This window comes from Limanda limanda, chromosome 22 (genome assembly GCF_963576545.1).
Source record: "Limanda limanda chromosome 22, fLimLim1.1, whole genome shotgun sequence".
NCBI lineage: Eukaryota > Metazoa > Chordata > Actinopteri > Pleuronectiformes > Pleuronectidae > Limanda > Limanda limanda.
The window spans coordinates 9,711,351-9,962,592 of NC_083657.1; the positions used below are offsets into that span (position 1 = coordinate 9,711,351).

The following is a 251,242-nucleotide window of genomic DNA, read 5'->3' on the forward strand; positions in this document are numbered from 1 at the left end:
AGTCAAGTTATTTCAGTAATGGTGTCGCCACCTTGCTGAATTTATAACCCTTTTAACATGGCAGAAGATGGCAGGAAGGAAACAGGAAAAAGGTGGGGGGGGGGAGACAATTTTTATCTCGCAGAGGAAGAATGACAGTTCCATTACCTGAGAGTCGCAGATGCTGCCTGCAATCCAACAAGGAGACTTTTCCCCCTCTCCGACACGGGCTTATCAATACTGAAGGCATGCCATTTCCAGCCATCTGCAGTGAGGGCTCCCATCGATCACGCCCCTGAAAAGTCAATCATGGCTCTCACTAATCAAAGCTCACAAAGATTTGAGTCATCTCGGGACTGCAGTCGCATGAAGCGCTGTGTGAACCCTCGTACTGGCCCCTAATAAAGTGAATCTCCTGCAGGGCTGCGGCCATATTGATAATTTCTTACTGTAGTGATAAAGCAGCGAACCCCTGCAGTCTGACATAACTGAATCCGAGAGAGAGTTAGAATAGTTGACTCTGTTGTATTGGACAAATTTGGGGTGGCCTGTAGGTATTTGAGTTCAAAACATTAAAAACAAAGTGAAGAAATAAGAGTTATCACATGATGTCAAAGATGTACTGTAGTGCAGATATCCACTGAGGTAAGAATACCCTAACCACGCCGTCATCCTTGTTTCTCCGTGCAGACTGGGTGTGAAAACGGCAGACTAAAAATAACAGTTATATATCCACGAGGTGTGAGGTAAACCAGTGTGAATCACGCCCATGCAGGTGTGGCAGCTTGTCAACAACTGCCCTATGCTCAGGTAAGATGTATTCAACCTAACGTTAACTTAACGTGAGGATGAGGGTTTAAAAGTTTGATGTGATTGGCCGGTGAGACAATTCCCCAAACGTTCATGCACGTACAGGATGACAAAAACTAAAATTAAACTATAATAATAATGTATTTTTGGCAGCCCACCAATATGGAGGCCCATCGGGATTCGTCCCAGTATGTCTGAGTACTTAATGCTCAGGGGTGACTGAGAGTGCGGTACTCGTTCTGAACAATAGGAGTTTGTCCAGCCAGCTATCTGTAAGAAGTAAGAATGTGACAGCGAAAAGGAGTTTGACTCGTATTATAGATATAACTCATCTATGTGCTGGGTTGGACGTCTGATGTTTCATCCGCAGTCACCAGTTCACTGTGGCAAATGAACTGGTGACTGCGGATGTTCAAATTGTGTTAATTTTCAGAAACCATGCCCATGTTTTTAAACAGATCTACATTCAAGAGATAACCGAGTTCGCTACCAGTAATATGATGTGCTTATACGCCATCTTGGCAACGTCCCCCGGGCAGTTCTTTCAAATTAACAAGACCAAGCTCCTATCTAAATTAATAGAGAGATTAGCATATTCCTGGTAAGGATTAAAACAGGGAAAATGTGGCACATGCAGTTGTGAGCTCAACCACACAGTATCATTAATATGGATGTGTAATGATCATGTGTGGGTCCCGATCTTTTTGACTTGTGACAACTTCATGTCAGTGTCGGCAACTCTTGCGAGACAAACAAGCTACCGCAGCTTCAAAGAACCAAATCAAGCCCTGTATTAAAATATTAATGTATAAATATTAAAATACTACATACTATAATATTTACTTTGTTGATGATAGGAGCTGTCGTTGTTGCCTCATATGTTACAGTGTGAGAAAAAAGTAAAAGTGTCTATTATTAGTTTGTGGACTAATACTGATATTGTTTGTGAGGCTTGAAGCAAACAGTTTTAATAAATGCACCTGATTGTTAGATATTCATAAGAAGCAACTAAAGTTTTACAAAAAAGCCCAACACACAAATGCACAAGAATGATCAATAATTTCTATCAAGTCGAGAATCAAGAATAAAACTTCAAATATGAATGATGAGCACATGTACAGTAAGCAATCCTCTTAGTGGGCCATCAGAGGTTGTCAGAGGGCTATAGCGTAAAATGGCAAATAGCCGATTTGTTTAAATAAATAAAGATAAATCCATATCAACTACTTCCATAATCAGAGCCTTAAATACCAAGATAACTCACTGTTGAGTGTCCGACTCCACCACACAGATGGATTCCAATCCTGTCGAGAACCACTGTGTAAATTTGAGCCACTAAAAGACAACGATACAAATTATCTCTGCACAGCGGAGCTAATATCAATCTAACGTCGACGACCTTTATTTCAAAGCCACATAAAACCGCACGGCCAGGAGCAAGAGAATTTAAACTTTAATATCTATGAATAATTAAAGCTCCGGGAAAAGACCATTTAGCTGGCCAATAAAGATGAGGGGAAGTGCCACGCTAAATGTTGAAATTGTGAATAGGCCGAGAATGGCCCTCGTTCGGAAAGTATTTCATTACACTGATTCACTCTTTGGTCAATGAGGTTAAAAGCCCCTGGGTGGAGGAAACCCAACAATTGTAAAACAAAACGAATCATATTTATTTAACTCGTGCGCTTGTTAGGGAATTTGTTTGAGCTGCATATGGCTGCTGCAACACCAACAGGATTACAGAGCTCAAGGATGAGATGGACTGAAAAGAGAATGACTTTGCTGAGCAAGCGTTCAGAGCAACTACAGAACTAAAGCAAGTACGAGTGTGTGTGTGTGTGTGTGTGTGTGTGTTTGCACTTCAGTCTGGCTGGAGAAGGATCATTGTGATAGCTATAGCCTTGGCAGAGAAGAGACACTCATTTGAAAAGACTAAATAGTGTGAGATAAATTAAATTGCCTCGTCATCAGGCGTTGATGCCAAGTGCCATTACCCACGGAGGGAGCAGAGAATGATGGGTCTTAAAGGAAAAAACAAGAAGCATCCACACTTTTTGGGCTTAATGCGAGTACTCCAAGTCATCATCTATGGGAGCATTAATGACATTTGCCATCACTACTGGGCAAAATCTTCATTACACGGGAATAAATGCATAAAGACTCAAACTAAGGGCCGCTGGGTAAACAAGGCTGCCTCTTTTTCCAATAAGATCCATAATGGGTGTTTCCAAACTGCCTCATACATTAAAACAAAAGCAGAGACAAACTTATTTGATGGTTTTTCAGATTCAAAAGATGTTTTGAGCAAGAACTTCGACAGAGGCAGCCTGACGGGGAGAAGACTTGATGATGGTATTGCCCTGCCTTGCTCCTGCCGGGGCAAACACACACGGCTCCTCTCGGTTTCGTGCAGCCAACCCAGCCTTGCTCCATCGTGCAGGCTGATGAGAGAGAGAGAGAGAGAGAGAGAGAGAGAGAGAGAGAGAGAGAGAGAGAGAGAGAGAGAGAGAGAGAGAGAGAGAGAGAGAGAGGTCAAGCTGGCTGAACTTGGGCCGTCAGCTGACCCGTGATGGATGGGGTTCGGGCACGCCGGGTTTCGGGCCGCAAGATGCCGCGCTCCCGATAAATGCCTGCGCTCAAGGGTTTCAAAGCATTCTCGTCTCCTAGTAAAGATGTCTATCATCTGCGAATAAGTAACCTCGTCGACCCGCCGTGTATGGGGTGGAGGGCAAGATCGGCGGGCCCACAAATCAATCAGGCGTAAACAACGCAACACGACGCGCTCGCCGACGATAACAACTCCGAGAGAATATTGCGGCATAAAAAATAGGATAATGAAAGCCAAGCAGCCGTGCCAGTAATAGCATCAAGTTAATAAAAGAGATAAGCAATCAAATGGGAAGCTGACTTGCGGTAAAAGGGAACAATATCAGTTCTCTTTCTTTTCTGATGTCAAAGGAGGGAGGGAGGGAGGGAGGGAGGCTTTTCAGAGCTGGAGTAAGTCCAGATTAAAAGAAGTGAAAGTCTTTTCAAAAATATGACCAAACTAGAAACTGGAATTATCTACAATCAATAACATGAAGACAAAGGAGCTTTGTGTGATGGGCCACGACATAAACTGGAGGACTCAGGTGTTGTATTGATACAAATTATGTCTTATTAAGTCGTTTAAATATTGTGATTTAAAGGGATGCGTAAATTTCTCTTGTGTTCATCCATGTACTTCAGAAATTAGAGGTATTTTCTAATAAGAAAATGAATCAAAGTACAAAGAAATTCCTCTAAATACCAAATTCTGATAAATGTGTGATGCTTTGTTAAATATATACATTATTAGATTCCTTTTGAGTTAACATGTCACCTTATACATGCCTTGCAACTGCAGCGAATCTAATCTTGTATAGGAAAGCAACTATCCAATCGAGGAGGTGCTAGTCGAAGGATGGGGGGGGAAAAAGGGGTAAATCTGACAGACGAGGGACCTGACAGGAAGGTACAGGACAGAAGCTGTGACTGGAATCCACGTCGTCATCCTCCTCACTCCATCAACTCCAATATACCCGGTCAGATGATGCATGAAAATCCATTTACGCTACGAGCCAGGAGGGAAGACGAGCGGGAGAAAGGGATAGGGAGATACTAAAGATGGATAGGGGGAGAGATGCATGTCTACTGGTGGTCCACGGCCGAAACCAATGGCACCGCCGAGCACCACAGATTCCAGTGTTGACGCTGCACTGCTGGAGTCGCCTCGGTCCCGACACGGCACGCAAGGCGGCAGAGCGTGAGAGAAAAACGACTTTTCACTTCCATCGCTTTGTGGCTCAGGAGTTCGGTGTTAATTATAGGTTTGGTTTTTCTGCGAATGATTTGAAGAGAAGTCTTGGTTTCGTATGAAAGACACACTAATTGGATTGGTTGTCACAACCTTTTTAACTTGGAGGAAATGTTGTGTCCTCAAACAGGGTTATGCAAAATGGCAATGTGATCTTCTGGAGAGAGTGATGCTCTTTTAATAAAAATATTATACTTTGATGGGAAATTGAGGAAACTAGCAATGAACGCTGAAAGATAAGGACACACACAGAAATTAGATTAGAAACATTAAAAATGAGACAGTGCTAACCTTTGTAATCAGGGGTAAAGCACAGGAATTTGAAGAGGTGTGGGCACCCTTAATGGACTTTCTCAGGCAACGGTAGATTATATCTATCTGTAGGGATATTGAGTGTGACATTTTTATTTTACTTATTGTTATTATTTTACGTAGGTATGTATGTTTGTGTGCGTGTTTATCTTTATTTTTCTGTATGTATGTGTATGCAGTGAAGTTTGCCTGCATTTCATTGTGCAACTTGTGGTATGTGTGTTTTGTAGGTTATTATTGGAAATTAATGAAAAAAACATTGTTAAAAAAAAAAAGGCCATTATAGTTTGAATATGTTTTTTGAATAAAGCATAAAAGCCCAAAAAAAAATAAAAAAATAAAAAATTAGACAGTTGACAACAACACTACACAACAAGTCACCTGAAGTCACCTGCTAGAATGGAAAAGAACAACATCAATCCAATCAAACTAAAACTAGCCACAGAAGAAAACAGATGTATTGCATTTTGTTTGCACGAGTGTTCATTTTTTGTAAATGTGTGGACTTTTATCAAAGACTCTGTAAAGGTACGGTGATTATCTTCCCCGTCTTCAGTACTTAGACGCTGCTAAGTGGAGCGTGGGTGGGAGACGTGTCCTTTAGAAATTGGACGTTACAAAGTCCTTGAGTGAAAAGGCACCAACACTTCCGTTCCACATAAAAAAGGTGTATTTTTCCAGAGCCCAGTGGCAAAACAAACATGAGAGATGAGCTGTCGGAGAGCAGCTCGTGAGTTCTTGTGATCGGTCACTGCCGCAGGCCTGATCGCCTCGGGCCTGGATTTGTCCCAATTCATGCATTTGCCTTTATTTTCACTTGCTATTTCAAGTGCACTAGTGTGTTCACACTGACCGCTACGGCAAGAAGCAGGTGGTGCACAAAATGGTCAAATAGTTTAAATGTAAAACAATGCACACTGATTCATGTTCGTGTTTTTTCGGGGGGAAGGGGGAGAACATGGACATTTCCGTTACGTGCACACAGGCTGTGTTGGATTTGAGACAACACAACAGTGTAGGAATTCATCCTCTGCTCCAGCGACTACACACGTGAGCTCGCAGTGTCGTGCTCATTGTGTGAATTTGAGTCCTCTTGCAGGAGGTGTCATCTGGGATGCGCCCGGGCCCCCCCGTCTCACTCGCGGACCCAGGTGTTGGACATCCCCTGTAATTGCCCCCCCACGGTTCGCCTGTGTGCACCACACCTGAACTTCCGACAAAAATACACACCAACGGTTGTGAGTGACACAAACTCCAGCTCGCACGTCCTGTCACGGAGAACTGACTCGCCTCCTGACAAGCCTCTCAATTCCCCCGAAACCTTAGAAAATCAATGAGCTATATAATTGCTTTGAAAACATATTTAGCACCTCTGTTGCTATGTAGTGAAGAAAGTGAAATGTAGAGTACGAGTAGATGTGTCTATTTATCCGTTTTATTCTGAAACTCCAGCTCTCTCTGTTCATTATGCCTTTAATTGGTTAAGACTCCCACTGATGGACGCACAATTTCTTCAGGAGATGGGAAAGAGCAAACAAGTGTTTGTTTATCAAAGCCGGGGCCAGTGAGTCAAAAGTCAATTTATCTTGCTGAACGAGGTGGCAGAAGCCGGCCGGGATTAAAGAACTGGGTCTCGGGCCGACTCTCACCTTCAGCGCTCTCTCAACTCGGAATGAGAGTGCTCCATCATCCGGCGCGCTCTGTGACACCGGCTGGGCAACCGGGTGGAAAGAGCAATGGGGTGTCGTGCTCTCCCACAAGCACCTTCCTTGTGGCGCGGCCAGGCGTGCTTTGGTTTCACCTCACGCATCAACTGCACATGAACAAAGAGGAAGCACCTCGGCGGCCGCTCGTGATCAAGGCCATTACGGCAGACGGCAACATGAAAGAAAAACGCATTTGTCTTTCTATTCTTTTTTACATTGGGAAGTTACGGTAAATGAAATATATGTTCAGATTTCACTTTTTTTGGCAAAGACTTCACGGGAGCGAGCACCAGCATCAGCACTATTCAGCAAACACATTTATTACAAAGCCTCCCCCAGGTAACAAGACATTACTGCAAGCGGTTTTTTCGCGCTGAGCCTCACAAAAGGCAGGTCTGCCGTTTGACTTTCTCTCCTTCAACTTGTTTTCCAACAGAGAAAACACTCGCCAGTGTTTGCATCACATTCATTTTAATTAGAGAACGTAGGCATCGCGAGGACGACAACATGCATTCTAATTTAATCTAATTACCTGAAAAGCAGGACTCTATCCATAACTGTCACTTTTTAATCACGAGGTTCCTTTTAAAGAGCAACAGAATAAGTGGAACCAGAGGAGTTTCTCATCATCACGGCGTCACAACCTCATGGGCAGTAAATGCCGGGGATACGGGAAAAAAAGTAAAAGTTTGCCTTTGACACACATGAACCACATCTTTTCCACTTAGCCGGAACTTTACGATCCTTATTAATTGCCATGCACAGCATGCGCACACACTTCTGAGATGGAGAAAAAAAATATGTATCTGGAATGCACGGGGAGTTCTTTCACATTTGCCCCCAAACAGTCATGCTGAAAATCTAAGGCAAATTTTCATTTTACGGCCCGTCAGCTCCCTGATACAGAGCAAATGAATGCAGCAGCAAACAAATCTATCAAATCCTACATCAAAACAACCGTGCTCTCTCTCTCTCTCGCTCTCTCTCTCTCTCTCCCTCCATGTGACTTAAGGACAGACATAGCAGAGGAGAGGAGCGAGGGAGGAGAGGAGGAAGCTAGTGGGGGGGTGGACAGTGCTGAATGTATGACCCAACCTGCTGGCTCCGGAAAGGCCCTCGGCGAGAAAGTGTTTTGGCTGCGACCCCGGTTACCTGCAAACTCCATTTGACGAGTGAGAGCAAATTATTGCTCCGAGGATTATGTCTTACACACGGAAACATAACTCTGTTGTGCCGGGGAACAGTTAACGTGAGGAGCAATAAAGTGACTGGTAATAATTATTAGGTTTCAGCTGATATGGGTTTTGTCCAGGGCTGATGGATGATATTTGGAGCCGGTGCAGTAAAAATCTAACTCCAACACAGAAGTGCTGCTACTGTTCTACTCGCCGAGGTGTTTATTATTTTGTCCGTTCCATTTATAGCAAGAGCATCTGTATAATGCAATAAAGGCTCAAAAGGTACCAAACACGAGATCCTGCAAAATGATTGAAGGTAAAGCATTGAAAACTATTTTATAAGGAGTGAGTTTCCTTGATGATGAAGTATATTTCTGGTCAGCCGAGAGGTTGTCGAAGTTTCATGGTGAAGGAAAGGAACGCGGACCCAGTTCTTACAAGTATAATAATGTTTATTACACAGAAGTTTCACAGGTCAGGACGAGCTCTAGAACTCGGAGAAATCACCCAGGCCAAATAGTGAGATCTGACTTCCAGGGGTCGGACACACAGTATATATAGAGAGATTGGTTCCGCCCATGACTTCAGGTAAATGCCGTCCCCCATGGGATTACTGGCTAAAGAGGGACATGTTTTTGTGTCCGAACATGAAGACACATTGGTCAAGAACATTCCTTCTACACCCATCCATTAGCTAGTCAGAGGTCATTCCCAAAGTCAAGGATCATTTCAAAAAGGTAGAGAACTTCTAAGGTAAACATCTGGAAGACTATCTGAGAATGTCTGAGAGTCCAGAAGGCAGGTATCATAAACGTAAGCCTGTCATTATGTTTTGAACACATACCAAAATGATCTACTCTAACGAATATACGACAAGGATTTATAGCAGGTTTATTAAATTAGCTAAAACCGACATTCTACTGTAAGCACATTGTCCAATTTCCAGTTTCTGGGAATTTAAAGCAAATATACATTGTGATTCAAAATTAAAACACCATGCTCTACAGGTCTTTCTACTCTATTTATATCAATGAAGGTTTGCTACACAACATAAATGCCTCTCTGTATAATACAAAACCAAAATATTGTATGAACTGAATATTCCAGTTAAAACTTCTTAAACAATTTTAACAAAAACTTAAGACCACATTTATGGTCTTAAGATTTATTATAGGATTATTGTTTTGTACACCTTATTTAAACAATATTTACCATACTGCACATTTCAACTCTTTATTTTAGACCCTTTCTTGCCACTTCCACAGTTGTTTGCACTCTACTCAGAGATGCTATAGTTACTTGAGCTTTGCAGTTATGGCTTCTCTCTCTTGCTTGTCTTGAATCAAAGGAACCTGATGTCCATCGACGTCTGCAGATAATTATTTAATAATTGCTTATAATAAGGCTACCAGCTCTGCCGACGCTACGCGGGACTTTGTTGACGATCTGACGTTCATCCCCCTCCGAGACCCTCCGGCACGATCCCGATGAGAAACGTTTATTTTCTGACGCGGGACCCGGTGGAAAACAAAGGGTCTTTCAGAGGCATTGACGCGTGACGACAGCAGATGAAAGTACAGGTTGGAGCGGCTACAAGCGCACTGACGTATGGAGCGGTATCAGTGCAGTTCAATGCTCCTCGGGAGGCATCATGGTGGGTTGAAAATGTCAATTTCATGCCATACAGACTCTGATTAAAAAGCCTAATGGATACCTGTCTGAAACATGACAGGTTAATCAGTGTCTTTTCATCAAGCTTTTTGTCCATCTCTGCTTGAGCGTTCCCTTCCCTTCAACGGGAATGGCAAGAGGAGGAACGGAGAAGACATGGACAAGATGAGACATTAGACCTTTAATTAGAGGCACACTTATGAGCCACTGTGTCCAGCTCAGTGCTTCCGCTAAATGCACAGTGCATATTGATGTTCAGGAGAATGCTCCGAGGCACTTAGATTGTTCTTGCTCCTGTGAGCATTCCGACATAACCGGACCTTTGTTTTGAGATGACATCGGTTGATTCCATAATGGGAAAATCAGTCGGTGGACATCACACACACTGTAACTACAGAGCCGACACACACACACACACACACACACAAACTTACACTTCTGCACATCCATGCAAAAACAAATCTAAATTGTGATTTAGGAACTTGTGCTGATAAAAAAGAAGAAAAAAAAAGTAAACGCTAAAATTTGACTCTCTTCATCCGAGTTTTTTTTTTTTTTCACCAAGTCACTGCACTTGAAATGATGACTTTGGAGAAATTAATGTGCAACTGGGTTACTTTCAAAAGGCTCCGAGTACAGTGAGGGGGAGAAATGCAATCAGTCATCAATGGCCATAAATTTCATTGCCGAGTGAAGAGACTGCCGCGTTTGTGCTGACACTGTAAAATAGTTTTGACAGAGCGCGGGCTGGTTTTACAGTTATTCTTTTTTTTTTTTTTGCAATGAGCTTTTCCATTAGGGAAATATCTACTCTCAGTCTCTACCTCCACGGAGAGGCTGCAAGTGTGTACATGTACTGAAGAGGTTTTATGTATGTGCCTGTGAGTACAAGCGTGGTCTGCACACATCACAGCGGCGGCGGCGGCGGCAGAGAGCGGATGGGTGAGGTCATTTCCGGCTCGTCAAGTGCCAGTGAAACCATCTAATTTAATAAGCCATAACTCATGGTGTCGCCGGCACGTATTAGGAACCCAGGTGATGAATTGCACTTTAAAAGGCAAATAAACGCTATCAGAAATCTGCTTTTTAATGAGCGTGTGCACTGAATCACGTTGCCTGTCTACCGCGCACAGAGCAATGGGGCTTTGATGCCTCGGCGAGACCCCCCCCCCCCGGAGTCACATGGGGATCTGACAAAAAAAACATAATGCGCTGCAAAAAAGAAAAAATCTGCCAGTTTGCACCGCGGCGAACAGACATAATGATAACATAAGCTGTAACGGTGAACCGCTTCCTCACATGACCAGGCTTAGACCGACCTTATTTAAATGGTGATGAGGAGAATTTTCTTAAAGCAATGATTGCACCGGGGATTTGGGGGTGAAGCCACCACACTGTGACATCTGTGCTCGGGTTTTTACTGTTAATGAAACTGAATATTGTAGCCAACAGGTTTTTTTGTCACTGGTTATGCTAACTGCAGAGATTTTCAAATTGGGGAAAGCCTTTAATAGCTTCTTGAGGATTGTTAATGAAGTAGTATAAATGTTTAATTGTTAGATTTAACGATCTATAATTACTAGCAGAACAGAAATCGTCATAATCAAGTAACAAAAGGGCCTAAAACTCACACTCTTCATCTTTATATTTCCTTTGTTATGGTTCAAACAAATATTTGAATGCATTCATGTGGGTGTGCATGCAAGGGTTGTGTCATGTCACCCACTGTGATTTCTTCAACAACAACTCAAACACTACGCTACAGCTTTCTCTTGTACTTTTGCAATTTCTCGATTTCTCTGTTTTGTCCCTGCACAAAAGAAAGTTGTCATGTGTAAAGGAAAATAATAATAATAATTTTCTGGTGTATGGATCAATGGTTGCAGGCAGAGCTCCAACAATGAGAGTATATACTTTGTGTTTGGGCGACATTTCAAAATAACTGTGTTACATGAAAACCATGAAAAAAATACACTTTGCACACATTTATTGGACTGAAGTTAGGCTCAGTATTTGTGATTCTGTTTCTGATGTTGCTCTGGAATAAAACTGGAACGTGCAATACACTTGTCATTGTGTGAAAATAATAAACTTATAATTGACATTGCAAAGAAACTTGTTTTCCGACAAAGACATTGTACAACCAAGGTATCGGTAAAAGTTCCCTGCAGCCCCCTTGTGGTGGAAAATGATTCTGCATGACAGCAGCCTCAAACCTCTACTGTGTGTATTTGAATCTCTGCAGGAAAATCAGGTGGGAGATACCACCAAACACAACGTATAAATGTAACCTCTTCCACAGAGCCTTGCGCACAGTTTTGCACACTACCCTAGTCCCATCACCCCACCACCCCACCCCCCCACCACACACAAACACACACTTTAATCATTTAGATTTCCATTATCACAGCTTCCCCTTCTCATTACTCAACCTGGTTCTCCTCACTACCGAGCCATGAACCGAAACTAATTCATTACCTCGTCTTCACCGCAAGATTTCGATCTTTCCGGATTTTTATTTCAAACTCAAACGTTTGACGTTTTTTTCTGTATTTTACTCACAGAACCCGTTAAGATTCATGAATCTAGGTGAATCACAAGCTACAGGATAAAGCTGCTCCAGTGAGTAAGGACAAAGAGAAGACAACTACACACAAGGCAATTTCACTGGGACGGGAAAGGGCGACTGGGAGGTTCCCATCCACCCGCAGGTTGTCAGTCACACCAACCTGTGCCTGGTGGCTTTGAACACTGTGTGCGACCGTGCCCGGCGTGTTCTTTTTACTGTCGTCCCCCCCCACCCTCCCTCCTCCTCCTCCTCCTGCTCCCTCAAGCTATTTCCATCCTGCTTCAGCGCATTTTCAAATCTAAGGGAAAACAAACAAGCAATGTCATTTCTCCATTATTTGCAAGGAAGCCCACCGCTCAAGTCCTGACACCCGCATAATGAGAAGTAGACGTACACGCAGCCCCCCCCCCCCCCCCACCCTTCTCAGATGAGAGCTCGATTAAATGATCTACAGCTACGGCCCGAGGACTTTGATCACTTTGTTGGATATGGAAAAATACACTGAAGTCAAATTTGCTCCGAAGACAAAAGGCGATGTTAGTCCTCGGCGGCTGCGTTTTATGAGCTTTTAAAAAATACTTCACACGTGATGTGGTGACAAACATGTTTGAGAACATGAAAGGGGTTTTATCAGTAAAACATCAGTCGTACAACTTCTGGCAGCGACTTCAATGGTTCAGCACGCAAGCTTCCCTTCTTCTGAACCCTCAGAATCGTGGGGGATAAAAAAAGACTTCATGGGAACATTTTAATTCCCGTCCACAGACTTAACTTGAAAAATTGTCAAACCCCAACACTGACATCGGATTATGTATTTTTCTTTCTCGGGTGGAAAAAAAAAAATCTGCTGCCTTGGCACATAAATAAAGAAACGGCCTAGAGCGGCTCGCCATAGATGCTCAGAGGATAACCAGGAAGAGGGAAAAAAGGGAAATTAATTGGGAAACTCTGGGCTAAAGTGTGATTGTGACTTTGATCAATGACTGGGGAAACTCATTACCAGCATGGGCCAGTGCGGGAGGCGGACCCTAATTGCGTGCCAGTCTGTAATCCGGCGCCGTAATTGACAGCTGGATGAAGCAGGTGTGCCCGGTGACACGGTGGCGCGATGAGAGAGACAAAGGAGAGAGGGACACCGAGATCACAAGATGGCACCGGAGGAAACTGGGGCTGGTAATGGGTGGAAAAAAAGTCAAAAGGGAGTTTCTGAGACTTTACTTGGCACATGTATCTGAGGTCAGGGAGATAAGATAAGATAAGATACATTTTTATTTATCCCACACACATGCACAAACATGCACAGACACACTCATGCAATTGAGGGAAATTGTCCTCTGCTTTTATCCCATCTGGTGCAGGACACACAGAGCAGTGGGCAGCCATGTACGGTAACCATGTAAGGTCCCAGAGTTTATTCGTCCTCGGACCGAAGACAAAGGAAGCACTGAAAGGAAATGTCGGTTGTTGGTGTTGAATGTTTGGACTTAACACTTAATTGTGCCTGATCACATTGTGTATATTGTAAAGGTCCAGGTTGGGTCCTGTTCTATTACCACATGTCCCAGGTTATAATGTGTAATAACCGAGCGGACCCAAGAGGACCTGGCTAACTCTTGGACGTCGGAATATATGCATCCCAAGGATAGGATACATACATAGGTAAGACACATGATTTAGTTTTGCCAACTTGTGAAGTAACATTAACTTGCCAAAACAATCCGATTTATAATCTAAATCTTGAAAATTCCTGCAGTGTTTTGATGAAGGTTAAATACAGAACAATCCATGAGGCAGAAGAAACTACCTGCAGAGCTCAGAGACAGAATTGTGCTGAGACACAGATCGGAGAAAGGCCAGGAAAGTCTATTTCTGCAGCCAGGGTCATAATTCTCAAATGAAAGAAGTTTGGAACAACCAGGTGTTTACCCAGAGCTGGTCGCCCTGGCCAAACACAGAGCCCGGGGGAGCAGGGCCTTGGCAAGAGGGGGTGACCCGGAACCGAAGGGTCACTCTGGCTCAGCTCCAGTGAAGAAGTAAGTTAATCCTGGAGCAACCATCTCTGCAGAACTCCAGCGATCTGGGCCCCCGGTGGGAAAAGTTTTCGCAGAACGAACCTAAAAGGATTCTCACACTGAAATGTCGTGTGTAAAACTTGACTGACGGTAACCGAACAGCTTCCACTTGTCGAATGTCTGCGGCGGGTGATGTCAGTGAGTCAGCCTGTGAGTTGCAGGGCCAGTTAAAGGAGGTGCTTCGCATCTAATAAAGAGCACACTCCAAACAAAGCCTGCCCGCTTGCTTAATGTGATACACCATTAGAGAGAGGCTTTTGTGGGCTTTTTTTTCGCCATCTTCTGGCAAGCTCTCATAGACCAGAGGCGAAGAATGTTGAATTCAATCAAGCACGCCATAATTCCTTTCAGTGTATGAGTGGGGCTGACTCACAGGCGTCTAATGGCTGCTCATAATCAAGCACCATGATTAAGCACTTGGGGAAGTGGGCACACACTGAAAGTCCTTTTGGAGATGTCCTTTCCCTTAGAGCTAAGTACACTCATTACCTTGCGACGGCGGGGACGTGGGTGCTTCATTAGCTTTTATGCAGAGTTGCCTGTATTTGCTCATAGTTTTGCTGATTTCCACCGGAGTGAAAAAGATTCTCCGAGAGCCCTCGATGGAGAACAGGCTACGCGGCGACAGGAGAGTCTCAAACTGCAGTAATTGCAAGTTTCACGGTGTCACTCCGAGCAGGAAGTGAAAGAACAAGTTATTTATTTTTAAACAATACATTTTGAATAAGCGACAATGTTATAGCAACTTCCGGAAATCACAAAGAAAAATACTGTGCAGCTGTGAAATTCAGAACTATACATTAAACTATGAATTTTTTCCAACAGGACATCCCACAAGACCCCACAGTAGCACCATTGGGAGCAATGCCTGAAGGCCTGGAAAGGAGGGCCAACGAATACCTGCTAAACACACTACTCACAGCAGCATTGAAGTGTATAACAATCAAATGGTTAAAACCCGGCCCACCCACATACAATATATGGACCCAAAAAGTATGGGACATCTACCAAATGGAGCAAAACACATATTCATTAAGGCTCCAAAGGTCTATCTTTACTAAACGATGGGCTCCAGGCCTTGAGCGGTTATCTGTCAACTCTCCCTATTCACATACATTATACACCATCCTCTCTGAAAAGCATGTATAGCATATACTACATTCTGGAGTGGACAATTAGTATTTCTTTACCTCTGGTTTTATTTTCAGTTTACTTGGTTTTTCTTTTTTCTTTCCTCTTTTAATTTAATAAATTATGCATGTAATCAACCATTTATTCTTATCCCCCCCTCTTTTTCTCTTGGAGTGAGCACTGTTTGATGTTCTTTCTATGCATTGTACACTGTACTTGAATACCATGTATAAAAATATAATACAGTTGAAAAATTGACAAAGAAAGTAACTGTCTGAAAATGCATATTGTTTTGTTGAAAACTAAATAAAAAATAAGTTAAAAAAAAAAAAAACTATGCATTTTTCCTGCTTCAATCAGCAAACTACAAATTATGTGATGCAGAACGTCCCATGTCTTCCTTTTTATGTTTTGTGCCCGTGTAACACTTACAGTACCAGTGCCTTTCAAAGTAAAAGCCCTCTGGAGACTCAATGCATTTATTTATTTTAACAAGCTTTTTATTTATTATTGCAGGAATGGAAGATGCGCTGCTCTATATTGTAAAGTCCTGGCTATTAGTTGAATTCAGAGTCTTCAAGGATATACAGGGGTCGTACAAGAACACCCAGGTAGCAAGCGGAGAGAAAAGACATGTGTGAGATGCAGCACATCAGAGCCAACGCCATCAAACGCTGAACAGTGGGACGGTAACTTGTTGTTTCTTGTGGTTTTCGTCCAATACATTCAAAGCACCCCTCCCACTAAATGAAATGATACTTTTGATGGGTCATGGTCGGCCCAAAGTGAGCGGAACCTCTCCGGATGCTTTGATTGTGGACTAATTATAATGTAAACCCTGCCTGTAGAGACTTGACTGTGGCTAAAGGCCAGACAGAGGATGACATTCTCCACATGGCGAGCTCCATTAGGAGATCCAGACAGATGCTGCAGCCGCACAGACTCATTAGCGAGGGCCATCGAGGCTCTGAACCATTCACTACAACTTTGACTACGGCCATCTGTATTCTAAAAACACCATGTATCCGTTTCGAGCCTTCTGACGTCAATCATGGAAACTTTGACACCACGTCTTCAAATGTGCTGACTGACACGTTACAGAACCAGGGTTGAGGGAACATATACGTGCCAAAAGCATTCATTTAACTCAAGCTGATTTCAGTTAACTCCTGGTGAGACGCAGGAGGAGCTCGGGCCTGGAGTCAAACCCCACAGGGCCCAGAACCTCCAGGTGAAGCAACGCCCAAATCCTCATGACCTTGAGGAGGGCCGAGTGGCAGAGGAGAAACAGATCCTCCGTATTTTCTCAAGAGGAGGTGCACGTGTGAAAGGTGAACTCTGGGTAAACTCCGGGGTCGATTCTCCGGATTTTACCCAGAGGTCTCGTCTTAAAAAACGGCTACGGCTATTGCTCTGCTCATGAGTTTTATAAGTATGGTTTTGCTGTTTCTACGCCTTTAGGCATTGGGGAAGATGAATTGCCACAGAAGACTTTTCGGAATCATATTACAGTCCATAGATTATGACCATTGTAGGTAAACCTCCTGGCAAAAAGATTAGTCTAATTAGTTTTCTCTTCAACTAAGCTCGTCTGTGGTTGGAAACGTCTGGTGATGCATTGCCTCTTTAAAATTTAGAGCAGCGAGCGGAATGCCACTTTAATCGAGTGTTTTACATCTTCCAATCTGTTTACCCTTGTCATCCTAATGAGACTTGAAATGCTCAAATGGCTCTCCAAACGATTTATTGATGGCGATTTGCTAAATATCGGGTTGAGGAAGCCGGGGCCGCGGGAAAAAACAAGAAGAAACAAGAAAAAACAAAAAGGAAAAACCCGGGAAACAGTCGAGCTGCTCTGACTTTTCCACATCAAAGACATCTTCCATCAACTCGGAGCCGTTCCTCCTCCTCAAAATATGGATTTGATGATACTCATCTCTCACGCCTAAAATAAGCACAGACAGATGCCTGACAAATGTCCCGATATCTATCAAAGCACTATCTCCTTGTCTTGTCCCCCCCCCCCCTATCCATACAGCTGCTGGAAATATATCACTGCCTCTGATCCCGACTGTCGACATGTCTGCCGAATGTCACACAAGGTTTCAGACAGGCTGTCGGTTTGTGTGTGTGTGTGTGTTGTGCGGGCAAACATTGTGCGCGATGCATGTGGGGCTGTTGTATGATTGCCTACAACACACACACACACACAAACACACACACAAACAGATGTAAGAGGGAATGCTACTGTATTTCTGTGACCGTTGCTGCAATCGTTCGTGCATGTGTGTGTCTGTGTGTGTGTGTGTGTGTGTGTGTGTGTGTGTGTGTGTGTGTGTGTGTGTGTGTGTGTGTGTGTGTGTGTGTGTGTGTGTCTGTGTGTGTGTGTGTGTGTGTGTGTGTGTGTGTGTGTGTGTCTGTGTGTGTGTGTGTGTGTGTGTGTGTGTGTGTGTGTGTGTGTGTGTGTGTGTGTGTGTGTGTGTGTGTGTGTGTGTGTGTGTGTGTGTGTGTGTGTGTGCACGTCTGAACACGAGCCTTATCCAGAGAGGGATAAATCCAATCCATTACCTGGCGGGGCTCAGGGCAGCTCAATCGATGGCACTCTCAGTGGCTGCTGATGAACTTCCCTCTCTGACAAGGTGTATCATTCAGACCTGTCGCAGAGCAAGACCGTCTGGCATTTCAAAAGCACTGAGGAAAACCCAAGGCCAGAAATTTGACTGGAGGGAGAAACTCGGCGCAGAGTCCACACACAAACACACACACAAGCGCGCACGTTTGTGTTTCTAAAAGATAGCTCCCCTCACAGTTTAGTTGAAAGGCTGCAAGTCGAGCTGCATGTGAGCAGAACGCAGAAATTGCAACACCCTTAATTCAGCCCTCAGAGCCACTGAGCGCAGGCACGGATTGAATTCAAGCTGTAATTACACTCGCACACAGGAAAACAGGGAGCAACAGTCTTTGTGCACGTCGACGTCTTCCACTCTCCTCCGAGTAGCTTTTCTTATTGTCTGGCTGCCACTTCCCTCCGCTCTGAAAGGGGGAAAAACTAAGGGATGGAGAGATGGAGGAGCACTCAGTGTGGAGGAGGAGGAGGAGGAGGAGGAGGAGATCAAATGGCAGGGCGGTTATGAGATGTGTGTCTGATGCCTTTTCAGACGGGCGCTGTTTTGGCCGCCGCACCAGTCAATCACGATTACAATGGCGAGGAGAGATGGGAGCAGTGGTGCAGAAAGAGCAGGAGTGATAATTACAATGCAAGGGACAAGATAATGAGAACACGCTGCACTCTCCCAATCATTTCATGTATCAGCTGCCGAATGACCCCCCCCAACACCACCACCGCACCACCACCACCACACACTCCTCCGACAACCGGCAATCACAGGTCATATTTGTGGGATCCAAAATGAATTAATTCGATGACAGCGGTGGGGGTTGTGATCCATTTCTGTGTACGCACGTGTTGCTCTGTGTGCACGGTTCTGTCAAATGTCAGAGAATATTTACTCGTATACTTTTCCCCCCGTGAAATAAGCACGTGAGCGTTATCAGTGTCGGGCGGAGGAGAGAAGCTGGGAGCAGGTTGTTGAGAGGATGACACGAGCAAATTCCAAAGGATTCATATTCGTGCCGGTACATTTTCAATATTGTAATTAATTTACAATATTGAAAATGTAACGGCTGAGTTCAGTATAAAAATAAAAATCCTCAAAATCTAAACTCCCTGTCACAAAACAACTCGAACACTAACAGGTGATAATTTCTTTACTTTTAACCAAAGTTTCTTTCTTCTGTGTTTATCACAACAATGAACCCCGATTATTATTCGGTGCATTCCCCTTGTTGTGCTCAGAGCTGTGCACGCTGTCCCACTTAAGCAGAGTCAGCTGAGAACATTAATCAAACCACGCTATGAATTACACTTAACAAAAGGCATAAAGAGGCTTAATTGAAATTAAGTTGTTTATGATTGGCATGATTCTCAAGGTAACTTCTCTTCTAACTGGAGGAACTCGAGCTGGAGCTTTGAGCCATTTGGAAAAAGAGAAATCAGAAAGAAATTCAAGTATAAAGGTGCGATCAATCGACAGGGAAAGTTTTGTGTGACTGATATATTTTGTATTTGTATATGTTCGGTCTTAACATCAAGTGAAAACAACTGACGCCTCGTCCACACTAATGTAGATATTTAACAAACAAAACTTTTGTCAGTGTTTAGTCCAAATGCAAACAGTGTTTTAAGTTTAAAACTCATGATTTCACAGTTAACTTTGCACGTGTCCACTGTTCCTTTGTGTAATGAGAAGGCCCTGGAAACAACAACAACAACAACAGCTATACACCAGTGCCTCTACTTTTGGTTAGTGCCAGGGCACTGCACCACATCGCCAGCATCACTGTTGATGTAGACTCTAGCGCCCCCTAATGGCCTGGTTTCTCTCCTGTTTGAGTTCTTTTTGAGATATTTTGTAAAACCAAAAAGGAGAAAATATCCATCTCAGAAGAATAAACGCAGAAGTGCAGACGAGGCCTGAATGTTTCTTTGTGGTCTAATTGAGTCTTTAAAACATTGGGTCAACTCCATTCATTACATCATTTGGTCCCGGCACAGAACTTTATTTATGACTTTATATCATAACCCTAACAAGTGAAGTGCTTGCAACAACAATTTCCAGTGCTGCTGTAAAAAAAGAAAATAAAAAGGAAAAAGCTTTGTACTTTGAGAACAGCAGAGCCATAAGCTCGATGACTTGCAAGCGTGCAAGAGGAACAACGGCACTGGAGGGGTTGGTGGGGGGGGAACGGCGACTCTGAAAACCCCAAAGTCTTTGAGAGCATTAATTGTGTTTGCTTGCACAATGTCAATCAACTGATCCTTGCAACCAAAGCTGTTCACACACAAACGCACGAGGACGAGGACGAGGGAGATTACAAATTATATGCATCCGTGGTCTGTTTGAACAGGTGTCAAAGATAAGGTTGCTTTTTCCTCCTTGGCGTCAAATGAATGACAGAGTTGCAAAGCCCCCCCCAACCACCACCACCACCACCCACCCACCCCCGGATGCTTAGCAGGACTCAGCATTACCTTGAGGGGCTGCGGAGTAGATTACCTCGTTGACCTCACGCTCAAGGTTCCACTTTTGCTGTTCTGCCTCAAGGTAAACAAACTTCAAAATCTATTAATTTACATCAGGGCAGCCGAAATATTTAGTATATAAATCAGCACTGGGAAATACCCGGATACGACTAGGGTTGCAAAGGGGCGGAAAGTTTCCGGTAAATTTCCGGAAACTTTCCGGAAACTTTCCATGGGAAGTTTTGCTTGGGAATTTTGGGAATTTTGAAAAAAAACAAATTATGCGGGGGAAATATATTAGCATGCTGATTGAGGATTGTTCATCTGTTCATCTAGCCTATTTCCATTCATTTATCCATCAATTGTAAAATATGTTTACAGACGATTCCAATTGTTTGGCTAACTATTTATATCTCTGGCATTGCATTAGTATTTTTTTACAAACTTTTTTCTCATCTTATTCTACAGAACAATGCCACGTGCACTATCTCATGTGTGGAGACATTTCACCCCATCCAATGTAGAAGGAAAGGCTGTGTACATTTGCAAATACTGTGCAAAGACCTATGTTAAGGATGACACAAAGATGCAGAAGCATAAAGTCAAGTGCCCAAAGTTTCCTCAGGGCTCAAATCAGCCTATGACACAACAAAATGTTTATATTTATGTCTGTATATGACAAGGTAAATAAAGTTAGTATAAATTACCCACAACATTTCCAGTTTATTCCAGTTAATTCCCGTATATTCCCGTATATTCCCGTTAATTCCCATGGAAAGTTTCCAACTTTGAATATTCCCGAAATTTTGCAACCCTAGATACGACACAACAAATATATTAAAATGACGTGAATATTCTCCCATATGCATTAGCTTCATGCTCTTTGTGCACACGTGCGTTTCCTACATAGTGTGAGAACAGACAAAAGAAGGAGGAAGGTTGAAGAGAAAGGGACCACACAGTTAAAAGCTGCTCCAGGGAACAGGCAGAGCTAATCCGTGGTTATCAACACTTTTAAGCCTGCAGACTTCAGAGCCATTTGCAAACGCTCCCCCCCCCCTCCCACTCTCCTTCCATTTCTACTTTCCCTTTTTTTTTTTTCCCGCTGGCACACCGAGATGCTCGCGTTTCCACCTGAATCCGTGACAGACCGCACGCGAGCGGCGGCGGCGGTAATGGTTTCCAGGGAGACGGCAGCAGCAGTGAAGCCTTCGAGGTGTGCGTGGGGGGGAAAGGGGATACAATGCGTTTTCGCCCCCAATTCCTGCTCCCGGGCACGAGCCACTGAGTCCTCTATCCTACTTGAACCCATGTTTAAAACATCATCTCGGGCAGTAACAAGTGAGGATTGCAAACCACTGGTGTGTGTAGGAGTAATTCCACCGTGCACGGGGGGGGGGGGGCATTCGGACCAACAATGCACAGGCGGGTATTTAGAACTTTACACGTGCAGGAGATTACTGAAGGTGCTCTTGTTGTGCTCCGGTTCTGTAAATCCTCCTCTTACAGATACGAGGGGGGGGTTTGAAATTGTTTGTCCGGCTGCTGCAATCGAATTCTTTTCATCGGGTGAACGTGTACAAAAGAAGGAAATGCAACTTCTTATTGTTTGGCCTCTGTGTCCTTTCCAAAAGGTGTTAACTTCTTTGAAAACACAAAGCTACACGGGGAAAAAAGAAAAAATGTGGACTAAGGATAATGATGGACAGATAGGATATGATAGATATTTATAGAAACCTTACTGAGCCCATCAAAGTAAAAGTCACTTTTTCCATTCAAGTGACAGCTGACGTCAGTTTTTGTATGAATATTTGGTTTAATGCTAACTAATGGGGGGGGGGGGGCTTAGCGTCCCCGGCTAAAAAAAATGGGTACGAACAGTTTCTCAATTAGTTTGAAAAGAAATCTATCAGCTGGGGGTCAAAGCCCTAACATGCAATCAGCATGGCCTCTGTGCAAAATCAGGAAGATTAGAATGGGCACACACACACACAAAAAAATATGGTTTCTCAGCTAAAGAAAGGATTAGAATGTTTCAAATTGCAATTAAAAAAACACTCAAAAGTCACAGAGAGAGAAAGTTAACGGGGAGATGCGCTCGAGAAGTTCAGCGTCGTCTCGCTCTTGTGCCGTATGTTGTTTTTTTTCCTTTCTCCATCATTCTAATCCTTGTAATAGCTTCCAGAGCATTATGGAGTCAAAGCTTCCGTCTTGCATGATATTGATTTGCTGCAGGTGAGGAAAGCCGATAGTGGTTTGTTGCAGGTGCGGGCGGGCGGGGGGGGGGAGAAATAAGCGGCAAACGGAAACAAACAGGGCGGCAAAGGAAACCATCTTGGGGAGAATTGGACGAACGGCAGAGAAGGAAGACGCAGAACATAGAAAATGTTCAAATGTATCAAGCTACAGATCCATGTTTTGCCAAAGCCTTTGTCATTACAACCTTTTCAAGGGACTAATCTCAACATGTGTCCTGCCGGTGAGGAACACCGCCCCCCCTGCTCCACCACTGCCAGAAAATAAATAAATAAAACCTGGCTGCCATGTTTTTTTTGTATTTCCCTGAAGGCAGCTCTTCCCTCTGGAGCTGGTGTGCGACCGCTTTCCCTGCGACGAGCCGTCATTACGGTGATTTGGTGTCACGCAGGCGAGTGGCAGAGGCTCACAAGTGGAAGTTGTGGAAACAGCCCTGAGGAGTGAGAGCAAAACAAACCAAAACGATGCTTCAATGCTCCCTAGTGGCGAGTTATGGTAAAGCCAGAGGAGACTTCCCCATGTGTCAGGTGTTTCATCCCAAATCATGTTTTTAAATTAGACAAACAAATATCAGCATATATGCACCGTTGCTAAAACTTACCACACTATTATCTTATGACCTATAATATTTAGAACCAAAACAAAAAAATATGATTATTGAATTACCCAAAAAAACCTTAAGCAGGAGCAATTGCCACCTATGCAGCGTGCAGCCTCTTCTCCCTCTCCTCTCTTAAGCCAGCCTCTCAAGTCGGAAAATTTGGTAAATCCCCGGAACAGACTACACCCCGCTGCTGTACTTCTCCGGCGTGCTCATATTTAGGATTCCACCGACCTCACAGGGTCCCATTTTTTTAAATCTTCCGCGGCAATCAGATTTCACACTCTCTTCTGCTCCAAGTAAGAGGGCCCCCACCCGTAATCCTGTTCCTGCTGCTTGTCAGGATGACAACAAGAACAGAAGCCCTGGGGGCTGCGTGTGTGTGCACACTCTGTGCCTGTGTGTGTGTGTGTGTGTGTGTGTGTGTGTGTGTGTGTGTGTGTGTGTGTGTGTGTGTGTGTGTGTGTGTGTGTGTGTGTGTGTGTGTGTGTGTGTGTGTGTGTGTGTGTGTGTGTGTGTGTGTGTGTGTGTGTGTGCATATCTACACAACTGGGCACAGGGAGGTTTGCTGAGCAAGAAATACAGAAAAGATAGGAAAATCTGAAAAAGTAAAACTGCTGAGGAAGAAATTGTGTGGGGAAGGAAGACTACACGCTGATAACAGAAATACAGTTCATATACGATTGTGTTTAAGTTTGAAGCGAAAAATACATATTCCAAGTTTTAATCGTCTGTCAATTGAACTCATTATTTCGGTAAATATCAATATTGTACTTTACATCGAAATCCTTATCTTTTCTTTCCCTGCGAAACGGTTTCATCTGTTCCAGACTCATCCTGCACTCGAGGGCCTTTTCTCATTTCATGTCTGGTGATAATGCTTGCTGGGATTTTTTTAGCGAATTTGAATTTGTTATCTCCCCTCCCCGAGGCGACGAGTTCTGCCATTTCCCACCGGCCCACAGGGACCTGCCCCGGTCGGTTCCTTGGTTGAATCTGAAGACGCCGGCCAAGGTGGCAAGAGAAGACCTTGACGACAGAGCAGCCTTTTTGTCGAGGACTTTCCTCTGCTAGTTACCGTCAACTCAGCCGGGGGGGCATGACGCACATTCCCGCGCTATCAGCTGAAGTAAGTGCCAATCATTATCCCTTCCTGGTTTAACCACGCACCTGAATATGCAGAATCAAATATGTGGATTGAGCATCTTTAATCTCACCCTTGTACTCGTGAGTTAAATATCAACTTCTTTAAATAAGTTAAAAAACTAGAAATCCCTTCAATTAAATTAAACTGTCAATTGATCAACACATTGTCTAAAACATTTCTTAACTGGGACAGTGGAAACCTTTCCTTCACAGCAGAGGATCAAGTCAAATCATTTTTATTTCTGTATTCACAGTATATTGCAAGAACCTACAATATTATACAAAGAAACCCCACAAGTTCCACATTTAGTCATCGATAAAATTGAAAATCTCAGGAGTAAAGACGATAATTCACCGTTTTCCAAATGTTATCCCGCCCTTCAGCAAGAATATACATTTCAAACTTGTAAGAAGCAGAAACCACCATCTCAGTGGGAACTACAGTTGTATCTGCAACTTAACAACTTGTGATTTATTGGAGAACTGTTGTATTGGCCCTGCTTTAGTTAGAGGTAGAACTTATGAGCTAGCAACTGAGTTCATGAGGCTGAACACAGACAACAATGAGGAACTTACATCAGGACCTTGAAACAGTAATCATAGCTAAATAAAGATTACTGAGAGTCCCAGGCTCTTGAGAAGACAATCATACAATCTATGGAAATAATGAACAAAGTACTCATTAATGTGGAGTAGTATTTCTCAGTAAGTAGTATATTATTTCAAGAAGGTTCCTGTTATGACCATAGCTCATTTTATTTGTTTTCTATGTTCTATAGAAATTCTACCATTGTTAAAAATATTAAAATAGCAAATTACCATCCACTCCATGAAAATATGGACAGAGTTCTTTACTATATGGCATACTTGAACTTACTTTTCATAGAAATAAATAACAATATTGTTAGTTAGTATTATTAAAATGGTAGCAGAACAATGCAAATTGGTACAAAGTACTTCATGTTGTGGAGGTTTTTTATTATTATTTGAGGATAATTAGTGACTACGGTTATTTTACAGGGGTCCCTATCATGACAATAGCTTTCATTTGTTTTCAATTCAGAGCGAGAGAGAGTGGAATTGTTGACTCACCAATGGAGGACACTGCAGAGCTGGTTTCTGGTTGTTTTCCATTTCCTGGTTCCAAACTGGTTTAGGATCATCAGAACTCCTCAAACTCGAACTAATTTACTATTTACTAAAAACAAAACGAAAATAAATAAACACAACATTTTCTGGGTTCAAGTTAATTGAACTTTTCATATTAGTATTCTGATATTTACAAGATAAAAATCCACTTTAAAGAAGTTAATTTTTTCCCATTGAGTTGGTGTCATTGACTCACCTAGTATTTCCAATTAGCAGCCATGGTGCGTTCAAGGACTCCTCGTCATTTTCCCACGAACACAATCGACGTCCTTCAACAAACAAAACGTCAGATTAGCGAGATAAAAACGCGTGGAAGGCATTCAGAAAATAAACAAGTATTTCCTTAGTACCTATTAGCAACGCACCTAACAGAGTTCAGGTGCAGAGGCCAAGTTGTCTCAGATTGTGGTGACTTGGCACCTGTCAGGTATCTCTGTGTAAATAAAGGTTGTTAATGGAATAATCGAGGAGATTAAAACCCAGCAGGCGGATGATGAACTTCTCAGCGTCGGTTGAAAACATGGATCTGTAGTTGTTGATGATTTAAATCACATTTAAAACGTATTTAACGTCCCATACGTGCCACAATCATGTTGGTCAGAGGCTTCCCGGTCAGTGCCGCCATCTGTGGTCGGACACTGTACTGCAACTTAAGGTGGGTTGATGGATAGACAGACAGACAGACAGACAGATAGATAGATAGATAGATAGGTAGGTAGATAGATAGATAGATAGATAGATAGATAGATAGATAGATAGATAGATAGATAGATAGATAGATAGATAGATAGATAGATAGATAGATAGATAGATAGATAGATAGATAGATAGATAGATAGATAGATAGATAGATAGATAGATAGATAGATAGATAGATAGATAGATAGATAGATAGATATACAAGACCTAATATCTACCTTTTTTTATTTTCAACACTTCAAACCACAATATTATGCAATCTACAATATGACAGAGTACATATATAATCTATGTTGTATTAAAGTAAGTGTATTTCGTGTATTTTACTTTGTGTACCAGCAGGACGCGCTGTGCAATGACAATAAAGGCACTGAATTGAATAATTATCTGGGATAAATAACAACACAATTACTCCAATTATGTGATTTATCTGCAAGAACATCGAGGCACGTGTAAGCGTATATTCACTGATATAAAGGGAGAATAATAGGAGAGATATCCCTGAAAATAAAGAAATAGGGGAGCTTGACTTAAAAAAAAAGAAAGGCAGGAAGGAGCATGAGGAGAGGAGACGGTGCAGATCGAGGACATGGGGGGGTGGGATTTTAGCAGAGAAAAGGAAAAGACTGAAGTGAGTTGACAGAGTGAGAAATCATATGAGGATGAAGGATGTGAGTGAGCTTGAGGGACACTTGTGGGGGGGGGTGAGAGATAGAGAGAGAGAGAAAGAGAAAGAGAGAGAAAGAGAGAGAGAGAGAGAGCAAAAGGAGGAGGAAGGAGAAAACAGAAGTTTGACTCTGACAGTGGAGCACTGAGCTCAGCTGATGGCCCCTAATGAAGTACGGCAGCTGCAGAGGAGGAGCCCTCACTGACAGGCCCAGTCCCAGTCTGACGGATGGTGGAGGAGACACACACACACACAGACACACACAGACACACACACACACACACACACACACACACACAAGGGGGGAGACAGCAAAGATTTAAGCTCACTAAATCTGTGATAGACGTGCCATGCAGCGAGGAGCACAGGGTTGAGTGGCAGAACATTGTCAGGATCGTGTGAATCCAGTGAATACGATGCATTTCTCCCACTCATCTCCCAGTGAACATCGGAAGAATTATTTTTCTGGTCCGGGGCATTTCAAGTTCAGGGAGACATCTCTTTTTTTTATTGGAATTTATGAGTTCTCCTTTTTACAAGTGGGCTCAAATTGATTCTGAGGGCAAGACTTGTTATTCATATTACTAATAACCACTATTGCTAGTGTTTTTATTGTGCTGTTGCCATCTTGGATTTAGTTTTATTGTATTCCAACATAACCGTGTGTGTTAGAACCAATTTATTTAATATTCCCAGCTCTGGTGATGAGTCAATAAAATCCTGAAACACCTGCAGTGAATCGGAATCGTTGTCTCTTCAGAAAGATGAGAACAAGTCGAGGTCAGTGTGCTAGAAAATTAAAAAGTGGTCCCAAAGGGAGGTGATGCTAAAAATATAATTTTTTTCACACCTGTGACACCGACAAATTAAACCATGTAGAGAAAGTTGCTCAACATTGAAATTAAGTTTGAATCGTACAGTGCACATTCCTGCAGATTTTCTAGATCGAGTGGTAAATGTGACTGTTTGCAAAGTCCTCTACTTCCCTCTAGAGGCTGGGGGAAGAAGAGACTATAACAATAAAAACACATTCAAAGAAAAAGGTTTATTCAAAACAGACTTTTCAAGAGTCACAGTAATGACTTGTATTATTTTCATTTGTGCTTGTCCTACTGTGACATGCTATTAAAAATAATATTTTAAGTGTTTGGAAATCCTACATAGTTCAACATCAGTTGTATTTAAACTGTTGAGTCATACAACTGCTCTTCTGCAGATTCTGCCAGGAAGGAGTTCATAGAAGTGTCAGTATGGTATGATCAGACGACACAAATAAATACTAAAACAACATACAAATAACTTCCCATCACAACATGATATTTGATTTAGTTCAATCTGAATCGTTTACGTTGGTCAAATATTCTGTGGGAAAATCATATAATGCTCAAAGAAGTCAATTTCATGTTTATTGTAATAATGTGAACAAAATATAACATAATATAAAATAACAGGTCACCTGGAACTTACCAAAGTGAATATAAAAGTTAAGAGAGGGTTTTAAACCACATTTTAATGTAGTGAAAGGTGGCAAAAGTCTGATGTGTTCCAATATATTATCTAAATATTGTTTCTGAATAAGAGCAGTTGATAATTTACAGCCTTTAGAGTAGACAGTGCATTTCGGATTTGTGACAGCAGATGGCAGCAAAACACCACATTTCCTGGCACGTGTTGTAAACATTGGGCTGCATGTGTTGTTCAGTGGAAACTGTTCATTCAGTAAAAACATTTTATTTTATCAGAGCTCCATAAAGATACTTTTAAAGTTTTCATATTGATCAGTTTTCCACTTCTTGAATCATGAGGATTTGACATCAACACTTTCTTGAACACAACATGACTGGACACACTTGTATGGTTAAATAAAATTGTTTATTTAACTGTTAATCGTTAAAAAATAAAATAAAATGTTACAAAAATTCTTCTTAGGTCAAATAATTGTACAAAGCATGGCTCCAATTCAATCTTGTCTTGACATAGAAAAATACAAAAGGCACTGTGCATTCGAGTCTGCTGCATATAGAAAACATTTGAAACCAAGAAATAGTCCAACTACTCAGGTTTAGAACAATGTTAATAATAATGACCCTCAAAAAAAAAAGAAAACAGCCGGCCCTGTCTATTTCTAAATGAAGCTTATAAATGTCCAAGTCGTCGCGGTGCAGACTTGCTGCTAATAGAAGTTACTTTAAGAAGTCTGTTGATTTCGATAAAGATACAAATGGAAGGATGTAACTGTAAGGAGTGTGAAATGGGAAATAAACAGAAATACAGTGTAAAGACATTAAGAAAACACAGTTTCTTCAGGTGATGGAGTGTGCAGGTGAGGATTTGAGGAGAAAGGGACGCGTCTCATGCCGCTACATGATAAGAAATCAATTCAACATATTTACCGATCACGTTATAACCCCGGGAAACCCACACTGGTTCTTTTGGACTTCCTCTTTTCAGTTTGACAAAAGTGTGTGACCAAAAAAATCCTTCGCTTGTTATTCGCAGAGGTCGTTTGACACCACGCGCCGACAAGAATCAAAGTTTTGGCCTTTGTCGCCATAACGTGCCAGAGAAGACCAAAGAAATAACCAATGTGGGTGTCCCTGCTTCATATTCCCACAGATCCTTGGGATCCATTTTTAAGTCGTGAAAAAAAGAGTGCCCAATGTGTAAGATGCACCGAAAATATGTCATAATATCACTGGAACCTTGTCTTCTTCAAAATCCAATTCTTAACAAAATACAGAAACGGGGCAGGCACCTTTTAACACTGAAATGGGAGAAGCTAAACAAATAGAATCAATCCCTAGAGGAGGAGGAAGTAGAAACTGCAAGACATCGCATAATTCTTCATGTCAAATAAATCTTGTAATCTGCTGTGTGGTAAAGTGACGTTTTGTGATACATTCTCTTCTGACCCGACTCGTTGCCCCGGAGCACACAGCCCCAAAACATAACAGCAATCTACCGTCGGGCACGTTTCTGTACCTTTATGGTGCCGTGTACTGTGCAAATTCTAGTTTCATTCAAAAGCTTTTCATACCGAGAAAACGGCCACATGGCTATTAAGGACACCTCGTTCGTTTTACAATCTCTTTGGCACCAACTTCCTGTCCGGCTCGCGGTTGGGAGCAGCTCAGGAGTCAAACTGTGCGTGACGGCTCATCGTGGCGTCCGGTCAACGTCCATTGATGCGTTTGCTATAATCAAAGGAAACCATGCTCGTCGAGTCCTTTTGGAGTAACTGGATTCCACTTTGCGATCGTCTTAGTGGTGGAGTAGCCTGCGAGACAAAAGACCAAAGAATCAAACAATGCACAAAAGAGCTAAAGGTACAGTACTAACACTGCGCTATAGGGTACCTGATTCTGATCGGAGTCTGGAGGGCTCTGGTGGTCGAACATCTGGCAACGCCAGCCCCCTCCCCTCGGCATCACTCTCCCCCGATGACGCAGGCTCCTCTGCTTTCGTGTGCACGGCCGGCTTCTTGTGGTATTTGGCCCGGTAAGTGTCTGTCATGCAGTTATCAACAGAGAAGTAAGTGGTGGGAAGAACCCGTTCTGACAGAGTGGGGGAGCGTGTACCATCAGCGTGTCTGGGCTTGGGACTGGGCAGCCGCTCGTCGCTCTCGCTGGCCGACAGGTCGTTCCGGTCCTGGTCCGACGACCCCGACTTGGAGCTGGCGCCGGATGAAAGCCTGTGCTCGGCCGGTGTCTCGATCCACCGACGGTGGGGGGCGTGCGAGAGCGGGGAAGAGCCGTTCCTGGGTTCGTTGCGGGCGCTCGACCACGTTGGCACCTCCGGTGGGTGCGAGTGGACGGCAGATGGGTCAGAGTGACTGTTGCCAAAGGTCTTGAGGGGCAGGGGAGGGGGATGGTTGTGCGTGTAATGGTCGGCGGCAGTGCCCGTCTCCTCCTGTTCAGAGAAGGGTCCGGCGAGGTCATCGGAGCTGTTCCACTCCGAACTGCTGGTCTTCGCTAAGTAAGGGGGCACGGGACTCGCAGGGCTGCCGTCCACATTCTCCTCGTTTTCGCTGTCCAGGTCGAGGTTCCTATCCAAGACCCCGGGGGTGTAGCGGAAGGCCCCTCTTCTGTCACGGAGCAAAAAACATAACCGTCAACCATTTGACTTACACTTATGCCACATCGGCGGAGGAATTGTACTTAAAGCCGAGTTTTACCTTTGAATGAGCTGAGCAGTGAGGATGTTTGCATCTGGTTGATCTGGAGAGGAAGGACAGACACCTTGTGAGCATTTTTGTGTCACTAATGTGTAAACTCATGATCACCACAACCAGATGTTCAAAAAAGAAAATAAAGCTAGGTAACATCTGTCATGGGTTTATATTTAAACACAGCTAGGATATTTTTTTTTTCTTCTTTTTCCTCTGTGCCTCTCCAGCAAAGACATGTTATCTAACAGGGTCACGGTGAGGCCCTTTGCCTGGTGCGGGGGGGAGAGGAAGTATCAAAGCAGCCAGTCTGGCACTGCGCCCTGAGGCCCCCCCGTGAACCACTCCGACTGTCTGATCCAACCACACAACGTGGCCCCTCAAAGGGGAATTCGGGTTCATGTCCAGGCCCTGTTAGCTTTGGGCTAATGAAACAATAAGGACCCTGCGCGACCTCCTGCTGGTTTAGAAGCTGGGACATGCACACACCCCTGAAAACCCAGTGAAGTTCTATTAACCTATTAAGTCCAGTCGAGCCGTGATGCAAGGCCCGTGAAATTAGGCTCCGGATAATAGGTGATCTCGCCCATTAGATCAACACAAACACATGTGTAAAAAAAAAACAGGTGCCGGGGACGGGGGCGGGTGTGGAGCTTAGCCAAGTTAGCGAGGCCGGGTGTGATTTACAAGGCCCGAGACAGACAACAGCTGACTAACAGGGCGAAGGGAGAGAGTGAGTGGTTGAGGACCATCTGTGATGTGTCAGCATACACTCGTTTTGTCCCCCCCCCACCCTGTGCTCTCTCAAAGCATTAGTGGCTAAATCCTTTGTGCTGGCATGCAATTACACAGAGGTCAGACTCCAGACTCCAGATCCCCTCCACAACACTATTGCAATTTTAAGCCGCTAAGTCCATGTGGCGATTCACAATTTGATGCCGCTGATCTGCGATGTTGGCAAGCAACTGTAACAATATCGTGTGGGAAAAAGAAAATAGGATGCGGCCGGCGGAGTGTTGTCCTCCTCGACTTCGTGGTCGCGTGCGCCGTTTTCCGAGATAAAGCTTGAAGGGGACAACAGCTGGATATCGATGAGGCGAGGCTGTAGGAATCATAGAAAACGTTCTCAGAGATAACCTATTAAATAATCACTGAAACTCCATCTAAACCTGTGTATACTTCAGGTTCAGGGTTCGGCTGAGAGCCAGAAAACATTCATGGGAAAGCATGTACTCAAGGTGTCCTGCTGTTTACACGGCCTCCTGCACTTGTCTGGGAAACCGTCCATGTTCTGCAATTCCATGGATTACGCTGTGATTCAGCAGGATTCAGTGTTCTCTCTAAACTGCAGCAAGTGGTGCACAATAAAATGTCCCTTCCTTTCCCATGCCAGCAGGAAGGCATCGCATTGTTAAGTAGGGTTGAGGAAGGTGAAGCTGTTTCTTATGAAGGTTCCTCCGCACTTCCTGAAACGTGTGAACAATCAGCGGATGATTTATGAAGTACTAGGATTCTCCGCTGATGCAAATCGCTCACGGACCCGTCCCTGACCCCCGTTCCAGCATGAAGGATTAGTCTGATAAAGTTCAGGAGAGACACCTGCTTGTGGGCTGGTGTTATCCACCGCAAAGTTATTCAGTTATCACTTCCCTCCGCTTCTTGAACTGTCAAAATGAGACACTCCCAGAGGAAACGGGAAATGTTCCCTCATCACAGACCATGAAAGCAAACCCTTAACTAGGTTTTGGGAGAAATGGTACATGCAAAATTTCCTGACAGCCCTTTGAAGTTCTGTTGATGTGACACCAACAACAAAAAAAAACTCTACACACTTCAGTTGCTGTCAAGTTGAGATTTGTAGTTCTCTGCGTTCTGCTGTCTGGGGGTTTTAAAATTTGTGAACATCAAGCACACCCGAGTTCATGTTTGCAGTTGAGCATTTCATCAGGAGCAGAACTCCTCGGTGCTTCCTGAACGTGAGGAGGAAATACGTTTCACAACTATTTTATCTGCAAAGTCCAAAAAGTCATTGAAAATAATCAATAATTGTCTGGAACAGCCTTTGTGTCTGTGCATTAACCCTTCATCAGTACTGGTTTGCTATATACAGCATCAATACAACAACCATGCTAAGCTAAGCCAACTCCATTTAAGATAACATTTATCTTATACCAAGAATTTGGGTATGTAAACATATTCGGGCAAAAGTTACGCACACAAGGCTGTTTTTAATAGCATTAAAAACTAAGAAAAGACTGAAGAATAAACACTTGGGCATACATCAATCTGATCTTATTAGAGAAACAATCTTTAAAACAAACTTATTTGACAGTACTTCAACTTTGATCCTTGTCCCATCCACTGACATGGAGGAGGCAGGGTTTAGGACCTATGACACTTTTAGGTTTGCTTTTGGGGAACAGTCATGTTGACCAAATTATAAACAGTCTGTCTGCAAAAGAGCCTTAATAGCTCCTCTAGTGTGTTTCTATCGATCTGCAGAAGCCACCAGAGCCAATCGTGGGGGGGAAATTGATGAAAAGGTGGGTTGACGGGTCTGGAATTCTCTTCCCATCTCCCGACAGCTGTGACCTTTCAAAGCTACGACACGTTCTACTACCATCTCCACTTGGTGCGATGTAAATCAGTGAGATTCATCCACAACGAGATCCAAAGGTCACCACTAAGCCGATCAAAAACAAGACCCCACGACCTTAACTTAACATTAGATCCATTATCTGATGCAACAAACCATCACAAGGGTAAACGCCTGCGGTAAAAATATTAACTGTGCTCATCACCGCTCCCCTCCTACATGAGTGTTATTAAAAAAAAGGATTTTGGACTTTAATGGACTCCTGGAATCTGCTCATGCCTCTGCTGAGGCCTCATGCCAGACAGTCACAGCTGAACTGCGGCCAAATTGACTTTGGACACTGCAGCTTGTCGATATAATTTGCAGACAGCGGGGGCGTAAATATCCAGTACTGATTTTTAAAATAGCCACCGGAGAATAGACCTCAAAAGGCCCACTGAGATATTTTTAGTCAGGTTTGGGTTAAACTACTAACAAGTCAGCATTTCAAAGTAATGCACAGGAGTGCAAAGCACAGCTGTGGATACTTTAAATGAGCTTTCAGATATTTTGCAAGTCAAAGAGAAGGCAAATGATGGGACCTGGTTGAGTGTGTGTGTTAATTTTCCCTTAAAGACACTAGAGGGCAAACAGCCTGAGTAAGTAAATGAGATAAAACATAAATGTAATTTGTTCAACATACATAGTCTAGAAAATGTAGAAGTAGCAATCAAATATACACAGTAAAAAAATCACGTAAAGAAAAGCAGTAATAATAACAAAGTGATAATAAGGAAGGAGAAGGAGGAGGAGAGTTGGAGACCTCTAAATAACTGCAGTGCAACAAAATGGGATTTCACTTGCTTCGTGTTTGAACACCACATCCTGACAGTCCCAGTGCTGGAGGTTTCTGGCCGACTGGGCACAGCTGGGTTGCCCCTACAAGCTCACTCCCCCCCCCCTCCCTCTTATTCAGGATTAACTCAGTATTCCCATTGCAGGAATTTGTGGGGTCATTTTCAAGACATTTGTTGATTTATAAGTTAATTTCTTCACTTTTTCTCTGTGCCGATAATGTGGATCGCAAGCGAGCATGTCCTAGATGAAGGAGGGTGTCTTGGCAACAAGCCATCTCATGCTATTCATGTCATCTAATCTCCCTCCTTCCTGTCTCCAAAATAAAAATAACACCTTCAAAACACGACTAATATTTGAGGCTCATCGTAGAGTTTCTTTTCTAAAAGTTATTCCAACTGCAAGTGGATATTATTCACTGCAGCTTATGTCCTTCAAGTTCCTTTTCGCATTTTCCATTTGTGATGTATAAGGAAGAAAGAAAACCTAGTACAATATCTTAGAAGTATCTCAGACGTTTTAAATAGGTTGGAGAAGTTTTGATTTACATTAGATTTACATAATACTAACAATTTTGCAATTCAAAGCTTGTTCATGACTTCAGATGACTCCAGGCACCATGTACTTTTTATCTAAGTGCTGCATACGAGGACGCTGCTCAGGGGAAAAAAGGTCAAGGGCAGTGAGTGAGGACCCACAGCACACTTATTTCCATGCCGTATCCCTTCAATCAGGCTGTGACCTTAACAGTACTGATGGAACAATAAATCAAAGAAATTGCTGAGTACTATTTTAATGTTTCAGATCCTAACAACACACGGAAGTCGGCCAGAGGAAAGTTCTTTAATGTCAGGGCCAAATCCTTTGTGATGGAATGATACTTTACTTTTGCGACCCGTTCATACTGGATGTGGGAAATAATGGCTCAATATCCGACATGTTCATACTTATTTATGATTTTGTTATTTTTAGTCCTTAAATTACAAGCGTTAAATTCTCCCTCTCTCTGCCGGGGGGGAACCCACATGCAAATAAATATTAGCAGACAGTGTGTGTGTGCAGAGATAAAGGACAGGTCAAAGTGAGACTGATTTACTCACCAGTGGGAAACGTGGAGTGCAGAATGTCATCGCTGCTTCTGTGAGGGAAGTGATCCCTAAAACACAAAATAAATTGAATTATTCACGCAATGTAAACAAGACATGCCGGAGCTTTAACTTTTTTCCGACCACTCAGAAGGACGGAGCTGGACCCCTGCTCTGAGCAAAAAGGGGGAAATAAACCCTCATGACTGCAGCCTAAATATACATTTATGCGATGAATGATTTATAATGATGTAACTTGATGCCAATTCCTGTAACGTTAGTTCTTAAATGTGAAAACAAGTCGTCTTACTGTCAGAACAGCTCGTGTGAATTTTGTTTTCTTCCCTTGTTATGCTTGATTACAATCTGGCACCTGCTCTTTCCTCTTTAAGTGCAAAGCTGTGTATCTCCTGTAAAATATATTACGATGTTGTACTAAACTTAATGGAAACCGGTGCAAAAGCTGTTCTATATATACAAGCAGATGAAAATAGCAAATGTTGCACAGTGTCAGCGAATCCAGGTCTGAGCCCAGTCGACATCGTAACCATATGTTAAAAGAATTAATAATTAAAACAACACTTGACTGATATACAATCGGGAGACCGGCTTGAATAATGCACCAGCAGTTGAGGAAGATTCCTATCTGCTGGCTCCGAGCACAGGAGTTGTCAGCTGGTTGGGATCATTATTTCCAAACAAGACCCCGCACTACAAAGCCGACAAATGACAGCCCGGGAAATAATAAGATTGGCGTATCTGCCTTGTGTGCATTTATGTCAATGGGGCCCCGCTATTCTTAGAACAGTTTGTTTGTAGTGTTTAATTATTTAGAGATGGCAGCACTTTTGAGACTGGAATAGGGAAATGAGCGGGGCGCGGGATGACAAAGCATCACACAGCAGAAACTGTGTCTATTTCGGTTTCCCTCTTTGCAGTTGTGGGATTTTGAGTCCTCGGATGCAACAGTGTATTTCACCTCGTCAGATGCAGCTCGGGGATAGGCCGCAGGTCCATGGAGGAGAAGTTCTCCACCACAGGTGAGTCGAGGTTCGCCGAGCCGTTGCTTAGTCTGTCGCTGCTCTCGTATCCAGACTCTGTTCGCTGGATCTTCCAGTTGTCACCCCGCACTTTCAAAGCTGCCGAGCCCTTCGACCTGTCCTTGTCGCTGTAGGCGCCCCGGCTGTCCGAGTCCAGCGAGCTCCGGCTGCCACCGGTTTCGTGCCTCTGCTCATCCTCGTAGATGGTCATCAGGCTCTTGGGTTTGCGTTCCTCCCGGCCTCCCCATGTGAAGTCTCGGTCTCGGTCTCGCTCGCGGTCGCGGGACGGCGACTGACTGCTGGGTCTTCTCCGTGGGCTGTGCTGCCTTCGCTCTTGAATCGGCGAACTTCCATCACCGGCGCCACTCAAAACACTGTCCACGTTGAGCGCCTCCCGCATGGGTTTCCACGGGCGGCTGGCCCTGCTGCGACTGCTCGCTCCACTTCCAGGACGCTCTCTGGACTCCTGGCTGCTGTCTGTGTCATATCCGTTGGAGACCTGGTCAATCCGCCGGCTGTGATGGCCACCGCCGACACTGGACACACTGGGAAGCACTTGGACTCTGGAGTGAGAGCGAGAGGGTTCGTGGGAGGACCGTCCTCCCAAGTGGGGCGTCCGCTCAGTCCGTGTGGGACCTTTTCCCTGGCTGCTGTACAGGCGAGTCTCCAGGTGCTGTTTGAAGCCGTTCTCTGGAGGGGAGACGGAGCGGGAGTAGGTCCTGTCCTGATCTGAGGTCAAGTCAGACAAAGTTACATGAATGGGTTGAACAATGACAAATTGAAGTATATTCTACAAAGATACTTCAAGTTACAGATTGAAGAATACTTTCAAAAACGTAAGGTACATAAGGATAAGACATTAATCCAATTAACCAACATAATAATAAATAACCAGTTATACTAATCAGATATTTTATACAGGTGACGCCTGCACATGACAGGGAGGTGTAAGTTACGACCGGTGTGTGCCGTGCAGACAGAGGCTAGACAGCTCGTATCGAGGACACCGTGCAGGTATCGCTGGCAGAAAGGTTGCACTGTGGTGTTTTATGTATGCATGTGTGTGTGTATATCTGTGTGCATGCATGGATTAGTTTCCCTGCTGGACACGTCTGAACATGATAGTGAGGGTACGGTGTTTGCTATTCCAAGGACTGTGCGAGCGTCTCTCAAAATACATCCTTCCTGAAACCTGGTTCACTTGCTCTCACAATATATATTTACCAGCACAGAGAACACAAGTGAAAAACCGTGTCAGGATAATCAAAATGTTTATTAAAAGTTGGATAAATAGGTAAAATGAGAACATTTCCCTGCACGTTAGCAACACTTAAAGTCAAGGCATCATTTAATGTACAAGGTTCATCACTACAACGTTATAGTCTATAGCTGACACAGCTTTAGTCAGAGGCTGTAACCTTTGTCCCGGAGTCATCATCTAATTCACCATGAAAAGCAATTTAAGGTTACGTGTTTTCAGGTGAAAACAAAAAACTAAATTTAGTACTACACTATTCTGTCAGGGCTTTGGACTTAAGCCCAAACGTCCCTGTTGCTTGGGATTCTGCTGACTGTGTGCCAGAGTTAAATCACAACCAACATCCCTGTCTGTGTTTTTTGCTTGTGTGTAAGATACCAGCGTTGTTTTCTGCCAGCTCGGTGTCGTCCGCTCAACAAGAGGCTGTGGATCATTTTTTTGACTGCTGTTGACATAGCGGATTTGGGAGCATGTTAGAATTGTGTCCCATAATCCCCCTCACTGATACTTAATTGAAAGTACTGATGTACTAAAGGAGTCTTAAAAGAGCTGACCAATCAGCCCCCTGATTAGAACAGACACACAAACTAAAGAGAAACAGTGGCACAAATATGAGTTTTTTGAGTTAATACATTAATGATTAAATCAAACAGTGTTAATCACTACTTGGGTTGACCTGTTTAGTTTATTGTGTGTATTTGCTGTACATGGTCATGCACTGCACAGCGAGGGGAACCAATGGCTCTGAATATGAGAGAGTGGGATCAAGGCAGGCTCCAACAGACGTCAGCACTTAATCCCCTTTCTGACACATTGCTCCCGAACCGAGGGTTACGTAAGGGATGGGGAAGCGGAGGGGCTAGCCTTTTGTATCACACACCCTTGAGGCTCTTGTGCGTTTGTGTTGCAGTGTGTCAGTCTGCTCTTATCAATGCACACGCTGCACGGTGCGTCTGCAACCTTACGTACCTCTGTAGCGCGTCTCCACCCTCCGTTGACCGCTCCTGTCGGGCTCTCGTCTGGATGGATGCATCCCGCGCACCTCTCCTGCTTTCTGGGCGACTTCTCGAGAAATGTCCCTGATGCGGCTCTTGGGATCACTGGTGACAATGTTCACTACAAAACAATCAAACAAACAAACAAACAAGGGGATGAGAGGAATGCAGCCAGTATGTAATTAATGCAACTCCTGCTGAGTCAGGAGGGCATTCCCACCAGTGCAGACACCAGTTAAATAATTTCTATTTCAGTGAGCATATAGATTTGTATTGTCGCTGCATCCTTTTCACTGTCACTGTTTTCCACCTCTTCCCAAGCCCCCCCCGAGGCACTGAGCCCTTGCTGAGTGTGTAGACGGAGGCTAACTTTACTACACATCATTGTGCTGATGTATACAGTACATTCTGTGCCCCGTGAAGGGAAAGGCAAAAGGTTGGAAACGTGGCCGCGAAGAGAGAGTTCATCTCCTGCGTCTCTGGCAGACATTCACTTTGAAAAGCGATGATTAGTCACGGCCCTGGAAAACATGATCATGCTGTGGTTCTGTTAGCTGTCTGAAATGTCAACACAAACAACTGTGGGTAGAGGCTGATGTGTTTAGAAAGAAAAAAAACAGTTCTTCTTAGAGACTGTTTTTTACCTCAATATTCACTATCCAGCACTTAAATAGAGAATATTCAACCGATAACAAAATGATGAAACAGGACTTCTTAATTTCACTTTTAACTTGACTTCAGTTTAGCGATAGATGCCAATCTGAGAAAAAACATACACGAAGAAGACACAGACAAAGATGTCAACTTGGAAAGACAATGGGACTTTTTGCCAAAAAAGCCGACACCGATATCGATGTGTTTCCAAAGCAGAATTAATATGTCATGTTTTGCCTCCTGTATTTTCTACCCGGTCACCACCCCTGGCCTGAATGTTCTGGAAATGTTCCAGTTGCTGTGAACGCGTCTGACCCGGCCAATCTCCTGCTGTTATCCACATGTAAAAGACAAACTCGGGTCATGTCTGAAAACAGCTCAAGTGAAGGGAAACAACGACAAAGACCTTCACAGCTTTAGGCAGACAATGGAACTTGCAATAATATCAAAGGAGATTAAATTTCACCCGCTTTGTGTCATTTCAAGAGCCACTTCCTTATCTAGACAAAATCTCTGCTCCTCAATTTACACTCTTTCTCTACTTGGGCTAAAAACATGTGGTGAGCAGCTCTTTGTGACCTCTCTCTTCAGCAAGGGTCACTAATCCCCTCTGTGTTACTAGCATAGCTAGATTTAGTTTGACAGCAAAGACATTTAATCATCTCTTCCTCTGTCTTACTCTGGTCGCTGTACCAGATCTCTGCTTGTCACCACTCTCTGTGGACAGCAGTATTTATAAAAGAAGCCTTCTTTCAAGGCCAAAACTACAACCAGTACAAAAAGGTGACGTATCTCTCTGTGGTTTATCACTGCAAGACACTCCACTTGCACGAGGAAATACTGGGTTTTATTTAGGCTGATACTGGTAATGTTGGAACAATTTCCTTCCTAATCCTGCAGTGGAAAACAAAACCTTGAGCACAACAGAGTTTTCCAGTCCTAAGCACTTAATTAAACGAAATGTTATACTGGAAACTTTGATGTGTGTTCCTCCACATGTTGGGTTTTAAATCTCTCTGCACCACTTTCATCGTTTCCAGCATTTCTCCCTTACCTGGTGCCCGTCCTCCGCTGGTCTGAGCGCTGCCCCTGCTGAGGGTCGAAGGGGTTTTGGGTTTGAAAGAGCCTTGGCCCAGCAGAGCGTTCAGGTTCTCCCTGGTTAGGTCCAGTTTCTTTGGGGCTGACACCGGAGAATCAAAGCCTGCGAGAGAAAAAAAAAGGAAATATACAGGTACATTTTTCGACCATACAAAACAAATATACAGACATGAGAGCAAGAAACAGAAATTACTCAATTCCACATAGTGTTTTTCTTGTTTTTTTTGCAGGATCATCTAGTTTGGTCCGGCGCCCTGTCAGCTCTGATGGGCAGTGAGCGGCTGCCACAGCTGGGACCTGGGGCTCGGCCAGCAGGGAGAGTTGAAGGAGGATCTTTAAAGGGGATAAAAAACCTCCCCAGCCAAACAAATCCAGGGATATATAGTCCAACCAGAGGAGATGTTGTCATCAACAAATTTTCATTACTGCCCTGCGAACGCAACTAATATGATCTGGGATTATACACGTCCTGTACCCGGTTGTTTTTGTTTCTCTGGATTGCATTTCTATTTTAAAATGACTTGTAAATGAAGGGGAATTTTAATTATAGTTAATTACATGTTTGCTAGGGGAGTTCTGCCCAACTGGGTATATAGAGGAAAATCACACTTTGACTCACCAACCAAAAATTCAACTCAATCTCCAGACTCTGAATTTCGATTGCAACGCAGAGCACTTTGAATTTAACACCAGAAACATTTTGGCTGCCGTTACATTCAACCAGCCTATAATGCCAAAAACCCACTTCACTCTTTTCTTTCATTCCTTCCATATCCCGCACCGTTTTTTACAACTATAAAAGATGAAACAAAGAGGTAGCTGCACACCTCAGCGTCATATTAATGGATGTTTTATGATATCAAATTATCATTAAATAGGTCCCTCGGGGGGGGATTATTGTTTCGCAAATGCAACAAAACAACCCATAAAGCTCAACAGCACTAATAAGGCTGATGAATGCATCTCAAAGGAATTTGATGTTGTTATTTCCAGCAAGACAATAAATCAACTCTCCATCTTACCCACTGTAGTACGGCTGTTCAGGGGCACAGCGATTTATTCATGAAGAGGATTTCTACCGTGAGCAAATACAGAACAAATGCAGATTCTGTAAAGACCCTGATGGTTTGTTATATCATACCTTGTCCTTGTGACGGGCTGCTGTTTTGTCTCGAGACCTCATCCGCGGTGATAGCACTGCCGTCAGGGTTGGCGTAAAAGAGGAGGAGAGGCTGGAAGTGGCCTTTGATACATTTGGTGACAACATCTTTCCACCTGGTGCCGATCTGCACCGAGCAAAACAAAACAAAAGATGATCAACGCACAGGTAGAAATCTAGAAAAGAGCTTCCGCAACTTTATGAGGGATAATAAAACATAATGGAAGAACACATCTGTTATCTTTATTGTTTTTGGAGGATTAGTAAATTTGATATTAAAATGTTAAACAACAAATTTAGGAAATGGGAAACATTTCAGCTCGTGTTACTGTCGACCGATCGAGGGTGTGTGCAAATCAAGTCCGACTCTTGTCCCATTTGATTTGGAAAAGCAGATGGCTGTACAGATAAAATGGAAATGCACCTTCTTTTATTCTTTCTTTCTTGTGACTGCATCTGTTTTCATTTCATAAAAAGGTATCAATAAAAGCTTTGTTGAACAACTGATTTGAGTGAACAACTTCTTCTAAATACCAGGTCTACTGACATCACTAAACCAATTTACTCAAAAAAATTTTATAAAATCCACTGGCAACTTTGAAACAAATCTTTGCTTTGTATATGAATACAACAAACCGAGGTCAAACTGCACGATCACAATTAGCCACGTTGTGCAAGGTGTGCGTCTCGCCAGAAAGGCACCGCAGAGGCAAGCTGCAGGCTAACAGATGCTTGTGTGCTCCTTAATTAAGCAAATGACGGGGGGGTGCGGGGGTTTGTGGGAGGAGGAGAGATAGTAGACTAGCAGATGAAGTGAAGAAGAAATAATACTGAGTAAAAAAACGAAATGAAAAGGAAAGATAGAAGTGAGAGAGCTGCGGAGATGGATTAAAAAGTATAGAAAATGGATTGTAGTTGAAGGAATATACATGAACACAATCTTCAGTATATGCTGCATGTTTTCTCTTTAAGTAAATTCATTAAAAAACAATTTGATTTGAGTGATCTATTCTAGTAGCTTGTACTGTAAGGAGTTGACCTGGGGGCTCCAATCAATAACTGTGCTGTTGGCAAATGAGGATGTACTGATCTTTGCGCCTGAATGTTTTTCTTTACATAGATTAAATGTACAGCTATGACACAAGCTTCAATCTATCCAACTTAATTAAAAAGCACAAAGACCTGAGGCATTCCCTGCATCGCTGGTCTCTCCGTCTGGAATTCTCCTCACAGACAAATCAGAGACATCACCGACCAGTCCACTTTCAAAACACTACTTGAAACCTATATCTGCAGAATGGAATTAAATCTGTGAATATTTTTAGCTATTGACTTTCTCTGTGTCTTGGAGCATTGTTAAAACCGCCTCATGAATAAAATGTAATATTATTAATACTGTTCTTATTAAACTGCTGAAGTTTTGATGTTGTCTTTACCTAACAATGAGGCATTCATTCAGGAGAGCCAACACCTATAAATCTGTGTCAGGGGTGTTCGGCTGTTTAAAAGAAAACAACACCAGTCAGCCACTCAGAATCGAGAAGACTCAGTGGCCATGATATAGATATAATATATATAAACCTCCCTATTGCGAATGTTTAGTCGTTTTTTACTGAATAATGTTAATGCTTTTGAAAGGCAGAGATTAGGTTACACTACAGTCCCCATTTTGCAGCTGAGATTCGGGGAGTTACAGAAATGCTGGCAAGTTTCGATCCAGGTATGGACTTGGCAGGCGCTGAGCACTGTGTGGCTCCTTCATCTCAGTCGGTGGCGGCGGGGAGCAGGAGGGCTGGGGGGGGGGGGGGGCTGCACACGCAGCACAAGTGGCTGATGGATTGACACGGAGCCAGCCAGCCGCTGCACCACAGTCCCCCGGAAAATTGTTTGAATGCGAGACAAAGGGTTTGCGCGCATGGTGCACCGCCACAGAAATGAACCCATTGTTGAGGATGAGAGGAAGAATGGATTTGAATACCTGTACCTGGACTATATACCTGTACGTACACACATACACACACACACACACACGTACACAAAACCACTAAGCTGCAAAAACACCAACACAAATAAATCTCTTTCTGAAGCACACACAGCACGTACAGTATACCGTGCATCTCAGCATTCTCACTGACCCTTTAACTTTTACCCAGTGAGAAGAAGGATCTTTACTGGTTACACTTCACTGCTGCAGTACTTTGTGATGTCATGGTTGGGGAAATTGCATTGGAAATCCTGGTGGGGGGTTTGTGGGGGGGGGGGGGGGGGGGGGGTTAGCTGACTGTTCAGTGCCATAAAGGCTGATCAACCCACAGGATTGTGAAGGGCAATCCATGTGGTACTCTTTGGGAGATAAAGAGAAGTGGTGATAGAGGAAAGTGACAGAAACTCACTAATTTCTGTTGATTTATGTTGATTTATAAACTCATGATAGAACATTTTTATGAAAACAGATGTCCACATTGTGTGTTAACAAATAACCTGATGTCCACACTGTGAAAATTGTACAAATAAATGGAAATATATCTAAACTTTAAAGATTTGCTGTGATATGATGTAACACGGCAATTAAGGTAAAGACTGATGGCTAAGCATTCTATTTTCTCTTCACTGGATCTTTATATTCCTGTATATGAACATTCCAATATGTTTTTCTCTTTTGTTGGAATAGTTCTATGTGATCACAAGAACTGTGTTGCTGCTTAAACATTATTAAAAAATATGTACAATACATTTACAAAGTATTTCCCAACGCACACTCTGTGATTCAGATTAATTGTACTGTGAGTATTGTATTGATCAACAGTCCAAAATCAAAAGATAATCAATTTACAAATACAATTATTTGGTATTTCTCAATAAACAATTATTTGTTTCATTATAATAGTTATTGGTGCACTCATCTGTCAATAAACTGATTAAAGTGACCAATAACTTCTAACATTTTCAATTTTCTGACCTCTTTCACCGTTGCATCATCAAAGAAGACCCATTTGGCGGACTTGGTGTGGAAGGCGAAGGCACAGTAGTGACGGCTGGAATAGCAGATCATCGCCACGAGCAGCAGCTCTCCCTTTTTGGCATGTTCATCCGTTACCCTGTAGAAGAGCTGCTCCCATACACACACACACAAACACATAAATACATACTTATCAGCATCCACGCTGCAGTAAGTGGGCAGGCAAGTGAGTGATGTTGATAGCTGGGGGAGGATCAGTTACTCCATCGGTTAATAGATTGAGGTCTGAGGGAATGAACTGACAATCAGCGTGAATAAGGGCTGGTTTAAATCAGTACTGTCATGGCAAAACTTAATATCAAGACTTATACAACAGTGTTCCAAAGTTGTCTTGGTGATGACCTAAATTCTAATACACGGGGCAGATTTCTAATTTTAATTCTTACATAATTTCAGAGAGAAATAAATTAATTTGTAAAGCGTTTAGCAGATATATGGTAAAAGTGTGAGTGAGACTATAACTTGTTTCTCCCTCACACATTTCCTGCACAGGCAGTTCTCCGTTTCCCCCCCTTTGTCAAACAAAAGATTTCAAAGCAGATGAAGGGGGTGACGGACTCCCTTTAATAAAGAAAAAAGTCACATGAAACGCTCCCATAATGAATCAAGGCCTTTGTGCCACACTAGAAAGGGGGTCGTGGTGGTGGTGGGGGTCGTCTGAGAAATTCTTCTGATGGTATGGCTTTGGAAACACACAAGAGGGAGCTGTCAAATAAACTGTTTGGATCCTTCAATAGAGACGTTATGCAACATGTGGAGCAAATGAGCATGCTCTGATCTGAACGACACCGATTGATTGTTGTTGTTTTTTTGCACAACGGACTGATGTGCTCAGTCTACTGAGGGAAGTCATGTGGGCAGAGGAGAACACGTGGTCACATGTTTGCATACTTCACACTACGGGTAGGAGTCTACAGGCACCTCAAGATTCGATTCCGATTCATTGGGCAACGATTTGATGATAAAACGTTTATCGATTCAAACCAAAGATTCGGTACATGATTTATTTTTGTATGTCTTCACTTGCCTCATGATTCGTGCTTTAAAAAAGTATTTTTAGACTCTAGTCTGTGTCTCTCGTCGCTATTTAGTTTTTTATCAATGCTAATCCAGATGTTCAGGTCACTTTAACCCTGATGTCCTGGCTGTGGACATTTGGTGCTGTGTGCAGCAGATGAACTACATACGCACGTGTTTTAATACTCATACAGGAGACTGTGACACTGTAAAAGACGACAAGACCTCAAATGTGCATCCGTCCTGATCCTGAAGCAGCGATTATAATTGTGCAGCAACGGGACATCGCTAAAAAATGAACAAAGCGGCAAACAGGAATGGATTATGTTCCGTCTCCGCATCGGTGCGGTCGTCCACATCCGCAGCGCGATGCATCGAAAAAACGATTAATTTCCCCACCTCTCCCTCACACCAACAATAAGTGAAAATGAGCAGTGCAACAACAGCAGTCTGGAATACAATCCTTTTGCTCCCTGTGTCACTGACATCTCTTCTGCCCACATGTTCCTTCACACACATGCCCAGGAAAACACAGAGACAAGGGGAGGGGCTTTTTTGACCAGCTGACCAAGGCCAGCAGGGGCTTTTCGATCAGTGGTGTGGGCCAACTGGGCATGGGCCGCTGACTGCTTACGCAACAGGCCCGACTTACAGAGAAATAATCCCCACTTTATTTCCCACATATGTTCGATTGCACCAAAAACAAACTGACCCTAAAAACCCGCAGAAAAAGCACAAAATGGTAGCTGTGTGAATGGCTTAATTCCAACAAGAGCAGCTGAACCATGTCTGGAGGGAGTTATTTGATGATATGTTAATTACTTAATCTGAAAAGATCTAAAATCCAACCACCTATTATTTTCGTGAAAACATCCTCTCACTCACAGGAATGTTCCTACTGAAATTACAGAACCTAAAAGGTCACAAAATATAAAAGGGAGTATAAGAAAAAGGTAAAAACAAAACTCATGAGTAAATTATTTATGAATTCTACTCACTGCAGACAGACTGAGATGAGGTCCCAGGGATCGGATAACGTCCTCGGTGAGGTCTGACTGGTCAGAGTCCCACACGAAGCCGATGGTCACTATTTCTGGGGAGTTCATGAGGACCCGTCTGATCTTAATCCTCTGACCACAGTTGCTCTAGAATAAAACAAAAACAAAGAGTACGTTTAAGTATATAATCAGTCACACGGAATATCGAAAAATAAAATGTTTGAGATTCTGAGGACTACCTAAAATGGCTCATCTAATTTAACAGCCATTCAACCACCATGAAAGGCTTTTGCAGCACAACTTACAGGACAGTTACGAAGGTCCCCTATCGTACTCGCTGCCTGTAACAGATCCCCGAAGGACTCTTCTCTGCGCTGAAGCGTCTGTTGACTGGAGAGACGCAGAGTGATTGATGTTTGTTGGGAGAAAAAAGAAAAAAAAAACGCTGTGTGTACATACAGGAATATGCAGGACGTGAAATGCAAAAACAGAGTGGAGCGAAAAGGAAAGAAAGTTTCACGTTCCCCTATGCCTTACCAGAGTGCGGTGGTGGAGACATAATGCACCAGCTCAGTAAACGGCAGCGGGTCGGATGACGCCCCACAGCTACGGCACACAGACTGCAAGGGGGAGAGAGGCAGAGAGACCGGGGGGGGGGGGGGGAGACAGACACAAGAAAGAGATACAATAAAAGATAAATTGGTGTGAGTTCAGCAGCCACTGCCAAGGACTTCGCCAAGTCAGCATGTCATCAGAAAATGTTACGCTCCTACAAAAGTCTTTTAGTTGTATAAATTATGGCGAGAGATTAAAACATGCCGGTTTTGCTGCTTTTCCTTGTGTAATAAACTGTGGGTTTATGATTGGCATTATCGAGCATTCAATTTAATTTCTGAAGTTATAAATCTCCTCTCTGACACATGCAATCCTCATTTAGGCCTTTTATATTTGCCGGCAGAGCAGAATCCACTGAGGGATTTAGTGCACAGGCACATTATCTGCTTGATTCAGAGATAGAACCGGGTCGGGACGCTGACAGAGTCGGCGATGGGCATCACAGCCACAGGGCAGGGTAGTGTCTGTGTTGTGCTGGAATTTATGTGTACACCATCTGTGATTTATCTGGTAGTGCTGCTGCTGTAGCACAGTGGAATCTGACCAGAAACACCCTCCTTATTCCACTGGGGCAACCCAGTATCAAAACATGACGGATTGGATTTCTACTGTCTCAGACAGTGATTCATGTACCTGTCTCTCTGTGTGTGTGTGTGTGTGTGTGTGTGTGTGTGTGTGTGTGTGTGTGTGTGTGTGTGTGTGTGTGTGTGTGTGTGTGTGTGTGTGTGTGTGTGTGTGTGTGTGTGTAGCTTCTAACACTGGCTGAGGTGTATTCAGCTTTTGCAATACTGTTGGGGCTGTGCAAAAAATGGAAAAACAAACACTGTATGAGCAAAAACATCGACAACAAAAAGACAGTGACATTAAAATCATAATTAACGTCGCTCCCTTACATTAAAATAAAATACATCAGGCTTAATTAACACATTCCTGACATCACTTTTTTACAGAATGATGCAGCAGAAAAAAAAAACATTACTATGTTGAGTAAAATCATATAAAATACTTATAAGAATGCTGTCCCTTCACTGACCTGCTCATAAAGTGACATAGCAAACTTCTGATGCGTGATGCAAGACTTTGAAGTGCAGGCATCTGTCTCCTCAGGCACAATGTGCAGGTGGATCCTCTCCAGTATGTTTTCCTACGACAGAACAGGGGATCTATCAGGTATGAGGCAAATATTTCCAACTCCTTTCTTGGAAAGGAAAAGCTCTTTGCATTTACCACAGGCTATTTATTTTCGTTCTTTTACTCCAATACACACATTACCCAGAGCTAAACTGCAGCGCAATGGGACACAGCAATTTGAGAGTCTTTCCGTGAAAACCTAACATTGCAAGGAAACACATTTAAAGAGCAGCACCATTTGAGCTCCCTCTTGTTTCTAGGGAGCACTGGTGAGTTTATAAAATATTAAGGGCTGCAAGGTAGGCCTGCAAAAGGTTACAGGCCCAACTTCACAGTCTGTTAATATGGCACCGGCCAACTCCTCATATAAATTCTACCCCGGCGTGCTGCAGACAGTGCGTCACATGGCAAACACTCGAGGCAAAGATCTTTGCCGGATTAAGTAATAAGATTGTCGGGAACAGATAACAACTTGGACAAGTTACCTTCAGTTTAAGTGAAAAGTTTACTAGTGATGTTTTGCAGGAAGGGAGTTTGCAGACAGAAAACACATGGATAAGTTTTCTTTGCATTTAAGTGGTAGGTTTGTGGCTATTCTCTTCTTTGGAGGAAGTAAATGCTCACACTTGTTACCCAGTGTTCAGATACAGTACAGTGCATTCCACTTCTGTTCCAGAGGAATAAGCCGCTCGCCTTTGTTTATCCATTGCTGTGTAATTGAACTTCCTAAGAGGATAAACAGTGGCTGTGGGATAAAATCAGGATACATCTGTGCTCGCTGGGTCTACTGTCATTAAGCAGAAGTTATCAACGTAATTAAGCCTGATGGACAAAAGAAGACACGGATGGAGAATAAAGCTGCAGCGTCTGTTTTGTGTTTGTTGGTTAGACTCGAAATAAAACTGGAACTAAAAAAACAACAAAAAAAGGGAAAGAAAATTACACTGCAGAACAATGCTTTGCTCTGCCAAAAAAACAAAGAGCAGAAAAACTGGAACCGATTTGTAAATATGATGAAGGATGCATGAAATTGACTTGTAAATAAGCACAGAAATGATGCGACATAATATAGTGCCCAAAAAAAAGAGAGGGGAGTTTCAAACACAGCGTCTCTGGCCCTTATATAACCTGTCATGATAATATTTAGAGGCAATGTGGCAGGGGTTGATGGGAGGGGAAGGGAAGGGAGGGACAGAAGCTCTTTCAGTGACCTCGCCAAACAGTTTGTTGCAGCGCATTCCCCCGAAACTGTGTGGCAGCGTACCGCATAAACAGACACACACCCCTTCTCCATGCACTCGTCTCCCTCCCCCCAGGAGGAGCCGGGTTGCCACAGGAACTTACAAAGCACTCTGCGGCATCATCCATGAAGCCCAGCTGGAAGCGCTGCTCGTCCTTAAAGGTCTCTGCCAAGGCGTGACGCAGGTTGTCAGAGGGCAGGGCTCGCTCCCGGCTGTGCTGGAACTGGGAGAAAATGCCCTGAAGAAGAGAGCAAGGACTTGTTTGCACGTGGACTGTGGGACATTGTGTTTTTTTTTTAAAAGCATTCGTGTCACAATCGCTGCTGAATACACAATCAATCTCAATAAGTGACTAAACAAGTTGCAGAATCTACAAAACGAACAGAACACACAGTTTCTTCGCAGTGTTGGCTCCTTTCAGACATTCGGACTTCCCCCCTACCTTTAATGCACAAAAGATGCAGGAGTCTCCTAAGCAGAAGTGTCCAGGAAGCTGCCTCAAACTGCGTCTGAAGATGTCCAGCTGCCAAAGTACCTATACAAAGGAAAGAGGAGGTCGTCAGGAGTTTTGTAACTAAAGTATTTTAATTAATCCCCTTGTACTTGAGCGTTTCTTACAAATACTAAAGCAAACAAAGGCATCAAAACATGGGGAACTCCAAGGCTCATCTTTTTAAACATGTTGCCCTTTAAAAAAATAACAAAGAATAAGTACAGAAGTGTTTTTTTGAAGCAAACGGATGAGGCGGTATTTCTTATATAAGGCATTTGGACATTGGGGAAACATCTACAAGGTCATGGAGATGAGCACCGGGCGACAGCAGCAACTTGCTCACAGAAACAAAGCCCGAAGGGGACGATCTTCTTCACCCAGCTCTTCGTCGCTTGTCTCACCCACTGAGTCACGGTCTCAGAGAGTGACTTCACTGTGTGGCTGACTGCAGGGATGAACTAACTCACCAGCCAGTATCCCGCTAGTCAAAAGAAACCTTCAAGTGCATCGATAAACTGCCGGGAAACTCTGACAGATTTAGACAGTGACTAAGCTTTGAGCGGTCTCTGAATAAGTGGTGGTGGAATATTAGAGGGTGGAATGTGCTCAGCTCCTAAAGCAAGGGAGCAACAAGTTAATAACTGCAAGTTTACAAGCAGTAAAATAAGTTTGGAGCAACTTTTTATTAAAAATAATTAAATATGATACTTTCTGCAATCATTCCTATTAAATATTTTAAGCAAAGAAGGTAATTTGTACAAGATATTCAAAATGATACATTCAATTATTAATGGTTCATGAAAACAGAGCCATATAACAGATTCTGGCCTCACTTCCTTTGTGTGAGTTCAAGATTTTATTGATCCACTGATTCTTTTTAAACTTTACACAACCATAATGTATGTTAAGAATTTACTAACTCCCTATGAGTTTGCGTCGATCTTAGATCAGTGAATTACGGTCTTCTGGAGTCTAATTGGTGCTTTGGCAATTTCATTTCATTGCTATTGAATTTCCTTCTTGTTTTATCACTTCGTAACTTTGTTTAGAAAAATACTTTACAACCAAGCTTATTATCTTTAATATAATTAAGATTAATTGACAGAGCAGGCGTACCTGCACAGCGCTGTTGAGGAAGCAGCTGTTCTGGCCCGGCTCGTTCAGAAGTCCTTTGGTCGGGGCCAGAGACAGCATGCTCCCCGGCTGGTAAGATTTCCCCAGATTGCCCCCCGGCTTCCTGAAGAACTTGACCCATGCCATTGGATAGCGGGGTCTGCCTTCAGACAGGTGGGATGGTCGGATGACAGGGCAGGTCGGGGCTGGGATCAGATCCCTCGGGCCCCCCTGAGGAAGTGAGTCCCCAACAGTCTGGGGCTACGTTATTCCACAAGCTGTGCCAGCGGTCCTGCTACACATGGGCCTCTAGTCCATCGCTGCGGCCCATGTAGAAGATTCGAAGGTCGTTCCCGTTCAAAAAATTTAATAAAAAATAAGTCTGAAAAAGTAAAATTACAATCCAAGTCTTTGTTTTGGGAAACCTCTGATGATCGGCGGTCTGATACTTTCGATGAGATGTGTATTGACCACGCAGGAACACCCCCCAGTCATCCTGTCGTCTTGATGGCTTTGCACAGAGCTTTCCAACAGCTTCACTAGAGATGGTGAAAACTGTATCCAACTGTTGGTCCTGGTGCTACTGAAGATAATCAGCTGCAGTCAGTCGTCACTTTAAGACGTTCCCCCATGGTGAAGTTTTATCCAGGCCGGGCTGTGTAAGAGAAAGAAAGAAATTAGATTTAATAAAAGTTTAACATTCATAGAGAGGATTTTCTGATTCCTGCTTTTCCCGGAAACCCTTTATTGTTTTTTAGTCTGTTTAATTGCTCTTTTAACTGAATGGTTTCACACAAGAATGAGGAAGTGGTTTTACAATAACAGAAATATATTATGTATCTCACACTGCAGCTTACTTTCGGTGTTCTGGGTTAGATGTCAAACTGGACCCGTTCAATATCCTGTCCACAAAGCTTATACATTAACTTTTGCACCCTTTGCACTTGAGGTGTGTCAAGTGTGTCAGAGTTGCACGTAAACATAAACATACACAGATATATCTAAAATATTTCTTAAAAAATATGGACAGTAATACTGTACATTAGGAATGCAGAGAGTAGAAAAATACAACACAGCAGTAACACTCAATCGACAGTGAAAATGCTGTTAGGTGCAGCTTGACTCCATTCGCTTCCAATTACTGGTGCTCAGGAGAAATAAACCACTGACAGCACCTGCTGTAAAGATCCGCTGTCACTACTGACAACGGTCTTCCCAATCTCTCGGTATTGATACCAGCAGAGCGCTGTCTGTGCCAGTTCTCAATATTGATCACTCAACCCACGGTGCTACAATCCCCAATTACACCAGATTTTCAGATTCATTATTTAATCTCAAACACATCGGCTACAATAACAAACAGCCGTCACACGTCATTAGAGGCTCAAATCCTTAAAAAAAGGATCAGATAAAAAAATTAAAAACAAACTATGTAGCCGTAGATCTTAGAGTGAAGATTAGGTTTAAAGTTGTTGTTCAGCAACTCACTGGGCCTGACATTGTTATTCATGAATAAACAAGATGACAAAAGAGCCTGACCTAATTCCTAACACAGGTCCAGCAGTGGTGGGAAATACAACAAACCACCGAAGATGCAGTTCAATTTATGAAACCTGCAGCCCATGCATCTTTAAACAATATAATGAGTAACACCGACAACATTTGCAGTGAATGTGCACCGTGCACCGATGAAAGCAGTGCTGAACACAAACGACTCGGAGGGGTTTGATGAATGAATGTGCTTGTGCTGAGTGAGGTGGAAGGATGCTGTGTCTACCTTATTACATTAGCGAATACCCCGAGAGGTGCATGCAGACACAACAGTGTATTTTGATTTTTATAGGATATTCTTTTATGTCATTCTAAATTATTACAAAGCTGGAAGTGTGAGTATATGGTGAGCTGAGGTTGTGGCAAAGCAGATGTACTTCAAACCTCTCGAAAAAGTACAAAGAAGCAACAATGAGCCATAGTTTCCTTGTGTGATACACGGTGATTCATCCAGCTTTCGCCCCTCACACCTAAAAGAATAACCTCAAAGAAAATAAAACCTCAAACATTTTGTTATTTGGAGTGAGGACAGAAATACTGCCCTACTTTGTAAGAACAATGAAACTTCCCTCTCGTAGCACTCTCCAGATTAGAAACCAACAAAGTTTCAGCCAAAACCAGTCGGACAACATTGACATCCTGGTATGTCAGGAATCCTCAATGGATGGGGATGTCGCAACACTGTCAAGTCACAGTAGCTTAATGGTGCAACCTGAAGTTCCGAGTTTCCATGAAGCAATCAAAGGCAGCTCTGCATGATGTACAACAACATGTGCACGTCTGTACAAAAAGCCACCGCAACAACAGCATTCCTCTGAGCCCAGTCCAACTCACAGTTGCCCAAGAGCTGATTTCGGATTAGTTTCGGGGTTGGAGGGACAAGTGGAAAAGTGTAGACATCCCGACTCTACCTGCCCTAACATGTTGGCCCTATATATACATACGTGTCAGTTTATAGCTGTCTCCAAGCACGCATGGACACATCCATGTAAGCATGTAGTAAAACTAAATCAATATTACTCAAATGTGTTTTCACATTTCTTTGACAGGAGAAACTGCTTACAAGTCAGGAGCTTGAATACATTTCTTTAATCGATCAGTCCTTTATCAGAATATGATTATTTAGATTAGATTAATTATTATAACTGGAACTTACTGCATACCTCCACCATCAACCCCCTTTTAATTCAATAAAGTCTCACCAACTTGCACAAACTCTTAAAAATAGCTCCCTTAATTTGGTTGATTTGTTTTTATCATGATCTAGGAATTATTACCTGAGAATGTGGACTCAACGGTAAATAAAGTGATTAAAAACTGACTGGATCCACACCAAAAAGCTACCGGGTCTCCCTCTTGTTCCACACCCCACCTATCCACCAAGTCTCAATACAAATAAGCTCTGTAGTCTTTGCGTAATCTTGCTAACAGCCCAACAAACAGCAATAAAAACATGACATGACCTCCCTGGCAGAGTATCTTATCTGTTCTTATTGCAGGGTGTCAACAATCACTGCGGTTTGCTACTCACTCCAGGTCAAACTAAACACTGATCCAGGATATAAATCATTGATTCCTACAGTTAAAGAATAGTATTTACTAACATGTTTTAAAGAGCAAAACCATACAGCCCCATGTCCCCCCAGTATTCAACGTCTGTCAGTCTGATGGCACAGAGAATGAAGAATCCTTTGCATTGCTGACAACAGCAGAAGCAAATATTTTAAACTGTATAAAACTCTGTGCTCCTTGATTGCATTACGGCGGTCCAGTTGATAAACTGCCAACCTCACTTAAGCTAAAGTATCTTTTAGTCTGAATGAAATTGCTGACCACAATTCAGTAAAGTGATTTCACTGGATGATAGTCTGTTGCTTTGAGGCACATTTTTAGTCTATAATCTTGCCGAGTTACAATCCAGAGTAGTTAAAGTGGCACATACTGTACCTAACATGCGAGTAGGATACTGACGACAGAGTGATTATTTATAAAGTATGGAAATTGTCTGGACGGTTGGCTATGCAAATTACTGTAGCTCATGTGCAGATGTATAATACTGGAATACAGAATTCATTTTAAAAAGGTATAAATACTTTGTTCATAATGAATTGCAAATGAAGGCAGTTTCTTTGTTTACAAATCCAGGTGGAGAATATGACTCAACTGGTTGGTTACAACATTGTCCAGGAGCAAGGATTACGTCACCGGCTCATGTAATCCAAGATGGCTGTTGACACCCTTCCGTTTCAAGTCTTTGTGGTGAAAATTATAATTTCCTTCAGGCAAATCTTTACAAAATTCAAGTTGTTTTTGTTTGTTTTTTTACTTTAAATGGCTTCATCTTGACAGGTAACAGAAATGAGCCAATGTTGATTTGATATTGACACTGAGGTGCAACTGACTTTTGACCCTTTTTCAACTCAGTTATATGCAGCTGTGTTCAGTCACATGCAACATTTCAATATGAAGAGCAGTTAGTTGCATGAGATAAGATGCAATCGTAAATCACTGTGGGTGAAATGAATACTCAGAGAGGTTAAATATACATATAGATATTTTAAAATATCGAAAGGCACCATTGAACCAGGCTTAAAAAGGGCAGAAATCAAAGACCAAAATGAATACTATGATAAGAGTTAAAAAGTATTACACATGCTTTCATTTTGTCATTTTAGTGGAAACATAAAAATAATTAGAAGTATTTCTACTTTTAGTGCAGTGATTATTTTCAGAGTATAAATATCCATTCTTTGTTTTGTTACTTAACAATTTATCATTTAGTATCATTAAGAAATGGTGACACTTTTTATTTACAGGATTTCATAACAGTAAGTATATAAAAGTATTTTCTGATCACAAAGTCACTCAAGTTCTGAGGGGCTGCGCCGACAGAACTGTAGAGCAACAAGCTGAACTGAATCATCAGACACATAAAATAATGAAATTAACATGTATATTTTATGTATCACTGACAATTTGTATGTCTGAGAGTGGGACACTGAATATAACTCTGATTTCCTTGACTCTGTATCCGTTTCTTATAACCTGTGCTCCTTGAGAATTCAACGTGAATGTGGTATTTTTGTCCCCCATATTTATGAGTTAGTGGAACAATTCAAACCAGAATTTTTTTTTCTTCCTACAGGGAAGTCACAAAATTCGACTGCGTCACACTGATCCTACGCAGAGACAGAGCCTGTAACTTTACAATTTTAAAGCCAAAAAAACACCAAACAATTTAGTGTCACTGTCAGCCCTGATCTGCCCCCCCCCAAAACAGGCAAGGCAATATTGTCCCTTGATAATATACAGAAATGAATTACAGGATCAAAACAAAATCAACATCACTGCATCATGCAAGTCTGTCATACAGATCTGACTAGAGGCCAAACAAAAGAAGTCATTTCACTTTTTCCTCTCAGGAGCAGGAAGTCCAGTCTTCCTTTGTAAACAAAGGCTTGCTCTGTCTTGTCAGGCAAAGTACAAAACTGATTTCTTTTTCCTTTTGTCATGAGAGAAAATGCTCGGGCTAGCACCTCGGAGCAATCAGCCAAAGAGTGTGTTGTGCCTCAGCAGCTCTGACAAGCTCGGGGAGCCGGTGAGATGTGGACGTGCTCGGTGTTACGGCACGGGGAGCCCGGTGCTATAATTTTTCTATTAGTGATCTGTTGATGGATAGCCTCATTAAGAATGATTCAATTGATCTCCTTTATATGGTAATGTCAAGAGCAGTTGTTGAATCAATCTGTGGGAAATTGAGTCACCCTAATTCAGTGTCTATAAGAGGTAAAATTAGAAACACGTCGTTGGAACAGCACAAAGACAGACGGAGTATTTGATGCATATAAAGAGGCCTTTGTCAGACTGATTAAGCTTGAAATTTTACTTCCTAAAACACAAAGTTAACAATTCTCTCAACCCTTATTGTTTTAATCCAACTCCTTGAGAAAAACACAATGTGCTCCAAACCACAGCAAAACTTTCCACCTCTCTGAATATTCTGAGATTTTATGAGTTAAGTCGAGGTGCAGTCTTCCCTTCACTCGAATGCAAATCGATGCCCTCAAGTTGGTGTGTTATCCACCTGCATGACAGAAGAGTGTTTCTCCTGGTGTCTTTTAAACAGAAAGTCTGCTATGCTGTGGGCCTGTGGCTTTGCTTGTTTACACAAAGCTGGTGTATAGCTGCCACAGTGTGTGATTTAAGAGAACATGTTTGTGTTCCAGAATCAGAGGCGTTAGTTGTAACAAAACAGAATCGGCATCTGTCCCATCACGGCAGCTCTGCCTTTTGCACAGACATCAATTGGGCTCTTTGTGAACCTCCTCTAATGGCTTCTAGATGGAAAAACAATGTCCATCCATCCTGCGTGTGTACTTTTTACAGAGAACCCAAAACGAAATGAGAGCGCAACAATCCCGGTGTGAAAAAGGCAGCTTCTGACTCACTGTTCAAAAATGCCTTCTTTTTTTTTTTTTACAGGGAATTAAGTTCAAATTCTGGCCTTTATTTAACGTTTTAAAATGCCAAACTTTGAGTAAAATGAAGATTTGGGTCCCTGTGCATCACACATCAGTTTATAACAAAACAAAAACACAATTCAGTGAGACAAACACCTCAGAGCTTTGTCGTGTTGTACTGTGTCATACCTTGACAGTTTAATGAACTCGAATGTCTGCCTGGCGACATAAATAGATATGTAGAACCAAGGTAGACTGTTGCTAGAGCAACTAAGAAGTTTGAGATGCAAGCTTGTATAAAATAACTCTGAGCGACTTTTTCGGGTGATTTTTCAACTATTTGTAGCGTCAGAAAAAGCTGAAAGAACCGAATAAAAAAACAACTGATTAAATTGTATTTGTTGTTAGAAGTTGCAGTTTTAAGGTTCTGCTCTTCTTCTGTTCTGTTGAATTTTCTCTTGCAAAGTTACAACCGATGAATAGAAACCATTCACGGCGACACTGACATTTAACACGTGGACGATAACTGACTTTATTATGCCTGGACTTAGCCTGAGTTCTCTATTTTGGGTGCAGACATGCAAACTTCTTAGAAGACTGACTCATATTAAGATAGAATGAAGTCACATCTCTTTATAAATGTTATCTCACAGCATTACTTTGTTTGGAGTTTTTTATTTTAAACTGACTAACGAGTCTGACATGAGGACGGACATTTCCTCTCCACCGTTGACATCATGTTTACATTTTCTCTAACTTAGCGCACCGGTTTTCCCCGATTTCCCCCCCAAGTTATTCCGTTTAACTTGATTTAGAGTTGAGACCGGGGTAAACAGGGAGAAGTCTGAAAATACTCAAGAGGGTTAGAACATGCAGGAGGAGGAGAAGAAGCAATAAAACGTGACCCGGCGCTCCAAAGCCCTGAAACAAGACTGAAACTGTAAAATTCCCTCGGGGCTGCAGACACCGGCAGTTTCCTGTGTGGGCTTCCTGCTCGGAGGCTCGCCGCTTGTCCAGCACATGGTCACCACGTTGAACGGCGTGCAGCTTAGGAGGTCACCTACACCGCACTGAGTCACCCATTATTCCATTGCAGCGTCCACCAGAGGAAAAGGGAGAACAAAAGCGCATGTTCCTGGATCCCGGACTGAATGAAATACACAACATCCTCCTCTTTGCCCTCAAAATTGCTTCCTTAATTTCCTCCCACTTGACTATGATGATGATGATGACCACAGCAATCCCCGTGTCCTCTCCAAACCCCTGAATCGAGCCTGATCAACACAAAAGGGGAAACAATAGGCCGACAATACCTCATGAAAGTGCACTTCTTCCAGGTTTGCTCCTTGACACGCTGGCGTACAAATGAAAACCACAAACGGTGACACAAGGCTTTTCCTGTCCAAACTGGTTCTCCGGCATGCCTCCGTACTGACTTGGCCACTGGTCGGGTCCGGGAGGAAATGTTCCACAAGCATGACTGTGAAGGATGAGTGTGCATGATGTTTATAGGGCTGGTGATCTCACTTCCTCGTCATCGCTGTGCTTATGGGGGCTGAGGTCTGCCTGCTCAGGACTGGGGGGGTAGGGGGTCTTATCACTGGAATGAATTGAAGAGGGAGGGTGGTGGGGTGGGGGGGAACCAGTTCACTGGGTGCAGTGGATGAGGTGAGGTGGAGGCTGCCAATTAGTTTCCAATGAGATCCCATAAAACTTCAGAGTGGTTTTGGGCAGACACACACACAGAGGAAGGGTGGGCAGCAATTACACAACCTCTCAGTCCACATAGCAAAATCATGGGCAGGAGGCTTGTGGTGCAACACTAAAATATGTATTTTTTTTTTAACACAATAATAAAAAATAAATAAAAGCAGGTAAATGTATTTAAGAGTTTTTAAAAAACACACAATTCAATGAGAGGGAGGTGGAAATAAGATGTAAACACAGGAGGAGCTAGCACTTTAGCTAGCTGCTCATTAATTTAACATGACAAAAACCACACGACTCGACTCGACTTGTAGCTGGCTGTCAACAACAACAACAACAACAACAACAGTGGCACCAGGGGGACTTTCAGGAGAAGACACCGGCAGCAAGTTACACGAATGTAACACAAGTTACACAACACGTCCCGGAGCTCCAGGGGGGCTCGAGGAGGCTGCGTGGCCGAGGGGAAGAGGCTCAAACTCGGCCTACCTGGCTTCCGACTCACCTGCGCCTCCAGGCTCGACGACATTTCCGCCCCCACGTTCACTCTCTCTCTCTCTCTCTCCCATACACACACACACACTCACGTAAAAACCAGGAAAGTTTCGAGGAAGTCAAATGAATCAAAAGGAAACAAACTCACCTCAGTTTGTGGATTGTGACATAATCAATTTTAAAGAAAATGCCGGTGTGCGGGTGAGTGAGTTTCCCGGTCGAGTTTCGGTAGAGATCGCGACTTCAGGCTGGAAAGCGACAACACACACCGATACACGAAGAAGAAGAAAACTTCACTCTTCCTCCTTCTTCACCTCCTCCTACTCCTCTTTCTTTTACTCTCTTTCCCCCGTTTCTTCTCCTCCTCCTCGTCCCAGGAGATTCCCCGACTTGTTCCTCCGCAGCAGCTGCGTACGTCCACTCGCAGTAAACTCCCCCCGGGTCAGTGGCTTCCCTCCCGGCTGCGGCTCGCTTCCCTCCCGCTAGTGGCTCGCTGCACTCCGGCACCTGAAATACTGGATTAGAGATGTTTTCTGCTCCGAGATGTCAAACCCCGCCTCTTCACCACTGTGTTTACTGCAGTCTGCCATGCTACTGTACAGCGCACACACACACACAGAGACACACACACACACACACACACTGACACACACACACTCCAGCAGTGGTTTGCCCGGTGCCAACTCTGCTGGCAGCCTCGTTCATGTTGCTTTATGGCGCAGGGGCTTGTGCAGCTCGCAGCTTTTTGTTAGTTTGTACAGGATCGTGTGTGTGTGTGTGTGTGTGTGTGTGTGTGTTTGCAGAGAGATGCAATAGAAACGTGCTGGCCAATGATTAAGCAGAAGGTGTCGATGATTTACCTGCAGACACACCACCACCAAAACATTGTGTTGTAATAATTGTGGACTAACTGGGAGCAGGGGGAAGTGATGTAAGGGTCCAGTTGAACCATCCAAATAATTTTTCTCCTTCATTGTTATTTGGAGTTATTATATAAGTCAAAAATACGTGGTGTGGATTGAATCTTCAAGGAGGTTTATTACATAAGTTACATGTTTATAAGTATATTTTAGTGGAGATATTCATTTATTTTCCCAAAACATTCCCTGGTCGTAACTTTTTAACTATTGACATGACTCACAAATGAGAATTATATTATATCGTGTGTGCTTGTGTGTGTGTGTGTCTTTGTGGAGGCCCAGTTTCAGTCTAAATAGACCATGATATATTGTTAATTATTACACTGTTTGTGATGTAATGTCCCATTAGTATTATTTTTGTTGAATTTTGTTTTGCTCCTGAGTGAATGTTGTGGTTTTAAACTCTTCTTGATGAGCAGAGAAGGAGAAACACTTGATAAACATAAAAACAAAATTACAAATGTTTTATTGCACAGCTCAGTCCACTTCCTTATAATTTTGTAATTTTCTCAAAGTACATTAAATATTGTTTGGAAACTTTTATATATACTTTATACTTTCTATCCAAGCTACTTTATATATTTATACTAAATATTGAAGTAAAGTTTGTGCCTTGGACAATATTCAGATGTAAAGTCGTACCGATGGCATATGCCCAACGAGATTTATGTTCCAGGAGGGGGGGGGGGATCCTCTGCTCTCAAAATAATCAGAGCAGTCACTCGTCCAAGTTGAGGAAACCGCGTGCGGTGATTGAGTGATCGGTGAGGGGTCACAATGTATCAGCGTTGTCCAGCCTTTCCTCAGGAAGTACTTGAAAGGGCCCATTGAGGAGACAATGCCATTTCCCTCCTCAGCATGTTTTCTCAGGGGACACATAAAGCTTCCTAATAAAATGTATTAAAAAAGTTTTTACCGATCACATTTAGAGGAATTTTAAAAAACCAACAAACTTTTCTTCTGCAGGGTTGACAAGCTTTATTTTCTTTTCTTTTTTGTGACTTTTTAGTTACAGAACCCGTATTTTGTGCTGGCACTGGAGAGGTCACACATTATCATGGTGGACACTGGCTGTAGGGCCTCCTTGCTTTGAAGCGCGTGCATTGCAGCCACTGAATATCTTACACTCGCTGTAAATTATAGATCAGACGGCTCAAACAGATCAGGTCTTTAATGAATTCCACAGATGTTAAGCTTTTCTTCTCTGACCTTGGTGGACACTTTGCAAAACCAGCCCGTCGAACCTGACAATATGAGCCCACTCGGAGCTGAATTTTTCTAAAAAATTGACTTTAGTTTCACACTCGGAATGAACTTTGAATGACTTCTGGAAAACGGTGGCTCATTGGTTTCTGGACATTGTTTATTCATGATCGACCCTCGCTCTGTCTCTCTAAGTCCTCTCTACTTTCTTTATATCTGTAACTCTGCAAATTCATGATACATTTCAATCAGGACTGTCCTTGATATCTCGCTGAATACGGAATTAAATTATTCATGCTTTTAAATGTAACAGCCCTGCCGAGCCCCTCGCCGTACACAAGTTGTGATTCTGCCCGTGAAGGACACTTGAATTTGGGATTAATTAGCGAGCCTTTGCCAGCTCAGCTTAAAGTCAGTGCACATAGTCAACGTCCCACAGAGAGCTGGTGCCACGGCCATGACTTCTCACCTTGAGCAGCCCCAACGAGCAGCACCAGATCTGCTGAACACTGGATAAATACGGCTCACATGACAAACCTGTGTCCTCCCTTTGTCTTTGTCCTTTTCAAACAACGGCTCTATTGTGGAATCCGCTCTTTCTTTAGTTTAGACCCAGACCAATTGACCTGATTATCAGTTCCATGACTCTTTTCTATTAGTATACGCTTAATTAAATATAAACTTAAATTAATAGAGCCGCAACTTCTTCTGCTGCTTGTCTCCTCTGTAATGTTTTAAGTGTCTTATTAAAATGTAAACTTGAAAGGGTTGTATTTGAATATGTTGTGTTGGACCATTTGACATGTAAACTTCACAGCAATGATGATGCCTTTCGTAAGACATGGGAACCCTTTCTGTCATATGTTGGTCTGAATGTTTCCACCATTCTCACAAGAGGGTTTGTATCATAGCTCAGAATGCTCTGCCTCAAAAGAGGCACTCTGTTTTACCATTTAATCGATTTACTTTTATTTCTGTATACTTTTATTTTACTTATCTGTTTTTAATTTTTTCCTACTTGTATAGGACGTGACCCCTGAATCTTCTGCCTGTATGGATTTCAATATGTGTGTGAGCCAAATGTTTGTCTTGTTTTTGTTTTGTTTTGTGTTGTATTACCTGTTGGAAAACTAATAAACATATATGAGAAAAAAAAAAAAAATGTAAACTTAATCTGCCCCCCTGTCTCAGTCTCGGTAGGAATAAACGCCCTGGTTTGCGTGCACGTTTGCGTACGTGCACGAGCGCTCTGATGTGCAAGGTGTCATGGGAAAAGCAAATAATTCAAATGGAACAGCTTGTACTAATGAAGCGATGGGAGGACACGACTCGTCTCGACCAACAACACCAACACAAACAAACACGGGCTATTTGTTCAGAGCGGATTCTGTGGGAGTTCACACTGTGAAATTGTCCATCAAAGTTACGGCCTTTTGTCGCTCTCCGCAGAAATATGTTCAGATTCTTGGAAGAACTTAACAAAGTGTGAGCACTGTTGATATTGAATTACTTTTAATGAGGAGCCACACTGAAGAGCCTGTTGTTAGGTAAGAGGTTAGACATGCTCTAATCCCCCAATGGGAGGTGACGCCCCTGAAGCAGCTCTGTCTGTATTTATCTTGGGATTAAAACCAGGTAATGATGATGTTTGTTTCCTGGACGAAACCGCTCCTCAGGTTTCAGAAAGAAAAATGTCACAGGTTCTTCGGTGAGAGACTTTCTGTTCAATCCGCCTCTCGGCTGAGGCGTCCAGTCAAATTTCAAAATAAGAGCCTGCGGAAAACTCGTAGAAACACTGATTGGATTCAACAAAATACCCAGCAGTACATCCTGTCTGCACTGTGCATTGCTCACTGAAATGGTATGTGTGCGCTATCATGGTGACTTAGCATTACTGCAAACGCAACGTGATGTCCCAGCATGTGGTGTATTTCATAATCCACCATGGGAGGGGAGTTAGATATTTCCTCCGTCCAAAAAAAAAAGGACTCTTCTCTTTTTACTTTGTTATTCATTTGTATTCATTTACATGTTCCTTTCCAACCCTCCAGGGCAGAACTGGGCTCGCTGTTTTTACTGCAGAAAAAGTGGATGACATAAGCATCATTTTTTTTTTTCTTCTGGCGTTTCACCAAGTTGCATTAATTCTGGAGAGCGGCCAGAGTGGTGACGGTGATATATTTCGCTGCTGTGTTTGCCATATCCGTGGTTACCGCAGCTCACGGGAGAAGCATGCTATGGGCCTGACAAGTGTGGGTCAGGGAAAGAAGTGCCCTTCACGGACAGAGATAACACACATGAATTACACTTTCTTGCCGCTGTCACCACATTTAAGACATTTAAAGCTATTTTACATAACACAGGAAGGTCTCATTGCTGCGTGTTGCTTCTTTAACAGGTTGCGTTAGCAGTTGTGAGTTAATAATTCTTAACAGGAGAGTTTAGCATGTATTGACCAGTCAGGAATACAGATGAGTCCCCTGAGGTAAAAGTCAAAGGATGGGATACGTTGAGACAACAAAGCAACTAATTGGTCTCCAGGGATTTACCAAATACACAGGAACACGATCTCGAATGTTCATTCGTCCCAACAGGCTAATGACTGTCCTGGCTGTGTGCATCCTTCCAAAAGATGGATTTTTTGTGTACCTAACCTCTTTGCACTTGATGGAAATGAGCGCGTTGCTTAAAAGTCACTTTCCTTATTTATTTACACCGAAAAGATCAGAGATTAATTCACCCCGGGCTCCTGTAGTGCTCCCAAACTGTCCCACACTGAAACTGGCACGATCACCACCGAAAGTGCACGTACGCACGCAGGCATCCGCCCTCTCACACACACTGTTGACATTTGAAGGGACTGAAAAATGTTCCTGACGTGAAACATAGTTCAACCCGTTGCGTCATTTCACCCCCGTTCCCCGGTTGGAATGCTTGCCCTCCCGTCACCTTTCACCTCACCTCGTCGGCAACCCAACACCACCACCGCCACCCCAGCTTCCTGACCCCCGGGATGTTTTATTCCCACTCGTATTTTTAGATATCCCATTGAGCTTTGCACTGTCCTGTGAAAAGAACCACCTGCTGCGCACATCCATCAGGCTGAGCGGGTCCATCGTGTCATCGGACGAGAGAGAGAGACGTGAGCTGGAACATTAACACTCGGCGGATTAGCCGTGCTTTGCGGTAACCTGTTTTTCGTGTCAGGGGGTCGCTTTAACACAATACTCCAAGGTTAATCCCAGATTTCCCACATGTCTGGTGGAAATGTTTAACAAAAAAAGGGTCTTTAATGCTAATATCTTACTGTACGACCCCCCTGAAAGTGCAACTCATTGCCCTTGCAGTTTTTCAAGTTTGTTCTCTCATTTGACCCGTGCATACTTAAAGAAATCCTCCTGGGATATTGCCCGGTCATGTGGCACAACCTTTAAGCGGTTGTCTGTGTCAGCAGCGTGCGGCAGACCCTGAGTTTGCTGCTGTGTGTGCACATGGAAACCCGAGGGACCCGGAGCTTTAAAACATGACATGTGGATGCAACAACAGCAAGAGTCCATCGTTTAACGCTGATAAAGACAGTGAGGACCAGCTGCTCGGTGGCGGACCCGGCTCAGAGTGCAAACCAGAAGATGAAATTTAATCAAATCTGGCTTCTGTTTGGCTCCTTGCACACTTTTAAAAATTGGCATTTTCCCATCTTATCGGGCTTTTTCTTTCTCCCTTCCTCTTTCTATAAGCACTGCCCTGTATTTGAGCTCACAGCAAGATATCCCTACACTCTCCCCAGTGCTCTTCCCCAGAGGGTCAGAGTAAACCCTGCACCTCACAGCCCATAATCCAGTGTCCAGGGCCGACTGTGCCATCCCATGCCAAGGCAAACACGCCTGAGGGGAAACCAGTAGCAGTGACAGACTAATAATTGAATTGTCTGGCTCCCCGACCCTCAGCCCACGCCGCGCTCCCTGCCAATAATATTTCCGTTGCTGCATTTTGATAATGGCCCCAATCAAAGTTCAGATAGAGTTCATGTCTGCCCGCGATAAACAGTGCTCAATATTTACAATGGCGCTTGGCAGAGCGACGAGAGGCCCGCTGGATGCTGGGTCACATGGGGTGGGTGGCACGGCGCACACACCGTTTTCTTCCCCGGTGAGGCTGGGCGAGAGGAATTCAGTAGGACTGAGAAAGGGAGTGGCACCGGGGGCTGCTGCATTCCAAAGGGTCTCTCCGGCAGAGGCGAGGAATGCTGATGCTGGACTCGCTCACATGGGTTAGGGTTAGGGAGGAAATCTGAGAGGCATTTCCTTATTCATTCTTGGAGACAGAGAGGACTTACACGAAGTTAATCACACCCCCACATACTTCTAGGCAATCAAGATTTTATCAAAAGAGCCACACAGTCAATATTAGAAGTAATATTGTCACTTTCCACTGTTATTTACTCGGGCTGACATTTTGCACTTTTTGTATTTTATGACCATCAATATCTGACAGCACAACACAATGTGGTGTCAGTGAATCCCACGTCGGCATCACGACTTCGAACCAACTCTACTGTTTATTAATATTAATATTCTATATTATATTATTAACGTTTTCTAACATATGACACTTTCAGAATGATTCACAGCTTCATCTGACTCCTCCTATCTGGTCCATCATTTTATTTGATGCATGTGTCTTCCTTTATTACACAATATTATTCTATTTATATTATATTCTGATGAATACATGCCCAAACTAACACTGTGGATGTCAAAGGGAAATATTTGACCTTAAAATAAACATAGCATTCACAAGTTTGAAAAGACAGTAGAGACACATTCGTGTTATGAACTCACTTTTATATTTCTCACTCAGGAAAACATGTTAAACACATCATCTGACCCCTTAACTGCAATTGACAATGACAGCAAACAGCTAGTATGTGAATATGACAGCACAAACAACAACATGCAAACAATGCCTGTTTATGTTTAATTAGGAAATAATAGATAGATTATTACACTATTATAGATTTTAAAAAATTAGAGATTATGAAAGACTCAATTACACTTTAATTAGTCCCGTGTGTTTGCTTAAGCCGGTTGCTGGTGCTGCGATATAATAAACACGGCGGCGGATAAGGAGTGGGCACAGCCAGCTCCTCGCGCCGCTCTCCCATCAATCCCACTCCTGCGACCGGGCATTGCCGAAAGGTGAGAGACGCATCACTCAAGCCGCTGGTGTCAGTGAGGCAGATTTGATTTGTCAGGCAGTGTAACCTTGAGGCGTGTTACAGTGGCTCGCGTGTATCTTTGGCCTCTCGCGCCATGCGGTAAGTGATGGGTTTGCATACGACTACGGCACGCGGGCGGGCGCCATCATTCACTCCGATGAGCCTCTGTTGTAGCTCAGGCCCTCTCAATGTGAAATGATTACCTTGTGGGGGGGGGGGAATATACGTCCGTAATGTTGTTGGTAGGGAAATGAAGCGCGAGCATGACAAATGAAACGCTGAGATGAATAATGAAGCGCTTGATGCATCACACACCTTTTTTATTGTGCAAAACTTGTGTCTGCAAGATAAAATACTCTTATGCACATTAATATACAACAAATTCCATTTATTACAGTAAATTTATTACAGCAGTGTCTCTACGTACTGCCACATTAACTCACGATTCATGCGTCCCAGTGAATTGAAGGGACGCCGCACACACGATAACCTCAACCGGGACACTTTCTCTCACCCCCCTGCCATCCCTAACCTTGGGTGCGAGGAAGTTGACAGCCTCTCTGTGTGACTTCATTACGGGTTCAAAGGTCGTCTGACTCTGGGATGAGCGCGGGCTCAAGGGAAACGGTGAGGAGGGGGACCGGCTCGCCCGTCGAGACCCACCCCAGAGCGGATCTGTTGAAGGAGGATCGGTTGATGGGTGCGTCCCCCCGGAGCTCAGGGAAGTCGGGGAGGGCCTCGGCCTGTGCCGGCCTGTTGGGTGCTGGTCTGCTTGGTGTCTTGCCGAAGCCGCCGAACGGAGTCGCCACCCTGGATGTGACAGAGCGATAGTGTTAACAGTAGCTGTGGTGCATGTGCTAATTAGAGGGACTGCAGAGAGATTTTAAGTGACACAACTAATTAGAGTCAAGCAGAGAATCAGACCATGAGACACAGTCCAGGGGATAGCAGCTCAGAGTGAGATGCATATGTGCATTATATGAAGGATGATACTTTGTTTGCACAGTGAGCATCCATGATCCATGATAAATTAAATCTAGGTAAACTATAAATATTAAATACAAAAATGCAAGAAAAGGAAAAGTTGAAGTAATAAAACACTTTTTGCTGCCATCAGCCTCTAATTTAGCTTACAATGCCTAATGCAAGCAACCTGAAGATCTAGCTATACTTTCCAATTGTGTTCCCACTGGCCACTGTTGACCAAAATTTATAGTCTTGCTTTAAATTACAAATATTCATCCGTGTTAGCTTCATGAAATTTGGCTCTTTACAGCTAATTACATATCCTCCCATTATGATCCAGTTTATCATGACTTGTTATATTTTACTTGCTGTTCATCTGTGTGATCGTTACCTGTTGAAACTTTTGTACCCCGGTGGGTCTGGTTGGGGCTCGGGCTCGGGCATGCAGCCGGTCAGAGCGCTGGCTAAGGCCGGATCACCGTTGATGGCCTGGTCCCAGGGTGAGAAGTAGGACTTTGGCACAGACGTACAGTTGAACTTCTCTGGAGGGATGTCTTTTAAAGGACCTCCGTACCCTGTGGTGGGGTTAGACAAACAGACAGTGATTGAGCAGAGGGCTTTTCTGTGTCAAATAAAGAGGAGACAGAAGTTTTTTCCATTTTAAATACTCTTTTTCCCATCATTCATTCTTTTTATATGTGCAAAATGAACTACGTTGCGGTCTTTGAACTCAAACTCTTTCTTTCTCTCTCTCTCTGTGTTATTAAAATGTAAATCTTTCAGTCCTAGTACTTCACATAGTAAAAACCCTCCACAGTTTTTTCTTCAGCCCTTTATTCCTCGCTCACAGCAAAACAAATAGCGGCGCAGCCAGCGTCCCCGTGTGTGTGCACGCCTGCGTGAATGTCTCCCTGCATAGTCTGTGTGTGTTGATGGGAAAAGGCCGATCCGAAGCACTATCCTTCAAACCCAGCGCTTCACTCAGGGGGGGCTCGCAAGCCGAGGCCTTACATAACGCAAGGTGTCACGGCCTAACCCCTCACAATGAACAATCCCCCTTCCTGAGTTTATGTTTTGCCCTGAGGAGGAAGCAGAAGAGACCAAACAGACCTGCAGGGGAAGTTTAAACATCTTTTGGGGGGAATCTATTACAAAACATTGTATAAAAGATTTTCCTGAGGCCCGGGAACATTGTTCTTGTAGTCGGACATTTGGCCGGATTGGATATTTTTGTGGGTTGAGGAATGGCCCACACCCTGATCTATTGCGTATGTTTGCAGATAAAAACATGATCCCAAAAAGACAGCAGGCAGGGACTTTGAACATTTTGTACATGATGTTCTAGTTTTGTTTTTTTTTACATTTAAATGCTGAAACAGAATCCTAAAAAGATACATTTAACTTTTTTTAAATTTTGAATAAAGCAACTCCAGTCCATAAAACAGTATATTTTTGCCAGTTATTATAAACTTTCTTTTTCAAGACTTTACAACTACAACTTATTATCAATAATATTAGTTGTTGTAAGTTTTCTCTGTATATCAATAGCCTGGTCGCATATTTTGCCGTCAGTCCATGGACATAGAAGACGCACCCCTGGGTGGATGAGTGTGCTATTTTAGGGATTTTTAACATTCGATACTTATTACACTTTGGCCTGATGTCTGCTACAGCTGGAGTGACTTCATTCAGACAGTTATAGATGGCGTCTGCTTCCGAGCTCCAGGAAACACACGACACTCCCGTGTGGACGTATGCTCATCCCTCAATCAGCGCCAGTTTTGTGTCAACTGGGCACAACTGAGTCGCGAGGGAGGATGTATGTGCAAAGCTGATGGTATCAGTGGCACGGGAGGCACAGAGGAAACACTTCCCGTTGGTAAACTCCACAATTTCTCCTTGAAAAAGATAGTCGTGGCCGATTGTGATGAATTTGGGGGGGTTGTGGAGGAGTTGGGATAATGATAGAATGGGGAGGAGGAGAGGATAAGACAGGCAGGGAGACGGGGAATAAAAAACGAGAAATCAAACTACTCTCTCCCAGCAGATTCCAGCCGAGAAGAAAATGTTTCCCTTCAGGATCAAAGCCTGCGTAAGTGCAAACAATGAGAAACAGTGGAGTTCTTATCTAAGCATGAAAGGAGACAGAATCATACCAAATGTAATAAAAGCCACTGGTCAGGACATTCTAGTACATCGTGGCCCAAACAGGGACCAAAGAAGGTCACTTGGTTTGTCAACTCAGCTTTAGTTTATCAGTGCTGCGACAGTCTGGAGTCCTTGAAATGTTTTGGTGTTCCAGTGCAGTGCATCACCAGCGTTACCCACCCGGGGCAATGCTGTCTGGATTCGGCTCCCCACTTCCATCTGGTGCGTCACACGGCTCCTCTTTGGGTGGCTGGTTGTCACCGGAGTTGTTTTCGCCACTGTGGGAGTCGGCGGGATTCTCCGCGTGAGATACCACTCCGTTCTAAAAGAAAGATTGAAGAGGTGAGTAGAGCACAGAGGTAAAGTTGAACACAAAGATATTAAAAGTTCACGATATTGAGCACAGATATTAAAGTTTCCTTTTTTCTGAGCAACTCATAATCTGCATTAACATAAAAATGTGTTGGCCAATAGACTATAGGCATTTAAAGATGGATGATATAACTGCTCCTCAAAAGTGAAGCCAAATTGTCTCAATCGCCACCCGGTGGTCAGCTGGAGTTAAGGTCCTAAATCTTATTAGTTTGGTGAAATGTCATAATTGACGTCTGAGACTGACTCCCGATTGGTTGAGTGCGTGTATCGGTGGAACCTTGTTTCCACTGCTCCATCTCAAAGTCTACTGCACAGTTTCTGTCTCCAAATGGACAACAAGGCAGCGTTCGTATCCAGGATGATTTAGCTTCCTTTCTAGACATCTGAGACATGTCATCCATCTTTATATATAATCTTACTTTTGGCCATTTTGGGCCTGAGGAAAGAAGTTGTAAATATGAAACTGCAAACAGCATTGTCACTTTTTTTTAAGTTGATGTCAAATAATTTAAAAGCTACTAACAGCCAGTAATATTTATAGCGAGGGGTCTTCTGAGGAAGATTGTGTAATATGATTGAAAGCTGCAGGACAGACAGTAAGTGAACCTTTGGACTGTTATTCGACAGACCGCAAAATTAATTGACAACATTTTCCATACTTTCCCCACCGTTTTATGGAAACACAATAAAAACAAAAGTGATGCATGCACAGTAAATCTGGAGCGTGGCTGATTCTTATTGAAACCAAATGTTTCACTTTTCAACCCTGCTTTGCTTGATGCAGTAAAAACTGGATTTTATTTCTTCTGTTTCTGTTTCTCAGGAAGCAGAGAAACTGTCTGCCTGTCCATTTTTCTCTCTCTCTCGGCACAAGAGACATTGTCTTCTGGGCCGGGACGAAATGTACCGCAGCCCGAGCATCCAGCTTTCATCCCTCTGCAAGATATTTATGATGATTTACTGCAGGACTTCCTCAGGAAATGTTGACAACTTGAAACAAAATCCCTCCGCTGCCCTGAGCAATAAACAAACCAGAGATATGCGAGTCCGACTCACTTCAAAGATGAGGAGGAAAAGAAAAAAAAAATTCCCTGGAGCGTAACAATTATTTTATCTACGGGCTTCAAGACGGCAACGGAAAGTACACAAGGCCACCGCAAAACTAAATGAAAGAGGAAATTAACCAGTGTTGCTAATGAATTAAGAATATAACACACAGACTCTTAGTTATTTCATCGTGATTCAGTTTTACTGACAGATCAGGCTAAGCCTCTGGGGGAAGAAAATGCTGAGGTGGCACACTGCCCATCCACACACAAAGGGACATTAATATGAAGTGTTTATGAGCAGCTGGGAGACTTTCACTGCTGCTATTCTGTGCCACTCCACGCATGTAGCACAAGTGGTGGAAACAACTCAAGTGCTTAGTCTTTCCCATATAGACTCAGTCAGGATGTAAGGGATTGTGCAAATATTTGTCATGAGATCGAGAGCAAGATTGTGGTGAAAATGAGTGATTAGCACATAACCACCGTATGGAATTCTTACAATAACTTCTTTATCAAAGTGAATTTCAATGCTTGTTATGTCCTTATCTCGGGCACTATAAATGTATATGTAAATTATGTTTTAAAAATAACTGAACTAGTAACAGTTTCCCCTGCTTCCAGTCTGTATGATATTGTATATTTTAACCGTACCTTCCTGACTCTCAGACTTTTGAGTAGTATTGATCATCTCATCTAAGTTTTATCAAGTTTTAGTGAGTGGCTCAGTCTCTATCTACTCCTGTAAACAAACAATTTGGACAGGAGTGATTCGATTTCATGACTCGAAAATGAAATTCCGAATGCTTGTGTTTTTTGTGTTCGCCCCATCACGCACTTCATTGTTTCTGCTCACATTGATCTGGTTGTTGTTGTGGTTCTGGATGCTCTCGAAAGTGTATTTCTCAGAGCGTCGCTGGCGCATTTTGAAGAGACGGGAGCCCCGGTTGGAGGCGAGCGACAGCTCCTCCAGCATGATGTCCTTAGGCACGCTCACTTTCTTCCCAAGATCCATCTCGATGTCTAGACACAAAGAAACAAACAGAAGACTGAAGAGAATGTGTGTGTTCACCGCTTGCCGCTCCACGCTTGATCAGACTTCTAACATATTTCTTTTTCTTGTACTCCCATCGATCAAACTTCAACACAAAAATTCAACACAAAAAAAATCAATTATGGTCATTGAACACGGTAGGAAAAGTGCTGCTGCAGCAGAAGCGGCACACTGCACGGCAGTATAATGAATGAGGCATCCTCTCCCCACATAATCCACTTATGTCCAGATCTTGTTTTGTGGTTAGCGCCGCTGCTGCATGCTGATCGCGGATATGTCACAGGCCTATATCCGAGTGTGAGGGGTGTAATTTGCCAGGATATCTTTCAGCTGTCAGTAGCCTTCAGACGCTCCCTATCCCACTGAACCACACAGTTGTCCTTGCCCAGAAATAGCTTGTTCAAAAGGACAACGACAAAGGGATTAGTTTCTTTGGCCCATAAAAGTATTCATTTGCTTATTTATAGTCGGGCAACTGCTGGACAGGCAAATGTTGAACTCACACCTTCCACAGTGAGTGTGGCAGTCATATTAGACACTCCAATATGTGTGTGTAGGGCAGGGTGTGTGTTTACAGTGAAGTTAATATGTGTGGGGATTTCATACTGTAAGATATAAAGTTCAAATCCAACTTGATGTGTGTGATAAGACAGAGAGTTGAAAGGAGCAGGATGTGAGGAGGTGAGGTGGAAACCGAGCGGATGAGAAAAAAGGCAGGTGAAGAGGAAAGGATTCATCTACCTTCCTGCCCTAGAACCTCCCTGCAGATCGCCGCCGCCTGCATTTTCCGCTCCCTGGTCGTCATGGTGGAGAACTGCGACATGGCTGCCCCTGGAGGGGTCGGGGGGGTGAGGCAGAAAGTCTCAGGAGACAGTGCACATCAGTACAACCTGTTCAAACGCACAGCAAGACACAAAGGGAAGACAAACGCGGGCGCACGTCGGCCATCGATCCGGCCGAACTTCAGGCATCCACGCCACGCACACGGAAAGCCCACTCAAGCAGACAGAACCCATCGGGGCGACGAAAAGGGCAAAGTTAGCACATCCCTTTAAATAACCTTGGCCTGTTAAACGCCGAGCACATGCTCTTCAGACATGGCAACCAGCTGTGTCAGGGGGTCCGGGAATCAATATGTTTGAAATTACCCAAGTGGGCTGAAAGGACACAGATAGAAGCATGCCGCTGTCACAGCACACACGTGACGACGGGCCGGATGAAACAGCACACAGGGGGGTTTACACCGAGGTATCGAGTGAGCACAACTCGAGTGTTATATTCCATTCCAAAAATAGTTTTCACAAAGTTTTTTTAGGTGGGGGGAGGAGGTTGATGGATCAAAGGAAGCCACTAGTCACCAAACATGTCAAACAGGTAAGTAGACTTTTATCTGCTTTATGCATTGCACTGTTAAAACCAGGTTATTCTCCACATACTAAGATAAAAGCCATTATGAAAAACACAATCAAGCGGAGACACACAGAAAACTGGGAAGGGGGACGGACGTAAGAATCCTGGACATGTACCTGCGAAGAAGCCCAAAGCGACGTCTTACCTGAGGGACCCTCAGGGACTGGTGGTGGTGGTCTCAACGTGTGGCTCGGGGTCAGAAGTCAGAAAAGGGGGGAGAGGCAAGAGGGTCAGACTGGGGAGGTCTGGGTGCTCGTGGCTCCCCGGCACTGGGGCTGGTCGTGGGGAGGGTGGGCAGAGGGGGCTGCGGCCGGACTCGTCTGCCCGAGCGGCTGAATGAGTGGGTGGGTTGGTGTGAGTTTGTGTGTCGTCATTGGTATTTAGTTCACAAGCGGAGGGGGGGGGGACTAAATATAGAGCCTTGTCAGGATGGTTTGTGGGCTATCAGTGATCACCTTCCAGGAATGAGTTACTTCTACAGTTACTAGTGTGTGAGGAAGGATTGTAAAATAACTTGTTTGATCAAAGAGAATTAACGATTTCATTCAACTATAAATAACCATACTGAGAAAGAATTAAAAGTGTCTAACAACTAGTTATCAAGGGAGTAGAAACACAGAAATCATATTATGAGTCGTCAGTTTTAGCAAAAAGTAAGTTAAAGATATAACATATTGTATTATGTAACTTTGGCCACTAGGAGTCTCTCAATCAAAACAACAAAAGACCAAATTTGATGATGTTGCAAAGCAGCATGGGATCATGGGAGTTATTGTCTTATTGTCATTACTGATGGAAATCTACCTGATGGTACCTGATGTTATATTTCTATTTGATGGTAACAGAAATTGTCTCCTAACCAAACCAACATAAACATGTATTATATAGTTTTAAAAACAATATTACATCATCTATGATATGTTTCTATCATTGGCAATTAAACATTATCTACTTTAAATTAATTCAATTAAACCCGTTTGTACGTTGATGGGGGGTGTTAAGGAAGAAGTACTTGAGTTTTCTCTTAAGTCTTACTCTTATTGATATGAATACTGCTTCAGCTATTCTATATCCCCCATGACTGCCTGAGCTTTATCTGTGGCAAAAGACAGATAGTGAGGTACAGTACAAAGGCCAATGATCTGTTTGCAAATATACATGAACTCTGAAAGCACCACAGGGATATAAAAAAAATAGAAGACGCACCCTTGAAAAACACTGACAATGCTTTAGCATCAAAAAATAAAGTTGATTCAGCTGCCTCTGTATTTATCAGCTGCTGTGGACCTGCAGTGCACAGCCAACAATAAATACATTCAGTGACAGGCAGCACGGGAACATCGCCCCCTCAGGGCCCGCAGACCAATCAGATACTATTTGCTTTAAAGGCCGTCATGTGATATAGGAGAGACAGGGGCTTAATGGGATGCACTCACCTTATAATCCAGTCACAATGTTTTAATTGACTTTGCTGAATTTAATTTAGCTCCTGTATATTTATTTATTTGGCGGGAGAGACAAATAAAGGGAGACAGGGGAGAATCTGCTCAAGCGTAACTATGGATGTTCAGGGGTGCAGTGTGTTTCCTTCCATACAGGAAACTATACCAGACGCCTCATACACAAAATGAAGTATCGTCCCTATTGCAATTCACGCTTCACCATTTGAATATTCTGAAGAGTCTCTTCCGAATCCAAATTGCCGGTGGGGGGAAATAATTTCTGTTTATCGTCTCCCTCCCTGTGCCCTTATCTCTCATTCTCTAATGGTGCGGCTACAGTAAGCACCCACTGTTGTTATGTAACATGTGGTCACCATGGGAACAAAAACCCCCCGACCCCACCCCCCTCCGCTGGGTATGCAGCCAGGGACTGTTGAAGACAACACGTCGCACAGAAAAGCTTCCTGGGACGGCACAGCTAGCAACGACTGGCCCCGGGGGGGCAAAGTATTACACGCTGGGAATAAAAGAGAAAAGAGCACAGACACACAGTGGAGTTTGTGAAGAAGTGTCATTTCCGTGCATTTATTCTTGAAAAATGTGAAAACCATATCGGAATTAGGTTGGAACAGACAGGTATTGATTATTGGAAATCGCATCAGAACAACAAGTCATGCTCGTATGGAGGCGATACAGTGAAACGATCACAGATACACAAAAGCACGAGAGGAGGCTCAACACACACAATGCTGCGCGAGGAGTCGTATTTGTATTTATGAGATTATGTACACACTGTACACAATTGGAAGAGATGACTGCAAGTCGCTAGCCAAAGCCCAAACCAAACTCATGCCTCAAACTCATTAAAAACTGCAAGCAATACTCCCACTGCCACTAAACTGTAATAAATCACAAAACTCTCCTCTGCAAAAAAAGAATTCAGACAGTCGTTGATTCTACTTTAAAACCAAACTAAAATACCGCTGTCCTTCTTCGTGCTAGTTTCCCACACGGCAAACCCCCCAAAAAGGTGTTGGAAAACTCTTCTTCTCATCTTCCCTCTCTCTGAGTAGTTGGCGGCCATATGCTAATGCAATAATTAAAATGAAGCAGGTAAATTAATCTCACTTATTCACGCTGACGTAACCACGAATCCCGCCCCCACATGGAGTTATGGCACTAACCTTTCCCCGAGTTTTAAGCCTCACTTCTAATCGACATCCTGACAGTGGAAGGACTTTCCCGTTCTGAAAACACCACCCCTCGAGTTTCGTGGATTGAAAATCACAAGAACAAAACCAGCAATAACACGAAAAAAGTAAAACGTACACGTTCACTGCAAGAACCAGCATGCTGAATACATACATCCACAGCAGACAGTGAAACCGGGATGAGCCACAAGCTCGGGAACAATTCTAGAGACATTCTGTAACTTACTAAAGGGAACGTAGGTTTCTTCATTTTCTCTGTCATCATCCCCTCATATCTCTTTTCTCAGGTCACCATCATTACCTCCGCCAAGGTTTGTTTGCTTGAGTTGAGGATCATGGAAAAAGTACAAAATGGCTTACCACAAAACTTGGTGAAACAATAGAACTTGGAACAAGAGAGAAGCCATTCAATTTGATCCAGGAATGTTTTATCACTTTCTGTAATATTACGAGAAAATTGCATATTTAGGGGAATGATCTGGATCTAAATCCACTTTCATAAGGCGACGGTTGGTCCTTGGCGGAGGTATGCGCTCTACTGAGTACTTCGAGTTACTCGTCTTCCACATTCTTAAAAAGTTGAACTAAACACTCAGCTATCGTCATCTCCAGACAAACTGTTTCTATAATCATCCCAATCCTCCACTCATCCAGCACATGATTCACACTCAGTGCATCCGTTCCATAACAACCTGCTCACGGCTCTTTATGACAAACTAACTTCAGTGTATCCACCAATCAATTCACCGAGTAAACTCTCCGAACATTGTTAAAGTCATCATTGGTCTTCACATTTGATTGCTGCATGCAAATACTAATCTTAAAAAAAAGGTGAAAGTGTTTTTTAAAACACGTAGTAGCATGAAAACCAGGAGAAATTCGAACAAGCATTTCCAAATGTCCATTTCATGTTTCGCTCACTGCTCACTCAAAACTGTGATGACGCTCTAACTGCACTTGAGCTGTGTCCTACCGTCTCCAACTCCAAGTGTTGCTGGCGTTCACAGACTTGTAAGTTCCCGAGGGCCTCTTATACTCAAAGGTAGAGGCAGAGGGCCCATGGCTGGCCTCTGTCACAGGCCTCCGCGGCTGCCACTGTCTGGGCAGAGACCGGTACCCGGCCGGACCAGCGACACTGGAGACAGCGCTCTTTGCTGGGGTCACAAACGACGGCAGGGGGGCCCGACTCTGACTGCGGCCTTGGCTCCAAGTCTGGCTGCCAGTCTTCTGAGGGGCTTGGTAAGACCCACCGACCTTCCATTCCGCCGGTGGCTCGGGCAGCAGTTTGCGCTGGGCTGCCAAATGGATGTTAGAGGCGAGGGTTTGGTGGAGGTTCCGGAAAGAGAAGGCCTCATCCACCAGGCCCAGGGGGTGTCGGGAGGCCGCCTCCCAGGGCGAAAGGGGCTTGGGGCCCTTCTCTAGCCAGGACCCCTGCCTTGCTGTGGGAGTTGCGAAGGCCCGAGTCGGAAGCCTCGGGGAAGAAGTCGTCGAGGCGGACTTCTGGCCTCTGAATGGTGTGGAAGGAGAGTAGCTCCTGCCAAGTGCCTGTAAAGAAAGATCCAGACATGTTTGTTTTAGTAAGGGTTCAGGTTTGTTTGGTTGACTGGCTCCCCCGGCCAAATCAAATCCGCTCGGAAAGAAATGATGGAAAACAGAGGAGCACTACGTCAGCACATTTCCATTGCGATAACATCCTCATATTGTATTAAAAGGAACTCGGTTTATTTTTTAACGTATAAACATTGTATGTTAAGAAAGAATGCAAAGATCTGAAATAGTTTTATGACTTATTATTATTAAACATATTGAGGAGCTAATAGTTCATTTCACCTTAAGTCTCCTCAGCACGGGAGGGGACTATACTTCTCACAACAACTGGCTCATGAGAGTATTACCAGCCACATTCAGCTTATCGTCACTGGATCTGATTTTCTATACAGCAACACATCTGAAGTAAAGCAGTGAGATGGTGAAGCTGCTAAATGCTTAATAGTAAAAACCTCCTCAGGGCTGCCCACAGAGCCGAGGGTTACGTGGGGTGAAGAAGCACCTCTGACAACACATTCTGTGTGTGGAGGGGAACAAATGCAGGAAAAAGGCAGTGCTGCCATCCTCTGGCCAAAGATTTGTAAAATCAGCAGGTGGAAATGGAAAAAGAGCAGAATAGAAAAGAGTGCAGACATAAAAAAGAAGTGTAGCTGAATGAGTCAATAGGGGGAATTAAATCTACGCTGACTCAGGTATATTAAAGGCCTAGAATGCTTCTGTCTATCCTGGAGTGAGGCAGACACTAGAATAGATTAGTAGATTACCAAACAATCTGAGGTCACATATTTGCTTTGTGCAGTTTATGCCTGAAGCGCATTCAAGAGCGGAAGGTTGAACTGAACTAGGATCTTAATCTGATCTTTGCAGAACATCAGCAACTTCCACGTTGGGGTTAAAACAGTTGACGCACAGAATTTAAAATGGCGTGTGTGGGTAATCATTTTCCATTCATTGTTTTTATATGCTTCATTTAATTCTATGTTCATAATTATCTGTTTTACAAACTTTTCTGATGCTAATACATTTTTTTAAACCATTTTTTATTTAAATGCTTTTATTTTTATAATTTTTTTATTTTTATATATCTTTATGTATCTATCTTTGTGTGGAGTGAAGCCTCTTATTATTTAATTGCATCTAAGTATAATGACGAGACTTTTAATTAATTAATTCAATTTTTAATTTAGATTTCAATTCAATGTCTTGTCTTCAGAATGCATTAGAAATTAAATATGGTTATTAAAAATGTGCGTGTAAACAACCAATATAGCGATATCGGGGGGGTCAACTCCCGCCATGTGAATAGGAATCAGCTTCCTCCCGATATAGCTGCAGAAATCTCTCGAATTAACGTACCATTTGATATGAAAATTTCCACAGTACAAATAACTGCCCTTTCTCCAAATGCATGACACAACATGGATATACATTTCAGCAGGGGGCCCACTCACTTAACCCATAGTTATTCAGTGAGGTCACCGGTCTAAGAATACCCTTAATGAATACATCACCAGGAATTCTGCATCATTCTGAAGGAATGTGCTGCTCAAGCATTCACCTCAATCTGCTGAGAAAGTCGGGGATTCCTTCTTTACAGCATGTCAGCTGTATTTTTGTCTTACTGTAGAGAAGTGATTGGCTTGTGAAAGACAGTGGGTGCAAGTGGTACTTCAGTTGAAATCCATTTTGTCTGTGCTAATGCAAACATGATCTTTATCAGTATTTATAGTGCAGGTGAGAGAAAGTGGTGAAATTCAGCGACACGAAACATAAAAAGAGAAACCAGGAATAGAATAAAACCATAAAAAGCATGCAGTGGTGAACTGAAAGAAAGGGAAAGGAGAAACAAGGATAAAAGACATTTTAATGGCACTGCAGTGAATCATACAGAAAGTGCACTATGAAGAGAAACACACACGGGGAAAAGAAAAGAACACAAAGAACAGAGGCAGCCCTGTACCAAAAATATATAAGTGAACATTGCTCGGCTGGTCATCCTTTCAACAATCCTCCTTTTCGGATATTGTCTATTCATATAAAACAAAAGCAGGCGAAGATGCATCAAAGAGTTAGAAGGGGACAATGGGCAATAAAACTCTTTTTTCAGAAAAATATTATAGGGGTCCAGGAGATTGTCGCTTTCACTTAAGGCTTCAGTTGAAATCCAAGCCGTCTATTCCTGGACCTCCGCTCTCCCTCTCATGAGGCTGTTTAAATATAGGACCTAACATGATGCAACAGTTGGTAAAAAGCTTAAAATAAAACTAACCCACTTCAGCGAGCGCTATGGGAGAGAAAGCACTGAAGAAAAAGTGTTTACTAATCAAGCATTTAAGCAAGCCCCTGTTTGGTTGTCACTTTAAAGCAGTATTGCCGTTTTCTCCAGTGTCGTTACATAATCCCTGTACCTTGTACCAACATCACTAAGATTACAAACTTAGCCCTCTGCTTACCATCCCCCTCCACCACTTCATTACTATTTTTGCACTTTTTTCTTTTACTCTTTTTAGGCACATTTAGTGTTTTTTTCTTTTCAAAAATCAACTTCCTGTTGCCACAGTCGAGAACCCATTCACCGTTTTGATTTCTTTTTTTCTTTCAGCTCGCACTGAGTCCTCCCCTACATCCTTTCTTCTATTCTTTTGCACATAATTACATTTATTAATAGTCATTTTAGTCTTTAGTCAATTTATATCGTATATATCCATTTCTAGTGAACTATCCATATGCATAATCTTATATAAAAATGCTCCTCTGTGTCTAAAGAGCTATACTTACATCCTGCTCTTATTCTTATGCTCCTAATATTTTATGACACCTTTCACATTATCTCTTTGAGAACCACCAAGCTCTGTCCAATGTCAAGAGCAGGTGGAAGTGTACAATGTCATTACAGCCCTTTTATGGGCTCTAAATGCTCCACATGCCAGTGGACTGTGAGAGCAACGACGTTGCGGTTCAAGCCGACACATTGCATGTAATGAAATCACTCTTTATCAACTGCTGCTGGCTTCCACACCTGAGCTGTGCTCTTTTTGGCTGTAAATCTAGGCTTAGGAACAGCTACAGGGTTGCCACCTGATGCAGATTCAGGCCTAGCAGCCACTGGGAAATTAGGAACAACAAAGCTACTGGGAGGCTGCGGCTGGTAAGGCACTGAGGGGGCCGCCATGTAGGGAGGGCTGCTGGCCGGTGGGTAAGGAATCTGCGGTGCCTGTTGGTAGGAAGGATTTGCCGGTTGAGGAGCTTGGGGATGATAAACAGGTGGAGCAGCTTGTTGATACTGTGGGTTATATGCTTGCTGGTAAGGGCCAGCAGGGGGTTGCTGATAAGCATTAGGGTTGGCATAAACATTAGCTGGGGTTTGCTGGTAGGGGCCCTCATGCATCATTGGCTGCATGGGCATCCCATAGCCCTGCTGGGGGTATGGAGCATTAAGTGGTCCAGTTGGCTGGATTGGAGCCATTTGCTCATAACTAATTGGTTGGTTTTCAGCGGGGGGGTTAGGAGGGGAACTGTCGGGTTGAGGCTCAGGGGGCTTCGGAGCCACCACTGCTGGACCATAAGTAAAGAGAGAGGAATTAAGTTGATATGGTTGATGCTTCATCACATCTATAACATTGAGGGGTTTAGGTGCAGGTTTCCCTTTGGCTTTTTTCTTATCTTTGGATGCAGGAGTAGATTGAGGGAGCTGCTTTGTCGCTGCTGGGGGATAAGAAGGGGAGTGAATAGGATTATACGACCGCGAAGGTGGAGCACGTACATTTGGACTATATTTCCACTCATTCGGTAAGGAGGCAGCTGGTGATGATGACCGGCTCGCCTTGTTCGCTTCCACAGTCTCGGAGTCCACAACATACTTCTCCATACGAGACAGTCTCTTGGCAAACATATCAGCTCCCTTCCCTCTTACAACTGGCATCTCATTCGCTGAACCTGCTGATGATGGGTTTAAGATCGTGGCCATCGGGTTGATCGGCGATGAATCTCTTTGACGTACGGTAAAAGAGTGCATTCGCTGGGGTGGAGAGGGTGGGGTGCGGTTTTGTGGGGCGTTTGGTGGTGGAAGCCACGGTTTTGGAGAAGGATGACTGTTCACCATTGACGCGGGAACATTCACAGGTGCTTGCTGGGACTCTGGTGCCCAATGTGTCTGAGGCTGAGTCTGAGCTGGAGCCCAGGCTGTATTCGTTGATGGCTGTGGTGGTGACTTTGCAGTGGCTGGTTGCCAGTTTGGCTGTGGTGTGGACTGGGGTGGAACTAGTTGAGCCCAATGTTGCGGTTGATTTGGGGCCTGGTTTTGCTCTTGAGCCCAAGAATTCATTGAATGCTGTCCATGCCCTGGAGGTTGCTGGGGCCATGATGGTTGGGGCTGAGCCTGGGCAGGTACTGGTGCCCATGGACTCAAATTGGCTTGAGGCTGCACTTGAGGTGGTGCTTGGGCTGCTTGCATCCACGGAGGCTGAGCTTGGGCTTGAGCTTGTGATGGTGGCCATGCATTAATTGAAGGCTGCTGTTGCTGCTGAGGCTGAGCTGAAACCCAAGGTGGCTGTGATTGAGCGGGTGCCTGGGTCTGTGGCCAAGCTTGTTGTGGAGCCTGATTCTGTTGTGGTTGAACCCACGGCGTCTGTGGCTCGGATTCTGGTTGAGCCTGTTGAACCCAAGGGGGTTGTACTTGGGATTTCTGCTGGGATGGTTGCATCCATGGTGGTTGAGGCTGTGTATCCGCCTCTAATGGCTTTGCCCATGGGGCTTGGGTCTGCTGCTGCACTGGTTCTTGAGGCTGACCCCAAGTTGGTTGCATTTGCTGAACTTGTGGCTGCTCTACAGGCTGGGCCCAGGGTGGCTGAACTTGTGGCTGTGGTTGCTCTAGAGGTTGGGCCCAGGGTGGGTGAACCTGTGGCTGAGGCTGTGGTTGCTCTAGAGGCTGGGCCCAGGGTGGCTGAACTTGTGGCTGTGGTTGCTCTAGAGGTTGGGCCCAGGGTGGATGGGCCTGTGGCTGAGGCTGTGGTTGCTCTAGAGGCTGGGCCCAGGGTGGATGGGCCTGTGGCTGAGGCTGTGGTTGCTCTAGAGGCTGGGCCCAGGGTGGATGGGCCTGTGGCTGAGCCTGTGGTTGCTGTGGAGGCTGGGCCCAGGCCGCCTGAGCATGCGTCTGGACTTGTGCCGGTTCTTGAGGCTGACTCCAGGTTGGCTGAATTTGAGGGGTCCAAGTTTTTGTGGCGGGTGGAGGCTGAGCCAGGGTCTGAGTATTTTGTCTTGTCACCCAAGGTAACTGTGGTGGGGACTGACTTGGAGGTGGTTCCTGTGGTTGCACTTGAACTGGATGCCAGGAATTGGTAGATGCTTGTTGTGGCTGTGATTGTGCTGGAGCCCAGGTGGCTACAGGAGCAGGCTCTGGCTGCGGATTAGAATTAATGTGACAATTTTCCTCTTGAGTTGTCACTTGGAGACACTCTTTTTGAGATTCTTGCTCTGAGTGAGTCCACGTGTGCTGCTCTTCTGTATTGGTGCTGGCAGCAGCCTCCGCGGGGGCAGGAGGGGGAGAGGGCTCAGGAGCAGGTGCAGGGGTTGGCTCTTGCTCTGGAGCAGGAGTAGTGTCTGTGGTGGGGGCAGCAGCAGGTGTGGAAACACTATTTTCAGCACACTGAGCCATGTCCTGGTTGTTCACTTCCATCTGTGGGGACCAAGGAGGAGAGCTGGGGTCGATCGCAGGCTTTGGAGCCACTGGTGGAGGATTCTTCGGTTTAGCTCGTGGAGACTGGAGGAAATTACAAGCCTCAGCCCCAAGGCTGAGGTAGTCTTCCTCAGGTCCTGACTCGAAACCCAACTTCTTATCACCCTTGTTTAGGAGGTTCAATAAGGCTGGGTTAGGTGACACTTTTGGGGCTTCCTTAAATGTGAACATTTGCTTGCCAGTATTTCTTTTCCTTGCATCCATCAGAAGGCCAGTCCTACTAGCAGGGGTAGCAATGCGCTCATCTCGGGATGCTAGCTCCTCCCCTTGGCCCACAGAATCTTCATTGGTCCCACACATTGCGGGAGCAGCTGAGAAAGGCTTCGCAGTGCGATTGCTTAAAGAACTCTGCATTTCATTGGTTTGATGTTGGACTGTGCCATTGACGTTTGAAGAATACTGCTGCATTTGCTGTCGCTCTTGGTGATATTCTTGCTGCTGCTGATACACCTGCTGCTGTTGATAATGCTGCTGTTCATACTGCTGTTGCTGGTACTGTTGGTATTCTTGCTGCTGTTGGTAGCTCTGTTGCTGTTGGTAACTTTGTTGCTGCTGTTGATAGCTCTGTTGCTGCTGTTGATAGCTCTGCTGCTGCTGTTGATTGCTCTGTTGCTGCTCATGTATCTGCTGCTCTTGATACTGCTGGTACTGGTGTTGCTGTTGGCTTTGCTGGTGTACATTAACATCCATGTAAGCATGGCCCTCTGTCGTTGCCTGCATATAGGACTGCTCCATTGGCTTCTTCTCAGGCTCCGGCACGCCTTCCACGGGAATCCCCTGGCGCCGAAGCTCATCGTGCTCAGCACCTAGCTCGTCCATCCGCTGACGCCGCTGGACAAACATAAGGGCCCCCTTTCCCTTGGTATCAGGCAAACACTCCATCTCTGCTTTGTTGTTCAGGTTCCTTTCAATCTCAAGGAGACCCTTGTCCCAGTTGATAGTCAGCACACCTTTGCTACTGTGGACATTAGTAAGGAAATGCTTATCTAGGTCAGAATCGCTCGGAGCCACAAGGGTAAATTCGACAGTGTGGGTTTCGTCTTTTTCGTCTTCCTCGTCCTCGTCCTCGCTGTTCTCCGGTTCGTCCTCTCCTGTGCCGTAGCTCACGAGCGTGTACTTCTTGGCCCTTTGCCGGTGCTTCTTGAACATCAACACCCCTTTGTTGTTGGGGTTGGGCGGAGCAGCCGTGAGGAGGAGAGCAATAAGTTTACATTTGGACTTGTGCTCCTTCACCTGCTTCTCGGACAGACTCTCGCTACGCCTGAGCCCTGTGTCGAGAAGGAAGAGAGAGAATTCAGTGTTTAGAAACAAGCGTCGCAGACAAAGAACAAAGGCTTTACTTTGAAAACAGTGTTCTTTTTATACGTTTCATTTGTTTCACTGAGGTTGTAACAAATGGTAACAGTTTTGTTTGTACATTTTAGTTCTTTGATCACTGAGTGAGGCACAGGCAGTTGTTGCAGACTGTATCTACACTAATCACAATTGGAGTTGACTAAATTACTTTAGATCTATTTTGGTTTTATGCCTATGAATATCAATCTGAAAATAAAATCATACTACATTATATAACTCCCATTGGTTCCAGCATTCATTTGAAATAGATCATGCAAATACAACATGGTGACAAGGTTAAAAAAGATTAAGTTAAGCAAGTAACACAGCTTTTATTTGTAAAAATACATCCTTTGTGTCCAGTAAAAGCAGAAGCAACAGACTTATATATAACTAGTAAATGATAATTGTTATACATTCTCTTGTTGATCTGATATGATTGCACCACAAATACAAACTAAGCTATAAACTGATCCCTTCACAAGGAAGAGAAATACGTTTTATATCTTTGTCCACACAAATTCTATCCAACCATAGCCGTGTACTTTTCCTCATTATTTCAAATTTGCTCATTCGGTCGAACATAAATCATCTTCCCGCAAAGCACCTACAAAGTTCTCTGACCCATATCTAATATCCTCATTTGTCCATCGAAAATTGCGCTGCATTAAATTGGTTATTAATCCCCATAACGCATAAAGCTGGGAGTAGGACCTGAGAAAGATTAAAGATAGGCTGCGTGCATAAATTCACCAGGACCAGAGCATCTTTGCCAGCCAGTTTATCTGCAAGTTCATAAACCGTCACCCTCAAAGCTGAAATCTATCACATACACTCATACTTATGCCAATTTGATAACAGACACCACACTACAAACACTCTCTCAAACCAATCCAGCAAGTCAACGCTGTGATAAAATAACAAGTAGCCTTACTGTTTTTATATTGCTGCAAGACTAACCTGAAGGTGGAGGACACAGCGGGAGTGAGCGACGGGCTCACTTTTTTAGCTCAGTTAAAGCACTCAGTGCGAGAGGATCAGGTAACGGGCTGGGGGGAGCACATGCTAGTGTCTGTCAAAGGGCCACTTCTGCAGGCATCATCAGTGGGCTGGTGTTATATTTATGTCTTCTACACAGCCCAGAGGAATGCCTCGGTATCCATAGTCATCATTAAGCCTCTTTAAAAGTAACCGAATTGGTTTATAAAGAGCAGCATATTCTCTAATATGATCGATTCCACATCCTTTTATTTCTCTCCTATCAGATTCTGTCAATTTAACCTGCGTCACCGTTCAATCCGCTCGCTGCTGCCCTGCCGACACTTTGTGTTGTAATTCAGATCAGACCCGGATGTATCTGCTCCCATTCAAAGGAATGAGCACCGTCCTCCAACTGCACCGAGAGATACATCCTATTTTGAGGGGTACACACACATGGGACCATCAGGCTCTGGAATGCACACATGCTGTTGACAAATGCAGTCCAGCGACCTATTGGCTTGTAGAAGATCCCTTAAAGAGTAGATGCTTATAATCCACACACTCAAGCGCATGGAGGAAAAAACAACGCACACACGATTATGGTATGTAACACAAATGGAAATGGTCCTTACTGGAGTGCCTGGCCCGATGCTTGTTAGGTTTGTCTGGATCCCCCTCAGAGTCGGAGTCCTGCTCTGCTGCCTGTGACGCCTCATCTGTGGGAATTCCAAATGAGACCGTAAAAGACCCAGGGTCTCCCTCGCAGTGCCCTCCTCCTTCTTCCCCTTCACTTTGGGATCCGACGCTCCCACTGACCCTGGGGCCTCCCACGCTCAGGATGCCCCTCCCTGCCCCGGATGCTGATGGCTGCTGCAAAATGACCTCCACCTGCCCCAGCACCGAAGGGGAGCCGAGCACCACCCCATGCTGGCCCAGTGGCTCTCTCACGGAGCTCGGAACAAGGTGCGATACGGTGGAGGTGTGGATGGTCTCGATAACCTCCCTGTCCGAGAGTCCCCCCTCGACCCCGATTGCACTCCCAAGAGAGCAGCAGCCCAAGCGGTCCGATGTTTGTTCAGACAGGGAAACCTGGAGTTCCACCATGTTCCCAGCGGAGAAACACCGTTGTCCTTCTTTCTCCTCGATAACAGGCTCTCGGCCTCTCTGACCATCAGACGGGGGGGCATCGAGCTGGGTGCAAAGCAGCTGGGGTCCCTTGGGGGACTCTGTGTTGCTGTCTGGCTCCCCATAGCAGGCCTGGTCCTGGGACTCGGATATGTGGAGTTCCCTCGGGCCTTGGGATCTGTGCTTTGGGGAGAGGATGTGGAGGGTGGTGCTCGCTAAAGCCTCAGACGAAGGTTCCCTCTCACCACAATGTGTGTCTGATTCCTCTTCTTCAGGAATGGAGCCGTATCTGTCAGAGAAGAGGGGGGAAAACAGCAATGAGTCATAAGGACAACTTATATTAGCTCAATAAATAAAATCGATTATTTAAATAGGAGATATTGCCAATTTGGGTTTTGGTGAACTTGAAATTGTCTGATTTTACATAAATAAAATATATTTATTTTAGTTTTTCTTCTCAAGTAAGACTTAAGACTCATATCATCACAGAGGATTGGAGCCATTAGCTTGCTATGGGAAGCTGAAGCCTGTCTTCCAATGCTGAAGTTGTTGTTATAAAGTAGATTTCATCTTTAAACAGCAAGTTAAATGAAAAGGTCAGGCCTCTGAAGTGGAAAATAATCACATTTCATCATCGCTCTACCGAACATTTACGTTCAAGGTAAGGAGGAGCATGAATGCCATATAATGTTATTATCCGTGACTGGTATCATTGAATTTAGGCCAATTACATCAGTGACTAATCCTTTTTTAGCCACAAGGTCAGCTGCTCTCCATGTCCGACGAGATCCTCGCTGTCATAGAAACGCTTTTAATACAAATCCTGCGCTGAGATCATAGTCCTGTTATAGCCACAATAAATTAGATTAAACTACTTGGTTCAACTTCAATGCGCCATCGAAAAACAACTGTCTCCCCCTCTGTGGGTTTAAATGGGAACACACTAGGGCGCATGCAGCAATATGTGAGGAGATCTCACCCTGGTAAACACACTGGCAGTGCCCACTGAGTAATAGCCGAGCAGCTGCACGTCAATCACGCACACAAATCTGTTGCACCTTGGACCGAGCCAGCGGGAAGGTCACCATGGCTGACGCACATTCAGTCACCAGTACACACACACACGGGCATAAAAACCAGTGTATGTACACATATAGGGTCATTGAGCTGTGCAAAAGGATGCAGGCCATAAAAGAAAGAAAGAAAACAACATGCTATCTAAATGCAAATACAGTGCTGCAGTAATGATTTCTGCACGGCTGTGGTGAACACCAAGGACCCACTGCAGGGCCCATTTGTCACCATACACAACATATTCCACGCTTATTGATTGTGAATCGATTGGGCGGCATGCGGAGCTGCACCTTTTGAGAAGCAGCTGCAGGCAGTCGATTGATGTGTCGATGAGGGCAAGGGCCCGTAAGAGGGCGAGATCAGCGCACGGCTCTCCGTTCAGCGACACCACCTCGTCACCCTCCTGCACTCCGGCCGAGAAGGCGCGGCCTCCTTCATCCACCTGTGGATGAAAGTGGTGAAATTGCTTAAAAGATGAAAAAAGAAGAAGCATGTCCATTAAAACCACACATGAGCTCTTCACAAACAGCACCGGAGACGCATCAGTTAATCACCTTGTGACCCCAAAATGCAAATGTACATATAATATAGTATATATATAAAAACTATGACTGCTGCTGTTTTCAGGGAGCCACAATTAATGTTCTTACTGAGTTCATAATACAGAAACCAGCCCCCTCCATTTTGATCTCTGAAAACAAGAGGACAATAGTATTTTTTTAAAAGGATGATGGATTATGCATTTTTCATGAAAATAAAAGGAGAAAACATAAATCTGTGTAATATTTTAGTCATGGCAGTCGGGCATCGACGAAATGGAAACATGTTAGACTGGATTATTATTCTAGAAATATAAAGGGAAAACAAGGGAGAAGTAGTTGTAGTTGCATTTTATGTTGCTTGAATGGATTCCAAACACTTTGACATTTACTCAATAATCTCTGCACCATTCACACGAGAATATACACTTAGGGTCACGATAGCATTGAAGGCGTACAACAATAAAAGTGACAAATCCACCTTGTATTTTAACCGTGCTGCTGCAATACTATAGCTGCAGGCCGGCTCTGACCAGATCCATGTGAAGGGCACCTCCTTGCACAGTTGAGCTAATGATTGATGGTTTTGTTCTCTTGTAAATGGTTCCCGAGTCTGATAAAATGGTTCATTAATAAGAGGATTTAATAAGGAAGAACACCTCTTACATTTTTGCACAGAAGGCCACTTATTCAAAGCGAGGGGATAAATGATTACTTCAGTTCCATGCAATCTCTGTGAAAGATACATAGCATATACTACAAATAAACAGCTTTAGGTCGGTTTGAAAGGTCTTCAGTGCTTTTCTTACTTCTTGAGCAACACTAGAGGGTGTTTCATGTGCTGTGTCTAGAAATTAGTACATAAAGCATTAAGTACTCAAAAGGCACTTCTGGCAAGAATGAGTGTTATAATATGGGAAATATATTTAAGTGTGTATTTACAGACGTCAGTATTCATGATTGAAAATCAACAATTACTATATATTATATCACCTCAATATTAACAGCTATGTACCACTTCAGATTGTCCAAACATTTCCTTGTTCTTTCATTCTCATATTCATACAGACGACATTGGTCTTCAAATATATAACAGGCTATCTACATTTAATTGTAAAATACAATATTATAAAGTTAGAGGGGAAAGCAGCATTGAAGTCAGCAAGCGTCATAAACAATCCCTCCCACACTTCTTCATGTTTCCTAAATATTGACTGTCAAATAAAGACCAAATGCCAAAAAACACAATCTTCAAATATCGGTGGGGATACTGCATAACCTCACTGCTCAATTCATTCGAGCAAGTTCCTGGTTAATTCGCCCTGTAGGATGATTCTGCACATTGACTCAGTAATGTTTAGGATAGATCACAGTCAGTACAGTTTAACCTGAGGCGATACTGAACAGGTCGCTGTGCCATGGATCACACTAATGTTCTCCTCTGCTCTTCAAGTTGAGTCAAACCATAACAAAACCAAAACAGTCTCCTTGGTTTCTCATATTAAAGTGACACAGGAGGACATCCTGACGAGCAGCAGTGCACGTTCAAGGTTTTCCAGCTCTCTGTCCTTTAACAACACACGGAATGATTGATTAATTTGTATTATTCCATCTCCTGCATAAAACAAAACAGAAACTAGATTTGCAATATCGGTAATAAACAAATAAACCATCCCGACGATATAGAAACAAAAGGTAGCCAACTTTTGATCGTTAGAATTAACCAACCATTCCATTCTGTCGTCGTCAGGGCACCACTGGATTTCAAACATATATTTCATGCAGTAAAGATATTTTTAACTTATTGCCAATGTAGAAGAAAATGCAGCCTCAACCTCTCTTCATTCACACAACCAGAAATGTTTTTAAATCTACCAACTTCCAGAGCCAGAGGAAAGATCCCTGTTCTCAGCTCCTCGATAAGTTTGCTGTAACATAAGATTCAAGTGTACTTGATTTAAATATATATGTTAATGTGAATCTTATATTTGTTCTATGTTTATTCATGGAAAGCCATATTTTTTAAATTATAACAAAGTTGTTGGGGTTAAAACCTGAAGCCACTGTAATGAAATCTGGAAAAATAACGCCATTCTTCTTACTACAAATGTACTTTATTATACTGTTCTATTTAGATTTTGGAATTTGACACTTGCTGGTAGCTGTACCACCTCCATTCACATGCATTAAATTCTCAAAACCTACAGTACCGCAATCTTGTCACTAGATGGCAATGTCCACACATACATCTTCAGTTGCTGATTGAAGTAGAGGAGAATCATTTGATAGACACAAGAAGAAACCAATGCAGTTTACATCCCAAAATATCCTATTGTTTTGTGATACAAATTGCTGAGCATACCAAGCAGGTATTTGCATCCAAGTACTCAAACACAAATCTTGAACTGGACAGAAAGCCAGCCAAGACAAACAAAGAGAGACTATATATACAAACATGTTTTATGAGTGACTTTATAGAGCTGGTAGCTTTCAGGTAAAACCTCCTGTGAGTCCATCCCTGGGTTTATAAGAGTGAACCAGCACACACACAGGCCCTATAAGGCAGCCTGTGAGCCGGTCCATGGGGGACGTACGCCTCACAACAACAGGGACTCTGGGTTTGTCCGCAGGGCCACAGCAACCCAGCCGTGCTCCAAAAAAGGAGGGGAAACATTTGTCATCTTCTCCCACGTCGCAACACAGAGACAATCGTGCAACGCTCGAAAGGAGGGCGAATACCACCTGGTGTTTCGATCCTGCTGCTCGTAAACTGCTTGTAAAGGGAAACCCCAGTTTGCAGTAATTGGGGCTGGAGAGGAAAACAAATGAGCCCTACTGTAGGTGTCGGACGAGAGGGGTCGTTAACAGTGTTGGAAAGTTTCAAATTCGAATTAAGTGCTCTCCGAAAATTACCAGCAGAACCCCGATCGTCTGAATTCACATCATGTGGGGTCACAATTAAGACAACATTTATCCCCGCATTATCCCGAGTCGGCCATTTTCGAATTATCTATTTAATGGGCTCAAGCACAATGGAAAAGTAATCGCAGGAGAAGCTGGACAGGGTAATGTGTTCGTGCAGCCCCCGGCGGTTCCTGCCCTTCGCAGCTTAAAGCAATTATGTAATTTTTTTGTACATTTGAGGTAAATATTTTCCAGCTGTTTACAGGTACCACTTACACCATGTAGGGAGGAGAGTATGTTTAATGTTTTGATTCACTCATCCAGTCTTTATTCGCTCGGAGCACAATACAGAAACTGGGCTGATTGAAAACATATTGCATTGTATCTACTGACTTGTTCTGTAACAGAGAAACCCCAGATCCCTTTATTATTAACTTTAATTTGGGTTTAACGGCTTTATCTAAATGTGTCTTAATTTGGGTTTTCTGATGTAGATTTTCATTTTGGAAAGAAGCCTACATGGACAATAGGTTGAGAGCATGGATATAATCAGTTATATTGACGATTGACACCACTGATATTTACTTTAACTGATTTATATAAACTTTATTTGATTACAGATAAACTTCAGTTCCTCTCCAAAGAAAACAATATCTGACATTTCGGGACACAAATTTTAAATAGTAAGGATCATTGAGAACATATATAATATATCCAGTCCATATGTGGAAATTGTGTCACTAAATTATCCCTTGTTCCTTCAGTTGAGAAGGAAAAACATGAATAATCCATGTTTAAAAGTGTTAAAAAGAAAGCAATGAGCGTCCACAGCCAGGAGCCCTGCAGCTCATTCCTATATGATCCAAATGTTTAAGCTGTTGGCCTTAATTTGCATGAATGATGTGAGAGGAAAAAGTCTCAGTCATATCTGCTGCCTCCCTGGACCGAGACGTTACAAACAAAAAAAACAAAAACACAATGCCAAAACTCCAGTAACTGTGGAGCACTTTGTTTACTCCGGGAAAAAAACTACACTGGATGAATGAGGCAATGGCATTTTGCTGATTGCTTGGCAGCTTAATAAGGTTCCTATGGTGCTGTGTTAGAGCTGAAACATCAGCAACAAGAACCCTCTTTACTCCGCGAAGGCCAAGATAATCCAGGCAAGGAGGACTCCTAACTCAGCCTGTGAATAGAATTTAATGGAAACTAGATAAAATTCTCATTAGTTGGCGTTAATTAATTAATTAATATCAACGTGCAGGCTCCAGCCCCAAAAGTAAGAAACTTTGCAGCATTAAGACTACATTTTGCTATTCAGCGATCCAGGACTGATCTGATGCATGTTGACATTCCACATACCAAGATGACATACTTTAGTAATTAGGAGGCAGAAAAAAGTCTCCTGCTCTGATTCTGATGATTAAACAATTTCTAATTCTGAAAGTCTGTCTCCTATCAATGGATATGACATCACCAGGTCTTTTTACTTGTTTTCTATTAGACATCGAAAAAGAGCGCTCGATAATTCTGCCATGTTTTCTTCTGAATGTGTGTTGGTGAATTCGCAGGTCAGGATTTGGATAAAATAAAGTTGCTGTTTCTGTAGCTTTAAAAATAAGGTGACCTCATCAACTTTGTACTCGGGCCATGACTCCAACTAAGAAGAAAAACACAGCTTCCCTTATATGGAGAGAACCTTTTAAGAGTGGATACCCCGTGCCCCCTCGCACTGCACCGCCTGTCAGCGCGCGGAACAATCACTTTCTCCCGGGGAAACAAAAACTGTTTCTCTCTTCCCTAGCATTCAACAGAAGCGTTTAACAGAAACGCATTTCCATCAGACACACACGGGAGAGAAACTGTGGCTTACATGCCTCCATCTTGGCACGTTCTCCTCTTTCGACTCTCACCGAGCACACTCTGCTCTCCCTCCAGAAGAGTCTGGAGGCATGTTCAGAGTTATGCCTTCCAGATGAGATGGACTAAAGCCCCCAGATGTCCACGAGTGAGGCAACAGATCATATGCGGCTACCACTGCTTTAACAGGACAAGCACTCAAATCCAGTGTATTTACAGGAATCTTGTGTGGGGGGCGTGGAGAGAAAATTAAAGCTTAAACGGGCTTTAGATGTAGGGGGTATTTTCACATCAGGGCAAGATGACAGAGGACTATTACAGTTGGTTTGCTTGATAGAGCTCACGGATGCTGCGACCTTTGGCAAAGCCTTTCGTAAAGGTCATGTTGACTCATGCAGAACTTTGTGATGGGAATTTTGTATTTAGACATGTTCAAATGTAACAGATTACATTTATATAGAAAGAAGTTTACTGAAAGATGTATTTCTGTGTTTAAGACTCATAGTCAGAGTTTAGGTCAAGTTAACACTATGCATAATACTCTTGAAGGGCCTTATAGACGTGGCCTTCTCAGTCTAGTGTGAACAAAAGGTTTCTCAACAGGGGCCAATTAAGTCTTCTGCAGCAGGGAGCTTCAAAGGCTAATAGGTGTGACCTGCAGAGACAGGAGATCTCTGAGAAACTCACAGGGTCTGGAACAAGATGCGTTTAGCATCTTGTTCAAACTTCAAAGAGACCGCCAGAGACCAATGTCTGGTCTTCCTGAAACGACATGGAGAGAAGCTGATTGGACAAATGTATTTTACTGTGGAGAGGAGGGATCTGATTGTATAAATGGAGTGTACTTTTGAGAGCTCATTGCCATTGCCCTCATATCTGTCACCGTGATGTTTGAGCTCTGTGCCATTGAGGTCAAGTCTGTTGTCGTGACTTGACCTTTGTAAACCGTCCGCAGACGGTTTGAATTAAACATCCAGAATTGATAATTGCTTGTTGTGTCATGATATGTAATAATTTTCCATTACATTTGGCTGTTGTTGGCAGTGACATCCACGTGAGCGACTCTGGCTCTCGGTGCTGAGGGTAGGTAATTGCGCCGGGGCAGTACGTTTGGAACTAAACCTTTATTATTTCAGTGGGCCTGATGTTCTGAGAATCCGGAGTGCTCACTGAGGTGGGCTAAAGAACCGACTGGGACAGGCAAGCAGTTTCATTCTGGTAAAGTATAATTCTTGTTTTTAGATCTTTTAAGGAAAAAGGTCCAAAGAAATTCACTCATTCAGGGAAGTGAGTTACAGACGTGTATATACTGAGGAGGTCTTAGAGACCGGTATAGGATTCACAATAAGCTTAATAGGTTAAGATTCTTTTCAAAAAAAGATCAAAATGTTAAACAGGGTTTAGCGAAAGAGTTTAATGCTAAATTACTTTAATATTGGGCGCTGCGGCATGCTCATAGTTATTGTAAACAAGCAGAAGAGTAGAATATAAATATATCATAGTATTATTATTTTGAAATGGAGGAAAAGCTGTGACAGAGAGACCTAGGCCAGGTCTGTATCGTCTCAGCATAGCTATCTGTTGAAAAATCTGATAAATTCCTGACATTTTATACCTGCATGTGTCTTGTTTAAGAGAAATGTGAAATTAAGTTTTCTCTAAGGCGATTTGATTCATGCAGAGTTTTAGAATTGTATTAGAGGAATTAAAATTAAAACTTAGTAATTACAAGAGGTGATTACAGTGGCAATATTATAACTGAAGGGGTTTTTCTCATTGTCTCTTAAAAAGTGTTTTGAAGGTGAAAGGTTACTATCAACGTTACACAAATGTTGATGATTTGATACAAGTAACATGCATGATTTGATGAGACTAATCTGAGAATTACAGCTGAAAAAGAAAAAGTGAGGAGTGAGTGAGAGAGGATTTCTTGGAATTCTCAACACTGGAATAAGGTGAGTATAATTTCAATCATATTTGGGATATATGTGTAAGTTTTAAAGGCTTATATCAAAAGAAAAAGAAAAAGATTCAGATCAATCTTAAAACGAATTTGAAAATAGACGTTTTTTAAGAAATAGGAAAATAATTGGCTTTAGAAATTAATTCTGAAACATTAGGGTCTTTTCCATATCAGTAGAACTTAAATTCCCAAAAGATTCGTATTCTACTGAATAAATCAGAGTTTAAATTGATAAACAACCATTACAGAGATGAATTTACCACAGATTTCTTCTCCTACAGTTCAAGATATGGTTCTGAAGTATGGTCATTATAGTGTTACACAGTTTGGCTTGTGGGTAAAAAACTATGATTTTCCAAACACAGGGAACATAACTTTAAATCAGTTGAAGCAACTTAAGATCAAATTGCTCATTGAACAAGAACGAAGCAAAGAAGCAACAAGAGGGAGAGATGTGGAGCTATTTGTGCCAGACTGGAGAGCATTTGAGTGTTGGTTGACTGAAGTCAACATAAGAGACAGAATACAGGATGCTGTAACCGAAATAATCTCCAGGTATCAGTCTCTCCAAATAGGTTCTGATCTGGATACATTTCCACTGAGAGGGAGATCATGGAGACAGAAAATGCCATCAAGAGCAGACCATGATGGAGAGAGAGAAGTTCAACAAAACTTCATATAAGTAAGAACACAGCTGCAGACACCATGTGAATTAATGTTACACATAAAGCATATGGTTAACATTATTATAGTTAAATTAGAAATCAATAAAACTAATTGCTAAAAACACACAAATTAAATCTATTTTTAGGTTCAGGAACTAAAAGCACCAGTAAATATGTGTGAATAGTGTGATATTACTTTTAGAATGAATGTTATATAGCTCATAATGATAGAAAAACATATGCAAAAGTTGTAGATAGATCCATTTTTATCATTGGGGTTTAATAATGTGGTTAGAGGCTAAATGCAAGACAAACATTTATCTCTGTTGTCACTTTACTGCTGGGTAAAATTTAGGGGGAAGATAGAATAGTATGCTAAATTTTAAAACAGCAGGGCAGTAGTGGAAGACAGAGTTGAATAACATCTGCATTTATTTAAACGAGAAAGGGGGATCTGACACAAGCGTATCAATGGATGATCCGAGACAAATTTCTCACCTCTAAATTAACATCCTCTTGCAAAGAGCAAGGGGAGAGATCAAATTAGAGCACAAATGGTATTTACTTAGATTTATCTAAACACTTGGTAAGACAAATTTAGTTTAAAAGGTTATATAGTAAGTAAATTAAGGATAAAATAAGTTTGGTTGCATTTAGAATAGTAAATACTGTGTTGTCTCAGTAGTTTTTGATAGATACATTGGCTATAAGAAAAGAAAATACATTTAATCAAATTAAAAGATTTTAAAAGGAAGGTTTAAAGTTAATCGCAAACGATTTTCTTTCATGCTAAATCACATTGGGGTTTCTGAACACATTTCTGCATGAAAATGTATTTCTTTGATGTAATTGAATGACATTTTTAGTTTGTTGTAAACATTATTGATTTTTCTGAGTTGATAACAGGTACTATCATGTTTGTGAAACGGACACATATATGATTTTGGTCTGATCAGAAGAGCAGACGCAATAGAAAAGAATATCTGAAATCTTCTTGTGGAATATGAGTAATCTTTTGTTTAAACAGAAAAACTTTTTCCTTTAGGGGAAAAGCAACAGATGCAAAGTTTCAAGCAAGTCTCAGAGCTATGGCAGCTTCTGAGAGAACAGAGTAATGTGATATGTGTGATACTTTGAAATAAGACTCTACTAGTGTCATATGCTGTAACAATGATATTTGCTTGAGAAAATAACATTCACTTTTCAACAGCTAGGAGGTTCAGCTATGATACAGTATTGTTTTGGATGATAGACATTACTATTTACAAATAGAAAGTTTTTAACTAGGAAATTCTTAACTTTATCAGTAGAGCAGATTTAAATGGTTAACAGCTGATTACTGTGAAACTGAAGTGTTTGATGACAGGTTTTCAGCATCACAGTGTGATAACGAATGACAGAGGGGTTTTACGACTCTGTTTGAAACAAAGGAAAACCGTCCCCATCATTACATGCATGGACCAAAGAGATGCAAATATGCTAGTGGCGAGAGTGTCAAGATTTACACTGATAGCTTGTTTGCATGGGGGGTTCTGCATGTGATTTGGGCTGAAGAAGAAATTCATGAGATTGACTTCACACCATTGTCTTGCCTTGACTGTGTTACTGGTTGCAAACAGTATGCAGTCTGTAGAGGACATGGAAGGCATTTGAATGATTCTTAACACTGACATTTAATGTGGGTTACAGGAGCGGTTAGCAAGACTACATCGAACTAAATTTTTTTTAGAATGCAGATTTGGGTTTATTAGTTTAGGAATTAAGTAGTCTTGATAGACTGTGTTTTGTTTGGTGGTCGATGGACTTTTTGATGTGGGATATGGATGATTTTGTTCAAACTGTGTATGTTTTCTCATTAGGTTGGATTGACACATGACTGGAGTCAGTGTGTCAAGAGAGAGGAGTAACATATGCTGGATATAGATGAATTGGGTTATTGGGTGTACACAAGAAACACTCTAAATAATATTCAATAAAACTTTTTTAACAGAGTTATGTAATTTGAGTTACAAATAAAATAAGGACATCCAGATTCTACAAGATTGACATCCACCTCAAAACAAACGGTTTAATCATTTATAGAGATGTTTAATAAAGATTAAGTAAATAAAGTAGGTTAGGGAAATAAATAAATACTGTTTTGTTTTATGACATGATTTCTATGCAAGCAGAAGTGTTTCCCAAACATCTAAACAGGATTCTCCAGCGGTGAAACAGATACTGTTCGGAGAACTCATTCCATGATGGAAGATTTCAAAAGGATGTCCGCTGACAAGGGTAACATATTCATAAGTATAGCTTTATGGATACTGGTGAGTATGAGTATCAACACAAGGCAACATCATGCCACATCCCGCCAGGGATGGGACAGTGGAGAGAGAAGGAAGTAAAAAACAAACATAGCAAACACATTGAAAAACAAACTGGTAGATATTGTTTTAAACTGTTTCCTGTACTCTTTAAAATCCACAGGCAGACGAGGAGATTCTATCTAAATCCATGGAGAGAGGACTGCGTGACCTGAAACCAGGAGACTGGATTGTGCTTAAGGACGTCGATGGAACGAGTGCAAGCCAAATGCCTCTCAACACAGATGACAGGAAGGTCGCAGAGGTCAACCTGGAGATGAGGGCCAACGCAGGAGGATTTCCAGAGCCAGGGGTGGATCTACAGGACGGGAAGTGCTTTGTGCCAGTGTGTGAGCTTCAGTCTGAAATTTTTAGGTGTTGCAAGGAGAGTCAACACATTTGAAGAGCTACACGCTGAACACAACCGCACCAACAGGAGATCAGCAACACATGATTATACGACTGAGAAGCATTCAAGGGAAAAGAGATGGTTTCCCTGCTCACGAATGCTTGGCAGGAACAACATCAAATTTCTGATCATCAAAGTCAGAGCATACAAGATGTCTCTGAAACAAGATGTTCTTCAACAAGGAGGTGTTCGACACACGATCAGGACGAAGTGTGGCACCAATACAGTGAACATTTTGATAATATGATGATCATCATGTTAATAATTGTAAAATACGTTATTGAAGTTTGTAGAAACTGATCATTTTCAATTGTGTAACTCTGTTGTATTGTTTTTGCACTAAGACTAGTGTTACTTCTTTAATTCACATATCCTGGAAAATTCCCAATCTAAATGATGAGATGTTATAAAGATGTTGATCCCAGATTGATAAAAAGGGAGGAATTGTGATGGGAATTTTGTATTTAGACATGTTCAAATGTAACAGATTACATTTATATAGAAAGAAGTTTACTGAAAGATGTATTTCTGTGTTTAAGACTCATAGTCAGAGTTTAGGTCAAGTTAACACTATGCATAATACTCTTGAAGGGCCTTATAGACGTGGCCTTCTCAGTCTAGTGTGAACAAAAGGTTTCTCAACAGGGGCCAATTAAGTCTTCTGCAGCAGGGAGCTTCAAAGGCTAATAGGTGTGACCTGCAGAGACAGGAGATCTCTGAGAAACTCACAGGGTCTGGAACAAGATGCGTTTAGCATCTTGTTCAAACTTCAAAGAGACCGCCAGAGACCAATGTCTGGTCTTCCTGAAACGACATGGAGAGAAGCTGATTGGACAAATGTATTTTACTGTGGAGAGGAGGGATCTGATTGTATAAATGGAGTGTACTTTTGAGAGCTCATTGCCATTGCCCTCATATCTGTCACCGTGATGTTTGAGCTCTGTGCCATTGAGGTCAAGTCTGTTGTCGTGACTTGACCTTTGTAAACCGTCCGCAGACGGTTTGAATTAAACATCCAGAATTGATAATTGCTTGTTGTGTCATGATATGTAATAATTTTTCCATTACAACTTCTTTGCCCTACAGTGAACATAACTTAGTGGGGGTATTGGCTCATCGTACATTGAAAGTAACAGGCTTGTAAGATTGCCCTGACATGAAGGGGGAAAAGCATTTGATTGGTCCTATTGTTTTAAATAAATATTTTTTTAAAGATATTTTCTGGCACCATAGCCTTTATCAGTAGGACAGGAGTTAAGCATGAAAGGTGCAGAGTAAGCGGGGAAGACTAAGGCCTATATTGTTGATATACTTTAATATAACCTATGGTAGTAACTTCAGAAACAGTGCGTATAAGGGCATATACTTTTTTTATTTTCTTGTCTAAATGCCAGAACTCCATGATAAATTAATCCTTTCAGTCCAGATGTTTCTGAGGTGGCTGTACATTCACCTGTTCAGTCTGCAGAGACTCATGCAGGGAGGTGTGGAGACAATATCTACAGCCTCACTCAAAGATAGGAGGATCATTGTGTCGTTAAAATGATCAACGGATGCTTTCAGGACGCTTTCTGCAGCCGGAGCTTTGATGTCACAGGAATGCAGCTGAAGAAGAAACATTTACATCTTCAGTGCGCGGATGACAAGCTGGTGAGAGACGTGTGCGACCTGAGCACTCGTGAACATGCATGACTATATATAGGCTCCACTGCTCTTCAAAATAAAAGCACCTGGCTTCACCATTTTTACTGCGCACGTACAGTACATTAAAATGAAATGTTCTGAAACTTAATCATACTGTATCACAAGAGAAAGAAAACAGGATGATGGTTTTATTGGCGCATTTTATCTGCCTTAAAGGTTAATAGTGAACATGATTTAGAGGTTTATACAAATGCTCATTAAATCTAACTGTAGATGATTAAAGTGTCATAGCTTCAAGAGAAATAGGGACATGGTGCATAGTTTAAATGTATAATGTAATTATAAATAATGCTCCTGAGGTCCAGACGATGAAGTTGGATAATGTCATCTGCGCAAACTATAGTTACAACCAAAAAGCAGCCTGTTACTCTTAGAAATAACAGTCATACATTATTGCCTGTGTTAGAACAAGAACAAGAGGAGCAAACTACATGAGTTAACATGGACATTATTTGTCCAACAGGATTATCAATCAACACTAAAGTTCCTCTTATATCATGTATTTAAATGCACCATCACACTTCATCACTTGCAGTGTGCAGTTGAAATCCTCTGTTGTCATTTCTAAGGTTTATTACCACACTATCAGCCCTAAGCAAACGCTGTGGAGCCGATATGTTCATATTACAGTGCCTACATTTGTCTAACCTCCTGTACCCATCTGTATGTTCTTCTTGCCCTGGTCTTCCTCCATAACACACGTACGCTTCCCTCTTCAGGTCGATTGCACGTCCGAATGATGTGCTGCCTTCCTGCTGTAATCTTTGGGAGTGATAACAGATCACACTGGCCTCAGCTTCACACTCTCCCTCGGCCTTGACCATATAAGGGTCCAGAGGAATCTCGCACACCAAAACACAGCCAACGCACAAAAAAATGCAGGGACACACACACAGGGCTCTGAAAAATAACGTTTCTCCCACCGGGGACTGTATCACTTAAGATTTTGTCTTTTCTCCAGTGAATGGCTCGAAAGAAACTTTATCCAAACTTAAATAGATAACGGCTCTTGTTATCCAAACTGACGGGGAATTTATACGGTCTCCCAAATCCAGCAGTTAACACGAGTAAAACTTTCATCATATTTAAAGACAGAGCCCAACTTGCTCAGATGACACATTTAAACAATAACTTCATTTCAATTATTGATATAGATTTACATATTGGAGATAAACAGAGGAAGTTATATAGAAAGAGATGTGTATACAAAGAGAGAGCCATATCGAGATAAAGAGCTATACAGAGAGGGACACATACACAGAGAGATTGAGAGAGTTATAGAGAGAGATAGAGAAAGTTATAGAGAGAGGGAGAGATATTGAGAAAGAGACAGAGAGAGTTATAAAGAGAGAGAGAGAGACATAGAAAGGGACAGGGAGAGTTATAGAGAGAGATTGAGAGAGTTATAGAGAGAGATAGAGAGAGTTATAGAGAGAGGGAGATATATAGAGAGAGGTAGAGAGAGTTATAGAGAGATAGAGAGAGAGTTATAGAGAGAGGGAGATATATCGAGAGAGGTAGAGAGAGTTTCGTTAAAAGGGGGAGATAAAGAGAGATGAAGACAGAGTTATAGAGAAGGGGAGAGATATATAGAGAGATGGAAAGGGTTATATAGACAGGGAGAGACACAGAGATAGAGAGAGTTGTACAAAGAGGTAAAGATGTAGAGAGAGATGGAGAGAGTAATATAGAGAGGGAGAGATAAAGCTATAGAAAGATATATCGAGATTGAGAGAGATGGAGAGAGATAGAGAGTGATATAGAAAAGGATGCATATAGAGAAACCGAGGCGTGGGGATATAGACAGACAGATACCTGTGAAATGAGGAAAGGTCTGTAGGTGTCTCCCTCTCCCTCTCGCAGGGTGAATCCCCAGGGTGCCCCCCCACGCAGCGTCACGCAGATGTAATCCCCGGTGCCCATGATGCTGCGCGCCTCTCGTCCTCCTCATGCACACAGCACCGCTGCTACCATCGAGCTGACGGCCGCAGCAGCACTTTACACGAACCACCTCTCCACCTCCTCCGCTGCTCTGTATAATCCCCATCATCCCAGTTCTGCCCCAGTCCAGCCCGCTGCTGTACACGTCACTGCGCAGGGACCCGCCTGCAGGCGTCGGTGTGCAACTGGTGGTTTGAGTCCTGCAAGGGGGGGGAGAGAGAGAGGCGGAGGGGGGTTGGAGTTGGACAAAAAGTTAATATTATTGTGTATTATTACACATTTGTTATACTTTTATATTGTTAGTATTGTTTTACTCCTATTATACTCTATGAATACTGGCAGTACTCAGAGTATATTACTTCCCCTCCTCTTCTACCATTGCATACTCGTAATTCTCATACTTCCTCCTCTTCTTCTAGTCTTAATACTCATATACTCTATTACTTCCTCATTTTTTATTACACAGTGTCAGTACTCATATACTCTAATAATTCCACCCCCTCTTCTTTTGTTATTATACTCACAATATTATTCTTTCTTCCTTCCTTCCTCCCCCTCTTCCTCTTCCTCAAGATTAAAATCAGGGGCGTAGGCCCATGGTCAGTGTTATGAATAAAAACATAATTATAAATAAAAAATAGTCTTACAAATAATAACACAACCCTATAACAATGTGGACATGTACAGAATGTTTACAAAATTAATAAACTTTTTGTTAAACAATATACAAAAAAGGCTCGTTTGTGTCATTGAATCTTGTCTCGGTACTAAATGTAAATTCCTTCTCAGCTTGCGTCAGAGCCTAAAATGCTAGGCCCCCATTTGATTTTATCATCATTACATTCTGATGTTGTCATCCATGTTGTATTTGATTTATTAAAAAAATTGATATGTTTCTACGATAACAGCGAGCGAGGCCTGCTGGTGTACAGAGGTGCAGCTTGTGAACAGCAGTGCCCCCCCCCCCCCCCCCCCGTAACAACCAATGGAGTATTTGCGATGACATCTCAGTAGGAAACCTCCCTGTAGGGGCCCTGTGTTATTCTTAAAATTTGAATTGAAAATGAAAGCAGTAGTACAGACAGTATTGACACTTCAGAACAATTAAGCCCGGGTGAAAAATTAACATCGTCTCCGAGAATAGACTTTGCATATGGGACACCAGTAATTAAAGCACAGGCCTTATAATGTGGGCTATAATTGTATGTATATTTATATTTTGTACTATATTTATATTGCATTCATTTCAAGTTAATTATGATGTTTTATACATTTATATTGTTAAGTTATTCTTGAAATATTTGATCGTCAATATCTCCTTTAGCACATACTGCTACGACTCGAAGTATGACACTGGATGCCTAAATTTCCCTCAGGATCAATAAAGTATTGATCTATCTAGATTATGTATAACATAATATTGATTAACTCTTTGAGGGGGCCCCCTGCACGAACATTTTTGCTAGGGGCCCCAATAGACTCCAGACTCGCCACTGCAGGTGAATGTAAAACATGCGAGTTATAGACTTAAATAAAGACCAATACACAGACTTCTATATCGACATTTATACAGACATATACAGACATATACATACTTATATATAGACATATATTCAGTCGTATATACACTTGTATACAGACTTACATATATACTTATATATAGACTTACATACATACTTATATAGACTTACATACATACTAATATATATAGACTCACATAGTCTAATATAGACTTGTATACAGACTTACATACAGTCTTATATAGACTTGTATACAGACTTACATACAGTACATACTTATATATATACTTACATAAAGACTTATATAGACTTGTATGTATACTTACATACATTCTTATACATAGACTTATATACAGTCTTATAGAATTGTATACAGACTTACATACAGTCGTATAGACATGTATACAGTCTTACATCAATAACTTATATCTGGACTTACATACAGTCTTAAATAGACTTGTATGAAGACTTACATACATACTTATATATAGACTTACATAGTCTTATAGACTTGCATACATTATTATATATAGACTTCCATAGTCTTATAGACTTGTATACAGACTTACATACATTCTTATATATAGACTTACATACAGTCTTATAGACGTGTATACAGTCTTACATAAATACTTATATCTGGACATACATACAGTCTTACATAGACTTGTATGCAGACTTACATACATACTTATATATAGACTCACATCCAGTCTTATATAAACTTGTATACAGACTTACATACAATACTTATATATAGACTTACATACAGTCTTACATAGACTTGTATGCAGACTTACATACATACTTATATATAGACTTACATAGTCTTATAGACTTGTATACAGACTTACATACATTCTTATATATAGACTCACATCCAGCCTTATATAAACTTGTATACAGACTTACATACAATACTTATATATAGACTTACATACAGTCTTATATAGACATGTGTACAGACTTACATACATACTTATATATAGACTCAAATAGTCTTATAGACTTGTATACAGACTTACATAAATACTTATATATAGACTTTCATACATATTTATATAGACTTGTATACAGACTTACATACTTATATAGACTTGTATACAGAATAACATACATATTTATATATAGACTTACAGACAGTCTTATATACAATCTTATATACAATCTTCTAGAACTTTATACAGTCCATGGTTGTAGATCTGTGACCTGTGCTGACGTGTATGGGATCCCTTTGCTTCACGCATGCGCACAGCGACATGCACTGCTCCGTGTCGCGTTAAGTTGGTCAGAGGCAGACGGAGCAAAAGCAGGCACCCGGATATCGGCTTTTCGACATAAAAGCACAACGTTCCATTTTACCGAGATTCCATGACGCACAAAACGTCAAATTCTTTTTTGCACAGAAGGGAAAAATACAGTTCAAAGAAGAAAATATTCTGTCTGTCTTATTTAAAAGCGTCCGAGAGCGTATACTCGTCTGTGAGGAGTTGTATTTTGAAATACAGCACCGGAAGCTCCGGGTGTCTCGTTTCCCCTCGTAACGTAGCGACCGGCGCTTCGCTGGAGTTTGACGTGGCACTCTGCTTCTTCCACCGAGGAGAGGACCGCTGGAACCTTCAGGTAAATACCGCTGCGACACCACTCACACCCGGGGACAAGTGGAGCCGGTCCCTCGCTCGGTCCGGACAGCAACTTCCCCATCGTTCTCCAGCTTCCGGTGCGGAGGTGAAAGAAAAGCGGACTGAAAAGTTTGTGCCGATTTCCGCGCTGCTAGCAAGATGCTCCCTTTGATATCAATGGACACGTCACGTCATCGCAGTCCTATGATGTAAAGCCAAAGATCACACGTGAACCTATGATGTGACCTTTGATGTGAATCGGTAAAAAAAAAAAAACCAAAAAAAACGCCACACGTAGTGATGCTTCATAACGGTTTCCTTTGACGTGGCACAATCTAGGAAGTGACAGAGCGACTTCAACATGGAGATGACCAGAGAGTATTGACTTCTATGTCTTATCCATGTCCTTTGATCAGGAGGGGGGGGGGGATGTGTTGTGTAATTGCTTTATTGGCTTGTAATAAAGGGCGTCAATGGTGTCGAGCACAGCTGTTGTTGTTGTTGTTGTTGACCCAGCTGTTCCTAGAAGTTTGTACAAGACTTGACATATAAGTCTATAGGCTCCATGTCCTGGGCGTGAAATGCCAGCAAGGCTTATAATCCACTGTTAAACACTCATAGCAAGTGTTTTCCAATGGCGACCGCCACTGATAACTGTCTTATCTCTCAATAAGCAACACCAAAGGTCCATGTTACACCAGTAACGACGATTGCATGAGGTCAAACTTTACCTGTTGCTTATTTGGCTTGTAAACATCCCTGATTTATTCAACGAAAACACACAAACATGAGTCAAAAAGGCCTGATGCAAAGTGTACGTGTTTCCTGTGATCTTCTTTTTGAAGTGCCCACGCCCAAAGGAAAAAACGAGATCTTTGTTTTGAAATTAAATCTTGTATTTTTTTATCGTTTCCACTTCACAGGCCGTCGAGGGCTCATGCGTCTTTGATGAGGAGGAAGTAACGGGCGTTCCATCGAGATGAGTCAGCAGGGTTATGTCGCCACACCCCCGTACTCCCAGGCCCAGCCAGGGATGGGGGGCTACCAAGGTGGATTTGGGAGTGGTCCTACACAGCCCCTCTATGGGCACTACGGGGGGCCACCTCAGGCATTCACCGCTCCACCAGCAGGTAGATGTCGTTTGCCATTATATTTGGAACGGTTCTCAAATTACATGGTTGTCAGTGGAATCTGTGCATTACAGCTTATCAGTTGTAGTCAATTATACTTTTTGCTCCATAATAGCACTTGAACCCTACAATTTCCCAGCTCTCAGATTACTTTGTGTGCATGGAAGAAACCAAATAATATGTTGTGCAGAACATGGCTCATAAGATGTCTTAGTTTTTTGCAGCTTATAATACCTCTGCTACACCACCATGATAACACGCATATTTAGAGACACATGCACAAGCAAATATAGATACACTCAATTTCTTTTGGTATATTTCCTAACTGGACACTGAAACAAGCTACAAGTGGAGTGCAAACGTGAGCATTGAAATAATGGTGTCATCTCACTCACTGCAGGGATGATGAAATCGCCGGTTTCCTCTCCTGTCGGCATGCCTCCGCCTCAAGTCGGCGGTTCGTACAATCCAAACGTCCAGCAGAATGGCGCTCATCCACAAAGGTAACAGCGAATCTTCTCTGAAATCAAAACAAATAGGTTAAGAATGCGAAAAGGAACTACTGGATGTTGTTAGTTCACTTTGTTTAACTGGGTTAGGAACAAGTACCGGCCTTTGGTGATGGTGTTCCACAGGCTTTTAAATTTGTTGTTATCTTTTTATTGTTAAAATCGTCTTAACAGTTATTTAAAAACAGCAAAGTTTACAGGCAACTGTTATTATGAATGAACTGTTATTAGCAGCTGTTAGCGTGAGACACTTACTCAATATGAGACCACAGTATCCTTGCTGTAACTGTCCTTGTACTCCTCAGGTACCCTGCTCCACCAGCTGTATCTGCTCCTTATGGACAACCCCCACAGGCCCCATACAACAGCATGGCCTCACCTGCCCCGCCTGCAGCACAGCAGCTCACCAATCAGATGAGTGCTATGAACATGGGAGGCTATGGTTAGTTTGCTTTTACACATTTAAACTGCTACTCATTCTACAGCAACATATGTTCACTTTTTGGAGGATTATGACTTTGGACAGGGTCTCTTCATGGCTACGTTACTAAATTATCACCTTTACTATGGAAAAAAATAAGCAGTTCTCGGATTAATTCTATTGTATTGTTGCAACTTTCCTCTTTGCGTAGCCCCAGGGCCCATGCAGAGCCCTCCTCCACCAACAGGCTCTGTAGCCCAACAGCCTTTCCAGGGGCATCCTCCACCAGCAATGGGCCATCCACAGATGCTTCCTGGCCCGCAGTCGCTCCACCCATCCCAGCAAATGCCCCCTCAGATGGCTCCACCGCAGTCGCTCCACCCATCCCAGCAAATGCCCCCTCAGATGGCTCAACAGCAGTCACCCCAAATGAGCATGGGAGGCATGGGCGGTCCTTTCTCCGGCCCGCCGCCTCCAGGCCCCGGAGGTTTTCAGCAGCCCGGTCCTGGACCTACTGGTCCACAAGGATACCCACAGCAAGCTGGTAACTCCGCCACCAAACAATCAAAAAGAAAATGTACCATCAAGGGGTATTAGAATCAGATTGTTTTAGTTACTTTCATTAGTTGTGGAGCTGTAGATACATTTTCAAAGTAGCAGTGTGTCTTTATTTTTTTCAATTTGCTCTGCATATGAGAAATATCTTGTTTGTCAAATAGTTCTATAGACACAAAAGGATGACAGGAGAGTAAATATTTGTCTTACTGGTGAAGAAGTATTTGAGCAGTCAGATCAGAACTTATTCTACAGCTTACAAACAAAGCTTCAAGCACAGTTCATACTTTACACTTCAGCTCCAAAAAATACCCTCTAATAGCCAGGATGTCTTGTGTCCATGTGCAGGTCAGTTTGGGGGTTACATGGCTGGGCCCCAGCAGGGCATGCCAGGGGCCTTCCCCGGAACACAGGGCGGACTGGCTGGCCCTACTCAGAAGAAACTGGACCCTGTCGTTATGCCAAGCATAGTGAGTTGACCGCTAATCCCCCTGGGACCTCCTTCACATACCAACATACCACCACATATGTCATATTAAATTCTCTGTCCTGAGCTACTGACTTATAAAATCCTCAAAAGGTGTGTGACAAAGGCATTAACTGTACATATTTTCTTTTGTTAAAATTACGGGTATTTTTCAATCATTTCTTATGAATTGTATTTCAGGTAATGGGATAATAATAAAGGAAATTATCTAGATTTACAGAAAAATGGATGGTGATCAAAAGAATGTCATGTAGCTAGGCTCTCTGCATTAATTACATATTCATTTATATATATAGTATTTTTATAGTATTAATCTGGGTCTATTCCGTTTTAGACCCAGATCATACAGGAAGACCAGGCTAATCAAGGAGGAGAGGTCTTCAGCACAAGCATCAGAGGAACGGTTCCACCTCTGGTCACCACTGACTTCACAGCATGGGACCAGGGTAACCAAATTAACCTTTTCATTGCTAGATGTTTTGGGCTACAACTGCTTGATTTCATAAATTTGTATTTTTGTGTAGGCAGACAATCTTTCCTTTATTTTGCCTTCCCAACTTTATTAGATCTTTCCTAGCAACATCTATACTGATGCTTACACCTCTTTAGAAACCTCACTAGTGTCACTTTTATATAGATACCAAGATTATCCATATTTACCATGTCGTTGCAGAGTTATACTCTACTACGGTTCAGTGTGAGGGATTTAGTGACATCTAGTGGTGAAGTTGCAAGTTGCAGCTGAATACCTCTCACCCCACCCTCCCATTCTAAGCATGAAGGAGACCCCAATCGTAGCCTTCAGTTTTCATAAAAACTCAAAAGCTGTTTAGTTTGTTCAGTCTGGGCTCCTGTAAAAAACATGTCAGCCTCCGAAAACAGGACCCGCTCCTGATGTAAATATAAAAGGCTCAGTCTCGGGTTAAGAAAACAACAATTTGTACAATTTAGGCGATGACACTCCAGTGAAAACATCACGATTATTTTATATTCAATTTCTGCCATTAGATCCCTTTCACCTAAATCCTACACACTGGACCTTTAATTTTGGTCATGTTATTTCCTAAAGGTCTGGATAATTGTAATGGATGGTAATCTGTAGCAAATGTAGGTGAAAATCCATTATTTTCTATTATTACTCTTAATTTCTGTGTTTTTGATAAAAGTTGTGCACATCAGGTTCAATAGTTTTTACGTGAATTGTGGTAAATACTTTTCAAGTTAAAGGCTTTAAATAGTCATCTCCTTGACGATTATAAATATTGACTATTTGTTATTATAATAAATCTTAAATGCAGAACTGTGTTAAAAGAATCATAATATCCAGGTCGTTGACAGTTGTTTTTACCGTTCCCAGGCAATGCCAGTCCCAGGTTCATGCGCTGCACCACCTACTCCCTCCCCTGCACTGCCGATCTGGCCAAGCAGTGCCATGTGCCCCTGGCTTGCATCATTAAACCCTTTGCCACTTTGCAAAAGAATGAGGTAAGTTGTGGATTTATATAAATATATATAACTTGAAGCCAGAATCTCCAACTAGTGTTCAATTAGATCCACAATACATAATAACTTGCTAATGTCAGTAAAAACAAAAAATGAGATCAGAGTCGTTGCAGCTTGGCTGTGAAAGAAATAAAATCGTATTTGCCTCATGTAATGTTGTCCACCATGTCCAACTCTTGCAGGGAATGATATATGCTAATATATGCCAGTGTCTCGACCACAGATGGAGATTTCTGATGGTCAACCTTGTGTTAAAAGCATTCACTAAATTTAGCTCTCTGATAGATGTCTCTTTGCACTACAGAAGTGAATTTGTCCGGTGAATGACCCTCTTGTTGGATCACGTGTGGTCCAAGAATCCTGTCTTAGATACTTTCCCCCTACACTCGCCGTGTCCCAGGAACCAACCGGCCTTTTTAGGCAATGTTGGCTTTCTCTCATCTGGCTTAGAGCTAATTAGCTAATGTCAGATCTGCAGAGGCCACTACAGAAGAGAAGAGGTTTTATACAAAAGAAATGAGATGTAAGTGTATTTTACTTTTTTGAGCTGATTCCAGCCAGTGCAGCATGGAGCAGATTCCCACCCCAAATAAAAGAGTGAAACTAAATCCCAACTGAGTTTGTTATTCTAACCCAAAGGTGACACTAAGTTTAATGACCAAGACACGGGGGTAGAATGAACTAGCAGAAACTTGTACATTATTGTTTTCACCAAAAATCTAATATTGTTGATGGCTGATAAAAGCAGTGGTGGAGGACATGCCAGAAAAAGTTTGAGCACGACTGCTGTAAACACTTTAAATCATTTGAAGCAAACACTTTCATTTAGTTTGTGTCAAACCACACAGGGAACTTTAAATAGAAAGTGTTACATAGTGTTTGGTTAGCGACCTCTGTAACAGCGCTGTGGTTTATATTTTAAACAGCTTCATGCTCATCATTCTTATTCAATAAGAGACTAAATGTTCTGTATATGAAAGTGCAGTGTGTATTGTTTGGGTACCATGGAATCAGCGATGCTTGAGACAGAGCAGAATTTAGAATGGTCCATGTATGGTTAAATGTTGCATTGCTGAAAACAGGGGGCGGCATCAGAAGAAATAAACCATTACAAATAATCTGTGTATCAGACTTGGTTTTCTGTTCACACGGAAGAATTTAGTTTAGTCATTGATTTCCCTTTTTACAAACCCAGAATTAATTTAGTTGAAAACTTGAATTGAACATGTATCGTGTACCTGTCTGTGTGTAGGCTCCTCTATATGTTGTGGACCACGGTGAGACGGGCCCCATCCGCTGCAATCGATGCAAAGCCTACATGTGTCCCTACATGAAGTTTATCGATGGCGGCCGTCGCTACCAGTGCTCTTTCTGCAACTGTGTCAACGAAGGTACAGTACTTCTATTTCGTCCTAAAGACTTTGGCAAGAAAAGCAGAGAAACATGCATTTGATTTAAATAACAAAAAAGTTCAAAACTCGATAAATATATTATGCAAACTTCATGATTCACATATTTGGTTGTTCTACCCCAGTGCCAGCATTCTACTTCCAACATCTTGACCACAATGGCCGTAGGGTGGACTTCAACGAGAGGCCTGAGTTGTCCCTGGGATCCTACGAGTTTACAGCCACCATTGACTACTGCAAGGTACACCACTAAGTGCATTAAGTTGATTGTTTGAGATTATAGAAAAAGAGAGAGACAAGTACATGAATTCAGGATTTGTTTGATGATTTAACACAGAGTGTTGTATAAGATTTTCCTAATAAGTTTGTCAACTATGCACTGAAACAAGCATCATAAAAAAGACAGATACGAATCAACTGTGTGTCCCCATGGAGGCTGTGGCTGTTTAGAACAACATCAGAGGGTCAGAGTACATTGGCAAAGCTGAGTCACTCCACTGGCCTACTTTTTTTTTTGCTCTGTTTATTGAGACTTATAAACACTCTCTGTGGGCCAGCGATTTAACAAAAGCCTGCAAGGTGAGTGTCTTGTCGCGGCTCGTAACTGTGGAAACATAACAGTGTCTTAGTGACACACACTCCGATGCCATTAATTTCCATTAAGGAATTCCTACCTGGCACAGTCTTCTTACAGCTACACCAGCTCTGGTTCTTTGGGATCTAATAACAGAAACTAGAGGGGGAAGACTCCAGGGTTTCCAAGATTAAGACCCTTAAAAAAACTATACAGGACTGAAAAGAGGAATCATTTGTTTGCCCCAGCAACTCATTTCCTCATTTTGTTTTGAAATAAGGTATTTTATGCTGCATTCCTGCCAAAGTCAAAATTAATCTCACCCTCTTCCTTCATCTCCCGCAGAACAACAAGCGTCCGAATCCTCCCGCCTTCATCTTCATGATCGACGTGTCCTATACCAACGTCAAGAGTGGCCTGGTCAAACTGATATGTGCCGAGCTGAAGACCCTGCTGGAGAAGCTGCCCAGGTACAAGATAACAAACACACACACTCACTCATTCACACAGTACAGGTAAACATATATTACTATATTTGCTTTATTACTTATACCTCTTTCACACCAACATTAGTGGATATACACAGGTTTTATAGACACGGGTAAACCTACTTCCTCAGTAGAGGAGTGTACCTTTTCCCTCGGGGAGTCATTTCTGATTTCTTGAATGCACTGAAAACTGAGAATCCTTGTCCCCTCCCTGCTTTTACAAATTAGCACATTCACCAGGGTATCAAAATTCAGACTGTATCGCAGGACTTCTATAACTTTTCAACTCGACCATATTCTCAACAAACTGCACCAGGATCTGTTTACTGCGCAGACCTATATGCTGTTACACTCAACATGCACCTTGCCAAAATAGGACATCCCTAAAGTTCTAAACATCAGGCCAACTATTTGTTCTCGTCAGCTGAATATTCCTGCATGACGTTGTGCAGATGGACGGTATCGGTCGAGGAGGGCGCCGCGGCTGCCAGGACACCAAAATATTATAGTGCAGGCATGTGAAATAAAAACAAAACAAAACAAAAAAGAAATAGCCGTACAGATGGCTCCGATAGTTGTGGTTACGGTTGTTCCGGAAGTGAGGTTTTTTGATTGATCGTGGCAGGAAAAGAGGATTTACATCACCTGGTTCTTTCTCTTTGCTTTATTAGCACCAGCCACAATATTTCCATATTTGTGTGATGCCATGACCTCATCTCTTCAGCTGCGTTTGAATCTTCTCTTTTGTTTGTACAGGCACTAAATTAAAGGCATTAGACACACTGCATTTTGATATGCTTCGTATAATCCTGCAGTGTTTGGCACATTCACTCAAAATAAAGCCGTGTCTGGTTTAAGTAAATGCAGATGTTCATTGTTGGTATTTCTAATCTCTGTCTGGTATTAGAAAGGATAACATCAAATCTGAATCTATTATTTCCAACATCGCCCATGACTAATGTTCCCATAGGGGTCTGGGATCACAGTTAACCAGTGGCATACGTTCTGCTCCGAAACCACATTACATGTTCCCCCTGGTGCGTCTGCGTGATTTAAGTAGAGCGGCTGACAAACTGCAGTTGGCTGTGTCAGTGAGGAATGCTTTTAAATTAATGTGATGGTGAAGGGTTTTGATGTATGGTGCTGGTTCAGCGGAGCTACCAGTTCCACACCCGGATCCAGAGAGTTCTGGTAAACGTCACAAAGTTTACATTTTTCATTATATGTTGCACCGATACACAAAAATGAAGCAAAGTTGGTTCATAGACTGTATTTACAGTTATATATCTTTTTGTCTATGTATAGATAGTATGTATAATAATAATCTATCGCAAGTCGTAATAGTGAGAAACAGAAAGAGCAAAAGAAAATAGCCGGCATGGGTCAATGGTCATGGTTGTTTTCTTGAAGAACCAAAAATGACTTGGACATGAACACACACACACACACACATAAACAACAAGTCCATATTGGCTGTTCTTTCAATCCTGAAAGGAAGTTTATACTTGACAATGTACCATGGCTGGGAAATGGACTTTCTAAAAGCTGAAATGGTGCTTGAAAGTCACGTGCAAACCCAGATCTTCATCCTGTTTGTTCTCTTGCTTCAAAGTACCAGTTTCCTCATATTATTTAAATAACAGCTTCTATTTTTTCTGGTATGTTGGGTCATTAAGAGAGGAAAAATACAGTAGACATGCAAGTGGGATCCACGCAGTGAACTCAGGATGACTTGTCTCGGACAAAATAGAATTTATCCACTGCACACATTTGAATAAACATTTCCAATTATGTCCCAGAACACGCTCTGAAGTTCACAGACCCTTGTCTCTTGTCCCTCAACAGAGAGGCAGGCGAGGAGAGCTCGGCGATTAAAGTGGGCTTCGTCACCTACAACAAGGTCCTGCACTTCTACAACGTGAAGAGCGCCCTCGCCCAGCCCCAGATGATGGTGGTGTCGGACACGGCCGAAGTGTTCGTCCCGCTGCTTGACGGCTTTCTTGTCAACTTCCAGGAGTCGAGGGCTGTCATCTGCAAGTAAGAAGCAACTCATTGTTAGTTTTGGGGGAAATGTTCATGTTGGTAATTTGACATGTAAACCCTAATGGTTTGATCTGGTTTATTTCTACATATGTTTTACTTTTTGCTTCGAGGTTAACAAGGCTTCAGTTGCCTTTTTTAAGTAAAACCTTATGCCTGAGAAAGACAAAATATAGAAATCAATATTGAGGTTTTCACTTAAATACTGTGAAGTGCAGACAAATTGCTGATCAAGCCATAATTCTGTCCCCTTGTCTGCAGCCTCCTGGACCAGATCCCTGAGATGTTTGCCGACACCAATGAGAGTGAAACGGTCTTTGCTCCCGTCATCCAGGCCGGAGTGGAGGCATTTAAGGTCAGCCGCCACACGGTGACATCTGTCAGCATTGGGTGGAAGATTAGGAGGCTACAGCAACCTCCTTGAACTATGAGTGGCTGCAGTAGCTTTATATTTGGAAGAAATCTATTAAGTTGATTTGACTTTTGTTAATTGTATCTCAAGTTGTAACAAAAGAAACAAAAGACCGAAAAAACCCACTGCAACCATCCCACAAGATTGTTTCAATTTGTCAAAATATATCAGATGTGTGGAATGACTAAGACACTTTTATCTGAACTCGATGTTTGTGTTTACATTCAAGTCCAGTAAACTTTCCCAGTGATATGAAGTCAGTGTTTGGCACAGACCGAAGGAAACATTCTCACAGCTTTTAATTGGAAACAGTTGTAATATTACACTCTAGCAAATAGCCTTGTTTATTTTTCTATGCCTCTTGGTGTTTAATAATACAAAATAAGAGTATTGCTCACGTCTCTATCTGCTCTGTATCAGTTTATTTGGCAACCACAAGGTATTGCTTTAAAAATAAAAGATGATTATCATTAGAATCATTTGGGTACTTTCCCCGCCCCCTTCATGATTTAACTCTATTGCTACAAACAAAACATCAGGAAAGAACACACTACACACCTTTTAGTTTGACCTTCTTTGGGAGATCTCTTATCTTTCCCCTCTCTCGTCACCTCACAGGCCGCAGAATGTAGCGGAAAGATCTTCCTCTTCCACTCCTCCATGCCCACGGCCGAGGCTCCCGGCAAACTCAAGAACAGGGATGACAAAAAGCTGGTCAACACAGAGAAAGAGAAAGTGAGTAAAAAAATTCTGTCAAGAGGGTTTAGACTATATTTTGAAAATGACTCAATTTACACTGATCTGAGGGGACTGCTGACTTACCCAGCAGAATTGTCTGTTTTCTCACAGAACCTGTTCCAGCCTCAGAAAGGAGTGTATGAGCAACTGTCCAAGGACTGTGTGGCACAGGGCTGCTGCGTGGATCTCTTCCTCTTCCCCAGCCAGTATCTCGACTTGGCAACCATGGGTGATGTGCCCTCGCACACCGGAGGCTCCGTGTACAAGTACAACAACTTTCAGGTACAAGATATTGCAAAATACAGTATATTGACATTTTTTCAGTTTTTATTTCATGTAATTGCGATACAATGCGATAATTTTACAGACAGGCAAAGCCATTTGCGGCTTAATCAAATCTCTCTGGGTTCACATAATAACACTGGCATGGTACCCACAGTTTAATATAAGTGCCCCAAAGGAATAGTGCAACAAGCATGGGAAACGGCTCCAAACTGTACAAACACACCACAGACCAAAGCAATGCTGTTATAACACTGCAATGACGACATTAGACATAAAACACTGTTACTAAGAGCAACGGGATTTTAACACCCGACAAAAACAAAATCTTCTATTCTAGTGTTTATTTATAGTTCTCACTTTTGTCCAGAATGATGTTTCAGTAAAGCTTATCTTGGTATTAAATTACTTGTATTGAGGATAATTTAAGAGCCACCGTGTCATTGACAATACTGCCACCTGCTGGTTAGCGCATGCAGGATCTGCTGCTCACCCGAGTGCACTTCTTCTTTCCAGGTGGAGACTAATGGGGAGCATTTCCTGAGGGACCTAAGGAAAGATGTGCAGAAGAGCATCGGATTTGACGCCATCATGCGTGTTCGCACCAGCACAGGTAAGGAATAGTGCAGGATTTCCCATCTGGTGTCTTAATGGGACAAGATTATCCTTGAACTATAAGGTCTGACCTCCCTGTACGTCACGTTTCTGTCTTCAGGCTTCAGAGCCACAGACTTCTTCGGAGCCATCCACATGAACAACACCACGGATGTAGAGATGGCGGCCGTGGACTGTGACAAGGCCTTGACCGTCGAGTTCAAGCATGACGACACGCTCAGCGAGGAGGCCGGAGCGCTCCTGCAGGTACGTTGTGTGTCTTTTCCCTTTCTGTCCGTTAGATATGAAATCTCCAAGGTCTGCTCCTAACTCCTGTTTGCACGTGTCTTTTCCCAGTGTGCCTTCCTGTACACCACCATCAGCGGCCAGCGACGCCTGCGTATCCACAACCTCAGTCTGAACTGCAGCCCGCGGTTGGTGGATCTGTACAAAGGCTGCGAGACCGACTCGCTCATCAACTTCTTCGCCAAATCAGGTGACTGTCCTATTACATTTAATGAGAAAAGGGAACTAAGATAGTTTCCCCCACACGAACACTATCATTTTCTCTTTCACTTCAAGTCTGCATTTAAAGCACAGATTTGTTTTTTTTTTACACTAAGGCCGAATGCAGAAATGGTTTCCTTCCGATCTTATGATCTATGAAGAGTCCATTATTAAAGGAGGCAGCCTTCCTATAGAGTCAGTGTTCTTTATTTTGGGGCAGGGGGGGTGTAATGTAGTGCAGACGTAGCCTGCTGATGCAGAGCTAATGCTCACTGACTTGTGAGGAAAAGAAGAATGAGCTGTGAAAGTAAGGAACACATGTTTCAAATTAGGATAACAGATAAACACAAAGCCTGCCATAAAACGTAGTTGTAGTCCTGACGTCGAGTTGCCTTCTTTCCCTCGTCCTGCTACTCTTCATCTCCCTTGTACTCCCTCTTCCACTTCCCCAATTTGAAATCCTCCTTTTTGCGTTTCATTCCACATTCTTAACGTTCTCGTATCTTAACCCTTTTTTCCCGTGCCCACTCAGCTTACCGTGCCATGTTGAACCAGCCTCTAAAGAACGTGAGGGAAATCCTGGTCAACCAGACAGCCCACATGTTGGCCTGTTACAGGAAGAACTGCGCCGAACCTTCCACCGCCGGCCAGGTCAGTAGGGAGCAGCACCTGTGATGCAGGCAGTCTCTGATTTAACGTCAGAAAGTCACTAAACATTGTTATGCACGTGTCCATATTTAGCTGATCCTGCCGAGCACCATGAAGGTGTTCCCAATCTACATGAACAGCCTGATAAAAACCGCCCCCTTGGTGTCGAGCACGGAGCTGTCCACAGACGACAGAGCCCACATGAGGCAGTCGGTCATGGCCATGGGGGTGGAGGACACACAGCTGCTGCTCTACCCTCGGCTCCTCCCACTGGTGAGGGTCACACTAACTTTGTTTTCACGCTTGGTTTTCACTCATACGGTCGAGACAAGGCCCTACATACTCATTTATTTCATCCTGAATATTCTCTTAAACAAGACATTTAGTGCTTTTTCCCCTTTAGTCTGTTTTATAGTTTTTTGTGTTGGTAAAATGTTTGAAAGTTAAAAAGCCCAAAAGTCAGTTTCCCAAGTTTGACCGATCACACCAGAGACGAGAGCTAAAGCTACGTGTTTCCGCAGCGGACAGTTTGAGGAAATATTAAATGTAAAACCAAATTAAAACTATGAACCTGATTATGAGCTTAACATGTCTCCTTTAAATCTACATTAAGAGAAGTAGATTAGTCACAGATTGATTTAGATTCTGAGATATTTTTTGGTCAGAATCTAAATCTCCATTTCTTTACACTTTTGGTGAATAAAAGTGAATTAACATTGTGCCAAGTGCTTTGTGAACTTAACCCTTCCAGTGGGAAATGTCAGGCTCTGTTGAAATCTTAATAATCTAAGTTTTTTTCTTTTTAAAAGCACAACCTGGACGTTGGAAGCGATGCTCTGCTCGCTTCGGTGCCGTGTTCAGAGGAGTCTCTTTCCGACTCTGGCATGTTCCTGCTGGAGAACGGCCACTCCATGTTTCTGTGGTTGGGCCAAGCAATCCCCCCCGACCTCATCCAGAACATCTTCAACCTGCCCTCCCTCGCCCACCTGCAAGAAAACATGGTCAGAATTCATTTATATAGCACTTAGATCTCACACACACGTATAAACCAGATAAAACAGTACAATATGAATCCTTTGATGCAGCCAGGAAGTAGAAAAGCTTCACATGTGTAACCTGTAAAGTGTTCTACCCTGATGAAGTCAACAATAGTTCTAAAATATGTAAACCTTATGCCGAGTTCAAACAGAGACATTTATTTTTCCAAGACAAAAGTAAAAAATGTTCTTGTCCTCGTGGGGAAGAAGGTAGAACATCATGAACAGCGTTTGAAGTTCACTGGTATAAGTTAATAAATAAATAAAAATCACATCTTGTTTTCCACCCACTAATGTTAGACGTTTGAATTTTCATTGACAAACCTTGTAATTGTGCTTTTCAGTTTTCGCTGCCAGAGCTGGACAACCCACTGTCAAAGAAAGTCCGATCCATCATCGATGGCCTGCTTGAAAAGAGGCCGAACTCCATGAAGGTAAGCTAACGATTATTGTAAACCAGCAACTTAGTTATTTTTGTGCTTTAAGAAAACTCTTTGCCCTCAGACAGTTGTAGTTAAATCAAGATAAAACACTTTGATAGAGGATAACTGCCAAAAATAAACATTGTAGAGCTTTTCCATGACCTCTGCTTCCCCCTAGTGGATTTAGTATGTAAATACAAGAAGCCTCAAGGACCCATTATTTTTCCCAAAGCACAATTTAAGGATCCATATTTTAACCACATTCACTTTTTCAAATGTCAACAATGCAACTTATATTTCTTTATGTCCAAAATGTCATTGTGCCACAAGTGACCGCATTTTGAACAGAATCTGTTTACTCTCCGCTCAGCTCATCATCGTGCGGCAGAAGGACAAGCCGGAGGTGTTATTCCGCCAGTTCCTCGTGGAGGATAAAAGTCTGCTCGGCGGCGCCTCCTACCACGACTTCCTTTGCCACGTTCACCGGGAGATCAGGCAGCTGCTCACCTAATTTAAAGTCCAAACGCCCGTGTCCTGGAGTGTTGCCATCCGGACGGGCCGGGTAGAAAACACAGGATCTAATGGACCGCGCACAGATCTCACAGGGTCAGTCCATTTGAAATTGTCAGGACAATGCTTTTTATGGGGTTTTATAAAAAGACAGAAGAGGGACCAAGGATCCGGGAGATTCCACCTCCAGTGTCCACAGCTGCCTTTCACATACAACACGGTATGATCTCCAAATAACGACTTGTCGCTCGAGGAGCCTCCGAGTAAATCTGTCAGAATTAAATGGACAACACATCTCGTGTTTCCCGCATGGATACTTGCCGTGATGGACAGTGGAGACGGTAATAACATCAGTGCCTGCGGCTGAAATGCATTTTGGCAGAAAGCCCACTGCCATGAGCAATAGAGCATCCATCTCCACTGTTCAAGTTGATTTAAGTCCTTTTTCATTTCACTATGTAGATTTACAGCGTCTGGATAACACGAGGGGTTATTTGTAGATGTTCGCCAGTATTTGTTACCCTCAGATTAAGACTTAATATTTAAAGAATTCTCAGAATCACATTTTAAAAATATCGATTTCATTTTAAACAATTAACTCTGTAAGAAAATTTATAATATTTAACTTTCCTTCTGCATTGTATCTAATTTCTCTCTCATTTCATTAACCTTTAGTCGATGTATCTGCATGTATCAATTATTTCATAATTTAGCAGAAACATTGGCAGGATATAGGTTTTTTTCCCCGTCATTACCCCGTGAGTAATGAGAAGCAGTTGATTCAGACAGGCCCACACCAAAGAAAAGAAAAAAAGATTCTTTGACCTTTTATGGCCGAGACTTGATCTTCACAATGTGCAGTGACTCAGAAACTGCTCTGGTGTTCTGAGATTACAGGGAAACAAACGCAGCTGTGGGGAAACAAGAGAACTCCACTTTTCCCTCTAGAAGAGTCCGAATTGGTCTTAAAAAACTAAAAACATTTCAAATGTCATCGAGTGAAAGGACTTAACGCGATGACCAGAGAGGAGACCATGTGACAGGGACCAAATATCAAGCTTTTCCCTCATACTGTCACATTAAACTTTGTTATTTATTCTTGTTGGAGAGATATATTTTGACAAACAACTTAAAAAAATACGGAAAAAAACAGCGCCAGCGATTTAAAATCTTCTTTCTGGACTGACAATCAGACTTCAGCTCACGGTTCAAATGTAGTAATTTACTTTTATTACTCAAATAAACTTGTAAGATTTCATAGTTAACAAGCTCCAGTAGTTACATCATCATTCTGCATGGCCTTACTTGTTTATTTTATACCAGTCGATCATTTCTTTGTAATGCAGACTCTTCATTTGACAAATATCGGACCATCTTGTGTATGTGTGTTGCCCACCAGGTCTTTTTTGTACATGAAATGAGCAACTTGTGTTGCCGAAGATATTCCTATCTGCCTTAAGTTGATGTAATACATGTAGTTGTGATAAAAAAAATTATGTCAAAATGTATATGTCCCTTTGACGTCCACGGCTGATTTAAATCCATCTTCAGTATTTGGTTTTATATGCAAAACGTATCTCAGGTAATTTCAGTACCTTTCCATTTTTTTGTTGGAAGCAGTGATTCGAGTGGAATTGTGGGAAATTATGGATTGGCGTGGCCCAGTTCTTTCATTCCAAACCCTAAAGAAAACTTTGTCTAATTAAATCTTTGCTGTTGCAAAAACTGTTGCTGCTGACTTTTGTTTTTAAACCTACACCTACAGTTTGAGATAGATGATAATGTTACAGATCTGTAAGTAGGAATATGTTCTCCTGGCATTATCGAATAAGCTCTTGAACCATAATTTAAACGCGCAAATTGCTGATTGGTGAACATTTACATTTAGAAACCCATTGCACACCATACAATAAAACATATACAAGCAAAACAAAGACCTAATCTTACATGAGCAATAACCTTGATATTTACTCTTAAGTTTCTCCATATACAGCAAACATACACAAAACGTCTGTAGATGTAGAATTTATTTGTGTTTTGTTTTGTTAAATCCAGTCCAACTGGCAATTTGTTTGCCTCAGTGTGTACCATCTTCCTGTCGCCACAAGGGAGAGCCAGAAGACCGCTCTTCAGTCAGACACAATAAAAGAACAATGCACTTTCTCATCCTCACACATGCTCTGCTCTCATTGGGTAATAAACTACTTCTATAAGGTCATGGACGAGCATACAAAAGACATTTCGGAATATACAGTCGAGGATTCATTTCAAGTCAAACCCAACAATTCCACATGCACCATCATAAGAAATGCACAGCCGAAGGAAAAGCTGCGGCCAGATCACTGTGGTCCTGTGAGATTCTTAATGTGACAGATGTTTCGTCCATTCATGAATAAATACTGTGTTTTCCCACCTATCACAGTACTACAAAATATTCTCTAAGACAAACACCAAAGTGTGTGACCAGCGCCTCGGATGCTTCAGATCCTATTTACAGAAGAAATGTAAAAATGTCCTACAATTTACTTTTTCAGAAAATAGTATCTGCATCCACCGGGATGTTTTAAAAGTGACTTGTATCCCCCTAGTTTTAATACAGGTACGTACCGAGAATAAAAACATGAACTTACAGTTTTACAAACAGCAAGGCACACAAACACAAATAAACAGAAAGTCAGGTTTGATGGAAACGTACACATCATCTCATCTCCTGGGTAAACACGAGTTAAAAAGAACACAAATGGGAAGAACCTGCCATTTTCTTTGCTGAATAAATGAACAAACATGAGTCATTAAGTTTTTGACTCTGATTTCTGCTCATACAGTGTAATGATGCTGGAAAAACAACATGATAAACTGTCGAATGCACAAATCTAACTCAGATTTGCAGCCGGGAACACTCATTACTTACATAACATCCGGACACTTGCAGTGGCAGTACTCTGTAGTTTCCCGTGAGCGAGACGCGGTCGGTGAACTCCTGCCCAGCATGCCTTGTGTTTTGCACACAATTGGAGCCAATCAATGCTTTAATCAAAGGCAGCAGGAACCAATCAGGCTGAATGGGCGGGGGGGCAGCTGGACCTGAGCCCACAGGAGAGTTGGAAAAGCAGCAGGAACCCAGAACATGACGAGCTAAATAGTTTGTACCCAACAACCGAAACCTCGCTGACGCTTTTCTTATGAGAAACAGTGGATTATGTGAAAAGTGAACTTTCATTTGAATACTTTACAACTGACAGTGTTTTTAAACAACGGCCAAAAACACCGTATAAATAACCTGGGACACTCTTCTCAGTGTAAACTCCTCTTACAGTGCTTCAGAAACTGAAATAAAACATACTGGTAGATGGTTTACTTTACAGATCATTTACATACACAGGGTGAAATGAAACACACTGGAAGCAGCATTTATTTCATGGAGGGAGGGAAACGCCTCATGTTATGCTCGTGGGTAAATGGAGCTACCGGTGTGCTTCTGTGGACAAACCGCCCGCGTCATGGTCCGATGTGGACATCAGTGTCCTTGTGTTGTTTCTTCCTCGTTGGCAAGTAAACATGAACTAAAATTTCTCATAGAGTTCATATATATATATATATATATATATTACCTATAGTATATACAATTTTTAAATGGTACAATGTGTGTTTTTTTCCTTTCAAAAGAGCAAAGCGTAGGAACACTCTGGAATCCAACCCCCTGTCTGTAAAGTTAAACATGATTTCCTGTTTTTTATTTTCTTCACTTTTGTTTTTCTGGTGATGCCGTTAAAAGTCACAGTGATTTCACTTGGCAGCACATGAAGCAAGTCAAAGCTGCAACCAAAGAGAAAACCAGTCCAGACCCTCCTTATTCCCAGTGTGTTTCCAAACATTGAAGGCTAACACAGTTTACAGACGGCAAACAGAAAGAAAGAAAAAAACAAAGACGACTCCGGAGACAGATGGTGGAATGAAACCTTGAAGTGAAATTTTCAAAACCGGAGCTGCAGAAAACTTTGTATTTTGTTCTGTCCTTTCAATTAACTTTTTTTCCAATATCGCGTTAGGGAAAAGGCGACTGGATTCCAGAGTGTGTCCCCAGCGTGCTCCTGCCGGTCGTGGACAACAGTCTATGATCAGAGGTTCTGCACAGCGCACTGTACACAGTACCAGTCCGAGTCAGTCACTGGGCCGAGCTAAAGATGGTGGTCTCCTCCGACGCTCGGCCGAGAGCTAGAGAACGTTTTCAAAGAGGTGCATTGATCTCATGATGTTTTCATCCTGCAGACAGACGGACATAGAGAGAGAGAGAGAGAGAAACAATGTAATGAGAAGTGTGCCAGCAGCTGTGGGAGCAGACGTGTCCGGGGGCGGGGGGGCGGGGAGCATCCAGCTTACATTTTGGCAGCAGTCGATGAACTCGTCTATGGTAACCACTCCGTCTTTGTTCTTATCCATCTTCTGTTGTCGGTGAGAGAGAGAGAGAGAGAGAGAGAGAGGAGATGAAAAGCGAGTTAAGTTCTGCTAAAGCCTCTTCACTGTGACAGACGGGTTTGTCTGCGTTGCCGTTGGCGCCGTACTTGCCTGAAAGAAAACCTCCACGTGCTGACGAGGCGTCTCCTCCCTGAGGGCGGGGTACGTGCACTTCCCCATCATGTCGTAGATGGCCTTCATGATGTCCAGCATTTCCTGTGGGGGGGGGGGGGGGGGGTCACAGAGGGGGGCTCATCAAGATCATTTTAGTTTTACGGTTCTCGGTTCAGGATCTATTTCTGTGGAGTTTGGGGCTTTTAGGATAATTGGACACTCTGAATTGACCGTAGGTGTGAATGGTTGCTTGTGTCTATATGTTGTAACCCCCCCAAAAAAAACCCTCAAGAGTATAAACTGTAGAGATAATGGACGGATAGATGTTGTGAGGTTTTTATAGTATCCCTGTGTTCCCGACTTTGGCTGCAATTAGAGATGAGTGAATAGAATCTCACATGTTGTGTCCAAATGAAGAGAAACAATGGTCCTGCGCCGGTGGTTCTCTAAAAGGGGGAGGGGCCACTACAGGGTGGGATCTTCCTATCTAGAAATGAAGCCAAAGTATCCAAGATACAAACGAGGGATTTAACAACCTGTACTGCGGCCAGCCACCAGGTGGTGATAGAGACGCTGCTGACCATCCATCTTTACGTACATTATCTCTACACTATCATGATGAAAGTAAAAACTGGAAAAGAAATTAAGATGAAGAACAGGACATTCGTTCCACTCAATAAATTAAAATTTAATTAAGAATCATCAATAATAATGTACAGTTTATTGTCGGGTCTGGAGAAATAAACAAAATAAAATTTGATTGATGGATTGATTGATTGTTAAAATATAAATTTCCCCATGGGATGAAGGCAGAGATCTCAAACGTGTATCTGATACAAACCACCAGAGTGAAATCTAAGTGCATTTCTGGCTCAAGCCTCTTACAACAAACACATTCTTAATCACGCCCGTATAAGGAGCCACCTCTTATCACCAGTGTGCGATGACACAAACCTCTTTGGTGATGTATCCGTCTTTGTTGATATCGTAGAGGTTGAAAGCCCAGTTGAGTTTTTCCTGGACGGTTCCTCGCAAGAGGATGGAGAGGCCCATGACGAAATCCTGCAGCGACGGGTGAAATACACACATTTATAAAAGCAGCACTTTGCAGATGGAATAAAATCACAGAGTCACAACAATATGCGGAACCCATCATACATTTTGACAAGTATTCATGAGAGCCAAATGATGAAACAGCAAGAGAGCCGACGCTGTAAATTAGAATAACTCATTATTCACATTATTAGCCGTCTCGTAATGTTGCCTTCTCCTTCGGGGGGGGATCCCCGGCCCTTTTGAACAGACATTAGTTAGTGAAGTAACGACAAGTTTTCTGTTTGTGTAAGCAAAAACTCGGCCCTTGTGAATATTCATTAGGTGTTGACGGCTTCTCAAGTCGACGCGCTCGGGTTGAATTAAAGGGATTGTGGTTAGCAGGTTATATAATGAGGCGGTGGTAAAACTGTCATGTTTTGAGACGCTGGACAGAGGTGACCTCTCTTGAAATTGTTGAAATGTCCAACAAAGACAAATTCTGGATAATAGTGGGGTTAGTTTCTTATCTCTGGGCCTAATCCTGAAGGAATGAGTTAACTCGCATTCATCCTAGTACCTTTAAATGAATAAATACCAGTCCTGAGCTCGATGTAAACCTGACTGCTTGGTCTTTATCAATGCTCCGGAACTTTATTGTCTGTGTGCTGGACGTTATGTACAAAGTGAGAGGTTAGAAGTTAGTTAGAAGCTAGGTGACACAATATTTTCACCTCACTCTTGTGCATTGTGACCATCACTGTCTGCACATCAAGTTTCAAGAGATTTTACTGTAGAAACTTTGGAGAAAATTAAATGGAAAATCAGCTAAACCTTCATTTTATATTGGTGTAGAAATTTTAAGATGGTACAGTGTTATAGAGGATATTATTAAAACTATTATCACTTGGTTATGTAACTGTTATTTAATGCTATACTACCGTAATGTTAATGACACAAACTAAAGTTGAAGCGGATCAGATGAAGGGTTCTCGTGGTATACGTTCCACATACAGACAGACTGTCGTGGAAATTACTAGATAGACAGAGAGAATATGAAAACAATCCACTCACCTCAAAACTAACATTGCCGTTGTGATCCGTGTCAAATGCATTGAACAGGAAATGTGCGTACGTGGAGGCGTCTGTGAGGAGAACAAACACACACAAGTCGAGTTCAGAAACAAATCTACCATAAAGCTGACGTTACACCTCCACAGCTGCAAGGATAACTTTTGTAGCTTTTTCTATAAACCATCCTCAGATCATTTTTCCCGATGTGCCGAGCCATTACACGCACTGGTCTGCCTGAACCTCTTTCCCAACAGATATATCAAAGCCTCCCACTGCTTTCTGTCCGGCTCCTCGGGTGGAATCTTTGCATACTGATGAGAACCAACAGTGAAGGAACCCTCAGCATCACACTGTAGATAAACGCCGCTTTCTTCCCCGTGTCTCCCACTGTCCCTGTGTTTCCTTTGATGGAACTTTAACTATCAAGTACTTCAGCACTTGATGGGAGTGTGTGTGTGTATGTGTGTGTCGGTCCGGCACAGAGGAGATAAGAAGCAGATGAACGAGCGGGAAGAAAAGAAAAAGACGGGCAACAAACCTCCTTGTGGGAAGAACTGCGAGTAGATGACTTTGAACGTGTCTTCGTTGACGACTCCGCTGGGACATTCCTGCAAGACAGAGCAGAATCAAACAGGTCGTCAGCGTCTGTGTTAATGCTTCCCTTGAGTCTTTGCTTCGAATCGGAGTTTAACATGTGGCAATCACACCTCCGATATACAAATTACACAAGTGGAACTGAAACTTGTGCACAAACTTTACTGAAAAGTCTGATTTCCCTGTAGAAGGAGAGATATTGAGGCCCGTAGCTAAAATGTTAAATCGTTAAATTCGTATATTCTTGATAAGGGGAGAAGAATTTATGTAATTTTTTTGAATTTTTAAATAAATATTCAGGTCCAGAGGAAAAAATTTCACTCGAGACATTACTTTTGTCAGTATTTATATCTGTAACTGAATCAAGTTTGTTTGGTTTTTATTAAAACTGCCTGGACGGATATCGTGTCCACAGTCAGTGAAAGTCTCCCACTTGTGGTTGCCTGGCAGCATCGAATGGAAATGACTGTGACGCTCTTATGCAACACTGGCTTTGTGTCCTTTCAGAGAAAAGTGCCGTCCAAAGACAGGGTGGACGACCTTGCTCAGACCGGCGTGGTGGTGAAGGCAGGTTGTCGTGCAGGTTGAGTTTCTGTGTGTTTGCAAGGCTGCAGCCGTGATACTGAATCTAGCAGGAGAAGGGAAACGCTTCACTCATTTAGACGATTCCTGGACCAGAAGGTGTTTCCTGGCTGATCAGAACCGGAGCTGAAGGTGTGAGAAAACAAAGATGAAACCTTGTTGTCTTGCTTCAAACAGGCGCCTTATGTTTCCTGCTAAGAGGAAGCACGAGTCCCACGAAGCTTCTGTTTTCTCGCACACACACACACACACACCCTCGCACATATTGTTGGGTGAGCTGAGGTCTGGAATTTTCGGGGGAAGTTACAAAAACACAAGTGATTAGATGAAGTTTAAGTTGTCTTCATAATTAATAACGGACATAAGTGATGCAGAAAGAAAAAAAATCTCCTGCTGAGCTGACGATTTCTGGCTTGAACGATGCAATCTGTTTGAAATTCCTGATTTGAACATTTTGTGGTATATTACGTTGTAAGGGTCTCGTTCACCACTGTCATGTCTGTATATCAAATATGAAGCTCCTGCTTGAAATCTAACCTTCAACGCAAAAAGCTATAACTCATAAAAACAGAGCCGATTTTTATTTAAAATACAGCCCAGTTTATCTAAATTAATGAAATTATTTCCCTTAAAAAAAATCACCAGCATCCCCAGGTGGAAGTCCGGGGACTGTGCTGCTCTTCATTGAAATGTTTTTAATAATTTTCCAAAACCATCAGTCTGCCTTCTTTTATTATTCATTAATTTTTTATGATGAATGCAATATACAGTACTAATTTTGCAGTACAGTATGTTCTAATGCATAAGGGTGTAGTTCGACATTAACACTTTTAAGGTGATATTAATTTCTGCAATAAAATGAAATAAACCAGGAGTTTTTAGTGATGTAATATTAATATTTATTAAAATGACAATGAAGTCAGAAAGTTTCTTTATGAGTAAACTTTTGCAACCAATGGAATTAAAGCCTTAAGAGATTAACCAATCATTTGTCTTTACAAAGTATAAATGATGAAGACATCATGAAACAGCATTATTATAATATTAACAAATTAGCATTGCCAGATTGGGGAACACAATAGAGCATGTGCAGGCTGCTTATTGCTCCTCTGACGCTTTTCATTTTAAGCTTCCTCACATTTGCTAATTAGACTCACTCTCCATCTTGCATCCCATCACTTGGTAATTGGGGTAAAAACACAAAAATCAGCCGAGTCTGATGGAAATGTCCCAAGGCTCCATTGTTTGTAATTATTCAAAATTTTGAACACAATTCTCATTTGTTTAATCTGTGCACGGGTGTTTGAATATTACACATTCAAAGGGGGGGGGGATTATGTGCTGGATTTAGGGCGCAGACTCCTTTGCCGAATGATAAACTGAGCAAATCACGTCCCGCCTGAAGCTTTGCATTCATCAAACAGAGAGCAGAACTTTCAAATGTGTTATTCCAGCAGACAGTGCACAGATGTCAGCACTGGGAGGGAATATCAAATGATATCTCTTCTCAAAGTATAAAGTTTTATCCGCAGCATTGTACGTGAAACAAACCACTTTTTTTTTGTTTAGCAGAGCTTCTGTTAATTAGCAGTCAACCTTTTGTTAAACCAGTGCGAGGAAACATAGTGTAACGAGGCAAGGGAAATGAGGAGAGAGATCGTTTCTCTTCACTTGTGGAGTCAGTGCACGCCTGCCTGTGTGTGTGTGTGTGCGTGCGTGTGTGTGTCTAAACACAGATGGGCAATTACAGCTGTCAACCCTAATAACCCACTGATGAAGCGGGACAGCAATAAACCAATGGCTTTGTTCCAAGCGATCCTCTAACCTCGTTAAGTCATCCTCACAAATTTGAAGGAAAAATTAAAGGGCAGTAAAAAATGTTTGGTGATTGTTGAAGCAGACCTCACACCGACGGCACAATTCATCTAATTGTAGTTTATCTCCTCTTGTCAGCCTCATGGTGACATCGGCGCCCGAGGCTGTTTTTCAATCGAGAGCAAGGCCACCGGATAAAACACAGTTTGCACTCACTTGATAAACGTGTGACGGTTGCACCGGGGGAAAGGAAAAGCTGGAAATCAGGACCCCAGTCACACACTGTCCTTTATTATCAAGCTTTTGGGAAATATGTTTTGTTGTCTGCATCAGTGAAGCGCAGATAAACAAATACAATTATCTTAGTAGGGGCATATAATCATTAAAATAAGCAAATTTCAAATTTTTAAAAGACTTTAAATAATGGGAGGAAGTTGAGACGCCTAATCCATCTTAAAAAACTTTTTGTATTCTTTTATACGTTTTTGCATTTCTTTTAATGTTTTAAGAGGTGCAGTAAAATAAAGATATTATTACATAGTACATTTTCTATAATTTATCTTACATTTTATGTGTATTGTTTTAAATCTATACCTTTATTTAAACACTCCTAAATGAAGAATAAAAATCAACTGGAATAATATAAGGTATCGTTATAAGGTAATAAACAAATTAAGCTGCAGTCTTCCACTTGCCCTCGTATGATATTATATTTTGCACATTATTTAGTGGTAATGTCATCGCGGGGGGTCAGAAAATATATTTGTATTCATTTGATATGGTTTTAATATTGGCTCAGCCATTACAATTAAATCACACATTCAATCTGTGAAGTGCAAAACCAGTAGGACGTGACATTTCTTCATGAGACTTCATGGGACGATGTAGCAATAAGCAGAGCAGTGGGGGGGATGAAAGGAACCTGTGAGCAGAGGCATCACCACTGAGAGAAAGAGTGTGAGATCTTAATCCTCAGGCCTGAAGAGATGCCCCAGTGAAAGCCCAGCAGATTCAGCCAGACAGGAAGATATCACCGTGTTATTTCCTGTAGTCGAGGGTCAAGGATTTTATGAAACATTAGATTCTGTCTGACCTTTGCTCTAATACCACCTGAAGAGCAACACCCGGAGGCGGAGGGCTTGTTCTGGATATATTGCGGATCTGAGACAAAGCTCCGCCTGCGCTACGAGGAAATGACTTGTGAACTTTGTTGTCGAGACAAACTACCTTGGCCTGCCACTTGCTTTCGAGCCATTTGATTTGAATAGAAAACCTTGGACGGGAAGGATGAAGGAGCAGGTTTCTCATCATGGGACCGATGCCAGCTTCAATTAGTCTGGCTGGCCTTAAAAGCCTCTCCTTACTGTCAGTGTCACTTCGTTGGGCCGAGGCAGAGATGAGCCTTTTGACCCTGGCAAAATTAGCTGCATTACGGACGTCTGATGGACAAAAGCTTTTTTAGTGGCTGCAACTTAAGAGCAGTGACTGTTTTTTTGGTCCAATCTGGACTTCTGGCTCCTCGCCGTCCGTCTTATTACACAGAAGAGATAAGTAACTTTGAATTGAACCAAAGTTTCGTACAATTCATCCTGAGGAGAACTCGGAACACCTGCATCAAACTTCATTGGACGGCAAACGCATCTGCAGAATTGCTCCTCCGCTCTGAGCCTGGATGCAGCTCTGCTCAGTCCTGAGTCTCGATTCAAGACCTCGACTGAGGACCTGACTCTTGCAGAATCACTGACATCTTTTAAATCCCCTCTCAACCCTCAACGAAAGCCAGTTACTAATTCTAGCACGCAGCATTACCTCCTCAAGGATGTTTTGTTCTCTTGTTTGTTAGTTGGCACGATCACACAAAAACTATTCCACAGATTTTGAAATAATGCCTAAAATATATTTAAGGAGGATCAAGGAACTTTTCCCCCTCTGATTTATCATCTAATTAAACATATGGTGGCATGAGGGGCTGGGACTGTTGGGCCTTGGTGGATGTGCGTTCTCTACTGAGAGCTGTTCTAGTTTATTATTAAGCATTTATCTTAAATGTTAGGTTTTTTAATTTCCTATTTATTCACTCTCATCTTTTGTATCTGAATTGCTTGTTGTACCAGCACTTGTGTTGTACAAATTAGGCCCATTACTATAATTATTATTATTGAGATATTTCAATGGACAAGTTAAACGCTTGGCCTGATGGTGGCGCTACAGCCATTAGGGCTTCATCCTCTCAGGACCATGAACGTCTAAGTAGGAAGTTTCACGTAAATCCATCCTGTAGTTGTTGAGAAGCTCCGGCTTCACCAAAGTGATGAAGATCCACAGAGCTGCACATGCATGTGGCCAAAAACAGATTGAAGGGTATATATAAACATGTGAACTAACCACTCCCTCATCTTTACACAGAGACTGGCAAAGTGTGGGCCAGGAATTAAAGGCCTCATCAGCGCACCTCTTACCTCTTCGTCTCAGGTGGATGCAGACTAATGGGGTTTGCAGGGACGTGGCTGGAGCACAGTGCAGGCTCAACAGGAAACTGAGGCCTCGTGGGAGTATCACAGGACGTGAACCCGATCGCTCGTCACTTATCTTCCTGGAACGGTCCGGGGTGCTGTACGGCCTAATTACCCCCGGCACGGTGAACAATGTACAGGAATACCTGTTTTGCTGAGGTGAGCACGATTCGCCTTGATAACATCTTTTTGTGCAAGATGCAGACGACTCAGCAAAACAGCATTTTATCTTAATGCCACACAAGCAGAAAGTGGAAGCGTAATAGCAATGAGAGCTCAGGGGGAAGGGGAGTTGTTTGAGGAGGCTCCAGTGGATTAAGTCAAATAATATCAAAGCCAAACAAGATATTTTTGTGTCCCAGAGGGAGAGAGGTGTCCAGCGGAGAACAACGCCCACAGGAGGTGTTTATTATAAATGGTGCCCGAGGCCGTGTGTGTGTGTCACTTACGTTCTTGAAGCCTCGGTAAAGGATCTGCAGCTCCTTGCGGGAGAAGCGGGTCTGGGCCTCGAGCTGCTCCAGGCCCTCGGGGCGATGGCGGACTGCGGATAGCTCAAGCTCATCTTCAACGCTGTCTGAAGAAGAGGAGGAGGAGGAGGAAGGTCAGGTGTGAGCATGATGCTTCAAGTTGAAATAGCAAATCTCATTTTTTTTTAAAGGCTGGGATTAGAGACATCTCATTAGCCCTGCAGTTATCACAGAGAGATAAGGAAAACAAACAACTCTATTCAAAATCCTTCTATTTGATTATGTCACCACACAAAACCCAACAAAACCTCAGAATGGCCCTTTCCTCTAAACACCAAATACAACATTTAGTGTTTTTGAGACCCCAGACAGAGAGTCTCTTCTTGACGGAGGACAGCTGAACGCTGTGTGACCCCGGAGTGCAGAGTTAGACTTGTCGACATCTCATGTACCTGAGGTGTGACACAGCGTTTAAATGCCACATTAGCACCAAAGGGTGTTATTGTGGCCCACAGCCAAGATACCGTAATTCACCTGCTGCTGTGGGGCTAATGCTTTCTGCAAAATGACAAAAGAAAAAGCAATAACCCTTCATTTCACATTTCCAGACAACAAAAACAAGAGCTTATTTTTTAAAGGATTTCTAAAATTGATGTTCAGCTTGTGCATGTGTGACTAAATCCTATACTGAGTGTATAACCTCCCCCAGGTACCAGGAAATGCAACAGAAAGTAAAAGCATCTTAAATAAGAACCAAAGTCATCACCACTTGCTTTCATTAATGGACGACGGCTTTTTGGTCGTGGACCACGGAAAGAGCCTCATGAGTCGAGCTCGCACGCCGCCCTTGTGGACAATCTGAGGGTAACCTGGGAAATACAGCATTAGGTCTTAGACAACTAAGTCAAGCCTCAGTGCATTCTGGGGGGGGGGGAACATGCAAGCGGGCAGGGTTTATTAAATATAGACACGAGGCTACAGCTCGTGGTTTGTTCTTCAGGACAACAACTTGGGCTGCGAGTTAAAATCTGCATCAGGCAGCAGGAGATGAAATAGGCAGATTTAAAAGTGTCATAACTTAAAAGTGAAAGTATAAAGTAAACTGAATACAACCAAATATATATTGAACTTGTTCTTCTGAAATATATATATATTTTTGGTAAAATGTAAACTAAATTAAATTAAGTCTGTAAAATAAAATTTCAGATCTGCAAAACATTAATGCTGATACTAATGTTTCTGTATTATTGACCAACCCAGTCAGACTGTAGTCACCATGTCACCATCAGTCATGTAAAAGTAGTGCAGTGTGTCACATGACTTATTAACAAGTTTCCTCCTGCACGTGGGAGGTCATCAGTGTCAAAGACGGTTTCTGAAATACGATAAGGCGCCTGTGACCTCACTTCAGGATGTAATTTGACATCTCATCATTTGTCATACTCCTCTGAACGCATCGTCAAACCAAAGCGTGTCCTGCCCCCTGTAATAAAGGTGGTCCAATCAGAGGTTAGAATAGATGACCACATCTCAGGAAGACATGTTATGGTATATACTGAATGTAGCAGAGCCGTTGGGGTATGAGAGCTTTAAACTGAAACAGTTTCGCAGGTTCGCCTCGGAGCACCCGAGACCACTTCCCCTCTCGCTCCCGGCTATTCCTTAAAAAATTCAGTGTGAGGTTTGACGGCAGCGGCCGGCGTTCAGAACGAGCCCCCGAGTGCTGGAAACCATTTGTTAATCAAACCAGCACTAATTTCAAGGCCGCGGCTGCAGGTAAAAATAATAGCAGAGAAAAGTCTCACGCCATTTTTCTGAAGAGGAAACCCAACGTCGAAAACGGCCTCAGTAAACCTGGGCTGTAAAGGAAAACGAGTGGCAACAATTACATCACTGAACAGAGAAGCTGTGAAAAGTGCCTCGTTTATCTGCGGCTCGGCCCGGCATCGTTAGGGAGGTCCGGCGTGAAAAACTGGCGGAGTGCGGGAGAATAGCTCAGTGTGAGACCACTGAGCAGGAGAGAAAAACGATCCCGGGAAGTGCATCGAGAGAGAAGATTGAGTTCACGCAGTGGGACAAGTAACGAGGCTGCGAGAAGAAAACACACACGCCGGCACAGCAAGTTCCTGAGCAGACACAGAGTCACTGCCATGCTCACATCTTAGTTCAGCATGTTGGGAGGCAAAGTGAAAAGGATGAGTAGTTTATTGTTTCGATTATCAATATATGCACCAAATTCTGGCAACATATTTACTGTTGAATACTCTGTCATTGTTTCTTTCGAAGGTTCTTTATCATAAACTGTGTTTCAATCAGGGGCTGCAAAACTAGACTGTGCCATTTCCAGGGCTCTTTTCAAATGTGACTGACGAATGTCCATGGCAAATGGGAGTAAGAGAGGGACTCGAGACCTGGGTGGCTCTCTACTCGTGTTGTTACTGTTGTCTTGGTTACCGCTCTCAAGTTTTTTTGTTGCTATTTCCACATCTTTAGGAAAAAAAACCCTGACATGAAATAAAAAAAGTGAAATCATCTTCCTCACTGGAGACGAACTTTGATTTCTCTGTCTTGTGAGTTTGCAGTCTTTTTTTTTTTGTAAGTGGATGGGACGTGGACCAAACAAAAAAAAAGTTAATGTCAAATGCATTTCTCCATAATAAGAGGGTGAAACGTGGTGTCTGTCAGCTGATTGGCCGAGACCTTGTATCAACAGGAGCTCAATACCGTGGCTCCACCCCTGAATCGGCACTGGCTCCGAGATGGCAGCCGGGGCATCTGGGATAATTTGGCTTCATTTCGAGATAATTGGAGTCTTGGGATAATTCACAGTCTATGGTTTTGAACAGAAGTTAATTCATGTGAAACTTTGCTCAGTTTAAGGCTGAAGGCAGCTTCACCACACTTGGCCTTAAGCAGGATTTCTTGTTTCACAGTCTTGCCAAATATTTTTTTTTACCCCAGCAAGCTGGCAAAGACTCCTGTCAGAGAAAGTTTTAAAGTCAACATAAAGCCAGTGTCTGGAGTCAAATTCTGCACAGACAAAGAGCAGATGGTTAAAAGCCAGAGCTATAAAAAAGACTCTGTTGACTCATATAATGACACAATAACTTGACAATTCATTTATAATGAAACTAATTCTGTGCAATATAAATGGTTAAGTGCAATCCATTCACTGAACATATTTGGAAACATGATGTATTTCTTTACACTGTACATACCGGTTATATTACATTAATAGTTTTTCTATGTATTGTTGCATATTTCTATTTATTTCACCCAAGTACTGCATGCTATTTATGGAATGTCTTTCTATTGCTGTAACATTCCAAATGTCCCCATTAAGGGACTAATAAAGGATTTCTTAAATAGCTTGAGGGTGAAGAGGTTCAGCAAAGCTCTCATCTTTTGTTGTTACCGGCCAGACACACACACACACACACACACACACACTCGCCCTCCTGAGGAAGTGCCCTCGCTCAGGTTCAACCAGACAGATGCTGCTTTTGTTACCGAGCTTTATTAGTCCTGACAGCAGGCTGGCGTAATTCGGAAGTGTCACTGTACGACAGAGACATGCGTCCCCGGCTTCAAGGGCAGCACGGTTAGAGTCGGTGCTTCGTTCAGCACGTGAGCGATGACTTCGGGACTCTGATTGAGAGACAGACCGCCGCCGTCGCTGATCGGATCGGAAGAACAACCGTCGGTTAAAAAGCGAAAGCATCGGAATGAAATGGAATCAAGGAGAATGAGTGACACGGTGCTTAATCAAGCAGGAAAAGAGCAGGCAGTCACGCCTGTCTGATTCATGTTTGCCCTTTCAGTTCATTGACAAAATCGATATGATGCTGGAGCGTGTGTGTATGTGTGTGTGCCATCCCAATTCCCTGTGCCACTGTTTTGCTGGTGTTTCATCACTTGTATCCAAATTATTAAAAACCCTACATGGGTGTTGTCCTGAAGAATCAAAGCAAGAGGGTTCCATACACGAGTTACTGATTCAGTCATCACGTGCAAGACACACACACACACAAACATCGCCATGCCATACTTTTGCCTTCTTCGAAAAACAGCTTGTGGAGTGACTGACTATAATGGCCGGTTGAAGCCGGAGGAACAGCTCATCAGAAATGTAATTCCTCGCCACACAGAGGCACTTTGACCCTGCAGCCATACAAGAGAATGAAATTGAACGGCCCTGTGAAGGTTCGATAAATCTCAGGTCAATTCTTGTGCCGAAGCGCACAGTTTGATGAGCGGCGCCCCCCAGAGCTCGCCGCCTCTTTGTTGTGTTGCGGGGGTGTATGTACAGAAAGTGTTGACGGCCCCGGGGACCACATGGGATCTGTGGATTTAATAGGCTATAAGTAGCAAAGCCCCGTACTTCAAATGAGAATTATTAAAACAGATTTATGACGGCGGAGCGTTTCTGAGTTTAATCTTTGTGAAATTGACTGTGATCATTTCTGATTCCAGGCTTTGATAATCATCAGCCACTGGATTCGAGCTGTTAGAATCCCAGTGGTATTCTGTCTCCAGCTCATGTGCTCCTGTGTGTGTCTCTGTGTGTGTGTCTGAGATGAGGTCTTGACTTTTCAGAGTCCTCTGACCCCGAGGAGGCGGAGCTTGATAAACTAGGCCACGACAGGTAACATGAAAACCCTTTACATAATAAAATACACATTGTTGAAAACATTGCACAAGCTTCCTCCCATCATTATGCAATTTCTCACTCCACACGTGACACCAATACCCAGAAAGACCCACTGACACACTTATTTTCCTCTCTCTCACTCACTGCTGCTCCTGTGTTTCACCACTGGTGTGACCAAAGTGATTCTGACACTAGAGATTCAAACTCTCAGTTTGGGAGGATGAGATGAAGAGGCCACAGCCATGCTTCACTGTGAGGCTTTGTTTACACATAGAGGTGCTCGGAGCTAGGATTTGTCTAAATAGGGGGCCATAAAGGGGACACAATTTACACAAAGGGGAAAATTACACATCCAAGATCTGTGACTAATTCCTCATTTTTTAAGGTGCACATTAAATATATTGTTTATATTGTTTCCTTGCTATTGTTTAGCAAGTAAAATGTTTACCTTGTTCAGCACCATAGTTCAGAGTGGTAGCAGGATAACATTTGGTTCTTAGCAGAAACTGGGCTTCACATTTAACACTGGAAGCAACATACCGGAAAAGTGGATAAGATAAACCATTTGACTCAAATGCACTTAGAAAATTGTTGAGTGTACAGTACGTATACCATCTTAAATACACAAGAACCTACACAATTAAACTGGAAGACCGATCCAATAGTAAAATTGAGCCTGTTTCAGTTATTTGCGATAGAACCTGCAGACTTTTTCAAGTCATTAATCATTTCAAAAGCTGCACGTAGACATAAGAGCAAGAAGCAAGAGCAGGTGACAACTCATACATCCCACCACCTTCCAGCAGTCCTCTCCTCAAAGCTACACCCCACCCAAAAAACATACCTTTTCGGGATTCCCTCAGTAACTTCATCTAATGTAAATGTTAAAAGTTAGTGTGACACATCTGCAGGCGTCAAAAAAGTCACCGCTGACCTGATGGGAAAGCTTCTCGTACGCCCCTTAATTGCAGCTGATCAGCAAAAAGATTCCTCTTTGCCACGGCTTCCCATCAATACTCTCCTGCTACTGATGACACACCATCCCGACTTCAAAACCTTCCAACCTGATCTTATCTCAGCCTGAGCTCTCTCCTAATATAGGCCACTTCTTCAGCCCAAACAACCCAAACAAATCAAACACCAATCTGGTGGTATCGAGTTCATCAGGATGCTGCTCCTTGTGTCTCCTGCTGTCCATGTACGGGCAAAACATGTACACAGCCATCAGGTGTGGATGACTCAAGCATGTGCATTTGGTAGAAATGACCAGAGAGCTACTTCCAGGGAGCTTTGAAGCGGATCCTAATGTTTATTATCAAAGGGAGAATCAAATTGGAATTTAAACTCTCGGGTTCATCACCGCTTAAGGCACATTATAATCAGTGGCCATTTCTGGGACATTCCGAGTCCCATATAGGACTGGATTTTATCTGGTAGTGAGCCCCAGCATTCATCTGCCATCATCCCCCATCTTGATTTGTCTCTTTGGTTCAAAAGAGAAACTGTCCGACTTGAAATTCCCTCCCCACTATACCCACGAGTATCTGCCGTATAAAATGTCTAAATTAAAAAAGTGATTTACAAATTAATTCAACACAGATTTCTGAGTCACTTTCTGGTTTAACTGAATTGATTTATTGAAGAGTGAACGCTCTGGGGGGGATGACGTGTTCAGCGCTCTAACACCAGGTATCAAAGACAGCGGCGGCCAGGTGTTAATCTCTTAACACCTTTATCTGTTTTCTGCAGATGTCGACACAGATGGTATCAAGTTAAAATCTGGCGGATTACTGTCTCTCAGAAATGCACCGAAAAGAAATGCAATGTAATATCAGGATTAAGCTGAGGAATCGATACTTCTAAAATTGTATTGATTGGTAAGAATAACTTTATACATTCCTTAACCCATCAATTAATACTTTACACAACTATTTGTCCGTGTTTAGGCAGAAATATTACTCCATTAAAAATAATTGATGGCTTTAGAAAAACAGAGCTTGTTTAGCTGATGTTTATTTATTTAGTGCAAGTCAAAGCCAATGCTTTGCCGAGTGGTCGATGCCTCTTTCGTGTTTGGATTTTAAACCATTTCTCGAAAAAGGTCACCTCAGTATTAGCAGCAGTAAAACACAAAGAACATTTACAGAAGGTCACGTCGTGTCGTGTGCTCCGTTACACGAGTGCAAATGTTAAATTCAATCTGAGCCAATCGGGGAAAGAGCCAGGAGGCAGGAGGCAGGAGGCTGCTGGTAAGCCCGGTATTTATTGTGTCAACGTTCAAACAGCGGATTCACTGCAACACCTCATTCCAGTGTTTGGGCCCCGAGGCTGTGTGTTGTTTTTTCAGCACGAACATGGACAAATGTGGCGCTTGGCCACTCGCGATTAACTGAAATTACACCCGGAGATCCGGAGGGCGGAGAGGACGGCAGACAAGCAGCGTCCGACAGCTTTGGCCTGGTGATGGATTTTTACCAAACTTACCTGCTCACTGGCAGCTTGGCACTTGTCACCTCCCAGCAAAATACCAACTTGGAGAAAAGTGTTGCACTGCTGCTGCTTTTTTGTATTTATTGCTCCAGTATTGCTTCAGTCGAAAATACACCTGTTGAGGCCTCTGGCTCTTGGAGTATTCTAAACATCAGGACAATTAATAGATGTGATGCTTAGATACAGTTTGAGACTATCTGCCATATGGTCAAACATGGCAGATATAATATATATACATAATATTTGGGCTGTGTCCAAAACAGCAATCACACAGCCAAGGTAAAATCAGTTTAATGTGAACTTTTAGACTCAAACTCGGTCTTACCTGGAAGGCAATGAGCAAAACTCTGAGCTCAGCATCTTTTACACCCCAAGTTTTCAGTCTTGTTTGTTTACATGAAGTTTAGACATCCTTACTGTACATGTGGAGTTACACCCTCCTCTTCCTCTTCCTCCAGAAGTAATCTCCCTAGATGATATTAAATAAGTGAACTGTGCGGGTGAGTGGAAGTGCCACAGGATACTATGTAAAGTCTGCATATCCAAATTCGCCTGAAAACACAAGATAAATCATCTTCGCAAAGGCCGACTTCTCTTTCCCTAAAGTGTAACAAAGTCCCCTTTGTGGCACAGAATATTTTCTAATGCTCCCAAACAAATTAAATCCGATGTCCAGAATACCAGCGCTGTCGGCACTGGACTTCTGCAGGTTGCTGTTCAGCTCTGTGCGGGTCTCCGATCTGCAGATCCGAGTCAATATAAGAAGAGTAATTCAAACCGAGTCCCTGCTGTGTAATGACAAATCCTAATTTGATGCCAGACAAATCAGGAGAGAGGTGGACACAGATCCGCCATTTCTTCCCATTTAGTGGGCACGACTACAAATAAGCCTTTAGATTGAAGCCGAGGAGAGCGATGTGTCCTTCCTGTTATTTAATAAGAACGGCCTCCAGTTGCCTGTGGCAGTGTCACTGGTCTGTGTTCAGACAAAACCCAATTGGGTGAATCACCGAGACCACAATCCCCAACTGCCTGGGAGATGGGGCTTGAATTACATCACGTATTTGCATTTTAAATCTTCAGTTATGAGATGTGTGTTTACTTTTCCTGGGACGTGACAAGTTTTGACGACCTGCCAATGATGGAAGGCAGATCCAAAGAGATAGACTGGGAAGATACAATGTGTAAACAGCCAGATGAATAGAAGCCTTGATGATGCCCTTTATGATTTTTGGAGACGGTGCAACCACATTTTATAACTGGAGTGTGTGTGTGTGTGTGTGTGTGTGTGTGAGTGAGATGAATGATGGAGACACCTCATAAGCCTGTGTACAGTTTGCAGGTTCTCTCGCTCTTTCTCAGCCCTTTTAGAACAAACTATAGAGTAATTTTTCAAAATAAAAGCTCACTGAGATGATCCTTCTCTACAAAGGTCCCAAATTTCCGATGAAGACAATACGATTGACTGGTTTTGTCTCCATGGAACAAAACAACATAAGACAACACATGTGCTGCTGTTTGTGGAGCCCGACGTTTGAGGTGAAAATCTGTCGACCCCAAACTTTAAACTTGCTGTAGTATTTGTAACGCAAAGCTACTCAGCTGCAGGTTTGCCCGTCTGCAGCCAGCAGCAAAGAAGTCGAACCCTTCATGATGAAACATTAAGTGAGGCATCGACGGCTTCATCACACAATTCATTATTAATATGTTTGACTAAAAGGAGCAGTGATGCAAGATCAGGTCTTTTCCTAAAAAAATATGAATTCAAGCAAATAAACTTTGAATACTAGAAATATAAAGTGATTTCAAGTTCAGGAGGCAACATTTTTCAGCCTTAAGAACAACGTCCACATTTTTTATGTTCTTACATGAACTGTGGCATTGTATTTCTGAAGTACACTCTCCTTCACTCTGGCTGTAATGACACACCATCAGAGGACTGAGGCATTTACTAGGATGTGAAAGACAGGGAAAGACCAGTCTGTGCCTTTATTGTAATCATTTGTCACTCTCAAGTCTTTCAATACGTCTGAAAAAACACTTTGCTCTGCACTGGGCAGAAAATGTGGCCGGCCTTTCTCCCCTTATCATCTTAAAAATTATATGGTGGAACAAAGGAAGGAAGTTTTAACACGATTCGGTCTCAAAAGTTGAAGCTTTCCAAAAAAAAGAAAAGGCCTGAAGGGGAGTAAGTTTTACTGATTCACTTCAAGGGAGTCATCCGTATTCACACCAATGTTACCTCACGGATTTATCGATTGTATTCTGACAAGATACTTACATTTGCCATGTTTTTGTTAAAGTGATTTCTAGCTCCGTATCACTCCTTATCCCCGTCCATACAGAAATATGCAAATATCACATTACAACTCACGTACCCTGGGGATGCACGCGGTGGTGTACACAGGAATAGATGGAATAATAGCTAATCCCCTTTGCATATAAGCAATTGTATTGTAAAGCAGAATCTAAGACTAAGATTCCTCGTCAAAAGATTCTAAGTGCACATCAGCTGTTAGCAAAGACGACAAGCTCAGCAATGCTTATAACTGATGAATGGTTAGCAACACTGACTAATTTGATTAAAACCGGCCGAGTGGTCCCTCTTTATGCTTTTCTGTGCATCTTTTTTATGCATCCAACACTTTTTAGTTCATCATCTTTGATATCTCAGCAGAGGCTAATTATTGTTTCACGAAATGAGACTCTTAACCCCTCGTCGCCAAGCTTCATCTTCACTGCTGATGACGGATGATATATTTTCAGATTAAAACCTCGCGGTGAATGGTTCCACTGCACCATTCAAGTCGCCTGTAATGAGATCGCTTTACCATAGCGACGAGTCAGCGTTTTTCTCTACCGCGACCACTCTCCACGAGTTTCATCCGAGGGAAGTTTCGAAACCACTTTCCAACGAGTCCATGCGATGAGGGTTTTAGAAAGTGTGCAGACTTCACAAGAGAAACATTCCAACATCCTTTTCATCCATGGAAAGTAGAGGAGACTATAAAGCCAAAAGGAAAAAAAAAATGAAATTAAAAAAGCCACACTGCTGGAAAGGATCTCCTGCATTATGCATGAGAAACCTTTGTCCCCGGCTTAATTACGGAAAATATTGTTCCTGGCTGCGTGTGGCAACATGGATATTCATTTTGTTTGACTAATTAAAGTCACGCACATGCAGAAACGAGCCGGAATAGCCTTGATTGAAAATAAGCACCACGTGCGTGCAGCGTCAAAGCTCCAGAGACGGACGCGGGTTTATGAAAGACTCGCAGTTCTTTTCTCCTCATAACGACACTTAAGCTTTTAACTGCGTCCTTTAATGAGATGAACAACCGCACGTGGCTTGTGCGAGATTTGAATTAATGACGATCACAAAACCCCAACGAGCTTCTATTCACATTTAATAATAGTGGGAAATATCTGTGCACTATACTGCATCCCTGCACCAAGCTCATAATTACATCTTTAAGAACACAACCTGCCATGCACCTGCTTTCTTCCACCTTTAACAAGCGCAATCATCCGTATCACTTCCTTGGCTCCGAAGCATTTGCAGTCCTCCACCGATCAGGATTTATTACCCGTGATGTTTTCGTCTGAACTGATTGCTCGAGCGATACTTGCCCTTGCTCTGCTGATTCGAATTGACAGGTCAAGTCCTCTTACTTCTGAGAAGAAGACACCAGAGGGACCAATAACTTAGGGCGTCCAGGCACAAAGGTTAAGTCAATCATGTCACCGCTCTAAATAGGCAGCATGGAAAATAGCCAAAGGGTAATTGGACTGGTTGATTGTTGTCCTCTACATGAATCGGTAAGTGGATGAACTCGCAGGGGGGGGCTGCTCGTAAAAAATATCTCGCACTCCGCTACCTGGAACCGAGTTGGTGTTTCCATATTTTAATCTTTTAGACCCGGTCGACTCGCTCGAGTATTAATGAGATTTATTTCCACTAGGAGTGTCTCCAATTAAATTAAGTGGTCGGAATGTTAAATTGTATCATCCGGAGCAATGCAAACACTTAAACTGACTTCCTTAATGGATGCGTGTCTCGACAAAGAAAACAATCCCATGAAGATGCAGTTAGTACCGCACACATGCAACACAGTGTGTGTGTGTGTGTGTGTGTTGGGGGTGAATGTACAGTACACACTTCTGCACTTTACACGAGGAACACACTTTTGACTGCATCACACAACACCGGATACACATCCCTGTGATGCAGGCCTTTATGAGCAAGCTGCAGGTCAGCTGTGCCTCCGCTTGCTGGGATTATTATGACAGGCACCACTAAATGCCACAAAGCAACAGCGGCAGAAAGGTCATTTTATAATTTTGCGTCAGAAAGATTACGCAGGTTTGTTTGATATTTAAAAGTCTCCACCTGTTTCAGATCTGAGCATCCACCCCCCCTCCATCCTGTGCTGGATGACGTTTCCTGCATCTGATACCGATCAACAGGTTGAGCTCGATCATGGTTGAACCAAACCACCAAATTAAAAATTGGAAAATCATAAAACAACATTGCAAATGCAGCACAGTTGTGAAAGCAGCTTAGATTCTTATGGGGAGGTTTAGCCTTGAATAAACAAGACATTTGAGCCTTAAAGGGTATTTAATTAATTAATTCATTCATTATCTATCTATTCTGACTCCACAAAACACACTGGAGCTTCAGGGGTAAACTTTGTTGCTTTCGGACACTTGGATGACACCACACAAGCAATATGGAGGCATGTTGTGGTTTTTATGTTATTTTCTTACGCCTGAAGAGATGGACACCCTTTCCTTCGATTGTATTGGATTTTGCTGCAACCCTCTGTTTACCCCTAAAGCTCCAGAGTGTTTTGTGGACTCAAACACTTCACCCACCCCCCCAATCAGCACAGTGGTGAGTAGATAATGGGTGAATTCTTTCCGTGAACTATCCCTTTAACCTATGCCAGCAGCTCTGGGAGACGATACCTTGTTTGCATGTCAGTTTCGCGAGGTGAAAAGTCATTCTCATAAGACGGTCTTGCCAAACGGTTACAGGTGAGATACCAGATAAGTCAAACGTATGGATTTCATAGACTCGCAGAAGTTACACCAACTGAACAGCTTGGAGCAGAAGTCCAGCAACTTCCACAATTCACACTCTGTAGATTAACATAGTGATTAAATTGCTCTCCAGCTTCATGTGCCACTTTCTGCTGATCTGGACTTTCACTCAAACCCTATAAGGTTTATCTGCAGTCGTCTCTGTGTGCACATCCATCACATTCCTGGGGTTTCGCCTCAGCTTGCCCTCCGCAGCCGTGACCTGCTCATCACTGCAGATACTTCCACACTTCAGCCAGTGAAAACAGACGAAAAAGAAAAATAAATAATGATGCTGCTCAGTGCAGACGCCAACTCCCTGTGTGTTGTTGCCAGGTCATAAATCCCCATCAAGGACACAGAGAACATAAGAACATTGTTTGATGAATATCAGCCACTGAGACGCTCTCTGGGCTATCGCACGATAATAACAGATGACGTGTCCGAACTGACGCAGCGTTCCATTGTGGTTGGTGTAATGGTGTTAGCGTAAAAATATGTGTATGTGTGCGTGTTTTTGTGTGAGAGGGATTTAGGGGGTGTTATGGGGATGAAACAGAAAATTACTTGCAGATGATTAGTCTGTACCCCATGAGTCTTTGCTCAGCACTTTGCACTAATGACAGTTTTGTGTCAGTGTAAGTAGAAATGTTTGTGTGTGTGTGTGTGTGTGTGTGTGTGTGTGTGTGTGTGTGTGTGTGTGTGTGTGTGTGTGTGTCTCTCTCTCTTTAGGAACTTCTCCAGTATAAACAGTAACTTTGTCAGGACCAGTGGACCTCATGGGGACCAAAGCCAAGTCCTAATCAGGCAAAACGTCATTTCTGACGTTAGGCTTTTGTCCACAATGAATGTTAGTCAATGCAAAGTCCTAATAAGGAAAGCTGCAACAACAACCTGTGTGCAAGTACCACAAAAGCTAAATTAGTATATAAAGCCAAGCAGTTCGGACAAGAAAATGAGATGATAAATTACTACACAAGTATCAGATCTCTAATGTAGTTGTTGTGCAGCTACGGTGAAACTCTAAAACCAGCCTTGGCATAGTTACATAGTTAGCAAGGATACAGGCATCAGTCCAAATACATTCATATTTAAACTGGAAGTGGCCAAACTTGTGCTTCTTGCCAAAGCCCTGGCACACGACAACTCACACCACAATGCTCTGGTCTGATGCAACGATCTGTGTTTTCTCCAACAGCCTGTGAGTGGCAGGTTGGAGCTGCTAACAAACCATCTCCAGGTCTGAAGTCTTTACCGTCTGTGCAGTAGAGAGGAGTCGAGTCCCCGGAGAAGAGAGGGGACAGAATCGTTACAATGCTTCTTTGTCCTGCCAGCAGACTCCACAGTCAGATGTGGAGCAGAGTAAAAAAACAACCGCCAGACCGACTTCAGATCTGCAGCCCAGCTGAGAAGCTGCCTCGGCTTAGAGGCTTCTAAAGCGAGACCTTTATCCCCCAGATGCCCCCAGTGGGGCTGCTCAGGTGGCCGCTGGCGGAGGGATGTGATCGCACTGGGCAGCTCCCAGCTGTGAACACGTCTGACGCGATGAATGTTAAGCAGAGCGTGCTAGCTCGATGAAACACTTCCCCAGAGAGGTTTTTGTTTAAAAAAAAAAAAAATACAAAAGGCAGGAAACAACAGTGGCAGAAAGGGATTTCTGTTACAAAACTGGAAACACAACACGACTGTGTGGTTTATACGTGAATGAAGCTGTGGCTCAGAGGTCAGGACTGAGAGTTTAAAACCAGAAGGCCCCAGATTCAAGTGTAACCCTTTGACCTTCAGCTTTTTCTATCATGAGTTGAGTTTAACAGATGAACTCAACTGAGATGAATGAGATGAATGATGAGTTAAATTGCAAACAGTTGAGAATGAATTGCCAACAGTTTATGAATTATCTATCTATCTATCTATCTATCCATCTATCCATCTATCTATACATCCATCCATCTATCTATCTACTATATGTTTGTGGTTTGGCAAAACAAGTGACTTTTTTACATTAAAGCTGAAACAAATCATCTGATCTCAGTGATTTTTCAAGAGGAAAATGGTTCCAGCGTCTTAAATGTGTAGATTTGATGGTTTTCTTAGCTTTTTTGTCCTTGTATCAAAGAAAAAAATTCATATTTGTTAATGTTTGGTAATATTGGCTTTGAGAAAACAAATCATTTATGCCATTTCTCACTATCTTCCCTCATTTTATGCACAAATGCTTGAAGATTTTAATGGAGATGATCAACTCACATGATCAACTCATTAATCAAATGTAAAAAAACTTTGGTAGTGATTGTTAGTTGCGCACTATAGTTTGAATTCAGGTTTACTTTAAGTTTCCTTGAAGCCCAACAGGATTTTCAGATTCCACACATGACGCTTCCCTCAGCTGAGAACTCCAGTGTTGACACAAACCACTGTGATCCCTCCTTTTCAAATCAGCTCCCATCATCGAGACTTACTCTTAACTCGACTCATCTCTCTCTCTCTGCACTGAATCGATTCCTGTATCGACTGCTCATCCGGAGCCACGAGCTCTGACAGCTTCCCCCTGTAAACGCTGACAGACACCTGAGTGGCATACTGATCATATCAAAACTCCTCTGACGTCTCTATTTGCATCCAATATCACGTCGTTGGCTGCTTTCGGGAAAACATGGCAGGACTCTCTCCCTCCAATCGCACTGCGCTGTTTACTGGAGCATGTAAACTGTTAAAAAAATGAAAACACTGCTCCCAGGTGCCTTTTGAAATAACCCAGTCGCGGCCAACACGCAGACGCTGACACCTCCACCCTGTGTAAACACTCCCCTCGGGGTCAGGTCAGCTTTTTCCAGCTAGTCGCTTTCACACATGGCCTTTTTTTTCTTTTCTTTACTGAATATGGATGCAGCTTCGGGAGAGACGTTTGACGGATGATCCTAATTAGAAGATAAGGCGTGTTTACTAAACAGCGATCTGATGAATAGGCTGGGGTTTTTCAGCTCAAACTGCTGACTGTGCCGCTCCACTTTATTTAATGAGACAACCGCAGAGGATCCAAACCAGACAGTTTATTTAGGCCCCCCCCAGGTTCACTCTGCCAGGCGGTGCCCTGAATTCCCCCCTGGGTCCACAGAGAAGACGTATACACACATGAAGACACTGTGAGGTGAGCAACTCAAACACGCCTGTACACACATCCTCTCAAAACATATGCACACAAAAAAAGAGAGATGGAATTGACCTCAGAGGCTTTAGAATGACAGACGGGTCTTTCATTCCCCATCTTTCTGAACCCAGGAAATTCAAAGTCCTTCAAAATCTTTTCAAACTTTTCTGAACTGACACATTTCTCCTAACTCAACATGTTCCTGCCTCCAGTCGTATCTCGAGCTCCCACTTATTTCAACTTCCACTCAAAAAAAAGACACTCCAGTTTTCTTCCCTGCCTCAATTAACCTCAATTAACCTTCTCAAATAGCTGTTTTTGGAAACCTCAGGTCAGAAGTTAAAGCAACTGAAGAACAGAAGTTGGAAATTCTCCATTTCTCCTTCTCTCCCTTCATTCCCCCCGTCCCTTTATCAGCACCTTACCCTCCGAGAAGCTGATGAGCCCCAGCAGGTGCAGCAGCTTGATGGAGGCGAACACCAGCACCACGATCCCCACCGTTTGCAGCCCCTCCGTCTCCCAGATGGCATTTATCATCGCTCCGCCCTCGGACAACTCCGTGCCACCATACCCTGACCCGGAGCCGGAGCCCGAGCCGGCCTCCTCGCCCTCGGTACCCCCGCCAGGACCAGCGCCGTCACCCGGTCCCGCACTCCGGTTCACCTGCACCCACTCCAGTGCTGCACCGGCCCACACCTAGGGGCAGGCTCTCTGATCCTCGAGGAGGTCGAGGATCAGAGAGACGAGAGCCGGCGTCGGGTTTGTGAGGAGCCTGAAGTCATTTAGGGTCTCTCTGGTCTCAAGGGGGATAAGTGGGGTGAAAGATAATTTATAAAAGCCAGCTCCAGGTGGAATAAAGTCTAGGCATGCTGATCTTAAAGTGTCCTCATTATTTCCTCTTCCCCAAGATGAGGAGACAGGTGAAAAAGCTGGGGGAGAAGAAAACTCCGCTCTCGCCTGATAGTTTTGCGGCTGCCTCTCGCTCTGACTGCCTGGCTGCAGAGTAAAGGGAGGGAGGATGAGAGGGAGTGGATATGTGTGAGGGAGAGAGGGGCGGGTGGAGGAGGGTGAGACAGAGGCGGGGGGGGACTGGAGGCGCTGGAGGACTAGCAGCCTCTCGTGAGCCGTACACGTTCACATTAAGTGCAAACACAAATCCTGGAACACAAATACAGAACTGACACAACCAGAAAAATGAGGCAATGAATTGTATTAATGTCGCATTGTTGAGATCTGTGTGTGTGTGTGTTTACTATTGTAAAGATGAAGTTGCAGATGAGGGGAAAATAAAGCAGGATGGATGGAAAACAACAGCTTTATCATAATACACCGGCTGTAATCTACTTTTCATACACACAATAACAATCTGCTGCGCTTTCCAACTACTGTTGCATATGCAATATGCTAATTTCCTCCCAAAAAAAAGGGGTTAAAGATATGAGAAAACTTCATTGTTTTCATGCCTTAAACCAGATTAGGAAGAAATAAAAATGCATAATCAACCACGTGACTGTTAATTCTGCCTCTTCTAAGCTTTGGTATGAGAGGGTTTCATGGGTATCAGCAATATGGGAAAGAGAGGAGTCAATATGTCTCAGTGGTTTTTTATATATATCAATGTAAGTGTATGTTATTGATCACTTTGCTTCATTAAATGTAACCAACTCTTTTCCAAAGGGTTGTTAATGGGGCTGAGATGTAGTGGAGTGGTGTGTGTGCCTGTGTGTGTCTGTTTGGTTGATTCAGTGCTTGGAGCAAATGAGTGAAGACACCACCACCTACTGGCCTTGTGCAGACTGTCATAATCCTAATCATCCACCTCGAGCCTAATTAATGATCTATAGAAAAGAATATAGAAATATTTAACTTAAAAAGAAATAATAATCAAAATAGTTTCAATACTCAAACCGCTTATAAATCTCCTCTGCTTTAATTCCTCTGCACTGGAAATGAACTCCATCATCGCCGCCTTGATTGCAATCATCAAACCTCTCGGTTATTTTTGAATAAAAAAGTAGACTCGCCACTTACTCCGCTGCTCAAATGACCAATCAGAAGCTCTCATGTGCATTTACTTCACCGTTCTTCTCTGAACGTGCAAGAAAATGCAAAAAGGACCCATCTACAATTCTACCAGAAAATAATAAATAAATAAAGTGAATAATTGAGCACTGTGCTGTTTGAAATAGAAAATATTATTCAGCAGACACGCCCAACTTAATCTGACTTCCCCCCCAGGATATGTAAGGACTCATTGGTATGTGGGGCTCGTCCATAGAGGATGAGAAACACCCACCGACAATATGACTGTATGAATCTGTGCGATATATATGATGGGGGGGGGGTTGTTAAAATAGAATTCAATCTATTATACAGTGATTCCTCCTTAGGGGAATTATATTGTTTATTAGCTATTCAAGCCACAATAATGAATGGTATTGTAAACCTTCTGAGACTTAGTACAAAATTGAAGAATTACCATTAAATATTAAAGCAGCTATCATAAGTATTGTTCCATAAATAATGAATCATATTAATGTGTTTATAAAAGGGGTCGCGACTAACGCCGAACCCGACTCAACTCTGCATTTTATCATCTTTTAACTGACTGTTTTATGTTCCACAGCTTTTCGGTTTTAATTCATTCTCACTGATCTCAACAATGGGATTTCCAGCTACAGCAGTCGACCGTCTTCAGAGGAAAAGCTTTAAAAGCAAAATTTGTGATACCTGCCCAGCACCAAATGATGAAAAGACAGTTAGCAAGTAGACAGTGAATTTAGCAGGAAAATAACCAGATATTTCCATATTACTTTGCTGGAATTCCGGCTTGTATCTGCTGCCATTAGTCGCCCTATAACCAGTTACTGCAAATTTAACTAATTCAATACGTCTCAAAATGTCGAATAAATCCTGCCCCACTTTTCAATAAAAGCGTAAATCAGGAAGAGACTCTCCTATGGGGGAGGTTCTGGTTTGGTTCAAGGCATTACCCAGCTGCCAGGTACAGTGGAGTGTACAGAATATCAGCTGACCCAACTTCCCCAGCGTATCCTAGGCAACGGCATCATTGGCAACATGTAAGCAACTGGCACGACATCAGTGCTGCCCCGGCCACATCACACATCCATCCGAGCCACGTGTACGCTGGCCAGCGGAGGTTTCGTTTTCCTGAACGCGGCCAAGTTTCTCCCGGAGCCACGGGGATGCATGCCCTCAGGCCTCACTCCATCCTGGCTCTCCACATGGCCCCTGGGAGCCAGATGGGGGATGATTGACCAATCATAACCTCTTCCCGCAGCCTAGTGATACAATATCCAATGAATTACTGAAGAAAAGAGGATGGAGGTGAGAGGAGAGTGGGGGTGGGGGGTTCTATGCCACGGATCATCCATCCAAACTAGAGGAGGCATTATTCTATCACAACTCTGACAGGTAAATACTACATCACACATCCTGCTCCATTAATGTCACACAGCTTCTGGACAATCGCTGCTCCGACACTTTTACAGCACAGCAGGTCTGACAGATGGACAGAGTAAAATAATTCAGCATTTGTTGACCTGACAGGGCTTTTTGGTTCTGGACGATCCAAATTACAAAATGGTTTTATGTTGAAATCTGAAAGGACAAATTAGATGTCATGAGTCGACGTCACTATTGTGTGAAAGAGATTTGAGTAAAAAGAGACTATTTGATCAAAGGTTCCGTAAATCCCTGTCTTCAGTCTCCTGAAATCAAAATAAATGAGGTATTTTCTCTTTTAACAGAACTAGAAAACCTGACGGTTGCCAAAGCTAAGGATACTGTACCTGAATAAAATAATAAAATGCTTTACCTCAACTGGACTTTGATATTATACTCAGAAAAATATTCTTATAATTTAGTTATTTACATCCTGTGAGGTGGAAAAACCTGTACGTTTGGCCTACTTTCGACTGTTCAAGGCTCTATCTGTTGATATGATAAAGAAAATAAGAGTAGATCTATGCTGTGATCCTCTGGAACTCTGGTGTCCTCATCTCAAGCAGATAAATATCTTTAATAACATTGGAGATGAAGCTAAAATCCCCCAAATGGTGGAACACAAAATATTACTGGTATTTGTTATCATTAGATTTGAAGAAAATCATCTTTGCAATGTTACACAGGAGAATAATTTTTATCATCTTATGACATTTTGCTTAATGAAGATGAAGAGACCTTTGTGCCTTGTTACGTGAATTCTTATACATATTTAAATGTTTTAAATATTAAACAGGATACTTCTCATAACTACACTAAATAGATTGGATCACTTCATGACAGTTCGCGCCTCCCTAATCACTACACACCATCATGTCTCCACTGAAGCGTCCCTCCTCCGTCCCCTCTGCCGAGCGGCGTCTCTGATTGATCCGAGTCTGAAATGTCAGGCGGCTGCTGTGTCACCAACTCTGTCGTTTCTTATCTGTGTAATGAACAAGTCTGGGTGACAAAACTCCAGCCTTTTGTTCGTCTGCCTGTGTCGACCGATAGGCGCAGATCTCCGGGGAGATTACACATTTTCTCTCACTTGTCGCTGGCACCTGTCTCGCCACTTTCAGTCCCCCGTATTCACAAGGGGACGGAATCTCCTCCCCTCTGGTCTGAGGAGAGTTAGACGCAGAGGACACGACCATCAGAAGAGGTCGATGAATCCGCCTCTCTAACCATGGGTACGTTAAATATGATGTATGTAGACAAGGAAAGGAGATTGCATCTTTGCATTTTTCCTGTGCTGTTTCTTAAGCGGTCTCAAGTCAGGGGCTACCTCCGTAAGGGTTTGTTCTATGTTGGCCACGAAGGCTAAACCGAAAAAAGGAGGTTCTGGTCTACAGAGGATTTCGGTGCATGATCAGACTCACCAGCTTTGTTTGTCACTGAATAGCAGTGAATCCTAGAATAGGTGGGGCCGGAGAAGGATCCACCTGTTGCAGCCTTCGTTTCTTGGGATTGAAAGGATGCATTTGAAGGCTGCATGTAAAGAAGAGCCTTTCGAAATGGAGCAGCCTAAATGCTCTGCTGTGATGCAACTAGTCTTCAAATGCAGCCTCCGAAGGATGCAGTCTCCATGACGATCAAAGTGGTTTGCATAATGTACGGATGGACGAAGACAAACAAAATCTGTTAAATCCTTGCGAGCCTTGACGATGCTTTACTAATTTCCGCTTCATCACACTTCAGAGACACTGTTCAGCAACAAATATTAATGAAACTAAATTGAACACCACGGGTGCAGGAGTAATCTCAAGAAATATTTTGCTGTGAATGTGAAATACTTGTGTTCTAACCAAAGAACCCACGAGAGCATTTCCATGAAGTGACAAGTGTTCTCAATCTCTCTGGAGTCCTTGTGGAAGTACAGGACCAGGAGTGGGGGGGGGGGACTGGTTTCCGATGCAGCCATCATCAATCACGGCGTGACGAAGATGAGACGGTTTACAGATCGGCCCGGGGTACAAGTGGGTGAGATAATTAGGCGACACCTGCAGCGATCTGCTCAGGCATGCAAAGCGGCATCAGTGTTTGGCTTGTGTTTTTTTCCCCGAGGCACATTAAAACCAGGGCCGCCGTATTTACTGAAGCGGCGCCTGCGAAACGGGGGGGAAGGCAATTACGAGCCGTGAACCGGGGCGACCCTCGGCGAAACAAGCATGAGCAATCAACCGCACAGTGCCACGGGGTGATTCGGATACTCAGGACTCACTCTGTGGCCAGGTGCGTGTGCGTGCATGCATTCAGGGGACTTCGCCATCGACAACCCTTCATCGCAAATACACATCGACATGTACGAGTCAACAGTTTCAGCTTGGTTTAACTCCTCAGTCTGTTTTAGGTTAGATTATAACAAATAATGCACATTATTTAAGGTTGGAATTGTAGTAAACACATGAGCGGGCCTTCGTTGTGTGGATCCATTTTCCACCTGAATTACTCCTCTCAACACCGACTGTGAGAGCTTAGAAATATCAATTATAGGTTCAATTAAATCAATCTGCAAAAATGTATTTATCATTTATGTCAATTTTCAGCAAAACAATCATTAAAACATTGCTGTATAGTTGGATTCTGACTCGATTGTGATGATTTGCTGCTTTTCTTTAAGTCAAGTAAATACCTGCTGTTCTTTGACTTAGTCCGACGACAACATTTACTTGAAAACGTGACCTTTAAATAACTGAGACATTTTATATGCCACGGTTAAAAAAGTGTAAATAGCTGAGAGAATAATGGCTGAATTCCATTTAGCTGCATCAGTCTGAGTTGTTAATCAGCTCCATATTTAGCAATCATGTAAACCAAAGAGAAGAAATGTGTATTTCTGCACCCAGCAGACATCATAATCTTTTCAGATTGTCCAAACATTTCCTTATTTCCCTAAAAAAGGAAAATCCTGCGTCGATTTATTGTTGATCTTAACAGCTTTCCGAAAAACGCTGAAGCTTTCCTTTTAAAGGTCACTGTGCTCGTGCGTTGGAGGGATCGGTGTGACTTGTCGTCCAGTAACTTCAGACCCTTCACGCTCATCTTGCTTCTGTATGGCTCATCTGAGGGAGGACCGTAACGTTACGTTGTAGTAAAACTTATTTTCGAGTTAAGCAAAATTCAACTATGATCACTATTTTTCTATCAAATATTCTGAAAGAGACTGAACTCCACTCCACTCCACAACTCAGCCTTGGTAATATAACTGTACCAGGTATGATCCACTGCAGGAGGCAGACACACATAAATAAACCTCAGTAAACAGCCTTGAGCTGAATTCCTTGTATCGTGTCCAACATGGCTTCTCTAAAGAATCTCAGTACGCTCATCACGAGACATGTCAGCCATCACTCTTCAGCAGGACCCTGAGATTTTATCATCACCCCAATTCTTTCCGTACGATTAGTTGTGGCGTAAAAAAAGGGGGGAACGTCAATGGCCTTGTCTGCAAATGGACAGTAGCACAAAGCTGAGGGCCAGCGTGTTCCGGCTGATAACATCGATCCGCCTTCCTGCTCGTCTTCGCCAAATCAGCCGCGGCGTGACGGCTCATGGGGAGGACACGGTTTGCCTTGTGCGGCGCCGCGCCTGTCATTTGATTTACGGCAACGAGGTGCCCGTCAAAACCGAACTTCAAGTGAAAAGGTCGATAGGGAGTGTGCAATAGTCAGGAGGAGTAGAAAGGAGAGTAGACAAGCGGGGACATAAAATGGCAGACGGGACACAAGACGGCTGGAGCCACTGTCCAAAGGATGAGATACGGCAGAGAGGGCGCACTGAGGGGAAAAAAGAAATCGATACAGGTGTTTATTTCTTAAAGGAATCGCTGATGTGGGGATGAAACGTTGCAGCGAAGGTTCCTGATGTAAACAATCTTATTTACAGTTAATGGCGTGGAGACGACCATCAACGTGACAGTTTTAAGACGAGAGAGAGAGAATCATTGCCACGAGCTGTTTGGTTCACAGATCTCAGATCAGATACGACTAAGCAGCAGAGCAGGCACTAGTGTTTCTAACGACCCTGAAGGGAAACACCAGAGAATTCTAAAGTAAATCTGATATCAGCATTTCATATTATGGGATTAAAGTTCAATAAAACGCATTAAATCCAATGGTCGAGACAAAAAACAACTTTGGATATTCAAAGAAAGGTTGAAATTAATATAGTTAAGTGTTCATTGTCTTTTAGAGACTTGATTAACCTGTAGATATGTCATACAGTGCAATTTGGTACATAATGGCCCTCATAAGTTAGGAGAACAGTCTAATAGCACTCGTCTCTAGTTTATTTCTTAAAGGAATCGCTGATGTGGGGATGAAACGTTGCAGCAGAAGTTCCTGATGTAAACAATCTCTTATTTACAGTTAATGGCGTGGAGATGTCCATCAACGTGACAGTTTTAAGACGAGAGAGAATCATTACCACGAGCTGTTTGGTTCACAGACCTCAGATCAGATACGACTAAGCAGCAGAGCAGGCACCGGTTTTTAATGACCCTGAAGGGAAACACCAGAGAATTCTGAAGTAAATCTGATATCAGCATTTCATATTATGGGATTAAAGTTCAATAAAACACATTAAACCCAATGGTCGAGAAAAAAACAACTTTTGATATTCAAAGAAAGGTTGAAATTAATATAGTTAAGTGTTCATTGTCTTTTAGAGACTTAATTAACCTGTAGATATGTCATACAGTGCAATTTGGTACATAATGGCCCATGAACAGTTTAATAGCACTCGTCTCTAGTTTAGAATCAGACGGGATAATCATGCCAAATACTGCAATAACAAATAGCAGCATATTTTCTGTGTGGGACACACTCAGGAAGAGCGTTATATTGGGAGGTGGCATAATTATGTGTGAGGATTTTGTACCAATACAGAAACGGAGAGAAGAAAAACAACAAAAGTTTAGTTCATCTACATTTTCCAAGAGATTATGTAAAAAGTTGCAGGTTGTTCAATACTTAAAGCACAAGGTCAGAGCTGGTTGCTTTTGGTTTGAAGTGTTCACTTCAAAAGATGCACCACACAGAGCTTTGTTCATGCAAAGCTCTGTTCCCTATTCAGTCGCCTTGAAAATTACCTTCACCAAACGCAAATCTACAGGGCGGCTTTACCGTGTCGAGCTCAACAGCTCTGACTCGAGTGATTCTCAATCAAGCTGCAGAACAATCGGCTCTTTTAAAAGTGCGTTTCTGAAGCGAGCAGCTAAAGCAAATCACAGCTGAGCAGATGTCTACAATACAAGGAGTTTATTAATTTTCTCCTACTTATTGTTAGGGTAAAAACCTCTGCTAACTTCTCTTCTTCAGAACCAGACAGCTGTTGTTGCAGGTTGATTCTGATTCTGATAGAAAGCTTTGGTTCCCTCTGCTGGAAAAGCCTTGTAACTTTCTTCTGTACTCCAGTCCACAGCGTCTGCAAAGTTCATGGTTCAATGTAATATCCTTATAAACAAGTCAGAGGTACTCAAATGGTGGTTCGAGGACTCCTGGGGGGTCGGTGGCACACCGCCGAGGGGCCGATGGAAAGTTTTCTCGATTCATTCCGTTTGAACCATTAACATGAGCCTGACATCTGAGTATTCTGTGTTGACATAACGTTTCTAAAAGTGTAAAATGTCAAACTATTCCATGAGAGGGTCCCCAGAGTATTTTCTATCTTTTACATGGGCCTTGGTTGAGAAACACATTGAAAACCTCTGAGTTATATGCAGCTTAAAGGACTTTATGAGTTTTTAATGATCTTTGACACATGCTCGTATTCTTTATGCAAATGTTTATAAAATTAAATCGTTTTTTGGTATTATGAGTCACATGTTAGAGTAAAACCTCCCGGCTATGTGTTCACTTTTGGGTAGGATCTCAAAACTATTGTATTTTAAACAGAACTTCACTGAATGTCATCATCAAACACAGGCAGGTTATCAAAGCCACTTCATGGCAGCACTTCACCAGTATTCTTTCATTTGCTGCTCTGACTGTAGAGCACACGTCTCTTGCTCCAGGAGATCATGTGTCATAAAGCACCCATGTGCAGCAAGACATCCTCTTAGCAAATATCATTATGATGCAAAGTACATTTTCGATACATTGTGCATTCACAGCGGAATACATTGAGAAGCCTTGATGCATCCAGAACATATGCTGTGTGTGATAAACCATGCACAGCTTAGGCCTTTGTGCAAAACACCACATATGTTCTTGAAGTGGATCCATTCAATTACAGCTCACCGTTTAATAACAGTTATATTTAGCATGTTGAAACTTGGCTCTGTAACACACACACACACATACACACACACAAATGATCTAAAGCCTGATCCCTAAACACAGCCAAGTCACTTCAGCTGAGATTTACTGTAAAGTACATAAAACCTGCAACAATTGGAGGATAGTGTGTTGCAGTCATGTCTTTGTACAGTATTGTGTTTGTACAACTGCACTATATTCAGTCAGGGCCCATGTGTGCACTGTGCTAGAAGCATTTGGATGCAAACATAGTTGTGTTCAAACTAAATTATATTAAAGTCAATGTCAATTTGTCTCATTGGAGAATAAGACAGAGAGATGTGAACAACATTATTGCAAAAACATAATGTTGTGCAAGTCAGAATGTGCCAATGTGAATTTGGCCATTTCTCTTTTGAATTATTTGTCGTACAGTCCTACCGCCGGATCAAACAAGCTGCTCCTGTCGGCCGCCACGTGCCCGAGCACAGTCACTCACTGTCACGGAGACTGAAAAGAGCCACTTGCGTCCGGCTGTGTTGCAGGTCTATTTTTATCCAGAAGCCATCCAGTGGGAGAGCGCACCACAGAGCAGCTCAACAAACGTCTGTGTTGCCTCAAGTCTGATTAGATTTGGGGAGAGATAGATTTTCATTAATCTGCTATTTGAAGATAAACATCTACATTGAAATTGAAAATTATAAAAAATTCAATAAACAGATTGTTAAAAAAAAAAAAAAAATTGAAAATGAAACCTCTCTGAAAAGGCCTCAACAGATGATCTAAACAAATAAAGAACTGTACGTGCAAACAACAATAAACCTTTAAGATCTAACTTTAATAACCACATGTCTGCCATCACTCTCCTCATAACATTTCAAAAACCCACAAATTTGTCAAAATAATTAAGCTTTTCCTCTTTTTTGGAAGTATTTTAATAGTTCTGGATCAAATTTATTGGTGACTCGAAAAAAGCACATGACATTTATCAAAATGATGATTATAATGGAGCCGATTTAAAAATTAGCAAAGGGAAATTCCTAAATGCCAAACATCAATCATCAGGGCAATTAAGGATTTAATCAAGATTCTTTCCCCCCCTCATGAATTATTTGTTTAAATATCTTGCAGCTATTTAAAATTTTTCAAATGCTGAATACTGGAATCTTAAAAAAACACAAAGCATTTTTGATGTAATCGCATAAATCTTAAGGGGAAACTGAAACTTCAAATGTAGATCTTCAGTCTCCACTCAAGCAGATCATCGCCATCCACAAAGAAACTGCCTGTATCTCTCAGCAGGGACCGAGCTGAAGGAAAGTGGCTTTTTTTGAACTTTCACAATCCCACGTGTAATTGTTCCGTTTGCGTCTCTTAAGTGGGCGTTCAATTCAACATATTGTGGAAAACAGAATGATATCGCTAGAGTAGAAAAAGAACATTATGACTTTACTCTCGAATGAATCTTAAGAAGCGTGTTTGCCTCTCGCTTGTGGAAGCTCAACCTTAACAGCTTGTTCACAATACAGTTTATAAATAACAGGTGGTGCCAGAGAGACCCAACTCCTGAATATTAAGATTCACACTTTAGTGGGAGTGAATCGCTTCAACCTCCAGTGGGTGCAGCAGCTTCAACCTTTATTCTCCTCTAAGCTACAAAAACTCAAGAAAGAAAGTGGAAAACAACCCAACAAAGTTCCACCACGGAGGAGAAGACGTCTTGTATAGCGTCTCCAGTCAACTTTTAATCATATCTTCACTTAACAACCTTTCAACACAAATCAAAAGGTTAATTTCCAGAGGGGCAGCATGTTTAATATTTCAATCTCCTTTTCATTTAGCTGGTTTCATCCCAAACACCACCATGGCAACACTCTCCGGCTCTAAAGCGACAGGATCTCCAGGTTTCAGCTGCTGCATTCGGTCCTCAACCGTCCCCACTCTCATTTGGATAAGCAAGTTAGCCGACCTACAGACGCTGCAAGCTTTCCAATCCAATCCAATTTCATTCAAATCGAATAACCATCAAGTATAGAAGCAATGTGTCGAAAGATGTGACTGGAGAGTGAGATGGAGAGAACACTTTAAAACAAAGGAAGCATGAAAGAAAAAGTGTCAGATTTTAAGATTTGAAAATATGTGCACTGACTGACTGACTCATAACTGTGGAGACAATTAGCAGCAAAGTCCAGTGAATCATGCAAAGACTGAAAGTTCATCGTACTATTCAAAGACAAAGTGAAGAAACCGGAGCATGAGGCCAAAGAGTTCAAAAAATAATCTCCATGATCGGATTAGGATCCATGACACATCTTTTTTAATGTTTGCATATCTTGTCATCCTGGAATATCTGCCAAATAAATCAGATTTGTAGTTTTTCTTGCACTTTTCTTGGTGCACACTATATTTTATGTTTACCAGGAACATCCAAAGAGATGCAACAGATGGAATCTCCTTCACACGTTTGTGCCACAGGAACTCACAGATGGTCCTTCACTGCAGATGCCTCTGACACCCAATGAACCACTTGCTTTAGAACTTGCAACCAGTTTCCAGCTCAGCCGTCTCCTTACCGTCATAGTCGTCTTCTAACAAACCAAACTGCTCCAGCATCTTGACAAACAGAACCACGACCACCAGCACTGCAATCATCTCCAGTCCTTCCAAGTTCATAGTGGACCTGTCAGGCGGGTCACACGCTGCTCGTTGTCAAAGATGCTTACGGAGCTCAGCACGCACCGCCGTCTGCGGGCCATTAAACGCCACTTAAAAGCCCCCCTGCATCTCCGGCTCGTGATGAGGAGACCGGCACAAGTCACGGAGAGAGAGAGAGAGTAGGGAGGGGAGGGGAGTGGGGGGGGGGAGTGTGGAAAAGAAAGGAGAGGGAGGTAGGTGGGGTGGAGGGTGGAGTGGCGAGGATAAAGACGAGGGGGGGGCGTGAGGAGGAGAGAGGGACAGACTGCTGGTACCAGGAGGATGAGTGACGGAGGTGATGTGAGATACCGAGGACTGAGGTGTGTGTAAAAGGTCAAACGCATTGAAGTCAGAATTTTCTTTTTTTTTCTTCACCACAGCGGCGATCATAACACAAAATCTTAGATCGCCTATACATGATATTAGAATATGTTACATTATACAAGTTTAGCCATGTCAGTACAATCTGTCGCAACAATGATGGTCAAGATTGAAATATCTCAACGATCCCTTTCTTTCTGTCTCTGAAGACCCTTGTCCTCCACTGAGACCCATTAGCAACCTGCACCAGCTCCACAGGATCCTCTAAGAACGTGGATGTCAAAGGAACAGATTGGTCAGTGGACTGTGCTTTTAGACAGTTGACCTTTTATTCTCGAACTTCGCCATTCAGCATAAGTTACCATGGTGATTTACCCCAATTATAGGTAGATGATCTTTGCAGGACTGAAAATCCTTATTTCATGTTCACAAATCAAAATATAATTTATTCCACACACCATATTTTATAAACGTAATTCGCAAGATGTATACAATGTATGTGGATGTGAATTAAAATGTCTATGGATGAGTGGATGAGATGGACAAAATACAGTGTTTCCAGTGTTTTCCACCTTTTTCCGATATCTACTCTTGAATAGAAAATGATTGTTGTGGCTGGAGAGTCCAGACTCGACAAAGAAGAAACTGTGGGCGGACAGAAAAAAAATCACAGCTCGAGCCATCACCTGCATTCGCGACCTCGCTGTCACCCGGACTTAAAATAAAGCGCAAAACCTTAAGGGAGAGGTGGCGAGGGAGAGGTCAGCGAGAAAGACAACACGGAAAAGAAGAAAGGACTCGGAGGGAGCGGGTGGAGACGCGGATGCAGACAGCAGCAGGTGGCCGCTGGAGACAAAAGGATACCATGTGGTGGCTCCTGATTCTCAGCAGCAAACAGATTAGACATCGATGATAAGGTTTATCATAACGTGTCTGTTCCACATTTAGAATTCCCTCACAGCCTCGCTCACATCCCATTGACACAGAAGCTGGCGTTTCCAAGATTGATGGCGTGACCTGAAAGCGTCTTCGAAATGGGCCAAGAAAACTTATGACATGTGTCTGCCAAAAAACAGATGAAAGGCGCTGGTGGCTTCAATCAGATTTTTTAAAAAGCAAACCACAGCACTTTACCAAATGGCCAGGATCTTTCCAGAACGGTCTTTGCATGCTTATCAAGAAAACAATAAAGTGACATTGTAGCTTATAATTAAAAAGCTGCCCCGGAGATTTGGCTCCCTTTGCAGATCCTCTCAGGGACAGGAAGTGATCCCACACTCATCCTCACAGTCCGTCGGCTCAAAGAAAATTTTTAAGGACATAGAAATTTACCATGGAAACAACCTCTGAGCTGTGAACGCGACTGGGCGGCTCATTTAGCCCACTATCAGTTACTTTTCTTTATTTGTGGCAGCTGAGCAGGAGCCAAATATAGCTCCTGAGCCCCCAGGAGAGTGTGTGTGTTTGTGTGAGTGTGTATGTGTGTGTGTTTGGACAAGACAGGACAGGCAGCTGTGTAGGAAGCTCTGAGAGGCACAGGGTGTTATAAAGGTGTAAAGAAGGTGTAATGGAAGTTTCTCTGGCAAAAAAAGAAACTCCAGGTGTGTTTCAATTTCAAGCCATTTCAAGATGTCGTGTTTCTGTTTGAACGCCAACGTGACCTTATCTCGCAGGAGCCGCGAACATCTGCTCTCCAATCACCTCAGAACTCTGCATGGGGTGTAATCAACCCTGCCGGCTAATGGCGATGACAATAATCAAGGTTTTGGTGCGTGTCATCAGCACACAGTATGCCGTATCAATCAGCGCGTGATTGGTGATGAAGGTAATTGCCGGCGTGGAGGTATTGTGGCGTGGCAGTTAAGGCTGCAAGGTCACGTTGGATCGTAGGTACCAGAGGACGTCTGTAGCGACTACATACCTGATGTATGTAATTACTATTATACAGGAGAAAGTTATTGCCATATGGAAACTTGAGCTAACTTTCCCTTTGTTTTTATTAGAGTTTCTACAGTAAAATAACTTGAAACACAATTACTGAGGGTAACCCGGAAAAAAAGTGAGGTGAAAGTTCCTCGTCACCTCTTACGGACATTTTTTTAATTAATATTTAATAGGAGAAACTTATAAGTTCAATAGTGAAAATCTAGCTATTTTCTCTTTAATTTTCTCAAAAATTCAACAGTAAAGTTACTTGAAACTTAACAAACATAAATTGAGGGTTCTATGGCAATTATTGTCTGTATGTTTTTGTTTTTCAAAGGGTTTAACCTGAGCCAGGTCATACAACAATGATCGCTTTCATACAGAGTAAGTAAAAAAAAGTACATATTTTTTTTTAATGCAGACTCTATATCAGCCGATTTGCAAAGTTCAGGTATTATAATTTGTATCAGGAAGGCATAAATGGCTCAGATACAATTTATGTTACATCCCACAAAATCACCCAATTGATGGAGTGACATCTGTCCAAAACTACAGTGAAAGGAGAAGGAAAAGATATGTATGATTACTCAACAAGGGATTATCCACTTCATTAGCCCTCCTCCATATATATATAGACTTATTTCAGTTATCCTGATTGCTGTAGTGCGATTAGTGCACCTGCAGGTACAGTAAAATCCTCCTCTTACCGTAAATGAACAAACCCAGCGGAAGGAAGGAATTTTCCTTTGGAGGTAAATTAAGTTACAATTGAATTTTCAATCTCCAGAGAAAAAAGCAAAGCTGCAACGTGGCGTTAAAGCAAATCACTGTCTTCCATTTGTTTTGGGGATAATGCAAAAGACGGCCCCCGCGGCCTTCAACCTTCAAACAACATGATTAATTGCAGATTAATGTGATTTGGGGCCTTGTTAAACTCCCAGTAATGGATTGCGGGTACAATGAGTCTGCAGTTAAATTTGATGTGCAAGATATTTCCTGGAAGAACATAACTTAATATAAAACGCTCACATGCAATGAAAGCAAACGGTATCTTTGTTGTAATGGAAGCGATGATGGAGGGCAGCCGGGGTCCAGCTCCTGAATGAACAGTGAAATATGGAATTAATATAAAACTGATAATCTAATAGATCGCCTTGGCTTGAAAACTTGTTTGAGATGATTTAAATCCTGATTCTAATCCTGGTTTTCGATCAAAAACAATAAGCTGCATCACAAGAAACTAGAGGATGTCAGAGTTAATGGATAAATCCTCCCTGGATGAACTTGCATGATATCCAGTGCAATGTACTTATGTAGGGATGGTGTTTTAATATGATATTCTTCTTCTGCCGGTGGCTTAGTGTGTTCTCCCACATTTGATTGAATTCCTTTTAAAAGAAGAGTTCTATCAATAAACATTTGAATCTCAAAGTGAACATTTGTGACACTTATTTATTTAAACAGGCCAAATCCCAAGCACCGGCTGAAGGCTTCTTTGAGGTCTTGGTGGGAGGAGACGACCACAGTCTCAGATTTGTGGCTCTGATATCATTTTGGCAGTTACACAAGCAGAACTAGTTTGTATAAGAGATAATACAAGTGTGGTATAATGGTAAAATGTTCCATTACAATGCCTTCCCATAATTATTGCAGTTGATCAGTTTCTCTCGTCGCGTGGATGTTGATGTGACGTGTCAGACTGAGATCCGTCAGACCCGCTACACCTCTCGTCACAAAAGCTGCAGCTATAGGGCTTCTTTCCAGTGTGACGTATCAGACTCCCAATCTGAGCTGCATGTCCTGTTGCACACAAATACAAAATAAAAAACACTGACAAATCATCTAAAAAAAGCAAGTGTCCATTTGACTCCATGCCCTGAAGTTGAAATCTACTTACGATGCAATGCAACCTTTATAAGTCAGTTTTCTACTAAATATCAACCACTTCCTGGCAGAGGATCACTTTTTGACATGGTACAAGAACCCAACCTGAGCTAATGTAAAACGATAGTTACCCTGAGGATGTCCATCTCTGTGGCGGACAGTCTGAGCATCTGAACTTCTAACGGTGTGCAGCTCGACCTTCAGTTGTTCTACCTCCTCTGCTAGCTGGGACACCCTGGCCAACAGCATCATTATGTTTTCGTCTACAGAATTGAACCTGTCACTGGCTGTTGCCTCCATGATGGTCGAGAGATGGAAATAAAGACCTATAGCTTCACCGACCCTCTTTACCAGCCAGAGAAACACATAAGCACTATTAATGTACTTATCTGATAATACTCCAAAAATGGTATACAAGTGTAAATTTACAATATATAAAGTACAGGATCAGGGTGATGTCTCTAAACCCTTTTTTCAAAGGATCAATGGTTCAAAGGTTCAAAGGCTTTATAGTAATATGCAGAAATAAACAAGTTATCAAAGCAATTCAATTCTTAGTTCTCTTTTATCATATATAGTTAAAATTGTGCCACGCCCATTGAAAATTCCTCCAGAATACGTACATTTTCAGCACTTTCAAAATTTCTGCAAATTTTGGTAAAAAGCCAATTAATTTGCCTGAAAAAAAAAAAATCCTTACAATTTCAATAGTCTGTCAGTGCTCGGGCCCTAATTACCTTTTTTTTTATGATCATATTATTTTCCACCATACTGATAACATTTTTCAGTGACAAGACCTGTGCGACCCTGATTCCTACAGTAAATCCTAAAAGACATATCACAATTCACAATACATTGCTGTAACTACTTGCAAATATTACTACATGGGATTGACAGTCAAAATACACCTTTTATCAATTGTTTCTTTGATTTTGCTGCCATCAAGTGGCGACAGCGAGAATGAACAAGTCAAAGCTCTGACGCCAAGTGTTGAATTGTCAAATAAATACTGATAAGTTTTGACATCTATAAATATGTTTTTTACATTGAAGATCTACTAATTAATATAAAAACATATCACTTTTTGTATATGTATGATCTATCAACGTATATTTCTATTAATCAATGATGTGAGTCTTCGGTGTTTGTGATTTTCTCTCCCCTTATTATTGGCCTTTCATATAAAGATGTGTCGTTACTCTTTCTGAATGTTATGCCTCAAAACGTTTTCTATCATGTGCTTGACATGAATATAGATACATTACAAAGACTCTCCTGACATTAAATCAACTGTATCATTGGTTATTATTATGGATTCAAACACTCTACATCGTGGTTAGGAGTGAGCCAGGCCTGCTCCCTGGGGGCATCGGCAAATAACTTGATTGGCTCTCCGTGTGCGCTGCCATGATTCACCATGAGCCACACCGGTGACGGTGCACGCCGGAGCCCACTTCCCCAAGCAGCCGCTCATTCATCCGGTTCTGAGTGAGCCTCTCCTAATGCCTGGTCACCCTGTGGTTATGGAGTGATTCATTTCACAGAGCAAAGAGTGCCACCCGACGGAAGGAAACCAAAACGAGCTCGCAGCTCCAAAATCCAACAGATGTGCTTTTGCTTTTCAATTTAAATGCTAATTTAGAGATCTGAACAACCAACAGAGGATAATGACACGGCGACTTTGAGCAGGGCGGAGATGACATGTTTCAGATAAAAGAGAGATAAAAAGGGGGAGAGGGGAAGTGAAAGCTGCACAGGTGACCCCCTCCTCACTCCCTCATGTAAGAGTGGCCTTTGCACATTTGCACAAACACAGAATCGGGACATCAGGAGTATTTGACATGCTCGGTTATGGTTTTTACATATTTTTACAGCTGTCAGGAGAAGAAAAACATGTTTCCAGAGGGCGAATGACATTCAGAAATCCGCCTTTTTGAAATGCAAGCTGATCCTTACATCATGTCGGAAAGTGCTTCTCTGCAGTTTCAAGGCAGTTATTCATAAGAGACAATTATCCTCTGAATGTCATCTCCCCTATAGTAACGACCACTAGGCTTTTACCAGAGACCTTGGAGGACCTGTCATTGGCTGCTGGTTAATGCTGTGATACGGTCGACTACTTGTACCTGAGGTGAGATGAACGGCGCTGAAGAAGCATGCAAACGCTAAATGTTCCCTCGATAATCTCCGTCACGCCGAGACGTCCGCCCGACACTTCGGAACAACACGGGCGGCTCGGTGAGAAATGCTTCACATGACAGATGGGTTGCACAAAAACAGACAAACAGTTATTATAGGGGTTTTGAGGCTTTAGAAGATTAGCAATAATCAAGGGTTTTAATTCAAACTGTTTACAGAGTGATGCCGGAGCCTATTTCACTTGAGCTTCAGCAAGCTGTCTGTGTCTTTAACTCTCAGTCAGTGAATCCGAGGCTTGGAGTTTGCTCAAGACTGGACATGTGGCTTGTGAAAATTACTGACCTACTTCGAAATGACATTTCATCACCTAAACACTCGGAAGAAAAATCGTTTCTAAGCAACACAACCCCCCCCCGCCCCCCCCCCCCCCCACTGTTATAGAAGAACCATTTTTCTTCTTTTATGGACCTATGATACTGGCATCTGCTCTGTTCCTGCACTGCTTGAGTCGAAGGCTGCTTTTGATGCAATCATGTCATTTTACGAGACATACTCGAGAATCGTGTGGGCGGGTATGTTGGGCACTGCACTCAGTCAGATCCATACACTGTAAATACAGATGGGAGAAATGACAGCTCTCGAAAACATGAAGCCAAAGTATGGGTCATAAATCCTGAATAGGATTCCATAAAAATCCATTCACTACCATTTCTTTCTTTTTTTGCTACAATCCAGAGGTTGGGGTACCTCAAGGGTCAATTTTGGGACCAGTTTATTGTAGTTTTTTATGCGTTCCTATATGGTCACCCTATAAGTGTAAATACAGTTAGTCTCTAACCAAGACGAACACAACACTGTTAGTTTAAACAATGACATTTAAAATACTGCCATCTATTGGGCACTTGTTTTAAAATGTTAAGCCTGTTGCTAGAAATCTCGACTGCAACTTAAGCTTTGAGCAGCAAATTTACAATGAAAGTTAATTTAAAGTCCACTGCCAGAATTCAACCTTTGTTCATCTTTGAATAAAAATAAACGAATATGCCTTTATCTCACCATGCTTTGATTACTGTAACTGATTATCTACCTGCCAAAATAGTGAAGCTACACTTTTTAGATTTTAAGGTCCTTTAAGGCACCACATGGTCTGATATCTCAGATCTCTCATCCCAGGAACTTCCTGTCTTCACCTTCAGATCCCTGGTGAGGGGACTTCCTTCGGTTCCAGATCGATCTCAGCTGAAGACTCAGAGGGATAGAGCTTTTCAAACATCAGCCCTGAGCCATTTGGAATACGCTGCTTTTTGTAAAAACACTTTATCAGTTTTTAGTCGTCTGTTTTTAATGTGGTTTATTTAGTACTTTATGGACTTACTGCTGTGTTTTATGTTTTTCTGATGTTTATGCAGTCTCTCAAAGTGCTTCACACAGCAATAAATGGTGATCAGCTCCAAAGGTTTGCTTTTCATACAGAAAATATCGTATTTGTCGTGTGGTCAGATTTGGCTGATGGCGAGCATGGCGTTTGGGCACGGCTACCCCCCAAAATGACAGCTGCTCTCCCTGTGGTCGTCCGCAGCCTCCTCTCAGGTTGGTAAACACCAGAAGGCCGGGACGGAGACGGGGCCAGAAGTACTCGCGCTAATGTGACGAGAAAAAACAGCTCACAACCTCAACTTAGTTTGCACAAGTTAGAATTCTTATCAGGGAACCAGTTTTAATGGTGTTTTGTACATAAAAGCAACGCCAACATTAATTTACCAGTTGGTCGCCTGAGTCATACTAGTGTTGTGCTGTTTTTCGAGCCGCTCTCCTTCTAAATGATCCCAACTCCTACACAGAATCCACTCATCCCAACTCCCCACGCACACGACACAAACAGGCGACACGTCTGAAATGATACTGACAGACGGCACAAGGCCAAACACAATCGACAGGCGCCGGGACAATGGAGCCGGCAACATCTTTTCTCCCGGCTGACATTTTATGAACACTGCGGGGACACTCGAAGCCAGAGTTGGGCGTCAAAGTTGCACCGTCACCTCTTGTCATGTAGATGAGCGCGGCTATGAAAATTAATGGAGAGCATTAGAGTGGGTGGTGGAGTAGCACTAAGATCTCTTTGACAAAGCTCGTTTTATTATTTCGTCCTCATCTAAAGAACCCTACATGCAGTGTGAGTCAGCCTGTTGCATAATTTGACAAAATATCAGGAGGTAATTCAGGTGTAAAATCTGTTCTGACATTAATTAATATAATTGAATTTGATCCTCGACAAAGATGGAGGTGATGATAATGTCACTGCTGCAGGTGAAGATGAACATAACAAAGAATTCATCAACCAATAGGAAGAACAACAACAACTGTCAACTTATTCTTTTATAATGATGTATTGGACTTGTTGCTATATTCTGTTTTTCACTTCATTCATATACGATAATAACTATATGTATTATTCAACTATCTTATTCAGACTCTTACTGGGTTTTATTTCCATATCATTAGTTCTATTATAATTATCATTTCAATTATTTTTGTTCAATTCGAAGAAAAATTGGTCTACTGTATACACTGAACTTGATCATCACTAGAACCTCAAGACGATGTTCCAATCATTTAACCCAGAATAGACAATTAATATGATCGAATTTTGTCATAGTTTTGACATTGGCAAAATATATTCTTGATCACCTTTATTTTAGGACTAACCCTAACAGTTAATTAAATTATCAACCAATCAATGAATCAATTCTCATTCAGCTTAATTAAATGTTGACCATAGTTAAGCAAACAAGCTTAGGAACAACATTATAGGATGATTTTTGCAAAGTAGATAACTTGCTGCAAGAATAAGCTTAACCAGGGATTCTTTGTTTCCACTTTTGAATGTTGTAGAGCAACAGGTTATTATACAATAAAAAAGTTTAGATCTAGAGCTGGGGAATAGAGCAATATCAACAATCATTCCTATATAGTCATCAAGATTTGTCAAGTTTAAAACAGACTAAACTTTGCTCAGGAGCCAAGATCTGTCTTAAAATAAAAACAATATTAATGTGAACATTTTTCTTGATGTTGATATAATTGTTGGTCACATCACCACAGCCCTAAATCCCATCCCCTCTATGGACAGATGCTTTCCTGCAGCACTTGATCGCGGCAAACCATAGCGGCTGGGCTCAGCTCGTTATTGGATTTAAGGACGATTACAATCCAGTGACTACTGCCAAACCATCTATCTGACGCAACACAATGTTCGCCAAACGCATTTGTCATCTGCGCAGGGACACACGCGTAGCAACAGTAACCGAGAGGACGAGATTGTGGAGGAATGTGATGAAGTGACAGCATTGTTTGGCTGCTGTCAAACACAGAATGAAGAGCTGTCGCAATCTGTTTCATCATGGTCTAAAAACAAAAACGATATAGTATTTCCAAATATACACAAAGTGGTACTGTGTGGAGTACATGTACACAACCTGGTGTAAGACTATGTGTGTCTGATCCCATGTTCTGCTTTTCTAGGTCCCTGTGAAAAGTGCTTACAGTGCACAGGCTCTGTGATCCATCGCCTGAGAAAGTCACAGAGAGCCCCTCATTCATTTTTCTTTTCTCAAAGTACCTGAGTGAAATATGACTTTTTGTTCTTCGTGTGTCACCCGTTCTGTCTCCGTCCCACCACACACCACTAAATATAACCCACTACAGTCCGCCGGGCCACCCACTAAATATTTCACCTTCCTTTAATAAAAGTCTGGTCTTCTTTTTTTGTTACAAGTTGTGACGCAGGGGCTGATCTGCACATTATGGCCGGGACGCTGAGATGTAACATAAGCTTGTGCGAGTGTGTTGGCGGAGAGTCGATATGGCATGCTGTGTGTGCACGTGTGTGTCCATGTGTATGTGTGTGTGTGATGCCACTGTAGAATAAATCAATGCAGGGCAAAGCAAATGGAAACAAGTGAGCGTGTGAAGTTCAGATGGAAATGTTCAACCAAGAGGTGGCTGACCTCCAGTCAATTTCATGGACTAGTGAGGTGGCAACGTGAACTCAGACGAGGGAAATTAATCAGGAACGATGTGAAAAGTCCATAACACTCACACACAGAACAAGACAGGAAACTCACAAACACAGAATTCATCTCATCAATATCACTAGGTCAAGAAAACTATATCACCTTCCACCTTTCTACTACTTTCTAAACATTTATTTAAAAACATATCAAATGAAATGTCCTCCTCTGTCCCATGTTGCCCTCCTACCTGTGGTCTTGCGTCTCTGTTTCGGCTGCAAGGAGAAGATGACCATGAGAGCCCCCATGATCCAGACTTTCTCGCTCAGTGATCTGGAAGTCCTGCTCGATTTCACACACACTCCCACACGCTCGAGAGTGAAGAGGATTGAGAACCAAAGATAAAAGATGATGAAGGAGACGAAGAGGTTGCTCGGAGCTGCCTCACATGAAGACTATCAAGTCTCCCGTCTAAACTTCTCCTTTATATTCCCACCCGGCTGAGGTGGGCTGCGTGGCGCTAAGTGACGGGGGGGTGGGAGTACAACGTGCGCGCCTCTGTTGGGTTTTGAATTTTGACGCGCACCCTCCGCAGCCCCCCCCTCCCTTCCCCTCCTTCTCCTCTGAAAGCTCGTTGGCTGAAAAAAATAAAAACACAAACGCTACTTTGCACCAGTTGAGCACCGTGATGGATTGAGTGCCAGTGGAAGGAAGCCAGTGGCCACGCTGGTTTTCAACAGACCTCTCTCTCCTCACACGGGGAGGGAGAGAGTGGAGGAGGTAAAAGAGAGCTCCTGCTGCACACTACCATTACACAGTGCTCATCCTCATCAGGCGGATTAATATTCAAGTTCAGCGAGCATCTGTTTTACCTGCTTTCATGCATTCAAATCATCGGATAATAACTTCAGCCATCAAGAACTATTTGCCACTGCCTTTTATTAAAAAATCATTTAATTACTCATTTCTCTATTCAACCCTTTCTTTTTTGTATCCTCTTGTGTTGCCTCTATAATTTCCATATTCCATGTAAAGCACTTTGAATTGTTGTTGACATTGGCTGTATAAGTAAACTGGCCTTACAGGATTGCTCTGAAGGTCCCAATATGCATTTCAGTTCAGCTCCATGGCAACCCCTTGCCTCTGATAATACCATGAGTCATAAGCAAAGAAAGAAAAAATGAAGTTTGACCTCAGCACCCTTCAAAAAATGCAACACTAATTCCGTATTCGTAACCATGCGCACAGTCTCCTGCTCGAAGGTTACTTTCCCATCACACACCATATGGAAAAACAGTGATTGCCTCTTCAGAGTTGATCCTGCAGCTGCTTGCGTGGCAGACTATCTCTGAACCGGCTCGGGAGAAGATCCTGGGATTACAGCGAAGGTGTGCAGGTCAGCATCACACCAAGACCCCTCATCTTTTCCCCTTATTTTTCTCCATCTCTCGCTCAGACCGAGTTAAATGCTCGCCTGATGTGACACGTCTACAAGAGAAAAGAAGAATAGAACCAAAAAGACTTCTGCTCCCCCATGCCACCCACGGGCAATTCATTCATTTCTTGAACAGTGTGACGGCAGCGCGATTCAGAAACAGAACGGCCGACAATCGGGCTGCGATTTGCAGCAGCTCCGTTAAACCTGCTTCCTATTGGTCGGCTTGCTCCGAGGTCTCCGACAGAGGGTGAAAAATCTGCCAGTGTAAACTCTCCAACTCAGTGGGGTAGACAGATTAAACTGTACACCTGCGCACGCTGTAACAACAAAACACACACACAAAGGCGTTGCCATGGCTGTTGTGAAGGTCAAGAACCTTTGAATAACCAAATCCCTGTTTCTGCTGTAATTGGGTTCTTATGGAGGAACCTTATCGGCCACGGATGCAATTACTTCAGGGTGACACCCGCATTATAATTCATACCACCTCCACAAGGAAATGTGTCAAAACAATATTAGCGACCAACGATGTGTGTTCTGTTCTGTTTCCTGCATATTATAAATTAAACATTTTATCTTAGCAACCACAAACTGTTTCCATTATGCAAGTTTCCATTCGACCCCAATATATCTATCAGTCAGCCCATGATATCAGTCGATATGGGCCTTTCTTGGAAATATGGATATTAAGGTTCGTGTTTGCCGATATGAGACGATACAGAAAAGCATCTTTACATTTGACACAAATAAATTGTTTATTGTCCAAATTCAAAATCTATATATTCAGTGTTTTCGTTTCATCAGGTATTGAAGCATAGTAGCAGCTACAAGTAAAATAACTTCTCACTTCATCCGCCTTTTGTTCATTTAGTTACTCGACTGTCTCACTCAAGTCAAATTTCAGAAGATCAAGTCAGAAGATGTGATCAGCTCTGATGCTGCAGTTTCTGGAGAAAATCATGAAAAATCGTCAATTTGAACACAGTCTTACATCACAGTTACAACTCATTATGATGTTAGGACTGGGATGTGGTTATAAAAACCATCCTCAACATATGTGAGGAAGTACAGCCTCTTAGCATGAACCCCTTAATCTGCGGGCCCCGCTCTGAGAACCGGTCCACATAAGCTGAGCGTGTCTTTTCAAAGTGTCGCCTCATTATAACGGTGCGGTAACGACTTTTCATTAAATTAGACACTCGCGGAGAACGTGGTGGAATAATCAAACGTCTCCGGGGCAAACATACTGAGGATTATTCCACACGCCTCGAAGCAAACCATTTCAAAAAAACAATCTGATTAACTCTGTGGGATTGGAGTGAGGAATTACAACAGCAGGACAAGTGGTTTATAGAAGTGAAGTGAAGTTGAATATGAGAGCTCGTACTTGAACACGTAAATGCTGAGACGTCTCAAGTGTGTTGTTGCTCCGCTGCACAGCGATACACGTGAGACGTCCATCATCCTGAGTGGGGGGCTACTGGCTCGTTCCCTTCATTTGACCTCTCGTTTAATTTCATCAATTCAATATACACCACTTTATTTAAAGGAATTCTATCGGTCTAAAGGTTTAAGTGACTCAGTCCAACGTACTTCAGCACCATCACCACAGGAAGCTGATAAACTGCAGCCGCTGCACACGTCCCGAGGTGAAGACTTTGCTGACGTTCTAGTCTGGAACTCGACTGAACTTCAGCCACAGAAAAAGCTGATTCAAAGTTTTGCAGCTTTTCTGCTTCCACAAGGTGTCTGTTGACTTTCTCACAAAGTTGGGAAGCCTAAACTGCACCATCAGGTATTTGGTGGATGTTTCTCAAATACTTAATGCAACGAGAAACCTTTCGGATTTTCCAACCTGCAGCCCAAAACTGATTTTATTTTTTGTACCACAATAACTTGACTATTATTTGCATATTCAAGTGCAAAAGTTTTGACATTTCCAACATTTGCATGACAGTTTACTGAATGATAGCATGATGAAAAGCAGGATGAAATTATGCAGGGGAAGTACTGTGAGCGATTTCAGAGTGATAATGTGCAAAATTATTGTAAGTCGACACCCTTTTAAATGAATTTACTAATTTTGAAAATATTATGTTCATCCATAGCCGGTGTGTGTAAATCAAGTGTGTATGATGAGCCTGCAAATAGTCTTCCACATGTCAACTGAGCATAATTATTGTACAATACCGATAAGACCATACCAGACAGAAATATTATTGAAGTCAAATTCATCAAACCCTACTGCAGAAGACTCTGTGCATCCTATTATTGACTGAACATATGTTAATTCTTCTTCAAATGATTTGTGGGAACTCGCTTCTTGCACATTCTGCACATCCATGGTCTTATCCTCTCTTCTCCCTCACATCAAATTCATCTTCCAACTCCAGAATGGTGTTAATTTGAAGACACACTTTCTATTGTGTATATATAAAACAGGTGAGACCACTTTTTCTTGCTGTGTATGTTTATGTACAGTTTCCCTGCTCGCTGTGTAGTATATTTATCAGCCACTAAGCGGCAGCAAAACAGTGCAAGTGCATGTATCTTCGTCGGCTTTTGCATTGAGGGATGTCAACGCGGCCTTTTCCTGCACACTTGTATAGAATAAAAGCTTGTGAGTTAATTGTGCAGTGTGTCTCAGCTCTAGTGATTCAAGAGAGTCAAGCGATGAAGGAGTCACAAGAGTCCACGGGTGTGTTTAAGAGTGACAGCTACGAGCCAGGGAGCCGACATCTGATCGATACAACTCACGTAGGGGTCGTGTTCTTTAAAAAACAGAGAAGAGGCCCTGTCAGATAATACATTCAGAGCCAGGAGTTAAACTAACACAGCAGGTTCAAAGTATTTGTGTCTCATTAACCTCACGGAGCACGACGGACACGACCACATGGATTTAATCCAAGCTAGAGAAACAAGGAGGTGCATGTCAGGTTCACCTTAAAAAGATGAAATATGTTACCAAGAAGGATATAGGGTACCGTTTCAGCTCCTATAAATTCATATACATAAAATCTTTTCAAACGTTTTTTCTTGAAAGATTGCTTTTTGATCAATGAGACCAAAATCCAAAATATACAGTATATATGGATATTCATCCATGTGTGCTAAAGAATTGCCTTCATTCATTATTTGCCAGATGTGAGGCCCAATAGTCAAGTGCACCTAAGGATCTTTACCTTCTCTGCACATTGTATCTGACACATACTTGCGCAGCACTGCTCTAATCATGTGACACCTCATTTCCCACAACCCTCGATCACACACCCCCTCCCAACGTGTGCAAAGATTTCCCATCTCTCACTTTGCTTGTCGATTCCACCCCTCCACCACCTCAGTATCCACCTGCAGGCTCCGAAGAAAATAGATTAGAAGATATTAGAGATATTTGCTCAGCACTAAAGTTGTCATATCTACGAGACTGTAACAACGTTCTGCTGATGCGATAATCATTTCAAACATGAGCTGCCTGACTGAAATGTTACTTCTCTGCTTTAGCTTATTCAAAACATCGAATTTCCATTTCTTTAAGAAAATATAAAAATGAGACTGCAGGTTGAAACAATGACTATTAAACCATGGTCAATATATCAGTGAACAGATGTATTCATGTAAAATAAATGAAGTTGTTCGATAGGAAACCATGTGACTGAAAACAAGGTATATATCAGGTATTCTGTTAAAGGCAATATCATAAAGAATATCTAAATTTCCTCCAATAGCTGTATTTTTCCATCTCATTGCAATCGGCGAGATACAGAAAGTGCACAGTCACGTTTTGGACAGTAGAGGGTGCAATTGATTTATCTTGAAAAGCGAGCCAGCTCTTATGCAGCCTCATCCATCTGTAAATACACGCGGGAGATAAACTTCAGCAGTGTGTACTTCAGTTTACAACAATCTTGTGTTATCTCGCTGGGATAGACTGGTAATCCTTCCATTTCTCCAAAACCAACGACACCACTCTGCCTTTCAACATGCGCACTTTACTAGACTTTACAACAAAGATTAGGGGCCCTTGACAAAAAGAGAAATGTAAATAATAGAGAGCAGAGCAGACGTCCCCTCACTCTTTTTTTTCCATGACGTTCCACAAAGCAAAGCCAGAAACACACGGTGAGGTGTCAGAGCTCTTTCTCAAACAAACTATAAATCCTTCATTTTGCAATACACATAAGAGTTTATATTTGTGGTCGTCCGGCCTGTTTGACGGCTGCAGAGAGCAGAGGGAAACCTGGGCAGCAGTCTGTGATTTCATGAAACATTTTCAGAAGTGCAAGCAAAGCAGTGCAGCTTAAAGGAGGAAATTAAATGGAGAGAGAGTGGAGGAGCGAGGTGCAAAATTAAGCCTTTGCAGTGGCAAATCATCAGCAGAAGAAAGAAAGAAAACTGCTAATGAAGACTTCTTTTGTTTCTGCTTAGGGGGGAGGAGGGGGGACGCAGCAATGCAAGAAATGGAATTGTCGGGTTGGGAATAAAACAGAAATGCAGCCTTGCGGTCATCCTCTAATGCTATAAGCACTTTTGTGAATATTAATAACAATAAAACAGTCACTGATAATGGGTTAACAACTTTAAATGAAAAAACAAAAATTACCACCGATGAAATTGTGATGGGACTTGACTAAAGTGCATGATTGCACAAGGATTTAAACTTGTGGTATCAGTAGATATTGAAAAAGACATATCCATATATATATATATGAATATATTGATCTTCTTTAAGTATAACTAAGGCAGGCATGGTATATAAGAGGATAAAATGCTATATATATACATACGTATATATATATAAAAATGGGTGATATCCACAATAAGAGTTGTACAAAGCAAACCCCCCATCCAGATGCACATTTTGGAGAGAACCTGCTGTTTGTAATTAGCGATCATTAAAGATTGAGACAATACAAGGAGCACAGTGTGCACAGAGGTTGTCATGAGGCATATTTTCAAAGTCGCACTGCAGCAGGAGGGGACACAGAGAGAGAGAGAGAGAAAGAGAGAAAGAGAAAGAGAGAGAGAGGGCGTGTGCACATCCATGCTTTACGGTTTAGTTAACCACATAGTACAGCATGAAGGATGGCTCGCAATTAGGATGCGACAATAAAAACGTCAGCACTCTCAGCACTTTCTCTCCAAAGCCCCTGCCGCCACCGCCAATATCTCACACACCATCACCACCATCATCCTGGGGCCGGTGGCGTCATCGTAACACGTCGCCGTGGTGACGACGGCCAGCCCTACCTGCCCAGATGGTCTGAACCGGTGGGCAGCGGGGCACAAGCCAAACAGGTGACTTGCTTCCAAAGAGGTGGCACAAAAACAAAAGCCTCATATGCACAGTGCCGCCAAGCCGGGCAGCTCGGCCTCTTTGAATCGACTGTTTGGCACAAAATCTTGATTAATTGTCTGTTGTGCAGGGACATCTTGAATAAAATTATGTATTTACGTTTGTCTTTATTCTCTTGTCGTTTTCCTCTTTGTTCACATCTTCTTTCCTTTTGTCTATCCCCCTCTTTGCGAGGTGTAAGAATCAGCACCACCTTCAGCCTGGAGCCACAATAAAGAGCCCAGGAGTTGGCCAGTCGTGATTTTAATCATGTTGTCCTATAGTGCACCACCCAGGAAAGTCACAGAGAAACAAATAACCCGTCTGTACTGCAGTCGGATGCATCTCACTTCCTGCACCAGTGGTTACACAGGCTTCTCCCGACATGGACGCCGGCCAAGCGGTGACAGTCGGGCGCGAGTCTCGGCGGCAGCGGCTCGAGACGATCTGTCATTAGCTCTACCTGCTGCCATGTGCGTCCCGTAGGCCCGGCTCTTGTCACATTCTTTTATTACACGCTGACGTGTAGCTACTGTCGGCAGGACACCGAGCCCGCAGTTACAGATCAGCGCTCGCTGAGGCACGCAGGACACGGACAAGGAGCAAGAGATTGCAAATGAAGCTGCAAGATCTGGGTTTTTCTACTCGGTCAACTGTGAAAGGTACTCAAAAAACCTAATCAGGATGAAACTTCTCACAGAGCGAGCTGGAGACGAATAAAAATGGGCACAGATGCTCGAGAGGACATCAAAATGCAAACCCCCTTCGTCTTTTCTTATTGCGTTACGGCAAGTGCTCACTGAATCACAACCCCTCATTCTGAGTTCCTCTCCAAACACAAAACTATGGAGCTCACGCCGAGTTGTGAAGAGGATCCCAATAAAACCAACGCGGTGGTGTGATTGCTGTTATTATTCGCAGGGCACAAATATCGCTAAATAAGCAATCCAGACGCGAGATGAAAACATAATTCAATCCGCCGCTTAATCCCCAGAAGTCCTTGAAACCCCGACAGCAATAAATACAGCTCCTGGGCCCTTCTGTGTTTTAGCAATACTGTATAATGGGCATTATCATTCCACACACTTTTATCTGTCCCAGTTGAGACAGAATGGAAGCAGTTACGTCCTCTGCCAGAAGAGTGATATTGAGTTTGTATATTTCATAAGCACAGTTTAATCAGCGTGCTCCGTTTCAGTCTTTGTTCAGTTGAGATAGTGGAGGGAAGATGAAGCCATACAGGAGAATGAGGAGAGTGTGTGTGGGGGGGGGAGGGGGTCTAAGTGTGTGGTGGGGACTAAATGATTGAGTCCTGATGATTGTTCTGGTCGGATTGATTCCAAACGTGAGCCGGCAGCTCAGTGTTGTGTCAATATGCTAATTGCTATTCGACAGTGTCTGTGATGGTTTCCAATCAGAACTGATTTTCTCATTAACTTCTTCTATTGCAAATCAATGTTACTGTTTCATATACTCGTATTAAAGCACTGAAAAAAGGAAATGCATAGCAAATTGAAGGATTGCTACATTTATAACAAAGAAATCTACGAGGAGAGATTCAAACACTGGCCTCACTGAATCCCATCTCCTCCATGTTAATGGACGGGACATGGACCAAACTAAAGAGTCAAAGCGCACTTTAAATTCTCCTCATTTATGGACATTTATTATCACACTGACCAATCAGATTGATCAATACAAACAAAGCCAGTTCTCTTAATCATCCAGGTCTTCTGATATAAATTGATTTACAGTCTAATCATGGTCAACTAAGTGTTATGTAGAAGAGTCCTAGACTTTTACGAGTTAAATCCCAAGTGTTTCAATCGTAGACAGTGTTTTTACTCTTACGTATATGGACGGCTGAGAAATGTGCCTCCTGGGATTGACAACCTGAACTTGGATGCGCCAGGGTCACAGACAGAACCATGAATGATGCATCCATCAACGACCTCGGGCCATGATCTCATCTCAAATCTATTTGGCGGCCTCTGACGACAGCTCATCAGCTACGGTGACGGCTGGACCACGGGGCACCGTACGTCAGCTCTTCAATACTAAACCATAAAATGGAAGGGGAAGTCCTTTTCCACGGCTAAATCGGAAGATGTGTCATACGCCTTCCCTGTAACCGCAGTCTGTGCCAGAGGCTATACGGTGACACTCAGGTTTCACCGTCTCTCTTGTGTTTCCCACATCAGGGACAGATTGCATGTCAGCGCTGGGAAGATGGGGCGTGAGCTTCATCACGTTGCTGAGGACGAAGTGCGATGAGGTTGGGTGGAAACAGTCTATTTACTTTGTTATCAGAAGTCTGATCTGATGTAGGCAGGCAAATGATTAAAATGTAAATAGCAGCGGTGTAAAACGAGATTAGAGGCGGATTCCTCGAAAACATGCGCCGACGGTTTAATTTAAAAGCCGGAGCCGAGCCAACAGCCTTTGGTCATTAATCCTCGCAGATCCAGAGCGGAGATACTCGACTGTGTGTTTCATGCCTCTTCAAATCACTAAAGTCTGCCCGCATTCAAATACTTGAATCTGCGGTTTTCCTGCTTCTTTGAGCTAAAACTGGAGGACAATCAATATGGATATTCAACAAGTATCTCCCACAAAGTGCTCAGCTCACATGGGCATGCACTTTCATGTTAAAAGACAGTATACGACCACTTCAATATACTCACATTGGTTTCTTTAGCCCTTATTCTGCAGAGACAGGAACAAAGGCCCGGACACTGAGTGCATTCTACCATATAGGTTATGTCAGGATAATTCAGCTACACACATGTTGCACAGTGGAGACGTGTTCTTTGTGTCTCTTCACAAGCTGAAACAAAAGGAAGAACAATGTCTTTTCCAACAAATACATATCTGTGGAGGTGTAGGGAGCAACAAAGAGGACGTGATCTACCCGAAAGAGGTGGTCTTCTTTGTTTCTGGGGGATGGAAGGGTGCATTAGTCGGCCATATTTGAAGGAGCCTAAGAAATGGAACTGTCTCATCACGGCGCTGTGACGCAATCGGTCTTTAAATGCAGCCTTGGAAAGGAAACTGCTGTATTTCCTTACAGATAGACAGTATGTCAAAATAACAAGAGAAATTGTGTGCAGCAGAAATATTGAATAGTTTTATCCTTCTCTCCTGCCTGGAATCTCAAGCTGTGCAGCCGAAACACTGTTTGAACCCACATCAGGTTTTAAAATTCATTTTCTGGTGCGGAAACTAAAAGTTGACAAAGTGCTCGTTGAAACTTTGCAAATATGCACAAAATAATGCACAATAGTGTTGAGTGTTGAATATTTTACAGTTGGAATAAATTGATAAGGAATAATATCATTTTAGAATAGTAGAATATTTCCAACTTTAAATCAGTTTGAAGTGAAGAGAACAGGAGACAGGAGTCAGTGGATACGGCCGATACAGAAAATCCAATCACTTCTCCTGAGGCTTGATTTACTTCCATCCCTATGGTTGCAACATGATACAGTAAACCACCTATGCATCCTATAATGAGCCATGCATAATCAAACTCTTTGAATTAATCACACAAGCAATCCTCTGCTGGGTATCCGCTAACGTACCCACAGTTTCCCACATCAACCGCTGACCTTGGCCTCTCTTTCTCACGCTCAAAGTCATGATAATACTGAAACCTTAACGTCTGCACATGATAGCCGGCGACCTTTCACCCCGTCGGGAGCTATTTTCAGAACCACTCCATCTGCGGTGCACCCAACAGATCAAGGTTGTGTTCCCTTGCTCATAAAAATTACATGGAGTTAACTTGACTGGCAGAAACGTCCGTCTGAATTATGCATCGCGCTGTAAACACTGCACTCCGATGCCCCCCCCCCTTCCCCGAGATGTTTCAGTTCAATATAACGTGAGCATGAAACACGGAGCTTTCCCTCAGGGACGACAGGTAATGGTACAGAAATCACTCGGGGGCTTCAGGTGGACAACGGCGTTTGGATATCGATGCTGGCAGCCGGTGTGTTAAAGTGAGGTTATGAGTCGGGTCTGTCTTTAAGTTATGCAGTTATGGCTCATTGATGATCCATATGGGGACGTGAGGGAGCATGCGGCGGGGGAGCTATTATAACAGTGAGCAGGGTTGTCAAATTGTGGATTATGGATATATTAATGGGTCCTTTGGGCAGAGACACCAGGGCCCAAGGGGTCAGGAAGCATCTATAAGCAGTAATGTCTGGATTGTGCACATTTCTTTATGGTTAAATCGTTTTTTTTTTTTTTAAAAGGTCGAGTGCCAAACAAAACCAATCAAATGTTTGGCTCAGTCCATTTTTCCCTTTGTATTGCAGCTGCACTGCAAACTGAGGCTGAAGTTTCATTTTCAAGGAGACAGATTATTTCCAGCGTGAACTGAATACTAAAGTACAGCTGCAGTTCTCGAACCCAACAGCGGCACAAAGAGACAAACAACTACAGAGAGACAATTGTTTGAGATAACGAAATGCAAAACAACTACAAGGACACACATCAGTTTTGTTAACAGACCCAAATCAACAGCAAAGCAACACAAAATGCCTTTAAAGTGACACAAAATTATCACTTATACACACAAATTTAGCATAAATAGTCTTAAACTGACTAGAAAGAGACACAAAACAACTACCGAGATACACACTCATATGATTGAGATGCACAACAACTACAAACACACACAAAACGACTACAAAGAAACATAAAATTACTAAAGTAACAAAAATGTGACGATACTGAGATGCAAAACAACTACAGAGACACAAAATGGTAAAACGAAAAGATATAACTAAGAACAATATAGAGGTTTAAAATTACTAGAAAGACATGTCAACAAAGAAAAACCTGAATTTACTGCTACACACAGAGAATAATATGCTGACAAAGACGCGTAAAAAGACAGATGCAACACCTACATGTGTGATAACGACAACTAGGAGACCTAGAGCGACCACATCAAGATGCAAAAAGACTTATTTACTATAAATAAACTCCTCGCTCTTTCCTCTCTTCTCCTTTAAAAGAGGGTGAATGGGCCTTTGACATGTCAATGCTCCCCTCCACTCGTCAAGGTGGTGCACACTCTGAATCGTGTGCTCGGCCATCAAATGAATGCAGCAAATGCAAATTCACACACACTCCTCCACTCAGCAACTCTGTGACAAACACAGCAGGTAAATACATTCCAGCATGCCTCCACTCTCCTGAGGGATGGATTCATTTCCCCAAAAACAGGCACCAGCACATTGTGGGCCGCGGCGGCACTCGCTCAGTCGTTGGCTTTTCACGCTTTTTCAGTTTTAAATTAGAGCACAACGTCGGAAACCATCCCGATTCCGCTGCAATTATGCAACCCAATTCGATTATGCTGTTGGCAGGAGTCAATTATAGTGGCCTGTTCTGCGAGGTTTACAAGCCTCGGTGCATTCCCACAGAGTTGAGCGTGCACGCGTCTCAGCGGTACAAGTGCACGCTGCTCGAGCATTAACATGATAATCACTTTCAGGGAATGGGCACATTTGGTTAAGGGAAAATTTCCCACCGTGGTGAGCAGCAGCGTAAACACTGATTTCAAGAGACCAAAATACAAACATGAATATGAATATATGTTTATACAAGAGCTCTGTTTTATATGAGTTTTAGGGAAAGAACATTTTATAATGGTAATATAAAATATAATTTGGGGCTGCAGGGTGATGAGGCTACATCCTTATCACTATTAAAACTGCTGGACGATGCAAGTGTTTTAGATTTGAATCCCAGTCCATACCAACATGCCTGAAAATCATGTGACCACTCACGTACACTGGGCATGCACAACCTGGTGTACACAGGAAGCATTTGGTTCATTGCATAAAGAGCTAAATTACAAAAGGAGAAGCTGTTTCTATTTGAGCTTTTCTACTCATCGACCACCGTACAAGTCATATTCACCCATTCATCCACCTGTTCAAACAGCACTTATTCTCACACACATACTGTGTGTGAGAATATACTATTCATACAGTGTTGGAACAGCCATCAGGGGAAATAAGGAGATCAGTATCTTGCCCAAGGGATCTTCGGAATGCAGACTGCAGGAGCAGGGGATCGAACCACAGAAATTCTGGTAACAGGACGACCTTCTCTACCTCCTTTTGCCTTTACAATGTCCTAATGTGCACAACTTTGTTCACCTGCAACTTGTTTAACCTCTTTCACATTTTTTGTATTTCATTTCCTTATATCATTTCTAAATCACCTATTTTGAAATGGTCTCTTTTGTGATTGTGGATTCACCTGAATGCACAAACCCACTTTCCCTTCATGCCTCATACAAAACCTCCAAGCCCTTCCCTGTCTGTTGATACGTGTGAGGAAAAAGAAGTGCAACGCAAGTATTGAGTCATTTGCTTTCAGTGCAGTTTTGACAGCAGTTCAACCGCAATCTGAATCTTCACAAGTTCCATGTCGCTCTTTTCGTCTATTGCAAGAAATCAGTAATTCGAAGGGAGGAGTCCCTGTTATGGCAGGTGTCTGAAGCTGCAGTAATATTAAAAACTACCCTGCAGACATCCAGAAAGCATTGCAGCAACTCCTGCTCTGAAAAGCAATTAACATCCTCATCATTTCTCCATCGCTCCCTGCCTCGGCTGGATCGGTGGGGAGAGGGTTAAAGTCTGCATCACAGAGTACAGCCGCCTGCAAGCATCATAAAATCCCATTTCATGGTCAAGCTGTGGCATCACAGCACTGTTCTCTATCTGGGCTCCGGGTCATCAGGCAATCGATGAATTTCATTTTCCATCTTCATAGCTCAGCAACAGAAATTTACCAAACTCACTTGAGAACGTACAGAGACTCTGGTGTGTGTGTGTGTGTGTGTGTGTGTGTGTGTGTGTGTCAGGCATTTTAGTACAACTGGAGGGGATGATAAGCAACAATTATTTCGGATTACAACTTTTTAATTAGCACGTTTGAATGTGTTAACGAAGAATAGTGTGAACAAGGAGTAAGAAATGTGCACGTAGATATTTCTGTGCGAGTAGATAACAAGACAGCATCTCTGAGTGCAGCTTCAAATTATTAGATGCATGTAGAATATGCAAATATTTTTCTTTTAACAGCCCTCAAGGAGAATTTGTTATTGCTTTCTGAGATGTCATATTTTTTATTCGAGGAAAAAAAAGATGAGGAAATTGAATGCCTTCTTCTTATAGATACAATTAAGACTGATTAATTCCTTGAAAGCATTTTGAAAAGCTCTGCGTCTCCATAAAATTGATTTATATCAATACAAAGAATAATTCATGCTCCCATTTGCCGATTTTGTCTCCTCAATGTTTTACACCCGGTCTTGACACTATATTTTTAGATTTTAATAGAAGAAAACCAAACGTATAGCTCAAACAGAGCCAAGGAGCCGGGATTTACACCGAACTGACACCTCTGGAAGAGTGTTGCACGGCGGGATCTCCTTTACCGCCCGCAGGACTGTAAAGCTCTAAGCTGCAGCCAAGACCACCTTTTATTCTTGCTCAGACATGGCTTACGCATTAATTATTCACATTCCACCGTTTGCCAGAAGTGGAGGAATTGAATTTAAAGCCGATGAGATCCTGGCGCTAACACAAATCGTTGGAGATTTGTGGCTGGAGTTACTCAGTGTGTCAACGGGAGATTGTGGGAAGAAGGCGAGGGCCGAGCTTCGTCCCCCATTCTTATATTTGTTGTCGCAATATGAAATAGAAATGAGAACACGTCAGTCTCCGTAGTGAACATGGAGCTCTGTGTGCGTACATCGATGTTAGATGAGTGGAGTCATGCTGGGGGCATGAACGAGGAACCAGCAGAGGCACTTGCAAGGGTCTCATACATAAATCAAACCAAATAAATATGGTAATGTCCACAGAGGAGTGGGGGGGAAACCAAGCAGCCCAACTGCGGTGTCTGGTAGTTATTGATATGATCTAATGACCTCAGCGCTTTCCACAGAATTAATTTAGACAGTGACAGTAATAGGGGTGAACAAAGATCACTTTCACATGCAAGCTCTCACGTGAAAGGATGAATATGCACCTGAAATTATGAAGTCTGACTGATAACATGGACTGTAAAAACATTATGGACCATTCTACTCTCACCAAATTAGAGATGTGAGTTTATTATGAAAACTGTCTTGGGGAAATTTGAATATGGTGGGCTGCCAAGGTAACTAATGGGAAACATTGCAAACACCCAAATGCAACAGTTTCTATGTGTATATAAATAACCCATCATCTCCTGTGCTGGCGGTGCAGGCAGGCAGATGCAGTGTGACAGCCCACACATGCACACGTCCCCTTGAAATGTACAAGTATTTGTTTGCACCGCTGTGACAAAGCAGACGCTCCAACCACCACCAGCAGCAGCATCATCCCTGCCACGGTGACATGAACCGAGCCCACTTACAATCCCAGTGTTAGGCACTCTGAAGCCTCTGCACTGACCACCTGCTGGGAAAAGACGCACCCTGACAGTTCTGGGTTAACGGAGGAAGTAAGCCACAGTGCAAAGGGATAACACCAAATGACACCGGGAAAACACACTGCGGTCAATTTACACACATGAACGGACACAGGGCGGTAAACATAGATCAACCATCAGCGCCTTTCTCATCACTAGACGGTCGACTGATCGAGGGCATTTGCCATAAGTTGCACCAGGCCTGCAGACATAAGCAATGAGAGCAGCAGCATGTGAAGCTGCTGGATATTTACAGTGTGGTCTTATTTTCCGAATTTGACCAATCCAATTATCCCAATGTCGGTGATTGGTGTTTCTTTTTCTTGAACCCTTTCCTTTTTTTACTCAAAAACTGAGAAAATAAACGCAACACCCTGAAATCAGTTTTTGGGAATAAGCAAAAAAAAAAAAAGGGGAATAACACCCGGCATGCACCAAAACAGAGTGTCTATTTCAGCACGTCCCAGCTTGAGTCGCGGCACATTGATCGTTCTGTTTAAAGGACGAGTAATTGTGCGCGAGTGATGCGCTCTGATTGCCTCTCGGCTTCTTCAACACCAATTTGTCTGCTTGTCAGCTGAGGGCAGGGACCAGAACTCGGCGTGTGGGGCAAGCAGAGAAAGCCTGACAGGATATGTGATCTTGTTGTGCCGTGTCCAGTGCTTCCTCCTTGTCTTGTTTGTGTGCGAATTTGCTTGGTGATGAGTGAGTGTATTTTCTCATCATAACGCAACACTGGGGATCGATAATGAGGCCCCCTTTGTGTTTGAGTTTTGCAGCGGAGTGGGCTGTCGCCGATTTGGAGCACAGAATTTCAGATGTGACTCGGCCATTGTAGCTTTCCAGTCACAAAACGTATATTTTCCTTGATTTAATTATAAGGTTAACTGATTTGGCTGCTTTAGAAATGTTAATTTGTTAAAAAAGGTTATAATATATATATGTATACAGTATATATATATATCAAACTGGCCCATATGCACTGTTCTTGTCCTCCTCAAAAAATAAATAAAGCTTTGAATAAACGAAGAGCTTGATTTCCTAGTTTCAACAGAAAGAAAAAATATGTTAATTGATTTATAGCTTTATTTATCATCTTTGTTTCAGGGAGAATTAACACCTTTACACTCCGAGCCAAATCACTTATTAATCAGCATTAGTTAAAGAAAAGATCATTCAACGAGCCAACACTATCCCTTCATCCAACGACATGAACAATCCATAACAAACCCATCTGTTTCAGCCTTAATGGGATTTCACACATCGTCCTTTCTCCACAAACTGTGAGTGTATTCTTTTAGTGTGGCCTTCGCCTGCAAACACAAAACTCCGGTAGCGTCTTTAGCAGAGAAATCATCACCTCTACCGTGTCTGCGTTCTGTGGAGCCCTAGGCTCTGGATTTAGCCAGCCATTAAAGAAACAATGCCCATTTGTCATGTGCAATGGGGGTCCTCCATTAGACATGAACTTGGAGGTGCCATCATTTAACGCGGCGCCACTGTTCTACTACAGGAGATATGAGACACAATGAAAAAAAAATGTAAAATGAGCTTCAGAGGGAAATATCAGCAGAACAAAGGCACACTTTTCAAGCTGCTCACATTCCACTTCCAGTGTCCTGCAGCGACGAGGCTGGCTTTACCACAGGGGAACCTAATTATACTCTCCCATTGTTTTCTCAAGGTGAGATGTTAGGACTCTACTCCTCAAGGCTTAAAATACCCTGAATCACTTGTACTCCACTTTAAGTCATGAGGCTTTTTTATAGCTTCCATTTTTTTACTTTCCAGCCCTCAAAACACATATTGGATCAATTATCTAACCCATTTGTATTGCACAATGCACTCCTGTGCACAGATTAGCTCATCAAATCTATCCTATCTCACCATGATATCCTGAAATAGAATATGTAGAGATATTTCTGGTATTTACTTGATCGTTTTTAAATTAATAGTATATTCTGAGAGCTGCTGCTGCTCAGACAAAACAACTCCTTGCTCCTATGCTCCCTGCCTCTACAAACAGATTCTACATGTGAATATGAAGGTGAGGGACAGGGTTTTGCTGTTGGAAGCCGTCTTGTTTCTGTTTCTAGTCGGACCAATCATGTTTGAGCAGGGTTTGGTTGACTGCAGGTTAAGAGCCTGGAATTAATATAAATCTTAAACCTTTACCCCCTGTAAACTTCTAATCTGTGAGAGCAAGGAGGCGAATAAAACATTTGCTTCCAGTGGTGAGGCAAATCGCAACGTGGAGTGAGGAGTTTAACCTGGGTGAACCCGCGATAGTTGCTTTGCATTCATGTGTGACCGGACCCACGTTGGTAGAGACCAAAACAGAGCTAAAAAGAGTCAGTATTAGAATGAATGGATGTTTAAGAGTTAAATAAGCCAAAAAATTGCATTAAAGCAGAGTTCACAGATATCCCATCGATTATCTCTGTGGATAATACTTAATATATGTAACTGAGGTGTAAAATATCAGATATTTCAGAAGAGCCGGTTGCAAGCGACTAACCCTTTTCCAAAAAACCTTATCAAAACGAGTGTCTGATTACACAGACAACAGCAGTGTGAAACATGGAAGAGAAACCCCACACCGGCTCCCCGGCAGACGAGACAATACCAGCCTCCCAGAGAGGGCCTCGTCTACGATGGCACTTTCCATCAGCACATTGTGGAGTACACTGCTTCAGCTTCAGCCACTCAGAACACACTGGCACTCCAGTGTCTGCCCCTCGTGCACCGAGTCGTTCGTCATCGGGCGTCCGAGTGAAGTGACAGCCTCTAAATCAGAGAGCTAATGAAAAGTTAAAGAAGACCACTAATACAAATTCACGAAGGGCAATCGGAGGTGGGAGAAGTTAAAAGTGGTCGAGTATGCGAATTTGATTCTACCCTACACAATTAAGGATCTCAGAATGAGGCAGAATGAGGGTATAAGACCGTATCCCCAACCTGACATCATTACAGCAGACACATACATAAATGCATGCAATACTCTCGAAAGCAGACAGCTGTTACAAAGATGCCCCAGGCAGGAGGTTGTATAGTAAAAAAAAGGAAAGTGATCATACATCGCATGGTGAGTTGAACGTCATCTCAAAGACAGATGGGTGAAACTACACGCTGTGACGTGACGGTAATGAGGAATGAAGTTGGTTTGATAAAAGCTGTGTATCCTGCTGCTCGAGCCGATAATTCAAACAACTTAAATCTCCCATCTCGTAAACTACTCGGCGGACCACATGTTGGCTTGTCTCCAAGATCCCACCGAAGGGTTATAATCATTTTGTCAGGCCAATCAGCTGCTATAGGCACAAACACATATGCTAATAATATATCATGCAAAACAGAGTCATTCATTTTTGTTAATCATTTCAGTACAACAGATGCATAAATCATCATATAAAAGCAGCTTATTGGTTATGTGGAGTAATTGTTTGAGGGCCATTGCCATTTCGCAAGGACATAATGTTATTTAATGTCCCACTGATATTATTATATTGTATTTCTGTACTTCTCACATTTGCAATTTTGAATTGGGTGGGAGGGGATTAACTTTTTTTTCTTTGTATGCTTCATTTGTGCATCTATGTTCTCTTTCTCTAACATATAACTTTTCATAATATCCTATGTATCTTTCCTTGCACAGTGTATATATGTTTGTTTTCAATTTTAAATTAAACCTTTGTTCTTATATAATGAAATGACCACTATGACTAAGAGAAAATGGACTGTATCCATGTGATTCTCCAGCCTGATCGAGGGGATTCACAGTCATAACATGATTAGAAAGCAAAACCCTCTTGAACTGACCCTGAGGGCCTGTTGATGCCAAATCTCTAATTTTAGGCCGTCACAGAAGTCTGAGCTCAAACTCCTCTTCCGCCTCAGTAAATAAACTGTTTCATCTGATGTAGGGACAGAGTTTCATTGGAGTGATGCATCAGCGCAGAGATCTGGGAATCGTTATTTTAGGAATATTCATTTTGTTGTAAGGTACAATTCGGATTTAATATGGATATCTTATTTCTTTCTTGTCTGTTACCATTGGCACGGATGAAGACTTGGCTTCTCCGGTGAAAGCAGCCACCTCGGAGAATTTTTTTTCTGGCTCCTTTCCTCGCACCACGACAAACAGAAATACAGAAAGCAAATATTGCTTTGTCTGCATCTTTTGTTTACTTCTGCAGCTTTTCCCTCTCCGCTCCACAGACTCCACTCAATTTACTTTTGCAAAACTCAGAGTACACTCTTTCCTTCTGCCCCCCCACTCAAACAGGAAGCTGTTTTTATTGTCTGTAGGAGATTAAAACTGTACACCAGGATTCCCCAGGAAGTACAACAGAGGAGATGAAAGCAAAAAGACCAAAAAGTGTAGGTGTATAAACTTCCCTTCTAGTATTATAAACAGTTTTTAGGCTTAAAATAAGTACTAAAGTAATACTATAATTGGCAACATGCTTAAATATTACCCCCCGTGGCAATGTTCTGATATCGCTTTTCACGTCGAGTCATATGTTGGGACTCAGGTCAAAGTTCACCAAAGTTGAACTCCACACGAAGCCACTCTGCGTTTTTCCTCGCCACAGGAAGCAAATGTATTATGCAAAGATACGAAGTGAACGGGAGGCAAAAGTTCTCCCCAGATCATTTGCTTATGTCACTTGTTGGACTTTCCAGGATAGAATATTGACAAATAGCTGTCATGTTAGTTAGCTCTGGCTAATGCTAGTGTACCGGATATCACTTATTCTGTAAAACCAAAACCGTAGTCTTTAAAACTTTAAGTCTTTAAATCGTTACATGGATTTGTGTACTCTCATTTTTGGCAGTATCGGAGGGATTTCTGATGCTGGTACCTGTATCAGAAGATCTGTTATCAGCTGCGATGGTCGTTTTGGCCTGAATCCCTGATAAAGCTACAGCGAAGCATCAATGCAGGATTGTCACAGACTGAGCCACAAATATCTCCCTGTGTCTCCACTGTCCTCAGGCTGTCTGACCCGACCTGGTGATTACAGGCTGTCAACATTCTCAATGTCAATGACAGAAACAAAATAACATTTTACACAGTACACAGTAGCCTTTGTCCTTCTTATGACTAGATGCATCAAAATGTGTTTTCAACTGGCTACTCAAAAACATATCGATACCATGGCTGTGCCCAGAAAAACCACTAATCCAAAAATCTAAGCTCTACCATCCATCATTCAATCCAACCAACTCTTTATCAATATGATAAATAGCAATTGATCGTCCTCAATCATTATTCGACAACGGCCCTATAACAAATCATAAGAACCAGGTGAAAGAGAATCACAGATCGGAGGAGAAGGCAGAGATTTCCTTTGGGGCCACGGTTTAATCACAGAGGAGAAGAAAAATGACAGCGGGAGGAAAAATAGGCCAGGGGACCTGAGAGGAGGGACAAGAGTAAAAGGGTGATTTATACCAAAAAGGTACAAATCTAATGTATCACGGAGCCAGTCGGAGGCAATAGAACGGTCAGTGTGATCTGTGGAGCAGTGCGCATGAGAGACGGCGACTGCTGAGGCAGAAGTACTGTAAATGGCAAACACAAATATCTTTTCCTCCGTTGCTTTGCATTTAAATTGAATCTGCGATGCTTTCAGCGACGTGAGGAAGACTGAAGGGAAGGTTTTTAAACGACGCAGCGGTTCCGGAGGACGCTCCGTTGCCCGGCGCCTCGTACATCACCTCCTTGCTGCATTCGCTCGTCGAGCCGCTGCCGCTTTATCAGTTTTAACCCGTTTTACGTGTTCTCAGCAACCTGCCTCAGCCCTCCGACAATTACAGGATCTGTGAGGAACTCTCTGAGAGCTGTGGAATTCAGCTCAACAGTAGATTTAAATCACCAAACATCTAAGATGCTCTCTCTGAGTGACCTGGCACAGATAAGAACTAGCTGCTAGTCATTGCAGAAGACACTATTGGCAGTCTATAAAGTCATAATGATCTCATTCATCATGGTGTCTGAGGCTTCCGTTTCTTTCCAACGACAAATTCATCATTCGATATGCAACATATGTGGCATCATGAAATTGTTTTAAGGTCCAGTAAATACACCAGATGTCTGACAAGAGATGAGAATATAATTAAATTATTTCGGCTGTGATTATTCAAAGAGAGATCCAGGGGGAGGGGACCTGGTTGAGAAATGTGATGATAGCAAGTGTGGATATGCTCATTTTGAGGAGTTTGTATCAGTGATCTCCTGGAAATGATTGTATGGGTTTCGAAATGAGTGACAGCACGGGATTTTTTCCCCCATCAATCTTTACTCAATAGAGTGGTGTTTTCAGTTTGAGAGCAGGACTTATTGAATTCGGAATTTCCAGCGCTCCAGCTGCTTCGGTGCTTGCATGAAACATCTGATCTCGGATTTCTTCTTCCTGCACTTGTTTTTTTTTCGTGTGAAAAGTCTGTCAAAGTTCCAAAACCAATAGAGCGCAGGGTGTAGTGTTGACAAATGAAATGTATCCGCTGTTCTTGTGCTCTCTAGTAAAGATGGAAGAAAAAAGTAAGACTTAGAAAAATGGATCCTTAAAATTAACCGAGGGGGAGCTGGAGACTATCCCAACTGACATTGGGGCGAGAGGGGGGGCACAGCCTGACAGGTCCCCTAAGCATCACAGGACCAACATACAGAGACAAACACCCATTAGAGTTTCCAATCAAATTATTATTTAAACTGTGGGGATAAACACGAAAACAAAAGCAGATGTCAGCCCTGACACAATGTTGAAATATGAACACTTTAACTGACCCGCTGTCATTTGGGTTAATACGTTCTAAAACACTAAAATGACCATTAAACAGAGCAGTTAACACAACAGACAACACTTTACACTGCCTCCCCCACTAATTTATCAATTAACGTCTTCTAATGGAAGCATTCTCCCCTTTGTTATGCTTGATACACAGTGGAGAGTCCTCCTGTTTAACCTGCCAGCCGTTGACACAAGGTTAGCCGGGTAAGTAATGGGGCCAAGGGTGGATCGGGCTGCAGAGTGATGGAGAGGGAGCTCCATTTTCTGCATGGCTGTCCATGACTGGCTCTGCCCCGGAGAGTGAGTGATTACCCCCGTTAACAACAGAGGTGTGGAGAGAGGATGCTGTGCACACCCACACACACACACACCAGACCAACCATGTCTCTCTCAGACCGGGCCGTGTGTCGCCAGGTTGTTGTGTCCTTGACGTATAGCTTGTAAAATCCTTTTCAGAATAGAGGTGCGGAGGACAGGCTCACACAACAACATGCACGTCGCATTTCTACAACACAAACTAGAACTTGGTAAAAGTTGGGATAACACTGAGGTTTGACAAACTGGAAACATGCAAAACAAGTGATATTAGTGTGACACAACACGGAAATGTACTTTTAATTAATGTGAGAAACAAAGCTTCGCCACGGTGACAGGAACTAAAAGTAATTAACACGTAAAACACACACACACATATTTTTCCTGACACACTGCACTTTATTTACTTGGTTGCATAAACTCTCTAGAAATTATAGGCTTTTTACAACCCTTTTAATACCCGTCCAAAACTGTAGAGAAAAGCACTATAGTGGAAAAACCCTTTTAAGTAATACCCAAACCAATATACCCTGACTACAGTTGTGATCATAAGTCACACAGGGAAAGGCGCTGCATTGTGAAAATGTCAAAAACTTCAGTTCAGAGGAATAAAACGCCGTCAGTTACCTCCTTCCACGTGTCCATCCCCCCCCTCCAACCATTTGACATTTCTCGCAACCCTCCGCTTTCAGTGAGGCCGATCGATCTGTTTGAAATTTCAATTTGCCAACAATCAAATAAAGGCACGGGAAACCATTTTGGGAGAGGGCCATTTTTTTGTTTTCATCACAGGATCCACAGCACCTGAGAGAAATTAACTATGGCAAGGAAAAATGGTAGATTCCTGTGGGACAGCGGCAAGAAAAAGTCTCTGAATAAAAAATCAACACGAGAACTTCTACATTTACTTTCATCGCTTATGTGGACATTACCCTTTAACGCCAGCGACATGATTCCTGCATGACGTAAAGGTTTATATCTCAAAGCATATTAATGATACTAAGCTTCCCAGCTTGTTTCCCTCTAGTCTCCACTCTGACCCTCAAAGAGGTATTGATTGTGTCTCTGTTGGCAGGGAGCTGGAACAGCCACCAGTAATTGCCGGTTAACGGTGCGTGGAGAGGACATCGTCTCTCGTATGGCGGGGGGGGCGACTGGGGAAGAGGGTTGGCTTTTTTGTGAATACCAAGGCGAGTGATAGCGATAGCCAGCGCGAGAGAGGAGGTCGAGCGGCCGAGGAGAAACGGGGACATGAAGCTGGAGAGAGAGAGCGAAGGCAAGACGTGATAACGGACGGGAAGGGAAACTTTTTAATTTAAGTTAACAATAGCAATGATCACTTGAGGGAGAAGATAAGTAAGAGAACAATTCTCCGAGGTGATAACAACAATGGGCAATGAAAACAAATTAAGGCTCCCGCAAATATTCTCTTGTCTTAAATGGCCACAACCTCGTTTTAGCAGTTCTTCAGTGATGAACCAGTGGTAAAGGGTAAATTGACTCTACTTAAATAGCTTTTCAAACTCTTATCAATGGTTTCTGTAGTTCTATTGTTGTGAGCCTTTTTCCTTCACTGATACCAACACTTACTTTCCTGCTGGATTCAGTGAGCACGGTGAGACACAGCAGCTCGACCAGCCAAACTAAAAATAACCCGGCTGTTCTTTCCACTCACAAGGACTCCGGTGGACAAACATTAGTGTAGATGGGAAAACTGATTACACGGGCTAGCGAGGGTGAATTTGAATGGACAGTGTGCAGGAAAGACCACAGCCGAACCCAAACACAGAAAAACGAGGAGGGAAATGCAATCCAGGCAACCAGGAGGGATTCGTGGACGTAGCACTGATCAATACAAGCACAAAGCTGCAACTTTTGCTCATATGTCAATGTGAATTTTGTTGGCAATTAATTTATTGCATGCAAGTTTACTCGTTTCCTTTCATCTCCTCCCAATTCTCATATTGATTACGGTGGCAATCCACCAACTTCACACACAGGTCAGTTTCATCACTATAGATGAGTTACTCTCTTTATTAAACCCTGATGACGTCGTCAGGGGTATCTTGATTTGGTTTGTGGCGACAAAAAAGAGTTTAAGTGAAGTTTAAAAGATTTGCCCTATTTATCAGACATAGACAGTGGAATGAAGATTTGCATCATGGGAAATATGGATACAGAGTTTTTGGAGATTAGAGCCGCAAACTCAGTGTCAACTAGCAAAGGTGCTGTGGTGGTCAAACAAAGATGTGCAAGGGCTAATTCCCGGCAGATATCTTTGCAAAATGATCAGTTCAATTTGAAGAAGGTTAAAATAAACTTCAAAATTTCAAAAATCCGGTGCAGTGCTTTGGCATTAGACTTTAAATCTATGGATCGGCAACACAAAGTGGACTTTCTGGATAACGTCTCACAACACACACAACACACAACTCTATAAACCACCACAATGTTACTGTGCAAGTTTTAATGTTGACTTAATTCTAAATATCCCATATGCTTTTGCTGCCCTAATATGAATTCATGTTTTTAATCGTTCCAAACTTGATTGACGCAGGCTGAGAGACGTTTTAATTGGGTTTGTATCGTCTTGGCCAAATCATCCTTCTGATGGAAAATGCCAACGTGACAAAAAACCAACAATCCTCTCAGTAAATGGGTCTTGTTGGTGTGCGGATTTGTGAGAATACCTTACAGTCCCTTGACACCCAAAGCTTTAATCACACTTCAACTAGGAGGGTGACATTTCTATAACAAGTTCAGCATCGCTTAATGATTCACCTTACATCTGGTAATTAATCACAAGGAATCCGATTGCAGGGGCGGTGACGCACAGACGGATCTCTCTGAAGCCGCAGCGCTGCAGACACACTTTAACCTTGTCGCTCTTCCATGTGCAACCAGTCAACCTCAACAATAGAAAGGTCAAAGAACCCACAATGAGTTTTACAAAGAGTTACAGGCTGAAGTAGATGGTGACATTTATTTTCCACTGCAGTGAGCACACTCTCGCTTTTTTCCTCTTTTAAATAACACTGGGCCACATTGTCCAGCAGCACTTAAAATAGGCATAGACAGGCCGTCACCCTTTCTTCAGGCAGGCAGAGGACGACCGGGCCGGACAAGGCTGTGGTTTATCTAATGGAGGACGCCGAGCACTGTGGGGGAATCTGTGCTGCTCTGGTGTCGGGCAGCAGAAACCAGAAACCAGAAGAAAGCTGGGACACTGTGAAACAAAGAGACGTTAAACTAAGCCTGCAGGGAAACCTGATGCGCACACAGACATCACCGCCGAGCGTCACGGGCAGTGATCCTTGGGAAAGGGGTCATGGTCAAAGGTCACATTGCAAGGTTAAACAAGAGCTGTTACTGATGCGCTCTGGATCGATAGAACGTCCTGTTCTGTTGCTCCAAGTTTGGCTGCGTTAAGGTCAACAACACAATGTGAATGGTCCAAAGAGTTGCAGCAAATATCTCCCACGGGATGACGGTGTTTTCCAAGATGAATTCATTTACTTTTCAGTTATGATTGTCAAACTACATAATATAAGAAGTTGTATGGTATTCAGTCTCTGTAGTGTAACGTGTTTAACCTGAGCCAAGCCATACACCATCACTCCTATACAGTATCAGTAGCATGCAGCTGAATGCATTATATATTATACATTATAAAAAATGCTCTAGTATCAGATCTGTATTCTCGATCAGCCGATACACAAAGTCAAGGTATCGGAATTGGTATCAGGAAGAGGAAATAGTATCGGAACATCTCTTCTTTCATCCAATGCTAGTAATTTGGATTTCTCTCCAAATCTTACTCGCCAGATGGGCATTTACGAATTATGGGAGCTTTTTACAACAAGAAACCAAACCTCTTGCACAGCATGAACACAAACATCAAACTTCAGACTGGGATCCACACAGATGCTTGTCAGGGGAATCAAACCGATTCCATGTTAGTTCACTGGGTGTGGACAGGAAACATGACGCAACACGGACGGACCAGCTGTTACTGTTGCACCTGTCCAAACCTGACGTAGTTGAGATGTTCGGCTGCAGATAGATTCACCATTTAATTGAAATCTTAGGGGAAAAAAAGAAACAGCACTAAAGCAGCTGCAGAGGAAACATTAAATTAAAACAATGGGTGTCCCCTTGGTCCATAAACTTTATAGAAAATAAAGTTTCTACGTCACAAGTGCATCTTTTTATCGAAACCAAAGCCCATCTACTGCAGTTTCAGACTTGGGACACCGTCGCACAGACGTGATGCCAATTGAAACTGCCTGCAGGTATCAAATATTCAGTGTTTGGTCAGGGATTATGGGCTTTGAACGTGGCGTCCTCAGGGGACAGGTGGAACATGACCTGCCGATTGCCATCAGGACACCAAAGACGGCGAAAACAAAGACGGAGGCCCTCGTGTCCTCGGTCAGGCCCACGCACGTGTGCTCAGTAAATACATTCTGAGAAGTCGCAGAGTGCATCGCTTCTCGCGAAACAAACAGGCACCGGTGAACTGGAATTGTCAAGTAACTAAACACGACGAAATCCCATTTCGCTGATTTAGCAATAAAAAGCACTTGGGAGGAGGAAGGGGGAAAATGCTGAGTCGGCATATCCTGCAGCCTCACACGCTCGAGCTGGGGTGACGTTGCAATCATTCAGCTTTGATCCATTATAAGGAATACAGGGAAACATCCATTCCCTGTCTGGACTCAGAAAAAATCCATTGAAAAGCTGAATCTTAACACTCGAAACCAATGAACGCGGCTTGAAATATTTATTGGCTCAGCAAAGGAGAAGATCGAGAGGAGAGGCTGAGTCGTGATGTCAAACGATATGCTGGGAATCAGTTACCAGCATGTGAGCCTGTCCCCATGTGGTTAAAAAAGAAGGATGATGCATTACCCAAGTTGAAAAGCCTGACAGCCAAACACTCGGGGAGGAAACCGACTGAGACGATGTGGAGGGGGGGGAGATTCCAAACAGTGCTTCAGAGCGAATGGCAGAACGGAGGTTGAAGAAGACAATCCAACTTCAAAAAGTAAGGCTGTTCACTGGATAATGAATGTCTTTTGCAAGGAAGCGGCTAAATCAAAGAGGTTCAGGACGACTCAACGCTAACGGATACTTTGGTGGACTGGAAGCTCATAAGGAAGTTGGAGGAGGTGAAGATTATTTTTCCATGTTTTCAATATGTGCTGAAATTGCTGTTTCAACCTGCGCATCAGTGATTTGTTTCCCCTCCCGTTTACCCTGTAAGATCAATTCCTAGGCCTGCTCTGCACCATGGATGATAACGATGCTAAATTGCTCCTTTAACATTTACAGCACAGCTTGTTCATAGATCTGTATTGAGAATAAGCATGTGGACAACAATCACCCATGACATTACAGTGACATCACATGTGTAATATCTGCCCAGGCCTGCTGTGACATCACACTCACACACATTACCCTCGACCTACAGTACACTCTGCGTGGGTGCTGGTCTTGGGGACTAAGTGATCAATGAAGCAATGACCGCGAGGCTGATCGTGGACAATGAACATCTCAATTAAAATCACATGGTCTGCTAACTGGCTCCATCCATCACTCTCTCTCCACCCCGGTAACCCAAATAAGGCCGAGCCACTCCACTCTGGTCAAACGCAATTTATATTAATCTGCGGCACAGGCTGTGTAAGATGAGTTCATTCGCTGTGTTTATGGAGAAATGGATCCACTCAAGTGGAAATTGTCAAATGAATGACTGGTAATGGGTTTTATAATTATGTCTCTGTGCCGAGGCCGGTGACGTTATGTTTTCGGGGTTGTCCATCCGTCTGTCCCGTTATCGTGAATGTGATATCTAAAGAACGGATTGAAGCAATTTCTTCAAATTTGGCTCATACATGCATTTAGAGGCAATGACAGATTTCCAATGGTCAAAGGTCAAAGTCTCTGAGGACTCATGCCATAACTTGTCATAACACTTACTGTGAACCTGAAGACCAATTGATAAAATACTTGATATTTTATATTCAAAAAGGAACAAAAGTCAATTTCGGTGACATCATGTTCTGCAAATACACTTGATACATGTTTATAGTAGTAAGTCTACATATATTACATCAGAGGTACACATTGAACAGCAGCTTGGCTTGTTGACAGAGTCATACCACTACAAGACGGGAAAAATGTATTTACGTTTTTCCGTGAAGTCTCCCTTTAGTTTTAAGTTTGTTTTGCAAATTTGAAAGAATTGTCTTCTTGATGTATTGTGTTCACAAGAATGGGACCGAAGGACAACCTGAAAACATAAAAGCCACCTTTTATCACGTATATATATATATATACACATCATACTGGTGCAGCAACCCTGTTTATCTCTGTACTCCATTCGTCTAGTTTCCAAGGTTCAGGCGACAACCTAATGTTCCTCTGACAATGTGATCAATAATAAAGACTCTGTTTATCCACCTCAGCACATGCACAGTAATTGACCCGAGTCCAAAGGGAAATATTTCCAGCCTTGTTTAACATGATCAATAATAAATGACTGACAAGGACATTAGAGATCCAAATTTTGCACATAAAAAACCCCGAAAGCTAAAAGGAGGCATAAAGCCATACCACATTTATGTTTTATTCAATCATCCCTTTGAGGGCACTAAAGGTCTAAATCTCTCGTGACTATCCACTGATCGGGTTTTCACCATGTGGGAGCTGCAACGTGACCTGAACGACCCATCTGTCGCTATGGAAACAAAGGGTTTACTTCCTCTGGCACATACAGTAGATGGATTTCTCCAAGCTTGGTATCTCCCGAGAGGATGTATTTGTAAGTATGATCGGGGGAGCTGAATCTATGTAGCTTTATAAAAGGGCAGCGACTTCTATAGCCGTCTCCCATCCTCCCCGATCGCTCTCTCTCCGGGTCTAAGGTCAAGGAGAATGTGGAGAAGTAGGCCATTGCTTCCCAGAGACAGTACCTTCCTCTAACTGATCCTTCCTCACAAAACGAGAGGAGGAGAGAAGAAATAATCGTCTCGCATGTGCAGAAGTACGCTGGAATTCATTAGCGTGTTCGCACCTCGCTTGCGCTCGACACCATCTCACTCGCACGACGTGATAATCAACAACCTTCTCGGAAAAAAGCGAAGCCAGGCCGAGGCAGGAAGGAGGCGGGAGCCGCCCGAGCCGTCACATCATCTCTGCGGCTCACCAGCGTAAACAAGCCACGCGGGAACCAGAATAAACCATCACAACACTGGTCCCCATGGCATAAGTAAATAATGCTCATCGGCGGTTTGATGCACACCAGCGATGCTTGCCAGCGATCAGCCGCAGCTCATAACCTTTATCCCTCAGTGAGCCCTTCATGGAGTAATCTGTCAGTAATCCACAGATAATCCACCGTTAATCTCGTTAAACCCTTTGATTTACTATCTGCCTTATTACGCTCTCGGTGCGTGCACACGGAACAAAAGGGAAAACTAAATCTATTATCCACCTGCAGCGTGATACAGGTTGTGTTGCAGTGTGTGCGTTCACTGTGCGCAACAACCTTCACTCTCTTCTTTTCTTTATTGGACGGGTTTTTGCATCTGCATCCAGCTCCACATCATTACTCTGTGCGGTGGCAGAGCTGGAAGCAAGATATTGTTTTCACCCCCCGTCAGTGTGTGTGTGCACAAAATAACCAAAAACCGCAAGGATAGATTTTCAACAAACTTGGTGGGAATATTACTTGAGAGGGTATCACACATTCTTCCACCATATCTCTGCAGCAAATAGAACGAGAGAGACGAGCTGAAGCTTATATTGATCAGAAAAATATTCCTATTCACATATCATGTGTAACAAGTGATGAGAAGTCCCAAGGGAGTCAGAAAATGATATCATGCATAATTCAAATGCATTTCTTTTAGATATCTCTGCATCCTATTGGACTACAGGTATGGCCTTTGGCATAAACCGAAATATATAGATAGAAAAATAATGGCTGATCATATGAATGATGTCATGAATGATGTCACCATGAAGTCAGAAAATGACATCATATAGTGCAGTAATGCAACAGTAACAGAGACGAGGTCTAGAGCTTAACTCAATTAACCAATCATTGATCTTCATATAGTATAAATGACAAATTGACATGAAATGGCAAATAGTAAAACTATATATAAAAGGCATCAATGTCTCATTTGTATATACGGTTCACACAATGTGTTTTGCTCCTTCAATGCTTTTCATTTCGGGACTGGTGTGTTTTTTACTGTCTAATACAAATAAGCCATCATCAATCATACATTACTCGTTCAGCCCATATTCACAAATCCCCATTTCCCGCATAGCGCTCAACAAGTTGTCACATTGTCTCCCCTAACCCTTGACTAGAGTGAGGAAAAGATACCAAAAACAATATTTTTACATTAAATTACACAATATACTTCAATTGAATTCTGTGGTGAAAACACAACAAACCCCCGGACAAAGCTGACAGACACAAAACATTTTGCTTTTTACAGCCAATGCAGAGGAAGCGGGTGGCCATGATTTCTTCCAGTCAAAGTCTGTCCCTGTTTCAACACATGCATGCACACAAAATAATTCAATCCATATAGGAGAACTTCACAATTCTCAAGCAAAGTTTGCACTGTACACAAAACCGAAATACTGATGATGATGATGATGGAGCACATTTGATCCAAACATGAGTAAAGTGGAGAACTTTGTCGCTGAACTCCCGAGAGGATGAAACAAACATCTCAGCAGAATCAAGCGCACGTGGAAAGTGAAATCTGCATCTCACAAGTCGGACCGGGAGTCTTACCGTCGTGGAGCGTGCCCGTGATGAATCTGTACACGTACTGTGCGAACTTGAAGATCTCTCGCTTGCACCTTCTCCTGCAGCTCATCTTTGCTCCTTGGGCAAAGGGGGGATATGGTGGGGGTCTTGAAAAGGTCAGGACTCTGAAATCCAGTGATGCCTTCTATTTAGAAAAAAGAAAAAGCCCTTGCCGGTGCTAGTGTCCTCTGGTTCTCTCCTCCTCTCCTCTGGCTGTGACAGCGTGGCCCTCAGGTCTGGCGGGAGTGATGAACATGAGTGAGTGGAAAGCGTGTGTGCGGCCGAGTGTGTGTATCCGTGGATCCAGGATAAGCTCTGTCTGATCAGCGAGGGGACGTGTGACATTAACGTTTGCTTACCGGCCGCTCACCTCCTTCTCTCTTGGGGGAAAAAGGTGGAGAGGGGCTTCTCTCCGTCCCTTTAACCTTCCTCCCAACACTCGCTCCTATACTCCTCTGGACTTTTCCTGGAACTCCTCTGAGCAAACACCTCCTCTCCTCTTCCTCCCCTCCGCGTTACTACAGATCACACACACACTCCTGGCTTCACGATACAGAGGGGATCCAGCGAGCCTCTCTGCCCCCCCCTCTTCCTGAGACACACACAACAAACACACACGCGCACACACTCCCACACTTGATCTCGTAGTGCGCCTGCTGCTCGCTCTACTCAGCACCATCTGTGGATGTTTTACCCTGGCTGACGGTTGCCATGGAGGTGTGGCCTGATTGGCCTGAGAGGAGGAGGAAGAGGAGGAGAAGAGAGATAGAAAACACACACACACGAGGAGGAGGAGGAGAAATAAAAGGGAATTAAGGGGAAAGTGCCCACCTCCATGAATCAGAAGTGACAGTACATTATGGCTCGTGTGTAATTGAATGTTTTAACAATGAGGGACGTTAACGACCTGTGGTAACGCTCCACTTTGGGGTCGTGGGACACAGATGAGGACGGGACAAATGTGCTGTAACAATTTTTATATATAAAAGAGAAGGGAGGCGGAGATTTCCCTCTGTCGAAAACGTCAAGGTCGGCGTTAATGATGACTGACAGGCTTCGCCCGGTATCTGCGATGACACGAGGACGAGCCGAGTGCATCATCTTTCGCCGCTAATTAGCCGGCGCCGCGCCTCGATTGCACTCATCCATCAGTGCCAAGTCGTCCCGTCTGCAGAACCCGTCATTAACTCAAACCTTTGGCCGCTTCCATTCGTGGTGCTGCGGTGAATTTGCTTGGGGGGAAACACCGATAGGGTTTCTTTTCCCTTCTCATTAATACACATCCATCAGGCCGACAGGTTCAAGGTATGAAATGAGATTGGACTAAATCGGCTCTGAAAGCCGGGCTGAGATTCTACAGGTCACTCCGCGGAGAGGCAGGTCTATTTCGGGGAATCCTGCTCCGTGCGGAGTAACTGCAGACTCTGACCTTGGAGTTCTTGTCAGTGTGTGATACGCACACACACACACACACACTCACACTCTCTTGATGGAAAAGAGCAGCTAGGGGATTGTTCAACAGGCGGGAATAAAAGAAAAAGTTGGCTTCAGGTAGAATAAAGATTTCAAGGACTTGACGTGTTGTGAGAAACTTCTTAGTGGGTCAGAGCAGAGAACTGGTGCAGTGTCTCAATTAGGTGAATCATTTAAAACAGGTACCTGCATGTGGGCCGCAGCGGTGTCTTTGCGACGTGACTTTCACAGATACTGGAAGTGGACCAGACACACGTATTTAAAAGAACAAGATTGGAAGAGACGCTTTTTAATAAACCAATTTAAAAACCCTGATCTCCCTGGTACTATGTAGTTTGCAATGATTAACTGAGAAGTCAACTTGTGGTTATTAAGTTTGTTCATACATATTGGTTTGAGCCTGGGACAGTTGGTTTTGTTGGTTAAAATTATGACTATCACGGACATCATAACAGCAATTATGTTTGCCAATATGATTTTCTTTCACAGAATAAATATTGTAGAAAAGAATTTTGCATTTATACCAACATTTCTAATGGACTTAATTAAATTCAAGTTTTCATACATATATATTAGTTGTTTTTGTAATTATTGATATGCATTTCCTACAGATTCAAGCTTGTGAGCCCCAAAATGACTTATCTTAACATTTTACTTTTATAAAACTGTATGATAAGACAGTTATTTGTACTGACGTATCCCTTTTAGCTTGTGAAACACAGCCTGGCTTTGTGAAGCTCCTTTACCCGTGATCACATGTTCAAGTCTTTCTTTAGAGGACATGGCAGCTCCAGTTGTTGCCACAGAAAGCTCTCCAGACTGTATCCGGATACACATGCAATCCTCAAGTGTGCACTCGAGTCTGTGCTCACATGCATTCACACTTACATTTAGTCTGGTCTCCCCCCACCTCCCGTGGGAACACTTAACATCTTCTGTGCAACTCCATCGCCTGTCACCTAGACCCTCGTTTCCATTTCTGCTCATGTTTCCGATAAACAAACGCACCCCTCAAGTGTCCTGGACTTCCACGGAGGCTCCTGGGGGGGCGGCGTCATCGTGAGCTAAATGAGGTTCGTCCCCTCACTACCTCCGAGGTGGACAGATGGCCCAACCGAAACACCACCGGGTTCACGGGGTTGCTGGTAAACACTGCACTTGAATGCATTTAACTCGGGCCTTCCCCCCCGACCACTGGTGAGCGGGAAGTGTGATGTGCGGGAACAAAATCGCCACATTCCAAGTCCATATAGAGTCAGGAAAACTTTCATGAGTCCTGTTTACCTTGATGAGTACGGTCAAGGCGACGAGCAGTATGGAGGCCGAGGTCAAATCAGGGTATAAGACAAAACATGTCTGTCTGGTCGTGTTTGTAAAAGTGGATCCTTAAACATTTTACAAGGAGTCAACCAGGTAGGAGGAACATAAAGTGTTTAAACTTCACTTTGCATCATAGACTGTTTATAAAAAACATCTGCATGAAACGTCCAGCACAAAAACAATAAAAAGTGACAAGGAATAATCACATAAAAACACACAATCCAAATAGGGAGGTAAACAACAGGCACTGCACTAATGTACTCAATACTACGGGAAAAACATGTTTATTCATATAAATAACTAAAAAGCATATTTTCTATATTAGAGACACATGTGGCCGATGAGCTAAAGAGTTGTCTAAGTACTCGTAGCCTTGGCGCACGATGATCTGGCGAGACACTCCATTGTTAAGAACCCTCAAGTCAACCACACGGGTTAACTGGATGAAGTGTGAACTGGTTTCATATAATATTAACACAGTCGACTTAGCCTCACAGCCTCCTGTAAAAGTTGAAGGGAACAGGTAGAGAGTGAGTGGGAGCTTCAGCTGCTTTGGATTTTTTTTCCTTCAATTTACAAGCAGAAAAACGACAGAAAGAAAATTAAACACAGAGTCCAAGATGTATTTCTCCCCCAAATCTTTTTTTGCCCCTTCAGCATTTTCCTCACAGTGCGTATATTCCCAAAGCCTTTCCTGATTTTGATGGAACATGAGCTTTTTGTGTAGCACCCTGCAGCAATGACAGGCACAACATGAAAAGGGCTCCACTCATGGAGAGGTTGACAGGTATATTGATCCATCTAGAAACAGTGACTGCAGGTGCCTGAGGCTGAGAGCCACCATTTGCACCTTGAGCGTTAAAGCAGCTTGGTCGACCGGAAAGAAGCAGAGAGGAGCTTGAAATAAAATATTGTAGGGGACAATTTACAACCAAAGACATCTCTTGCGATTTATGCACAGCCGTAAAATGTCTGCCCGTATCCACACAGGCTGCAGGATAGGAAGTGCCGACTGGATCTGCTGCCACACAAAGCAAATCTGACGGGACGAATGTAAAAAACCCTCTCAGGACATTTCAAGTCCATGACACATCTCCATCAGAAAAGCAAGTCCGAAAGTTGGAGCTTCGGGGAAAGTGGCCACTAAACTGAAAGTCAAGAGCCGAGCCACAATCCATAAAGTGCCCCTCTGCAGTCAAGTGTACTTCACTGCGTCTGTCAACTGCTGAGTGCATTACACATTACAGGCTGCTGACAAAATCCAGAAAAGGATCTGGAAGGTTGTTGCAGTTGATTGGGATGCTTGATGATGTGGCCATGCACAATCTGACCAATAAAGTATTTTCGGGGATGACGCAAATCTGATATTCCAACATTGGCAAATGTGTTTTTTTAAATGCAAATGAGGGAAAACAAATACATGGGAACATCCAGAAATGTCTCTTTCCCACAGACTTAAATTTAATTTAAATCAAATCCCACAGGACCAATTAGAAAATGCTGGACCACCACAGATAGTTAATGGGAAACACTTCTTTGACACTGGCTAAGGTATACAGTATGCTCCTAAATGTTTTATATCAGCGAATATCGGCAGAAATAAAAGCCGGAACCGATGAGTCAATGAAAGACACATATCAGCTGAAAGACTGGTCGGGCTCTGCTGTAGTAAATACCTTTACAGAGGATAAATTGCGGGATTTTTCTTTATTGTTAAGCAACCAGAGGCAAGATATGCTGATATTTTATCCACCAACCGCTGAAAATCATTAGTGTAGGTTATGGCTGAGACGTGAATTATTAAGTGTTTTATACTGCGGACACTGATTCTACTTTCTAATTAATATAAATGAGTCGTAAATTCACACCTCTGCTACTTGCATCCTGGGAGAACTAGACATGAAGGATGAATGGAGACAATTAAACTGTTGTTTCCACTGATGCATAAAGAAACAACAAACCTCATTAACGGCAGAGCAACAACACCGGGCCTCTTCACACCCGCCAGGTACAGGTACGGTATCTGCAGGCCTTCCCAGTACCGGAACGTGTCACTGAACACCAGCGTGCACAGAGATTAGTCATATCTGCAGCGTTCAGCACCGGCAGCCACCTGAGCCGAGTCCTGGTAAATGGAACAAACGGCAACATGCCATCAGCGAAGAAGGACGGCCTCTGAAGGAATGGACAGCAAACCGACCAGTCATGTTACACATAGGGTTGCAAAATTCCGGGAATATTCAAAGTTGGAAACTTTCAATGGGAATTATCGGGAATATACAGGAATTAATGGGAATAAGCGGGAATTAACGGGAATAAACTGGAAATGTTGAGGGTAATTTATACTAACTGTATTTACCTTGTCATATACAGACATAAATATGAACATTTTGTTGTGTCACAGGCTGATTTGAGCCCTGAGGAAACTTTGGGGACTTGACTATATGCTTCTGCATTGTTGTGTCATTCTTAACATAGGTCTTTGCACAGTATTTGCAAATGTACACAGCCTTTCCTTCTACATTGGATAGGGTGAAATGCCTCCACACATGAGATAGTGCACGTGGCATTGTTCTGTAGAATTAGATGACAAAAAAGTTTGTAAAAAAACACTAATGCAATGCCAGAGATATAAATAGTTAGCCAAACAATTGGAATCGTCTGTAAACATATTTTACAATGATGGATAAATTAATGGAAATAGGCTAGATGAACAGATGAACAATCCTCAATCAGCATGCTAATATATTTTCCCCAGTAATATCATCGAAACTTACCTGACTAGTCCTGCACACTACAGCAGGCCTCAATAGCCCTGCTGTAGAGTGAAGGATGCTGGGAGTTATCTGTGCATGTGATGGAAGAATGCACAGTGGAGGGTTGAAATTCAACGTGCAGTGTGTGCTGCATTCCATACATCTTTAAAATAGAGTTTTGAATGATGGTGTTATTGCCCATCGTTTAATTTGCGTCTTTTTTTTTTTTTTTCAAAATTCCCAAAATTCCCATGCTTAACTTCCCATGGAAACTTTCCGCCCCTTTGCAACCCAAGTTACACACGATATTTTTCTGTCTTTAATCATCTCTACATCTTTGACAAAGAGCTACAAGAAATAACTTTAAGACAGGGAAATCATAACAATCATTAATGTACTACATTTTACGAGGAAGTCATTGATACCCAATTAACTTACAGCTGAAAGATTGAGTTTCATAACAGCTCTGACCGAGAAACTGTAATGTGTCTGATCCACAACCTGCTTAATACTGCTGCCTCCACATAATATGAGAAAGCAACTCATGTTCCTTTTCATTATAGATTATAGATAATTATTTTCTCTATCAGAACCAATTACTCAGACGAGATAGATTTCAACAAAAAGATAATTAAAAAAAGATTAAAAAGAAACCATGACTTCCACAGACCAATTCCCACATTTGCTCCATCGGGTAATTCAGCATTCCCAAACAAACCACAAAGGGAAAAAGTGCAATTAAGCTTTTGTTAAACAATCAAGCTCCACACCGTTTACTTTATAAAAAAAACCGCAATAAAACAAAAAGCTCATCACCATGAGTCATCCCACTGCAACACTCTGCTGAGCACACAGAAAGCTGCTGGTAGGAGGCTCTGACTGCGGCATCAGTCGTGTTTACTGGTTTGTATACCGATAAATCCTAACGGACGTCCTGCGTTGACATTTCCACTGCAGCGAGTGAGAGGAGCACTGACTGGGGACGTAGATATACTGTAGATTCCAGTGTGCTGCATTTGATTTCACATTGAACAGTTAGGTCTGGGCTCTCTGCCCGGGAGCTGCTGACTGAATACACAATTTTATGAGCCTGAGAAAAGGAGGTGGTAATGTGATGCGCCGCTGCCAAACACTCACATGACAGCAGAGGCTCGGTACAGAACTAATACATAAATAACTAAAGATATTAAAAAGGATTTTCAGGATCCGCCTCAGCAATGATGGCATTTAAAACGTGGATCAAATGCTGCAAACACAGTTTTCAGGTCCTTGACCTTTAATTACTGTATTATAGTGACTGTATCAACATTGTGAGACCTCATTAAACACGGCTTTAATTCTCTCATATAATTAAAAGGAATATTTGACACCGTGCAGCAATTAAATACATATTTAATTTGATACACAAAATCCAGATCATTATCCGGATCTGCACCAAATTTTCCCCGGTATATAAATATAAGCAGTCTATTGTTTTTGTATTTTTGTCTGCATTTGTTAGCAGGATTACACAAAAAACACTCAACCGATTCTCATGAATTTATGTGGAGGGATTACTCAAAGGACCATTTAAATTTTGACCCATGATTTCTTCTTTTTTTAACCCCACACTGAGATTTTCAATACTTTTCCTTACTTTCGCAAAGAATAATTGATGAATTTTGATTTTGAGGGCGCTGGCCTTCGAAGTTTGATGCAGATGCAAATTATAATCTAGAGAATTTCAATGTGGTCTCATGAGGGGAATGTTGGGCCTTGGCGGTTTCTGGTTTGTCTTTATAAATTCAAACCTTCTGTCAGGTTTAAAGCCGGTAAAGTAAAGCATGGATGCAGGGCAGCATGTCAAACCTTCTCCAAATAATTGTTTGGGCTTCGGTACCTTTTAATTTGAGGAGTTGAAAATGTAAAGTTCAGGTCTAATAAACTGCATTTTGAGTCTGGATTGTAGGAGCAATGAAAGAAGAGCCCTGCAGGACAGACAAAAGCCATCGAACCAAACAGCCGCTGGAGCAACCTTTACAAAGCGCCCAGATGCTGTCATTAGGGAAAAGGTTAGCCCATTTGTTAATTATATTTGGAAGAAAGAAAACAACTTTACACAGGTTTCAGGCAGCATCCTCCTTGGCAGATAAAAAATTCATGTGGAGGGCTGCAGTCGCATCTAAGCTGAATGGGGGTCTTATTGGATCACGTCTGCGCTTCACACAATATGATCACCAGCAAATAATCAATAGGCAGTAAAAGACAATCGTCCCCCACCCCCCCCCCCTCTCCCAGATGAACAGGACCCACTGAACAGCTCGGACAGAGTTAACATGGTCAAGCATTATTGCAGAATTCACACTTTTTGTACAAACAATTAAAAGCATCTAAATATTTTATGCAATACGTAACTACATGTGGGCATATTGACGTATATATACATTACGTTTTATTACCTTGTGTTTCATGTGACTATGAATTTTCTTTCAGCGTTATTTTCTTTAACTATTCCAGATCAACTTGATATTCCTCTTGTCACTAAACATTTGTGACAATTTTGACTGTTGTCAAATAAGTAAAACTAATTATGAAAACATATATGAAATAAATAAATTAGAGACAGATCTAAAAAAAATGCCTTAATTTCTAATAAATTACCACACACATAAAAAGACACGAGGAACCAGCAGATATTTGCCTTATTTGGCAGAAAAATCAATCAGTTAATTTACAGCAGTACAATAAAATGTCTTTCTCACCACTAATCATTTCATTTTAATATAAGCACACTGATGCATCTATAAATAATCTCAACTGTAATGTCTGATGCGCTTAAATATTGATGCATCACTCAAAATAAAGAAGGGAGCATTAAATTCAAATCAACAAATGTGGAGTTGACCAGAACTCTCAGGAGTGGCAGATGACGCTGGCATGTTCAAATCCCAGGTTGGAGACGTCACAGTGTAAACTCAGAGCTCCGTATACGTATGACACACACATCAAAGTTGACGTCTACTTATGTATTTAGTACTTATTTATTTTTTACCTTCAGTTCCACGTGTCCCCTTCTGACAGACAACACCCTGAGACACTGATCACACAGTCAGCTTCCTGTACCAGATGATGAATGAGGCCGTCAGCCTGTTTTCTGCCGGTACAAACACTTCTCTGAAACTCGCGGATGAGTGTAGCCGTGACAACGCAAGGTGTCAATGCAGATAAGAGCCGAGTCGATATCCGAGCACACCGATGAATTGCTTATGACATCAGTTTGCTAATGTCAGCGCAACGGCTCCCTGAGGATGCTGCAGGAAAAACATACGGGATGCTTCCACGTATGAAAATCCATTTCCCCTCTTTGCACTTTACAGACCAACACAGGGTGGAAATGAAGCTTAATGCCTTACTCATACTCATTACCAGCGTTAAGAATGCAGGCCGAGCTCGTATTGAACAGGTTATTACAGAAAAACTGATTCAATCCCCTTCATTATAGATCTACTGATGGGATGCGAAGGCACAATACGACGTAAACAAAAAAAGCTATCTCACTTTCTGGCTGGGGAAGACAACACACCACTGTATATCTCTATCATTAATCCTCCACGAGGAAAGCGGCGTGTTATCTACGCTCAGGTATCTGGACCGAAGTGATTTGAGTCGATGAAGGCTCTCGAACAAGACACAGATAACGGGGACTAGCTTTGTGCGTGCAGACAAGCGAGGGCCTGAAATGAAAACTCCTTATTTTCAGAGAAACTTTTGCAGGATGAGCCTCGGCTGCAAAGATGATCGCTGTATTTCTTATAGACGTCATTTTAATTGTACGCTCTGAAATGATAAAACAGACTTGTATCCCTTTTTCCAATGGGGCATCGGCTCTTGTATTAATGTTTGCTGACAAAAGCTATAACATTGCAAGACTTAAATGCTCAATTCTAAGATATGGTTGAGACCTTTTTTTATTTCCGTTGACACGCATTATGATTTCAGTTCTGAAAAGGTCACGTCCACACAATCAGCTACAAATGCTTCTTCTATTGAAACTCTTTAGAACCAGTCCCGAAGGTTCTCAAGCCATTTCTCTTAAATCCTCATTATGCCTCCATGGAACACTGTCCTTCATGCTTATTCACTATGTGTTTGGGGCATTTTCGCACCTGAAAGTCCAGATCAAGGTCCAGACCAGGGGTCATGTCGTGGTAATCTCAATTAAACAGATTCTGCATGCGTAATATGACCAATCTGTCATATCACCTCTTTTGGTTGGACTAAATTTTGGTGTGTTGGTCTGGACCTTGGACCAAACAAGAGAGGTGTGAAATCCTGAAACAATTCTATGATGTGAAGGCACCTCTCCACCCCTCTGAGCCAAGCACAGTTCTGCCCACACGTGTGTTAGGAGGCCAGGTGACCTTCTGAGTAACCGGTGGGCTTATCAAACACCGATGGAGGCTGTGTCTCTTACAATGCGAGGGAAAGGAAGTAAATGCATGTGGTCTCTGAAGCTAATGCATGAAAGTGACCTGAAGGTGAACATCACTGAATGGTAATGCTGTTGCTCTAGTTTCACCCAGTGGACAGCAGGGTTTGGTGTCGGCACTACTCGACTGTTCACCGTTGTTTGCAGATGATAAAGCCACTGTCCGACATCAGAATGATTGCAAATGTGTTCCTGTAGGGACTAAGTGCTTGTGCATTCACTCTCCATTATGCAGTTTTCAGCCTGAGTCAGTGTTAATTTTGGCAGCTATTTTTGATTTAGTCTTAGTCTTTTGACGAAAATGCATATTAGTTTTAGTCTAGTTTTAGTCATTTTTATCCTTCTTAGTTTTAGTCTAGTTTTAGTCGACGAAAACAAATTACATTTTAGTCTAGTTTTAGTCGACGAAAACAAATTACATTTTAGTCTAGTTTTAGTCGAAGAAAACAAATTACATTTTAGTCTAGTTTTAGTCACATTTAATAGACACATTAAACTCCTTATCTTCCCTTCTCAGGTCCAGGGACCCCCTGTGTTGTGTCTACAACTGCGTACTAGTCTAGCTTGCAGTACTTAGGTTGTCCATTAGATGTCCCTAATATGTCTATAGCAGGGATCGGCAACCTTTACTATCAAAAGAGCCATTTTGCCCCCTCTTCCCCCAAATAAAATTTGTCTGGAGCCGCAAAACATATTTGATAACAAAGCTGATAAAATTTTATATAAAGTTATACTATACTAATCCGTAGATTATTGCATTTATGAAATTATAGAACAACAATAAAGAAAACTGTTGACATTTTATTTATTTTTACCTGTTACAACAAAGGGAAACACCAAATGCTTATGAAGAGGAGAAGAAAATACACAGGCAAGTGTAGGCCTATTTTGAAATAAATTAAACGCAGAACTATGTAGGGTTATTTAAGTCATCCCCATATTTGTGGGAAATGTATGAAATAAGAAGTACCCTATTTTGAAATAAATAAAAACATATAGCTGCAGCCTATATATTTTAGTTGGCGTTGGCGAAATGTGAAAACAAAAATTGAAAGCAGATCAGACTGGAGGCGGACACAGAAGCTGGAGCTCGGTAGAAACCAACTGCAGCCTCTGCTCTGATCCAGAAGCTGCGGCGCTGATCTCAGAGAAGCTGAGACCAGAGAAACTCTGTGTTTTCACTGTTTCCAGTGATAAGAAGTCAGTGACCGGCCTGCTTCATGTGAACGAGCTCTGATCTCACTGTCTCTCTGAGCGAATGCGCGGGGGCGGAGCCTCGGGACCGGAGCGCTGTCTGGCAGCACACACACACACACACACACACAGACACTCGCCGCTCCGGGTACTTCATGACGGCCTGATACGATTATGTTTTTAAAAATTGTTGTGACTTAGTCAACCGCCAACATTTTCGTTTCGTCTCGTCTCGTTAACGAAAATTAAAATAGATTTCGTCATAGTTTTTATTTTCAAAGATCCATTTCGTTACATCTTCGTCTCGTCTTAGTCATGGGAAAAGGGGCGTTAACGAATATTTTTCGTTATCGTTATCGTCAACGAAATTAACACTGGCCTGAGTCCAACAAAAACCCGAATACATATTATAACACACTAGTGGAGGAGACAAAGAAAGAAGCGATGATTGACAGCTGAGACTGACTCAAGATTGGTCGAGTGGGTGTATCAGAGGGACCTTGATACCACGGCTAAATATGCAAGATGGTGGCGTTTATATCTGGGATATTTTAGCTGTATTTCTGGATTGGGGGAGGAGGAGACGCGTCCTCCATCTTCATATACAGCCTATGATCTAGACCCAGGAAGGTCTTTCCTATACTACACACAGCCTCCTCACCCCTTTCAACCGTGATCACGTCCCTTTATTCTTATTGTTCACGACATTAACTTGGTTCACTTTTTAAATTGAATTCTCCCCGGATTGAAATGGTGATTTTAGACCAACGTTCAGTTTTTGTTGGTTCCATCGTTTATCCCCCTCGCCACATTTCCCCTCCAACTTGAGCGTGTATCCGACAGTGAAGGTGGGCGACGGCATGAGGGAATGAAGAATGAGGGAGCGGAGGAGGAAATCACAATGTACCAAACCAACCCATCAAGCCCTGGGACAGTAATGAACTTCTTCCGCTTTACCTCAGCCTCATCACTCAGCGTGATTGAGTGAGTGGCGGCGGGCATTGGATCTCACAGGGAGCAAAAGCAACAGTGATCAGGAAAGTGTCACTCTGGCATATTTACTGTCCCTCGGGCCGGCCGGGTCTTTGAATATGATGTCACACAGACATCATGAATCTCGAGATATTTTCTGCAGGTGACAAAAAGGAGTGGAAAGGGGCACAGTATGTCATCGGGGAGAGGTAGATGTCATTTAAATGATGGTATATACTGGAGAGTGCTGCTGCTGCTCGAAATTGAGTTGGTCCAGGACTGAATGTGAAGGTAATATCTCATGACATCAGTTTTTTTATTTACTCACTTCTGAGTCCATTCCGGTTCCAGAAATCAATTTCAGGAACTCTGTTTATCTGGCAATTCATTTTACAGCTTCAAAATGTGCCCTCACATATACAAATACTACACACACTTCCAAAACAACATATGAAGTAGAGGGCTTCTCGCCTCTGGAGTTTTCTGACGGCCAACGACGATAGATAGAGAAGGATATGTAGACATAGATAGATCTAGATATGGCGAGAGAGAGAGAGAGAGAGATATAGATTAGATGTATAGATAGAAAGAGAAATATATAGATGCAAAGATAGAGAGATGGTAGAGAGGTAGATAGAAAGTTAGAATTATAAGACTTTAGATTTAAGATAGATTGAAGACAGATGGATGGAGAGATTGAGATAGAGAAAGAAAGAGACAGACAGATAGAGAGAGAGACAGATAGAGAGATAGACAGATAGCTGCAAGATCCAAGAGGGACTGAAACACTGGGTGGCGTTATGATTTGTGTTCAACCAATGTTTAGTTAAAAAAAGATATTAAAACCATCATGTGTTTCATCAAAGAATAGTCATATCATTTAGTTCAGATTAAGTGTGTAGTATGAATTCATTGAATGAAGAAATGCTGATCATAATGTTGGAGATTATGGTAACCTACTCTATGAAGGCAATGTAGTGACTTACAGCATGTCTCGGCCGCACAACACGATAAAGCATTGACAACGGGATGAGCTGTGATATCTGAGGCCACAGCTTTACCCTCACATTCTCATTCCCAGCTTTGGGAAACACTCACAATGCTGTGGAATTACAGATGCAAATCTTGGGTTTGAATAAAATCACACATTTACTAGAGCATCCATCTTGACATGCTGACGGCCAGGCACCCGGCTTAAACATCAGCCTGTTTAGAAAGATGCACAAAACACAGGGGCGTCTCATTCTCCACACATTTGCTTTAAATACTGAGTTACTTTGATATATTTGAAATAAACAAACACACACACAGATCCAGTTGTCTATGGTAATCTTAGGGGAGAGGGTTATGTAAATTCCGTGTGAGTAGGAGCCAAACGGCCGTCTTTCAATCTCTCCGGAGCAGTGAGTGTGAGGCTAAGCAGAGCCAATGAGGGAGAAGAGGGCTTGTTAACAAGATGATGAAAGCCAGGAGAGACCACTGCACATGCACACGATTCACATCATCTCCAGCACGGCCAGGAAAACGTTGACGCTGTTTTATTTGACTTCTTTCCCCCTTCTAAAGTCCTTGAAAACTGAATTTTGTTCCCCCCCGGACAAAACCTGAAAGGACCCACTGAGCATCTAGGTGTATGTGGAGTGTGACCATTAATACTGACACACTGAATCATTGATAAGGTCTATAGTGTGCCGGAGAAAATTCACCGAGGCCACCTTAAGTTGGCCGGGTTAATAATGTGGCAGAAGCAGCCCTGAGCTTTGATGGAGGGGAGGGGGAAATATACGAGAGGAGAGCGGGTTTACTGCTGTGTGGCTGCTTTTTGTGACATGATTCAGTGCTCAACCACAAAGGGCCACTAACTGCCATTGATACGGAGGATACAGGGACTGTGGGAAGTGATGGAGCACTTGCTAAAGGACTGAAGGCAGAAAGACACAGTAGGACATAGATCAGCCAGTAGGTGTCTGAAAGGACAAGTCGGACTCAGCAACAACAACTCGAACATCTTCTCAAGGAGTCAACAGCAGTGCAAGTGGCTCTTTCTTGTTGTGGGCACAGCAGCACTTAAAAGGTGCAGTGTGTAGAATGTAGTGACATCTAGTGGTGCAGTTGCATGTTGCAGATGAATACCCCTCAACTCTACCTCCCCTTCCAAGCATGAGAGAGAACCTCGGGTAGCCTTCAGTTTGGACTACTGCAAAAAATAAACATGGCTGCCTCCATAGAGACGACCCACTCCCGATGTAAATGTAAAGTAGTAGCACGGTGCAGTAATACAGCAGTGGCAGTGGCAATGAATCTACAGCAGATATGCAGCAGGGTGCTGTTGTTGAAAATAAGTTGACGAGAGAAATATATAGATTTACTTGTTTTTAACTAAGTCGTCAGCAATTGCGTCTGTGAGATGCAGTTTGCACAAAATACGAAATAACGTTTACCACCGTTGCACGTTCTTTAGAGTGTGACGCCACCTTGGGATATCTGTTTTTGTAAAACTCACGGTACCACAACAGGAGAAGTCCGTCACTCTCCTGGGATGTGGCAGGAAAGAAAGATATTCCAGTCAAAGTATGACATGGTGGCATCATAGTATAAATCCAAAATTCTAATGCTCTTAAATCTGCTGCTAAAAACTCAGGCTTCCTTTGTGGCGGCACAACTCCATTCTCTCTTGCGAAAAGCTATTTACTGAATCACTGCCTTGAAGATGAGAAAAATAAAACTTAGTCGCTGCCGTGGGAATGGGCAAATTACACCCACCGCCATGCAGTACAAATGATCATTAGTGCTGTAATTACTGGGAGGCCATCAAGTTCGAAATTCATCAGCAGAAGTGGATTGCCAGAAAGCACTCCGAGAAATACCAGGAAATGCATCACATGGGGATTAAGTGCTGGGTTAATTTCCTCCGTTTGACAAAACAATGTGGCGCTCCCTCAACTGGGGAACAGTCCATGCGTCTTTCTTATAAACCAACTACTTGACGATCTCTTTTAATAATATAAAGATGCAGTGCCAGTCCGGCCCCAGCGCGCTAAAGTCCGACTGCGCGATGAACAAGAACCGTCACTCCAAAATAGGAGTTACTTAAGCAGGTTCCGCAAAGTCAAACAAACACACAGCCGACAATTCGTTCTGGTGAGTGACTCTGTTAGTGTTGAGCTGGAGTTAACTGTCATAACAAAGCGTATATTGTGCCGCGCTAAAAAGCTCTGCAGGCCAGAAGAGAGCCGTCCCTTTTCCATGACCTCATTTTTATGTGTTTTCCTGCACGAGGCCTGGTGTGGATTTGTTGACCTAATTTTTCCGGAGGGTCGCTAGCGCCTGCCGATGGACCGACACACACAAACTGCAGCAGTGACTTATGAAGGAGAAGCATCATCCGCCTGGAGTGCCGACACCCTCTGCTGCCCCCCCACACTCCCTACCCCAATTGAGAACAAACAGGACTAGTGCAATTAGCGGCGCTGCAATTATAGAGGTTGCCCTTAATGCGTCGCTGCTTATGTGAGACATCCCCGTCCTTGTTTTCCTGTGAAAGTGAGAAAAACCTAGATGTGTCTTTTAAAAATAATGCTCTGGATTGGGTCGGTGCCGACGAGGGACAAATAAGACACCGGTTTCCTCGCTGTGGGACCGTCACAAGGACAACAAAGTGAGATGTTTGTCTTCTCCAAGGTCAAAGCAAACTGTTCCAACTGTTTCAGTCTGAGGAAGGCTCAATCCACATTTAAAACGCATCAGCTTTTCTATGTTTATGCTCGGCGTCCGCAAAACTCCAGACTTTTTGAATGGCAATAATGGAGAACTGAGGAAAAGCTGCAGGTCCTGTTTTAATGTGACAACTTTGAGGAAACAGGATAACGTCCTTGGTCCAAGAAAAGAAATCATAAAACAGTTGCCGTTGATTGTCTGCATCTCTGCAACAGACTGCAGAGAAGACAATCCGCTTCCTGTTCACACCTGCACATGAATGCCCAGTGTGTGAAAGGTCATGTGGTACGAGTTTTCAGGTGTGTTAATATGGACCAAGATTCCGTCTTATAAGCAGTTCAAATTCTTCATATTTAAACTTCTTACCAAAAAATAAAGTTTAACCTGTGTCTAATAAGTACCTCGGTACTGTTGAAGTTTCTTTTGATATTTCCCTAATAAGGTCCCTATTTTATAATTTGTCCTACTTGTGCCATTGTCAGGTTTAAATTTATATTTGTATCAGACTTTAGTTAATGGCCAAACAAATGACATTCACTTCAGTCTCTGTTGTACTTTGTGTTTGAGGCTCACGAGCAAATATTGATTTAGTAAAATGTAAATGGAAAATGAACAGTGTCAAAGTAAAGCCCGACAAATTCATATCCGTTATCCATACCCCTTCATCTTTGAGGGTTCAAAGTAGGTAATCAAAGAATAAGTAGAGTTCTGAAAGACAAATTTTTATAAATAACATGCTCTGCTACTCAGCTCCATGTCTTTATATAATGAATCTATCATCTGAAACAGTCTTTCTTCTCCTTGTTAATGTTGAGGTACAAATGAACATGGATGGTTATTGTCATCCAGCTTTATCAGAACAGCTGCAGCAGATTGTTCACACAGATTTCTGCTGGAGTCTCGGCGGAGGAGCTGGTGTTTGGTTGTGTTGCAGCCTGCCAGTTTCAAGCTGTAAAATCTAACTCTCTCTGCCATTTTGGATGGAGCCTCCACCTTCAGCCATCTGTCCCTCTACATTGCAGTGTCCTTATCTGTCCCGTCCACCACTCCTCCGGCTAATTACTCCACGCTCTCTTCCTCGTCTTCTCCTTCGTCTCCTCTTCACCTTCTGCCGTGTATCTGCCGGGCTTGAAATGTTGTTTTCACTTCCAAAGGATCTAATCTTGCTCGCCATTCTTCAGCTCCACCGCAGGATATTGGCTTCAGCGGCAGATGAAAAAAATTGGAGAGTATTCAAATGGCAGAAATCATTCAAATCCCCCTGCAAGGTGGGGATTACTCCCCCAGAACCTCCCGGAGTGAGATTTTTATTTTAATAGCATTTCTGACTTAAAACATGGCGTTTCACATGACAACTCGTGCTTTAGTTTCTCCTGAGTATCGAGTCCGACTTAACTTTTTCCAGTTTAAAGTCCAGTAGGAGGAGTGTGTACTGGTTTTCAAAAGGAAGAGCTATAATTGAAGCTCAAGTAAATAATATGAGAAATCAATAAACCCAAAAGGAAAAACAGAAACAAGACGATGCTGTACGATCTGCTCCTCGTCACGCTGGTGTGTAATGACCATCTCCCGTTTTGAATTCTTCATCAATATCACTGCAACCAGACCTTTTACTTCCTAATGGGTTGTTTGCGCTGCAGTTATTGCTCCTCATTTATCATCACGATGTATTTGAGCGAAGCCATAAATGTCAAACATCTCCCTCTCTTATAACCACTTCTGGCTGGCGTCTTAACACAAGCAAATATGAAACAAATTAAACCTCCCGCCGCCAGACAGTTAATTCTGTGTGTTTCCAAGAAGTGCACCGTGACAAATGAGTTCATTAAAACAAGGAAACTCAACTTTGATTTGAACCCTGCAGCTTGTTTAACATGCCATTTCAAACCTACGTTTCTTTACAGCTTCGTCGTGTGTGTCTAAAATACATGTATTAACTTTGTCACTGTACAACTGCACACCGTCACAATCAGGGGGAGAATGACAGCTCTACATTTGTATGCCCACGCCTAACCGTGCAGTCTCATTCACAATAATATGACATCCCCATGACCCTTGACCTCTAAATTCGATTTAATTAATCTTTGAAAAAAATCCCTAAAGGAAAACTCTAGAAATCACGTTCAAGAGTCTAAAAACCTGATTTGTTAGTCCGAGGTGACCTTGAGCTTTGACCAGCCTGTCTTCCATAAAGTTGTCATCGCCCACACAGAAAGTCGGAACTCACAGTTTCAATGTATATGCAAGTGGGATGCACTGCACACACAAAGCTTCTTTCTCACTGTGGAGTCTGGACTGCACATCCCCAGTTCCAAACGTTACATCGAATATATTCTGTGGGAAACTCTGCAAATGAGGTTAAAAGAAACCTGGATCCACGGCCTGGTTATGCACCACCCCTCTAAAAAAAAAAAAAATTGTATTGAAATCAGATCTGTAGCTTTTGTATAATCTTGCTGACAAATAATCAAACACAAACGAAAACAGAACCTCCTTGGCAGAGGTGAAAATGTATTTTGTAAAAGGTCACAGCGACCTTAACGTTTGTGCACCAAAAACTAAATCAATTCATTCTTTGGTCCAACTGAAAGTTTGCAACAAATTTGAAGAGTGATCCTGAGATATCGTATTCACAAGAGTGGGATGGACCAACGCCTCCGTCGCAGATACTGAGGCATAGGAAAAAAGTTTAGAAAATGTCAGCCTCTATAAAGAACCCACTTTAAAATGGTTTATTATTCAGGCAAATGACAATTTAATGCTTCAAACTCTCCAAACTAAATTACAATCTGCATGCAAATTAATGTCACATCCACATTTTATTACTTCTGCTGAGCAACCCTGACGTACTGTCTCATCCAATCCCAGGCAGACAGGTGCAGTCTCAGAGGGCAGCTTCACCGAGACGCTCCCAGTAGGACATCTCAAAGTGACAGGTTGTTTCAGCCATCTGGGACTGTGCCGACACCTCGCGCCGAACCTGTCACCAGCGCGCCGTGCGACATGTTTGTCGTGGCAAAATGCAGCATGAGAGTCACTGTAAAGTTTCCAAATAGATTGTGTCGGGGACGTCTTGTCACAGCTCATTTTTAAAGATCAAATCAGCAATAAAAAGAGAAGTTTGGATTCGGGCAAATCCCATTTCACTGCACCAGGCATAAAAACTCTGCATTATGGATTTGCTTTCCTCACATTTCCAGGTGATAAAGGTTTGAATATATGTTGCCTGCCACTGGGGTTTATGGTAACTACTGTTCTTCGATTGACTCCAAACTGCTGTTCCCTGCTGCAGCGAAGATAAAATGTAATTTCCCAAGTGATAAAAGTTCCAGTGAAGACACAAACAAAACCGAAGAGAGGAAAGAAAAATCAGGGACTCGAGGGGCGGGGGTTGTAAAAAACACAGAATAAAGCAGATTCACATAAAACTTTAATAAAACAAAGCTACAAGCAACATGCGGCATGCAAATGGGGAACGTGAGATTGGAACTCTATTCCATACAATGTGAAAAAGATGGTTTGGCACGTTGCCCTCCCTTCAACCATAAATCTCCAGAAATACCTAATTACAGTATGTGTGAGTTACTCGTAAAATACATCACAGTCTTATTAGATGATTTCTCACGGGGGGAATTTATATGGTCTCTTTTTAAGATGCTGCCTGACAAACCCGGCAGAGGAGAGAAATGGGACGGCGGCAGGGACAGGTGTGTGAAAGACGACTGACACAGACGCAGGAAAGTCGTTTCTGCCCTAAAGCATCGAAAGTCTCGGAAGGTTTCACTGCACCAAGCATCAATCAGTTGGGCCTATTTATAGTGGGCCCAGGCCACAGCAACAATACAAACACTTCACTGAAGTAGGTTACGGCAAACAACCGCATCACCAGTCGACGTGAAGTGAAAGGTTTTAGGAGTTTAGCGGCCTCTTGTGGTGAGGTTGGAGATTGCATCCAACGCAACATTCTTCCCCAACCCTTAAAAGCACGCAAGATAATCAAGTTACATACAAATACCAAAGGTCTTCTTCATAGGCATCTTTTTGATTTGTCTATTCTGGGCTACTGTAGAAAAATAATGGCAGCAACACAGCAGCCTATGTTGATTAGGACCTGATTAAACATTTATGAATCGACATTATTAATGTTACTTTCCATTTCAGCCAGTAAATCCCATTAAACCCTGCACAGTGGATTTATTTTCTTTAACTGGGTTCTGATCACAGTTTAAAGACCAAACAATCAGTGGATTAATCGAAATAAACAAACGCTTGATTTTAAATGAAAATTACTGGTTGTAGCCCCGTTTACCATCCTCGCCTGATTGTTAAAACATCTTATTTTCTCATGACCACAAGTAATCGATCACTCAGCTAATGGTTTCAGGGGCCAGAGCAGGTCACCGGCTCACACGTGGCTCCCTCCCAGTACAGACGGTTCCCCAGTCGGTGGAAAAACACCTGCATGCGGCACCAGATGCATCTTTAATGGCGGGTATAGAATGGGTTCCCGGTATAGCTCTGACAAAAGGAGGCGGCTTGGTTACAGCGGCGAGCGGTCACATGTTGCACCGCCCGGGCCGTGTCCAATTAGGGGGATGGAGTCTGAGTGTTATTGACTGTCAACAGGCTACTTTAGGGATGTGGTACAAACACCACGCTTCACTGGGGGTTGCCTATTGTCCACTAATCCCTCGCTGTTAGCCGCTAATCCCTGTTTATCAACACATGGGCAGCGAGGGGTTTCAGCCAAGTCGGAGATAGAGAACGCCCGGGTCAGCGATGTGTGACACGATGGAAAGTGATTCTCGAGTGATGTGTGCTTTGGCTGCCTGTCATTTGAGCCGTTTATAAATTTGTCATGGAGAGTATTGACACTCTGTTGCATGAGTTAGGATTTACACACTTTAAATTGTTTGTATTTGTATAGCTTAAAGTTCCTAAATATTTAAAATAGAGAAAAGGGGTCTACTGTGAAAATTCTACCAAAAACATCCTTTTATTGAAAAGACTTAAAAGATCCATAATATGTTCAGTCAAATGCAGTGACCAGAATTTATTTCTAATTTCTAACAGTTGTCTATTTTGATATATGACATTAATAACATAAAAGGCTACATACACATGTACTACGACTCAGTGACATGATTTTCTTATTCAAAAAACAATACATTTCTTATTGTATTTCATGCATTCATCCCCATTCAATATCATCAACATATTTTCCAAACACATTAAGTACTTTCTAACTTAAATTTTATGTTTTAAGCAAACCTTGTCAAAGTAAACAACAAGGTTGCCGTCTTTGGTGAGGCAGAGGAACATGTCAGTGCTCCTCTTAATGCATCCCCCCTTCTCATTAACCTATATATATAACATAATATATATATATATATACATACATAGATTTAACACTATGAAAATATATAAATCCATGAAAAAAGATAACGTTAACAGGATTCCCTGGTCATGTGCTGAGATGTGCATTAGTGAAATCAAAGAATTGCCGCACTATGGCAGCAGCACTGTGCAACAGAGGGTTAAACTGCAGTGCTCTGTCAGTGGAGACCTTTTGTGCGTCCGACAATAAAGTGATGACGACTACACACATATTCTCTGCGCTGACAAAATATGAATCTGATCGCTGGTAGAAACACACACCGACGATTTATCAGAAACTCCAACAGAAGACGATCCAGCTCCTGTGAGGACAGTCTGCAGACGGGCGATATGAGAAACATGCCGTCATCTCTGGGCCCATTAGCTGTAAACAGCGTGTAGCGTTCCCTCTCTGGCTGTCACCGGTCGGAGCTTTCTGGCGCTGAATAAGATTAATGTGAGGGAGACGCATCCCTGTTGGGCAGCAGCCATTTCAACAACGTATGAATCAAATGCACGACAACAGCGGGACACACGTCTGTGCCGCGGCCGGCCGACGGTCCCCAGGCGACCGCTCCTCTTACTCCGTCCTCCCGCTGCCTCGACTTCCCCCCCAATCCATCACTGCCCGTTTCCCACCTTAGATCTACAGAGGCCTGCACTTTTGACCGAGAGGGAAAATAGTTTAAAATAGAATCAAGCTGGTTTACTGAAGATGCGCGTCAGATACACGTCAACAAGGGTTTCATGTCTGTAGAAGAAAATAATCTCCTTTCCTATAACCACTATTGCTTGACCCGGAGGGAAAAATCAAGGAAATGTTGAGGAAAGATGTGAAGGAGAAGGTGTGAGGTCGAGGAAATGCGACTCCACTTACACTTTTTTATAAACCTGACTATTTACAATAGAAGATTACGTTTCCTGTCGCTTCCTAACTCGTCATTTAGAGAATTCAGCTCTTATTATGGGGGCCGCTAAAATATTCCATAGGTTATGAACCTTCCTAAGCAAAAATTATGATTTGAACGCACCCTATGCCTCAGGTGTGTGAGTATAACTTACAAATACACGTAAAACACGTACGTGTGTGTCTTTCTATGGTTGTGAGGTCAATTTGGGGTTTTTCCCTCACAAATTTGAAGTGCTTTTTGATTTTAGACTTTTTTGGCTTTTAGGCTTATGGTTAGAATTTGTATTAAATTAGAATTAGGGTTTGGGTTATGCATTAGGGAATACAGTGCATCAATGAGTGTCCTCACTAAGATAGAAGGACCAGTGTGCTTGTGCTTCCTCAAGTTCTCTCGCTCTCATTCAGCTTTTTGGCACAAACTGTCGAGCTATTTTTCAAAAACAAAAAGCTCACACCGGTGCTCCCGTTCCACGACTGTCCCAAATATCTGATGAAGAGAGAATTCAGACGACCAATCAGCAGGTGACACAGTAGAGGAAGAATTGTTCTTTGTGGACTCTACTGCAAACTTTAAAAATGAAACCCTCAGTAAGTGAGACAACAGCATGAAGCATAAACTATGCAGGGACAGATGCACTGATGGGACTGGAGAGTTGCTACCAGCAGCTCAAATAACAATACAATTCAATACAGCCCATCATACTAAGAAGAGCTGCTATTCACTACTATGTACACGCATCGATTGGTGTTTAAAATAAACGTTCGATTTAACTCATTGATTATTCTACTTCAAGCACAACTGCACTTTGAGACTTTAAAATCATCACATTAAAACTCTGGCTTTAATTAGTAAAAATACCATGATGGAAAAAATCTTTTATGGTGCTCATGAGTTAATTAAAATTGAGAAGAAAAGGCCGAAAAGGACAATCCAATTGAACCTGAGTCAATTTTGAGAAGCTTGAGGTTTTTATACGAGAAAAAATTTAATTTTCATTATTGTGGATGGTTCTGTTCTCTTTCAAGGACGCCACCCTGAATACCCTGAAATCTCAAGGTGATGAGATTCTGCTGATTTCTCTCCACTCGGTATCGGGCCAAGCGGAGCAGTGGGGCATGTAAGTGGATATGCAGAAAGAGAAAGAGGGGTGGGGAAACAGCATGTCCAGATTGCACGTCTAAAGATATGTTGATCTGTAGGGAGCTGAGGAAAGAATCGACTGGAGAGCGTAAAGGTGTCGGGGCTTGAATTTGAATGAAATGGTTCTGCACTAAAGATTTCCCCCTGAAATATATATACACGTTTTATTCGGATATTTCCACTAAAATAAACAGCTTTCTGCAGTTTTGCAACACGTGGTATTTGCTTGTGATACTTTCTTTGTCATGTGTCGATACTTTGCCGCCATCAGCAAAGATCTACGTCCACAAGCTACAGGACATGGGGACGTTGTATTACCACTGCAGTGCAGGCAACTCAGAGAATGTATTGAGAGTGTTGAGAGACATGTGCTGTATCCATGGCGACTGCATTGCGGCGTATAGAACAGTCATATTTAAACATGATAAATCTTGGTGCACATCTGCAGCGTGCGGCATCATTGAGAACACGCATTTGTCATCTTTAAAGTGTAGCTACAGGCTGGAGTTTGGCGTTTATGAGGTGCTGCTGCAGAAAAAGTTATATTCGTATCATGCAATATTCTTATATACAAATTAAATAACTCATTTAGCATTTAGCAGTGATTGTTGCAGATGCAGGATTGCGGCTGCGTCCACATTGTGGATGGTGAGACATGGAGGCAGCTGACTGTGGATTATATATAATGATTCTACTCCCATATATACCATCATTACCATTACAGCATTACCACTATCATAACAACTGTCATTCTGTTCCTTTCATCTCTTTCTACTTTGAACACTGCTACCGATTTTACCAGTTAAAGGTGTTTTTTGTAGTTTTTCAATTTGTTTAGGACCATTAGGCAAATTGGGATTTATGATTATGGGCTAAATATAATTGGACTGATTAAAGTTACTTTGGATTTAAATTGGTGAAATTCTACATTATTTGAGGCCCTGCTGCTGAGCTGATCCCCAAGCAGCAAACAGTACATCCTCTTGTTACTCTGTAGCTTGCTGCCCTCTGCTGGAGGTAAAAATGAGGTGCAGTGGAGGTGTCAAAAATAAAAGCATCACAATTCCTGTTGAGTAATTTTAAATTGTAAATAAAAAATTTAATTAAATGTACTCATCAGATGAATGTAACAGCTGTGTAAGAGTATGATTTACAGGAAAAATTTACCACACTGAGTAAAAAAGCCACTTTCCCCTCTGTAATTGAACTCTAATAACCTTGTTTCGTACTAATGTTATCTCCAACTTCTTTAACTCATCCATCTCCTCCGTGGGTAAAACAACTGACCCATTTGCGTGCGTCACAGAGACAGCAGGGATATGTAAAACTCTCTCTGAGCAGCCGTCTGTCCCGGGGACACAACACAGGAGCTTGTGTATTTCGAGAAACACCTGCTCTAGTGAGCTAGCTCATTTTCTGGAGGCTGCTCCGATATCCGGAGGGCGCTGGCTGCCACCTGGCAGGTTTATGGTGTGATTATCTGAGCACTGGGAGGTTATTCTGGGCGACGCCAGGGAATTAAGATTATTAGTTTGGGACGCCCCCTAAGAAAAAGAGGCACCGAGCTCAACTTGTGTAAAATGATCATTACCCCGTGCACTCAAAACCACTTTTCTTAATGGATGTTGTAAAAACAGAAAGTAAAATGTTAGAAACTGAAGAAAAGTTGATTAAAAGTTAATGGCCTTGTTAGTGCTGCATATCCCTGTGTTCCCATTTCTCCTATCTTGATTTAAAGTGGTACGAAAATGCAGGAAAAAAATAGGGTTCAAATGCAAATGATCTGTTGAATGATCATTATTGTGCGTTAGCTTGTGCACTTTCTTGACGTTGGTTGCAAATACAGACATTACACAAAGAAAAACTTTCTGTTCCTGCAGACACGCCCCAGGACGACAGAAGAGTGAAAAAAGCTTGCAGGTTATTAGTGGGACGGGTTCAAGTGACAGCGGTGAAGGTGCAAACGCAAACAAAAGCAGATCGGACGCCAAGTAAGAGAAACAACACTGATTACGTGATGTAAAAGCAACATCTGCCCTAATGACACTATGGTCTAATCAATACAAAATGAGAAAAGCTTTTTTTTCTTTAATGCTCACTTCTCTTATTCATGAAGAGACTGTATTTTGGAGTTGTTGTTTTTTCCCCTGTAGGAGAATCTTCACTGCAGACGTCATTCAGGAATCCCTCCAGTGAAACTCATGACTGTTTAATAGCCTCCTAAATCATGACACAACACAAACCCATTTGTCTGCACGGCTGATGGGCCACATCACTCCCTGACATTTTACACAAAGCTACGGGTTCTACGGTTACAGGTTTAATTCACTTGTTGGGATTTAGGATGTGGAACCGATAAAGGGCAACGATTACGGCTGATGCGGAAAGAAACGCAATAACATGAAGATACAAGAAAAAGTGAAAGAAATAGAAAAGTAGAGTTCATGTTACTAAACAAGAGAAAATAAATCCAGATTAGGTCAACATCTCACCAAAAATCTGTAATTAAACTTATACAAAATTAAATGAGCATTCATATAAATTTATAAGGGTTCAATTCATGCATTGATGAATGAATCTAAATGTGATTTAACATAATCTGCCCAGTGTTTTCTCTCCCTACAATACTTTACTGTCTCCTTCAGTGGCTGAGACCCTCTGTAAATCTGTAGATCCTTTTCTATTCCATAAGGCCATGTGGCCATTGTGAATATATTACTCGAGAAGTAATCAATACTGATCTGGGTTTAAAGTGGATTCATTTCCTCGAGCTGCAGACTGTGACACACGTGCCGACCGATTCTGGTAATTTTTCCACCGGAGCAAAATAATAAAAATTGTTGTTTTCATATCTGACGAGAGGCGGAATGATCGATACGACATTAATGTGTTGTAACTCAGGGTGTGTGTGGGGTCAAAGGTCAGGGTAAAACGTCCAGTCAACAAGATGATTCTCCAATCTTACATAATGTGAGATAAGTTTCAGAAAACATTTGTTTGTGTACAGCACAAGTCACATTCACACAGGTAAGGACTCTTCAATATCGCATTCCTATACGTTTTTCCATCACACACGATTTAAAAGACACAATTTGGGGTTTGGGGTCTTGCTCCAGAATGCTAAGGAGTTAAGGAACCGGGGATCGAACAGACCCTCTGGTAAGTGGGTGACCCTCTCTTCCTCATGAACCACTGCCACGCCCAGTGATGAATAGAGCTGCAACTATGTGATATATATTGACCCGACGTTCATGGTTTGCCCCCAGTTATTCAACCATGGCTAAAATGACCAAAACCACCAACAGGTATGTTGATAATGACTTTAGTTTTTCTATATCTTCTTTCCTTCTGTTAAATACTGATATTTGATGAGTATTTGCGTTACACCTCGGCTGATACTGTAAATCTAAGATAATAGATTAGTTCTTCGCATGAAGGCGGAAAGACTAATTTAATTTTCTGTCTAAATGTCAAAGGACCGATTTTTCATTATTTAAAAAGACACCAGATCTTATCTCTATCCGAAACATTTCATCTTCTAATTTCACTTTATCAAGCAGCTACAGACCGGTTGACCAAGTATCTGTCAACGAGAAGCACAATGCAAACTCGTGGAAGAAATCGCCTTCGCCCTGCGTGGGGCTCATATCTGCAGCCGCTCATCCGTGTGGTCGTTTTGTACCTGTGGCGTCCGGGGAGGCCCAGGCGATGAGGCGCCGCACCAGGCAGCAGTTGAGCAGGACCTTCCTGGAGAAGCGGGGGTCTTTCCTGAAGTGCTGCAGCTCCTCCCTCCACCGGCTCCTCTTGGACGGTGAACACATGGCCGGGAGCTCACTACTGTGAAACACAGCGTGGGCGTCACCAAATGAAGTCTGTGCACAACCAGGCCTCATCATTTAGACTGTTAGACTGCAGGAGATGTAATTCTACATCGTAAACACAGACTTGATGATTGTTATAAACCCCATTATTCAAATGATGACCCCTCTGGTAAACATTCAAATACCTACCAGAGCAACGTGTCACAAGTTAATACACTTGAGGAGTTATGCTAATCTGGAATGTGTTTTTTGCCTCGAGTTATGCACGGCTGTAATGAAATGCAAGACATTTCAACTTGCCCTTTTGGAGACTGCTCGTCTAATGTGTCCCGAGCTGCTGTTTCCAGAACGATAACGATGGAGAAAACTAAATACTCCACAAGAAAGCAAAAGAAGCCTGTAATTATTATTTTGCTTTCAACCAGCGTCACACTAATAGATTTTTTAAATTAACGCAGGAAATCGTTCCCGATTGTGTCCAGATGATGGAGAACAGAAAAAAGGATTTGATGACACTGGTGAATAAACCATGACAGACTGATACCCCACCTCAGTCCTGCAGGTCAGTGCTAGAATTACACCCCCCCTCCTCCTCCTCCTCCTCTGAAGGTCCCATTTCAAGATCAAAAGTTTCAAACGTCAACAGATCACAAATCATCCAGCATCTCTGAATGAAGAGATTAAAAAATGTACAATTTCACATCCTTCCATGCGCACAGATACAGTTCCAGAGCTGAGGCTGACTGCTACATACCAACCTCCCCCCCCCCCCCCACCGACCATCATCTTACCTTGCAGGCTAAAACACGACGTGCACGCTCCCTCTCCGCTCCCTCGGTCTGCCAGTGATCCTCAGGTTTCACACAAGCACTTTCCCCCTTTTCCTGAGCTGATCAACAGAGTGTGAAAGAGGGGTGGGAAGAAGAGAAGGAGGAGGAAGAGAGCGAGGAAGAGAGCGAGGACCGCTCTGTGAGAGAGAGAGAGAGAGTGGAGGAGTGAGAGAGGGAGGGGATCGCCGGGGGACAAGCAGGCGTTTTACTTTCAAGATAAAGGACCGTACGTATGTTTTATTCAAATATGAGAGGAGGAGGAGGAGGAGGGGGAGGGTAGAGTCAAAGATGCTGGTGGCTGTGTGTTGACAGTGAGGCCCTTTGATCGTCCTTTTTAGACAAATGACATCCTTCAACACACATACGAACACACACACACACACACACACACACACACACACACACACACACACACACACATACATACAGACACCCTACTCCCTCCAACAGATCACTGTCAGACACCTCTGTAAGACGAGAGCTGGATATCAAACAAAAACAACCTGTCGATACTGAAACAGGTCAAACTGGAGGGTGCTTCAACTTCATGTCAAACCTTCGAACTTTTAAGCGGCACCATCTTAAATCTGAATGAAACTTGGTGCTGATTTTGTCACATGAGAAACACATGGAACCGAAATTGCATGAGTCTCCTATTCAAAAGGAGATATGGACTAAAGTTTGACTGGTCTTACTATGGGTCACAGAGAAATGGGTCTAATATCATTTTAAAGCTCCAAACTAAGAAAACTAAACAAAACACATTACGAGTCATTGTAAAATCCATCGATACACCAACTGGACCAATCAGGAGCCAGCCTCAGCTTTCACCCGCCCCCCTTTTCAACACTTGATCAGTAAGATAAGACGACTTAAACAGACGAACTCTGAGGAAAGATGATTTGACGTGTTCTTGGATTTAAACGTAAACTCCAGCTGAACCTCTGATCCGTGTGGGCACTGAATGTTTACAGTGATAACTAACAGGACACTTATTCATGTCAGATACTTAACAGATAGATAAAGTTATTACAGACAGAATTGATGAGGCACATGAGACTTAAACTGGAAGACATTTGTAGACATACATCACCCCCTCTCCCCCCCACCAGTCCTTTAAAAACGACTTAGACGTGTGGTGTAAGCTGATGCACACCATACCACAGCCATTACCACATACACTTTACTGCCCTGGATTTATTACAGCACTGTTAACATCTTCCAGGATGTGTCAGCGCTGCTCCCAGCAATCATTTTATTTATAGGACATCGTGCAGCCCAGTAAAGTGTCATGAATTTATGTACATCATATGCAAATGATTTGTCAAGGGTCATCAGCCAAATGGGCTTCGGCTTACATTTAAATGCACATACCATTAATTATTGCACGGTGATGGATGGCTACGCTAGAGGGGGCGACAGCACTTCTAAAATCTAATGACTTCCCCCGAGATGAGCAAGGCATATTCAGTCCCCGAGAAGACAAAGGGGAGCTGGGACAGTGATGGGAGGAGAGCCGTCCTTTTTTTGCTCCTCTGGTGGAAGCGGTTGAACATATCGGTGGCAGTGTTACGGGATGATGTGCTTTCTGTGGTGACACTTGTGAGGTCCCGAGGTGTGTCCACATCCCGAGGGACAGGGCTTGAAGACATCGTCCCAGATATATTGAATTATTCATCATTCAAGAGGCTGTTGCTGCTTGTTGCATTCATGTTAAGTCAACTCCAAGACCAGGTACCAGCTGACTTTTGAATCAAGAGCAGGTTCAGGGGCAATCAAGACAAATCAGTGCTTTAAAGGAGCTTTACAACTTTCCTATATCCACAACGTCTGTGTAAGCCTTACATTTTTCAGTTTCACGCTCGGCATGTGTCTTGTTAAGGGCACAAGGAAGTGCCGAGTGGGATTTGGAGCGATTTGGACACACAATAGAATCAATATTAATAATATTTGAATAAACAGGCAACCAGCGCTCTGTCAGTGGGGCCGGGCAGCGTGTCTTCAGAGTTGAACGTGTCTTCTTCCGCAGATTAAACAATAGCATCCATCAAAAATCATAGAGGATGAAAGTCAAGTTTTCTAACCTCTCTGCTGCACCATCGGCCGTTTATAAAACTCTGCACACAGCGTCCAGCACACAAACAATAAAAAGCGGAAGGATATTGAATAACTGATTGAGGAGGAATAAACCTGAGGTAGCTCCACAGCATTAACACAGACAGAGCATGCAGTCCATTCAAGAAAGTCAGGTTTACACTGGAGTATAAATAACATGCTTTTAGGAATAGGCTCAAAAAAGAAAAGTTTTTGCCATTAACAGTTTGTATTATTTCAACTCAGTTTGTCCGACAGTGTAGTGAATAGAAAATAATGACAATCTGCAGAGCAAAAGCTTGATAATGATGAGAAGTGAGATCAAATTCCTCACGACTACTACTCCGATGTCTGACCACCAACATAGGAAGACATGTAAATGAGAAACTCAATAACCTGAATTCACATGTATGGCAACGATACATGAGCAGACGAAAGCTAATGCACACAAGCAGCCTCACAAGTAACTGACACCACCAAGCATCCACCAACTGAAGGAACCCAAGACACAAAACACACAACAGGATCGTTAACACAAGCAGCAAAATGCTTTACTCGTATCAAAGCAAAGACGTGACAACAAAGCGTCTCAGCGAGCTTTGGAGATTTTTGGCTGGAGCTGTTGTGGTTCGGGGGCCGTCAACGCACACACAGGAACGTTCACTCCGAGAAGCGTTTAATACATCATCAGCAAACGGCACAGAGACGATTATATTCCTCTGACGAGGCCGCTTGGAAAGCAGCAGCAGCAGCGAGACACCTAGATAACAAATGCAAATAAAACCAGGCACAGCATTGACGGCTAAATATAGACATTAAGTTGATTTGAGGGCACCTATGCTATAAATTGTTTCTCCATTAAAGACGTCCATTGATTAAGTCGGAGGCCATTTGCTGAAATCATTGAAGAAGAGTCAGTTAGTGGGTTGATAGTCATTGCTGTGGATTGGACGGCTGCTGTGCATGAATACAAATAATTGTGCATCATGTTCCCTGAAAGAGTGGAAGGCTATTGAATGTATTTTTTGAACTGGGCCCTGTTTACTTGAAATACACAGGGCTAATTTCTAATAGACTTATTATGTTCTACTGCAATTACACTCAAAACCTAAGGATTAATAAGTTTCACTTTTTTAATCATCACTTTCGGAGAAAAACTTTTGTTTTCCTTTTATCGTTCCTAAACTTCTTCAAACTATTACCTCATCCTGGCCTGCCTGTAACACTTTAAACATAAACACAGCTATAGCCACTGCAGAACACTGTAAGATCCGCTGTCACAGGGTGGAGCCATTAACTGAGAGCGCTCATTATTCTCTGTTGCAATATCTTGCAATGATCTCCTGCTTTTCACGCCATCGTTCTTGACCCGGCTGCGATGTCACGGCGGTCAGAAACCCTGCGGCTCAGTGTTAACGGGTCATTCGCAGCGAGGACCTGAGAGAAGACACACTGAGCAGGGTGCATCGAGGCTGTCTATATGCTCCGTACAACACACACATCCACTTTGTCCTCCAAAAGTAGCTGCTAAAATTAGCAGAGTGCATGAGGGGAAACGACCCTGTGGATTAAATAAACTGCACTGCAGTATTTAAAGATAGACGGAGGGATGGAGGCTCATTGTGGTGAAGCACTGCACTTATCGCACTTCAAGTTTTTGTTCTCATTTTTGAAACAATATATCTATAACGGCGGTTGTTCACGTATTTATTTCAGATGAACTGAAATCGATACAACTCGTCTCTTGACCCGTGTCCAAGTAATGCGAGAGGAGGGAGATGACCGTGGCCATGAGATACCCGAGATCAGAGTCAGACTTACAAGAAGAAGAAAAAAAGAGGTCTAACTGCTTTATAGAGGAGAGGCTTCTCTCCAAGGAGGGTTAAGGAGAGCGCTAAAGCCCCAGAATGCAACTGGTTTGTGGGCATTACGAGCAGCAATAGCCTCAGGTGGTAAGTCGAATGGAAAGGTCACACCAGATAATACAAAAATAACCTTACAATTTTGCTGATGCAGTTCCATGTCAATCACAGCACTTGTTCATTATCATGCTTTAATAATGCACCAGTATTAATTATTGCATGAATTCCGCACTTTCTTAAAAGCTCCTGGGAGACGGCGACTCAGCGTAATGGAAAGGAATCGTGCGGACAGTCCCGTCAGTTCGCATTTTTCCCGGCCTCCCTCACACCCGATCCCTCTTGCTCTTGTTAAATGGGCTGTGGCGTTAAGGCCAATGAAGCATCCAGACTCAAAAGAAAACTGACGAGAAAAGAACGAGAACTTAACAAAAATTCTGATCCAGCACAGGACCCGTCACCATTTCCCTGACCCTCCCTGTGTCCGAGTCAATGTGTCGGAATGGCCACATCCATTATTCAGCTGCAGCTCCTGCCATCTGAAGATAAGGGCCGCTCTCTTATCGGTCAGCGTGTGCAGGGACACTGGTGACTAAACAGGCACCTGGAGGGATTCGGAGGTGTCTGAGGATGCGTGTTAGTGGCAGCAACCAAGCATACACAAGTACACAGGCCTATCAGCAGCCTGATGGTGTCAGGGCCCTTTTCTTTTTACCATACTCTTGTTTTCAGCTCATCTGACAAAAGGCCAGTGCAGAACTAATGTAGACTAAGGATCAGGAAAGTGTTCTGCCATCTAATCTATACTTGTGCAACAGGAGATCAAGCGATTCATCTATTAAGGCTGGGCAATAAAACAGTATCAATAATGATCACGATGTTATTTTCATTGACAGCAATAGAGCAAAGGAGTCTTACATTTATTGTAATAATTACAAATGATATGAAAATATATACATTGATATCATTTTTTGCCAACCCTTCTATCTATCTTAAGAAATTAATTTGAAAAAAATCCAATCAAATACTCAACATATTGGCCATTATAATATATAAGCTATATATTGGTATTTTATGTCAAGGCCATTTAAAAATACAATATCTCAAATACATTAATATCACCTCCAACAATCACTCTGTACAACCACTAGGTGTCAGTATTGCACAGTGCACAACTGCCACAACCTAGACACAGTTGACATATTCTGTCCATGATTCATTCAGTGCCGAATGTTTACCGACATCTTAGAACAATCTCAGATAATTATTTAATCCACTGCAAACAAGCTCATTAACAGTCACTGGTATTAGATGCAAACCAATACTATCGGTCCTGTCTATTTTCAGTTGGAGCCAAATGAACACGACGGACTCAGGCTGGCATTTGGCTCATATAATCACCCGTTGGGACTGGAAATGTTTATTATTGTTATGGAGTCTAAATTAAAGTGCTGGCAGCACCATATAGGACATGGAGTTTATTTTGGAGGGAGTAAAGTCTCAGAATAGCCTCATGAGCCCACCCACTGGGACTCGGAGGAAGACAGGCGGACCCTCCAGTTGGCCGCTCGTGCCCGGCCTGCCTCCACATATGGTCCGTGTGATGTCACTCTGACACCATTTCATCTCGGAGTCCTTGGAAAGACTCGTCCTCACCCGACATCAGACGATTCCTCGACGCCGTTCATCGTCAGTTTGTTTGTTTTTTACAAGGCAGCTCACAGCAGAGAGGAGAGAGATGTGATAAAGTTCACAAGCTGCAAATGAGCTCAAAAGCACATTTTATGTTTGTGTCTATTTGCTGCATGAAAGACAGGCACAGAGAATAAATACCAATGATTACTACAGTCATAGTGCACTTCTACTTTTTAACGCTTTCTCACCTTCATGCAAGAGGTCAGAAAGTCCAAACTATAACATAAAAGGAACAAATACATGTTTCGGTTTGATCGAGAACTCTTTTTCTCCCAGACAGAATTTCAGGTAACTGTCCTGAGCACCAAAGCACCTTTCAAAAGGTCATTTTGGTTCTGACTTAACAGAATTGAACCGTGCAAACCAGCTGGTCACAGGACATCAGTTGCCTTTTGTTTTCATAAATCTATTGAGGAGTGAGAAAGCAGATTAGCCAACATAGAAACCATCACACCTGCCAAGTGATAAGAGATAAGTTAGATCAGACGGTTCATGAGCTTTGTGAACTGTGACAAAAGGATGCATTTCAGACGAAACCAAAGTTTCTTTCTTCTTGGAAACGTGGTTTATCCTCAGCGTGAACTCGGCACGAACAGAGAAGCGACAGGTTTGCAGGCCGTGGCCAAACGTTCCCGCCCAGTTGGCATCGGCGGGGTTTGGCGCCCGATGCAAGGAAGTCAAACGGAGTGAATCTGTGGCACAAACAAGCCTGTGGATGTAAAACATGAAGGACGGCCCACTTCTTTTAGCCTCCAGCCATCATCGACAAGCACCTTATGCTTCAGTATCACCCCTCCTCTCTCAATCGCTCACCCTCTATTTATCCAATACTCTCTTGCTCCCTCTCTCTCTCTCTCATTCTTCTCATCCTGTATCCTCACTTTACTCTCCCTCATTTCCACATCTCCTTCCCGACAGTCTTCCATGGCCCGACAAGGCAGATGGTCCATGAGAGAATATGCCCCCCCCACACACACACACCCAGTCCCCCGGAACGAAAAACAAACACTCGGTGCAAAGCAAACAAAATCTGTCAGGGGATGAGGGGGCAAGTTCACTGTGCAGTTAATCCTGGTTTGGCCAGAGGTCGGCTTTTTATCGAAAGGTAGACGGGAAGCACACAGGTGGTTTAAAGAAGAAGGGGAGACATTTCTTCTTCATGTCATTAACTCCATTTCAATTTGCTGCCGATTCCGTCTGAGGAGCCAGATCTGATTTTTTAACAAGTCCAATTGTCCAACTGTTAATCTATTGATAAAGGGAACCTAAAGTTTGTGTAATAAGTAATTTAACTGTTATGAGTATATTCATTTCCCCAAAGTTTCTACAGTAAAGTAAAAAGTGGTTTCTGAGGTGAAAGTTTTTTTTCTTCGAGCTGCTTTCTGTGGAGACTTTGCTCTGACAAGCTGAGAAGCACAGGCCTCTGCTGTGTGATAGATTTGGAGCAGTGACAGCTGATCTCAGGACCCCCGGCTGACGGAGGAAACACACACACGTCACAAACGAGTCTTGATGCAGTAGAAGCACAAAACTGATATTTAAGAACAGACTAAATACACTGGGGTTGTTACTTAACAGATTTAAATCCTGTACTTAGATAATGTACATGAAAATAACAACCTCAGGTTTTCCAGACAACTAATCAAAACTAAAAGATATGATTCCCAAAATAAGTTATGTTACAAAGTGTTGCCCTTATCAATAATCTAAAAACTGCAGTAACTATCGAATTCTCTACAATCCACGCTGAAATATTAATGACTCAGTGGAAACATTAATAAATGCTGCAGATGGACTCGTTGCACTGTGTTGCATCAAAGCCAAAGTGCATAACTCACTGTCCCAAACATTAAAATGCTGACTCAGCACTGACGTCCTCATTATTGATCATTTCGGGAACGTCCGTTTGTTCTTGGTGTCATTTGTTGAGTCGTGCATGTGTGAGCGTGACCTTCTAGAGATGTAACCCTCCACATCCTTATTAGGAACACCACACTTTGCTCTGGAAGCAGCCTCAGTGGTTTGTGGTATGGACTCAACGTGGAAAATTTTCCTTTGAGTTTTTGATCCATTTTGACATGATTTCATCACGTTCCCCACATCATTACAGCCCCAGCATCCCTGATTGACTAAATTCTCATCCTTCCACCTCTTCATCAGACCAGGCTTTGTTCTTTTCAGTCATCAACTATCACGTTGTGGTGAGAGAGTGTTCACAGCAGCCTCAGATTTTTGTTCTTGGCTGACATCCTCTTTTTAATTTCTCTTAAAGACACATTTTTAAACTGTGCTTTCTCCTCGAATGATCTTATAGGCTATTTTAATCTTGGCATAAGTTTTTTTCTATTTATATCCAGTTTGTATTTTTTAAAACAGATGTATTCTGGTATCTGGGCCATAATGCTGTGTGATCTTCAAATAGCTGTTAATTGTGTCCTTTGCCTTCCGTTTTTTGGAGCACCTCAAAGTTGTTCATTACCTCCGCTACAGAGATTATGCTTTCATCTGCGTTTGTCTGCTCGTCAGCAGCATTACAAAAAAGATTCTAGACAGATAACTGCAGTAATAATCAGGTGAACACACGAGGTCAATATCTTCTTTGTGAATCTATGAAGTGCGTCTTTAAGTCCAAAAGGTGGAGCTGGCCATGGTGCTGAAAATCTGCTCAGTCAGAATAAAAAACCTCATGGGGCTGTTTTTCCAAACGTCCTCCATCTGAATCTCAGGGACGAGGCAGTAAAGGAGAAAAATGTCTCTGGGCGCCTCTGGCAGGCACCGACAGAAGTTACGAGCCGAGAGAGCGTCGAGCTCAAGGTACTGATCAAAAGAATCGCTCCATCAAGGAAGCAGCTCTTGGGACGATCCACCCTCGGCTGGGTGAGTGTAGCATTTTTGCAGGCGGTCGTTATTATTTATAAGATTATTTCCCCCAGGATGTGGTATCCCCCTAGAGGCAAAGTGGTGGGGGGGCTTTGGAGAGTGAGAAAAGAAGCATGCAAGGTAAAAAAGAAAACACTGCGAGTGAGAGGATTTGTTTCTCTCTACAAGGAAACGGACAAAGGGCAATAAAAGTAAGAGGCAAATACTGAACATGTGCTTCCAAAGAACTGACTCTCAGTGGGCCAAGTAAAATTAAAGCCACCTGAATAATGAGCACAAATTACAGCGAGTGATGTAGACAATGACCAACCTTCTGCTTGTGGTAAATTATTTAAATTCCAAACTTTTCATGTAAAAATAGGCAACCAATGATTTATTCTCGTCAAAAACAAGTTTCTCTAATGCATAAGCCAGATGTCATTGCTGTATGGTGTGTTTAGGGTCAATTATCCAGATGTTTTGAGAATGTAGACAACTACAACACCTCTGGAAGGAGGTGCAGGACCTAACTGTGAAGGTCATGGAAACATAGACCTCATGGTACAGAACTGGACTGATCACTAGACCCTATATCTGCAAGACGGATTGGTAATATATCAGACAGAGCAGAGAAATGCATCCTGCTCAACTGGAACCAGCAAAGTCCAATATTTGATGCATTCTCTATTTAAATGGATAAAAATGAGGAATCAAAATAAAACATTTCCTGAAAGAGTATTCAGTTTCTATCTCCACAGTTTACATCAATTTCAAATCTTGAAGATATGACTCGTTTGCTAAATTAAGTCAATTAGTTGTGAGCAAATGAACATTAACCTGAGCCAGGACTGATGAGCAGTTAATCGCTCCTCTGGCAGAGAGGAAGTGAGCAGCCTGAGGGAGAAGCTGTGGACTGAAGTGAGAGATCATTACTGTGGATGCTGGCCAAGTTGTGGGGAGTTGCGGACCTCAGGAGAGGATTCGTACGTCTGAAGCAGAAAAACATGAAGAGGACGATCTTCACTGCCACAGAGATCGTTACACCTTATCTTCATAATAAAAGTTTCATGCCCTGTTGGTAAAAAATCATTTTGCAGTAACGAGGACAGGAAAAAGGAAACCACTGCTGCTCAGCTTCATTTCTGACAAACTGACTAGAAAGCCCAAACCGTGTTTTCCTTTCAGAAGAAGGCAAAAGTCAGGACCAGACTCTTCAGTTACACAAACATGCAAAGCTCCACGTTGAACATGAGAATAACAACAAACAGTCACTAAGAGACCACGTGTCTGCCAAGCGGCCAAGAAAGACACGGCCACGTGTGTATTAAACGAGGCAACATACAATTGGCATTTTGATGGAATTTTACGCACGTTTTCATTTCTACAACGCAATAAATCAGGTAAATTAACGGCGGACGCGAAAAACCATGCGACCACCGTCCTACCAGGTGAGAGCCCAGCCGCGTCCACCCGGGCGGAGACGGTCTCCACTCTCCGATCAGACATGGCTTCCTCCGGAGATTCACTGTCCCGCTGGATCGAGACAATTTGCATACGGATGCGACTTGTTGTGGATCCTGCGACTCACAAGTTCCTCAGAGAGAGAGAGAGAGAGATCGAGAGAGTGTGAAAGGGGGTGGGAAGAAGAGGAGGAGGAGGAAGGGAGCGAGGACCGCTCTGTGAGTGTGTGTGAGAGAGAGAGAGAGAGAGAGAGAGAGAGAGAGAGAGAGAGAGAGAGAGATTTGATTTTTTAAGTCACTTATTTTTCAGTGAAGTTCCAACAAAACAAAATACTACAACATATCAAGCATTTTTTGAACAAATATTACCACATCATATTAAAACAATATTCAATCCACACAAAAAAAAATACCAGCTGATCTTTTCTTACAGAACTCATAAATATTACATAATTTTCCCCGTCATGGTGCTCGGTGTTACGAGAGACAGTTTCTCGAGTCTCTCCTCATGGGCCAGTTGGGCTCGGGTTTTCGACAGTAGTTTCCTCAGGCGGTACACCTCCTGATCTGAGAAGGTCGGTTGGCCGATACCTTCAGATTTTCCCATGAGGCCTTTTGCAACTTCCATGAACTGTCTCGGATCTAGGAAGAAATCATTTACATTAACCATTCTCATGCCCTTAGTATCGTGTAAAAACTGCTGGATTCCTTCGAAAGAGCAAGGATACCCATCTCCACCCGTCGCGTTCATTATTTCCGTCATCTTGGCCTCAACCTGAGAGTCAGAAAGCGGTATATATACCTTCGACATTTTTTTTCCTTGATCATTATTAGTCTCGTTTTCTGGGTTCTTCCTCTTGGCCGACAGCTTTTGCAATTCTTCCTCCATCAAGAAATCTTCTTCCTCAGAGAGTTCTCCTTCTGCTCCTCTAGTGTCTGTGTGAGTACCTGCAGTGTCGCTCTGTGGCTCCCTCGGGACAGGGGCCTCAGCACCCCCCCCCCCCCCGGCAGGCGGAGGGGCCGGTGCAGGAGCAGCGGAAACACCAGCCGAGGCAGAAGGGGGGGCCGGTGCAGAGGCAGCTGACTGGCTCTCACCGGCTCTATCCGGGCACACACTCCTTCCCACATCCAAAACATTTCATGTTTCCCGAGGTAACATGCACTTTGTAAATAAATTCATCTATTTTAAAACTAAAAACCAAGTTTAATTGTGTGAAAGGGGGTTGGAAGAAGAAGAGGAGTAGGAGGAGGAAGAGGAAGGGAGCGAGGACCGCTCTGTGAGAGAGAGAGTGAGAGAGAGAGAGAGAGAGAGAGTGTGAAAGGGGGGTGGGAAGAAGAAGAGGAGGAGGAGGAGGAAGAGGAGGAGGAGGAGGAGGGGAGCGAGGACCGCTCTGTGAGAGAGTGACTGAGAGAGAGAGAGAGAGAGAGAGAGAGAGAGAGAGAGAGAGAGATGGAGGGAGGAAGGGAGGGAGGATGCTGGTGCACATGGCTGAGTGGCCACGTGGGTCACAATAGTTTTTAAAAGCATGTTAAATCATCCAGTATCTAAAATCCAAAACATATAAAAGTAACTTTTAAGTAAGAAATAATAATAATAATAATAATAATAGTAATAATCCTCACAATTTCAGTGCCTGTCAGTGTTTGGGCCTTACAAAATTACATGAAACTAAATTAGATTAAATTAAGTTAAGTTAAGTTAAGTTAAGTTAAGTTAAGTTAAGTTAAGTTAAGTTAAGTTAAATTAAATTAAATTAAAATAATCCAATAAAAAATTAATAATTTTAGTTTTACAGATAACCTCAAGTACACTTTCGAGTTTATTCAGAAATGAATTTGAATTGGCAAAAGCTCAATGCAAATATGCAGCAGCTGAAAATAAAGTTGTTTGCATGAGGGGGAAACCCGGCGGACAAAGTTCTGCGACCTCAGTGATGTTTTCCTGGTTCTCACATTTTTATTGACTGGATTTCCATGAGCTGGTAGAAGTATGTTCACACATGGAAATTTTGTCCACATAACTTCCCCTTTCCATCTATGTGACTTTGACTCTGCTCTACACCACTTGTGTACTGCTTCCTTGTCACCTTCATGACTCTCAACTCAGGCCAAATGGACATTAACATGATTTTACTGTCGTTTTCATTAGTTGTGAATCACCTTAATCACCTCAATGCTGCCAATCACTCTGTTACAGATTAGAAGCTCCATTAAAATTACTGCTTTAATGAGTTTTAATTAGTGCTGTCAAATGATTAAAATATTTAATCGCAATTAATCGCAAATTTGTATCTATTCTAAATGTCCCTTCATTTATTTTTTTTCCATCATTTTTTTTTCGTTTTAATGCTCTTATCAACATAGAAAAGTGGATTGGCTGGCTTTATGCAAATGTTTTATTTTATTGAAAAACAACATTGCCAAACAGGGCGGTACAAAATAAAATTATAAAGTGCACATTTCAGGTAAACAAGGACTCAGCCTATAGTGCAGTTAAACCATGGCTTAATATTTTTTTTTTTTTCAAGTTTGCTGTGAACATAGCAGTCAGGCCTCTTATTTCAGAATGAACCGTAACAGTTAGGTTACCAATAAAAGGTAAGCGTACTACTTCTTTGCTTTCAGCTAGCTACTCAAACAGACAAGCAACAAAATAACAAACAAACAAAATACACAGGCAGGTGTCGGCCTACTTTGAAATAAATTAAACACAGAACCTTGAGTCCTCCCCATATTTGTGGAAAATGTATGAAAGAAGAAGTACCCTATTTTGAAATAAATAAAAACATATAGCTGCAGCCTAATAGTGTAACGGACTGGGTGTATGTTTATGTTTGGTTTTGACGTATGTTTAGTAAAACACTGTGTGGACATGTGACTGTTTGGACCAATAGGATGGGGTTGTTTGGGGATCGGGGGTCAATGAGGAAGTGAAGTGTTGTTGATGTGTGCGAGTGACGGAGTAAGAGCGAGAAGTGCACATGTTCATGTTGTAGAGGATAATAAAAGTTACTAAACAACGAAGAATTTCTGTGTCCTGTGTAAGCGGGGACGCTACAATAGCTTAAAAATATATATTTTAGTTGGCGAAATATTAAAAACAAAAAGCAAGAGCAGGTCAGACTGGAGGCGAACACAGATACTGAAGCTGCAGCTGCAACTCTGCGTTAATCTCGCGTTAAAAAAATTGACGGTGTTGTGCAATAGGAGTAGACTTGACGTTGGCTAATTATTAATAATCATGAAATATGATTATTAAAATAATAAAAATTATCTATCAAAAACAATTAAATTATTAATTGAAGATGATCAGTAATCAAATAACAATAAAACCACTAATGAGAAAATAGGAATTATCAATTAGAAAGTACAAGCTATCAATTAACAATGATAAGGTTATCAACCAAGAATGATGAAAATAATTAGTCAAAAACAATAAAATTATCAATTTAAGAATAATACTATCTATATTAATAATTGAGAAAGGGGGGCACCACCCTGGTTTCCAGGGACCAACGATGTCAAGCTATAATTATCAGTCTCATAATGATAAATGTCAAATTAATAATGTCAATATTTTAATATTAACGATTACTTAATAAACAGTGAAGGCTTCTAAGTTCGAGCACAGGCAATCATAATCCAGCTGCAATCACACACTTATGCACAAATAATCACAGACTACAGATACTTTAATTACAAAAGTATTTATTAAAAAGGGGAAATAAAGTTATAATGTTATTCAATGATTTATCATTTTAACAAGCTCCGATATTTCAAAGATAAACACAGCAGCAGCACTTTTCACAATTCAGAAAATACATGTAAAACCTGCGGTCTACCTATGTATGTCTGTCTCTGTGTGTGTGTCTGTGTCAAAGTGTCTCTCTGTGTGGGTGTGTCTATGTGTGTGTATGTGAAATAAAGTTAGTGTTATTTAATGATTTATCATTTTAACAAACTCCCATATTTCAAAGATAACAACAGCAGCTTATCACAATTTAGAACACGCATGTAACCTCTGGTCCATCTATGTGTCTCTGTGTGTGTGTATCTGTCTGTGTCTATCAATGTGTGTGTGTGTGTGTGTGTGTATGTGTGTGTGTGTGTGTGTGTGAGAGAGAGAGAAAAAGAAGGGGCGTGGCGATGACGCGTAGTGACATCACATCTAAGATGGAGGCCGATCATGATTCGTGGAATCAAGGCCTAAAAACTCTCAAAATGGCGGATTGACTACAAAACAAGATGGCGGAGCCGTTATGAATTTAGAGCCAGGATGGGAGGAGAGAGAGAGCGGAGGCGTGGCAATAATAGACTCAAAATGGTGGGTTAACTTGCGTTATTCAAGATGGAGTCTATGTTAATGACACCATGTGGCCGGAGCGCACACTGGTGGTCGTCACATGAATTACACAAAGGAAATTTTAGACAAAGAGAATTCTTATCTCTGCTTGGCTTTGGGGGCCGAATGGTTTCCAGATGTGTTCAGCCTCTCTAAGCATAGATTTAACTATGTCAGAAGTGTGTATAGGTCGGTTTAGAAGGAGAGAGAGAGAGAGAGAGAGAGAGAAAGAGAGAGAAAACATGTAAGGAGAGTTCAAAGAAGCTCTTAAAAATACGCCAGAGATAGATTAACAGTGATTCACCCCTCAGCCCCAAGCGGACGTTGTGGGCTGAGGTTCTGATCGGTAAACTCACTGCAGACTAACACAGACGTTAACAGCGTGGCTGGAGGCTTTCCTCGCAGCGCTCAACCACTAACACCAAACCCGGAAATGAACCGGAAGTAGCGGCTCGTCGTAGCCGGCTAAAACAATGAGACTCAGCGGTCTCGCAACAGATACAATCAAATATTAAACAATATGCTACGTATCAAAACTAACATCTGCCCAGACAACATAAGCCTCTTACTGTGACCGTGATTTCGTGGGTTGCATGCGCATTGGCGCGAATCCCCGGAGGTTCAGTGAATCGCTTGAAGTCTCTCAGGCGAGCTCTCGTGAGCACCGCAGCTGGGCCGGAGCGGATCCGTCGTGCTCCGTGACGGGATGAGGCTTCGTCTTCTTCGGTAGCAGCGGAGATCGTGCTGCCTCACAGGGACGGGCGGGTTTGCTGGAACCTCTGGACAGACCCGAAAGGGCCTGATGGGAACGTCAGCATCGGAGGAAAGAGAGAAAGGTTTCTGTGAGCTCAGCCTTTTTAAGTCATGTCTCAGGTGACTCCCCCCTGGGAGGAGGGGTCAGGGGTCAGTGTAGCCCTCCAGCCAATTGAGTTGTCAGGATTTGGCCCCCAGGGGCGGGCTTACAGTGGGGACCCAGGAAGTGACCTGCTGCCACATGGTGATAAGGGCCCCATGCTGGATTTTTAAATGTAAGGGGTTACCCGAGCCTGGCCTAAGGTTTTACGACTCTTTGTTCTAAGTCAGGTCACTGGGCCTTGCCCAACAACGGCGTTAAAATGGGTTTGCGTTAACACCATTAATAACGCGTTAAACTGACAGCACTAGTTTTAATGAATTAAAACCGGATTCTGTTTGTCTGTAAATGTTTTCATTTACAGTTACAGTTTATTGCCTTGTTGTTTTGGGGACTGTGGGATTGCTAGGCATTTATTTTTCACCAGCTACAGAGCTGGGCATGAAAGTCAAACTGGTGAATGGCTATTTCTGAAAAATTGTGATCAATATTGCTAGATGCATGGACTTAAGGGGAGACATTCCTTTGTAAATTTGCTTCTTTATGGCTGAATGTATATCATGTTGATTATTAGGAGAACACTGTGGTTTTCTTGGCCTCTTATTCTGCAAGTCACTCTGCTACAGAGCTGTTAAGATTACCATTTGTGTCCAGTTCACTTCAAAGGGTTTAGCATAAAATGTATTCAAATAAAAGTTAACATATTATAAGTACAAAACTATATTTATTTGTATTGATGTTGAATTCAGGATTACTGTGAGGATTGTGTTGCTTTTATTTCCTGATCAGTTTGTTTCTTGATATTTGTTTTATGTAAAACAAACAAAAAAGTTTTCAATGTTGGTTGGTTTTTACTACGCCAGCTTATAAGCATTTGAAAAAAAAAACGGAGGATCAGATGAAAAGCTATATTGCCTTATTAATTTCCAATGATATTATTTTGTGTTGGACTAACTAAAATCAATTTCACATCATCTATGTAGATAAATGATACGTTGGTGTTATGTAAATCTAAAAGGTCTAAAAATGCTACCAGAAATAAACGAGAAAAATTTTGTTGCGTGCATCTTTGCCTTTTTGCATAAAGAACACTGACCATGTACAGTAGAAGAGGAAGAGCTGGTGTTACATTTCCCTAAAGCTCCACTATAACTGGTTAAGTTAGGTGTTAGTGGTGAACACTGGCACAGACGGTCCACAGAGCAGCATCAGGATGGAAGGGATCTTCATTGGTGTCTTGTGTCTCTCAGGTCAGTGAATTTAACTGTTTGTATGATGTCTAACAGGAAATCTGAATGTAGCGATTAATTTGAGTCCTCATACATAACAAAAATAATTGTTTTCATCCTCAGGGTGCCTCACCTTTTCCACAGGCCTCCTCCATCAGTACCACTTTGTGTCTGATGCAATGAATTGGACTGAAGCTCAGAGCTACTGCAGAGAGAAGTACACAGACCTGACCACTATTGAAAACACTGAAGAAATGAAGAAACTTAACGACACATTTTCCGCTGCTGGTAACAGCTCTGAGGTTTGAATTGGCCTGTACAGTCATAATGACTTGAAGTGGTCAGATGGTTTCAACCAGAGTGGAGATGAATATAGGAACTGGGAACCTGGTCAACCACAATATATTGCAGCAAATGAGCTCTGTGTGAGAATGTTGTACCTTGGAGGATGGTTTTATTTTGAATGCCGTAAACAGCTTGAATTTTTCTGCTACAGAGGTAATGATGTGCTTTATATTGATCTTTAGTATACAACAAGATGTATAAGATATGATATTGAAAACCAATGTGTGATCTCAATAATTCCTCTTTTGTTCTCAAACTGCAGGAACATTAGAGGATTCTGACTTTGTGCTAGTGCACACAGCAAAGAATTGGATTGAGGCTCAGAGGCACTGCAGAGAACACTTCACAGATCTGGCCACTGTGAGGAACAACGCTGACAACAACAGAATAGTGAACTTGATGCATCTCGACTCATGGATCGGTTTATACAGATCTCCTCAGATTTACTGGTCCGACGGGAGTAACTACTCATTCAGCTTCTGGTATCAGGGTCGCAACCCACGCACCCCCGCCTCGATGAAAGTCATATGTGGTGTTGCAGATTTGAAGAAGGGAGGAAAATGGAGGTTAATTTCCTGTGAAGAAAGAAAACCATTTGTCTGCTACAGCGTCCCAAGTGAGAATCTTTTTTGTATTTTTATTGCTGCTTATTTGCTTATTTGTGAGTTTTCTGACAGGCCTGATCAGACTGTCTTGTAGCAACATGCAACATGCAGCCCAGAGACCAGAGGTTCCTTACTATGTGTTTTAAATCAAAGATCTGAGTAGTTCTATCTCCACAGTAATAACTGTAGGTTTCACAAAACCACAGACCACATTAAACGTGTGTTTTGTTTCTCTTCTCGTTCTTTGTCTTAGCATCAGTAAAGACGTTGGTGAGGGTGAAGATACAGGGCTCCTCTGTGGAGCTGAATGACCAGAAAGAACAGATTCTGAAACAGGCAAGTCTCCAAAATCCACCCTGAAACAATAACTCCTTCATAGACCCTGGACAGATGTATTACAGAGTTTGACATCATCAAATAACCATGAAGGAGACGAGTGAATGTAAATAAAACTCCAGTCACAGATTTTTTACAATGCAAAACAGCCACACCAACGGAAAGAAGAGTTATAATCCTGTTAACAGATTATTCTTCCAGGTAATGCTCATGTAGATCTGCAGTTTTGTATTTGAGACTAGGAAACATGAATCCTGATTTTGGCATGATTGTTTTGTGATGATCACAAAATACAAACATTCCAGCAGACAAATATCTTGGTAGCTGAGCAGTTACAGCTCCTGCCACGAAAGAGCAGTGTCCATGTAAATATCATCTTTCTGATAAAGACCAAAAATGCCTCAAAAGAAAATGTTACTTTGGGACCTGATGCTGTCCGGAGCTGCAGGATTCAGACAAACAACAATTATTATTACACTAAATCTTCTCCTTTTAATTATTATTACCATTATTATTATTTGATGAATTATTAGTGCTGTTATTAATAACATCTTTCCATTAATAATTATCTCTCTTGTTTGTCGCTCTCTATTCTCTCGCCCCCTCTCTTCCTCTTCCATCCCCTCTTTTCCAGCCTCCTCTCCTCCCACTATCTATCTCTCTCTCTCTTCTCTTCCCTCTTTTACACCCTGCCTCTCCTTCTTGCCCACATTGAGTCTGGTTCCAGAGGTTTCTTCCAGTTTATGAGGGACTTTTTTCTCCACTGTCTCCAAAGTGCTGCTCATTGTGGGAACTGTTGGGTTTCTCTATACATTTTAAAGTCTTGACTTTCTATGTAAAGTTCCTAGAGATGATGTCTATTATGATTTACACGCTATATAAATAGAATTGAATTGACTAAAAACACATAACTCTTTGTATTAGAGAGCAAAGGAATCTGTTCAAAGTATTTCAAATAGCGTCCATTTCTGTTTTTCAGCTCCAGGACAGATTGAAAGCGAACGGACTGAGTGGCGTCACCTTGAGGTGGAAAAAACAGGCTGATGGGAATGTTTTCCACAAGGAGGAAAAAGGTTCCGACAAGAAAAAAAAAACTGAGTTTTAAAAATTTGACTCTAACTTTTATTGCATGCGCTAATGTTTCATGTCTGCATGTGTACACACCACTATCACTTCACGCAGTTAAACCATACCAATGAATGATGTAGAAAAACTAGCCTTTGTTTGCTTATATGCTAAAACTGTGCGTCTGTGTGTAAAGAGCATCAGGAACTGTATGCAGCCCGGCTGAATGGCAGAATGTCTAACTAACACCAGACACAGGGAGAGTCTCCATCGGAAGGAAAATGTAATTAAATGCTAGGCAGGTTAATAACCTTGATCCTCTACCTTGAGTGAAAGAGAAAGAGAACATATCACGACATTAGAAAAACAGTTATTGTGTCAATAGTGATTCTTATAACATTGATGCATTCATGAATATTTGGATGTTTGTTCTGTCTATTGTTTCTTTACAGTGAGAGAAACTAGAAATGTATTGTGATGCACTTGTATGTTATTACTTCATTAATCTGCTCTGTGATGGTTCTTCAAGACAAACTGACACTTAGGAACATTTTGACTCCGTCTGGTTTCAGACTCCTTCACTAATTCTCCTTGTGAATGAGATTTCAGTTCTTAGCTCTCAGCGCGCTCACCACACAACTTGTGTGTGTGTGAGTATTTGTCTTCACAACTGATTCAGCTGGATGTTTCCTAATATAATGATGGTGGATGTGATATTATCAAAAAAATCTAATCTTTGGAAAAATAACCGTCTTTTGGTTTTTGTGGTGCTTTTTGTGGTGCTTTTGGTTTCATGCAAATCCATGTTTTAATAGAAAATAGTTTGTAAGGATAAAAAATTGTAAATGAATGAATGCATCAATAAATCTATGTATTTGCAACATAAATTAATGACATATGTTCTTTTTTACATAAAATATCCTGAGCAGCACACATAAGTAGCTTGATTAAATATATGTATTGAAATAGTGACCAGCAGAGATCGCTATGTGTTACCAAATTCGTCATATCTCCAAACATGACCAGCTAATTATAACTTTTAATGGGCCTTTTCCTTCCTGGTGAACTGTGACATTAGGTCTACAGTGGACAAATCATTTTGCCACAGCGGTATTGATCATGATATTTGCAACAGGCAGGCTTTTAAGTCTATTTATTTAATCATTAATATCAAAATGATCATGTGTGTGTTTCCTGGAGGAGCCCTCCTTCCTGTTCCTGCTGCCGTGGCTGCTCTGCTGCAGCCTGTAGGTTTTCCGAGCCTGGGCTCTCTCCTTCTCCAGGACGAGGAACAAAATTAAGACAAATGAGAAACACCATTCACAGGACAGTGTGTGCAGGTTGACCTTATGTATATAGATGCAGTTGTGGGATGTAAAGAAGTACATTTACTACATTAAAGTAAAAACATTTTCAGGAATTTGAACTTAAATTAAGTAGGTTTATTTTCAGGTAATTTTCAATTTGACTCCACTTCATATATCAGCAAATATCTGACTGTCTACAGCATTACATCATTTACCATGCATTACATTACATGTTTACGTTATGTTTTTTTATATTTCAATAATGGAACTAGTCCATTGATGGAATTGGACCAGGCTGGTAACATTAGACCACGCCTCCTGCATGAGGACCAAGAGTCAGTCGTGAAATAAAATTTTGTGAACTTGGGGCCAGTTCCACTTTGAGCACCCGTGCTTGTTGTGTAACCTCTGCAGAACTTACTATTAAAATGTCTCAAAGGCAACTCCAGTCTGAGAATTTCCTTATTTCAAATCACAAGAGGAATTTCCATCACATGGATTTACTTAGTTTTACTGTCGCCATAGTGCTTGTCAATTTTGGAAATTGTTGGGCTTGTTGTAAATAATGTAGTTAATTAGATTCAATGTCATAGTGGTAACTTTTATCTAAGTACATCTAGCCATAATTCGACAACTGCTGCTAGTAGATTAAATTAATACATATAAATGTAATGTTTTCAACATTTGGTTTAATAAAGGGTCTGGTGTATTTAGGAATATTTGGCATTTAGAGGTAATCTATTCAACAGATTACATGGCCTGTCCCACAGGGAACTTAATAGAGGGTAAAACCTCTGTGAAACTAGCCTGTGATGCCAACGGCTTGGTGAGCAGAGAGTGGATGAAAGATGGAAAACCTTTTGCTCCTGGAGGCAGATTCAGCTTTCACCAGGGCAACAGAGTGTTGTCCATCAGCCCAGTGGATGGATACTGGTTTTCATTTACTATTTTATTCTTCTTCTCTTTTGTTTTAAGGATACTTATTTATTTGATCTATTGTAACTTTAGGATTTCCTAGTGTTAAAACTATGAATAGAGCCACATTTACACAAGAGGCACTCTTGAACGATCCACCCACGGCTGGGTGAATGGATGTGGTATCCCCCTAGAGGCAAAGTGGTGGGGGGACTTTGGAGAGTGAGAAAATAAGC

The 251,242-nt window shown here is 42.5% G+C and overlaps 5 protein-coding genes across 10 annotated transcripts; 1 reads left to right on the forward strand and 4 right to left on the reverse strand.

Moving 5' to 3' along the window:
- Nucleotides 1-28,759: 28,759 nt before the first annotated feature.
- LOC132996115 (inactive ubiquitin carboxyl-terminal hydrolase 53-like) lies at nucleotides 28,760-60,084 on the reverse strand. The gene is made up of 17 exons (XM_061066437.1): nucleotides 59,737-60,084; nucleotides 51,379-52,030; nucleotides 50,212-50,304; nucleotides 49,873-50,007; nucleotides 48,431-48,541; nucleotides 47,320-47,402; nucleotides 47,088-47,172; nucleotides 46,783-46,929; nucleotides 44,708-44,857; nucleotides 41,731-41,875; nucleotides 40,546-40,692; nucleotides 38,812-38,958; nucleotides 36,524-37,313; nucleotides 35,560-35,615; nucleotides 31,039-31,081; nucleotides 30,221-30,948; nucleotides 28,760-30,141 (listed from the first exon to the last, which is right to left on the reverse strand). Exons 2-17 carry the CDS (start codon nucleotides 51,520-51,522, stop codon nucleotides 30,065-30,067), a joined length of 3,081 nt encoding a protein of 1,026 aa, XP_060922420.1. The 5' UTR covers nucleotides 51,523-52,030; nucleotides 59,737-60,084; the 3' UTR covers nucleotides 28,760-30,064.
- A 7,107-nt stretch (nucleotides 60,085-67,191) lies between these two features.
- On the reverse strand, nucleotides 67,192-73,487 carry LOC132996098 (myozenin-2-like). The gene is made up of 5 exons (XM_061066419.1): nucleotides 73,260-73,487; nucleotides 72,321-72,487; nucleotides 70,224-70,365; nucleotides 68,287-68,470; nucleotides 67,192-67,739 (listed from the first exon to the last, which is right to left on the reverse strand). The coding sequence occupies exons 1-5, from the start codon at nucleotides 73,339-73,341 to the stop codon at nucleotides 67,511-67,513; spliced, it is 804 nt and encodes a 267-aa protein (XP_060922402.1). The 5' UTR covers nucleotides 73,342-73,487; the 3' UTR covers nucleotides 67,192-67,510.
- Nucleotides 73,488-77,397: 3,910 nt separating this feature from the next.
- LOC132996190 (synaptopodin-2) lies at nucleotides 77,398-102,715 on the reverse strand. Of its 2 annotated transcripts, XM_061066518.1 has the most exons (5): nucleotides 102,586-102,715; nucleotides 88,669-88,820; nucleotides 86,812-87,593; nucleotides 81,893-85,131; nucleotides 77,398-78,126 (listed from the first exon to the last, which is right to left on the reverse strand). In XM_061066518.1, exons 1-5 carry the CDS (start codon nucleotides 102,691-102,693, stop codon nucleotides 77,551-77,553), a joined length of 4,857 nt encoding a protein of 1,618 aa, XP_060922501.1. In that variant the 5' UTR covers nucleotides 102,694-102,715; the 3' UTR covers nucleotides 77,398-77,550. The 2 variants fall into 2 exon arrangements, with proteins under 2 accessions (XP_060922501.1, XP_060922500.1); XM_061066517.1 differs by lacking the exon at nucleotides 77,398-78,126 and having other exon boundaries at nucleotides 80,937-85,131.
- Nucleotides 102,716-105,793: 3,078 nt separating this feature from the next.
- sec24d (SEC24 homolog D, COPII coat complex component) lies at nucleotides 105,794-121,849 on the forward strand. 3 transcript variants are annotated; one of them, XM_061095757.1, is made up of 23 exons: nucleotides 105,794-105,854; nucleotides 106,777-106,983; nucleotides 107,384-107,486; nucleotides 107,798-107,934; nucleotides 108,125-108,457; nucleotides 108,817-108,938; nucleotides 109,290-109,401; nucleotides 110,313-110,440; nucleotides 111,711-111,849; nucleotides 111,993-112,108; nucleotides 112,787-112,911; nucleotides 114,775-114,966; nucleotides 115,231-115,324; nucleotides 116,000-116,116; nucleotides 116,231-116,401; nucleotides 116,918-117,014; nucleotides 117,117-117,262; nucleotides 117,353-117,491; nucleotides 118,035-118,153; nucleotides 118,244-118,423; nucleotides 118,960-119,151; nucleotides 119,529-119,621; nucleotides 119,980-121,849. In XM_061095757.1, the coding sequence occupies exons 2-23, from the start codon at nucleotides 106,833-106,835 to the stop codon at nucleotides 120,118-120,120; spliced, it is 3,147 nt and encodes a 1,048-aa protein (XP_060951740.1). In that variant the 5' UTR covers nucleotides 105,794-105,854; nucleotides 106,777-106,832; the 3' UTR covers nucleotides 120,121-121,849. The 3 variants fall into 3 exon arrangements, with proteins under 3 accessions (XP_060951740.1, XP_060951742.1, XP_060951741.1); XM_061095759.1 differs by having other exon boundaries at nucleotides 119,532-119,621; XM_061095758.1 differs by lacking the exon at nucleotides 105,794-105,854 and adding an exon at nucleotides 105,863-105,959.
- A 2,485-nt stretch (nucleotides 121,850-124,334) lies between these two features.
- On the reverse strand, nucleotides 124,335-229,212 carry kcnip4a (potassium voltage-gated channel interacting protein 4a). Of its 3 annotated transcripts, none has more exons than XM_061066283.1 (8): nucleotides 229,074-229,212; nucleotides 132,748-132,872; nucleotides 127,333-127,402; nucleotides 126,795-126,865; nucleotides 125,643-125,750; nucleotides 124,686-124,790; nucleotides 124,500-124,562; nucleotides 124,335-124,382 (listed from the first exon to the last, which is right to left on the reverse strand). In XM_061066283.1, exons 1-8 carry the CDS (start codon nucleotides 229,210-229,212, stop codon nucleotides 124,335-124,337), a joined length of 729 nt encoding a protein of 242 aa, XP_060922266.1. The 3 variants fall into 3 exon arrangements, with proteins under 3 accessions (XP_060922266.1, XP_060922268.1, XP_060922267.1); XM_061066285.1 differs by lacking the exon at nucleotides 229,074-229,212 and adding an exon at nucleotides 160,456-160,555; XM_061066284.1 differs by lacking the exon at nucleotides 229,074-229,212 and adding an exon at nucleotides 148,565-148,676.
- Nucleotides 229,213-251,242: the final 22,030 nt, after the last annotated feature.

What these genes read in the sequence shown, in the direction of transcription:
- LOC132996190 (XM_061066517.1), bottom strand. Translation starts at nt 102,693, where the DNA reads ATGGGCACCGGGGATTACATCTGCGTGACGCTGCGTGGGGGGGCACCC. An exon ending in GACCTTTCCTCATTTCACAG is followed by an intron (nt 88,821 to 102,585) that starts GTATCTGTCTGT and finishes TTTCATCCACAG; the next exon opens with GTGGATGAAGGAGGCCGCGC. An exon ending in GCATCGGGCCAGGCACTCCA is followed by an intron (nt 85,132 to 86,811) that starts GTAAGGACCATT and finishes TTCTCGACACAG; the next exon opens with GGCTCAGGCGTAGCGAGAGT.
- LOC132996115 (XM_061066437.1), bottom strand. Translation starts at nt 51,522, where the DNA reads ATGGCATGGGTCAAGTTCTTCAGGAAGCCGGGGGGCAATCTGGGGAAA. An exon ending in GGTGGAGACGCGCTACAGAG is followed by an intron (nt 37,314 to 38,811) that starts GTACGTAAGGTT and finishes ACTTGACCTCAG; the next exon opens with ATCAGGACAGGACCTACTCC. An exon ending in GCACTCCACGTTTCCCACTG is followed by an intron (nt 31,082 to 35,559) that starts GTGAGTAAATCA and finishes CTTCCTCTCCAG; the next exon opens with ATCAACCAGATGCAAACATC.
- kcnip4a (XM_061066283.1), bottom strand. Translation starts at nt 229,212, where the DNA reads ATGTGTTCACCGTCCAAGAGGAGCCGGTGGAGGGAGGAGCTGCAGCAC. An exon ending in GGCCTCCCCGGACGCCACAG is followed by an intron (nt 132,873 to 229,073) that starts GTACAAAACGAC and finishes CCTCTTCTTCAG; the next exon opens with ACAGCGTTGAAGATGAGCTT. An exon ending in ACGTGGAGGTTTTCTTTCAG is followed by an intron (nt 124,563 to 124,685) that starts GCAAGTACGGCG and finishes CACCGACAACAG; the next exon opens with AAGATGGATAAGAACAAAGA.
- LOC132996098 (XM_061066419.1), bottom strand. Translation starts at nt 73,341, where the DNA reads ATGTCGCAGTTCTCCACCATGACGACCAGGGAGCGGAAAATGCAGGCG. An exon ending in TCCAGACAGCATTGCCCCGG is followed by an intron (nt 68,471 to 70,223) that starts GTGGGTAACGCT and finishes ACCCCACCACAG; the next exon opens with GGTACGGAGGTCCTTTAAAA. An exon ending in GGGTACAAAAGTTTCAACAG is followed by an intron (nt 67,740 to 68,286) that starts GTAACGATCACA and finishes TGTCACATCCAG; the next exon opens with GGTGGCGACTCCGTTCGGCG.
- sec24d (XM_061095757.1), top strand. Translation starts at nt 106,833, where the DNA reads ATGAGTCAGCAGGGTTATGTCGCCACACCCCCGTACTCCCAGGCCCAG. An exon ending in CCGGAGTGGAGGCATTTAAG is followed by an intron (nt 115,325 to 115,999) that starts GTCAGCCGCCAC and finishes GTCACCTCACAG; the next exon opens with GCCGCAGAATGTAGCGGAAA. An exon ending in AGGCCGGAGCGCTCCTGCAG is followed by an intron (nt 117,263 to 117,352) that starts GTACGTTGTGTG and finishes GTCTTTTCCCAG; the next exon opens with TGTGCCTTCCTGTACACCAC.